The 262,495-nt window shown below is 42.9% G+C and overlaps 5 protein-coding genes across 14 annotated transcripts; 1 reads left to right on the top strand and 4 right to left on the bottom strand.

Moving 5' to 3' along the window:
• Positions 1-92,739: 92,739 nt before the first annotated feature.
• On the top strand, positions 92,740-116,508 carry LHCGR (luteinizing hormone/choriogonadotropin receptor). The gene is made up of 11 exons (XM_038132754.1): positions 92,740-92,888; positions 100,375-100,446; positions 102,971-103,045; positions 104,702-104,776; positions 105,313-105,387; positions 105,476-105,553; positions 108,161-108,229; positions 108,849-108,923; positions 110,089-110,274; positions 112,867-112,947; positions 115,311-116,508. Exons 1-11 carry the CDS (start codon positions 92,740-92,742, stop codon positions 116,506-116,508), a joined length of 2,133 nt encoding a protein of 710 aa, XP_037988682.1.
• Positions 116,509-119,976: 3,468 nt separating this feature from the next.
• On the bottom strand, positions 119,977-131,874 carry GTF2A1L (general transcription factor IIA subunit 1 like). Its single transcript, XM_038132918.1, has 9 exons — positions 131,854-131,874; positions 129,885-129,986; positions 129,471-129,594; positions 128,040-128,095; positions 126,973-127,066; positions 125,408-126,024; positions 123,673-123,948; positions 122,773-122,862; positions 119,977-120,889 (listed from the first exon to the last, which is right to left on the bottom strand). The coding sequence occupies exons 1-9, from the start codon at positions 131,872-131,874 to the stop codon at positions 120,782-120,784; spliced, it is 1,488 nt and encodes a 495-aa protein (XP_037988846.1). The 3' UTR covers positions 119,977-120,781.
• Positions 131,875-140,642: 8,768 nt separating this feature from the next.
• STON1 (stonin 1) lies at positions 140,643-164,526 on the bottom strand. 4 transcript variants are annotated; one of them, XR_005256422.1, is made up of 5 exons: positions 164,281-164,526; positions 151,540-153,519; positions 147,696-147,896; positions 146,498-147,537; positions 144,732-144,864 (listed from the first exon to the last, which is right to left on the bottom strand). XR_005256422.1 is itself a non-coding variant. In XM_038132915.1 (4 exons), exons 2-4 carry the CDS (start codon positions 153,503-153,505, stop codon positions 144,204-144,206), a joined length of 2,244 nt encoding a protein of 747 aa, XP_037988843.1. In that variant the 5' UTR covers positions 153,506-153,519; positions 164,281-164,522; the 3' UTR covers positions 140,643-144,203. The 4 variants fall into 4 exon arrangements, 2 of the variants coding, with proteins under 2 accessions (XP_037988843.1, XP_037988844.1); XM_038132915.1 differs by lacking the exons at positions 146,498-147,537; positions 147,696-147,896 and adding an exon at positions 140,643-144,278 and having other exon boundaries at positions 144,662-144,864; positions 164,281-164,522; XM_038132916.1 differs by lacking the exons at positions 146,498-147,537; positions 147,696-147,896; positions 164,281-164,526 and adding exons at positions 140,643-144,278; positions 163,402-163,753 and having other exon boundaries at positions 144,662-144,864.
• A 5,018-nt stretch (positions 164,527-169,544) lies between these two features.
• On the bottom strand, positions 169,545-201,718 carry PPP1R21 (protein phosphatase 1 regulatory subunit 21). Of its 3 annotated transcripts, XM_038132671.1 has the most exons (23): positions 201,528-201,718; positions 198,793-198,861; positions 198,253-198,399; positions 196,350-196,451; positions 195,502-195,666; positions 195,343-195,401; positions 192,848-192,942; positions 192,158-192,229; positions 190,488-190,540; positions 188,359-188,508; positions 185,195-185,296; positions 185,030-185,118; positions 184,001-184,137; positions 183,265-183,357; positions 181,825-181,952; positions 181,306-181,458; positions 180,453-180,545; positions 179,130-179,363; positions 177,716-177,751; positions 175,846-175,962; positions 174,848-174,946; positions 172,691-172,819; positions 169,545-170,874 (listed from the first exon to the last, which is right to left on the bottom strand). In XM_038132671.1, the coding sequence occupies exons 1-23, from the start codon at positions 201,585-201,587 to the stop codon at positions 170,845-170,847; spliced, it is 2,412 nt and encodes an 803-aa protein (XP_037988599.1). In that variant the 5' UTR covers positions 201,588-201,718; the 3' UTR covers positions 169,545-170,844. The 3 variants fall into 3 exon arrangements, with proteins under 3 accessions (XP_037988599.1, XP_037988600.1, XP_037988601.1); XM_038132672.1 differs by lacking the exon at positions 192,158-192,229; XM_038132673.1 differs by lacking the exons at positions 177,716-177,751; positions 192,158-192,229.
• Positions 201,719-211,329: 9,611 nt separating this feature from the next.
• On the bottom strand, positions 211,330-241,561 carry FOXN2 (forkhead box N2). Of its 5 annotated transcripts, none has more exons than XM_038132686.1 (6): positions 241,372-241,558; positions 229,475-230,025; positions 222,642-222,766; positions 219,037-219,098; positions 215,998-216,066; positions 211,330-215,075 (listed from the first exon to the last, which is right to left on the bottom strand). In XM_038132686.1, the coding sequence occupies exons 2-6, from the start codon at positions 230,009-230,011 to the stop codon at positions 214,558-214,560; spliced, it is 1,311 nt and encodes a 436-aa protein (XP_037988614.1). In that variant the 5' UTR covers positions 230,012-230,025; positions 241,372-241,558; the 3' UTR covers positions 211,330-214,557. The 5 variants fall into 5 exon arrangements, with proteins under 5 accessions (XP_037988614.1, XP_037988613.1, XP_037988612.1 ...); XM_038132685.1 differs by having other exon boundaries at positions 219,037-219,101; positions 241,273-241,555; XM_038132684.1 differs by having other exon boundaries at positions 219,037-219,101; positions 241,372-241,554.
• Between the last annotated feature and the right edge of the window lie 20,934 nt (positions 241,562-262,495).

The following is a 262,495-nucleotide window of genomic DNA, read 5'->3' as shown; positions in this document are numbered from 1 at the left end:
TCCCTAGTGCATAAAACAGGGGAGATCAAAGACAGTGTGTTTTGGCGGGGGAAATTTCATTACTCAACACAAGTAACACTCTCTCCAAGATCCAGGAAAAGGAAGAATGAAAAAGAAAAGTGGAAAAGACACTTCATCTCTGGGAAGATCATCTGACTACTCAGAGGAATCTTTTTTTTTTCACAAATGCATTATGTCATATACTGTGGGCTGGTGTGCAGCCATTAAAACACATCCCTGTGGAAGTGACTGAATGATGATGTTCCAAAATTACAAATAATCTAGTTATATTTTTAAAGGGTCCTGAATCTATTATTTGCCTAAAAATGAGGGATGTTCTTTGGTAAATACTACCCCACTTTTGATGATAAATATGCAAAATTCTTGTAGTGTGTCATGTCAAATTTTTTTTGGCTGAGCTCTGTCCATTTACCAGGAATGAGACCTGGCAGCTCAGGAAAACACAAGCATAGTAGTCTAGAGGCCAGCCTGGTAAATCCTCTCACAGATACATCAGGCACATGAGCTTGATACAGACCATCTACTTCATGCAAACCCATTGCCCAGACATTTGCAGAATCAGAACACAGTTAAATATGTTTTTCTAATTAACATCCCTGAAAAGAGAACTTGCAGGGTTGTGTCTTGTACCCAGAGTCAGACCAGGGCCTGGGACTGAGCCACCTAGCCCATGGGCTTTCTGCCAGAGGACTCGTGAGTTGATACTTGAGGAGCAGGTAAAGCCTGCAAAATTGGACCCCATGCCTCATGGAGGACATGTCATCCTGCCCACACATGCTGCTCAGGAGCTCTGGTGGCAGCTCCAAAGGTGAGAGATTGACTGTGCAGTTACCAAGACAAAATTCTCTCTCTTCTAGTCTTTAGATCTCCTTGGCTTTAGCTATTCTTTTGATTTTAATTTTAATAATTTTCCAGATTGTGAAGGACATTGTGGGACCTGTGTCCTTCCCTGTGTGAGATATTGGTCTTTTTGTATCTATTTTTTTTTGTTTAATTTGAAGAAAGCAGTATAAGAAAAAAAAACCCTCAGGATACATTTTGTCCATGCTTGTAATGTACAAAAAAGCCTGCAGTGTTTTGTGTGGGTTTCAACAGCTCTTGAACAACATGTTTATGTTGCAATCTCTAAACTATTTTACATTTCCCTTTCTGAAATCTATTTTAATAAAACCAATATCAAAACAGAGTGCCTTGAGAACAAGTGTGTGGCCAGAGATATGTTGACAAAGTGTGCAATAAATGTTGCTGCTTATCTGGAGAGTTCCATTTATGCTGTGCAGCCCCCACAGTCAGGTCACCGTGACCTATGGATGAGAGACTCTGCAGAGAAAACCCTCCTGTAGCCTCCTGGAGAGTTAACAAAGCACAGAAAGGTGTGCTTGAAACCTCTTCAGCAAATAACACAGGAGGACTGACCTGTCTTTGTTTTAACAAATCTCTTGTATTAACCCGTATTTCTTAGGAAATGAGATGTTAACCATTTTCAGAACTCAGACAGGCATATTTTTCCTCTTTAATTCATATGAACGGCTCTTCTTATGTGATGCATTCTAATTTTTTGCCCCTCATTTTTAGAGCCAGGGCTTGTAATTCTCTTTGGTTTAGTATTTTGTTCAAACAAGTAAGTGTGTGTCTGTGTGTGCACATATGCTCATGTGAGTAGGAGAGACAGGCCAAAGGTAACAAGGAAACTGAGTTAAAGCCTAGCTCTGATTCACAGGAAAAAATGGAGAATTTGTCTATTTTGGGTATAATTTACATTCATTGTGGCCATTTATTGTATTTTGGTCTTCCTCAAGCCCCCAAAAATGTGGAGTTAAAGAGTTATGATTCTGTTTGCCCTTATGGTGCCATCACCAGAGTGACACAAAGAGACTGTGCTGGCAGTGAGGACACAAAAAGCAGCTTCTTGATCTTTTTAATAGAAACATCATCCCTTCAGGCATGTGCCTTGTGGAGAACCCAAACCTGACCTCCCCAATAAACATTCATCAGGTGTTGTAAAGGGAAAGGAGAGATGGGTCCACTTCAGCTTGGCAGACTAAAAGCAGCATCACAAAAATTGCCACCACGGGTAAAGGTAATAGGAGCATCAGGAGCACCTGGTCAAAAGTGCCAATAAAAACAAAATCCTGACTTGGTAGAGAAAATGAACCATGATCCATTTTCTTTACAACTTTGCTCTGGGGGTTACACAGATATGCCAAGCAGAGTTTGCTCATTAGAAGGCAGGTCTGTGTTTGAGCTTGTTAAGAATTCAAGATGAGATTTGCATCCCATTTAGCAAGTCTTCAAATCATTTGACCACATTTCTTTCCTGTAGATTCCCTCCTAATCATTCCACTGAGGACACAGCAGATAATCTTACATTTAATTTATGCAGCTTTGTTGTTAAGAAGAGTTAATAATGCGAAATGATTTATCCTCAAGGAATAATTTAACCATCCCTCCCCTCCCTGAATGAAAGAACAGAAAGGAAAGGTAGGTCTGGTTCAAATGGTCAAGCAAGCACATACAAACCTCCTCACAGATTTGCATCTTTAATATGGGCATATGCAATCTCCCATTGTGTATGCAAATGGGAATTGCACATACACACTCTTCTTCCCTGAGAGCTTTTGTCTAAGTACTTGGCTACAAGCACATATTTGAAAATCTGGGCGTTGTTGCTTTAAAATATTCAAGCACAGGAGCAGAATTTTATAGCTGTCATCTGGATAATTAAACTCTTCATTAACAGTTGTTCACAAACCAGTAGGTGACCTTTAATTAGGCATAAAAGTACTCAGGAATGGATTTCAAACTTTAAGAAACTGCAGAGGAGCCCTTTTCCCTCCACTTCTCCAAGTCCATTGAAAATCTTTTGTAAAGCATTGGTTTTCCAAGACAAATTATGCTGGGTGAGAGAAAAATGTGTTTCCAGGCCCAGCTCATGAGATATATGCTTTGTTTAACCTTGCTGTAACTAAAATATTGTATTTTTTGTTTTCTGCCTCATGCAGAGTTTGCCATGTGTTACCTGGGTTTTTGTTACCCCAGCCTGAACACCTGCACCAGGTCATACCTCCACCAAAAAAAGAACAGGAAAAATCAACAAGTTCACAATGAGAGCAGTGCACAGATGGGAATGTGCTGTATTTGTGAGTGGGTGGAAGATTGCAGGGCAGAATTGAGCAATATGGACATTTCTGTTGAGTCATTTGAATATCCAATGCTAAAATTCTGCATTAAAGGGACAGTTTAGCTGCTCTGGGAAGAAAGCAATAGAAATTTGCATGGAAAAATTATATGGAGAGATAAAATTTAAAGGTAAAGTCAGTGGGGTTTAAAAGCAAAATATTGATATGAGAGAGTGTGTGATGTCTCTGGAAAAAGAGATAGTAGCTTCTTTAGGGGCCATCTAGGCACCACACTGCACCAGTCACCTTTGCACTGCAATTCTGTGTATTTTTTGTGAGCTACAAATGCCTGATTAGCTTTAAATGCTCACATTTTGTTCTTTTCTTGTCTATGCTGTGTGGACAGGCACACACTCCTTGGGCATCTATACTCCTGCCATTTCATTGCCTCAGCTTTACCCTATCTTGTCCCTTTCCACAATGATGGTTTGTGCTGTCTGTGCTTGGAAGTGCTCTGCTTTTACCTGCAGCCATGTAAGGAACAGAATCCACATCCCTTAGAAACACTTCTTCAGAAATCAGCAGCTGGAAGACCAGAACGCTGCTCATAGCTCTCTGTTCTGGGGTGCACAAGCCTTCTTGTGCTGCCTTCCAGCTTCTCTGTCTCTCTTTTTCGGTTATTTGAGTGACCATTGTGAGGATAACTGGCCCTTTGCCAAGCTTGAGACATTCTGCTTTGAAATAGTCATTGTTTGAGCCACACAACTTCCAAAAATCAGGGTGATGTGAATAGATCCCTCTCTCTGACTCTACATATTCCCTGGACTTTGGTGCAGGAAAAAAGCCCTAATTTTTACATAGGTGATTCACAATTTTCCTCTCCCACACTGCCAGCTGCATTTTTGTCTTGTCCCACAGATGTCATGGTGGCATGAGGGAGGCTGCCCTGGGGAGGCTGCAGAAGGAGGAGGGAGAAAACATAGTCTGGATAAAATGGGGACATCAAAAGCTAGAAAAGCACACCCAAATTAGAGCAGTTTTTAAATCACCCCCAAATGCTCCAAGAACTACCAAAACTCTCCTTAAAGAAAAGCCCAAAGCCATTCTATTTTTTCATTCCTGCCACCAAGGCCTACCGTCAGAGAGGATTCACTGATCCATGGTGTCTCTGACTATAACCATGGGGTCTGTCTGTCAGGAGGCTGTGCCAAATATAAAGTTTAACAATGGCATCAGAAACAGTGATTTTGCCCACTGCTGTAGCTGTTCTGAAAGACTCTTTCTCTGCAGAGTTAACAGCCTGGGCTGGGCAAAAAATTGTTTTGAACTAGGCTTTTTTCTAGAGGTGGCATATGGTACTGTTTTCAACCACATCAATTTAAACAAGGTTTTGGGGTTTTTTTTCCCAGCAACTTCTCCTGCTACCCAACATTACCTTTCTTTCAGAATGCTTGTTCTTCCTTCCTTCTTTCCTTAAAAAACCACTGCTGCCCACAACCACCACTTTTAGTACCAGTTTTCCTTCCTTCTGTGGATGGTGGCATCTTTTCATGTGCTTACACTGGAGTCAACCAAAACACTCGTTAGCCACTGAAAAAGTCTTCAAGGTGTCAGTACTCTATTTTCTCCCAGCAATGTGGTTTTTTTCTTCATGAGAACCCTTAAAATATTTTTCCACACACTTAATACCATCATAACTAGCACTCAGCTTCAGTGTCTGTCCTACAGCACCCCATTACGCGAGTTCAGTAGTGCTTTTGCTCTCGGTTTCACCATCCTTTCTGCACTTGTGTAAGCCAAACAAGTGTCATCATTTTCAGATCCTCACAAGAGACCTCCCAGTTTCCAAACTGAAGGTGCTAGTCCTGTTTTGATATTCACCAGAAGAGACCTGACTTCGTCCCTGAGGAGGGCGAGCTGTGTAGTCATGAGAAGCTGAGGAGGAAATAGGTGACCTGTGTTCAGCACAGCTCAAACACCTCAAAGGACACCTTGCTCAAACACCTCAAAGGACACTTGAAGGGCAGCCAAATCTCACATGTAAACATATGTAATTACAATTTTGCATCTCTCCTTGTTGTAGATAAACCTCCATGTATCACACAGCAGCACCAGTGCTGTGTCCCAGAGCTCACAGTGCTGGAGCTACAGTTTGTAAAGCACACTGGGACCTCTCCTGTAAAACACGTGTGCATGCATTTGTCACCAGGAGTCAATAAAGGTCTCTAAGAGTTAACTAGTTAGGCAATCAGACAATTAATTATGCAACTAATTAGGTCTGACCTCATTTCGGGAAAATAACCATCCAGGAATCCTTTGGTTCGCTTCCTTTCTCAGAATAATTCATCAGCAAATACATTTCCTTTCTGTGAAGAGTCCCCCTGTGAGTTGCAGCCCAGTGGCTTCTGGTTCCTTCTTTCATAATTAAAGACCCTTTGTCACTTTTTTCAAAAGGTGAGAAGCACCACCAGTGCTGTGTCTGGCTTCCCCTTGCCAACCAGGCACAGATGGCAGCGCCTGAGGCTGCGAGCAAGGAGCTGAGGCTGTTTGCATAATGCAATCTCCACACTTCCCTCAGGTCTGCAGAGCTCCAGTTAACACTTGCATGTAGACAACAGTGAACAAGGGAGGAAGAGAGCTCCAGAGGGACCTCAGCTGTCCAGAATTCATGGACATTCACGGGGAGATCTCCTCTGAGGGCTGTGGTTTTAGTATCCCCTTAGTCTCGGGAAACTGTTTGAGGGAAGGGTTTTACATGAGGCAAGATGATGATCTGCCCTACTTTAGTTAATACTTGCTGACACAAAGGCAGGTCTCCAGCAGCGCCCTTCTTACTCTCATGGTTTTCTTCCCCTCCCAAAAGACCAAAAGAATAAAAAGGCTTTTGAAACATAAGCCTGGAGAAGCACTCACTGCTACTAGGGCGAGGAGCATTGCAAATAAGGGAGGGAGGTAAGGAGGGAGAGAGGGAAGGTGGAAAATGGATGGATGGATGGATGGATGGATGGATGGATGGATGGATGGATGGATGGATGGATGGATGGATGGAATCCAGGAAAACAAGGTGCACTTAACAGGAGCTTTTGCCATGTTTTAGAAGTAGAATGATTTTCTTAAGGCTGTAACTAGAAACCAGGTGGTATTGAAGAAAAATCTTCCATGTCCCATGCTCTTCAGTGAGCAAAGAGAACATGGCTGTCTGAGGAGAGAGTCTAAGTGAGGCTTTTAAAGGTTTTCTACTTCTTTTTAATGTTGGCAAACTCCGAGGGAAAAGTGTTGGAGAAGGAGGGAAGAGGACGACAAGGAGAATGAAATTTCTCTTACTTAAAATAAAGCTATAAAAATAATTCTTACGAGAGGAGTGAAAACATTTGCACTGAGACGGCTCACAAAAAAAAAAAAAAAAAGTTTAATTTTTTAAGCAGGGCCTCCTAGAGTAAGCAATGCTCTGCACAGAGACCAATATCCATCCCTGTTCAGAGAACCAGCACAAGGACTATTTCCACAAAAAATGACCTTTTAAAGTGGGGCTGACATGACGTGTAAGTTTTGTGCTGGCCCTCTGCACTGCAGCAAATTGCATGTTGAGGAGGGAAGGCTTGTCTTTCGCCTATGACAAATGTCCCTTGGCTGTCCTGTCACCCCAAGCCACTCCTAATACGCATTTGTTTATGTGCACCTCGGGCTCCAGGGCTCTGCATCACACAATAGCACCAGAGCTATTTAAAACACACTCATTTAAAGTAAAATGTGTGGTAAAATTCTCTTCCAAAAGTCAAGTGACTCCTACCTATTGCCTAGGATTAGAGCAGCCTTTTTTTGAGCTGAAAATCACAGAAAGGTGGCAGACAGGCTACAGGGACATCTGAACTCCTATCTCTTCAAGCTGTATGAATAAAAGAAAAAACAAACAGAGGGAAGAAAGCAAAGGGAAGGAATGTTTGATTTGAGTGTCTCAGCTCTCAGCCTCTTCAAGCCAACACCCTTTCCTCTGCAAGAGGGTGGTTAAAGGGCTGGAAGATCATGAAACCCCCAGCAAATCTTTCTTGTGGGCTTGTCATTGCTTCTAACATAGATTTGTATCTGCTCTTACTTAGAAACAAACCAAATGAACTCCTCCATTGAATTACTGCCAAATTTACATGCATACACAAAAAAATACCCTCATGTTTCATCACCAAGTGCCACTTTCACCATTACTACATGCAATTCTCTCACTGCCTCATCACTCTAGGTTTTATCTCTATATTTCCTTATAGATTTCTTGAAAAAAAAATCTTTTCCTAATCAAGCCCTTCCTAGTGCCAGAAAGCCTGTCTGCAATAAACCACTCCTGCAGTCCTCCCATGTCTGCTCAGGGTAGGGATATCTCCACCAGTGGCAGAGTAAACTCTCTTCCTGCCTCATTCCTGCACAGGACAGGCAGGCCAGGACCCCATCCCTCTCAGCTTCCTGGGCAATGATATCAAACATCAGCAATTACAGCAGGGTCTGCAGACTGACTCAAGCCTCTAGTTCACCCCTCAGAGGTCACCAGAGCTGTGCAGCCTGGCAAACCCAAAAATGTATATGCAAGGTGTGCTTTCCCCAGACACGGTGGTAGGTGCTGCAAAATGAGAGCAAGACCTCGGGGCTTTTGCAGAATTGCTTTTGTTCACGCTCTGCATCAGAGCAACTTGCAGAGAAAGGCATGTGAAATAAGTGAGCACACACTGTCCCACCTGCTGTGTGGGCATTAAAGTCAAACAGACTCTTCTTGCTCCTTGCTCCTCGCTAAGAGCCAGGACACCAAAATAAGGCAGTGCTTGAACACCATTAACTACTCAAGGGCACGATGTGCAGGGTCCATGAGAGCAAGCTGAGCTCCACAGCTACTCAAGGGGGCTTTGGGTGGGGAGAGAGTTTTCCTCCCAGGTCTACATATTCTTTGTGCACAGCATGTTAAAAGCTAAAGCATGCACTTGTGCAGAGCAGGAGAAAGCACACGGTCAGTCTGGGTACAAGGAGCAGGAGACACTTGCAGCTCTGCTACCATTACAGCTCTTCTTGTCTCCTCCACTGTTCATCAAGCTGCACCACATTTCTGTAATTCCCTTCTGTGCTCTCCTCCACCACCTCCCAAGGCATATGTGTCCTCTTTCCCTCTTTTTTTGCTCAAGTGCTTTCTGTTTCTGCCCTTTCCCTGTGTGTTACATTTCTTTGAACCAACCTGGACATTTCACTTCTGACAGGAATATTCTGTGCTCCTCAAGCACACAAGCAGCTGAGAGGGGAGACTGGAGAGGCTCAAGGAAGAAAGCCTGAGCTTGATCAAGAGACTGATAGGTGGGACAATTTCTTCTTAGGGACTTAGAAGAAGAAGGATAAACCTTGGCCTAGCCCAAAGGATCTGTCCTGATTTGGGACTTTTGAAACCAAAGACTGAACCCTTCAGAAGGACTTGGTTTATGTACATTATGATGGAGAGGCAGAGATGCTAGCAGTCACATTATTTACAGGACACTGGCTGGCATTTTCCAGCTAATAGGAGGAATAGTAAAGAAAGCTGCTGTGCTTTAAAAGCACTTCCAGATGAAAAAAGCACCACTAAGCAGCCTCCAGACACAAAATCAGGCTGACTGGATGTATAAACCCCACACTCCACAGGTGGCCCAGCCAAGCTCCTAGGATTGAGAAGCTGCTCCAGAAAGCAGAAATGTCAGTTGCTGGGAAATTGCTGTGAACACAAAATTTTCCCCTCTTCACATTCCTATCTCTTAGCACATTTTCTTTCTGCCTGCAAAGCCCTGTGGGCAGAGAGCAAGGGAGCAGCATCCACAGATGGGTTCCTGGCATTGGGCTGTCCCCACCTGCTGGGTGAGGTGGGGCCAGAGGACAGAGCAAGCTTGTGCAATGCACCTCAGCTCTGTAAGATCACCCTGGGGCTTTGTGACCACCTGCTATTTTTGTACTTGGAAAGTTTTGCCATGGTTTCTTATCCATTCCCTTAATGGGATTAACTCACAGTTGCATAGAATACCCAGTCTCAACCATCCATATTCATAATTCAGAAGCTTCCTTTTCCTCCTAAAGTAGAAAGCAGCTGCCCTGGATTTCTACAGTATCCAGTGTTTAGCATATGAATGGGATGGCATTAGCTACCCGCTGCTCAGTAGCTGTTTGTCCATCTAGACTCCACCTGTGCATCTGCCAGGAATGGACTTCAGGCTTTCCAGGAGCAGGGAGTATATCCTTCTCCTTTTTCATGCCTCAGCCTCACCAATTTTTTCTGGACAGCTCATTTAACCCTTTCTCTTCCCATGACTGAGGGAGAAGCACCTGCTGCCCTCTTCTTCCAAACTTCTCTCATACCAAAATTATTCCTCCCGGAGCTTTTTCTATTTTATCTGGAAGAAAGATGTGACATTTCAGTGTAGCCTAATGAAAATGTGCACATGGTACTAAAAGAAAAGCCAGGTCTGGCTTCTTGCTTTGAGGTTAGAGACCAACAGTCTTCACATAGCAACACACTCTATATTCGGCCAAGCTTCCATTGACCTCTGAGCCAGTTTGCACAAATGGCATAAATTTTTCTGCAGAGACTTAAGGTCCTGACACATTTGAGATTGTTGCAAAGTAAAATGTAGTGACTTGTACAGCTTCTCAGGTCAAAGATGGATTTTGACCCCTGATTTATTTTTCCATCTTAGAAAGTAAGGTTCCGCAGAGTTGCAGAGAGGGTTTTTTGTTTACTAACCAGTGCAATCAGTACAAAAATTGTGGATTAGCAAATCCTATGCTTTCACGTCCCAGGAAAATGTGCTCATTATACCAGAGAACTTCTGACCTTGCAGGGCTTTTAGGTGAGGCATTTAAATAAAACAAATCTCCACCTTTTTCATAGTGATGCCCATGTGCTGGCTGCCATCAGGACACTGCTGGGCACCTCTTTTTCCCCTCTGCTTCAGTCCTCAGGGACTCCAGCATTCCTGGCACACATGCAGCAGCTGGAAATGCTCACTCACTGCTCTGCTTCCTGCATGTCTTTGATCAGTTTCAGGCCATCACATCCCAGAGGAGTTTATCATGATGGACTTTCACAGCAGTCGCTTTGTGCTAGTGGAACTGTAAAAATACTAATAAATTCTGGGCTTGCTTTGTGGCAATACAATAGGCTTTTATGCCCAAGGCTCAGGCTCAGAGAAGGACATGAAAACCAAGGCTGAGCAGCAGGAGCTGACAGAAGTTTCTGAGTAACTGAAAACTTTTGAACAGCATAAAAATCAGACATTTTGCCTATGGGAATACAGAAGAGCTTGCAGCCAGGAAAGCTGGCATATGAATGATGGGCATGGCCCGTGGCAACATCAGGCTCCTGGGGCAATCCAGGCACAAACAGAGCAGGCACTTAATCCCAAAGAGGTGGGTGAGCAGCACTCCAGAGGGCATGTCCAACCTGCCTGGAATCATCAGGGTGCCTGGGTAGCTCACCCTTATCCTGGTCTCTGGGGAATGTTCCAAGCCGCTGAACATCGAGGGGAATGTTTCCCATTGCCCATGGAGACACTGACATTTTCATTCCATGCCTCATGGACCTCAGGCTTGCAAGGTAGTGGAAAGGACAGCTTTCATTCCTGAGAAATGTCTGAAATCTCCCACAGAGGCACAAATTGGAGGGTACAGCAGCTGCCTCCTGCTGCAGCTCCTGGCTCAGGAGAGAGCCGTGGAGCCAGAGGTGAGGTGAATGAGCCATGTGGGACAGGTCCATTGCAGGAAGCCAGTTCCACAGTGCTCACTCTGCCTCATTCCTAGAATGCCTTGCAGGGAAGATTTGCCATTGCTCCCAGATGGCAAACAGCAGGCAGAGCAGCCTCTGGCATGCCACTGTCTCCTACTGCTCCCCCCATCCAGGTCAGCCCTGTGCCAGGAAGGTTCCTGCTCAGCAATGCTGTGCCTGGAAAATGAGTTTGTCTGGGACTGACACTGTGGTGTGCTCCCACACACAGCTGCACAGTGAGCTATTTAACTGCACAGACATTATTGAGGCACAGACTGCAATGACTGTTTTCTTTCTGAAGTGAAAAAAGGAGCATTACATCATGCCTGTACTGAGAAACAGTCCTCCCTTAAGGACAACAGCACAAAGTTTACCTCAAAATGCATGATTAAAATGTGTGATTAAAATGCAAGGATGCTTGCAGGTAGGGAAGGGAGAGGCTGGATTCTTCCACCCTGGCTTGTGACCTTGCCCTTATTATTCCTCTGCTTCCCATCTGTGGGAGACAACTGTTTGGAATTAGGATGGGGTGTCCAAGGAAATTTTTGTGGTCCCATCTATAGAAAAGCAAGGAGGCACCCAGCATCTCCTGGGGGTCTGAGGAAAGCAAAGGACTGTGAGGGTCCCTGAAGTGCACGTCCAGTTTTGGCATGGGAGGGTGAGAGGGAACTTCAGGGGATGCTCACATGGTTGGGCTTGACCCTTGGCCAACCCTGTAAACCCATCTCTGGAGGATTGGGTTTTCAGCACAGGCAGGTGATAAGAATTTAGCCCCTGTGCAACCGTTCTGCAAGTGCTCAGCACTTTGCTGCCTTCTGCATGTCAACTGGAACGTGCACAGGAAAAAAAAAAAGAGCTGTAACAGGGCTGAGTCAGATCATGGGCACCATGGCTGTCGTTTCTCCTGTGCTGTGTAGAAGACCCTCAAATTTTAATTCTACTGCCCCTACTGTTGAAGCTGACAGGATGCAATTAATACCAGGTGAGGATTGGAGACAGTGCTGCACGGGGGAAGGAACCCTTACAAGAGCCTGACAGAAGAGATTCACTCACAGCAAAAAGGCAGAATTCCTCTTGATGCATCTTGGGTCATGTACTGCTGAAAATATGTCATTTTGTTGCTGTCTGTCCTCTGTCTCAAATAAATATTGCACCTAGAAGAAAACTCAGAGAAACAGATTGTTTCCAGCCCTGTAAGAGATGCAGGATTTCTCTCTCTGCACTGGCAAAGACTTACGCTGTGCTTTCAAGGACTTTTTAAATGCATTTTTGGGTTTTTCCACTTATGGGACAAAAGATTAATTGTACCAATAAAAAGACAATGTCAGTTGTCTGTGAGTCAGTTCTGCTATACTGAGGTTACAACTCCTGTATAGAGGTCAGCTCTCTGAGGTCCCAGTAACTCCTACAAAACACTCCACATGCTCAGGAGGAAGAAGAACCTCAGAGTTTCCTAGTGAAGACTGTGGAAATAAGTATTTTCCATGTGTCCTTGGACAAGTGTTGATGCCCAGGTTATAAATTTTGAATATAGGCAGCTTAAATGGGCTGCAGGTCTGGTGCTCTCCCTTAGTTTGCTTAATGATACCAGATACTCTCTGGTGATTACACTTAGAAACTGGTGTTAAATCTTCTTTAGTAAGGAAACTTATTTTGATTTTTCTGCATTGCTACCTATTGCTACCACAACCTATTGATAAAATACCAACAATATAAGTATTTTATATTGGTCTAACATGTTCACACTATTTATTAATTATAACAATGCAAGAGACTATTTATTTCAAAAATTTGAGAAAAGTCTGAAAATTAAAACAGCAGCAGCAAAACTCCCACAAAATGAATCTTAAAACACCACCATGTTCCTGGATCTATTCCTGGAAAGGTTGTCATGTTTGTGTGAATTCCTGGGGAGGGAATGTATGCAAGCATTCTGCTCATCATGAACCCCAAACACCCACAACACTGCTAGATTCAATGTAGTAACGTGTTCTGAAAGAAGAAACACTGCAAGCAAACTGAACAACCTTGCAATGCTTTTTGACACCCAGAAGGGAAAGGTGCCCAGGGAATGTTGTTTTTCCACCCAACACACCAGACCCACAACAATCAACCACTAGGCTCCAAAAAAACCCTAATGCCAGGTTGCCAACAACAGCAAAACCTGACCACAGGAGGGAGAAGGCAGTGTTTGAGCAACAAGGGGTTCTCTGTGGGATGGCTGCTCCCATTGAAGTAGCTATGGTCTCCAGGACCATGGACAGAGGCTCTGCCCTGGAAAATATTTATATCTTCCTAGAAGCAGTGTTAGTGAGCATGCATGTCTGCTGAGGAGTGTACTTGGGGGTTTGTGTAACAGGAAAATCAGAACATGAAATAGAATTCCTAGTTTGCTGCCTTTCTTACTGCATGCAGACTAGAGACTCATTCCAATGGGATTACCTGAACTGTGTTAATTAGTAATTATTAAAGTAATTAGTAAAGGAATATCTGTAACAAAAAGTGTGCTTTATTCGTATGCTCGTAACATATGTGGTTTTATCTCCCAGAGGTTGGTTGGGCACTGGAACAGGCTCCCCAGGGCAGTGGTCACAGCACCAAGCCTGGCAGAGCTCAAGAAGTATTTGGACGTCTTTAGGCACATGGAGTGACTCTTGGGGTGTCCTATGCAGGGCCAGGAGCTGGACTGGATTATCCTGATGGGTCCATTCCAACTCAGCATATTCTGTGATTCCTTAAAATTCCTTCCTGTCCCTGATCTTTTAAGAGTACCGAAGGCTGGAAGAAAAAGGACAGTCTACCTCACATCACATAAATATGATTTACCCTATGAACATACCATGAGTGCCACCCTAACAACACGATCACAGTGCAGGGTTAACCTTAAACCCAGGAAGGGACAAAACTCAGCAAGTCATTGCCTAAATCATGGTGTAAACCCGGACTGAACCATCCAGTTCTCATCAGGTATGCACAGAGTGCTTTTCAGATAGCTGGTAGACTATATTCTTCTTAGGGCTAGCTCAAGGCTCCTTGGCTGTTTTGCTGCCTCAAGGATGAGGACAGAAATAACAAATGCAGACACAAAGCAGAATCGCAGCGAGAGCCCTCCAGATCCACCCAGCACTGTAACCCCTGGCTAAACAAAACCAGACTGATTTTTTAAAAAATTCTTTCTTCTTTTTCATCTGCTTGATTGGAGGATCATAGGCAAAAATGGAGTTTTTTAGAAATATTGCTACATATTGCATTATTGTTTTTCTTCTGGAATATGAAGTGACTGGCCTGCCTTTATTGGAACAGATGCTCTTCAGCCCCAAAATCTAGTATTAATTAATTGTCTCCCTGCAATTAATCAGTGTGTCCATTCCTATAGGCCGGTTGGAGAATTGTGGTTTACAGACCTGGGCAGCCTTCCACATTCAGCTCGCTGGGGGTATGAAAAACACAAGGAAAGAAATGATCTGGTACATAACAAATATCTAACAGGGACTGACATGGAGTCTATTCTATCAGCTCCTGCATGTGAGCTCTGAAGAATGAAGGCCCAGAACACTTGCCATGTGGATTTTATTAATGATCATGGAACAAATCAATGGAGATTCTGACACAAGAAATTTGTTCTGCTCTGGAGGCAGCTAAATTATTCCACTTGCAATTTTTGCTTAAGATTTGCAGTCTCTAAGAGATCTTAAAGAAAGCCCTGCTGGAGCTAGAACCAGAAACCAGTTGACTATCACATGACTTTCGGGTATGATGGAAAATCTTTCTTTGCTGGGTAGAAGAGAGTTACTGAGTTTAAATATTTCAAGCTGCAAGCATAAGAAGAAAGAAATTCAGACATATTTGTCTTTGCTTCACGACACAGGGAGAGAGGGAGAGAGAGAAAAAGAAAGGGGAAAAAAAGGAAGAAAACTATCCATACTGTTGTCAAATTGTGCTAAAAGGGTTTGTTACTGTTGTTAGCAGAGTCTGACTCAGTGTAAAGAGAATGCTTTAAACACGTGAATATATTCAGCACATCTGCATATGAGCCCCAGTTGTTTATGGTGGCTGCCCCCTGAGGACAGACACTCCCTGCAGCCAGAGCTGCATGAAGCTGCAAGCCCCTCTTCCCAGAGGGAGCACATCTCCTTGTCTCCAGCAGAGACGTTCTGCAGAGATGCTCTGCCAGCTCAGAGGCAAAGGCAGACACATTAATGATGTATTAGTGCACCAAAAACTGTTCTAGGATTCAAAGCTGCACTCCAGTGATGTAGTTTAACCACAGGAGGCTTGTGCTGAGTATTGAGGTTACACAAGGATTTTTCTTTCAGAAGTAATCTCACTCTTGGTTTATTTTGCTTGGTTTCAGTGTTTTGTTGGATACCTTAGGAAATTCTGAGTTTGTATGGGGGGTTTTTCCTCATTTTTGTGTTTTATCTGAAAATTTATAAGAAATTTGTTTCAAGTCAGATCAAAATATTCATATTTACCTGAAAAACATCACAGGAAAACACTAGGAAACATATACATTCTGGAAGAGGGATAAAGTCATATTTGACCTAAAACTCAAATGCTTTGGATATAGTTTTCTGTTATATAATTAGGCCTTATATTTTAAGCAAAATTTGTGTTAAGTTTAAATGGAAAACACCATGTTTTGTAGAAATTTTAAAAAGTAATGTAAAGCATTGAAAAAAATCTTTAATTTCAAAAATAAATAATAAATTAAAAGCAATTCTTCAAAAACTGTGGGTTTTTTTCAGTAAATTAATTGTCAGTGTAGTGGGTTTTTTCTCTTTGCTCAGTTGGTTGCTAATTAACAGCAATGAGAAATTTCTGGTACCACAAAGAGGAAAGGTCATAAAAATTGCTGTGATCACTGTTGTAAGCACTCAGCACAAGTCCCCAATAATTGTAATGGTCTCAAGAAATACCACAAATTAGTCCTGCCTTACAGATGGAAAACATGAGAAACAGGTCCTGAAATCACCTTGCTGTGGTCACGCAGGACATCTAAAATTGATCAAGTAGCTCAGCCCAGGAGGAGTGCAGCTGTGGGGAGAAAAATCTGAAGAGGTCCATGATATTTGTGCTGGGTTCAAAGCACCCACATGGTTAATCCTAGCTGTGTATTTATTTCTAGTCTGGGCCCATAGACCTGGACCCACATTCACAAGCAGAGTGCAGCAGGTGCATGCTCTGAAAAGGCCACATGGTCCAAAACTACTCCGCAGTGGAAACCAAAAGTAGAGTGAGGAGAAATGGACAGGAAACTAATTTCAAAACACACGCCAGTTCTGCTTGAAGATGCTAATGCAGATACTGCATTGTGTGTCCTAAGAGAGCCCAGGTCTCTGAAATGCTAATTCTGGACTCACTTATATAATTTTCTCACTTCTAACTTGCAAGAGGTCTATTGTGAAATGGTTTGAGTGTTTCAATAGTACTAGCCAAAAAATGTAAGTTTCAGGAGTAGTCACAGTCTCAGTCAGTCAACAGTTACTGCTCATTGCCAGAAGAGGTAGCCTGTCCCAATTCTGTTTCTCAAACACATTTTTCTTGGTGACATCACCATCATCATAATTATTTTAAATGGGTTTGAAAGCACATACCAAGAAAATAATAATAGTTTAAAAACTGTACTGATGCAAAATCAAATAGCCACGAGTGAATCAAGAACAAGTTCAGAGTGGAAATTGGAAAACTGGTTCTGATTAGTAAAAAAAATGAAACTGAAATAGCTTACATAGAAAATAGAGGGAACTGGGACCTCCCACAGTTTTAAAATGAGGATGATATATTAATGGGATTGTATAAAGAAGGGATTAAGACACAGGATTGCTGTATCAATCCTAAAACTTCCAAATTCTCAGTATCTGCAGAGTATGGAGTGGATCGGATCTCACTTGTTAGTAGTGCTTGTTCACACCCTATTTATTCTGCACTTACACATGCCTCAAATCTCTCAGAGAAGCAGCACAGGGATGTGGGAGCTTCTTTTGCTTTTTTCTTCCTCTTTATACAACACACACAACGCGGGTTCTGAAGGGCTGGTCTTTCTCCACCTTCTTCTGAAGCACAAGAACTTGTCCACAGGAGACAGTGCAGTGCGTGCTCAGTGATATTAAACCCCACAAGGTGGCCATCTGTCATTTTTCCCCCATTAGTCCAGGGTTAAACTCATCATCTGGTTTGGTATCAAACTCGTTTTTCTACAGATCACTTTGCAACACTCATTGTTTCCTGGCTGACTGTTTTTTGTTTCTTTGCTTTCCAGCTTTTTCTGTTGCTTGGTATGGGCCCCTTTTCAGGGCAGTCTGGGACTTTTCTCCAGCTAAAACTTCCCCTTTGCAAGTCTTGGGACTCTCTGGAAATGCTCTCAGGTGTCCTGTGACACATTGTATTTGGAGGTTTTGGTGTTTCATCACATTTCTTCCATTTATTTTGTAGCAGGCTAAGCAGGCAATAAATGTAAGAGCCAAAAGGATGCTGGGACAACTACTTAGAGTTTTGACCGTGCCTCTGTGTCTGCAGTGAGTGGAGATCCAAAATAAGGCTGAACTCTGGCCAAACCCAGGCTCTGACAGCAGGTTTGTGACCCAGTGCAGGTTTTTAAATTTCTCGTTACACCTGTAATTTATTCTGGGAGCACCACTGTGGGACACATTTCTCCTGGAAGATACAATCTGAAGGAGAGGCCAGTGAGGAGTACAGACCATGTGTGGTGTTAAAAGGTTATGGTAGTAGAGAGAAAAGGACCATCTCTTCTTTACATTTCTCATGGATTTTGCCAGTGGTGGATAATGTCAAAGTACCAGGGAGCACTTGGTGCACATGCATTATTCAAATTATGCACATTTTTGTGGTAACTCTTACAAGGAGGAAGCAGGGATGGGTAAAATGTGCTATGTAAATGGTACGTGGAGAAATTATCAGCATGTACACAATGATAATATTAGGCAGTAAAGGTGCTACCAAAATTGATTGATATGCCTTAATAATGCCTTTCCACTTTCCTAAGGGAGACAGAAAAAAATGGAGTAGAGACTGCTCTGTGTTGGAGATGATATTTTGTAAGTTCATATTTCTTTTCAATCTCTTTCTAGGAAAGGATTTTGCACCAAGGGTATAATCTTCTCCTAAAGAACTCTCGTAGTGTGCTTCCCTTTATGAACCAACATTGGCTGTTATTAAAATACACATTTATTTACATGGAACTGAAAACACTCTTGTTTCACTTGGCTTCTACAAGTATATGGTAATGGTAAATGCATCAGGTCACTGTGCTCTTTGCATGAGATTTTCTCTTTTTAGAACCTGCTCACAAATATAGGAATAGATTAGAACTAAATATACTTTAATGCACAGCAAATTGCAAAGTACTTCAAAATAAAATCATCCTCTTCCAACTGTTTTGTTGGGTTGGGATCATTTTTTGGGGTTTTTTTGTTTGTTTGTTTCATTGTTGTTTTTAATGAGTTTCACCTAAGAGTTTGATTTCATAAAAGTTAGATGGGTATTCTGAAGTTTTTAGCCATCCAGAGACTTTTATTGCAGGGATGAACATTGTAAAGGTGGCTTGAGATCTCAGAGCTGAGCACTTGTGCTCATTACAAAGAACCAGCTTCCCATAATGGCAAAGGTATGTCTGTACAGAATCATTAAAATTCTGGAGGAGAAAAAACATGGTGTGATTCTGTTGGTGTAAACAGCACTACCAATGAATGCTTTGCCCAAAAAACCCAACCCTCCACAACATTTAACTGCCAATCCAAGCCTGACAGCAGATTCCCAGATTTTTGCCAGCTGAGTACACTCACCTCCTCAGACTGATGCCCCTGCTCATTTAAACCAGAGAGACACTCCTCATTTCTAAAGTGTTAAGGCCAGGAAGGCACTACTGACAGTGGTACCTGCTTGGCACAGACAATCTCACCCAGCCCCACCTGCAGCAAACCTACAGCTTGGGCTGAGCCCCCTGGGAAGATAACTAAGATGGGTTGAAGCTCAAGTGACCCCAGCATAAGATGGGTGAGAAAAGAAAGAAAAGCATGCTTTAACATATTTCTGTCCATCCTGAGTAACATGGCTCCACCTCTGTCCTTACTCTTTTTTTCTGCTGCATTACAGAGCTGCCTTTTACCAGCAGCTTCTCCTCTAGCTTGGGTAGGATTTATACAGTGAACAGCTTGCCTCTTTGCCTCAGATAAATGAGACACAGCCTAGTAATAGAAACAACTTTAATTTCTCTTTTTAAAAAAGGGCCCACCATGGTATCTCCAGACTGCTGTTTCCATCAATACTGCAAGTTCCCGCTGCTTTCCAAAAATCAAAATGTACTGTGTTGACATCATTAAGATGAGCAAAGTGATATTTCATAAACCTAAAGCAACACTTCAGCTATTATTTTTATTTCATTACTTATGGATCTTCTTCTATTTTCACATGATGTCTCCTTCAGAGAGTTGCTGGATTAATTAGTCTGTAATTTTCTGGGTCATTCGATTTACCCTTTTAAATTGTGACATAATATTAGCTCTGGCATCCCTCAGCCCTCTTGCTCCAAGACTAGCCAGAAATCAGTACAAGCAGCTCATAAATCTCCTCAGGCAACACTTTCAATGCTTCTGGATACAAGCACTGTAAATCCTGAGATTTTAAAATGTTTAACTTCAGTAGTTGCTGTTTAACATCCTCCCTAATTAAGAACAGAAGAGAAAGTGATACCACACATGTTCTTAACATGAAACCATCATTCCCTTTCTCTCTGGGCAAAGAACAAACAATTATTGAACAGTCCTGAGGCAAAGCTTTTGGGGAGAAGCAATATCTTTGTTGGACTATAAAATAGTTTTGACCATGCTGATAGCAGGTATAATAAAAGAATTTATCACTGCCTGAAAAATCTGTTTTACCTCCATCTTTAAGCTACCATGGTTCCAACAGCACCCTCATGATAAAGATTTCAGTTTTTTAGTACCAAGATAATTTTATCATCCTTCTCTATGACTCTCCATGTACCAATGCTAAGGTTTCATCTGTTCCTCAGGCTGTTCAGCACTGTCTTTAGCCTCTTTTATCAATATTCTGAATTTTATGTAAAATTTAAGAGCTCTACATTCCAATTTCCTATTGGGAACATGTATGGATGTGTATACACTTACTTACAATCACTGCCCTTCCTTCTCATCGGCAGGAGGTTGTGGTCTGGTTTTCCCCCACTGCTGAATTGCAGAGGCTTGAAATTTAATAAACATTTCCTGAAGAGTTTTCTATTACTGTGTGTACTCTGGTGTTTCAATTTTTCTCATTATGATTTTGTCTTTTGAGAATTATCTCTTTTTAAAGCAGAGAGGAAGCAAGACAGGAAATTGCTGGATATGTCTGCCTTCCAGTCAGGATCAGCAAATGCAACTGGGGTTTTCTTAATGATACTTAAAATACATTTGGGGCTTTTTGTGCTTAGAAAACTACCTGTCATATTTAGAAACCCTAAGGTTATGGTGTGAATGGAAGAATGTACATGTGCTTCAAAATTTTGCCTCCTTTGCTTATTCTCTCTGCTGAACTCCATTAGGTTATAAGAGGATGGTGGCTTCTTGGTGACCTCCCAGCCCTTCTGTATCTATCCTGTGACCATTAGCATGTGAGAACTCCTAGGATTTCAGAAATAGGTCACTCTGGGGTACAAATGGCCTTTTTGATAGAGAGAGCTGCTTCCAGCCTATCACAAGTACCCAAAACACACACCTCTCTGCACAATTTAAGATTTCTACTCAGCTCATGTCCAGTATTTGGGCACTCCAGGTATTTTGGGCTTCCAACCAGCCTCCAGTACCCCTGAGGGCACCCAATTTCTTTTCACGTGCAATTCCTCTTATTTATTGCCCAAGTTTCTTGTGTTGGTAGGAAGGCTGCTACAGATCTACTTTTCTTTAAATGCCTCAGTGCTCTGGTTCTCTACGTTGCTGTAACCTTAAGTAACACAACAGAGAAAACGTGCCGTGTTAGTGTTCCTTAACTCTTTCTCATTTGGGGAGAGAGAAAAATCTTTGGGGTCACTTTGGTCAGGCAGCTCCCCAGAAGATGGACAGCTGTCTCAGACCAAGGCACACATCTTCCAGCCACTCCCCTGCCACCCCTCTGGTGTGCTGCCACCCACAGCTCTGCAGTGCCAACACACGCAGGGATGAAACTCTCCCTGCCTCTCTTAGAAGGCACTTAAACATAATGGTGTAGACAATCATGCCCAAACCCCTTTTTAAATATACTTCCTCCTGTATCTTCATGTTTCTAATATACATTTCATGATGCTCAAGTCCAGCCGTCCCCTCCTCCTCCCAAGTGCATTCACTGCAGAAATCTTCTGGACGCCCATATAGCACAGTGACATGGACCTATTACACTGAAATTATGAACAGTGCTGGTTTTGCTGATGGCTATTTGTGCAATCCACTGCTGTAGCACATGAGAAGTGCCTCCAGCCCCATTAATCACATCATTTCCTGAGGATGTTAGGCATTATGAGCACCAGGATACAGCCTGCTTCTCCTCAGGTAATGGGCAAGCCACCTTATAACGATGCAAACTCACAGCATCAAGAGGGGCCCGAAGGACTAAATATTCATTCTGTATTACATGAAACCCACATGGAGAGCTCTACCCTCCCCCAAGCACTGTTCCTCCTGGTCTCACTGCTGTTATAAATAAACTGCATGCTGGCTATGCTGCCTTCACAAACTGGTGTTCCTCAGGCGGCTCTTCACAGCCTTGGGATGAGCTGCAGAGATTAGCTCCGGGTGTGCAGCCCTCAGGGATGTACTGCTGTCAGCTTTTCTCTCTCTTTTTCTGCAGGGGAGAGGAAATTTGACAAGTCCATCTAGTCCTGATAACAAAGCCATTGTGGGACATCGGGTGAGAGTGGTGCCAGTTGCTGTATTGTGTCTCCCTCTGCTCCTCGGTGCTTATGAACCTATTTAAATTCTTTCCCGTGTCCAGAGCCCAAGTGTGGCACACAGCACCCTTGCAAAGGCCTCCTCCTATTCACATGGAGAAACATGGACAAGTCAGTGCAGAATATTGGCTGGGCTAGAGAGCCTGGCTCACTCACTGAGGCATCTTGCATGTTTTAGCAAAGCCACCTAGAAAAAGTGTTGGTGTTTTAAGGCAGCAGCGGGACAAACATTCCCTGGCTCTCCACAGCAAGCAAGCATTATCTTCAGCTGGACAGATTTGCAGATAATCAGTTCACTGTGAATTCTTAGTACAACATGGTGGCCCAGGACAAATGGGCAGTCATTAGGTGCATAATTAAAGAGTATTGATAGAAGCAGTGAGCTTAGATTTTCTCTGCATATGAGACTTATCCATCTGTGATGAAAATGCAGCATCTGTCACTCAAAAAAAAACTCTGAAAAGTTGGAAAAGATTCCAAGAAATTTCCTGACAATTATTGGGGGATTTGAAAGTATACTTACAAAAAACCAACTCCAGGAGCTCCAGCTATTTATCCCATCAGGCCTGAGGGGTTATTTGGATAGGTTCTAAAAATTCCTATCTAGCAGTCAAATGCATCAAATACCAAACAGCCAGAACCTGAGGCTAGAAAAAATGGTGCTAAAAATCCAGTACCATTTTAAAATAATATTTGTATTTAATCACCAGATCAATTTCCCAAGGGTAAATTTGATTCTCCATTACAGCAAAATGTTGTATTAAAGGGGGAGGGGTTGGTTTGGGTTCACTTATAATTCAAGTAAGAATTAACTCAGGCCAGCCTTGTGGCCTTGATGGCTGCTTTGGGCTTCCCAGTGTGTGGAACTTCTGCTCCTGACCTGCAGAAGAGGCAGAGAGCTGTCCTGCCTCCTGCCATAGCAAGTGCAGATCCCTCCATGGGAAACCTCAGCAGGCACAGAAAGAGACCACAGCCACAGCATCCCCTTCTCCTGCCACTGCAGGGGAGCCCCTCCAGGTCAGGTACGAGTCTATCCACGCCCTCACTCCCTTTTATTTCCTTCCTTTCAATACACACTGCTCTGACACTCCCAAACTCTGACACACCCCATGGGGCTCAGCTCCTTCTACACCTACCACACACTGGCATATTTTTCCTTGAAGTGGGTAATGCAGATCTTTTGTCACTCTGCATCCCTGCGTGTGGCAACAGGCTCGGGCTCATGGCTTCTGTAAGAAAGCCAGACAGCATAAAAAGGCAAATAGCAAAATTGCCTCTTCATTCCCACATGACTATTCCTGGGGGGACAGGTGGCAGGGACATTCAGCTGTCCTCCCTCTCCTGTTTGCCTGGGTAGGGCAGAGCCCCCCTTTTTAGGGTCCTGTATACACACTCACTCAGGAAGGTCAAAGCCAACCTACTGCAGGCAGGAGACGATGCACATAATTCAAAGCACATTCAGTCTGCAGGAAGATGCTAAGGTGCTTCAGGGTCCTAACACATTGGCTCTGCTAAGATTTAGCTGGCATGACAGAGGACACTGCCTTTTCCACCTGCCTGTCCTCTCTGTTTATCCCCAGCACTGAAGCAGAAGTGCAGGTGATGGGGAAGTTCTAATTCCTGGTGCCACAGTTCATTGCCTCGAGAGTTAATCCAAACTGCAATTGATTGTGTAAGCAATTAATAAGACAGAGTGATAACTGCAGCACTCACTGCAGAGAGGATGAAGGCAGGCCAAGTTATGACCCTGCTGGAAGAAGTCTCCAGCCAGAGGAGGGAACAGCCTGATAATCGGTTAAATCTTCCCCACATGAATCACTGGAGTTTGTGCAGCAGAGTCTTTAATTCACTATAATTTAATTCTCTGAGGCATAAAGCACAGAGATCTACAGCCACTTAAAACTCCTGAGTGAGAGCATCCAGGCATGCTATGAATTTTCCCACGTCTCCACACCTCCAGTTCAATTTCTGCCTCTCACACAGACGTGGACCTAGAGCCATATAACTGCTTTGCAGGCTCAGACTTGTGCAAACTCCCAAGGAGAGGTCTGGCCACTCAATGTCTCATCACCTTGATCAGAAATGGGGTTTTTTAAAAGCTGTACATGTGACTCCTGCCCCGCTTAGCTGATTACATCTTTTACCAGTCCTGCTGTGAAAGGTGCATTTTTCCCTGTTTCTGTGATTAGGTGGAAAGTGCTTACCTTTCTCATTTGGACTTGATATTGTCTTCTGCAGAGATTTTTTTACTTGATGTAGGTATACAGCAGAGTTCCAGTTGATGTAAAACTGTAATTTTTGAATGCATATGTATTGAGTGTCCTTAATAAGGTATGGATCATCAGCACTTCTGTTTTTCCACATAACTAAAAACTCCCATGAAGACTAAGGCAAGGTTTGGGATTGTATTTTAATCATTATGGGTATTTTATGTAAGAATTGTTATTTTAGATGCATGTTGCTGAATACATACCTAAATCTAGCTGGGTTTTAAGGATAAAAATCTTCTGATTTGTGTTTTATTCAAAGACAATTTATATTTATGTTTTATAGAAGGCTAAAGCTAGGCTTTATGATCTTCCTATTTAAAATTATAACTCGCAAAATTACCCTTATCTTGTCACAGAAAGTTACTTCTTTAAAACTGTACGGGTTGTGCTTCCCTGTACACTCCTTTGCAGGGAAAATATAGAGATGGTGAGGGAATGTTTAACTCCAATAGAATTTCATAAATCTTAGGAGAGTTACTATGTTTTTATGTTTACTTCAGAAATTTGGGTTGGATATAAGGCTGATTATTTTTAAGAATTTTCTTCATACATCAGCAGTATATCACTCTGAGCTTGTGGAAATTACCAAATGCAAAAGTGGCTGATATGTACCAGTCAGGAATTTACAGTCATACATGTAAATCCTGCATTAATGCAATGAGTAATTCTGTCTGCTCTTATCTGATCCCTTATAGAAGAGGAGATGTTGACACTAAACCTGCAATACCACATTAGGAACGTCAGCTGCAATTGAAAGGCAATCAGCAATCCAGGTTAACCAGCTATTTCCAAATTCCCTCAACTGACACCTTTCCTCTGAAAACCCAGTGCTGGCCTACAAGAAGAGGAAAAATAAATTGGCCCACAATTTCTACAGCAGCTGATGAAGCTCAAACACTTTGCAGTAGAGCTCTGTTGGATCATCAGCTTCCACCTCTGCCACAGCAAGCTTCCAAAGCCCAGGCCGTGCTGGAGAGCACATCTGTGCCACACCAGCACTTCTGCAGCCCTCACCCCTACCCCAGCTTTTGCCTCTTGTCTCTCCAGAGCTGAGGGCCCCCAGGGCTGACATTTTCTGTGGGGTGGGAGCAGGGACTGAGGAGAAGCTTGGGGTGTGCAGGCTTGCCCTTCCTCTCCCTCCAGTTACGTGGGCCTGCTGTTCAAAAAAGCCTTCGGAGCCCAAGGACCGAACCTCTCTGGAAACAAAGACTTCAATTTTGTCCTGACTCCTCCACAGCTCCCTGCTGACAGATATTGTGAACGAGCTCTTACAACTTGTCTCCCTTTTCTGATTAAAAGCATTATCTTTATGTGAGGCTAGTATTTAAGGCATCAGATTGGAGGCCAGCCATGGCTAAGTGACAGTGCTTACTAGATAAGTATCCTGAAAGTTTTGCAGAGGGTTTGCTCTTCTGAAACAAACTGTAATGATACCATAAATAAAGAGCACCACATGGGAGGGCTCAAACTGGATTTCAGCCTTAGCTGGGTGATAAAAGGGTAGCACCTTTAACTGGGATACCAAAAAACCTTTCTCTAAGGGGTCCTCCAGAAATGAAATCCAATAAACACACGCAATTAAAAGAGAGAGAGAAAAGCAGGAGGCTGTGCAAGGACAGTTTTCCTAGGGAGAGTGGAGGGAATAAGAGAATATGTAAAATACCCAGTTATGAGAAAAGACATGTGAGTACATCAATCACTTTAAACCCTAATCCTCAAGTAAATTCTAGTCTTTTTCTTATTTCTTAAAATAGAACCAGATCTTTAACCACGTCAGAGGAGTAGATAATAACCACCAGGGACTCAGAGAAATTTGACTACCAACAGTAAAAATCTCTTCTCTATAAGAAACAGCAGAATTTTAGCTTTCCAAACATAAATAGGGAATGGGATAGGGGAAATCATAGTCCGCCTGAGGGGAATATTTTTTCTGGGTGGGGTGATAATAGTTTTTTTCAGCCTGTATCACTCAATTCATTGGTTCTCGTCTTTCATAAATTTCTATCTCTGGCTTTACACTGAACTAGACCTCATGAACAAAGGTGATCTAACAAAAAATAAAACACTTTACACTAGTAAAATCAAACATTTCAAATGTTGTGTGGGAGAGGAGAAGCACATCTGTAGAAAAAAGAACTTCTCTCCCATACATCCATATAAATGAACGATTTTACTAATGTAAAGAGAGGTCTACCACTGCTAAGCCTTGTCAATGAGATCAGAGACAGGGCCCTGCTGTCTGCTCCTTAAAGTATATTATTTTTTGTTGGATCACCTTTGCTCATAACATGGCCATTGAGAATTTAATGTTCTTACATATTTCACTGTCAGACTTTATTGCACATTCACGAAGGAAAGTAATTTCATCAAGTGATAGACTATGAGCGATACTAAATATAGATTTATTGGAAATTCTGGTGGAAGGTAAGAGAATTCTTTCTGCCAGCTGGAATAGAGAGCTACAGCCAAGATATTTTCTTACCTGTCTATCATTCTCAGTGTAAAGAAAATGATGAGTGCTAGTTCTAAAATCAGATTATCACAGCCATGCCTATAAGCTTATTTTTCAGTACCCATTTTTTTGCCTTACTTCTGGAAGAAAAATCAGTTTCAGTCTGTAGACTAAATATTTGGTCAGAATTTACTGATTACAGGAAATTGCTGGGGGGAAAGGAAAAAAATTCCCTTTGCAATGAAGTCCAGCTTCACGTGTATAGAAGTGCATCTATACAGAACACAGTAATATATTTTTTAAGATAGTAACATAGTACCATATTAAAAAGTTGGTAACATGTGAGGATGACCATGGCTCTAAGCTATCACTGTGTGATTGTTTCTTTTGCAGAAATTTTAGCACTCACTGAAGTTTGCTTTGGGCAGCATTTAAAGTGAGGACAGGACTGACTTTAGCGGATTAGAACCCAAATTTGATGTTTTCCTTCTAATACACCATGGTCTTATTTTAAAATAATCCCCAGAATATTGTATTTCCTAATTTTTCTGCTGATGCTTTCTTTTTACATGCCCTGGTCCACCAGCTGATGCCTCACATGTTTGCATTCCTGCCCTGCAGGTTCACTCACCATGGGCTATTCCTAAACCAAGATACAGTTCCATACACTGCACTGTATCCAGTGGCACATCTCTCTGATTCCCAGGGCCAGGAGAACACAATTTGAACAAAAATGCCAAGTATTTCACAGTGCTCTCCCTGTTTTACCACTTCTTTGTGTCCAGGCAGAAGCATCCCTCTAATGTGAAAAGAGCTGCAAGACTCAGCCTACCCTGTGAAACTTTGCCTGGATGTGGCTGAAAATGCTTGTGCAAGCCCTCAGGAGGTCAGAGCTTGACTTGAGAGCCCCTTTCTGCCTCTGAGGAAGAAATACTGTGGTTCACCAAGAGTCTGGGTCCCCTCCAGTGCCTGAGGGATCTGGACAGCAGAGTTTCATTGCTCACTGCAGGCAGCCTCGGGGCTGGCCTTGCTGGGCCACCCAGGGGGCTCTTCAGCTCACTGCCTCTGACAGTGACCAAGAGCAAAGGCTTCCAGGAGAGCACAGAAACAGAGAGGAGCAGACAGAACTGCTTCCCAGTCCCCAGGGATGCCTCAAGGAGAGATCTCTGAGCTGCCTCCCTCCTGGTCACTCTGCCTGCCCATCTCCTTCCCACCAGAGTATTTCGTGGACTCGCCAGCAAGCAAAGGAGGATCCCAGGCTCTTTGGTTTGCCCCTTTTTCTTCTAAGTTATCTGCTTGAGACCTTCGTGGGCAGAAAGAGAGGAAGCTGATTGCTCGTGTTCAGTGCTGCTCTGTGGAGGAGAAAGCAGAGAATCACAAGGGAACAGATGTGCAAGAGTGGAAAGGAGTAGGTGACCCAGAACTAAACCACAGGGGACAAAGGCAGTGACATAGTGTGTGTGATAGTCAGAGAACCGTGAAACTGGGGAGGAAAAAAATAGTGAAGAACAAGAACATAAGGTGCCATTGCTTACTCCAAAGCCAAATGCTCCAGCCAGCTGTAGAAGGAATTGTCACCCCACTGGCAACAATAACTCACTCACAGATTTTGATCTGTAAGTCAATCACATGCTATTTTATTGATAATTACTCAGCTCAGGGCTATGAAACTGAAGATATAAGCTGACACATATACATAGGGAATTAATTGTAGAGCATTTTAAGGAATCAATAGTATTTCAGGCGTATGATTCTTTCCCTTCACTATCTTGCACCTCAGTTATGCACAGCCCTTGCACACTAATAGGTTTGAGGGAAAACTTGATGCTTTTGAAATGCAGAGAAGGAGGTTTTGGCCTACTGTTTTGGGTGTTTAGGATGGCATTCATTATCCAGTCCACTGTCCCATCATTCTTATTGTCTGCTATCATCTAGTTTGAAAAATCTATAAAATAGAATTTATTTAATTTCACTTCTAAGAGCTAGAATAATTAAGGTTTTTATTTCATTCCATTTTCATGAACAGTCAGGAAGCACCTGAGTGCATCTGCCTTAGATTTTATCACATGAGTTAATTAACTTAATTTGAACTAATTTACCACATTGGTAAAAGGTTGGATGTAGATTCCAAATATCACTTCCACACCAGTAAAGCTGGTGGTTTATCCTAAGGCTCTGCCTTGGGCTCCAGATGTGCTAACCCAAACACTCTATTTAAAGAAGGAGCTCTATCACCATCACAGATTGTTCCAGAGACCCTTTGATGGATGAATGCCACCTGCTCATTTCCCTCCACCTCACCAATTTTACCTTTACCAGTCAGCATCTTTAGTTGAGCCGCAGCCAGAACTGTGAGAAGATCTCCAGGAGTTCACAATTCCTAGCACAGCTCCCCAGCTAAACCTGACTGGTACCACTACAAGAAAACACCAGTTATAAGACAGAGGCAAAGATGCACAAGCCAAGTTTTTGTTAAGGGGAACAAACTCTTCTGTTTAAAAGTCAGAATTCAAAGTACTCAGGTCCTAATCTGTTTTACCTGGGAGCCTGTACAAGAAAGGGTTTGAGCTCCACCTGGAGACATTAATGCACAGCTGAAAGGAATGACAGGTTGACAGAGCACCACACTGTCCTTCTAATACCCACCCAAGGATTAGGCAGTCAGATCTCATCCTTTCCATCTGTCACCGTGACAGCCCAGTCATCCTCAGAGGCTTCCTTGAACTCTCACACTTCCCACACAATGGGGTCAAATAACAATTACTTCAGTTAATGGCATCTACAACACACCTGATGACAGCACCATTTCCAACAGCACCCAGTGAAGAGCTAAGTTCTGTGGAGAGATAGAACCTGGTGCTCATAAACCAAACAAATTGCATAATGTAGGCCAAACAGCTGAAAGGCTGTCTGGCTGCCAGATTTCACATCCACTGGGTAGCCTGGGGGCACATGCAGTAGCCACCAAATCTGACCTACACCCAGTCAGCGTCAGCTCACAGCCTGGGAAAGAAAAATGAATGTTGCAACCGCCTGACTCTGTCAAAAGGGGTTTTATTACAGAATTGTATCTGGGGGAGATGTGATCTGGAAAGAACAGAAGATGCTTAGAAGTATTTTCAAAGAGAAAGTGACAAATTCTTGCAGGGAAGGATTAGGGAAAGGGAAGCAAATATGAGATGGACGCAAGGAGAAAACGGGATGTGTCACAGGTTGAAAAACTCAGAGAACATACATGAAGAACAGAGGGGAACATGAGGGTAAGAATAGCTTAAAAACAATGTGAGGATAGGGAGGCAAGCAAGATAGGAAGAATAACAGCACAGCAACTTTCATGCTTTACTTTCTTCTAACTGAAAAAAAAAAGGATGGGGAGTTCTTGTAAGATCTTGGACCTAGGTGTCTTTGAATCCTACAGGGTTTCTGTTCCCTCTTGTGAGCTGGACATGGGAAAGCACATCCATGTGACATTATACTCATGTCCTGCATGTGCTGTGTGTGCTGTGTCCCCACACTTGGAAGGCCCCCGAGCCCCACCCTTGCAGCTCCACAGACTTAGATCTGAAAATCCTTTCCCACATGTCATAGAGTGAGTTGCACACTGAAACCATGATTCTAATTAGAGACTTAATCCAGAGCATTCTCCTTAGCTCTGGCACATCTCTGTCAGGAGGGAAAAACGAGAGCTGCTCTCAGCAGCAGCTGAACTCCACTAGCCAGGGATCAGCTCTTGGGGTCAGAGCCAAAGGGGCTGCAAGAGGCAGGCCTAGAGGGACCTACATCAGGTACTCATAGAGTTATCACCACCTGCATTGAGTAAAATAGACAGGACTTTTCAAATGGAGAAACTGGTGTGTGGGGGATTTTGGCATGTGTTTCACTACCAGAAGAGTATAAACAGAAGAGGGTGGAGAACACTCAAAAATTACATGGACTCTTCACCCTTCTGTAGCATGAACTGAAAATATGGATAGTAATTACAGCTCTCTGTATTATCCTAACTCTTACAAATAATGATTTTATTCCCACCTGAGAGAAGGAGGGATTGATTTGCAAAGTGAAGAGCTGAGGTTGGTTGATGGAACTTTTAAATTCAGGAAAAGACACATCTTGAAAGTCAGAAATTGGTAAATGAATGTAAATCCACATAAGACCTTAATTCCACTCAGTTGGAATGATGCCTCAGGACTCCCTTATCACTTTACCATGACTCTGCTTTTGAACCGAACCAATCGTGAGCCAACGTTCCCAGACCTGCAGGCTGCCACTTTCTGCACAGACAGAGCAGCACAGCTGCTGAATGCAGAGCACTCTGTCCCTCCTACAGCCCCACAACCTTTTACATGCAAGGCCACTGATGCTGCACTTTCCTTGCTCTGATCACACCAGCAGCCCCTCCCCATGAACTGCTGGCACTCCCTTGGCCAAAAAAAATGCTGCGCCTTTCTATTTCCACAGCGGTGGTGAAACTGGAAAAGGCACACTCATTCTTTCCAGGGACCCACCAACATCTTTACTGGCACAGCGGTCAGGCAGGTTGTGGCTTTCCCAGATCATTTCAAGTGGAGCTGCTCCAAAGTGCCTACTCGCTATGCAATGCAACTGCCTGCAAAGGCAGCTGGTGTGCTTGCCACTGCCAGGTTCAGGGAGGCCAGCTCACATTTGCATGTCTATGCTTTGCCACTGAGCTTGCAGAAATGTGGTATTTATAGGTACAGACCTTCTGGGAGGACCCAAGCTTGTTGAGATATTGGGCAGAGTCAGCTAAGTTTCTCATTTGATCTAATTTGAAACTTGTTTGTAAAAGAGTGCAGCAAAAAGTTTTGTCACATATTAAGCTGTGTGTTTGCAGGCTTTTTAGGACCTAATATATGGTGGGGGGTGGCGGGGAAGAAGCAGAGAAGGGAAGAGCAAGATAAATTATAATGTAGTCTGAAATGCAGTTAGATATTTCATACACAAAGGAGATGGTTGTGCCAAACCACCCTTCTGGGCACGGTCTTTTCCTGATGCAGCACATGCAGCTCTGACCTGGAGAAAAAGTTGAGATTTAAATTATTTCCTAATTAAATTAGGAAGAAGAGTTTAAATGCAATTTACATTTGTATAGCAGAAGAAGGGGCTGGAGGCATGTTTCAATTTGGGAGCCATATGAGCCCGGGTTGGGAATTGTTGCTCTTGGGGCATGCCCAGTGTGTAATGCCCCAGGAGTTGTCACCCGGGCTGAGGGTGTCACTGTGCTGCCACAAGGCAAGCAATTGATTTGGTCATTAAATATCCCCCTGTCCCAAGCATCACCCATGATGCAGGATGGTATTGGTGGTAATTTTTGCATTAGAAGCAAATCACCAGTTTCCTGAGGGTATAGAGGGGAATTAAAGCCAAGTGCCTCCATCCTGAGCATTTATGAATAAAGACTCTTCTTTCCCTATAAAGGCTTTAAAAAGCATTTCTACCCCCAGGACTGCCCCCTTCCCTCTTCAGAGGCACTGTGTGATGTTTTGTGTCGTGCAGCACAGCGCTGGGTACTGTCTGTCAGGTCATGTAAAGCTAAAGGAGTGGCCTGCAGCAGAGGCTCAGAGCAATTCCCAATAAATTGTCAGCAGACTGGAAAGCAAGAGTTGCCCATAATTTGAATTTCATGCCAACTCGTCACAGAAATCTTATGTGACAGTTTGATGTGCCCAAGAGCTTGCTCAAATAGATGCCTGCATCCTCAGAAATTCTGTATTAGCTGCATCTTGTTGCCCGCACGGCTTGCTGGACACTCGCTGCACAGCTGAACATTGCTCTCCCAGCACCATGAATGTTTAAAATAAATCTTCATCAGTAGTTTAGAGGGCCCAGCTTCTAATTGTAACAGCTGTGTAGAACTGCAAAGCTGGAACTGAGCTTTAACTTGGCAACGGGAAAAAACAAATTGAGATGGTTTTGTCCTGGCTCAAACAAGGCATATGCGTGCCATCCCTCTGGGCTGCCACTCTGGTTTAGGCTCTGGTGCTGCCCTGGAGAGCTTCTTCTGGCCTCTCCAGGAGGCAAATACTTCTGCAGCATCTGCTCCAAGTCTGCAGGAGCTCTATCCAGCCTGGAACATATTAAAACTCCACTATTCACACAGGAGAAGAAATGAAGGCAGTACAGAACTCTGTCACCTGCTGGGAGAAAACGCCAAGGTCATTGCAAGGAGCCGTGGTCTCTACACCCAGGGGCCTGTTATCAAGGAGTTTCTTGTGGGTAACATGGCCTAGGAGAGCTTTTAAAAGGGATTTAAAGGAACATACTGAGGGGGTTTATGGATTTTTACAGGAAGTGTATTCAAGAATGAAAGGCAGCATGGGAGAAGACAGGGAAGCATTTGCAGTGCCAATAAGACAAAGGTATTGGAGGCTGCTGCCTTGGGCAGGAGAGGCAGGAGTGACATCTTAATGAGAGATAATACTTAAGGGTAAGATCTGTCATTTGCTGGAGTGAGGACACATAACAAGTGTATTTACTGCTTGACAGCAAAGGGAGAACTGTGGAGAAAGACAAAATGAAATAGGTAGCCTAAGGGATTGGTTAAGAAAATTCTTTCTGCCACAGCACCAGGGACTGACACCTGCAAGACGTAAATAACGGGCAGTGCTTCCCCATTTTGCATACATTACATGGGTGAGAATGAAACTGAGGGTCTTTCACTCAGAACAATCCCTGATGAATTCTGTCCTTCTCACATCATTTCACAGAACAGCTAAAACAGCTCCAGGACACTCTGGTTTGCTCTCCAGACTTTTTGGATTATATCTGATCAAGCTTTTAATTCCAGCATGAGCAAATTCTCCAGGTTCCCTTTGCTGCAAAGGAGCTACCAGTGGCTCATTCCAGCCAACATTTGTACTCACTGCAACCTGAACTCCTTTTTTGGCCACCAGTTGATCAGCTAGTTGAAGGAGACAGCAAATCTCAAAACCACCAAGAACCTCTGACCAAAACACTCAGAGATCCTTCAAGCTTTGTACAACACCTCCCATAAATTCAATTCACAAGCCAAGTTAAATGATGATAAACTAGTTAACCTCAGCTGGTACCTTTCCTGAACTTTTACCTATGGGAAAACCCAGCAGCCTCATGAACTGTGACTGGGCTTGCAGGCACAAATACAGCACTACTGTTATTGCTGGGATGATTTCTTCTACACCTAATTGTTCTTGAAAAATGAGACATCACATGCATCTAAAGGTGAGAGTGCATCTGAGATAAATGGCAATCTCTGAACTCTCCTGTTGATACAAGGCAGAAAGTATGTGCCAGCTCTTTTTTCAAGACAATAAGCAGAGGGCAAGTGGCAACTCCTCATTTTTCCAGGGAATACAGAAGGTGTTTTTGTCTCACATTGCCAATGAACAGGTTGAATCTGTTTATGATGCCTTGCAGAAGGCAGGTGGTATCTGCTCGAGGTGCCAAGGAACAGGTAAGTGGCATCTGCTCATCATGCTACCCAACTGTGAGTCAATTAACATTAGGGTGGATGTTTAAAATGCTTTAAAATGTTGAGATTATAAACCAATTATGGTTCAAAAAATAAAAAGGAAAAAAAAAAGTGATATTTTTATCCCTGATTGTTTATCTCTGACAGTTTGGAGACCATCTCACTGTTGTTCCTCAACTTATTGCAGGTTACTGTCAAAACCAAACTCCTTTAGGGACACCTCCTGTAAAGTTTTGTCACACAGCTGCACTGATGAACCCAAGAAAATGAGCTAAGGAGCAGTGTCTGTGGAGGCAAAATTCTGCAGGACTTGCAGAGGGTAATGTGGTCTGGTCTCTCTCTGCATCCCCTTTTTTTCATAGTTTTGACATATGAAAACCACAAATGCTAAACATATCTTGTGTTTTTCCTTCATGGTAGTAAAAGGCGGAAGGCCATAAAGAGGGAACCCAGTGCTTTCTTAGTGACATGCACTCTCATAAATGGCCTTCAGACAAACTCATATCCTTGGACAGAACCTAATTTTCCCACACACCCTCTTCCAAGAGCAGAAACAGAGTGAGAAAACTTCAGGCAAAATTATACTGAGCAACAATTTTTTTTTTTCAAAAATCAAAATTGAATATTTCCCTTGGTAGCCAAAGCTGCACTTCTAGGTTATTTAATTCTTTTCTAGCACTACTAGTTCCTTTCACCAGCTTCCCAGGCTGTTTCCAAAGAGATGGATACACTTCTTCAGCCTCTGTCCTGGAAAATGATAATTGTTTGAGTGCCTTGCATTGCCTACCAGATCTCCTCTCTGTGTGTTTCAGCTCTGGCTGGGGCTCACCCAAACACCTCCCAGAGCTCGTTTGGAAGGGGCAGCTTGTTCCAGCCCCAGTAGCAATTGGCTTGCACTGGGAGAAGACATTTCAGCAGACATGGTATTTAAGTACAGGCCAAAAAGGAGTGGAACTAATGCTACACCAGTGATTCAGGTAGTCAAACACTGCCTCTTCATGGCCAATACTCCCTTGGGAGGCTGCAGGAGGCTTCAGCCAATGCTGGAGGTTACTGGTGGGGAACAAAGCTCAAGCCCAGTTATTAATCTCATTGATCTTATAAGATCACACAAACTCTGTGCCAAGACCCTAGAGAAGCCCACTCAATTCCTGAGCCCCTAGAACAACCACCCAGGAGAAATATTTATTACAGTGAAAATAAACTCCCACAGACTCTTCCATTGCTACTTCAAAAACGTGATTAAAAACTGGAAGCAGTGTCCCAATTTTAAGGGTTTTACAAACCTTCAACCTTTTAATTAAATGCTTTATGTGTCAGCAAAACCACAATTATTTCAGGGGATGGTTAAGACCCTGACTTGTAATGTTAGCTCAGCTCACCACCTTTCCAGGACTATAAGAACGGACAGAAAGGATAGACTTCTTAATTTTTGATAAAAGATATGAAAAAGTGAAATTAGCTTAAGGCTTCAGGTTCTGAGACAGATTCCTGCCTGACCAGTTCTCACACCTCTGCTACAAGCCAAACCAAATCTACATTTAATAAGGAAAAACACATTAATTTATACAGGTTCAGTCCACTATTAGATAGACAACCAGTATAAAGCTAAATAGAGCTGACAAAATCAAGCAGAAGCAGCATTAGCACATCCTTTTCATGAAACATCAGTATGCACCAGCTCTGGTAGTCTCTGATTTACAGTATTACTGCACATTACCTGCATTTGACAAACACACATTTGAGGCCATCAGCTAAAATGAATTTCAATGCCTTCAGAGGAGTAACTCCATTTATTTTTCTTTTAGTCTTTGAATACACGTCCTCATCAAGTGAACTACACCAAGCGTTCTTGAATGTGATGTTTCCTCATGACTGTACAGCAATAATTATTGCTATGGAGTGGAAGCAATTCTGAAAGATGCTTTGAAATTTTAAGGTGCCGATTATAATTATGTTTTCCCAGCAGTTTAGGAAGAAAACAGGTCCTTCAGCCTGACATCAGCTCCCTTCACCCCCAGCTCCCAGCCTCAATGCTCTAAACACGCACAGACACACTTCAATAAACAGGAAACTAATCTTATTATGCTAGCAGGAGGGCCAGGGGCTCTGATTTTTAGATCTCTAAGATGCTATTTGGGGACTGAAGGGGTATGTGAAGAGAATAGCAAGTTGGAGTACCAGTATAAACTCCCAAAGGTATTTGAAATCCCTTGCATGAGCTGATAAGACCTTTGAGGAAGGGCAGTATATTTGCTTCCCTTTTTGAGGTTTGTCTGTTTGCTGCACTGCAAGGTGTGCCACACATTTTGGAGGAAAGGAGGAGTGTAACCTGAGCTCGCCCTGAGCTGTTCCAAGCCATGGCTGCCTCCCCTCAGCAGGATCACAGGGTACAAAAATGTCCTTGGCCTCCCTTCCCTGTCCATAAAATACTCTTCCTGCTTCCTGCCTTTTTCAGTGTGAGTGGAGAGAATAGGAAACCAGAAGCTGTCATGGTTCAAGCTCTCTGGAAGAAATCACAGCATGAGTCAAGCTCTCCCACCACTCCCAGAATTACATCTCTGCTTGCAATGATAGGGCCAATATTATGCTTCCACACCTCCCAAATACCAGAAAAATAAACTTGAGCAATCCAAAGCTAAATAGAAATAAAATGCAGACTTTGTGTACCCAGTGAATTATTTATATATTAAAAAAAAATCATTCTTTGAGGGCTGCTGCTGCATTCAGCTTGAATTTCAGACAACCCAAAAAAACTTAAGCACCTTCATTTATATTCTTAACAGCTATTCATTGCGGCCATGTTGATTTCCCATGATGTTTGATATTGGCTACAACAAAGTTTTGTCTGGACAGATTAGTGCAAAAGGATTGTTCTTCATGCAAGCATACGTTTATCCCCATAAGAAAAAAATTCAGCCTGCAAACAAGATCATATGTGATTAATTATTTAGCAAATGCTATCTCCCAGTCTTCCCATTTGAGAATTTTAAATTACCCAGCCAGAAGCCAGAAACTACTCTGTTTAAGGTAGCTGTTCTGTTACACAAAGGTAACAAGAGACAGTGAGACTGAACTGTCTGTAATCAACATAAAATCTTTAGACACTTAGCTCAGACTGGGAAAAAAACATTTAAGAATACATTGACAGAAAAACCCTCTAATTTCAGCAATGCCATGGCTGCAAAAATCCAGGAATGCTGATGCCATGTAAATCATTACTGCAAGATGGCCCAACACATTTTTCTGCAGTGCTGATGAAAAAACAGGATTGTTACCCACACATTTCTCCACCTATCATTGCCAAAAGTAGCAAGTCCTGTGTTTCCACACGCACATTCCTTGACACTGACTGTGACTTGAGATGTACACGGAGCCACTTGCCAAGCCCAGCTGAAGGGAAGCCACTTCTCTACTCACCATACAAGTGGGCTGAAACTGCAGAAGAACCACCCATATCTGCTTCCATCTCCATGAGCTGCCAGATGGGTACACATCCAGATACTGCCTGCACTCCTCACACTGGGAGTTGGTTTATTTTCTCAGCCTGTTCTACATCTGTACTAACGTCTGTTCTGCAGGATGAACCCGCTTACCACGTCCTGCAGAAAATGGATCTTGCTGCCCCAAGGCTGAAACTCAAGGGATTTTTCTTGATGATGACTCTCAAATTCATCCCAGACTGAACCACCTGGCAGAGTTATCTGCATTAGTACTTCTCCACATTCCCTAATCTGATCCATTATTGTGGTTTGTAACTCAGCAAATAAATTATTTCCGATGAAAATCCTCCACAGTGAAAACACACCATTGCTGTGTAACTCTGTGACAGCATCCTTTGTGAAAGTAACCACCTTTGTGGTAGAAACTACCTCTAACCCTGAAAAAGAAAATCAAATAATTATATGTAGAATGGTTTTATAGTCAGGAAAAAGGCTGACAGTCTCAGGATATTAAAATTGCGTTTTGATGTTTTTCATTTCTGTCTTAGCAGTAACTGCCTTTTGTCAGAAATCCTGGTTGGTTGTCATCCCAGTGTCTATTTCCCCATCGTTTTGACTTATCAGAAAATTATATGGGTTTTTAAAGCTACATGTTTTCACAGGTTCGGTCCAAATTTTCATTGATAACTATAAAAATTAAATGTTTCTTGGGTGACCATTGATGATTTACAGGGGCTTCTTCAGAATCAACCATTTGACTAATTCCTCTATCACCATTAGAAACAGCTGTTCCTTTCAGTGTTTAGGAAGAAAGAGTAGCAAAAGCCCTTTCTGGGGGGAAAAAAAGTGCTTACCTCTTGAATAGATGATTATGGGGACAGAGGTGTTCTTAATATCTTCAGAACCACCAGCCAATTTCCTAAAATGCCTTAATCCTGCTTCTATTTTATTTCTTTGGGGGGCAGATGGTCACAGAACTTAGTGGGGGGGTTTAATCCCTTTAGCAAGTGTTCTTGCTGCCCTGTGCAAATGTTGCTACTATTCAGGTAAGTTCCTCCTCATCTAAGCCAAGGAAATGGTTTTCCTCTGTAGGAGCAAGAGGGAAAGTTTAGCTGATGTTTTGAGACCCATCAGCCATAATAAAACTGATCCCCTGCTCTGGTTCAATTCAGGACACCAGAGCACTCCTTAGACATTTGAATATTACTTCTGCAGGTCTTAGAATAATTCAGTCTTTTGCCTTTCTTCCCCTAAGGCATATTTAATATATCCTCTGTGTAAGTCATTCAAAGGCTCCCAGAAATTACTTCAGAGCCTGTGTGAGGCTCACTGGGCTGCAGAAACTGGCCTGAGGCCATTCCACCTGGCGCTGTGATTCTGCCTGATTTTGCAGTCCAAAATCCACATTGGGTTGGTAACTGCTGGGAATATGTGTCAGTGTGGATGCACAACAGCTGTTGAGGAAACTCCTGTAAGCAGAATGGATCTTATGCATTACAAATTTTATTTGCTAAGTTTTAACCCGTAGCTCTGATGGAGAGGTTTCTTCCAGAGCAGTATCCACTCTGAATAGTTCTGTTTCTGGCTTTTCTGCAGCCCACAGACATGTAAAAACCATGTCAGCCTGCAAATTTCTTTATGGTTTCAGCAGCATCTCTGGGCTGTTTATTTGGAAAAGGATTTTGCAGTGGTTTTGAGGGAGCCAGCCATCTGGACACCCTCACTGAGCACTGAACACTGTATAACAAGAGGAAACATAGCAAGAGGCATTCCTGAACTTCCAGCATGCTGCATGACAAGAGCTGATCTATCTGCAAGATGCACCTAAAAGAACTATTTCCACCATCTCCAAGGTCACACACAGGCACCTTGATCCAGGCCAAATGCAGGCACTCCATTGGCTTCATATATTAATTATAATTCCTCTCAAATATTCCTAGATTATCCCAGTTTTATCTGGAGCTGTGTCACAAAACTGAGATGGAAACTGAGCAGCCACACACTCCTGGAGTGTCAAGGAAAAGCAACAAGGGTCCCCACAAATTGTTTATTCCTCGTTCCCCTGCAGAAGGAGCAGGGATTCATGGAGCTGTGAGATGAGCTCCACCTACATGATGAGGATCATGGCTGGATGATACCAGCTCAAGGCATCTCAACACCCAATTTTCAGACCCAGAAAGGCTAGAGCCTCCCCTTGAAAAGCTGTACCCCCTCCCCACCTTTACCAAGCAGATTTCCAGTGGCTCTGACAACCACCAGGTGCCTAGAAAGGCACATGGAGCCATGGTGACAGAAGGCTGGAGCTTGTGCAGCTCCAGCTGAGAGCAATAGTCTGGGTGTGCTGAAAAGCAAACTCCCATGCCTCCATCTGGGTATGCAGATGGGGATATTTTTAACCTCTTTCCCTGAATTGCATTTTATGATCAGTAAAGTGGAGTTATTGCATGTCCAGGTGAATAGCATAAAAATAAGTACCTTAATATTTGTGAAGCATTTAGGTACAGTAGCAATGAACATTAAAGGAGAACCCAGGAGGAAAGTAACAATTGTTTGCTGAGTAAGGTTTGAATGCTGTGTGCAAGTAATTCATGGGGCTGCTCAGGGAGCAATGAGAAAAACAAAACTAGCAAACATCCATTCATTCTTTGAGCACCCCTCTTCTGTACACTGAGATATGGAGAATCTGTGGAAAAATAGTGTGCCGGGAGGTACATATTGCACAGAAACTCAATATTTGGATTTGGACAGGCAGTCTAATTCTCTAACTTCTCCTTTTACAGGGAGGGGAATTGAAATAGTAGGGTAAGCAGGTGAAATGAAAGAAATTATATCAGACGGGTGTTTTCATCACGCCTAAAACTGGTTTGCCCATCCATCCCACAAATATGGTATTGCAGCATTTCAGTCTCCAACAGTATAGAAAAAAGTTTGCTTCAAGTTCAGTATTCTGGTACAAATTAATATTATTTAGTCCTCAAGACAACAGAAACAAGGAAGGAAAGAGACTTGATTCTAAAAAGGCTTGTGGTATGTCCTTTGTTGCTGAAGGAGGTTGGACAGTGTTCAAGGGATTTTGGTAAAGCAACTCTATATAGAAAAGAAATGTTCCAACATACATCAAGATTTTTTATTTGCCTTTCTAACTGGGTACAACACGTATTTGTACTAAATATTTTGTGCTTTGAAGTGCCAAACTCTTGTATTTGCTGATGAAATAATATAATTCTATTGATCTATGCGTCATTAATTTATGTTTTTCCATTGAAAAAATGTTGGATTTGCTCAAATATTTTATTATCAAGCAGTTAATATATGCTGCAGAAGGAAATCCAAACTAGATATTAGTGCAGGAGATAGACCTGAAAGGGCAGGTGCTCGTGTTCTGTTTTGAGTCATTAAAATCAGTGGAATTGCTGGGATCTATTTCAACCAGGCCGGCACATTCATAGAGGAAGGATGGCTTTATGCAAAAGGGACCCTTAGGCCCATTCTCTATTTTTAGTCCTGACACAGAGCCTCACTGCAATCCTGATTTAAGTCACCTAATCTGTGGTGCAATGATACTAATCTTGTGCTTTATAAGCTCACCTGGCTCTGCCCAAATTACTGTAAACCCTTTCAGAAGACTTAACATGTTTCTGGCTTTCAGTGATCACACTCAAATACACAGGCCAGGAACAAAACATATCACAAAAGCTCAAAATCCAAGGAAATATGGATAGTGCAGGAAGAAACACCAACTGCTAACGCCAAGAGGTGCACACAATTTTCCTTCTTTGGGACCTTTCAGCCTCCAAACTTTGTCACATTCCCCACAGGACACATCCTTTCCCATGAAATTCCTGCTGTCCCCAGTCAGATACAGCACTTTCCAAGTCTGATCTCTTCCCCACTGCATCTCTGCAGAGCAAGACACCAGCACAGCCCCTGAAACAAGAGCTGAGAAGAAGCATTTTGCATGCATGAGAGCCTGGAAGGTCCAGCCTTAGACGAGCTTCTCTGCCTGAAAAGCTAGTTTTGATATCAACAGGAGGAACACATAATGCTGAAGTTCTCATTCAAAAAGCTTCTCAAAAGTCCACAGCACCTACCCATTTTGATTTTCTAATTTTTTTTAATTTTTTTTAAATACCACTCAATTTGACTGCATTTATTTGATGCCCTTCTTGCATACAATGTCCTGATCATGTAACTCTCTAGCTCATATGTGACTCAATCCACTTCAAATCATATTATTTCCTCAAAAGTCAGTGCTGAAAAATGATCCCACTCTTAGTCCTCCCTGGCATGACCCATGGTCTGTGTTTTCTTTATGGACTCAACATGAAACTGCTCCTTCCAGGACACTCCAGATTCTCCCATATGCCAGCACTCTAACTTCCAGTTCTGAATTGCTGCAATACAACTTTATGAGAAATTTAAACCAGCTTACTGGTTGTTATTCATTGCACAGCACACTCTTGGAGTTTACTGGCAGGTTCACAGACACAGGAGTCTCCATTCTGCATGCTCTCAGACACATTTCTCTGCTGAATTTGATGAGGCTCATCCAATTTCCTTCAAAAGAGGTGGTTCCTAAATGGTATTTATTTGTTTTTCTGCTTATGAACAGTTTGAAATTCAAATATTTTCCTAAGAAAGCAGTATATATATACCCTATTGGGTTTTGTGCAGTAAAATTAAAATAGCTTATTTTAAACTTATAAAGGTGGTGCTTGTGCTAAAGAGAAGTAAATTATTAAATGAAGGTAATCATAAATCTGTCAGAGTAAACTCTAGAAACCATTGCCATAGGGTGGTAAAATGGCTGTGCACTGACTATTGTTTTACTATAACAGCTACCATTAAACTGCAGTTTTATCACCACCATTCTTGATTTATTTTCCTGAACTTCCAGAATACAGCCCTGTTAAAAACTTAATTTAGAGTGTATTTCTTCTTTGTTGGCACTGAAAGGATATCAGGACCTTACCCCCAGGTCAGAGGTAACTGTGTCACTCACACTGGGCTGCAAAAAGCCAAACAAAATAATATCTGAGCTTTGACCTGGAGGTGAAACCCTGGGCAGGAATGACCCCCTCAGTTGACACAGAAAATGAGAGGAATGTGTTGGGTATTTCTGCCATGAAGCAGGGACTAGGCTGTGACTCCAAAGGAGCTCAGTCAGCACAAATCACCAGCTGAGGAGCTCGGCCTGGACACCTGCTGGCCAGGCTGACCAGAAACCTGACAATACCAGCCAAAATGATCCCCATCTGTGACACCTGAACTCGTCCAAAAGGTGTGGTGAAAATGCCTGGTCACCCTGCCAGCAAAGCCTTGTAACAGACTTGGCATCTTGAGGGGCATTCTTGGAGGTTTTCTGGATTCAACTAGCCAGGCTGGAAATGGATGCTGAGTTCCCAAGGTCAGCTTCTGGAGAAACTCAGAGCATCAAGAAAAAGGTTAATTTTGGCCTATCACACCTAAGCTTTGCAGAGCTGTGGACCAAGCAATTAAATCAATGCAGAAAAACCAGATAATCACCCAACTCTGTCATAAGCCCTTCTTTTACATAAACACTTATGCCTGTGGGAGGAGTCTTCCTCTATTCATCCATGAGTATATTACAAAAAACTCTCATTTAAACCATCCTAAATTTTCTATTAACAATGGTAAGGCCAGCAGTGTATTTACACAAACAGAAAAAAATAATGAGAAAAAACCAAGTGCAGGGTCATCAGATGATAGATCTCTGCTACTGCTGGAAAAGCAAAAAAAAAAAGGTAGCTGGCTAGGTAGGAGACAAAACTGCTTTGCCTTTGCTACTCTTTCTATTGCAGTGCCCTTTATATATGCAGGCTGAGAGGAATGCATCATAAAAGGTGACATTTTATAACAGCAGTTTGTAAATTTTACAGAAGCTTACTGCCTGTAAATCACACAGCTTATACCCTCACTGACTTTATTACTGCAAACCCAACCGTGGATAAACTCCATGCCAGTTTACTTTAAATTTATCTTTTTTATTCAGACCTGAGGTCTTTTAATATTCCTTTTCTTCTAATGATAAAGCCATCCTGATAATCTTATTTTCTTGACAGACATTTTGAAGGACTCTATTGTATCTTGAAAAAGCAATTCCTGGTTTGGGTAGTTCCTATCTTAGCATGTACTTCTGCTGTCAGAAGATGTGCTTTTCCCCTTTATTTCAATTACATGCATTTATTTGTAATCCAAATCCTCTCATCACCTAACCCTTTGACTTGCTTCACAGCCAGACATCACAGAATGGTTTTCACAAACCTGTCCTTTATTTGGTAACATCCACATTTATTTCAGAGCAGAGCTACCCATTTTACTTTCCTATCTGTGCAGTGGATATTTTCATGGGTGATCTTCACAGGCATTAATGGAAACCAGTGGCACAAATTCCTCGTGCTTCAGTGAGAGTTTTGTGGATTATCTTGTTTTTCCAAAGAGCTTCAAGGAGCAGAGTGCCCCAGCTGATGAGCTTCCCTCTCTTTTCAGCAGTTCTTATTCTCTGCTTATGGTCCTGCTCATACTTCACTTTCAGCCCTAATAGAAGTCAAGGCTAGATTCTGCTCAAACCTCTGTTTCAAGGGTGGAGAAGACCACACTCTTCGGAAACCAGCGGAGAAAGGTATTTCCTCAGAGTGGTTCACAATGCAATTATTGAAAACTTGAGACCTATTTTCCTTGGCAAGTCGAGCAGGATTTGTAGTCAGGTTAGATGTAGTGCTCTCATCTGGAGCTCAGGAAAGTTGTGGCTGTGCCAAGGTGTTGATTGCAGTGGAAATCTGTCAACATGGAGCAGCAAATGACCTGGCCCCTCTTCAGGCTCCCCTGCTGGCTTCGTGCCTGCTTGGAATCACATCCCCTTTTAGCAAGGATGCAGTGAAGTTTCCGTGATATACCCTGGCTTACACTGAGGGCTTGGCACCAAGACCTGGCTGTTATCCAAAGTCTCTCAAACTCTGAACAGCACCTCATGGCCTCTTTTGGGTTCACGAAACCCTTTGCTCCTTTGCAACAGAACCTCTGCAGTTTTGGGGAAGATGCTTCATTGCTTGGATGAAACCATCTCCCCTTGTGCCTCTTCTAGCCAGCAGCATCAAACTTAAAATTCAATTTTATGGTGCCTTGTTGTCTTTTCACTTATTTACCATGAATAGGGGAGTGATTTGACCAAAATACACATTAAGTCACACTTTCTTCAAAACAAGCAGCTTCAGCATGTTGAGCTTTGTAGTTTCATGGCCACTGTGCAAACAATAATAATTTGTTAAGATAATTGTGATTTCTGTTACAACTTTGGAGTATTATGGCTTAAAGACACCTTAATGTGAGATTGAGATATTTTAAAAGAGGTTTTTGGTCCTACAGATGGAGGGCAATGCCTGCTGGGATATTGCCAAATTCCAGGAGTTGGATTTTTTGGATGCTGAGGTTGAGACCTGCAGATAGCTTGCTAGGTTAGTGACAGTGACTTTCCCTCCTATCATCACATCCACTGACCACAATATCTTGAGAAGATGTGTGTCAAACACCACAGGAATTCCTTTAGTCCTCGTGCACAGGGATGAACAGTCTCTCTGAACACACCACAGAGGACTATGAAGGTGTTCAGTTAATATTTACTGCTGATGCTGAAATGGAGATTTCATTTCCCAGAAGATATCCTCAAAGTATGCACATGCAGAATCCATTTACTTCATCTTTGGTCCTCAGAGATGCATCAACATATAAAGGCATTTAATTGCTGCATTTTAAATGCCCTGCTTGGAGATTAAATATTACATAGAAAAATGGATTCGATAAAACGGAGCACAAATCATTACAATTCCAAAACATAAATCTCTTTGTTACTGCTCTTTTGCTGCTGCTGCAATTTGTTGGCATGTTTTACTGGAGCTCTTTTTGTCTGTTTTTCTTTTAAAGTCTGTACATAGAAAAGAGGATGGAAAATGTAGGTGGAGGGTGAGGGTATTTTTTTCAGCTGGCTACAGTGAGACGAGGAAATATGTTTGCTTTATAAAATCAGATTTTCTCAGGATTCTGGTTCCATATGGGAAATAGAAGGGGTTGGATAATTTGGAAAGGACTTCCTAAAGATATTCCAAAAGAATGAACTTTTGAGATCATCCAGTCCATGTGCCAGGACATCTTTTTTTTATATGAAATTTAATCAGCATTGTGTAATGACATTACATTTTATATTGCAAATTACATATTGTAATTACCTAATTACACATTGTAAATATATGATTACACAAATTTGCACCAAAATTCATAATTACACTTAATTACACTAATTGCATCAATCTAAACTAATCAACTACAAAATACAAGGAAAACTCATGCAAACAAAGCTAAAAAAAGGAACATTTTGAGAGTGAGCTCAAAGTCCCAGAATACCCAGAGACACAACATTGCCTTATATGTGGAAAAAAATTCATAAGGAGAGATGTGTGGGAAACAATATCTCCGACCTTAAGATGTTTTTTATGCTCTTAAAGAAATCACTCCTGCTCTGAATTAGGGCAGACACACCTCCAAATCTTACAAAGATTTGGGAAGGTTGGACTATTGGGGGTTTTTCTCCCTTTCTGTATAAAATTACAGGAGACTTCTCATCTGCTCCAGATGGAAGGGATTTGGCTTCAGTGAAGTGCCAGTTTCCACCAGAAAAGCCAGAAAAGCAGATATATTTGGATGCCAGCTTCACCGGGAGCAGCAAGTGCTTCACATCCCTTAAAACCTAGTCCTAAATCTCCCACTACAGCAACAGGGCCGGATTTACCTTTGTTGTGCTGAGGGCAAGGGTCAGCAGAGAGGATTTAGCACATCCTGGAGCACATCCTTGTTCATTTGAGGTTCATGTGGCAGCCCAAGTCCTAAAATTCCTTTTCTTACAAAATTAGCACTGGCACGTTCCAGCTCCATCAGCGTGGATATCACCACACATGATTATAATTTATTTTCTTTGCTAATTAGTAGCCCATTTTTCTGCGGGACGCTCATCGTGACTCCAGGAAAGGTTTTAGTCATGGAAACATGCACTGCTTTTGATGCATTTTCAGTAATTAAAACCCATCTTACATATTTATATACGTTCCATTCCTTTGGGGAACAATTGTGAGGAAACTGATGGAATTCCTGCTGATCAGAGACAAAAATAGGCAATTATGGATCATCCCCTTCTTTCCTTCCCTTTTATCACTTCTGTATTGGTAATTAAAACCGTTGTACTGTAAATATAGCTGCGCACATCTCAAATGAAGAAGAGCAGTTGCCAATAAAGCCTACAGTGTGCCCAGACAGTGTCATAGGGAAGGAAACAGAGAGATGCAGTGCATTTTCCCATGGATATACTCTGGAAAGTCCCATTAATACTCATAATTAAATGATGAGGTGGATGAGAGGATGCTACTACAAGGCATTTAGAGGTGACACAACTTTAAAATGTGCTTTAAAATGCTGTATCCCTTCTCCAGCACTCTGTTTCCCAGGAAAATTATCTTTCTGGCAGTTTTTCTTATTTACCTAATAGATTTGAAAAGAGAAAGAGCCTTTTCTCTGCAAGCAGCAAGAGGTGAATATTTACCCTTTGTCTCTTTGAAATGTCCCCTCCTCCAGAAGCAAGACAGTGTTTTGCAGTAGATGTGTTGTGACCCTGGGAGTGTCCCTGCTGGCAAGCAGGGGACTGGGAAGTGTTGGAAAACAGTCTCTAAGTCCAAAGCAAAGAAAACCTCAGGTTCCCACACCCCCCTGTGTACTGCTATCTTGAAAGCCTTTTGTAAGACTCTTAACTTGGCGAGTTGTACAGTGTTATCCTTATTCTCACTGATACAATCGTGCTCTCCCATTTAATGAAAACATGAGGGAACATGATGTTTGCTGTTTAACCAGAAGATCCTATCCTGAAAAGACTCAACTCACAGAAAGCCACTACAACAAATACTGCTTATGTTCAAAACCAGCAACACTTCTTTATCTACTGCTTCTAAACCAGCATCAATCACACAAAGTATTTTCAATTGAGCTAAAATTTATGACGTTTCTATTCAAAGATAGGCACGCCTGGATTTAAATTTATCCATGTTATCCCAGTCCTCGCTGTGTGTGACATAGTCTTTGAGCGCCCAGTTACACATTGTGTTTTCTAGTCGATTTAAACTCCTTGGAGGTCTTCTGCAGGCCATCCCTGTTTCCATGTTAGGCCTTGATCTGTAAAGGGACTTAGGCTCACAGAGCACAAAACCAGCATGTTTTCGAAGTCATCCCCCACTGGTTCCACCTCACCTGGAGATGTCCCAGGTTCCCAGAACTTAATTATTCCACATCTGTCAGTAAATATCCTTAAGACCTCAAGGTATCCTCTGAGGGATGTATGTCCTGATAACTTTGAGAATCTTTGCATCTCCACTTCCAAACACCACAAGAATCCCACTGGGATCTGGGAGCAAACTCATCATTCCCCTGCCTGCCTTCCCTGAAGATAGCTAAAGCACATTTACGGGGTCAGTCTCCTCACAAAAGAAAAGCAGAAGAGATGAGCATTTCTCCATTTCCACAAGAGCTCAAGACTCAGAGGTCTCACACAATCACAGAATCACAGAATCACAGAATTTCTAGGTTGGAAGAGACCTTTAAGATCATCAAGTCCAACCCATGTTCCAAGACCTCAACTAGATCATGGCACCAAGTGCCACATCCAGTCTTTTTTTTTAAACACATCCAGGGATGGTGACTCCACCACCTCCCTGGGCAGATGATTCCAGTATTTGACCACTCTTTCTGTGAAAAAACTCCTCCTTAATTCTAGCCTGTGTCCTCTAGTTCTGTCTGTTGTTGCCTGGAGAAAGAGACTGACCCCCAGCTCACCACAGCCACCCTTTAGGAAGTTGAAGAGAGTGATAAGGTCAGCTCTGAGTCTCCTTTTCTGCAGGCTAAATAACCCCAGCTCCCTCAGTCATTCTTCATATGGCTTGTGTTCCAAGCCCCTCAAGGTACACAAGATCCACATGCAGCTCTTCTCTCTGCCCAAAAACATTTGACCTTCTCTCTCTGCTCACACCAATGCTCAAGGCAGATGACAAAGGGAACCTGCTGCTGCTGCTGTGCTTGCCTGCTTCGTTTCACTGAAGCAATTTCACTGTAGTGGAGTCTAATCCAACGCAAATCAAGGCAGAAATCAAGCAACACCAAGTTTCAGCCTGTCTTGCTGTGACATCCCCAACAGGAGTGGCAGTGCCAGGCACTGAAACCTGCAAGCCCTTCCCTGGATCTAGATCCAACACTTCTCTCCAGCTGAATTTTGTCATGGATTGAATAGGGTGAAAGAACATTATTTCTCTTGGCAAAGATGGGCAGAGTCACAGAGATTAAATTATCCAAAGTATCAATCAAATTCAGGTGCCTGTTTGCTCCTCAAAGCGTTGCCTGGTTAAGTTCAACCTGGGTTAGTTATTTTAGGTTGCTCAAACCAGTCCGAGCTGGAATTAACCACAAGTTACCAGAGGAAAAGAAAGAAACACTTCTAAAGGTGATTCCCCCTACGTGCCATGGATGCCCTCTGCCTGTTCCACACACAACACACCAGAAAAGACTTTCAGACATCGCTGGCAGTGGATTTGCGCAGAAGTAAAAATGTTGTGATCTTTGCCTTACGCTCCCCTGACACTTTGTACAGTTTTGGTTTAAAGGCCTCCTTAGTTCTGCCCCATAGATCAAGCTGCTTTCTGAGGTCAGGAGTGAAACTGATGACTGCAGCACTGGAGAAGTGGTTTCTGCAGTATTCTGCTCTCACAGCATCACATTTAAATCTGGGTGAATACAAACTGATTTTCATTTTAATGTCTGTTCCTGAAGGAAACACACTTATATAATCAGCCAAAGGAAACTTCTCATTGTGATTTTCAGCTAGCATAAACACTTTAACACAAAATTAAAGGGTTTTTTTTTTTCTGAACAGACAGCTATTTTATGTAGAAAAATGGATACACTTCCACTGTTTAAAAAATTAACAAAAGGTAAGGTTATTTCTCAAAAAAATCTTAAAAATCCATATAAAAGTACATTGAACTATGCTGCTAATTGTGCCTGTCACCCTCAGGTCTGGGAGTGATGGTATCAGATACCCTTGCATGTTCACTTCCTCCTCTGTCCAGTTTGTGTGCTTTGGACTTCCTGACAAAACCACTAAAAGAAAACTGATCACAAAAACCTCAGCAGCCATTTCTGAGTCCAATGCTGTACCAGGCTGATAATATTGTCATAAGATGTATGAAGCTATGGGTGTTGAGAAAACACCTCCAGGGATGGATGCAAAACAACAGGATATTGGCTAATTCTGTGTAAGGCTGTTCTGCATTGCTCTTCAAAACTATCAAGTCGGTTAGCATCAGGAATAAAAAAGGCAGTAATATTTGGAAAGGAAATGAGAGGACTAAAATCCCAGCATTTTTCCAAACCATATTCCTTCTTTCCAGGTCATATCTTGGATATCATGCAGTCCTTCTACCCTTTTTTTTCTCCCCAAAAGAGGAAGCACTGGGAACATCAAAGCTCATGTCTGTGCCCAGGTAGGGAATGGCCCCTGCAAAGGAGCAAAGTGAAACAGGTCACAATTCTGCCTGGACAAAGGATGGCAGAGAGGGCATGTGGGGCAGGTTAAGCTTGGCAACCATGTTCAACCACAGTAAAGCCAATCTGGAAAGAACAACTACTGTTTATAACCCAGGAACTAGAGAGCACCTAATATAGTCATCAGGCAGAGGGTTTAAAACACAGAGAAGGAAGTATTGTCTTCACACAGTATAGAACTAAAGCCCAGACCTTGTCATTACAGGATATTGAAAGAGCTGAAGGTATCCATGGTAGAAAGTTTATCTGAGAGTGTTAAACAGGAGAATTGAGAGGGATACACCTGCCTTGCTGATGGCTGAAATTTGGGTAGGTAATTGATTTATATATTTTTCCTCAAAATGTTTTGTTAAGTATTATCGGAATCCAGAACATCCCTCCGGGTGCCCTGGATGGCCAGAGCCGCTGGCAGGGGGCTCTGAGACCCTGGCATGCAGCCAAAGACACACGTGGGGTTTCAATCTTAGCCCATGGAGCAAATTACTAACTGTGTATGAAGAATTACAAGCCATACACACAAGTTTAGGTATTGTATTAGAAGTAGTCACGAAGTGAAAGGAAGGATTTTTGAGTGCTGTACAGGGGGGTTTTAAGCCTTGTACGCAGGGGTCCAAGTTTTGTACATGGGGGTCAGGAGTTCTAAGATGGAGGGATTTGGGTGTGCCCTGTCCTCCTTCTTTCTCCTTCCTAGCCTCCATGTCTTTGGTGATGTTGGCACTCACAGATTGGTCTAGAGTAGAAAGTCACCATTCAATATAGATGGTAGGCATTGGGGAAAAAGTATAAACATGTAACACGTAATGTGTGATATAAAAGATGGCACCAGCCCCCTGGGAGGGCAGTGTGCCTTTGTCTGACCTGCTGAATGGGCCACAGCAGTTCAGGAGAAGAATCTTTTAGATAAACAACAATAAACTACCTTGAGACCGGACAACAGGAGACTACTGAGTCTTTCTTTAAAGGCACAGGTTGGAGGAGAGACTTTTCCATCTTTCGGGGTCACCCCAATCCGGGGCTGGAAACCCCACAAAGTATCTGCTGTAGTCCCTGGCAGATGTGGAGTGAAAGCAGGCTATGGAGACAGGGTCCACCCAGCACAGCAAGCGTCCTGTTAGTGGAGGTGATACTTCTCAGCTAATGCCAAGGCCATTCCAGAGCAGCGCCGAGCTGTGGCATGGTTAGAGATGGATGAGAGCCCCTCAGTCCATGAGAAGGCAGCCTGCTTTCACACTCACACCCTCAGCCCCCTGCACATATACCCAGAGCCAGCCCTGCCGACCTCAGGGAGCTTTTGCTCCTACAGTGCAGCTCATCCTCATTTCCTTTGTCTCAGCAAAGGCAGCCGGCTCAATTTGCATCCAGGTGTAATAACACCTGCCTTTCGGGAGAGCCAGATAAGGAAGCACCTTAATTCTTCCCGCTGAGGGCTGAAAACCCTGGCACCAGAGATGAAAGCCACGAGAACCAAAAAGCATTTTCGGAATTTCATCCAATTAAACAGAGACATCCGTGTGCGTTTCCCTCCATAACAAGCAGCAAAAAATGATTAGCCCGCCAGTTAATGGGAGTGCTCATGGCTCACTCCTCTGGCTCAGCCACGAACGAGACGACAGCAACTGCGGCATTCGAGTCGTTTTCTTACAATCACAGCTGGGCAATCAGACTCCTGCCTTCCTTTGATGGCTAAGCTGGGAAACCGGGAAAGGAGGCAAAAGGATCATTTGGGAGAAGGGGATCATTTACTTCAGTGTGTTTGGGTAAAGCCTGTGCTGCTTTATTATTTTTAAATTGCATCATGCAACATTTCTAAATGAAATGCTATTTTTCTAACAATTTTTTGTAGGTAAGTGCCCCCCACACTGCTCCTTTGCCCAGCCCTGTTCTCAAATTCACCACACACTCACAAATAGTTTCAGTAACCCTAAAACTGTGGATTTTGATGAGTAAATTATTTTTCCAAATGTCTTCATCTGAATTTGCCGTAAACTTCTCCACTCTCGTTATTTCAGCATAGCTGGGTTAGAAATAGCACGTCCATGCTCTCATTCTTTGGATTTAAAAATAAAATAAAAAAACGTATTTTCTTTTTAACCTATTGAAACCTTGTGCCTTTGCACAGTGGCTTTGATCCAAAGCTGTGTGAAACAACAGGAATCTTTCCCTTGACTTCAGTGGTTCGGGGACTTGGCCCTTCTGCTTTCACTGAGGAATAAGCAAAAGCTATTACTTTGGCAGTGTGAGATAATTGTTTCTTTCGTCTGTCACGGTGCCCCAGCACATGCAGCCAACAAAACCCAGCTCACATCTCACTCAGCACAGCCTGAGATGCATTTCAGAAAGGCCTTTGCCAGAGCTTTATCCAATCAAAGCGACAAACATGAGACAAATGTCACTGCTATATTCAGCAGCATCAAACTCCGCTTTATTAACACGTAATCGTGGCATGGCAGAAAAAAATCCATGGGCTTGCAAGTCAGTGCTGGTTTGAATACACAAGGCAGTGCAGAAATCATGGAGCTGCTGTCAGCCATACAGTAGAGGCAGAGCTGGTTTTGGGGGCTGCTGGCAGCGAGCTGTGCAGAGGAGAGCGGGAGGTTCATCAGGGATCAGGACCGGGAAGATGATTCCACAGAAGCCAAACGCTTGCAATGTCTGGGAAACTCAATAAAAACCTACATTGGAGCAGACAGCAGGTGCTGATACAGTGACTGGCACTCGCCAGCCAGACATGGACTCCATTTTATTACTTCAATTTGTTTTACTTACTCGTGCAGCTCGTGATTTTAAAGAGCCTATCTGAAAGAGGCAGGGAGACCGAGGTGCGTACCAGCAAAGCATTCCCATAGCAAGAGTGAGAGAAATAATAACTTGTCACTGAAAACAGTTGCTTGCTGGGGAAAAAAAAAAACAAAAGAGCAGTAGTTGAATCCTCATTTTAGAAAGAGTAAAAACCACAAACAAATGTTTTCTGCAACAAACCCCTCATTATGAATATGAAGATTTTTGTGCGAGATAGCGTGCTGCTGTGTGATTGCATGTTTCTGCTGCTGGCTGCTCACATTGAGATCTGGGGAGTTGGGTCTCTGCTGTTGGAAAATGCTGGCTGCAGGTACCACACATAAACCAGGGAGTGTAAACCTGGAGCATAATGTCAGTGAGTCATACGTCTCCCTAAATCTCCCACTCGACTGGGGCATGGTATGAATTGTTGGCAGAAATCTAAATCTCTAATGTTATCTTTAGGGAAATGAATTGAAAGGAAACTTGGAAATATGTTGATAAAGACCTATTAAAGGTCTGATCTGGCTCCAGTGATGATTTCACTTCTCCCCAGGAAAATAACAGGAATTTTTACTGCACATCAGGGGAAATGTAGAGAAGCTGGGCATCCAGGATATGGTTTTTAATAAAGGAATCAAACAGAAATGAAACTGTGTTTAGTCTTTTCAGTTGAGCTTTTTATGAGTTCTTTGACTCAGAAATTCCCCACAGATAGGTTTCTCAGTGTTGCCCATAGCACAGCAGGTTAGCTGGGAAACTCAGAACAAAGAAGCTCTCTAAGAAATCAGTGCTTTGGTACATTAGAGGCATTTCTCATAATTTCTTATATGCAAGAATAGATAGAAACCTTATGTATTAGCACAAAAAGTATATATAAGCACATTTTCTTCAATAAAGACATTTCCATGTGCTTGTTAGAAAAATTCAAATATTCCAAAAGTTTCCACCAGACATCATGACCTAGAAGATTTGCTGAGGTCGCAAGTGCCGCTTTTCCAGATTTCCTTATGTCTTGGGACCAAGATTCAACAGGATATTTTTCAGTTTCTGAGCGTCCTGTCCCCCTTTCCACTTCCTCCTTCACACAGAGCCTTGAGGTAAAATCATTGCAACATCTTGGGTGAGTGTACCAGGGAGACGTAGTTAGCATGCAGAATCTATGCACACAGACGGGTTTTGTGCATCACCTTCTGAAACATCAGTGACTGATCAGCATCTGAAACTATTTTGGAGCACAACCCAGTGATGACCTCGTCATCAAGCTTCATTACTACCAATTCTCAAGCTCCCATTGGAATTATTTGAAGGGGGGAACAAGTACATGGACAGGGTTGCTACTGTCTACCTTCCTAATGACTTTTAACAATGTCCCACTTCTCAGGCTTTTATGGAAAGTTGTGGTAGCATAAGAACAAACTGCCCTGTTTGAATTACTTGATTAAGGGACAGGAAACACAGGTAGCAGTAAAAGGTCAGTTCACACATGGGGGAGAAATCAATAGGAGAGCTCTCCAGGAAGCTGGGCTATGCTGGGTCTGTGCTGTCCAACACATTCATAAGTGCTCTGGGAAATGGGTGAAGGAAGGAGAAATGGGATGGAGGTGGAGGGCAAAGGAAGGGAATGGAGTGGCAAAGATTTCTGATGAAACTCACTGATAAGTTATGAAAGAAAATATCCAGTGTAGTAAGGGTGAATTGTCTATGAAGAGCACCTCCTGAAGACCTTGCCAGACCGAGGGACCGACCAGCAACAAATTAAATGCAGTGCAGGTACACGTGGAACAAAATATATGGCTGAAAGAACCCCAGAATCCTAACCTCACTTATAAAATGATGTCTGCTGAGCTTAACCCCCACTACCATGAGGAGGAAAATCTTGAATTCACGGTAGAGCATAGAATGGTTTGGGTTGGAAGGGACCTTTAAAGTCCAAACCCCTGCAATGAACAGAGACAACTTCAACTAGACCAGGTTCCTCAGAGCCTGGTCCAACCCTGAATATTCCCAGGTGTGGGGCATCTGCCATCCCTGGTCCAGTGGATCAGCAACTACATCACCAAAAGTTTCTTCCTTATATCCTTTTATCCTATCTGAATATACTCTCTTTTAGTTTAAAACCATCTTCTTGTTTGCCCTACTAAAATGTTCACCCTCATCTTTCTTATATGCCCCTTTTAAGCACTAACAAGCTGCAATAAGCTCTCCCTGGAGTCTTCTCTCTTGCAGGCTAAACAATCTCAATTGTCTCAGCCTTTCCTAACACGAGAGGTGCTCCATCCCTCTGATCCTCTTCATGGCCTCCCCTGGATTCACCCTGACAGGTCCATGTCCTGTGTATGTTGGGGACCCCAGAGCTGATGCGGCACTGCCGGTGAGGTCTCACCAGGACAGGGCAGAGGGGCCGAATTCCCTCTCACCCTGCTGGCCACCCTGCTGTTGATGCAGCACAGGGTGCAGTGGTTTTTCTGGGCTGTGAGCACAGCACATGTGGCCAGCTCATGTGCAGCTTTTCATCCACCAGTCCTTGGCAGAGCTGCTCTCAATCCACCCATCCCCCAGGCTGTACTGGTACCAGGGTTTGCCCTGACCCAACACCTTGCACTTTGCCTCGTTGAACATCACAAGACTCCCACTGTCCCACTTCTCAGGTTTGTGCAGGTCCCTCTGCATGGCACCTCATCCTTCACATGTGTCAACCACACCACTCAGCCTGGTGTCATCAGCAAATTCCTGAGGGTGCACTCACAGATAACTGATAAAAATACAGGTCAATGTTCATTAAAAGTAGGTAAATAACTCAGAGTATATAAATCATAAGGAAAGAATACAACCAAAACCAATGTGGTCCCACTATATCTTGAACACTACAAACATTTCTAGGCCATCTGGTAGGAAAACTCCATAGCCAGAAGGAAGAAGGACAGAAAAAAGGAACTGAAAAATGGGTATCATGTGAACACCAAGATATATTCCATCCACGTCTAAATCTGCTCAGCCCGAGGTACCTCTGTGACAGGTTTTGTAGTCACCACTTTACAGAAGGAAAAACTGATACACAGAGATTTAGTAATTGGCCCAAGGTTACACAGGAAGTCTGAGGCAGAAACAAGTCTGTGCTCAGATCTTCAACTTCTGTCTGCAAAACCCAACGTGAAGTGTTGAGACAAGGGAAATGTTCCCAGAGTGGTACAAATTAGGGCATGGCACATACAGTGTGCCTCTCTGTAAGCCTGTGAGGGAATGTTAAACATGGATTTTGAATGCAATTATTCTGCCCTAGTCACAGAATATATTTTAAAAGGCTAACTGGCCCATGTCAGCTCTCATCACTGAGAACCTCTGTAACCAGCTCACAAATCCAGGGCTACACTTCGGTGATTAAAAGTGATCGGGAAAAAAGCTGGAAGGAAAGTAGAAAAGAAAGAGAACAAGAGAAGGAAGAAGAGGAAGGGAAGAAATGGGGAAGGGAGGAAGAAAGAGAGAAAGAAAGAGCAAAAGGGAAAAAAAGAGAGAGAAAGAGAGAGAGAAAGAAAGACAGAAAGAAAAAGAGAGAGAGAGAGAGAGAAAGAAAGAAAGAAAGAAAGAAACAAACTTAAAAATTCTAGACCTGGTCTTTCATAGGGCTAGCCTCTCAACAAAGCTGTTTCTCAATTTGACAAGTGTGGGACAGAAAGAATAAGCAGGAAAAGATTGCAGGACAAATCCTGCACTGTCACATGCAAGAGAGACTCCATTGAAATTGATGGGACTGGACTGATGAAGTCACAGGGGAAAAAACCAACCTGACATCTGTTAAAAATATTCTTTTTGTTGCAAAATATTGAGATATCCATGTTGCTTAGGAGGAGGAATAAACAAACAAACTAAATAATACAGTTTTTTATTTTTAAACCGCACACATTTAATCTGTCTATCCCTAGTATTCAATGTCTTCTTGTGCAGCAATTTCAAAGTGGGAAGTGGGTACTCCAATTGAAAAAAAAAAGATGCAGTTATCATCACTGTTCATGTCAATTAGGCTGAAAGACCAGCTGTAATGTCTGCAAAAAGGCTGCTGTGGAATATCCTGATCCTTGCTCCACCCAGCAAATGCCCTGCAGAGATTGCTCTGAAGGGCTTCCTGTGGAGATGGTGAGGTTTTGCAGAGGATAAACACAGTTTGGCAAATAGATTTGAAATGACTGATTTACTCAGATTTCCATGTTTACTGGTTTGCCACTGCTATAATTTGTACTTGTTGTCATATCTCATCTGGCCACATTCTGCACATTTTGTCAGTGTGTCTGTGAGGATTCTTCTTTTGTAACTTTAGCACCACCACATGGTTTGCAGTGTTTCAAACTCCTGTTAAGAAATTTTTTTGCTTTCCTATTTTTTTTTCTTTTTTATTTGCTCTGTTTTGGTTTTGCTTTTGGTTGGTTGGTTGGTTGGTTTTGTTGGTTGGAGGAGGACTTTTCACAGACATGAAATAAGTATTTGAAACCACTTCTTTCGTGAAACATGTGCCAGATGAAATACCTCACTCCTGAGCAATTAAAATCTGAATTGTCTCTTAGGGTTGTTTGATTTCCATTATTTCTTTCAAAGCTCCTCAAACAAATGCCATTTTGTGCTTAAATGGACTGGCCAAAAACATTTGTAATCCAACATCAAGAACACTCAGTTCCCTTCTACTTTGCATATTTCTCACAGCGCATTTTCAAAAAATTTGCTAATATTGAAATAAATAACATGCCTTATCTTACAAAGAAAGGGATAAAGAAGGTGCCCATGCTGATGGCCGCAGTGGGTGCCAAAGGGAAGAGATACAGAAATGGTGTCTTTAAACAGGCTGAGGAATTACCTTCCCTCCCATCCTCCTTGCCAGGTACATGTGTGCAGGCTGACACTGAGCACCCATTTCTTCCCAACAGGAATAAATATGATGGAGTTTTTCCAATGTTCATGTTGATGAGGCTGTTTCACTGCTACATTTCTAGATATGTGCCTGTAGCACTGGTAAGTGTTTATGTTCCTCTCCTTGTTCCCTGCATGAATAGACTTGATCAATCTGCTCTGAGTTAGCTGATAAGAAAAAAATTCAATGTAGCTGAATTCTGTTGCATCTCAAACATCTAACAAAAAAAAATCAAAGGAAAGGGATAAAAATGAGGTGAAAGTCAGAGGAGCTGTAACAGGGAAATATTGGTATAGTGGTCACAGGAAAATTTACAGAGTGGGTTTGCTTTAGGGGGAGGAACAAAGACAGATGTGACTAACATTCTGCCTCTTTTGAATAATTAAAAGTCATCTCAAGCTGCACAGTAAATGCAAATGGCAAAGTCAATGCACCATTTATCTCCAAAGTTCGCTGCTCACCAGAGCTATCATTCCCAAGGACTTTCTATCAGTCTTGGATGGCAAAGTGTGTGATTGTGCTACAGAACCAGCCCTCCCTTGCATGGGGTATTTCCAGGTGCTAAGTGCCATGGGATGCTCTACGCCTGGCCAAGCTGCCATCCTCTATAGACACAAAATGAGATGCCCTCGTGGGTCAAGTGGAGCTATACTCTCAAAAGAAGAGGAGCTGACTGGAGTCTCCAGTCTGAAATTACCTGTGAAGTTTAATTTACCACCCTGTTGTATTTATCTCTGTTACATGATCCGAAAATAAAATGTCAGCGCCTGCAATCCCCTGAGAAAGACCAGAAAGCCTGGGACCAAGTATTACACAAAGCAGTGGACTATGGGGGAAAAAAAACAAAATAAAGAAGAACCCATATAATTTGAGGTTAAGAGTTTCAGGGTTTTTAATCAAAATGTATGAAAAGCTACTATACCAGTGTGTAGTAGGAATCTATACCTCTGGCTAGACTGATGTGTCCAGGACCACAAAGGGCTATTGAAATCAAAGGGGTTCAGGCTGACAGAAAAGGTCTGCCCAGAGGGATCCCATTTAAAGATTAAGACCTTCTATTTTAAGCTCTCATCTCTCAGGAGAAAACTCCTTTTACTGAGGACGATAATGATAACAGTCGTGTTTAGACCATATTTTAGCATAGGAGGTCATGTTCACTGTTTCACCTGGACTTCCTTTTCTGGAGTATTTTTCTCTCAGTTCCTGGCAGAGCAGAGGTGAGAGGCAACTTACATTTTATTCTCCACTGCAATATTACAAGACTTAACAAAATCCTCTTATCTTTACTCTTCCTGCCCGCACAATTTGGACAACTATGACAGTTTTGACTGACCCCCCACTACACATTCCTTCCCTACACAGCCCCTACACAACATTCTTTCAGGTTGCATGTTCTCTACTTCTCCTCCACATTTAATTTAGCACAGATTCCTCTGGCTCTACTGAGGCAGCCAGGGAGAGGCACTGTGGTCCACCAGATACAGGACCAGCTCCTAGAAGATCTGTGCCCCTAGCTGAAACAGGGGTCTGCAAAAAAACCAGTGCCCCCAAGACAACAAACTGCTGGTAGCTTGGAGCCTGTTTAAAGTCTTTCTGATTTCAGACTCTTTGAAACACCAGAGGCCTCCAGCTCTCTTACCTAGAGTAAGCCATTTTCATGTTTCTACATTCAGCTCTCAACAGGGTGTTGCATTGATCTATGAAAAGACAGTAACAAAGACATCATCTCAAGCATTTAGTGTGCTGGAACATGGAGCATACCCATTATCTGTCCTCCAGCTCACACTGAAGCAGTACCATGCTGGAGTAAACACATATTTCCATCTCATTTTTTGACTTGAACAACAAAAAAAAAAATTCTATATTAAATGTGTCATTATTTTCTGCTAAAAGCAGAAATAAGAGCACCTGGACAATTACATCCAGTATTTATTCCAAAGATTTCACCAACATCTAATGAAGGGTGCTGGACTGAGTGGACGTTTCAAAGAGGAAAGTGTTATCCCCAGGATGATGCTTTTCTGTACAAGTGCAGCATTTTTTTGGCTCAGATGTTCAAAAGCAGCTAAGGATCTTTGACATTTGATTTCTGGAATGCTCAGTTGGAAACAGGTTAAAGGGCTTCACTCCTAAGAGACTGGGTGATAAAATACATGTAAAAATACAGCTCCTCTACAATGTCTCTCCATCTGCACTGGATAAAGCAGTTCCTGCCCTTCCAAAAGCTTGGCCCTTGTGTCTCATACAACAGCCACAAATTCCCAGCCACACCACAACTGCACCCCTGCCCAGACAGCTAAACCATGGGGTTGATTTTTATGCCTGCAGACCAATGCCGGGCACCTTGGTGCTCTGCAGAAGGGAGCCCTGCCTTCCCACACACACAGCAGACCTGCCCATCCCAGCTGCATCTGCCTAATCCCTCTGGAAGCCAAACGAGCTGGTTAGAACTTTCCTACAATTTTCCACAAAGCCTCCCAGAAGCTGTAATTCACCCTATAAACCCAGTATAATAGAGGAGATCTCTAGCTGTAGGCAGCAGGTTGAGGCACATAAATCCTGCCCCTGCAACACACACAGTAAATGAATCCATCAGGAAGCAGGCTGTGGAAAGTCAGGGGATATCACCCATAAAAAATCTGAGACAGCAGCAGAAAACCAATGGACCAATTACAAAAAGTGAAGAAAGAATAACTTCGCAGCACTTCAAAGTGTGCTTCAGTTCATTTCAAGGAGAGAAATCTGAAGAAACAGAAGGGAAGAAAAAAACAGCCCCAAAAAAGCCTAAATGATTCACCCCTCTCCACTAAATAGTATAGTGATTTAAATAAAGCTCTATAACCCATTACTGAAACTATTATTTCCCTGCAAAGTTGCATCGTGAGACAGGCCTAAAAGCCATCTGCTTGATTTTCCCTTCAGATCATTTATCAAAAGACATTTTTAATGTTTTAGCCTAACTAGTAAAGACTTTTGAGTTTCAGCCAATCGGCGAACCCAGCCAGAGTAATAAGGTGTCAGTGCTGTGCATAATCCTTCCTTGTGAAAAAAAAAAAGCTTTTAAAGTTAATAGCAGCTGAAAATAGAGGAAGGAAATGAAAGTTTGGGAATTAAACCCTCGGGGCATCCCTGCCTCTCTACCTACAGAGGAGGCATGGGCTGGATAACGATCATCTTATTGCCATCAACATATGTACGCTGAGGTCCGTCCCCAACAGGCTCCGCAAGCCAGGCAAAAGCCATTCCTCCTGTTTAAGATTTCCACAGAAGTACACAGGCACGCTTTATACACCTTCTGTTCGAGTCAGAGAAGACATAATTAAGTTGAAGTACCACGCAGAATATCTGGTAAATAATTCCTTGCTATCCATTACTCCGGAAAAGCAGGCAGAGGGAAAGCTCTGGGTAACTACAATATTGTATTTTGCAGCCCACAGAGGCCCAGGTTGCTGGACATTACACTTGGGTGCTGTTTAGCCATCAGACAAGCACCAGTATTTTCTTTCAATCCAGTGAGCCCTCAAATGATTAAAGTCAGCACACCAGGGCATGATAATGTGAATCAATGGAAGGATTAACATGTAGCAATCTCCCATTGCTTTCCATAGGAGCCTCTCAAAGCAAATACATAAACGTTTAATTAAGCCTTGCAGTGCCCACACCAAGTAAATAGGTATAATTAAACCAGTGCAAGGCTTCATTACTTAACTCAGATGCAAGGGGCACAGCAAAATATTTTCTCCTGCAGATTGAACGGAGTGCACTGAAAATATTGCCACTCAACTGATGGGCATCCTTCCCCATCCAAAACATTAAACTGGTATAGTGAGTGTGAGGAGTGAGACCTCTCACAACTCATGCTGTCCAAAGACCGTGCCTCTCCACATCCTAGCTCAGCACACAGCAGCAACCACATGGTCAGCAGCCAGCAGAAAGAGCGAGTCATTTTACATCAGCATCAAAAGTCCCACCAGCTGCTTCCCTAGGATCACAAGTGAAACACCTGTGACCAGCCTAATGGTGCACATTCATCAACTAAATTGAAAGAAAGGTGTATCAGCCAGATAAAAAGTCACTTCACTGTAGCTAATCACATTTTACGCTCAAATAGGGCCTTAAATCCCAAGCAGTTCTGAAGAATTCAGCAAAACTCACAAATCACACAGTGAGCCAAAGTGACAGTGTTTGTAACTTGGCGAAGCAAGAGTGACCCCAGGAGACCCAGAACAGTTTGTGCCAAGTTTGTGTACATTTATATAGGTACAGGTGCATGCACAGACATGGACAGCTGTGGTTTAGCAAGACACTGCAAAATGCAGCCACAATTTAAGACAGAAATGGTAGAACAAACCCTTACAAAACCTCCATCCCCATCCAGGCATTTAGGGACGCAGGGCAAGAAGGAATCTGGCCACCACGCGTGACTCTCTGCTGCTCCTTAGAGCAGGCACTCATATCTCAGCTGCCTCTGCCACCAATGCTCTTGAAGAACCAGTTCCATACAACTATTCAGTTTTGGAAAAAGCTGATTTTTTTTCTTTTTTTTTTAATCCACCTTTTCTTGACTGCCTGGGAAATACTGGCAAAACTGCCCTGTGATATTCTTTTTTAGCTTGTGATTACTAGACTTCTCACTGGGTAGAGACTCACTGAGGTCTCAAACTTCTGAGACAGTTCAGCCATCCAAGGACTCTGGCACCATGACTTTTTTTCATCTGGCTGATTGCCACTTAACATCAGTGCTGGAGACTGTGGAGATTGTGGAGGCTGTGTCACATATAGTTAAAGAAAAAAGATAAATCGTTGTTTGAAGCTGTAATTTCAGCCTTTAAGGACGCCCTTCGGTCTCCTTGCAGCATTGCAGGGATCCTGGTGTTCAAGGAAGATATTCCACTCCCTCTGACCTGGCAATTAATTAATCTTTGAAGAAATCTAACCCCTCACACACTGAGGAAGAGCCAAGAGTTGATGAGGACAAGGCTTTGAAACCAGGGTCCTCCTGCTGGGTGAGGAAATGCAAATTATTCCCAGGTGATGGGTATCAGAATGAGGCACAGGTTTTATATGAGGCCTGAGTCAAGGTAATACTTTTTTATTATTGGACAAAGCATAAGCCATTTATTTCATTCATCACTCACCTTCAGAGAGAGGGAGATTTGTGCCTGTTCAATTAAAAAGAAACAAAAGAGCATAGTTTGATAAAAGTATGTGCAGCCCCACCACAACAAGTCTTGCAGTCATTTTTGTATGTTGAATAAAATATCGGCCTTTTATTAAGTCTATTAAATTCCTTAATTTGTTTTAGACTGTGTTCACTTCCTTGTTATTGTTTTAAATTCACAAGGGATAATTTTAAACTAATCTTCTCATCTTTTGCAGAAAACCCTCATCAATAAGCACTGAAAGGATGATTAAAATATCACTCCATGTAGAACAAACTAAGTCAAAATTACTGTGGGGAGTAAATTACCCTAACAGAGATGTAATGTCAATGCCTTAATTTTATGAAAGATTTATTATTGGAAAGGAAAAAGAAAATGTATCCTCAGTGCTGTAAGCAGGTCTTTGTCAAAACAGCTTTTTTTAACAGATAAATAGCATGGTTTGGTTTAATACTTCTTCATCCACACTGAAAGAAAATCTCAATGGAGAAAAATGATAACAGCCTTATCAGTGTCCCAGGGATGCAATGTCCAAGTGTCCTCAGCACCTGAATTTTTCTCTCCAGGCTGCAGGGATGTGGTTGTACCAGCTCACTTCATACTTTTACTTCACATCGAGCTGTTTGCCATCTCTGGAGCTGATGTCTCTGTCTAGGAATGTCCCCATCCCTGCAATCAGGAATGTCCCCATCCCTGCAATCAGCCCAGATGCTGCCAGGGGCTCAGTCCCACCCAGTCCAGCAGGAGCTGCAGCTCCCAGCCTCATTGTCCTCACCCTGTCTTCCTTCCCTGGCAGGAGCCAGAACTGCCTCTGTCCAGGGTTGGCTCGCACATCAAACTTCTCACATTATTTTAACACTGGTTAAAAAGAGAGGGCAATGTGGTCCTAAAATATCCTGGCAACAAGGCTCCAAAGCTGAACAGTTCCTGGGCTCATCTTCCATTGTCATTCTTGCACTGTGGTTTTGCCCCAGCTACAAGCAACAGCCTGTAAAGTTTGGATTTTTCCTTTTTTGTTTCTTTCTTGTTGTTCTTGCTTTTCTTTTCATGTGTCTTTTCATTCCCTTCCAACAAATGTTCATTTATTCTCTTGAAACCTTTCCAGGGTTGACTGCCTAGTTATTTACCTTTGATTAATATGGAATCAGAGATACCCAGCTAGTATGATTGTCAAACTAATTTTTGGAACTTTCTATATTAACCTAGAATCCTTAAGGATATTTTTATTTCTTTAATCTAGACATGACTATTTGAATTCTACAGATATTACAGCATTTTGTTCTCAGATAAATTCCTTGAAAATACCTCCTCATGTTTTCACATTTCTTCCTGGTTCTAACTAGGTGGCAAAAACTATGACCACATTTAGCAGCCTGTTACTGATACAAAATAATACACCTTTAAGTTTAGGTCTACAGACTCCTCAAGATAATTTTTATACCCATTAAGATCTGATGCATCCTTCTTTATTCTGCTGCACTTAAAACATATTTATGACAAGAGAAAGTCAAATGACCAATACATTTCAAAATCCTGCCAGCCTCTGTGTTTGTAAACTGACCAAATGCTAATTTAGCCATCAAAGTAATTTTCAGCAGACTTTTCTTTTGTGTTATAGAGTCGAACAGATTTCTCTGATGGGCAACTGGTAAACATCCAGGGCTAGACTGACTCAAACACTGGCAAATATCCGTCATAGCAAATTATTCTAGAAGATAAAAGCAAAAGGTAGGGCTGCCAAAAATTAAATTATTTTCTTTTGTCTAAATTTTCAGTCGAAACTGAATAAGTTACTCAGTTATTCCAATGCAGTTTCTTGGTGGTCAGCAGTGACTATAGCGCTGCAGAAGCAGAACAGATGCTCAGATCCTGGCTCCAACCAAAACACTGGACAAAAAGAGCAGCACCTTGGACGAAGTACAGAGAGAGACAAGCAGACCAGTTCTGCAGCACAGAGGAAATTCCCAGGAGAACCAGTAAGGGAGCCATGGTGGCCAGTATTGTCTCAGTGGTGGGCTTACTCCTGTTCTTCACCTCTCGTTCCACATGGATGTCCCTTGCCTTGGAACCTCCCTGCTTTTGACACATTGAAATTTCCCATTCTCTTCTGTGAAAAGAGACACATAATTCATTTATTTATTCAACAACTTCTGCTGCTTCTGCTGCAAAATTACCCTTTCCATTTTGCAGAATCCCTGTTGCCTCATTCACTTCTTATTCTTTATCCACTTGAAATCCCTCTTATTTATTTTTACCTCTTGTCCAATTTTCATTTTGCCTTCTATCTTTCCTACTCTTATGGCTCCTGTAACGCTTCCCAGTTTATCCTGTAATTTTTTCAGATCACCTACAAGTTCAATCTTTCATAATTCACGTGTCCTTTGCTGCCCCTCTTCCCACTTGAAAGTCGCAGTTATCTGCATTATTTTACTTTCACAGCTCTCATGGCAGTACAATGGCAAAACTCCTATTGATTTCAGTGGAAATGGGGCTCTTGGAGTATTTATGGCTTTGCACAACACACATAAGCCCTGGGCAGGGGGAGACAATGTAATTAAGCAATCGGGGATGACAGCCAGTGCTGCGCTGCCGATTAATGGCTGTGCAGCGCGTGTAATAAACGTGAGCCTCTGGCACACCTGAGGTGAGCATTAATCAGCCCTGTGGTACAACCTGAGAACTCTGATCATTATGAAATGGGTAGTTAAAACATTAAAATGCCCTTTTTTAAGTGATAGAAATCATTAATCAGAGCAGAGATCTACTCCTGCGTCCATGACTCCATCAGGCTGCAGTGACTTTCCACCACTTTTCCTCTTTATGCTGCAGACAGAAGGGAGGGACACAAGAAAAAAGACAAAGTACAAGCTGCTTGCCCACCTCACCTGAGAAGGGGTCTGTCTGAACCCATGGAGGGCTCCCTTGTCCTATTACCATCCCCCTGAGGCCGACAGCATCTCCTGCCTTGCACCACCATTCAAAGAGAACGTGGTCGTGTCACAGCCACGAGGTGCTCTGGTCACACTGGGTCACTCAGAGAGGGGCACTGAGCGTGACCACACTGCAGCTCAGGCACTGCCTGCACTCTTGTTTGCACAGGAGAGAACTGATAGCTACTTTCAGAGGCAATCACCGTGGCTCCTAAATTCATTAAGCTGGGAATCACAGCCCTGCTGAAATTGAGTCTGTTTTGCACTAAGGGTTACGTGAGGCACCTCACGGCCCTCGGAAAACCCAGCACTGCATGCCTCTGCTGACATCCCACTCACTCTTCCCCCACATAGCTCAGGGCTCACCTGTAGCCTCTGGTGCTTTTCAGGCCAGACACCTTCAGATTCACAATCTAACATCATTTTCCTGTAGCCTTAGCCTCCCAGGTGCCTTTGGATGGGCAGACCTCCCACTGCCTGCACGTTCTGCTGTGGCCATCTGCAGAGGTGGTGAGGAGGAGAAGGAGGGAATCCAATCATAGATAATGGTGAGCCTGCAGGTGTAGCACCTGCCAAAACACCCTCTGCTCTGTGCTACACTCTCTAACACTTCAGGACAAACATTCTCCCACCTTCCTACCGTCTCCTACCAGAAAAGCTGCACTCAGATGGTGAGAGAGGCTGAAACCCACACCCCCACACTGGGGGCTGAGCTGTTCTCGCTGATGTCCCAGATAATTCTGCTTTGAGTTATCAGACCTCCTCCTGTGAATCAGCTTTTGAGTAGCAAACAAGATAAAAAAGAAGCAGGCAGGAACAGTAACATCAGAAACCAGTCGAGAAGAAAATCTCATTCAACAAAGACTGAAGTTTTCTGTTGTCCAGTGCTTTTCCCCAGCAGAGAAAGCAATGTAAAAGACCCAGTCCTCCAAATTCCACACTTCACTAAAGAGATTCTTTCTCTGCATTCGCATTGGGAAGGGCAGCTCCATGCTATGTTTGTTTTCCAGTTTAAGGCCCACGACGACACGTTCCAAAAGTGTTGGCATTTTCATTTTGTTCAGCTTAATGGAGGGTGACTCAAACCTTAAGCTGTTTGATTTTGGAAAGCAAATCAAATATACAGTGCAGCAGAGGGTGAAGAATGCCACAGCTCTGTACCAGAGACATATTTAAAAGCAAATTTCTCTGTTTCCCTTCCAGAACAATTCAAATCCCTGTTCAGTTCTGTTGCATCCATGCATTTCCTTCCTGAAGGGACCTACCACAGATATCCAATAGCTTCACATGCCTGCCATTTCTTTCTTTCTTTTCTTTTTTTACTTTTGTGAATCATTGACACTTCCTTCCAACTCCCTCAAAGCCAAACTGGCACGAGTCTCTCTGTCCTTTCTACACGTAAGCACAGCCAGAATGGCCACAGAGCACAGCAAGAGGTCTGAGCTCTCATATACATGGATGTGCTCCTCCTCAGTGCTGCAAAAAAAGGACAAAAGCTCACTTGGCTCCTGAGGCTTTCTGCACATAAAGCAGGGTTTCTACAAGCTGTACACTGATGTACCCCACTCCATTGGTGCCTCTGCTGCCATGTTATATCAGGCATGTGAACAGGTAAGTTCCAGACAGTGATGATTTTTCTTTTTGGTAACAGTTGGCTTTGCAGATCTGTGGCACAATTAACCAGGCTGGATCCTAGCAGAGATTTTGAGGTATGTAATTTTTTCCCCCATCTGCAAACTGCAGTGTTCTGGGGAAGCAGTGGAACATCAGAGAGGGGCGCCAGACATTTTGTAACCAGATCAAAGCTCTCTTCTTTCATCAGGAGGAGAGATATTCTAGAAGAAGAGTATGTGCCACAATTCTTGACTGTGAGGGCGGTGAGGCATTGGAACAGGTTGCCCAGAGAAGTTGTGGATGCCCCCGGAGATATATAAAGCCAGGCTGGATGAGGCTTTGAGCACTAGACCACCTGGTTTAGTGGAAGGTTTCCCTGCCCATGGCAGAGGGGTTGGAACTAGATGATATTTAAGGTCCTTTCCAACCCAAACCCTTCTGTGACTCTATGAATCAGAAGCAGAAAACTAAGCATTTGCTTCTCAGAGCTGAATTCATCAATGCGGAAGAGAATTCTGTATTGTATGAAACAACAGTGTGTTTCATACAAAATAAAACCAGAAACAGCAGGTTTTGAAGGCTCAGCAGAACTTTTTAATTTCTAAATCACATAACCAGCTGGCAGCTCTGTAGCTGTGCACGAGGGGCAAAACTTGCCACAGAGCTCATGGGCAGTACAATATCCAAACCTTCTCTGGAGACTCTGCTCTGGGCACGAAGGGAGCTGCACATCCAGGCACAGCCACAGCTGCTGGTGCAAATCAGAGCTAACACTAAGGAAACCACTGCCACAGGATGAATGCAAATCACCAGAGGCCTGTCATTTAAATGGCAACATGGGAGCAAATAAAGGCTGAGGCAAGTGACTAGCTAGAATTAGATCTGGGAGGATTAAAGCAGAAGCCCTACTGAAGAAGACAATTTCTGGGTGTCTCTTTGTTCAGCCTTTACCGATCTAATCTGAAATGCTCGAGCCTATTTCAAAGCATTCAATTTTGGTTTTATTAAAAAAAAAACAACAATAATGAATCACTCTTTTGGCTGTGACAGTCAGCTCTCCAGCTAGTAAGAAAATTTCAGAAGTTTTTGTAGTAAATAGCTTCCAGCAGAGAATGATTAACATGAAGATTGACTGTGTGATTTGCCGTGGTATATGGTAAATGTTTTCTGCAACTAAATAAGAAGAGCATGATCCTACTCCATGGGAGGGCTGGCTTTAACTGCTCAGAACATCCCAGGGAAAAATAGGTGTTCTTCAAAAACTATAAAAGAAGTACTAAATAGTGTTTTCTCTTTCCACCACGGAAGGTCAGGATGACCTAGCACTCTTGCGGTAACATTTTTAACTTAGATGATGATAATTACAGGTACATTTCCACCTCCAGTGCTGAGAGAAAATACCACACTTGTTATTAATCACACCTTCAGTACCAAGCAGTTGTGTGTGTGGCCCCCAGCAGACCTGTGGCAGGGCTGAAGGCAGCTCTTACCTGAGCTCTCAGCCTCGTGCAGCTGGGTTGTGCTTCCACGTTCACCAGAGCTACAAGGTTATATTATAAAAACAGCAGACATCCTCAAATGCACAATGAGCTCTTAACAATGCCCCAGACCCTATTCCCTCACCTCTGTTCACCAAAATGATAGAAAGCCTGCCTTCTACCTACCAAATACACAACTAGACACCCCCATAATGTGTCTGCTCAGCCTGTTTTCTTTAATGAAAATTTATTCTAGAGAAAAGGCTCCCACACTGTCACTCAGAACAAATATGCAAAATTAATAGTGTATTTCAAGATCTTTGCAGGCACTATCCCATTTTCTGTGATGGAAAGAGCCTATTTTGGAGAAAAGCAAGCAATGCATTTGCCTGGGGCCCCAGGAAAATGTACAAACCCTCCAGAGTATCCTTGAGAGAAGAAAAGGACCCATCTGTCTCAGGTCTCCATTTCTCACAGGGCACAAACAGCACTTGCAGAAGCAGCCTTGAATCATCAGAGCTGCAATACTGCACCACTCACACTGCAGCACTGCTGAGGAGAGAGGCAGGGCAAGGGAGAACCTCCATAACTGAGCACTTTCTGAGCAGGGAAAAAAAGTTTTGGCAAAAGAGTCCTTTAATTTCTCCTCTACCTCTCTCACATTCAAAAGAGTGGGGAAGGGGGGTGCTCAGACTTGGGAGAGGAGCTGGGATGTGGGCAGATGCTGGGATTTAAGACAGTTGTTTGGCAGCAGGTAGCTTTTTATAAAATGCTCCATGACTCAGTCTCATCTGAGGCTTTGCAAGCAGAGGAAAGACTCAAGAACACTTCAGTCATTACTTCAGATTCCCAGACTTTCAGACAGATGCACATGCTCAAAAATCCAACAAAAAGATTATAATCAGTGCTGCAGAGACCCTATGGGGGATACTAAGGATGATTTCCCTGTCTGGTTTTTCATTTCACTTACCCTTCTATAGCAGGTAGTATCTATACACTAACATTATTCTCCTTTCTGCTTTAATTTGGGCTTGGAGCTGCCTTAAACTGATTTTATGCTTACTTAAGAAGCTGCATTACTTCCAGCAAGAGATGGCTTTTACCGAGAGCATTTCCCCCAGTGACTTTTTAATCTTCCTACCCTTGACCTTCCAGTTCAAAATATTAAACAAATCACAAGCTATTACTTGTATTTATTAGGCCATTAAAAGCCAAACCCACCTTTTTCCAAAAGCTTTGTAGGAAAAGGGGAGCCCAAAGCAAGAAGGTCTAGGTAATTATAGTACTAAAGACCAAACACATGTGAATTATTCTTGTGACATTTTCCATTCCTGTTGCCATCTTCATAATGAAAATGAGGTGCCAGAAGCTTCATTCCCCATATCCAAACTTTATGTGATTTCAGTTATGTGCTACATTACTTTGAGGTTTTTCAATATCTGGAAGCTGGGCCAGCTAGCCATTCTCCTAAATTTCTGACTACAGACTTAACAACCCGTGGAGTGGAATACATTTTAAGACCCAAGTTCTCAGCCTATATAAATGCACAGATACGGAAAACCTTATGCCAAAGCTCTTCTGTGCACTGTGCCCACTAAAAGGCAGCACACAGAGAAATGCAACAGTTCAAAGATCAGGAAAAAATTTTAATGAAACAGAAATTTTCAGGGGAAAAGCAAGCAAAGAAACAAACAAATAAAAGCCACAAAAACCGAGGAGCAAGAGGTTTAAGAACAGCTGCAAGTCTTGGCAGTGTTGATGGTATTTTAGATGAAGTAGCTACTACAGAACAGGACAGTTTACAGCAATGGATATCACAGTGGCTTCCTTCTCTTTTTTCCAGTGACCACATTGCAGACACAAGATTCCATTAATTTACTTTGCCATCACATTTTTTTAAGTTCAAGTGGAGAATGTGAAAGGGCATCGTGTATCAGTGTATTATGACAAATACTTTCATGTCCAACACTGCCAAATAGCAGCATTTATTCACCTGCTTCTGCTCAACCCAACTCTCATCTGAGGAGCTGCAGCACATTAACTTGATGTGCTGAATTTTGAGCTGCTGTCCAAAAGGGCCAAAAGCTCAGATCTGTGGGGAAGTGGGAGATGTTCAGGTGCAAGGCAATATTTATTAAAGAGCATGACTTCCAAGTGCAGAATCAAAGAAGGTGGGAATAAAAAGGAAATTTGAGGGAGGTCTTTACTAGTATTTTAATTTGCAATGGAGGAACCACAGACTTTCTCAGAGCTCCTCCAACAGCCCAAGGTGACAAAGAGCAGGTGCTTGGGTGTTTCACTCTTTCCTGCCAGAGGAAGGTCAGCTTGTGTCCTGCTTAGGCTTATGCTACAGCAAGACAGTGGGAGGCATAGTTCTCAGCCCAGAGAAAGATTTATGAGGTTTGGTGCTATTGCTTGGGTTTATTACTGCCTGTGCCTTCACAAAGGCATTAACAGACAAGCAAAGGGCTGGAATGCTCACAGGCAGGGAGTTTCCAAGTGGCACTTTCACCCAATCCTCGAGTGTCTGAAACTCATTCTTCTTAGCAGACCTATTCACACTTAGAGGTTACCAAGTTTTACAGCCAGCCCCCTGTAACTAGATGAGGGTGATGGCCATTTTGCCTCTAAAGCAGCAAACTCGATGTGGTACTTTCACACCACTCAGCTGAGCACACATTACAGTGCTTTCTTGGTCTCTGCTAACAATCATAAAGAGATATCGGACATTTCCTAAGAATCAGGTTACAAAAATGTAGCTGAGAGACATGCAAGGACATAAAAATTCCAATGAGATAAAAGCATCCCTGTTTACATAGCAATTCTGCTTCATTAGACTCAATGTTGCTTCATTATATTCAATGCCATTTAGTTTTGATGTTCATTTCAAGGCTACTTGTTTATACTGAGGCAGAGAGGGGAAAACACACTAAAAACCCTGGGCTGAATACAATGTTGAAATGGATTTAATATGCAATAAAATGTATATATCATGTTCTAGTTAAGATAGCATCACTATTTGCTTACATATGTTTCTGTACAAATGAGAGCCTAAAAATTAAGTTTGCCTTCACTAAATCCCATAAGCAGAGAAACTCTTGATTGAACCAGCTCAGAAACCATTCAGAACAGAGGTATCTTTTTCACCTATTCACACATACTTTCTGCTAGATGGCATCCACTCCTATTGAGGGCTTCAAAGAAACTTTTTTTTTCTCAGGGATGAATTTCACTTATTAGTATTGATGCCTACGTCCATCTGGAGTCTTGCCAATGGCAAAAAATCCAAGGGACATGGGCTGGCACCTTTGAGGCAGAACAGACTACTTGCCACACTGTAAAATTGCCTACTTTCTTAAAATGCTTTTTATCAAATTTCTTATATGCAGCAGCTCAAACCCACTAAGGGCTTAATTTTTCATTTTATTGTATGCTATTTTGCACATCTTGCTATAGGGTTTCCCTGAAAGTGCATAAACTCATTTTAATTGTTCCCAGTGCTGACTCCCATTTAATTAAATGGTAGTACTCCAGCAAGATTTATTATACAGAAACTGAGACTTTTTTAAAGCTGTAACGGAACATATAATAGATGTGTCACATTTTAAAAGCCTAATTAAATCTATTGTTTCTCTATGTCCTCAGCATGTCTCTCTCAAGTGGAAGATATAATTTTAAATGGCTGAGATGTTTATTTCCATGATCATATGAGCCGGATCCACATTTTGGGGGGCTGCTTCTGGCAAAGGGGATGGAGCAGGCAGTAAGGGCGTGTGGTGTGGGGCACTGAATGTAACTCAGGCAAGTGAAAGGAGGGAGAAGCAGAGGACATGCTCTGCCTTTTAGGGTTTAATCTGATGTCCCTGCATGGGTAAGGGTGCTGAGTCAGGCTTAGGGAGGCAGGTGGAAAGCCAGTCCCTTTCCCTCCCAATGCACATAGCTTTCTGGCCTTCTACACCCCCAAAGTGAGCAGGGGAGAGCTGGAGCACCAGAGAGCCTTCCCACCTCAGCAAAGAGCCTTTCCAAGCCAAACAAACCCATCACTGGTGTGGCACAGGGGCTGGGCTTCACCCGCCTGCCCCAGGGAGCAGAGGTGGCTCTTAAACCAGCAAGGAGGACACAGAAGGGGGCAAGCAGCCAGTGCCAGCATGGCAGCAGAGCAGGCACGGAATGCTTTCCTTCAGGGATACCTCCCAGCACAGGCTGTTCTGAACTGCCCCATCCTCAGGGATGTGCCTCATAAATAAAAGTCATTTGGCTGGAGCTGGCTGGGATGGCAGCTTTGCATCAGCTTCCCCCTCCCAGCTCGGGGGCTCGGGAGTTTGGTTTCTTTAACCACCTCACGTGGCAGCTCTCAGATGCTAAAAGGAAAAAAATTACAGTGATTATTAGGACAGAGCCAGGCAGAATTTCTTCCAAAGCACCCAGCATTAAGGAGACTCTGGTCCCAAAATGGAAGCTCGCAGCACTTGCAGGGGTAATTAGGCTACAGGCTGCCTTTCTGAGAGAAATTCCCCCTTATCTGTAATCTGGTGACAGAAGGGATGTGCAGCATTTCAGAGACAAGCTGAGCTGCAGCCGAGGGAGGATTTGAGGCCAAACTGGGCTGCCCCAGCAGTGTTTGAGCAGCAGAACAGGACCCAGGGCTCACCGCAGAGCTGCTCCTGCTGTGGTCAGAACCACTGCACCCCACCCCTTCTGCACAGTTAACACAGTCTCGGCTCATTTTAAAGGCAATCAAATCCAGCCAGTCCCTAAAAAGGAGAATAATAACAGGCACCAAGGGAGGCAAATTCCCTTAGAGATCATTGGAGATTATCTTAAGAGAAGAAAATTCAGCGCAAGCTCAACATAAGATGTAATAATTCCTGAGAAACACCCTTTTATGGAGAATCAGAAGCACAGTGGTTATTTAGTATTTGGCATCTATAACCTCTTGTAGTGAAGAATACATTGTAATTATTTAGTCTTAAATAAGTAATCACTTTTTTCCTGCTTTAATATTCTGAAAATAATTTTATTACTTGAGGTTCATTAACTGTTTCCAGCAGAATAACCAGCTTTATTTAATTAGCTGGATGAAGCTTTTTAGTTACTTATTTTCTTTCCATCACTGATTAAACATTAGTTTCAGAAGATTAGCAGCCATTTTCTTCCAGTCAGTATGCTCTCTAGTTTATAATCTTTCCATGGGAGAAAAAAAAAAATTTGCAGTAAATCAAACTGAAATGCTGAGCTTACTTAGAAAAGACATCAGTGAGAAATAAGGTTTGCTGAACTCTTTCATCTGCTATCCCATCCTCAGCAGTGGAAATGGTAAAATGTTCAAAAGCAAAATGAATACCACTTGTAAGGGACCAGATTTTCCTGCTACACCTTTATTACTGAGCAAGAGCTGTGCTTTGGTTACCCTCAAAGGGACACCAGCATGACATAAGCATAAACCTGATTTAATACATGAACCATGAATTCCACTCACCTAGATTTGACACCAAAGCACATCACTTCACAGATTGAAATATGAACTGTTGCTCTCCCAATCCAATTCCAGCACATTATGGGCATCAAACATTCAGGATTTATTCTTTTCCTGAAATCTGGCTTTAGGCAATTCCTACAGCAGTCAGTTCTACATGTTTTCTCTAAAAGTGGCAAGTCAAATATGCCTTTGCATGCTTCAGCTGACCAAAAAGGACAAAATAAGTAAGTGGGCATATGTGAGACCTTTTTGGTAAAGTAAAACTCCTTGTATGCTACCCTGGAAGAAAGGGGGCGTGGATGGGAGGGGAATGGTGAAAATAAGGACAAAAATGTCTTGGAAACAGACACTGACTGTGTCTTTATCAAAAGCACCACCCAGGCAGCAAACAGCCTGCCATCCTCCAGCCTGCCGAGTGCAGGGAGAGGAGGGCTGCAGGCTGTGGTCCTTGGGCAGGACCCTGGGCCACTGGGAATCCAGCCCAGGCTCAGCAGGCGAGGAATATTTTTATCAACAATTTACATTCCTGTGGAAAGGACCCTTCACTGCAGAAATCATCACCTTCTCTTGCTGAACACTCTCTAAACTCCAAAGTCACAAAGATCTGGACCACCAAAAACAAATGATCATGGGATGGCAACATAACTTCTACTGCATTAAGAGAATCAACACCTTTGTAGAAAAAAGATCCAACCACATCACCTGTCTACTACTGTCTTATCTTTATCAAATTTTAGCACACACAACCTCCAGATCTATAAGGCCTACAAATACAAGCATGAAATTGTATATCCCTCCTTTCAGTAGGGAAAGAAACAGGGTCTCGGCTTGCTTAGCCAGTTAATTTTCGTGCCCTGCACAAATTGTGTTAGTCTGCAGCAGCAAAGCCAGAGCTCTCCCACTCTCCCTGCAGCACAGTCCCTTGGAAGCAAGCACAGCCAAGCAAATGCATGACTGCAGACTTCAAGAAGATGCACTGCTTTGGTGTGCCATGGCTTTCAGATAGTGGGTGTTAGCAGGGGGTTAAGGATTGGTGTATGGATCTTTAGTGAGGGCATAAATCCATTTCATGATCAATAACAGACATTTGAAATGAAAATGCAACTTGTTTTAACTGAAAATTACAGACTTCTACAGATTTTCATATTTCATTATTAAATTCCCTTTTTTTCTCAAGTATCATACAAACACAGGCCTAAACTCTCAGATCTCTTTACAGAGTCAAAGATCTCACTGCATTTGCCATCCTAAAACAACTTTACTGCAAACTGCAGCTTCAGGAGGAATTCAGTCTAAATATTCCTGCGTGGCATGTGCACAGGATGTCCACATGAGGACTCCTGCAGCAGAGGCAAGGCTGCACTACAAATGACTGACAGGAAGATTTCGGGAAGAGCCTTCTGTTTATTTGTACTGAATCAATACCCAGCCGGTCAGAATTCAGACACCATTTAACACCTATTGCCAGCAGAGTTGTTTACATGATCTTTTTGAGCACTATATACATTTTTCACAGTGGGTCAAATCTGCCCAGAGCTCAATAAAACATGCCCATCTATTGTCTGGGTGTTGCAGAAGAAAGATGAAAGTTAGATAGAGAAATGGTTTGCTTTCTTTTCAGGCAAGGGATGGGGGTCATGAAGCAAAAAAGTATTTCAGCCTCTCATTTCCTCCCTGCATAAGCAGTTACTAAGTTTGAGAAAGCCTCTTTCAGAAAAAGGACTTGATATCTGCTTGTATAAAGGACAAGGGAAAACTGATAGTAGGTGGCATGTTGGTTCCCATATTCCCAGAGTATGATTGATGTTGAAGGATCACAAATCCAGAAAAGCAAAGTTTCTTCTTTAACCATAGTACCACTTGGCAGACTATTAAAATTCCCTGCAAGAACAATGGTATTGGGGTAATTTATTCTTTATTAGTAAAATTCTTCAGTGCAAAAATAGTAAAACCAGAAATTCTTCAGGATTAAAGGACAGAAATATTTACCTTTTTTTTTCTCTAAACCTTATTATGTTAAGCATGCCACTCCATTTCCCCGTCCCTCAAAATCTGGCTTGCAACAAAACTGGAGGATGAAGCCAAGAGCTCTGAATCAGACACAGCACTGATTTCAGACTCCAACTTCATTGACTCCAGAGAGTCACTCTGGGCCACCACAATAAATTTGCACCAAGAGCAAGTTCACTGCTGCAGTTAAGCAAGCCTGTAAGGAGAGCTCCTCATTAAGCAAAGGGCACAACTATTTAAGGAGGACAACTAAGATCTTGATCCAGCATTAACTGGCAAAGCTTTACTAGCTGTAGCTCTACAGACTTCCAAAAATTTCAGACTTGTGGCTTTGACAGCCATTTCACAGATGCTCCTTCCCTCCAGCTCTGAGCCTCTCTGCTGGCTCTGTCCTGCTTTTCTGTACTTTGTTGGCACCTCACAGCTCTGAAAGCTATCACTAGCTCTAAATTTTCTAGTCCATGCTCACAGCCAGCAACTGTGGTTGTTGTTGCTCCTTTTCAATTTAGTGTTGTCATCTTGATTGACTAAATGGCAAATCTTTCAATAGCTGATGTGTTTTTCACCTCACCATCTACAAAATAAGCATCTGATGCTCAAGGTTACAGACAAAAGCTGGGAGAGCAGGGAAAAAAAGCAACCTCTACAAGCCAAACGATAGGAAGCAAAGTTAAAAATCCTGAAATTTACTCTTTTTCATGGTGGACAGGTTTGCATGAAAGCTACATGTGATTTTTAACTGCTTGGGACTATCAGAACAGATACTTCTCAGTCTGTGGATGGGTGGCAGGTTTTAGCAGCACAAAAAGTCATTACAATAAGTTCCCCTTCACTGTCCACCCAAACATAACCACCCACTGGGGACAGGTCATCTGGAAATTTATAAAATAGCTCGCCACCAGTTTTTCATCTTCTCTTTTAAATAATCGATAAAAATTGTTTTCCAACAATTTGCACCCTGCAAGAGGATTTCATTGCATCTTGATAATTTAGGATTTTCTTTCCCTGCTGTCTGCAGTTAAGGACTTTTTTTATCTGTTCCATCTGTGAAGTGCAATGAATTTCTGATAGACTTTATAGTGACTGTCCTTACAGTTTAAATCTTCCCAGAGAACTTGTTTACCTGTGCTTACTAACCAGGCTGTGGTGTACTAAATCATTTAAATGGACTTACAATTTGGTTGTAAAACATCAAGGGATGCTGACCAAGAACGCTATTACATTATAAGCAGAAAAGCTGTGTTATAAACATTGTTCTCATGCATTATACACAGTGCAAGGTCAGATATTTTATGCAGTAAAGAAGGCAATAGAGGAAGTTTTTTCTAATAACATTATCAGTGTACAGAGCTATCCTGAGTATGACAACATCTTGAACCTCACAATGGGTCTGATTCTGCCCTGAATTAAGTGGTTTTCACTACAATTCCATTCAATTTTTGCTGTAACCAGAAAATCTGAGCACCCCTTGTGAGCTACATACATGTGTGCACACGTGGGTTATATTGTAGCAGCATTTGGACAATATTACAAACCTGATACCTTCCCATGGAACAAGGTTACCCTTCCAGGGCTCCCTGGACACAGAGAAGCTGGTGGGACTTGTGAATGATGTATGAAATCCATATTATTTAATCACAACAGGACCTAGAACATCCAGCCAGAGGCCAGGGTGTCATCATGGCAGCTTCTTTAAAATCATAACATGAAACCCCTGAAGTTGATGGCACAAAGGAGGAGGTACCACCATCATTTGGTGGAGAGGAAGGATTCAGCTGGCAGTCTCCAAGATGACCATGCAGAAGCTTCTGGCAGAGCCACACAATGTGCCCACACAATCTGGGTCATCTACCTTCACAGTGGGACATGTCTCCCTGTCCTTATTCAGCCCTGAGTCACTCTTCACTTACATAAAATTCCACAGCAAACACAAGCATCAGTTCCTGAAACATCCCATGAATGCACTCACATCACCCAGGAGGACAGAGCTGTCACCTCTAAAAGGTGATTCAGGCACCAAAAATTGGATCTGTATGATGTCAATGTAACCAAGCCCCTGCTAACAGGGACAGAGATGACAGAGCTGCTCAACATTACTGTTCAGCCTAGAAAATTCATGTTTATGCTGTTTAACTACTGACAGCTGGAGATCCTAGAGAATTTTGTGGAATTAGGGATGATATCCTATTGGGAAGGCCCCCTGAGATATCAGAACAAGTGGCAGCACACTGTGATACTGTGCAGGAAGGGTTTCTCAGCTTAGTTAAATTTAGCCTTTTTCTTGTGGCTATCAAGACTCCACCAGCCATAACAGAGATAGGATTACAAGCCACAGGCATTGCAAAACTTCATCTTGAGGAGTCAAAATGATCTGAACCAAAATCTAGTGGTATGAAGGAAGGAGAGCAAAATAGAAAGGAAAGCAAAAAACTCATACCACACACATCTTCAGACACTGGGAAGGAAAGAGTCACAGAGGGATGAGACCCTCTGAAGTGTAAAGAGGCATGATGAGGAGGTGCAATGGGACATGGAACAGGTTGTTTTGCACTTTGCATCTGTTCCTCTGCTGCCAACAACCTCCATGTGTGCGTCACCACATGCTTGTTGTTACCCTTCTGCTGCAAGTTCCCTCAGCACCTTCTGGAACAAAAATGGTCATAGAACCATTATTTTTACTTTAGACACGTAGGTAAAGCTTACTACAGACCTCACAGTGAAGTGGATGAGGAAAGTTCACATGATCTTTCACACTGACTCCAGCACATTGGCCACAACAGTCAGCTGGCCCAAACTGGCATGGTTATCAGACCCAGAAGAGGATATTTGCCTTCCTCCAAAGTTTTCTTTGATCTATAAGCTCTGTGGAGACTCCAGCCTGACAAAGAATCTGAGAGAATTCAAACAGAATAGCAGCTCTTCTTCTTGATGAGCAAAAGTTGATTTGATTTATACTTCTTCCAACTAATTCATAGACAAAGCATAAGAGTGTGCTAATGTGGGGTCAAAGGATGATTCTCTGGGTCAAATTCTGCTCACAGCTGTATAAAAACAAATTTGTACATCCATTTAATTGGTATTTACATTAGTGTAACCAAGTGAAGAAATTGTCTAGTCGCCTCTGATCTGACTCTCATACTAGGAAAATTCAAAGCACAGAAAAAACCTCCTATTTAAAAAGCCAATTTTATAAAAAGGAACCAGTAACCTCCTCATCCTTACAATTCAGCAGTACCACCTCTTAGCACAACCCCCACTTCATTTTTAAACATGCACTTCCATGCTTTGTCCAACAGACACCTTATGTCAAGGAGGATTTTCCTATACATCTCTGAAAGCCTCTACATTGTCCTCCTTGCAAAACTTTCCTACAAAGCTGGCAGAACTAAGGGAAAAAAAAAATCACAGCTGCAATGAAGCTTCTGGCAAAGCAAGGTCCCTGCTGTCCATGCACACAAACCATCTCCTCCACCCATCAGCTCCTGCCCACACTTCCCTGAGCTCACCCAGATCTGTTTGTACAGCACTTGGGTACGTCAGGTCCGTGGCCCATACTGAGTGTTCCCGGGCACAAGTGTAGCACAGACCACAAAGAAATCATTATCAAATCACAGGGAAGCTAAAAAAAAGCAGCTTTTCACCCACTTCCAGCAGACAAGAGGGAACTCGAGCTTTCTTAACTTCTGCTTGTACAATTAACACTCCATTTCACTTTATCATCATGGGGCATTTTCCTATTTGAAATTGTTTATTAACCTGAACCAATTTTTTTTACTATGTATTTACATTTAATCATCCAGCAAGCCTGATTATCTTGAGTACTAATAATAATCAACACATTACTAACATCACTTTAGTTTTAAGCCTTATGACTAAACATTGCAAATTAATTCCAAGTTAATCAGTTTCATTAGCTATGCAAATATGTCTTCGGCTTAAAGCATTAAATCAGATTTAATTTGCTAAGACAATATTCACTGGGAGTTTATGCAATCCATTCTTGCTTTCCATTAATTAAGGCACATTACACTGTGGGGTCTCTATGCAAAAAAAAAAAGATCTGAAAAGACAAAACTGTAAAACTTGTGCCTTCCTTTGCAACTTTTGTATTTTGACAAGATCTGAAAACAAATGGGAAAAAATCAAGTGAAGGAGACAAAAAAAGAATTCACAACTCCCTTGTAGCAGAAAATAGAATGGATTTAGATGCATTGAAACTTATAAATATAATGAATGTTTTCTAAATATCACTGTGTTGGGTTTTTCTTACTGCAAGAGTAGTAAAACAATGTCACAGCATATAGAAGTGATCTCACTTGTGCTTTAATTCCAAAGTATTTCAGTGGAAGGCATGAAGAAAACTCACTGAGGATGCTGAGGTGCAGAATCAGTCCTTAGAGAAAATGCAGATGTATAGGAGAGCTTGTGACCAACTAGCACTGTAGACAAAAACAGAGTTGGTTGATCCTTTAATTCATTTGGGCAAGTTTCCTTTTCATCAGTGGATGTTTCTCCTGTGCAGAAACACAAATATCAATGTCTTTGAGTTGGGATTTAAGTACCTGGCCTACTAGGCAGGAAATTATTAGAGATATCTAAACACCTAATTATTAGAGATATCTAATGTTTAATATTAAACATTAAGAACACAGGTTCTTTATATAACAAACAGTCAGGGAAATTGAGGGTATGAGAGCCAGATGAATCAATGGGCTACTCTGGAGACTTGAAAGGGCTGCAGCAGATCCAGCTGTGGATGTGCCCCTTGTTGCATCACATCTGAGCCTGTAGGAGCAGAGCTGAGAACCCAAAGTCCCAGCTCACACAGAAATCACAATTTACCCCTGAAAAATGATGAAGGGCCAGGGACTAAAACATAACTTGAATTCCCCGTGTGCCATTGATGGGAGAGCTGGTTTCCAGATGCCTCAGCTCTTAACTTTCAGTAACACTGGCCTGTGAAGAGGGATGCTTGAAGGACTGGAAAGTGCTAAATATAAAAGCACTATGTAAAACTTTGCTATTGTTTTCCCATCTATTTAGGTATTGGTGATGTTGGATTTATCCCAATATTCCCTATTGTGGAAATAGTAGATCCACGCTGGGAAGTCCTGTTTTCAGGAGCACCTGGATGTTTAAGCTATGGAAATGGAATTCCTACTCAGTCTTGTGAGTGCTGATTTGAATGGCAGCAGGGTGACAGGGAACAGTGCAAGTTCTTGGTAGTTATTTGCATTTTACATCACATCTTCATGGTCCTGCCCTGTGCATTTCTCACTCTTTGCAATGTTAAACATACCTAAAGGCTGGCCTCAAGCCACACTGAGTAAGGACATTTGTGTACAGCTTTAGTGTTAATGGGCAAAGAAAGAGCAGGGGTAATTAAGGATTGAACTTAGAGCTAATTTTCATTTGGATGGACTATAACTGTTATGGGATTTCAAAAGATTTTTCGGTTTCAGATACATCTTAGCCTGTTACCAAGCGCTTTGATTTCAGAGACAATGAGCTGTGCCTCTCACCACTCAGTCAGACTGGATGCACAAGGAGTTCCACACTCCAGACATCCCACAGATCTGACCACCCTGCCCTCTGCAATGACTTGTCACCCACACTAACAGAGCTCTTCCATGAAAGGATCCCTAGGGAAATGGATCAGGTCGGGTCTGCCTAATTTGAGAGGTGACAGAGGGATCTTCCCTTCGCACTCTTGGTATGTGGAACAAGTGAAATAATGCCACATTTGAGCCCCCTGTGCTGAGTTGCAGCTCTCCCATGACATCCCAAGCCAGAGGCAGAGGGGACAGGAGAGCCTCAGACTTATCTTTGTTTCCCAAACAGCTTGTGCTTTTCTTCTGGAACACAATTTCTGAATCAAGACTGAGCCTTTCCAGACCAGTGAAAACTTCCTGCTGTTCTTTTCCATCCTGCAAGCCATTTCTCACGAGCCATCTGCCTCGACTTTGGCACTAGGACAATCTGGTTAGATCTGGGTTGGCACCAAACTGGTTCATTAAACCAGTGCTCTCTCAAAAAATCTGCTCACCCAAAAAGGCAGTTTCCTGGACCATCCATAATTCAGTTTTCTTTTGCACACCTAAATTGCATCCATTATTATATAGGAGTAAAGTCACATCTAAAGAATGATGTACAACTACACCCTGGGATAATTTCCAACCTGTCACATCTGCATGAACGCAGAGTAATTGAACTCAGACAAATGGACTGGGTTATAAAAGTTGGCTTCCACTGCTTCATCTGGAGAGATGCAGGATGGGATACAGACCTGCCTCCCATGGCAGCTTCAGCAAGTATTTACCCCTTTAGAAGACCTTTTCAGGACAAGAGGATCCACGGGTAGCTATCCCCTTAAACTCAGTGGGATTGATGCATACAACTAACTTCAGTCCTATAAATTTGCTCAACTTGCTTTTCACGAGATTGCTCACACCCATGCAATTTCAATAACTGAAAGGCATCCCCGGCACCAGAGACAAATTTTTAAAAAAAGCAAATAACTCCTTGTAGTTACAAGTACTTCACTTTCCACACATGCTCACAAATTTTAAAAGTACAGAATTAAAAATCACTCATCTGCTTTATTTTTTTTATTCATCATAAATTAAAATGTTTGTTTTGTTTTCCATTCTGTGCCTCTTACTCCCCTTAGCAGAATTACAAATCTGTACAAAGGTTTCATGGACACATAAGGAGCATTGAAGCTCCCTCCATCTTTTAGGATTTGGTAATCAATTAAATATTTATGTAATATAGGTCAAAACAACAAAACTTTTTCTTTAAGAGAATATTTGCTTATCTTTTTTAAGTTTCTCAGTTGCTCATCTAAACAAGACACACATCAAAAAGTAATGAGGAAAGGTGTGAAAAGGGACTATCTTGACCTCTACATTTTTCACAACCAAAAGATGTGCTGAACAAATTTCATCCCTGGAGCTGCAGCAATTATATATGAACTCACAAGAAGTGCACCCTGCTCCCATTTATTTGACCCCAAAGCAGCTGAAGTGGAGGCTTAGAGCAGCTGACATCCCACACTGATACAACCTGGCCCCATTCTCAGCAGCTACACCAAGGAGTGCCCTCATGACAGCACAGAAAGATTATGATCCTGCGGCTGGCCTGCCCTTGGGAAAGGCACATAGCACAGTGAGAAAAATGAGAAAAAGGAAAGTAGGGGCAGATCCATGAAACATCTTTCTGATATCTATCCCACCCATATTCTTCTGCTTCATTTTATCTGGAAAACACTCCCCTCTGGCAGCCACGCACACAATCTCACACTTACTCTGAGCCAAAAGGAACAAGGTGGAGACAGGAGAGTTGAGCCAAAGGGTGCTTGCTGTGTGATCTGGGCATGCAGCAACTGCTGGCTGCCTAAGCCAGAGCTCTTTCCAGCTCCCCTTCACACACAGGCTTCATCTTGGGGGATTTCTTTCTTGCATGGGGAGCCAGCAAGAGGCACGACAGGGCAGCACCAAACCCACAGCTGACAATGCCTTTGGCTTCTTGGGCTGGTGTGGGGATGCAGGAGAGTGTGAACAGATCAAACTAGCACTGAAATAAGTAGGAAAGGATGCTGGGGGGGAGCTGGAAATAGGGAGGAAAAATCCAGGGCCCTACATGTCTCAGGGTAGCAGTGCCTGCTAGCCAGGCAGTGAACATACAGGGAGAGCTCCACGGGCCTCAGGGACCTGCTCCTGTGGGCACCTTGGTCTGGCAGGGCCATGCAGGAGTGGTGGCACTGGAGAGAGCTGGAGTGTGCCAAGGCTTGCTGGCCCAAATGCCTTTGGGGGGGAGCAGGAAGCTCAGAGGAGGCCAAGGGACGGGATCTGAAGTCCATCGGAGAACCCGCAGCTGAGAGGTTGTACATGGGGGAGCAGAGCTCAAGAAGGGCAGTGGGACATCCCAAATTAACATATAGAAGGAGATAATTATTCCAAATCCAAACAGGGAAGTAATCAGAAGCACTGCACCAAGATGTCATCTGTGGCCCTTCCCCACTTCATTGGGCTTTGGTGATGTGAGCCACCATCTGAGGATTCAATTTTAGTCTCCTTTGGCTACTATTCAAACAAGACTTCCCTGGTGAGCCTGACAAAACACTTCCTTTCATCCACACTAGGCTAAGCTCAGTGGGAGAACCAGAGTGTGTCCTGAGGAGAAAACAAGTGGAGAAGTGCTCCAGAGACAGCTGGTAGAGCACACATCTCAGAAGGACATTAGCAATAACAGTGCACAACAGAGAAACACAATAAAGCCACAGCAGCAAAGTTCTCTCAGCTAATCTGAATCAGAAATTGTAGAGAGAAAAAGAGAAAAGCAAGCAAAAGTTATAGCATACTACCAAATATAATAAAAACCATCTCTTACCTTCCTTTACTCCAGGCAGCAGCTCAAGCCCCAGCCAAGAGCTGCACCACTCATCTGGAGCGGGGGAGGCACAAATCCAAGCTTCCTTTGAGCAGGAAAGGCACCAAACCCAGGTTCCCTTCCCCTTACAGGCAGCAGCATTTCTTCCCTTTGTAGAAGCTCTTTAAAAGCCATGGATGAGTTTGCAAGGATTTCCCTCTCCCAAAGGATAGGTGTGGTGCTTGGCAGCTCTGCATCCTGAATGGATGCAGCTGTGTGCCTCCAGGAACCCGGCTCCAGGGTGAGCTGGGCTCCATGTTTGTGCCTCTGCCCAGAGCTCCCTGGCTTACCCTGGATGGCTCTTTATACAGTTTGCATGACTTGGGATCGCTTTTTTGAGGGGTCTCACTCCTTCCAAGAAGCTTACAGACCCCACCTTGGAGATGGGTGCTGCTGCTGCAGCGGTTGGATAGGCAGTAGGTAGACAGAGAATTTTGGTATCAGCCCCAGATTTTGAACCTCAGGTTATACTGTTGACTTCTGCAAAAACACAACACAGCTAAGCCCAGGTAGGAAATTAGAGAATTGGGGTCAATCATCTCCTGGGGCTGCTCCCAAGCATTGCACTGACTTCTTATCTACACCAGTGAAACATTACTGAAGAGAAAAAAGAAATAAATTATCAGAAAAAAAGAAGCATATGAGGCTAACCAAAAGTACGTATTATTTAGATCTTGATTCCAATCTCACTTCATGTTGGTGTAAATCAAAATGCCTTTTTCTTGAATTTCTGCCAGTAATCATTAAAAGGTTTTACAAAATATTCTTTCTTTAGGGCTACTGGGCACTGTATATTCAGGGAGATAATCTGATTGTCAAGATGGTTGAAAGCATTAATCTTTCTGGATTTTGGCCTGACAATGCAACACACACACATCTCCTTCAAAGACATAATATCTGCTCTAGCTCATTACCTAAACAGCTGACAGACTCCATTAATTTGACATTGAGTCGGGGAAAAAAGAACTGTATGCTTTGTAAGTTATATAAGGGCAAGCAGATATCATTCCATGTTTTATCATTATTAATGCATTTTCTGACTGATGGCCAATGACACAAGGTCCTGCTCCCTTGGAGAGGATCACCCTTGGAAATATTGACCTTGAAATAATGTAACCCTCCTGGATGCCAATGGAAGAGGTGAGAAAGTGAACAAGCTGACGATGGGTAACACTACTTTTTGAAATGAACATCAAGACTTGGAATAATTCTCCATTCTAAGTTTACATATCTTTGTCTAACTTGAGAACTTTTACTTTAATGAACTCCCAGGAAAAACAGGAATATTAACTGCTTTCCAAACCATTTCATATAATTACCAAGAAAATATTTTTTAATCAATATAGTACAGGCATTTCTGATTTTATCAACAGTTTGTGAGCTATCATTTTTATCTAATAAATTTGTATTGACTATTAAACCAATATTTAATTATGCAAATTAGTGCAGTCTTTTTAGACTGTCCCCTATCCATCTCTGCACTGCCAGAATCTCACAAGCTGGCCTGCCTTATGTAGCAATTGAAACTCAATGTAATTGCAGCCCTTTTGAACCTGAAAGTCCATGAAATACTTGAACCAAAATCTCAGGATCTAGGAAGCATGCCATTATTTTTTTCACTCAGTATACAAATATCATGGGAATGGTAAAGTGTAAGCTAGTGGAATTTTACCAATCTGGCCACAACTGCTGATAGAATAAAAAAAAACAAAAACATTCTGACTAGGACCATTAAAAAGAGATCAAATGTGCCACAGGTATTTTTGTCCAAGGCATCCCACAGCACAGAGCTTACATATGTAAGATTAACAAGGTTGGGTGCAAAACTCCTTCTTACCTCATGAACTTTGGAAGTCACATTTTGGTCTCATTTGCAGCAATGTTAATCCAGAGTTCAATCAAATTCAAATTTATGCCATTACAAACATGAGCAGAATTTGGCTTTTAAATTACAGCAGCCAAGCACAACAGATTTTGTTTCCCTTGGAGTGTTTTTAAGCTCCTGATACAGAGACAGCTTTTATGTCTTTAATAATGCCTTCTTCCTGAATTCAACAAGGTAAGCATCAAACACAACCCAGAAGAGCAGGGCTCCCTTCATTTCTCATGATGGTTGTAATTTATTTTAAAACAGTCTTTAAATCAGTGCATAATATGTGCTAAAAGTGACAGAGGAATCAGGCTCAGACCTCATTGTGAATGGCCCAGACCTCTTTGCAAAAGGCTGTACCACCCTCCCCTGAAATTTTGAGATAACAGACAAAAATAAATAAAAAGGTGGAAGAAAGTCTTAGGAAGAGGAACTGTAAGACTACACTGTACTTAATTATTGGATTCATCATCCAACTGACATGTGGATTACTGGATCAAAGACCAGGGGGTTTGTCATCTAGTGAATAAAGCTTACAACTCATCCTACTTCAAAGCTTACCCAGCCTTCAGGCTTTGCTGTGTATGAATCCTGAATCCACAACCTGCCTTTTCCAATCAGTGCCCCTTTCAGGCACTCAAATGTTGGTGCAGACAAGGAGCCCCTCTGGCCTCACTGAACACCTGTAAGTGTAGCTCACACACACTTCCAGATAAGCCAGACTTAACTGATGGGTCAGTCAGAGAACTAATACTGGGGCCCAAGTGGGAAAACTCCCACTCTCCTGGCTCTGCTAATTTACCCTCCCCTGCAGAGCTGGTCCCGCTGCTGAGAGCCCAGGGTTAACTCCCCAGTGCACTCACAGCCTCCACATCAGGATGCAGAACGCCCACAAAATGGTCGCAGTCCTGTAATTCACAAAGACACGAGCACTAATCCTGTCACCATGTTCATGAAGAACCAACAGCTCTGGCGTTACCCTGAAAGCACACACAGTGAAGTCCTGAGGCACAGTAACAATTGTACAGAGACCTGACCAGATTCAGGTTATTTTCCAACTGCTTACAGACAAGCCACTGGCTTCTTTTTTTCTCAGCATCCTTCCTCTGGCCTTTACTGGAGGTAAATCACTGATTTATATACCCTGGCCTAAGCCCTTCCCAAAAATTTACTATCTTTTTGGTCAGGAATTGCCACAAATCATAGCTCAACGCCGCCAGACAAACTGGGAAGAAAGAGTTGATCATTAAGTAATTGGCTAAATAACAGAGACCCACTTTCTGTAAACAAACTCTCCTATTAATCAGGGCTCAGAAGGATGGATGTGGTCCAAAGTTACTTACTACTTGCTGCTTTGTGACTGTAGTGACACATTTTTAACAGCATCTTTACAAACGTGTTTATTTTTGTAGTTCTGGGCCTGGATAAAGCAAAAGACAGTGAAATGTCAAAAATGTGATAAAAAAATCAAGTAAAGGAAAGGAGCTGAAGGTTTGTGGTAAATGGGAAGCAGTACTTGACTAAGCTGGCTCAATCATTGTCAGCTCTAATTCAACAGTAATTAACACAGCTCAGTACATTGAGCAGTATATTAGCAGGGCTATATCCACTATTCTGGCCAAGTTAATCTATAGGATAAAAAATAATGAGCCATTTTAGGTTAGTTCACTAAACAATAAACAGAAAAGCACTTCATCTTTCCAGTACCACTGTGAAAGAAAAAAACCTCACACAGAAAGCAGTGAGCACAAGCTCCTGCTAATGTGCCATGCTGCCTGTCACCTCTGTGCTGCTCTTGGTGTGACACCTGCCCTTAGGATGAAGTGTGCACTCAGGAACGATGGGATCTGAATCACCATTGCATCTTCATAAGTCTGTCTGCATGTGGGAGACTAAAGCCAAAAAAAAACCCCCACAATTCCTGCTGACAGATGTACGCAGCATCAGACGTCTCTAACAGAGTCCGGGTAGAAAAAATACTGGAGCATCTGCAGGCTGCTCTGCTTTTCAGGCAGAAAGCACCGTCCATGGCAGCCTACATGCTCACTGTTATCTTCTGGAAACTAGAAAAGCATATGCTACAGCAGATGCTGCACTATGATTTCCCCCCTTGGACTCTGTTAAGGGCATTCAGCTAATTGTAGCACTGTAATTAGCCGTGTTCTGTATCTCAGAAGCAATTTTTTCTACACAGGAATATTCCACTGGCACCACCTCTCTGAGGAACTGCAAAAAGGCATGCTAAGGTTAATAAATGGGGAAAGAGAAGGAAAGATACGAAATTAGAATAACTGGCCTAAAGTGGGTCTACAATGACTGCAAGTTCTGGGCTGCTCCTGGACAAAGTGGGCTGACGGGTTGCAGCCCTGAGTGAGAAACCTTGTACCAGCTACTCCAAGCCAGATCTGCCAGTCCTAACTCCATCAACTCCATATTTCACGTCAGTGGCAGATCCAAAGTAGTAAGGACTGGGGGGTTTTCCTGTTTGCATTTTTTGCCTGTGCAGAGCAAACCTACAACCTACAGCTGCAGCTCCGGCAGCTGTTACCAATCCTGCAATTCCTCTGTGCAGAAGGGCTCACGTACACTTCTGCACAGTGGCCTTGAGGCAAGGATTCAGGAGAGCACTCCAACATGTATAAAGCAATCCCTGCCTCTGCCAGCACTTGAGCAGAAGAATAACATCAGGCATATCTTTAATTCCCTATAACTTCAGTGAATCTTCAACCCATCGAACTCCAACTCAATCTCCCACTTAAGTACTGCCAGAATAGAGATGGTTCCTTGAACTGTAAAATGCATATATTGCCATTCATTATGATTATATAGCCATGTAAGAATGCTGGTGTGAAGCTCTTTGTAGTAGTTTTGTAGTAGTTACAGAGCTGGAGAAGGCTGCTTCATCTATAAACTGCTGTCACTCCTGAATCTGTCAGTTTAGGTTAAACACCTAAACACCTCTACATGAATATATGCCCATACTGCTGATAATTACTGCTTCATCTTGAACAGATATTAACTCAGCAACAGATGTGCACACAGCATGATTAATGATCGTGTCTTTCCATCAGAAATAAAGTTTTTTGCTTACAGTTCTAATTTAGGTACGTGGGAAAAAATTGGCATCAAAATATTTTGATATATATGGGTAACATTTCTCAGTTTCAGGGGGCACTTTCAGGGGGGTAAAAGTGGGTTGAATGCAATTAAGTATGTTTGTTTCAGATTATTAAATGGCTTTTGCATTTGATCACAAGCTATATACTCTTACACACTTGAGCATAATGACACATATATTATAAATACAAGATTTAAAATTATGCAGCTAATTTTGGTGCACTGTCAAACTTGCTGAAGGGGCAGGAGGAGGCTCAGAGATCTGATATATCTTAATATCAGCACAAACCCAGCCCTCAGTGTGCCTTAAGTTACAAAAGACCTCACAGCCACTGGTACTTGGAGGTCAAAAGGCTGAAGGCAAAAAAGAAGAAGGTAAGGACAGAGAAATTCCTCTGCAGCCTGGGCTATGTTGGCATTGCTGCCAAAGATGGAAGGGCAGCTCATGCCCAAAAAAGCTTGAGCTAACCAGCTCTCACACGGCCGCAGCACACAAAACCACCTTGCCCAAAATGTACCCTGAAGGTCACAAAGGCCACTCACAGTGCCTCATCTCCCAGGCAGAGCAGTGCCACCTCTTCTGGCAGGGACTCTGCTGAGGAAAGTAGTCACGTCCTCAAACACCCCACACTGTTCTAACACCCTCAATAAAAATATCCTCAAAGGCATCCGAGCATCAGGGAAATCCTGCAAACTATCAAATATTGTGGATAATGGGGGCAATGAATGTCACCTGCCAGGCAAAGAGTGACAGCAGGTGTCACTCAGCCATGCTGCTGCCTCATGCTCTTCCAGGCTGGCTTGTCAAACAAATTTTCTTTTTCATTTTCTTGAGGTTTGGGTATTTTTTATGATGATGCACTACTTTGCTTGACTTTGGGAGTATAGGCAGTTCTGTGGACAGGCAAACCGTCCAGCAGAAGGGAGTTTGCTTCTTCACACCAAGTGCACGTGCAGTCAATCAGTAACCAAGCTCCTCCTTGGGACCCAGTGACTTGGCAGAAGAAGTCTGGAGATGGGACTTTCTTGCTTGCCCTCTGACCGTCTCCTCCCCAAATCAGTGTATGTGGGCACCTGTAAATAATGCAAGAGTATAACCAGATTTTTCCTCACTGATTATTCCTGCCATAGGAAACCAAGCTGCAGGAAGCCAGAAATCTGCTTCTGCTCAACACTGGCAGCTGAGCGTCAGGAAAGGGTCAGCAGTGCCACACAGACAGATCTCAAGGAAATTGCAGGTCCTCACAAGGGCACAATGTTATCCCACGATTGTGAGCTGGCACAGTTCAGTTGATCCCTTAAATTTCACAGCCCCATCACTTTCTTTGATTTCAAAGATGATGGAGAGGTGGGGGAAGGAGGAGGAGAGATCAGCACAAAAGCACATGCTAACTGGAATTAGGTAGACCATCCATCAGAATAACCCTGCTGTAGTGTTGGATAAAAGGGTGTGCCAAGCATAGCAGAATAAAGTGACGGAGCCACCTCATAACCTTTGCAAGGTCAGGATAAAAGCTAATGTCACTATCAGCTCAAGTGGAGCAGATGACACTGAAGGAAGAAGGTTGAGTGGAAGGTAGGGCTCTGGGAAGGGACAGCAAAGCAGGGCTTTGCCACCCTACCCTCCTGTGCAAGATTTGGTTCCAGTTCCTGCTCCCAATGGACACAGGTCATGCTGTTGAGGCCAGTCCAGGGAAGTTCTTAGCAGTTGCTAACTATTCCCCATGACTCACTCCCTGCTGAGAACATAGGGATGCACTGAACCACACGTCTCACACCTCCTTCCTGTCTCACCTTTTATTCCTGAAATGTATAAGGCCTTATTATTGGATTCTATGATTTTAAATTTGGAAGAATTGTTGTCAGGCAAATCCCATGTGGTGCTGGGTCATTCTCTCCTTGGCTCTGACTTTTCCTGGATACATTCGAAGAGGGGGATAGGATGATGTACCCATACCCTTATACTTATTTTACAAAGCTTGCTCTGGGGAACGATTATTTTTTTGGTGGTTTGTTTCATCACTTGCCATAAATAAGGTCCTGATTTCTAACTAGCTTCTAACTAGATTCTTTCTAGAGTCACAATGCTACAGTTGTAGCAGTAAACAATAATAACAACAACAGCAATAATGATAGTTATGTGGAAAACAGTCCTTTACAAAATGGATGGACCTTTGTGAAGAGAAGTAGTGCTGAGAACATGATAGGTGCTTCCACACAAAGGGTATAATTGATCATAAAGTAACGAGTCACACACTCAGAGATGCCTCTCCGATCACCCAGCAGGCAAATTGCAATCCTTTACCAGCAATACAGTGACCGTGTGTGGAGCTGTTAAGAGCGTTTGACACGGACGTTTGTATCCCAACCACTTCCCTCCTCCAACGAGGCTGCTGTACCCGCACTAAAAGCATTTACCCCGTTAAGGGAAATGCGGCACATTTTCCCCTAGGCACGAACTCTCAAAGACGTTCACAGCCGGATAAATGGGTGCTTGGAGGGCCCACACCTTCTAACACCGTTCCCACTGAGAAGGGGGGGCACGGAGGAGCTTTCCGCTAGGAACGGGCAGCATCACTCGTGGTCCCTCCTAGGCAGGACCGTGGGGACCAGAACTTCTGAAAATCCATGGAAACCTTCTGCCAGCCACCTGTAGGCTTTGCAGCCAACTTTCCCAGTTAGACCAGCCGCGGAAGCACGTTCCCCGGGAAGCCCCGGGGGCCGGAGCGCGGCATCCCCGCGGCGGCGGGCGGCGATCCCGCCCCGGGGCGGGGGAGGCGGGCGGAGGAGGCGGGGGCGCGGGGTCCCGCGGGCTGAGGCGAGCAGAGGCGAGCGAGAGGCGAGCGGGGCCGGCCATGGTGCCCTCGCTGCTGTCGCTGTCGCTGTCGCTGCTGCTGCTGGCGGGGCGGGCGGGCGGGCGCTGCCCGCTGCGCTGCGCCTGCACGCACGGAGCGCTGCGCTGCCCGCCGCCCGCGCACGGCGCGCTGCCCGCGCCCGCCCGCGCGTAAGTACCGCGGGATGCTCGGACACGGACCGGGACCGGGTTTGGGGGAGCAGGACGGGGGGGACTGCGGTGCCTTTCCATGGAGCATCCCTGGCCGCGCCGAGGTGCGGGACGTGGGGCTGAAGTTTTCAAACTTTCTAAGCTCAAACAAACTCTGCGGGCGCAAAGTTTTCCCCTTGGGAAGGAGACGCGCGTCCTTTCGGGACTTTCTTCTCGTCCGGCAGCCTCAGTGACAGAGGAACGGGATGCAGGTGTCAGGGCTTTCTGCGCTCTCTCGTTGAGGCAGGAGGCATAAACTGCCTTTCCTGTTCCAAAACCAACGCCTTGTAGTGGCATGGTTAGATTTAAAGAAACCTGATTAAAGTCTTGAGAAGTCACCTTAAGCGTTCTGTCGGTTTTAGGGCTTGGTTTTTTTCTTTCACAACGCTGTTGGACTTCTTATAACCTCTTCTCCCAAAGTTTGTGTGATTAATTTTCACTCTATCCTGAAGCATCAAAATCCTCTTCACAGGGCTCATTGCATCTTCTTGAGGTTCAGCTCTTTGACAAGGTATTGACTATTTTCTTTCCCCCCTCTCTTAGTGAAAAAGCTGCTGTGAGTTTTGACAGCTTTGTAAATCTCTGCAGGGTGGTCCATCATAACTTTCGGCTTAATGCTTTGCTGGGAATTAGGATTAAATTAAAATAACAAGGCATCATGGGCATTCCCTTTCCCCACTCACACACCATATTCCAAGCTCATGGTCTAGGAGACCAGACCAAATGATTGATATACATAGTTATTCAAGTGTTGTGTTGTTTATGGGCTCAGTTACAGCCCTGATCTAAACAATCATGGCGTCAAAATATGGGATTAGAGGAGCAGCCGATAGGATGGTTGCCATTTCCAGGATCCCTTGGTTATCTCTGCATGAATTGAGCTGGTGTTTTCATATTATGACCCTTTTGGTAACAAAGTCTGTGTTTTCCATTTTCATCTGACTTGTTTGTAAATTTAACTCGCTCTTGGAATTCCCTAGGGATGATACTAACCCTGATCTCGTCTTCCCTTTCTTCCCAGCTCAAGAATGGATAGGAGCAAGAAATCCTAATTTGTACTAATCTAGAGCCATGTGACCCATTCCTCCAAAGTCAGAGATTCCAGAAAAATCTGTGCCCTGAATTTGTTCCCTCCCTATTTCCTTATGTTACCTCAGTACCAGAGAAAGCAGAGCCCATGGGAGCAGGAGACTCTCCCATCACGTTTCTTCCCCAATATTCACAGCACATGCATAGCAGGCAGTGGATTAAGCATGTCTATTAGGATGATGCACATCACAGCCCTGAGAGGTTATCAAGAGTCCTAAATGTACCTGATTTTATTCTTTCCCTGTTTTGGTTTCATCTTTTATTTCTCCTTTTTCCATCTGTCACCCCAAGAAGAAACCACATCCCAACCTCAGTGATCACGTTAGGACAGATAATGGGTTTTTTGGCTGCTGCCAGTTCTGCCTCACTGAGAGCAACAGGGCTAGGTAATGGACAAAAAGAAGAAAAAAAGTATTTCCTTTCTACCTTCAATATAACAATTAATCCTGATGATTGTACACAAAGTCCTGCTATTAGGCTGGCTGTAGAAACCAACTTTACAGTCAGAAAAGAGTTCAACCAAGATTTAGCTCGATACTCCTGCAGAGAAAATATTTACACTTAGAGGTTAAAATAAATCCCTGTCTTTCATAGACATATCCAGCTCCTTCTGCTTCCAACCTGATTTATACTGGAGTTGAACCTATACTATTAAAATTTCCAATTCTTTGTATTTTTAATAGAAAGCTTGCATTCATCATTCAATTACAAAGCTGTACAAATGAATGTAGTCACTAACCCCACAGGTGTGCATGTATTCTCACTCTTTTGTTTAGTTGTTATTGAACCCATTTTACTTTTCTTTCATCTCTTCCTCTGGTTTTCATACCAGTTTCTTTTTATCCATTTAGCTGTTGTCTTCCCCTTTCTCTCTTACTCTTTCCCCTCTCTCTTATTCACCCAGTTTTTTGAGCTTTGTTAGCGCTGACTGCCTCTCTTTCCCTACTCTCCCAGTCCTCCTAGCTCTCTTCTCTCCCTGCACAGCTCTGTGCATGAGAGAGAAAGCAAGAGAAAGTTAACTGTGTCCCCTCATAGCCACATCTGTACCCACGTGCACCAGGGGAATTGCAGCCTGGTGCTTGCAAGTGCATTAATAATTTGGGGGAAAATGCTGCTTTAGGTTGTTCCAGCACAGTTCCTGGGGTGCCCACGTCCTTGCATCAGTGCCAGACCTCAGAAAAGTCCTTCTTAATTCTATGGTCAGTCAAGAAAATAAGCTCCAATATGTAACTCCAGCTAGATCTGAGTAAAATCTGATGCTGTAGTGATCTGTGCTTCCAAATGTATTTTTGATACTTTGCTATATCCGTAGTATATATCCCATAGGGAAATTTCAGCCATTTTTCTTTACTCAAGTTATCCTTGCTATGTGACATTATTGCTAATAAACTTTTCAAAATCATTTGGCTTCTGACAGGTTGTAGAATTATGGGCTTTATACAGTCCTGAATTGATCATATTTTTTCTCAGGTTCCTGTTGTTGGTTTGGACATTACACAAACACTAGAGAACCTCCATTATTCAGACACCTTTGAATGCCCTTTGGCTACGGCAGCTACCTGTCCTCTTAGTCTCTGAAGGAAAATAATCTTTAATACACTATTATATTTTGAATCAAAACATTATTTTTCTTCCTTTGAAATCTCCTATGTACTTTCGGGGTTTTAAGCAAAGTCTAATTGCCTAGGCACCAAACTCCAACTGTGCAGCAATGGGCATTGGATAACTTAAGACATTTTTGCCCCTTCAAAAGTTTCATTTCATGGTAAGATTCGCTTTGCTGTATCTGAATGTGTGCCCCTGCGTGCAGAGCTTCTGCCGTTGGGTGAGTGACATGTGATTAGGCACCAAATTACAAAATATCAAATACAAAACTTTGTGGCAAAAGCCTGAAGAAGTAGACAGTTCTATCATGTCTTCATTGGGGGCATATTTGGCTCTTTAGGATTGTCAAAAGAATTCAGTTTCAGGGACAAAGTGTCTTCCATAGGAGATTATGTGACCCATCATCACCTGATGAAAAATGCTATTTTGGGTGCTTGTGTGATAACACAGCTCACATTTCATCTAGGTAATGCCCAATATGCAGGGCTTTGAAAATCAATGCCAACCCTTTACACTGCCCCCCAGAGCTGATAAAAATCCTAGGAAAATAGTGGTTTTCCAGCCATAGTTTCAATCAATATTCCTAATCCTCCCAAGCTTAAGGATGCTACAGAATTAAATGCTTGCCAACAGCAGTCTACCTTATGTGTTCACCTTTTGGGCATTAAAAATACAAGTAATCCTATAAAATAGGCATATTAAAATATAGCAACCAATCCAGCTACAATAACTCATTCACACCTCTTGCTATTGGGTCTGTGCTTTTCATGTTATTATTATTATTAATCAGTTCAACTAAATACTTTTTGCAAAAGGTCATTTCTGTAATACAGTGATTTCCTCCAGTGGTGTGAGTGGGCTTGGGCTTTGACTCCTCCTCAGCAGGACTGCAAGTGGTCCTGAGCTCTTGGGGCATCCAGAGCTCTCAAAAGCTTTTCTTGTAGCTTGAGTCGATGTGGTGGCAGTTGCTGTCTTTCCAAATGCTCCTGGATAGCCTTACATACATTTAGCTTGGCTGTTTCAAACCTTATTGCCTAGAATTACGTACCTTGAAAACCAATCTTGATAAGATAGAAATGCCAAGGGCTGCTGAATGCCAAGAAGTCTGGGTCCACTTCTTTCTGTCTCTTTCCAAGGATGAGAAGTCCTCAATTCTGTGGAGCTGCAGCATCATCAGCGTGGAATGACAGCAATGAGTACAAGCATACAAGTCATGATGCATTAGATATGAAAGAAACTTTACAGGTTTTCTTAAAAGTGCAAATATTTATCCTTCACCAAAAGTCTTCAAAACACTGCAGGCGACTTGTATTAAAGATGGGTGCCTCCCTCTTTTCATGAGCCGCAGAAGTCAGGCCAGCAGTGTGGGCAAGTTAGATGTATTGAAGCTTTGTAACTTTGTAAAACCATTTTTTGTCAAAAGCTTCCTCAGCTGAATGGCCGTATCTGAGTTTCACAATCTGAGTGCTGTCAGAAAGAAATCTGAACAGGCCACCCCACCAAGAAGACTGAGCAGGTGAGACATCTACAAAGAGAGAGCAGCAGCCTCACATTCACAACTCCTGGTCCTCAGGGGGGACTTCAACCACAGCAGGACATAAGCAATCCGAGATGTTCCTGGAATCCTTTGATGATAACTTCTGTCTCCAAGTGATAGAGGAGCCAAGGAGGAAAGGTGCAGTGTGGGCCTTGTTCTCACCAACAAGGAGGGGCTGGTGGGGAATGTGAAGCCCAAGGGTAGCCTTGGCTGCCAGGACCATAAATGAGTTTGAGGACCTCAGGACAGTGAGGAGAGCACACTGCAAGCTCATTACCCCTGACTTCAGCAGCCTTTGGTCTTTTCAGGCACCTGCTTGGCAGAGTCCCAGGGGATAAAGCCCTGGAGGGAAAAGAGGCCCAAGAAAGCTCCAGATCAGCTCCAAGCTCAGGAGTGATACATCCCAAGAAAGAAGAAGTCAGGCAAATCACCAGGAGGCCTGCATGGATGAACAAGGAACTCCTGGACAAACTCAAACAAAAAAAAAGAAGGGAAGAAGGTGGAAGTAGGTATAGGTGGCCTGGGAGGAGCACAGAAAAATTAAGCAGATAGGATCAGGTTAGGAAAGCTGAAACCCTGATGGAATTAAGAAAAGGGGAAACATAGCAGATCCTCCTGGAAGCCAGGCAAAGGCACATGGAAGCTAAGGAGGTGATTTGTGATGGCCAATGTGGCTTCATTAAGGGCAAATCTTCTGCCTGACCAACTGGGTGGCCTTCTAGGATGGGGTTATAGAAGTGGTGGATGATAAAAAGCCACTGACATCATCTACCTGGACTTGTGCAAAGCATTTGACACTGGCCTGCATGACATCCTTGTGTTAAAATTGGAGAGAGATGGGTTTGATGGGTGGGCACTCGCTGGATAAGGAGTTGGCCGGGTGGTTGCCCTCAGAGCTAGTCAATGGCTCAATGTCTGAGTGGAGAGCAGGACGAGTGACACTCCTCAGGGGTCATATTGGGGCCAGCTCTGATTTGCATCTCTGCTGGCAGTGTGGTTGGTGGGACAGAGCTCATTCTCAGCAGGTTTTGGGATGGCCCCAAGCTGTGTGGTGGGATCGGCACGCTGGAGGGGAGGAGGGACCTTGAGAGGTGGGAGAGGGTCGAGGCCTTGAGACTGTGCAATCCTCATGGAGTTCAGCAAGGCCAAGTGCAAGGTCCTGCATGTGGGCCAGGGCAATCCCAAGCACAAATACAGGCTGGGCAGAGAAGGGATTGAGAGCAGCCCTGGGAGGGACTTGGGGAGCTGGTGGAGGAGAGATTGGACATGAGCCATCAATGTGTGCTGGCAGCCTGGAAAGTCAGTGGTATTCTGGGCTGCATCCAAAGCAGCAGGGCAAGGGAGGGGATTCTCCCCTTTGCTCTTGTGAGAACCCACCTGGAGAGCTGCACCCAGCTCAAGGGCTTCCAGCACAGGAAGGATGTGGACCCACTGGAACGAGTCCAGAGGAGGCCACAAAAATGCTCAGTGGGCTGAAGCACCTCTCCTAAAGAGACAGGCTGAGAGAGCTGGGGTTGTTCAGTAAATATTCATAGAATCATAGAATGGTTTGGCTTGGAAAGGACCTTGAAGATCATCACCTGTCACTCCAAGCCATCACCGTTAGAACCAGCACGCTGCTCACCCACCAGCATGTCACAGGGAGGTAGTAGGCTCATGGCCTGATGTAATTGAAAGCCAAGATTTGGTTTTCTTTTTTGCACCTTCAGTCACATTTCCATTTCCTTTGTTCCTGAGCTGATGGTGCAGTTATAGGGTTATAGAGCAGGAATTTCTCAACTTCTACTTTCTGCTTCCTCCTGAAGCTCTTTTCCTTTTGGCTCAGAGTGTTAAAACCTACAGCAGATTACTTCTACCTGTCTCTACCCTTCAGGGAAAAAATACATTCTTCAAGCTGCATGACTTAAGTTTCATTCCTGATTTAGCCAAACTTCACACACAGCAAAACATGCCAGCATCAATCTGGAGACAGGTATGACCCAATCACAATGGAATGACAAACATATATATCCTTGTTAGGTAGGGAAGCATTGTTGTTCCCAGTTTACTGACAGGGAGACAAGGTCCAAGGGAACTCAATTATTTGCCCCAAATCATTCAGACTTTTTGGAACATAGCTAGGAAGCGACTTCCAGGCTCCTTGGTACATCCAGATTTATAACTCCTAAACACAGTATGCAAGACAGCCTGCCTTTCTAATGTGTAAGTCTGATGTATTTTTAAATATATAAGAAATATATAAATATACACATAAAAACTTGATGAACATTTAACATAAATATTGACAATAATAAACATATTCCTTCATATAAAGGATTATGATAACAATGAAAAAAAAAGCTGGTTATGTGAATAGCATGAAAACATTTCAGTCAACAACCTTGAGGGGGTGAGTTTAAGGATGGGAAACAAATGTCTCTGACTAGATATTTGTGCTTCTAAAGCAAAAAGGAGCAATTATCTGTTTTCACAGAGATAACATTTTGAAATATGTTAAATATTTTCCTATGGCTGTTATCAGGGAGAGTGTGGTCATGGATAGATAAATTGGCTGGTAAAAGTACTGTGGTTCAGATGTGGATAATGGTAAAATGTGGCTCTGCCTCCCACATCATTGTTAATTTCTCAATCAGAGAAACTGAAAAATTAAAAATTAAAATCCACACTTGCTTTGAATCAACTAACCACACTGATGCAATTTGTTTAAAAAAAAATTCCATTATATCAGCCTGATTTGAAGTTCTACACTTTGTGCACAGCCACATTCATGATGCCACACTGCAACATTACAGGGATATCACTGGGAGGAGAACATGGTGCAGCCAGCAAAAAGATACTGTTTTAATAGAGAAAGCTATATATGAAAGCCATTTCTTCTGAGGATCTAACTTTAAATAGCCTGTAGCTTCCTCTAACTGTGAATGTAGCAGCCTACTTTCATCAGGCTATAAATTTACTTAATAGGTTATGATTATTATTGATTTGATGGTGATTACTCTCAAATTTATGCTGTTGAGGAACTGACCCAATATCTTTTGAATTCCATTTAACTGAGATCAATGCCAAATGGATCAGGCCCCAGAGGTACAGAGAACTGTGGGAAAAATAAGGTGGCATTATGCTTTATTGGTTTTCTCCCTACCATAATGGTACAATTATAAATAAGGAAACCCCATGCCTTACAACCCTTTCTCCCCTCTCTTCTTTTTGTTTCAGATCATTTACTCATCTCCCTGTAAAAGTAATCCCATCACATGCATTTGAAGGACTTCAAGATGCCTTCATCATGTAAGTTGTCAATATTTTCCATAGGCTTTTCCATAATTTCTTACAAAAATCATCCCTTTATAATAATGTAAAAATGCTAATACACCCTATTGATGAAATGAAACCACAGGGGGAAGGATAAACGTAGCATTGCTTTTCATGTAAACAGTATACAAAAGATCCTTTGAAAATGTGTGATTTTTAACAGCTGTTTAGAGATCAAATCATGAAATATTAATCATGTCAGAGAGAACTGGGTACAGCTTAGTGACTGATGAGAGGAGCATTTGATTAGCAGAGGAGATAGATTTCTATCATTAAGCATTACCTCTGCAATGACAGCCATGGCACATTATGCATTTATAGAAGACCCAAATAAGGCATTTCTTCAGCATTTTGCAGTGAGAGATAAGCCTGGCAGGGCATCAGTAGGATTGAGCCCTTTCTTTGATCTTTCAGTTTGCGAGTGCTGTAATTTTGCACACTGGGTCTGCGCTGCTTCTTGACCCTCAGCATTGTACCTATTTTCCATCAAGGATTCAGCCCATAAGGCTTTTCTCACCCCTCTTGCCCTCATTTCTGCTGTTATTCCAGCTGAACTGGCATGCTTGAGTCTCCATTATTTTTTATTTTTTATTTTGTCTGCATTGAGTGGCCTCTAAAGGCCAAAGCTGATGACACAGCGGGGCAGTGAAGAGCAGGGGAATGACCTCCCCCAGAACTTAAGCAGCAGCACAGAAGATGCTGCTTTTTCAAGGTGCACTTTTTGTGCTTCTCTGCTGCACATGTCCAAAGCAATACAGCATTAAAGCAGAATCCAGTGGTGCTGTATTCTTGCATCCAATTGCATCTGAATGTTTAATGAGAACTTAATCGATTATTTTCACACTGGAGACCAACTTAAATCTACAAAATTTCTCCTACCTGTATGACTTGAGGCTACACTTTCTCAAACTGTACACATGTCATATTCTCCATAAAGAACACTTTGTTCTTGGACATCATCCCTTCCATAACAGGAATTTAATTGATCTTTTTGTGTGCTGTTAATGAATCTCTCCAAATTTACTGTGTGGGAATCAATTTATTCTGAAGTTAGTTTGTAGAGCACTTCATCATTTTATTGAGATTTAGTGCTGCTTTGAAAAAATGCATATTTTATAAATCTCTGAATAAGCTATTTGGTAACACATCACTCTCTGAAAGATGATAAATTATTCTCATGCTATAAGTCATTGCAACATATGTAAATAGCAAAACTGTGGCTCACACGAAGGATCCCATGGAAGAACCAGGTTCCAGACCCCAAAAAAGTTCTGTGAGCAGGCACTGATCCCTCCCAGCCTGTGAATCTCTGAGGATTAGGTCCCCAGCAGGCCACATATTCTACATCCATTTTTCATTTATAAGTAACTGATGCAATAGCAAAAATAACATTCTCGTTGAATTATGATGATGAAAAAATCTTTGATAATTCTTTAAGACACACATACACAATAACTGTGGGATTTCTAGCGTGCATCCCCCTTTGCCACTACAAATGAAATACAGAATTTATTCTGGTCTAAGGGATTTTGTATCACCAATACAGTTGTCTTCTCATAATTGCAATTGAATTAAGCTAACACTCAGGACTGTGACAATACTGACTCTGATGGTGCAAACACATTCCAGTGGTTTGGAAAATATTTTTTTCTTGAGAGTGTATAATCTTAGGTTTGTGTGCTCTTCTAGTCAATTCTGTTGAAAAATTTTGAAGATCTATCCCTTATATGTGCATCCATGTATACTATTTACTTTCATCACTCAGTTTTGCATAGCCTCTTAGATCTTAACCTAACAAGCATTTAACAAGCATCTAATAAATTGGTTTTGTTTTTCTATGTCAGTATTGATTAATCTTGAGTACATGTGGAACGGGAGCATCTGTACATCACAAACTGAGAGTGTCTCCATATACAGTCATGTTTGTTTGTGTCAGGATGAAAAGAGACACTTCCTTTCAGTTTGCATACATGTAATGAAAATGGCATTTAAATCCAAACATTGCTCATGAAGTGTGCTTAATCCATATCTGTATATTTCTACAGCTGTGGATGAGAGGACCATAGTTCTGACTTGATAATAACATATAAAGCACCATGAACGTTATGCATGTCCTCACCCCACAAATAAATTCACCAAGCAGAACCAACGATGGGAGGGAGGGAGGAAAAGGCTCACAAGGCTTGGGCTCACTTTGCTTACATTAGCTCTGGCCCTCAGTCTCTAGCTTACCTGTAATTTACTGGGGAAATGGAAACTGGCTCTTACAGAGGCACTTATTTCTAAGGGTTGGCTTTCCCTTTTGCCAAGACAGAAAAAGGCTGGTCCTCTCTGAAACCCCTCTGGCACAGCCTGCCAGGATGTCTGAGGTGAGGCACGGACAAGACTGACAGGAGGGGTTGAACAAGTGTGCATAAATGAAGGAAATACAAAGTGGAAAGCCAATTTCTGGGGTCTTTTCTGGTAATGTGATGCTTTGTGTCTGCTGTTTTCATTGTAGTGAAATCTCTCAGAGCGACTCCCTGGAGAGGATAGAAGCGAGTGCCTTTGACAGCCTTCCCTCCTTGTCTGAAATGTGAGCACCAGTTAGAAAAAGGCATCCACATTATGGTTTCGGCCCACCGAGGAGTAAACAGGCTGCAGAGAAGTATTCCTGGACCAAATCTGTCTCTGTTACTTTGATTGGCTTTGATTGAGATCTGTGATGAGAAACAGTTCTCTCCAAAGTACTGTATAAAACAGTGAGCACTCTGTAAGGCCTGGCCTTGGAGATCTAGCTCATGCAGAGACGTCCCTGCACCGAGTCCCACAGCTTTCAGTATGCTCAGTGGCAGGAGGGGACTCTGGCACTGTCAGGTTTTTTAAGTGGGGAAGTAATTTGAGCTGACAACAGATGAGAAAAATCTTTCTTTTTGAAGATGCCGTTTTCAAAGCCCTACATTATTTAAATGCAGCTGCTTAGTATGCATAGCTCTTCTGTGGAGCACTAAAATATTACTCAAACAGAACACGCACTGATTTTAAACTTGACCTCCATAGCACAGGCATCTGAGAGAGAGCTAAAAGCAACGACTAGGAGAATGCTCTGAAATATTTAGTGAAATTGGAAACTCTAAATCTGATTCAATATCTCATTATTGCCTTTTTCGCACAGCATGACCAGTGAGTGGCTGAAAATTGTGCAACTGAGGACAAATTCATCTCTTTTTTCTTTCATATGTGAACATCACTGAAGCCAGTCACTCACATAAGCAAGGGATACAGATTAGTCAACCTCTGATGGAGTCCAACTTCCACTAGAATCCGTGGTGTGTTTAGGGAAGGAATGAAAGATTTGACCCCATGCATTCACCTACAGTTTATGGACAGCTTGTCTTATGCCTGTCTTCCAAAACCCAAAAGCTAAGCAAGGCCATTAAAGAGCTATAGGAAGCTGGCAAAAAAAAAAACTCCTTGAATCTCGAGAGCTGTGCAGGACTCACACTGCAAGGGCTCGATGTCCCAAGCTGCACTCAAGTCCACTTTCAATGGATAATCAGGGTAGTGAGTTCAATGGCATCCTGGAATTTTAACTTTTCTTACCATTTCATATGCTAAGACCTTTGTATTTTGTAAGATATGGGCTGGGAGGGAGCTGGGCTTCAGTTATTGGCCTTTAGGGCAAACAGAGCTGTTCCAGATAGTTCAGCTGCAGGAAGTGCTCCTTGATTAAGAGATCTGCCCTTTTTTGAGTGACCACTAGCAAACAGGACTTCTTACATATTTCTCTCCCAGTTCCTGCTGATCCACTTCTACCAGCCACTGCTCTAAGGAAATCCATGGAGCTCCTAAGAGGTTAAACTATCTGAGGAACTGCCTTTCCTGGCTAGGAAGAGCATCAGTAATATAATGGAAATGAGGATTTGAAGGAATCTGATTGTGGAGCAAGGCCCAGGCACACACACACCCTCACGTCCAGGTTTGGCCCCACATCCAAGCCCAAAATCCTAACTCCACCAGTGACCAGGATATCCAAGCCAGACGAGCTCAGAGAACCATGAGAATTCAGGCAGTGTTGTCTTTTGTTGGCTGCCTAAAAATTGCAGGCCATTTTTATTAATAATAGTGCCTCAAAATGCACCCAGCAGCATATTATCAGGCTGTTTTCTGAGAAAGTAAATTGCAAGCAAAACTCAGGGTCCTCCCAAATTTATATTGATTGTAATACTGAAATTTTTTTGCCTTGCTGCAGATTAATCCTGAACACAAAAAATCTGTTGCACATTGAGGACGGAGCGTTCAGAAATCTTCCAAGGCTAAAATACTTGTAAGAAAGAGTTCTATTCCTTTTCTCTTTGCTCTATTTATTCTTTTCTCCAAAGGAGTAGACAAATCAAATCAAGGAGTGTAAGGAAAAAGGTTTTTCACGCACTACAGTGTCCTAAAGGTTCGTACATTGTTTACAAGAGCTTTAACCTGGAGTTAGCCAATAGTGAGGTCTTTCAGTGTACAAGGGCAGGGCAGTGATGGACAAAACAGAAGTCTGCAAAGTAGTTCTGATAAGTGCTTATTTCTAGAATAAAGCTTGCAGACTAACAGAGTACTAAACAAAAGATGTAACTAAAATCTCTCCCTCATGCTTAATGTAGTGAGAACATATGCTGCTCCTCTAGGACACTGCTTGAGAATTCTGAAAACTTTATTTTTACAGGCCTTATAAATACCTTTGGAGCCTACTTAAAAAATTAGATTTGTCAGTCACTTTTTAAAGCACTGTTAAACTTAAACCTACCAAGTCTGCTTCTCGTTGCATCCACTCTGGTAATATTTTCTTCTATAAATAGGAATTATGCTTCTCTCTAGGAGCATTTGTAACACTGGAATAAGACAATTTCCAGACCTGACACAGATCTTCTCAATGGAAGCTCATTTTATTTTGTAAGTAGAGACCCATGCTAACCCAGCTGTGTTTTCCATCTTGTTCCTGAGACACTGACAAAAACACCTTTTTTCTTTCCTTCCCAAGGGAGCTCTGTGATAACTTGCGTATGACAATTATACCACAAAATGCTTTCCAAGGGATGAACAATGAATCACTGATTCTGTGAGTAAAATAATCCTAGCTCCAGCTCCTTCTGTGAGGATAACACTTCTGCTTGAGGAAAGTGGGTTGACTTCATGAAAATCTTGACATTAAGCCCCATAAAAAATAAATATGCATTGTGTGTTTAATTTGAAATGCCTAAGAAACATAGGGATGTTCTTCAAGATGAAGAGCTGAGTTTTAGCCAAAAGATAACTTCACTTAGGAAAGAAAACAGGACCAGGGATCTAAATCTTCCATGCAATGGTTTTGAAAATACCATCAGCAGGATATAAACTACAAAAGCTGCAATGGAGGCAGTTTATCTCAAGGATGAGGATGTGGTTTCTTACCTCAAGGATGTGGTTTCTTGAAACAGTGCTTTCAGGGAACAAGCAGTCTGAGGGAGCTGAGCTTCAGCTGCACAGGGTCCCTCTGAAGAGGAGGGATGGAGACACAGAAGAAATTGGTACAAACTATGGCTGCTGCTTCTTCCCCTGATTTCTTTTGCCTCAGCTTACTTTCCTATAAGATCCGTGTAAGTTTCCACACTCAAGAATTTCCTTTTAGCCAGCAGTGAGTTCATTGCTTCAGCCCCCTGTGAGGTGGGTGGGTTTGAGGCTATGAGATGCCCCACCTGAGGAATACAGAAAGCAGCAGAAAGCCAAGGTGTAATGTCCTCTGCCAGCACAGCAAGAACTCTGTGAATTTCACAGCTCATTTGGCTTCAGGAAAACTTCCACAAAGTAGTATGGGAAGAGGAGAAATCACAAGCTGAGCCTCTTGGCAGGATGTGGCCAAAACTTGGGTTTCTCAAAGAAGGACTCTCTGAGCCATAGAGAGCAGCAGCAGGCACCCACTTGGTGTGGTGCCACAAGCCCAGCCCTCGGGGGCCAGGCTCCAGATCACACCCAACGGGAGCCCTGCCCAAAACTCCATGGGCATCTGCACCTGCAAAGGAGCTGTGCACATGAGCAAGAGCTGCAGCTGATGGGCTCTTCATCAGGCTGATGTGCCAGGATGACAGTAATTTTAACCCAGATTTTATGTATTGACCGATACCTTCTGGAAATGAGAGAGGAACTGGGCATAAATGTGACTGAAAGATACTCCTACACGATACTAAAGAGGAGCAATTGCTTGGATTAGTGCATCATTTCATCTTATGAGCTTCTTTCCTCCCAGCAAGTTCTCAAAATAACTTCAGAAAAATTATTATTCTGCTAATGGTGCAAGAAAATGAACATAAAAGAGATGGAGAAAGGTGCTTAAAGTCTTTACTGTAACCCTAAAGTGTATTAAATGGGAGGGACTCTAAGTCAGGAGACTTAGAAACAGCCAACAGTAATTTTTCTCCCATCCTTTTGTGATTGGGAGCTCACCACAAGAAGAAAAGATTATCTTATCAGCAGCTTCCTAATTGTAGAGCTACGTATTAACTCCACCCCATGTTGTTAGCTGTAATTAGGTGGAGTAATTCCTCCTGCTATAGCATGGTCTGGTGAAACACAAGTAATCTATGGAGGTGTAAAGTCACCCTGCAGTCACACTTTGCACTGCAAATAGCTAATTTAGCCTTTCCAGTAGTTAATGTTTCTTGTGGATTGGGAAATTGATCCTACATATTGTCATGGTCTTCAAGGCTATCACTTAATTTCAGCATTGTGCTGAGGTAGATGCCATCAAGTGGAGCCAGGTGTTCCCCACACTTGAGCACTTGGGAGCAGGTTTCATAGGGACAGTTTGTGCTATCCCAAAAGCAAGTGAAAAAGCAATAAAGATGTTGTTTAATTCATAAATATGAGTTTTCTAATAAGGCTTAATATTAAAGAAAAAGTAATAAATACAAGTGACTGCATTGAATTTCTATTGGGTACATGAACTCAGTATCACAAATGGATATTCATAGACCCATAGGTTACATCTCCTACTGAAGGAAAAGAGCTGGACCTGAGGTGTAGCAGAGCTCAGGCTTTAGGTGTCTGGCCCCACGGTGGGGAGTCAGGAAGCAGGGTGGCATCCAGCGTGCCTGTGCAGTGCAGGGGACAGCAAGGCTCCCACAGCACAAATCAAGCCTGGCAGCAGCACCTTGGAGAAGCTGATAACTCACTGCCTGCTGGATAATGCACAGCTCACCCCCGCCTCTCTGCAAAGCTGTCCCTCGGAAGATTTGTCCATCCACAGAGGATCTGCAATCCAGCAGCTCCCTCCAGGCTTTACAGTTGTTTTCCACCTGACACCTTTCTAAGCCTTGCAGTCTTCCATCTGCACTGCTGACACCACAAAATCCAGGTCTTCTGCCTCCAGGTTGTTGTCTGTGTGCCAGGAGCTTACCTGGACTAATGTCTTGTTTCTGGATCTCAGCCCCAGGTAGGCAGAGGCGAGCCCCTCAGCAGGGGGAGGATCTGTACCTCAGCAGAAGTTCTCTTCAGCAGCTAAACAGGAAGGAGCTTAGAGAATTTAAACTGCACCTTTGTTAAGTTAAGAGCTATAGTTATCTTCATTCTTTATAAGCAGAGCCTCTAACCATTAAAATGAATGCAGCACCGATGTTTGAAACTTGTAGTGCAACAAAATGTAACCTCACCTTTTCCAAATCTTTTTCCCTTATGTTTATTTAATCTCCAGCAAGTTGTATAAAAATGGATTTGAAGATATCCACAGCCATGCCTTCAATGGGACAAAGCTGAATCAATTGTGAGTATGCTATCCCTCCTCAGTAATTTACACAGTAAATAAGAATTTAAATAGTCAGAGGCTCTTCCTTCAGTTTAACTGGCTGTGTCTTCTGTTTCCCAATACCCCTGAGAAAACTGCATCTTTCAGTGTCATTGTGACTCACTCGTTAATCCTGCAGCTCTCACTGCTTTTCCTGAAACATCCCTTAAAATAGTACAGCTTTTGTGAGAAAAGCTCATAATTCTTAAGAAAATTTCATCAATTAGTGTAGAACTTGAAACAGTAGCCCAGACTAAGGAAGCTACAGTTTATGTCTGGAAACATCAATAGTTTTTAATCCCTCTCACACGCTGGGGGACTAGTGTGTTGGTTTGGGCATTTGTATGTATATTTGCTACTGTAGTGAAAGAACCAGTCTGGTTGTCCCTGGTTTAAGTCAGAAGAATTTGGAATTAATCACACTTAAGTGTAGATGATAATGATCTGATGCCATCAGAGAAAGTAAAGGTCACATGGGAAACACAAGCACTCCACAGCCAGGCAGTGCAACAACCACTGCTGTGGTTGGAGGAAGAATTGAAACAAGTGTGAAGAAGAAACCAAAAGATGTAAAGAGAGTTCATTTTTGGTTCCACAGAATCCTGAAGGACAACAAGAACCTCAGGCGGATCCACAACGATGCCCTGAGAGGGGCCACAGGGCCAGATGTCCTGTAAGTATCCACAGCTCCATGACCTGAGTGTCATGTGGGAACTGCACCGTGCCACCAGAGCTGTGTCACCACGGCAAACACAGGCTTCGAGTCTGGAAGGAAATTTGATCTCTTACCCTCTGTGTACAAAGTGGGAACACGTCAAGGAGATGCCATGAAATTAGTGAAAGGAGTTTACACAACACATATCAGTTCTAGTGTTGGCATTGATCTCCCCCTCTTAGACATTTTGGTTTTTGCTTTATTTGTGTCAGATCCTCCTGATCCCGTATCTTATATTCTGACATTGTAAACTAACTTGTCCTTTGGTATGATGGACATGTTTTGGCAATATATAGGTTTAGAACTTGTTTGTAAAAGTGAACCGGTTGATTGCACGCTGTAAGCTTGTGCTGAATAAAACTCGTTATTATCATCCTCATGATTTATTAATCAAGGACTTACTGGAGGGCTGCCCTGGCAATAAAACACAGTGTGCTTCTGTAAATAGCACTTTGTGCTGTACATGCCTTTTTTGTGCCTTTTATTGGTGCTTTATGGAACATGGCATTACTGACATCACTTCCAGAATTGTGGGCCTTTTTTTCCTTTGTTTAATGTCTTGACTCTGAAATCCTTAGTCACTGATGGACTTTCTTTACACAAACAGCCCCTCTGAAGTTACTGTAAGCCAAACTGCTTAAGTTTGTGTTGGCAAGAATGACAGATTCTTTTGAGGTTCTAATTAATAGCCATTTAAGAAAGCACCTAGAACAGCCTTTCAGAGCCAAGCAGAGAGCAAGGAGGGTGTCCTACCTGTCAGCTGGCTGGAGAGTCACTATTGTCCACCTTCTTCTCTCCATGTCTCTGGCTTAAAGAGGCATCCCTCACTCCATGCATGAATTTCAAATGGAAAGGTCAGGACATAGTCCCTGGAGTGGTGGGTTTCAGTTTCCCCAGCACCAAGGGAACTCCTTGCCTGGCTGGAGCTGCTGAGCCACAGGGATGCTCTTACACTGCTGCTCTAAAGTTTCACAGACCATGTCTCTCAGCTGGGCATAAGGTGCTTAAGCAGCTTTGTAGATCTGAACCTTTATTAAAAAAACAGTTGCTGTTACCTAGTGTCATGCTTTGGTGCTATTTCTGTAGGGATGAAAAGAAAGTGTATACTCTCTTTGTTTCGCAGGGATATTTCTTCAACAGCGCTGGAGTCCCTGCCTAGTTACGGGCTTGAGGCCATTCAAGTCTTAAATGCAACCTCATCTTACTCATTAAAGAGGCTGCCACCACTGGATAAATTCAGCAGTCTTCTGGAAGCTGTCCTAACATATCCCAGCCACTGCTGTGCTTTTCGAAATCTAAGGACAGAAAGGTAAGTCCAAATAGCACATTATGGTACTGCAGTGCTTCAGAAGTTCCAAAATGGCAATTCTGCTTTATTCAGCTCGCGTTGTCTGATTATCTTTATTCCAGTTACAGGGAAGCTGTGGTGCATTGCAGGGCCTTGCAGGAAACAGCAAAGCTCTGCTAAGGCCAGGAAAATTATGTCCATTTATTTTAGAGCAGAAATGGATCCCATCCTGTGCCCCGGATCTGCCAGCAGAAACATTATTCTAAGTTTGTTTAAAGCTCACATTTTTCTTGGTATCTCAATTAAAAGCCTACTGGCATGCAGAAAACAAACCTTTATCAATAGCACATTGCCCTAATTTAAAGAAAAAAAGAAACCTCTGTGGCCTTTAGCTTAATTAATACAGGTGATATGATGACATAGTAGAAAGGGCAAGCTTTCAATTACCCACCAAAATTTAATGCCCGCCACAAGCCTACAGAGAGAGGTTACACGGTTTAGTTCCAACCATTTCATGTAATAGACAGTATTGTTCTCCCCACAACTGGAAACTGTGGCACAGGGAGAGCTTTGCATCCACAAACTTGGGGCAGTTAACCCAAGAGAAGTGGAGCTCATTTTTCAGCATTCATGTTTCAAAGAAACCAACCCCCAGTTGGCTTCAGGCAGCCAAAGCAACCCCAAATGGTTTGGTTTGAGCCATGGAGGTGCCTCGGTTCACATCTGTCTCAAATGAAGGCCACAGAAGTGACATACTGAGCAGACAGTTGTGGGAGGCCTGATCAGTGTCACCCCATGCTTTCACTTCAGGAAGTGAAGTGTTCTGGAAAGGCAGGAGTACATTCCAATTCTTTAGGTAACATTAGGCATTAATCTGTGCATTCTCTGCCTACCTCATTTTACGAAGGAGTTCTTGATTCTGCAAGAACAGAACAAAGATTCTACTATTCAGCATTTCCATTCCTAATGAGCTGATTCTGTCACAGATCACATCTCTGAGTGTATTAAATGCAGGAGCAACTCTGGCAGAGAAAAAAAGGTATTTATTCTGATAAAGATGACTACATTTCTGATACTCTTTTTTTTTTTGGGTGCTTGACTTTGAAGCATGGGCATGGTCTGTAAAAACAGACGTGCCTTAGTAAGTCACTTTCTTATATTAAGTGACTGTTTTCTTAGTAAATTGCAGGGGAGGAAATCCCATGCAAATCAGGAAATGACTGCTCCTCTACCAGGGGCATCAGCAATGAGGTGAGACAAAGCCATTTCCATTCATAGTGGTAGAGTACCTGGCTGCTACTTTCAAAGGCTCAAAACCAGAGATTTTGCCAAACGTATCATCTTTCAACTTGTACTATTCAAACTGCTTTACTTCAAGCATGCAAAGTCTACCTCCAGATCCCAGACAGCTTTTAAAATAGGGTCACCTGGGGAAGATTCACCCCAAGCACCAGCTTGGTGCTGAGCTGCTGGAAAATAGCTCTGCAGGGGACCCAGAGATCTGTCCCTGAGCCAGCAGTGTGTCCTTGTGGCCACAAAGGCCAATGGTATCCTGGGCTGCATTAGGAACTGCACTGCCAGCAGGTCAGGGAGGTGATCCTGCCCCTCTGCTCAGCCCTGGTGAGGCCAGTCTGGAGTGCTGTGTCCAGTTCTGGGATCCTCAGGACGAGAGAGATGTGGAGCTCCTGGAGCAGGAGGAGGGCTCCTAAGGTGGTCAAGGGTCTGGAGAATCTCTCTCATGAGGAAAGGCTGAGGGAGCTGGGGCTGAACAGCCCCAAGGAGAGAGGGCTGAGAGGGAATCTCATCAATGTCTGTCAGTATCTGAAGGGATGGTGTCAAGGGGATGGACCAGGCTCTGCTCAGTGGTGCTGGGCAATAGGACAAGAGGCAACAGGCAGGAACTGATGCACAGAAAGTTCTATCTGAATATGAGGAAGAAGTTCCTTCTGTGCAGGTTAACCAGGCATTGGAACAGGTTGCATGGAGAGGGTGTGGAGTCTCCCTCACTGGGGATATTCCAGAACTGTCTGGAATATGCTCTAGGATGACACAGGGAGGTTGGACCAGATGGCCCACCATGGTCCCTTTCAGGCCAGTTTCCCAGCAGCTGTTAACAGGCACTTCTCCAAAAGCCAACCAAACTGCTTCCATTCATCCTGGTGGAGAATCTGGCCCACTTCAATACAATATTTCAAAACACACCATTTAATTCAAGTTAAAGTTATTTCACTATAAAAAAAAAATGCATCCTACACAATAACCAAGCTGAAAAATACATCCTACACAATAACCAAGCTGAAATACAATATCAATATATACATCCTTAAAATCAATACAATATTTCAAAACACACCATTTAATTCAAGTTATTTCACTATTAAAAAAATGCATCTTACACAATAACTGAGCTGAAAGACCATCCTTACACACCTTACACATCCTGACACTGCCTATTTTCACAGCATTTTAAGTCTTCTCCTTCCCACTTCCAGATGTCTGCAGGAACATTTGTGCTGCCTTACCTTACGTGTCTCTGAAGATGACTTGCAGAGAAGGCAAGGCTTTGGCCAAAATCCAGCCTGAAATTTAACTTTCTTCTCATCCTTATTGCAGACAGAATTTGTTGTTTTCCATTTTTGACAACTTCTCCAAGGAGTGTGAAAGCACCATGAGGAAATCGACTAACGAAATGCTGTAAGTACCTCTCTGCATAGAGATGATGGAAGTAGCAAATACAGACCTCCTCCCCTTTCTCCTGTTCACATGTTTTTTCACTAAGCAGGTCTTTGCCTGCCAATTCAGTCACCCCTACAAGTTGCACAGCAGTAATTTTACTATCATTAAACCAAGATCTGGATTTTCAAAACGAAAGGGGAATAAAAAACCCTCATGATTTCCAAGCTTTCTCATTCGAGTTTGTCTTCTGAATTCTGAAAGGATTTCAAAATAATGATTAAATATTTACAGAAGTTAGTGGCCTATACGGAGACCTTCCATGCTCTGAAATGAATGCTGTTGTTGGTGTGATTCAAAGAAGAGCTGTTATTGTTAACTTTTTTTTTTTTTTTGCCTATAGAAAGGATAATTCACACTCTGCATATCAATAGTTTTCCATGGTAGGATGGAGTCCCTGAGCTAGAAGTGTGATGACCCCGTGCCAGTGGTTTACTCCGTCTAAACATGTCTTTTCATATCATCACAGTTTTGCTTGACAGTGTTCAGTGTGACAATGAGAAAGGCTAATATCAAAACTGTTGTGTTGGCTGTGCTGGATGACACAGGCTCCAACCCAGCTTTTAAGGGAGAAGTTTAAAGATTTGCTATTCTTCATCCCTCTGCAGCTACATGGGAGACCTTGGGACTTCTCAGCAGCCCTGACGTGGCGTCAAAGCATTCTAAAGTCTAGAAGAAACAAGGTTATGGTCACAAAATTCCAATGGCTAAATACAGCTGAAATGTGATTGATTCATTGGGATAATTACTTCCTTGGACATTATCTTGTTTGCTGGTTGGTGAGGCCTCCTACACTTGCCATTTGGTTTTATCAGTCTGCTTGTTTTGGATTAGCATCTGTTGCACTCCTGCTGTGCATTAAATAGTCTGCCCAGCCTATTGGCTCCTGAAGCTTTTTGCTTTGGCAAATCCCAATCCCAGCAATTCTCTGAGCAGGCATTATAATAAGCAAATGAAAGTAAGGTTATGGTTCATGGGCTTAATGCCTGCAGACCCACAGCAGAAATCATCTAAAAGTCCCAAGTACTTACTAGTAAAAAAAAAAAAAAAAAAAAAAAAAAAAAAAAAAAAAGAACCACAAAAATCCAGCATGCATATAGCAGCACATTCACACAGCCTCTCAAAAAATCACAATCATTTTTATAAGTAAATAGAGTCAAATATATTCCCTGCTCTTCCAGTTTGAGCCAGGCAAGCAAATGCAGGACGTTGGGCAGTTTTCCATATACAGAGAGAAGTAAGGATAACGAGTTTGGGACATTATTTGCCCCACAGGAATAGCTGAAAAGCAGCTCAGTTTCATTTGCCAGTTAAAACCCTGCTCCAGAAATATCATCTAATGGACATGCTTCAGTAGATGTGGAAGCTTAAGCATGTATTTAAATTATCCTAAAGCTACCAGTTTTCTCAAGAGTTGTCCTCAATAGAGATATTTTCCAGGTCTCACACTGCAGACTGAGTGTTTGCCCACCAAACACTCACAGTCAGGATGACTGGGAAGTTGGGGAACGGGCACCTGTTACGGCAGGGAAGTGCCAGAAAAGAAGTGTTTGCTTTTAACACATTTCCTCTTTGGCAGGCTTATCACCACACTCTTGATGACCTAGAGATTTTAGAAGTCTTTCTTTAAAACCTACATTTTTTATTAGGCACTGGGTGCAGCCTAAACTTAAATTCCTAGCTATCAGTGTGATTTAGTTAACCATGCACTTCTACTCCTTGCCCTATAATACTGCGAACAGCAAATTCCTCAGCACCTCCTGAGCCATACATAGTCTCAGGAATTTGTTTGCTAAGTGCCTTTCCTAAGGGGAGCAAAGGTGCACAGTTAAAATCCATAGGTTATTTTAGTATGGCTTCTACAACTGCCTGTGAAACCTCTGTGCATCAGACCTGTAAATCCATCAGCCCAGGTGTTACTGTAGCTTGGACTGCAGCCAACCAGCAGCATGAGAACCATGGCTCCTTCACAAAGCAGTGAAAGTGAAGTACTTAAAAATAAACAAGTTGTATAAGAGGGCATTTCTGTGGATGGGACTGTGACCCCTGATGCTCTCCAAGGCTGCTTCCCAAACACAAAGCATCCTTACAAGGTTTCATTATTTGTAAACACCCTGTAGAAACACATGGAGGAAGTCACTGTTTTAGAACTGTTATCTCTTGTCTTTTGCAAAAGAATGCGAGAGGCATGTAACAAATAATTCACTTCTGTTTGGGGGGTGGTTTTTTCATGGTTACAGCGATGACTCCAACAACACATTGCTGTGGTCAGCGGAGAGGAAGACGTACTCCTTTGGAACAGATTATGAAAGTTCTCCTTACAGCTACTCAACCATGTTCGATGACAGCGAAATGGCCGGCTTTGACTTTGAGTATGACTTCTGTCAGCCTAAAGTCCTCACGTGCACTCCGGAACCAGATGCCTTTAATCCCTGCGAAGACATCCTGGGGTACAGCTTCCTCAGAGTGCTGATCTGGTTCATAAACATCCTCGCCATCGCCGGCAATTTCACCGTGCTCCTCGTTCTCCTAACCAGCCACTACAAGCTCACCGTCCCTCGCTTCCTCATGTGCAACCTCTCCTTCGCCGACTTCTGCATGGGGCTCTACCTGCTGCTCATCGCCTCCGTGGACGCCCAGACCAGCGGCCAGTACTACAACCACGCCATCGACTGGCAGACGGGCAGCGGCTGCAGCACGGCCGGCTTCTTCACGGTGTTTGCCAGCGAGCTGTCGGTGTACACGCTGACGGTGATCACCCTGGAGCGCTGGCACACCATCACCTACGCCATGCAGCTGGACCGCAAGCTGCGGCTGCGGCACGCCGTGCCCATCATGCTCGGGGGATGGCTCTTCTCCATCGGCATAGCCGTGCTGCCTCTCTTCGGGGTCAGCAGCTACATGAAGGTCAGCATCTGTTTGCCCATGGATATCGAAACGGGCCTGTCCCAAGCCTACATCCTGCTGATCTTGGTGCTGAATGTTGTCGCCTTCATTGTCATTTGTGCTTGCTACATCAAGATTTACATCGCTGTGCAGAACCCAGAGCTGGTATCTGCCAATAAAGACACCAAGGTCGCCAAGAGAATGGCAATACTGATCTTCACGGATTTCACCTGCATGGCCCCCATCTCCTTTTTTGCCATATCCGCTGCCTTCAAAGTTCCTCTCATCACAGTGACCAACTCCAAGATCCTGCTGGTTTTATTTTACCCCGTCAACTCCTGCGCAAACCCCTTCCTCTATGCCATTTTCACCAAAGCATTTCGGAGGGATTTCTTTCTGCTGATGAGCAAGCTTGGTTGCTGCAAGAGCCGAGCAGAGCTCTACAGAATGAACTATTTCTCTGCTTATAACTCCAACTGCAAGAATGGCGGCGCAGCCACAGCCCCCACCAAAGCCTCCCAAGCATTCCTGCTCTTGTCAGCCTTAGAGAAGCCCTATCCTGCACCACGGGACAAGACATCTCACAAGGAAAATTTACCCAGAGTGCCAAGTTACCCTTTGCAAGGCCAGTTGTGATCATCTTAGTGACTAGGGATTGTTTTACAGTGTCTTGAACATTTCATAATAAATAAAAATGCCAGTCAGTAATTCTTATGCAACATAACTGTTCTGACATTCAAAGTGGTGTTTTCCCTTCTCTTCCTTTGTGACGATAGGTGTGGAAGGTGACTATTAGGCAAAACTTTTCTGTGTGGGGAACCAAAAGAGTCCAGGAATAAGTCAAGTTGCTCTTGAAGCTAACAGTTACTGCAGTGATTGCAGCCTGGCTTCTTTTTCTCCAGATCTGCTTCCCTGGACTATTTAAAGCCTGTTTGCTACCTTTCATGGCTTCTTTTTTCATTCCTATCAGCTGTGCTGGCATTGTTGGTTTAAAGAAAGAGGCACTAAACTAGATGCCTCCATTTCATCAACAGAAAGTTCCAATTACACAGACACCTACACACAGTTAAAGAAGAGCATTCAAGCAATAGGCTGTAAAGATGTCACCGAGGAGGAAAGTTTATCTATTGAACCTTTGTCACAGGCAATTTTGTAGTTTACATTAGATCTCAGTCTGAGCTGGTGGGTAGTTTACTTGAATTATTAACCCATGCACAGCCACATGTGATCTGGAAATCACAAGAGATGCAAAACCCCCTCTGCTGCACACAGGACTCAATTTAGGGCATCACATGTGCATGCACGCAAATCAGGTAAACTGTAAACGCTCCCTCTTGGCAGCAGGAGAGCTGCTTCCTGCACAGACAAGGAAGTGCTGCCTTCTTTTCTCTCCTGGGACAGTCTCAGGAATGATTTCCACCTGTCCACTCTCTGACATTGCCAGTGGCATTCAGGAATGCACCAGAGCCTCTTCAGCACACACAGTCCAACTCTATTGCCAGGTGATGAAGCAGAGTAGCACAGTAATTACCTTTTTGTGATAATGTTTTCCCATTAAAATCTCTCTTTTCTTTCACTATGCATTGCCTGATGCTAAGTGATCATGCTAAATGCCTGGTCCAGATTTGTGACTGCATTGCTAATTTAAGTGCAGAGTCTTATACATAAGAGAACAGTACTATTGCAATCACTTTAAACCTTTTACATTCTCCTTTTCAGCTGAGTCTTCTGCTTTCAAGTCTGTGACAGCAACTGAGTTCCAAAGCACTCCTCTTGTTGCCAAAACACTGCACCACCAGCTAAATTTGCTTCACATTAATGAAAGCAATTCTTTGTACCAGTGACTGGTCTATCATTAGTTCATAATTGTGATAATTAGAAATAACATCTCTGACCCACTCTTACCTTCAGCATAATGCCATGGTTTCAATCAGTGCAAAAGCTCTTGATGTAAGCACAGCTGTGCTCACGAGCAGTTCCACAGGTGGGGAATGAAGCAGGGTTGAGAAGAGAGGAGACTCTTAAAACTCTGTGGTTTAGCAATCAATACAAATTCCATTTGATGCACCTCTTTACACACACCAGCCCCTGATCTTAGCCAATGATCAAAAAGGACCATGACAGGATATTTAACTATAATACAGCCAAAGGTACTGGTGTAAAAAAAAAATAGCTACTGGGCCTAAAACTTCTCTGTCACCTATCTCAAAACTGATTTTTGAGACTCATTTCTTCTGTCATCCCATGGAAGAGTCCTGCACACGATTTAGGATAACAACTGCTTTACTTGCATTATGTTTCAGCAGGACAAGAGCTTGCCAGCACACCCTCCCCACCACCTAACATGGTCAGGAAACCATAGGCAAGGGAGATGAGTTAGAATTAACAACAACTGATAGCACCTGCCCGACAGAGCTGCAGAGGTAACAGCCACACAACAAGAGTCTCTGTGAACATTTTTCTTTTTGTACCTGCTGCAAGTGCAGTGAAATCCACCATTTACAAAGTTGTTTAAAAAAAAACCTGACTAAGCATCAAATGTGATTTATGTACCTAAAATTTGTCTATGCACAAAAGTAAGCAAATAACTAAAACTTTAATAAGAGATTTTGATTCATGACAGAGCTTCTCGTACAAGTTACTCTTGTTATTCTATCTCATTATTTTTACTTTACCTTCTTTCTGGTGTAAAGTTTTAGACAGCCATTTACTGAAGCATCCATAACTGGTATTACACTCCTCATCCTGTCAATCTACAGCAATATGTTTGCTAAACTGTAAGTAGCAGCAATCAAAAACATTAATTCATAAACTATTCAGATCAAAAGCACTGATTACTGTTCAAGTCACAGGCTAGAGCGTACATTTTAATAAGAAACATTTTTTTTCAGTATAAAAATTCCTGAGTTCAGGTGTATTTAGTTGTAAATGTCTTGTTCAAAGGTGTAATTCTTTACTAAAGTTATCTGTAAAACTAGCTAAAAACTAAGTACTCTTTAGCCCCTTTATTTTATATTGACCAGGAAAAACAGGTCAAATTCAGAAGCACCATTCAGAGCCTTTGTGGTGCTTAGTAAATGGTGCATATCCAGTCCTGTGCCATGGATTCCTGTGCCACACTACCTCTGCTCCCAGTCTTTTCTGACACTAGAAATGGTCCCAACAGTTCATAATGTGCACATTTACAGAGCATGAGCACCTCAGAGCCCTGTGAGAGAGTGCTGAAACCTAAAAGCATCTATCATGTGGTAAGAGCTGCATTTTTTGTGCATTTATGGGTCTGAAGCGTAGCATCAGTGCAGCTACAAGTCATCTGAATGGGGGAAAAGAAATCATACACTGGAATATTTTAACTGCCTCTGGACACACACAATTCTTCACGTTCCAGCAGCAGCATCTATGAAAGACAAAAGGAATGTCACACTTGGTCCAAGTGCTCTAGTTCAGTCCTGTCTTTGACTCTGGAGAATAGAAGATGAATCAAAAAATGCATGCAACAGACTCAATTTTTAAAGAACTACTTCCTGCCTTATGGCATTAGCACAAGGGTTTGCACCATTACGAACAAGGGCTGGGGTTTTCCCCTTCCTTTCTTCCATACATTCATTCTCTCCCACTCTCAGATTTTTCTTTCCCTTCTCCCAGCCTCTGCACCCTCTCAGGGATTACAGATAAGCAAAATGCCTCACAATGTCTCATTCCAGCAGACATGGGAGCAGCAGCCAAGGGGGAGGTGTGCCTTAGTGCAGCACTGCCCTTCCAGCAGGGTGATCCTGTTCTGAGGCAGCCTGGCTGCAGCTTTACCATGGAATTGCCCATCTTGCCCTACAAGGAACAGAAGCCAGCCAGGGAAAAGCTGCAGCTCTGAAAGACAAGGGCCCAAAGCTTCTTTTGGACCTTTATTTCTAGAAGAACTAACAAAAAGTTGATGTTGGGAGGAATGCAGATCTCATGGTAGGGTGAGCTACTGCCACATGCATAGCTTGTACCTATTTCTCTAAGCAGAGTTTATATTGAGGGAACAGAAAAACAACTCTGTGATAGAAGTGTATATGAGATGACACTTTTATTATTATGCACAATTTGTATCATTCACAGCTTACTGGTCTGTAGTCCTAGAACAAAGTGGAGATGTACAGTAGCAAACTTAAATGACTTTGCATTGACAGTGAAAATAAATCACATTTTAATGTTACATCACACTACTCATTTCATCTCAGTAGACATAGCTAGTATAGAATAAACAATAATAATTCTCATATATTGAGAGCTCCAGGATCTTTCCCAGACATTTCCCTTATTGCATCTAGAGTGCATGTCTTTAAACTAAGCCCAAAAAACACAAAGCGACTAAAAAATTGAGAGAAGTGTGCAGCTGAAACAGCCACAGGTTTCAGACTTGCATAGATATTGCTTTTTTTTTTTCAACTCAAAAATCTTTGAAAAGAATAATGTAACAGTGCAATTTTATATTTCAACTCATACCTCAGCTTTTAAGAACTGGGGGAAAAAAATAACAGAACTAAAACTTATTTGATTATAACCAATATGTAGTTCTCTACTGATTACTAATTATTTCTTTGCCTTCTTGAATTACAAACAGATATAACACTTCAAACTTTAAAGCTATTCATTCCAATGATGCTTTTTCATTGGAAAAAATGAAATAATCAGAAAAGAACAGCAAATACAGCCGAGTGGTTTAGTTTGCAAACTGAACAGATTAACACCACAAATTAACAACGCAGATTTAGCATATTTTTTCATCACAGATTTGCTGTTTTGGGGTTTGTTTTGTTCTGGTTCTGGTTGGTTTTTTAATGGCATAACTATATAAAGTCCAATTGTTTCACAGAAGGCTTATAAGGTAATAATGCCACAGCCTTCAAGGACATACTGGAGTGAAGTTTCACCACTCTGCATCTCCAGTGGCTTTTGCAAAAACGTGGTCTTTACCCTCAATGGACATCACTCCATCTTTTAAGTAGAACTTCCATTTGTTCTTAGTTCGATGTATCTGATGAAAAATAATAACCAACATTAATGAAAGAAAAAATATAAATTAGACCAGTCATAAAAAAAAAAACAAACAAGATTAACAAGATTTAAGCACAACCTGTTTTACACACCTGGTTTTTACTTTAAAATCCTTATGACCCAAAATATTCAATGGAATACTCAATGGAAGCATCCTACTTCAATTGTTTATAAAGAACTCCCAGCCCCCCCAAGAGAGAAACCTCCTGAATCTTATCACATCCTGTCCCACTCCCCTATCCCACAACTTCCCCCTAAAAAGTGTTACCTATGACAACTCGACACCAGCAGGACAAAAGAACAGTCACAGGGCAATCCCAATACACAGCACACCTTGCAAACCAGTGTAGCTTAACTAAAATGCAATGTTTTCCTTTCCCCCTGGCAAAGCAATGTTGCAGGCACAGAGGTGTTAGGAACAGGCTAAAAGCACCAAAACTTGGCTTAAAAGCATATACTGCTATTTAAATTTAAAAAATAAAGAATTTGCATATTCTGTTTCTTTTTAAATGCCTCCAAAGAGATCCATACTCCAGAAAGTTTTGTTGAATACTAAAAGAAGGAATTTTTAATATCCCTAGAAAATTCCTTGAATAGTCAGCATCAGTTTTCAATTCCAGAAAGAAAAGAAACAGGACAGCAATTTTACCAACGACATGGTCTTAAAGGTAACAAGGAAACCTAAGACATAACTGGTTTGATCTACTTTCTACTGGGCCTACAAGTTTTATTAAATCTGTATTGCAAAGGGGAAAGCCACCAACATCTTTCCCCAGCTTCTGTAACTCTCACTTTCTAATAACATCTGATATTAAATTTCCTATAAGGCATGCCCAGTGCTGACCTTCCTAGTAGTTTCTTTTAGGTTTTCAGGCAATTTTCCAGCTTATTTTAGACAAAACTTGTTCTAGATAACAATATGCACTACCTATAGCAACTGTAATGTCTGAGTTCTGAAGCTGCAAAACTTGGTGCACCTTTCAATACAATACAGGCACCAATAGCTTCATTTCAGAGGCATTTTCTATACATATCCCTATAACATTCCAAAATAACTGGTCTCAGGAACAGTCACTCTGTCACAGTTTTATTAAAGACAATTTTCTTAGCACCTCTCTGTTTCCTAAACCACAGACAACCATTAAGACAAGCCTAGTTATACACACAAAAGTTCTCTCTAGTCACTTTTGAAAGAATATTTAAAAAAAGTCAAGGCACACCCTTAACTAAAGACATTTTTTCTGTATTTGCTTTAAAATATGTCCCTTTTTTCTCTTTTAAATTACTGATATGTAAGCATCCAAAACCATACAACAGCTAAAAGAATTTAATTTGATATTCAGGAGTTCAAAGTAAGGTTGAATTTTAAACATTAAAATGAAGGTGGACAATAAGGCACTTAACAACTACTTTGTTTCTCAGACACAACAAAATTCTGGTAGGGAAATCTCTCAGTGAGCACTACAAAGACAAATGTAAAAAGAGGAAAAGAAAGTACATACACCTCTCTTTCTGTTATCCTTTTTAAAAGCTTTAATTCACAGCTGAATATGCCTACATACATCCATAGAGATGTTAATCTTACTTAAAAGTTAAGGAAATAAACAAGCTTTTGCATCTTTACAAATCATAATTTTGCCAGACTTGTTGTTCCCTTTTCCTTTAATAGGCCATTATGATTATCGTCTTTTCAGAAAACAGTTAAGAAAGTCTTCAGACTATTGTCAGCTAAACACATCATTTAAACACTCCATTACAGCATTAGAGTTTCTTCAAAAGGCACTGACAGGAGAGCAGAGCTGGATTTGCTGCAGGTATTATTTAGGATGATTAAAGAACAAAGATGGAAGTGTATTACTGTACCTTTTCATACTGACAAACTATCACATTGTCGGTGTCAAACAAGTCTGCAATGTCCTGCTCACTGACATCATCACCAGAGTTTAAGGGGTCCTAGAGATTAAAATTCTGTTTTATATACTCTTTCAGAATAGCATTGAATATATTTGGAATTAAACATTCCCAGAACAATAAAGTTACCATTGTGAAATACAAGACTAGGAGGCTGTGAAGACTACATTGCACCAACCTCATTTACAAGTACCTTTTACATGCTTGCATTCTTATGACTCAAAACACCCTAAACAAAAACACAGGTCAAAAAAGCAAAACTGCTAAGTGATAAAGCAGTATTTCAGTAACTGAAATACTAATCAAGTTGTATTTATGTGAAGTCCAAATGCTACAAGTTGATGCTCTTGTGAACAAACCCATAGGATACAAAATTGCCTATCTTTAAGAAAAAGGAAAACCTAGGAAATACAGGGCATTAAAAAGAAAACAGTGCTCTTGTATCACATCGTTCTCTGTCTAATCCCCTGTGGTCCTTCAGAAGGAAAGGAAACCTAGATTTGTATCCTGATCTTATTTAGATCTAATTCTTTAAATAATATATTTCTTAAGTCAAAAGCAGCACTCCATTTCACTGAGGCCAGGGATTTACAATACAACTTTAATTCTGATAGCTAAGTATTTTAATTCATCCAATAAACAAATGAGTTTCCAACAGTTCTTTTATTTGTCCATACTCTTCATAATGAGCTGTTAAGTAATTTCTGTGCAGTATCTCCCATCTCCAGAGGTTTGTAACTTCACCATGCGTGCCCTGCATCAAACTAACCAGGAACTGTTCTAGGTCCAACAATTCAACAGTTGAGAGATCTAATATTGTTACGTGCTTCTAAAGGCTTAAAAGTAAATTACCTCCTCAACTATGTCTATCTGCAGGTCTTCATTGTCCCCATCAGTGCCACTGGACTCTATGTTTGAAGAGCTGTCACATTCTTCATCATAGTCTTCCTCATCATCCAGAACTCTTAGATCCTCTGAATCAATAAAGCCAATGAATTCATTCTCATCTTTATCTTTTGTATGTGGAATTTGTTCCTTGGAAGAAACATCCCCGGTGCCATCGAGCTGACTTATGCCTTCAATGTCACTGCAGAGCTCTTTCTCCAGCGGTAAATCAGATTCCGTCTGCTCCGTGGTTCCACGGGACAGCAATGAAAAGACCAGGGACAGCTTGTGAATCAACACCACCCATGTTCAGCACAAAGCCTGAGATTTTTGTTTAACAGATCAACAAGCCAGGGGCACTAATATGAGAGTTTTGGGCTCTACTGCTTGTAAAACCTGTGTACATTTGTAAACATTGTGTGGCATTTAACTTAAACGGAACCCAAGTCAAATATTCCTCAGCATTACAGAAAAAAATTTCTTACCCTTTTCTCTAAACACCCTTGTACTCAAACCAAAGCAATCAAGTGGACACTTAGATTTCTATTGCAAAAAAAAAACCCTCCCATAAAAACAAAAAAAGGAAGCTACTCCTCCACCCCCAAAAATAGCAATTTTCATTTTTGAAATAAAAGTCAAGAGGAACTGATCCCTCTCCCTCAACTCATTCAAAATGCTTTGTTTAAACAAGATATAAAAAGCTGGGAGAGACAGTAAATATTTCAGTACTTCAAGTTACTGTTCATAAAAGTGACAGAATTCCTAAACAGAGCATTCACAGGAGCATAAAAGGGCTTTAAGGTTTCAGCCATCTTCAGTTTCTCATTAAACCTTTATTGCAGCACTTAATTCCCTTCCACATACTTTCTAGTTCAGGAAAGGAACACTTTGTTTTGACCTCCCATTCTCACTACAGACAGTCTTCATCATGCTGCCATCAGAGTTCAGATGAGCAACATTACACTTTCTATTTACAGACATTTGGCATTACTGTCATTAAATTTGCATTTAATGAATTTGTCTCAATCACATATGAGCACTACAACTCAAAGTCACCAAGCCAGCCTGAACTTCAAACATCTGCAAATAATTTCTGGCACTAAAATTAGATGAGGTCAGGAAAGCGGCTTGTTAATTAAAATCACTCAAGTTTCCCACACAGCTCTAGCTGAGTTCTAGTTTATCCAGGACTTTTTCCCCAAGGAAATACATTTTCTTCAAGGAGATTTTCACTTATCAAATTTGACTTTTCATCCTGAATGCATTCTCAATACATCTTTAATGCTCTTCACACATTACAAGATAAAATTAATCCCAGCTGATCCTGCAAAAGCACTTAGCCCACAATTGACCAGTATCCATATGCAGATCAGTGCCAGAATGATATGGAAGTTCTCAAGGAGTCTTTCATGTCTGCTTAGTCACCAAAAAAATCCCATGATTCTCAAAAGTAACCAATAAGTCTAATACATTCTATCTATCCATTACATTTTTCAGTATTTTTAAATCTATATTCTCATCAATCACAGTATTTTAGCAATAGTTTTGACAAATTCTTAATGTAAAAACAAGCAGTCAGCTACTGCAAGCTTCAGACTGAACCATAAAATCAAAATAACTTTTGTTCTTCTCATTTAGAGGTGCTAGTTGTCACTTAGAAATGTGTTCAGACAGCCACCTCTAACAGATGTATTTTCATTACCTGAGAAACAAAAGGCCTTACCTTGTCAGAGGAAGCCATGCTGCCCTGATCCTTTAGAAATGCATTTTCATCCAAACCTTCCCCTGCAATAATCAGGTCAATGATATCATCAGACACCTGCTGCTGCAGCAGCTCCGGATGCACCATGTCCAGCTGCCCCTCCACATCTAGCAGGACACTGCTTGAGCTGCTTGCCAAGGATTCATCAATAAAAAGTCCTTCAGAGCACTCTGGAGTAAACACAGCTGTGTGAAGGTTGTCATGCTGAAATTTTTCTGTGGATTCACTGCATTGATTCAACACTGCATTAATTTCATACTCCTGCAGACTCACAGAAGGCTGCTGGACCAAGGTAGCAGAGTTCTCCAGGCGTTGTTTTTCCACATAGCTTGGTTTAAACAGCACAGCCTGTTGGAGAGCAGACTCCTGGGGCTGCAGTGTTTCACCAGCTGCATGGGCAGCAGATGCATTCAGCTGTGTGACACTGGCAAGGCTGGCCTGCAGAACTGAAGCTTGCCCCAGGGGATGAAACATCTGCTGCACAGGGTAGTGGAGAATGCTTCCATCTCCTGAGGCCTGTGTGACCACAACAGGCACATTCACCTTGTAAAGGTGCCCTACAGAGAGAAGAGTTTAAAACTGCTTCAGCAGGTGAAACTACAGGCTCACCCAGGGCACTGACCTGTCCCACTAGAAACAGGAGCGAACACCAGGGCAAACTATGAGAAAAAGGACATTTGCAAAGCAAAACTTTCCTCAAACACAATTCCAGCCCTTGAAAATCAGGCATTCAGAAGCTGTCTGAATCATGGCTTCCAGCCAGTCCATCATGTTTAATACACTTTTTGGGTTTGGCCTACACAGTAACCTGTGACAGTAAGTTCAATAATTAAACTATATACTGGATTTCAAATAAATAAATAAATACCCTGGGTTTTAATTTTTTCCCAGAGCCAAGTTCCAAATTTAATTTGACTTTTCTTCTGTGGGGATACACACATGCTCACACAGAGTCACTGGTACTAGTCTACAGATCTCATGACATCAGGAATTATATCTGAAACAGATAGAGACATCAGTTTTCATCAAAGAACAGCTGTTTGAGAGAAGAGTCATGACTGAACTAAGCCTTCCACTGATCACACTGAAGCAGTACAAGCAGTTTTTGTACAAGCAGTACAGGCAGTGTTATCAGCAAAAGAATGGGATCAAAAAGGTTAATGGATGGTTGGATTTTATTTGAATAAGAAATCAATTTTGTCTCTGAAGCACCACAGTGCCTTTAGCTTTTTAAAAGCATAGAAGATTGTCCCAGAGAGACAGAGAGGAGATACCTGTGTCTGGGCTGACAAAGGAAAACACTTGTTACAAATTGTAAAACTGACACACCAACTAATCATTGCAGTTACTTCCCCCACGTAGCCACTACAAAAACAAAGAGGAAGGAGGGTAACTGGCTCTACCCTACACTTTAACTTCTCATCTGTTTCATCTCCTGTCCCCGGGACTGTCTTTCAACATCCCCAGGGCACTGGCAAGGTTTGACATGCCCTCGTAACCCTTACCTGGTGCTGGCTGCAGCATCACTCCAGCTGGGATCTGTAAAGGATAAGCAACACACGAAGGGAGAGCAAGAGTCACACCCACTCGTGGGGGCCCCTGCAACACAAGAGCTGGGTTTAGGCAGGAAAGGGCACTGAGTGCCACACCTGGAATCTCCATGGGAAACAGGAGTGAGGGCCTCTCTGTGGTCATCTTCACTGGAAAGTTGCATCATGCTTCTGAGATGTAGACAAATGAAGAGTATTCTGCACTGACAGAGCAATGGCTTGCCCCAGGTGTTTCCTGCTTTCCAGCTATCACACTCCCTTTTTGTTGAGGCAACTTTTACCATAATCCCCTGAAGTACCCAGCATCCAGAAAGGTGTTTTTCTACTCAAAGTCACTTTTACCTAAGTTACTGCATTACTCCAGGACAGGTTTCTTGCCTAGGTCTATGAAGTCACTTCATATTCTATTTTCCTTCTGGGAAGCAGAGTTGCATGTAGACCTCCCTTTCAATCTAGCTCTTCTGAGGAAATCCAACTTTTAAATCAGGAAACGCACATATTGCACAAACATCTTCCCAATATTATATTTCAACTTGACAAGCTACTTAGCTTGAGGCTCAGGAGGCACTCAGTAAGTTCATCAAGCTCTGGCAATCAGTGGCTGCTCCCCAAAGAAATTTTGCTATGCCCAGAGTTCCAAACTTGTCAACTATAAAAACACTCATTTTCCTTCTGGATGATTTCTACACCTCACAGATAATGCTGCTCCCAGCTTCCCTAGTGGTAGTATTTCCCAGCCATGCACTATTTTAACAACCAGTATAAATTTTTTCTTTTAAAAGTATATGTAGCTCTGCCATTTCCACTACACTTTCATCCTATGGGCTAAACAGAGTCAGCTGTGTCTTTCCAACATTTCTGGCTTCACTTCTTGCAGAACCAGCTGGTACAGCCCATCCTTTTTCACTGCTCCAACAGAAGCAGCTCCCTCCAGAAGGCTATTAATAACTGGCAAACAATTTTAACAATTTGGGAGTCCAGCATAATCAAAATTGAAGTAAAACATCACTACAGCTACATACCAGTTTTGCTGCTGTGAAATGCTGAAAACCTCTGCCAGCTTGGATGACATAAGAAGCTGTAAAAAAATAAAACAAGCCACTCTGCAAAAAATGTTAATTTCTTGGATACAGTTATCGTTCAATAATTTACAGTAAACATGGGTGAAACTAAAGCAATCTAACTTCAGTTCATCCTCATTAGTGAGCACAAGTGTTGCCTTGTCAACCTGAGGAAAACATGCAAGTAGTTTTTTCACAGCAGAGCAAATCCAATGATGCTAAAAGTAGGAATGGTAGGATAAGATTTTCAACAGCACTCAATACTGAATTCCATGGGAGAAAAAAGGGCAAAGGGAAAACCTTCCTGGGCCTTTAGAAGCAAGCTATTTAGGTAGCCCTAACTGCTCTGAAAATCTCTAGCAATGGGGCAATTCAAATCCCCTTTTTAGAAACAAACAGATTTACTCAGACTGCTTGGCCTTAGTATTGCCCTTTAAAAACTTAAGAGTAAGAAGGAAAGGTTCATTAAATATAAAACCTACACTAGCCTGCAAACACAAAAGTATATTCCCTTTACTCACATGGAACTAACAAAACACCTGCCTCCAAAAAATAGTTCATTCAACTAGGAAGACTGTAAAAAACAAAAACCAAAGAAACACAAGAAAGGAAGGGAAAAAAAAAAAAAGAAAGTAAAGAACCCCACTGATAAAGAATGCCTGCCCAAGCTTGAAATACACCACAACATGGATTTTCATTAAATGATCTCATATGGGGTTTGTCCTTCATGGGCAAAGGTCCTAACAGCCTCTCACTTTGGGATAAGTCTCAGCTGAGTACTACACTCTACCACAACAATACCACAGCAGTCAGCTGGACTTTATTAAGAAGAATAGGTCCTGATGTCAGAGACTGTGTGAAAAGTCAAGTACTCCTCTGCAACAGGAATGCTGCTTTTAGAAAAACTAACTGAAAGATAAACTGAAAAGCTTCCTCTCTTCTGTTTGAGCAAGGGATTACATTTTAACAAATTGAGAACAAGATTAAGCCCCAGCCTGACAGCAGAACTGCACAGCACAAACGAGTCATAGAACCTCTGCACATCAGGACACACATTAAAAGGGGAAGCAGGAGCTTAATCCTGCAGGTAAATTTGCAACTGAAGTGCTACACTATTGGATTGCAGACAAGGAGGCTAAAACTCTCTGCATGTTTTGCCACTGGAAATGAGCAGCTGATCAAAAGCATGTACACAGAATCTTATTCATTAAGTAAAGTTTAATTCATCATTTACTGGTCAAATTCTGCTTTCAAATAATTACTGTTCCACATCAAGCTAGATACATGCATAAGATATATACACAAACCAAGATTATTTCAAGTCTTCCAAAAACATCCCCGAATCACTGAGATATTCTTAAATTGCATGCACTGTGTCCAACAACACCTGACCTGCTGAAGTCTGCAAAATGCTGTGAGAACTGTGTGGCAGCCGCAGACTGAACCGTGGGGAACAGTGGCTGTGTTTGAAGAAGCCTTCTGTTGCTCTAGACTGTGTCACCTTCGTTTCCCAAAGCTGCAGGAATATTATTAAGGTCAACAAACATCAGCTTTAAAAACAAACTGCATCAAAAAAGATAATCAGGTATTCCCAGGTTTTCCAGGAGTAAATTAACTGATTCTATCCAACAAATAGGGCAGCAAAAACTAATCAATTTCAACTCCCACATCACTTGCAGGATACCTGCAAGTCTTAAGTCAGGGCAAAGGTTTACATGTTTTGGAGGGCAAAGAAATTGACAGGTCCATCATTTCAAATGAAAAACACAAACACAACCACTATTAATGCAAGGAAACCCAACCAACCTGCTTCAGGTCTTTCAGAACCTGCTCTTCTACACCCTCCTCTGCAAAGAGCTCCCGCACACCTTCAATCACATCTTCGATGATGGACTTGTATAGTTCAGGCTACATTAGAAATAAAAAAATAAATATTTTCAAGTTAAGATGAGCATTGAGTAATTTGAAAAGATAGCACAAAGTCTAATCTCACTTCATAAACTGCTGTTACAAACTGAACAGCATGAACAGATCAGTTTCATAAACTGAATGACAAATGCAAAGGTCTGCAAGTCCACTCATTCTTTTAAATCTAACACCCTAAAAAAGTACTAGATTTGAGCCTCAAATTGTTGTTTAGGCCACCAATAATTTGGTAAATGCTTAAGAAAATCCTAGAAAAGTTCAAAAACCATTGCTGTGCTATATTTTCAAACAAGCTTGTCTAACCCCATTATGTCATACTGGAATCATTGTTCCTAATCTAAGGGCCAACCAATAACACAAACTATAAAAAATGAACCATGCCAGTTCCATCAGAAGCAGAATGTGAGGAACCCACAAAAAATAACTGAGTTGTTTGTTTTTGTTTTTCTTTGTAGAAACAGCCTGATGCTGCATAGTAACCTAACTGGAAATTTGAACAGCAGTTTTATCAACACAGATGATTCATCTTACATTACAATAGGACTCCAACAGAACATTTTATTCCTTCTTCTGTCCATGATGTCAGTGATTAAATCCTAATCCTCCAGTCAGACATGGACAGCAGATACACATGAGCTTCAAGATTCCTACACTCCAATGCAAATGTAAGATAATGAGCCTTTATCAATTTAAAGGTTATTAATCTTGACTCTCATTACCACCAGAATAGCCTGCACAAGGTGAAAAATGAAGCTGAGATATTTCAGGAAATCTTACAAGATTCTGGGTTAATTACTTTTTTAAATATCAAATTAATATTTTACTTATCCAAACTTGTTCTGAAGTGCAGATGGCAAACCATTTCTTTTCAAAGAAAAGAAGATATTAAGAACTAACATGTTACAGTTTCTGGAAAAAAGCAACCAACACAACTACTTTAAAACAACCATACTCATGTGTAATTTCTTATCAAGGGTTATCAACCTCCAAAGAGTCCCCCAGCACTTTTTCAGGACACTAGAAAGATGAAGGGGGAAAAAAAATTTCCTCTTGTACCTCTACACTAAAAGCTCATATGTCAAATGCTTTGCCTTCACTGCTAATCCAGAAGAGAATCTAAATGTAAATCTTTCAATGGGCCTATTCCTCTCCCCAGGATTGCCAAGCTACAGTGAGTACAAATATTTATTGTGCTATATAAAAACTGCACACAGCAACTGTAAAATTCAACCACCACATGCTTGCAAATTAGAGGAGAATGGTTACAGCACAGACGCTACTGTACTCCAGCTTAATCCCCTTCCACACAGGCACTCCTTGGCCAGAAGCAGGCCATGCACAGCGGGAACTGTCCAGCTCCGCTTCTGCTCGTGTGCAGCGCGGCGGCAGGAGGGGCTCACGCACATCCCATGCCAGCAAAGCCTCCGAGGCTCCCCTGGCATTCCCCGTCCTTTGAGGGAGCCCCGGGAAGGGCGAGGCAGCAGCGGCCGAAACCCGCCATGGCAGAAAGGCCTCGTCCTCCTCCTCCGCCCTGCCTGGCACCGCCGGGCCGCCACAGCAGCAGGTGTCCTTCACACCCCAGGGCCAACCCCTGCCACAACGCTGTTGCCCACAAACGGACATTTTCAACACAAAAAAAAAATTTAAAGTTAGAAAAAAAAATTTAAAATTTTAAAAAAAAAAAGCTTTCGATGTCGTCCTTGGGGCTTCCCGCGCCAGCGAACTGCCGGCGGCTGCTCCTGGCCAGGCCAGGAGGCGACTTCGTCATCCTCACCCTCATCCCTGTCCCCTGCGTCCCGCAAGGAGGAGCGGCCGCACCCCGCTAGCCCAGGCCAGGCCAGGCACTCACCACGGGGCTGCCGTGAGCCATGGCAGCGGCAGCCGCCCGCCCGGCCCCCGCCCGCCTTTAAGGCGCCGTTGCCAGGCGGACGCGGCCGGCCCCGCCCGGGCCCTGCCTGGGGCTCCTGTGCCCACACACCCCAAACCCCGCCGGCTCTGGGGCACATCACGCTAAAAGCAGACCCTAAAACTCAGAGTGACCCGCCACTGTCCGGTCTGGGCTCCTAGCTGCAGCCCAAGCATCGCCCTGCGAGCACGGGATTTACCTGGAGAGCCGCAGGTGTTCCCGTGGGCGGGAATGCCCCTGGCAGAGCTGGCTGCAAACGCGTGTCAGTTTTGCTCTAATAAACCCTGCAGTCGTGATTACCTCCTAAACGGGGATAGCTGAAGCTAAGTGTTGCAGTTAAGCAGCAGCAATCTGGTACAACTACTCAATTATTGCTTACATTTGCAGCAATCTGTTCGTATGTTAATGCAGAGATCTACTAATTTAGCAGTTACTAATCTGGAAAAATGTTCATTAATCTCATATGTGCAAGAGAATATATACTTAGGTCTTTATGCACCTTCGGTTGGTGTTGCCCTGAGGCTTCTGAGAACCTAGAAATAAAATCTCTTTTTCCTTTCATTTTCCTTTGTTTTTCATTTTTTTAGGTAGTTATGTCTTTACAGTGCTGTTTGGCTTGTGAAAAGGAGACTCACCCATTAAGCTTTAATTTTTAAGGCTTACACATTCTGAAAAATGAAAATATTTTAATGAAAATACTGTCAGACCCTTAATTAAATAGCCAGACTAACACCTACAAAATAGAAGAAGCAACACCCTTAATAAGCTGTGTTTTCACAAGTGAGACAAATGCAATTTGCTATTGAAGTAATTTTTCTCTGCAAGAAAATATGTTTAATGACACTGCTTAAGTCTTGAATTAAACAGCAGTTGCATATTCAGCTGTTCTGTATGCCCTCCATCATTGTGAGAAAAGGCAAGCCATGTTGCTTTGCTTACAGAATAATTTAAATAATAAACCATATTTTTTTCCTAAAGCACTGTGCTCATTTGAAACTGCCTGGGACAGTGCATACCAAAAGTGTCCTTATTCTTCTCCTGACTTTTTTCCTGTCATGTTAGCAGAGATAGCAGGAAGGAGCTGCAGCCTTGAGGCTCTTGCTGGGTCCTGAAGGTCGCAGATGGGGATCCTGCAGCTGGCTGCCACCTCCTCATCAGGCAGCCAGACCTGGCCCAGAGCCATCGCCCTGCCAGCACGCTGAACAGGGCTTCTAGAAAGGTCCAAGTGCAGGTGTTATAAATAAGAAGCTTGACTAGGCCAATATTCAAGCAGCAATCAATTTATTAATTAATATGGTAAAGTATGAGCAAAACAGCACTGGGTACAGTGGGGGAAGTTTTCCCTCCAGCTGCACCCCGATTCTTGAGGCTTACAGATATCTATAGAGTACACATAAGCTTTCTCAGCAGTTTCTATTCCCAGTTTTTATGTCACAATCCTATAACTATTGTGCTTTAGTTTTTCTCAGGATGTACCCCAGAAAGGAGCATCCCCAGGTGGTGCAGTCCGGTTTCTGAAAGAAGAAGAAAGAAGTCTCCCAGCTGGTGCGGTCCAGACTCCAGATGTGGGTCCACCTTTTAATTGCAAAGACTATAAATCTCATAGCAGTGATGTCCAGCTTCCCTTGGTTGAAGCTATCAATCCTTGGGTTGATGTTCATCTTCCTTTCTCAAGCTGCTTTTTACTGTTTTGCTAAGGTGTCGAGATAAGCATGTTTCCTTTACATATATTCTAAAGCTATAGTTTCAAAGCTCCTTACTACAAGCAATATTCTAAAATTATACTTCAAAAGGTTATTATTGCAAAGCTGTTCAATGCTTAGCTACAAGTAGAAAGTTCCTGTCAAACAGCAACATCCTTAAAGCTTTAATTCAGATGCTATAAAGGTTAATTACAAAGGATAGGTTCAAAGGCCTTCTTTCATGCTTTACTCCCTCAGTTGTTTATTAGAATTTATCTTTTTAACTGTCCCATGATCAGTTTCCACACCTATCACACTCACAAGTACACACGCTGCCTGTATGTACCTGACACGAAACACAACTTTGTATCTCACACAGGGAGAAGAGTCATAAATGAGCTCCCTGCTTTCCAGCTCCCTCTGTTTATCTCAGGGTTACAAAGTGCCTTAGAATCAGAGCAGTTTGTACACCTAACTTCAACAAGAAGGAGAGCTGGGGAGTTTGGTACCAAAGGGCTGCTCAGCTGTCTCAGATGGTGGTCAGGTGACTTTGCCTGTGTCCACAGGAAAATTTGCAGACCAAAGCAAATTATCCTTACCTGCACTTGAGGTGGACAGCATGTGTCTGTACTTGCATTCCCACAAGGCACTGTGGGCATCCCCCATCTGTTCTAAATGGGACCCTCTGGATTGTGAATAATTGACCTGGCCTGTCACCAGGTCACGTCAGCTCCCTTCAAGCTGGGACAGCAGATAAACCTACTTATAGTACACAGATATCACTGGGGATAAAGTAGGAATGGGAATACAGCTTTCCAGGCTGCACAGGGAGGTTGCAGAGGGCACTTCCTGCTAACCAAGACACTTCTATTTTCATCTGTGGCCTAGCAACACACCTGATATCATTTCTTTTACAAATTCCTAGGGAAGGTGTCTTTTCATCCAAGTGCTCTCAGCTGAACAGTGTGAGAAAGCCTGGTATGCACAGAAAAAATTCAGTCATTTCTGTACAAGGGGAAAAATATAAAAATATCTGTGACTAGCATTACTCATACTGACTGGCTAGCTTTGATGCAGTGAGCTTAACCTACTATCCATGTCCTGCCAACAGTTGTCATTTTCATGCTTATGAAAGTTTTCAACTTTTAATCCCACTTTTAAGAGAAGAAACTGAGGCACAGCCCCACCAAATATCTTGCCCAAGCTCACAGATGGCAGCCAGGAACAGCATCGAGGTTTTATCAGTCTTGGTTCAGCTTCCAGTCCAGCTTTCCCCATTGTAGCCTCTTTGAGAGCTCACAAGAATCTTAGAGAAGAAAATATTAGCATGCTGTTCAAACCCTCCTGATTTTTCAGGGGTTTTGTCTGCCTTTCTGATAGCGCTGCTTAAGGGCACCTCAAACATTCGTTTACTAGACAGGTTTTAATTTGTAATTATTTATACTCCTTTTGGTACATGATGTCTAGAGAAGATTTATTTTTGGATGATAAGCCTTTATTAATCATTTAAAAAAAAGTTACCATTTTCAAATGCCTTCCCTCTAAGACACGGAGAACCCTCAGCACACTCCGATGCTTGGTCATGAATGCCCTCTCCTGTTTAAATCCAGCATTGCTGCTGGAGAGGAACACAGCCACAAAACTGCAGGGCTGCAAAATTCTTTCTCAAGGCACATTATACAAACACCATCTTGCCTTTTCTTTCCAAGTAAAGGCAATCATTCTTAGGAGGAACTGGTTGCAGAATCCAGGCAGTCCTCATGGAGATAACATGAGGAGAGGTGTAATTTCATTTTAAAGATATCCTCTAATATGTTCCCTTTGTTTTCAGCTGTTGACTCATAGATATATGGCACACCAGTCTCATAATCAATTTTATTAATGGCGTGATTTTGTTACAAGCTCCATCATTTCCCTCGGAGTTCTGAGACAGATAATACTGGGACCTGTGATTTCTTCCTCTTTCATTTATCATGTGTAACTCCTGTTTCTTGAAGAGCCTCTCTTTTTTTTTTTTTTTTTTTTACCTGATTTAAGTCACTTTATCAGAAGCATAGAAAGAGCTCTCCCTTAATTCAATGTAATGACAAATTTTCAGGACATTGAGTGGTTTATGAAGGGCTCTGACCTGTACAAACTGCTATATAAAAATGGCAGTCTGATGGATTGAATATACTGAATAGTACTGTATATCTCAGCTCCTCAATAAGCCCAAAGACTTGTGTAGTATCAGTAAGCCTAATTAAGTATGAAACAAGCTTTTCCTCTCCTAAATACTGATACATACGTCTATACCCTGATACATATGTCTTATGTGGATTGAAAACCTCAAAGGGAAAGAGAAGCCACCCCTGCGGTGGGGAGGAGTCATTTCACTGTGCTTGTTCTTGTGCCTTTCTGTCACACTCCTGCTGGTGTCAGGTTCAGTGCTCAGCCCCTGTGTTGATAGCCCCTCCTTTGCTATCTCCTTTCTTTCCCTAGGTATGACGCACAGATGTGTATTTTTTTCCAAAGAGACCCCAGCCTCCTGACCCGTGTTCTCAGAAAAGCCACAGTCCAGCTCCCTCCTCTTTTGTCCTTTGTCTTTGGCTCTTTAAGTCCTTTCCCTGCCATCTGGTTTTACCTTTCCTGATTTTTGGATGAAATCTCACCTGTCTGTAATTGCCACTCATCTGCTCCTGGCTCCAGTGGGGAGGGATTAGCTTCCAGGGGATGCAGAACCACACATGGGCAGGGTGCAGTGGGAGGATAAATGCCAGAAACATAATTTCTCCTTATTTGAATTGGTTGCTGGAAGTTTGCTGTTGAGCAGATGATTGCAGAAGTCCAGCAGCTTTAGTGTGAAGTTAAATAAGAGCAGAGCAGCATGTTTTGGTCAAGGCCACTTTGCTCTGCCTAACTTTGCATTTGGTAATTTCAAGAGGAATAAAGTTGAGCGACTGCATCAGGCCTCTGCACCAGCAGTGGAATTTGCAGCACCAAGCAACAACTAAAATCACCCAGCAAGTGACTTTCAGAGACAGGCTGAAGCACAGCTAAGCAGTCAGGCTGTCCTTCTTAATGCCTCATTAATACCAATTTAACTCTGCTAAAGAATAACTCAGATGTATGGAGAGTAACGTTCATTGTCATACTGGCTGTGGGAAGCATTTATATGAGGACCCCAGTATTTGCTAAAGGCCGTATTCCTGAGCTTCCTTTTCTTAGAAAACAAGGAGGGGCTCCTGCTGTCCTAATACACAACTGTACACACCTTTCCATTTTTGTTTTTTTTTTTTTCTTTTCACCCCCAGCTCCACTTTTGAGTAGACATACCAGGAGCAGATTTTCTGCACTCTCATTTTGACATTATAATCACACAATTAGCATCAAAGATACTCAGTAATGGATTTACATGGAGGGGGCTAAAACAGCCTTTTCCTGTTTCTCTTCAGGCATGGTTGGTTCCCTCCATTTCAGATGAAGTCTCGTCTAAATCCCAGTGTCATTACTTCCATTTAGACAGTGACATCTGCTCCATGCTACAGATGACACACGTAGGTCCCTTCCCAGATGGCAGTCCAAGAAGGTTACAGTGGTAGCTCACCTCTGGATATCACCAGGCTAATGCCCAAATTCTTGCTTGAAATCCTCCCTTCTTCACTGCTGGGTTCTGTTTGATATTTTCATTGCGTTCCTTACAGCATTGACCTTGTCATTTCCATGGCATGAGCAAGATTGTCCTGAGGACAGGTCACCACTGCTGAGAGCAGTGCAGGTGTGAAACAGGGATGCTCCAGGCCCTGCAAGTTCTGCTTGGTGCACAATGGCAGGATGCACTGTATGAAAGCAGGGCCCCTCCTGGAGTTCTGGATACTGAGAATTTTAGACTTTCTGTACAGACAGGCTCTGACTCCCAGGAGAGCACTGCATTTGACCTGAGGCCGTGGAACAGGCTTTCAAAATTGATTGATAGCACTGGGATTACGGGTGTGTAGTTGGTTAGAAGTGTGTAATGTCACAGGGTGGAAAATTCGAAGGCACTGCAAAGTTTTTTGAAGTTTGGGGTTTTAGAATATAGTAATAAATATGAAGCAAGATGGAGGTTTTAGGGTGGAGACAGGTTGTTCTTCTTCTTCCTTCTTCTTTACGGGTTTGGGTGGTATTTTGTAACTGGACAGAAGAGTCCGCAGTGCCGACTTCAAGGGATCAGTTATTGGGTTAAAAGTGAAAATCATTTAGGTGTCATTTCTTAATTGGATAGTTTAGCCTTAAAAGACCTTGTAACAAGAGATAGCCATTTTGTGCCTTGCTGATGGAAGAATGCAGAAGTCACTGCTGTGAGACTGCAACACTGATAAGAAATAATAAACACCTGAGTCTGAACACGAACTATCATCTCAAGTGCCTTCAGTCTCGACCTCAACAGAGGAAGGAAAAGGAAGCCGAAAACTGGCAAGACCCCTGCCTGGCCTGGCACTGCCCTGCTCAGGTGGGGAACCTTCCCTGTGCCCCCCATCAGTCTCACAGCCACCTGCTGTGCCTGCAGTGGCTGTGCCCATGCTCCCCTGCTCCTTCTCCAGCTGCTTCAGCTCCTGCTCCCCACCCCAGGAGATCATTCACTTCCTTTCCCCACCCAGCCACCCGCAGCCGTTCCCAACTTTGTTCTCAGTACCTTCCCTTGAAAGCACTTCTCTGCATGGGTTCCCCTGCACTTTTCTGTTTCAGTCCCTTTCCTTGGTAAACTTTTCAACTTGACTTGGAGAGGCATCAGTTCTCCTTAGAGACAACTCAGTGCAAACACGCTCTGCTTGCTGCCCTCTCCTGCCAGCTCCCGGCTCACTCTCTGCTTCCTCTCTCTTACCCCCACTGCTGGTCACTCCTCACACATCTCTTCTACTCCCAGCACATGCCTACGTCCGACCTTTTCCCCTTGGGCTTTTATTGCTGGGAATGGAAGTGAAAGTTATTCTCAATTAAACCAAAAAGGCCATCACACTGCAAAGTAATACTAGATTGTACCCACTCACAACCCGAAATACCTAATCACACTGGGATTTGGGATGGCGAAGCAGAATGTTGAGCCAATGCTTTTCTTTTTATTAGCAGGGAGCATGAGCACCACTTACAACATGTTATGCTTGTTATTGTAAAAAATTACTGGTTATTCTTGCTAAGGAAAGAACAGTCCTATAAAATAGCACATACAAGGCATTGCAAATACTAGGAAGCTGTCCCAAAATAAATGTTTTCATGTTTTTACCTCTATTCTAGCAATTTCCCATCTCATTTTTTCATGTTCCTGAATCACATTGTTCGCTGATACTTTTAAACATTGCACAATGTTTAAGCTCTTTAAGGGAACCATACTTTTGCTAGATACCTGCTTTCCATTTGCAGGTGCTCACTGAAGGATAGCACACCACTGAAGTGAAAATGGATGTTAACTCAATTTCCCGGTGGTTCCCAGAATAGCTGATTGCTTTGCTACAGACACCACAGCATAGGACAAGTGGCACAGTTATTTTATTCTTTAAGCCCATTCTTTGAATGCTGCCTCATAAACCTCTTGCCTCATTCCCATATTTCCCCACAGAGGTCTCGCTGTTTCCCTAGTAACAGAACAGACTTTGAAATTTGTGAAAGTCTTAAACAGTTGTCACTACATTATATTCAAATAGCCCAGAGAGACCAGAGGGAGCACTCAACAGGAAAAACCACGGCATTCTTTGGGTTAGTGCTGCTAGGAAATAAGGCAGAAAAGGGTCTGCCATAAATCATTGTAAGAACCCCCCAGAGTGCTGCATCCAGCTCTGGGAGCCCCAACATGAGACAGACATGGACCTGCTGGAGCGAGTTCAGAGTGTGGCCACGGAGATGCTCAGCAGCTCTCCTGTGAGGACAGGCTGAAGAGCTGGGGCTGTTCCCCCTGGAGAAGAAAAAGGTTCCAGGGAGACCTTACAGCACCTAAAGGGGGCTACAAAAAGCTGTGACAAGCGCAATTAGTGCTAGGACAAGGAAGAATGACTAAATTGAAAGAGGGCAGGTTTGGATTAGATGTAAGGAAGAGATTCTTTACTGGGAGGGTGGTGAGGCACTGGCACAGGTTGCCCAGAGAAGGTGTGGATGCCCCCACCCCTGGAAGAGTTCATAGTTGGCTGGGACATTGCACAACCTGATGTAGGGAAAGTTGTCCCTATGCATGGCAGGGGGATTGGACCTGGATGATCTTCAAGGTCCCTTCCACCCCAAACTGTTCTGTGATAAATGTAATGTAGTGCATCGCCGAGCTTTCTGCTACCAGCTTTATCTGAGTGATATTCCCCACTCACAGACTAGAACTGCTCTTTCTATGAGCTGCAATACCTGATGATCAAGATCAACCAGTTAATTATAGTAGATTCAAAACTAGCTTGATACATTTCTAGTAAGGGGACAAGAAACTGCTAGTTTGAAATACAACTTTATTTTTTTTAATCAATATGCAATCTACAAAATGTTATTACAAGATTATCAGCATGATCTCTTTGCACTTATACTGACAAAAGACCCAAATAAAATTATAGTTTCCATTAGGAGTAACAGCACTGCTTCAGAGTTATCAAAATTACTGCTAAGAACTACTAACTGCAGCAGTTAGTTACTGTGTTAAGTAACAAAAAGACAAATAAATGCAAAATAGAAGTATGGACACCAATACCGCAGCAAAGTCTGCCAGGTAAAATAAACACAACCAAAATAACATGTGAAAACATGTGTTCAGATGTAAAATACTTTTAGACAATTAATACGGAATCTGGAGGAAAACAAAGCAAGGAGCATAAGGACAACAGTGGCTTGGTATCAAGCTCAATGGAGTGTATCATCATTCTCATTTCTCAAGAGTTTCTACCCAGGGGCAACAGAACCATTGTTCCCAATCTCTGCAAAGCTTCAGCTGTGGCATCCAGTAACACCTCTTTTCTTACCCTTTGTGCTCTCTTCCGGTTGGAATAAACAGGCATTGCAAGTTTCTTACTTACTGACATAAAAAATCATCTACAGACAATTACCACTATTCCTTTCTTCTTCTTTTTTTTTTTTTTTTTTTTTTTGCCTGTCTTTTATTCTTAGGGACTTTGATGCAGATCCCATTTTACCAGTTAAAAGACCTCCACTGACTTCAATGGGAGTTTGAATCCAAAATTACATCAAGTACCATTTACCTGGAGTAATACAATTAGTACGAGAAAGATGAATGCAAAGATAAAGTTTGTCGGTTTCAGCCAACACTTTGTAAGTAAGGCAAACACTCTATAAAAATAGTTGTTCTCATTGATTTCTGTTTTAAATATAAAATCTCCCAAACCCTGCTGGTCCTTTGTGAAGGAAACACAGATAACATCTAAACACTGCCCTGAAGTAAATGTTAGTGAAATGTCAGCATCTTAAGTGACCCAGGCAGTTGGATGCATTTCAGTGACTGCAGGCGCTCGCTGCGGGAAGCAGAGATCGGACACGTGTGAAACCTGGGTCCTCACATGATGCCAACACCTCATGGGTTATTTAAAGCTCCAGTCCTTCTGCTAGCTGGACACTGCTTATGCATCACAACAGCTTATAGCAACTGTTCCTCATCTCCATTGCCCTTCCCAAAATTACAATTAGACTACTTGTAGCTGAGATTTCTAAAGAATTCAGAGTCCATATGTTTACTCAGTATCAGCTGCTGTAATATTCATGGAAAATGTTAGCATTGAGTCTTAAAATTAAGAATATTTGGTCAGTAAGTTATGCTCAAGACAACACAGAAGAAAGGAAAAGCCTGGTTATTTCTGGTTTGGCATGTTGCAATATAATAGGAAGTTAGAATTTGATGGCGGGGGAAAAAGTCAGACAACCCAAATTTTCTTTCATTAAACTGCAGCCTATTTTTAAATATTCTGACATCAAGGCATATGAACATCAGTGTGAAACTGAACAGGGCAATTATTCAATCTTAGGCTGCACTAATTGTCAAGTTTAAACTGAAAGCCACGTATTGAGCAAAGTAACTTTCTTTCAGTGTAGCAGTATTTCTGTGGAGTTAATTCCCTGTTATCCTGATCCAGTTCTGATTAATGTTAATCACGAGTCTTGCAAGCCTCAAATGAAAATCCAGGGGTTTGCAACACAGATAAAGCCGTAGCTTGACTTTTTTATGCTTTTGAGTAAGTCTGAATGATCATTTGCACCATAACACCTTAATACAACTAGAGTTAATACAGCTCTCTAGGAGGAATAGTGACTTGTAAGGTGGTCATTCTTTATTTAAGCCACTCACTGCAAACAGTAGCTTGTATCTTGAAGGGTCAACACTACACAGGCCCCTTAAACACATCCTGAGACACAGCAGACGCCTGAGAGCACAACAGCAGCCACAGCTTCTGCAGGACCTGTAACACCACAGGTACCCAATGCCCAGGAGGTGAGTGCTGTGAATGGAGATCCTAAGATGAAAGAGAGATGGAATGGAGATATTCAGGTTCCTCCTTCTTAAAAACAGAAAAATAGGGGCCAGCTGGGTGGGACAGGCTTTGGAGAGCAACCACAGTTAATAGGTTTACTGAATTAGCTGTTTAATGCCAATCAAAACAAGTCAGCCCCAGACAAAGGTGACTGCAGGTAATTGCAATGCATATTTTGCTTCCTCTACCTCACTGAGCAAAGAGGTTAATAAATATTGTAGCTGTAGTGGACAACCATGGACTTCAGCAAACTGCAGAGCTTACCATGTCACCAAGTATAAACACTTTGCCCTGGTGGCAACGCTGTGCCCCTTAGTTCAGCTGAGCAGAATATAAACCAAAATTAATTATTAATAAAACACACCAAACATGACTAGAAGGTGCTAATGGCTTCTCAAGTCAAAACACAGACAGAGGAAGCAACAGCTGAGACATATTTGGATCACTATTATAGTCCAACGCTTGCTTAGATTTATAACAATATAATCTGCTAATAAAAAGGGATATATAGAGAAGCCCAAGTACCGTAATAGTCTATTTGGGGTTTTGGCAATGCACTACCCATAAAAAACCTGCCCTCAGGACTTACTATAGAATCTATTACCCATTTCATTCTCAGCTTCTGGGTGGGGGGAAAAGTTTATTGTGATTAACTAGGTTCATATTATGGTCTTCTGTTTCCTCAGACTGGTAATTTTCTCTGTGTATATCCCACATATTTCTACTTTTGGGGAATACCATTTATGTGTATTTTTACACAGTGTTCATATAAACAGTTACAAGCTGTACAAAATATAAAGTGAGGCAGTGCATTCCTATATTTTTGTTCTCCACTAATTTTAGTTTGAAGTAAGGCTAATTTTAAGAAAACTGCAGGCATGCCCCCCCCCCCCAAAAAAAAAAGGGGTATCATGAGCATTTTTTAAATTTATCATATTGTTTCAGACATGGAATTACAGCCTGCAGAAAATGGCAAAGGGGATAATGGTTGAAGGGAAGTATTAGAACATTTCCCTAAAGGCCAATTGTTTGTTGAAAACACAATTAACACATTGACATTAGTGATTAGTAGCTCAGGCTGCCTGATGAAGCATCACAGCTTCATGTCTCTTGTGACAGTCCATTCCTGCATTATTTCCCCATGGAAAACGCCTTTAGAGCCAGGAGCATGAAAACTTTCCATGCATGTCTTAAAAGTTACACAAAGCCACAGCTCCTGCAGTTTCCATACCAACATCTGGAACTTGCATCCTAGAGGAGACACAGAGCAAACAGCAGCAACCAGTCTTTTCTCCAGCTTGTGGGGGGAAGCCTCCTCTGGTGTAAATTCTCCAAGGCTATCAGATGAAATGGCCCTGGACTGATTTACACTCACTGAGAATCCACCCCTTACCTCACTTCCTGCAGCAGTGAAAAGAAACTGTCTAATGCTGGCACAGAAACTTCAATCACATCTGCCATATGGGTTTTTTTGCCCAAGAGATTACTTTGAGTGAACCTGAAAAGTGCTGAGGAGGGGACAGTTGCAGCCACAGAAGAATAAAGAGTATTATTGCAGAGGATGCTTTTTCCCAATGAAATCACCCAATTTCCCACTCATTAATTAAGGCTCTTGTTGAGAATATTACTTGGACTTGTTCTGCTCACATACATCAAGGGGAGCCAAAACATGAGGGACTTTAGTTTTCAAACAGCACTAAAAATGTAATTGGTCCTTCTGAACCTTACACAGGTGCTGATAGATCATGAGCACTCTGGAAGTTTTTATTACCAAATATGACATGTCCAAGTGACATGAACCTTTTGAGTAGTGCCATTAGGTTTCAATAGGGAGAATGAGATCATTCCCCAGTCACAGATACACAGCAGGAAAACAATACATTAGAATCAGTCAGTGAAGTGCTCACATCCTGCTGCTCTGACAAGGAGACCTTACTCATACCAGGACTCCCATGACAGGAAGTTTATTTGAATGCAAGCCAGTCCAATGAGTACTGATTTGCAGACTCAAACCCATAAGCACTAAAAAAAAAAATCCAATGACCGTGTTTACCCTAAACTAGGTCACTGCGCTTCTTCTAACAATAGAATTTCCTATGTAAATTGATTCCTACTAATATCCTATGACGGTGCCTCCTGTCCTCTTTCATTGCATTAGGCAGTTGCCAGCCTTATCTGGGTCTTCTCCATCAAGCCTAATCCACTTCTTTTCAATTTCAACCTGCAGGTAGAAAACAAAAAAACAGCAGGCAGAATTAACAAATAATTGGACACGGAAAGTGTGAACTGCAGCAACAGCATGAAAAAAAGCTTTGACACAAAATCAAAATATTTCCAGACCCAACAGATTTCAAAACCACTACTCCCAAAAATAGCTCAAATGAGGAAAAAAAAAAAAACAGCTTCATTCACAGTTCTATTTTTCAGTCTTGTCTTTGATCAGGCAAGGAATTATTATTTAATGATTCTTTTGCTCAAAGTCATTATCAAAAGTACATGCAAGATATGTCTCAAATACAAAGCATATTTGCTTTTCAAATACTGTTTGGGGGAACAGGGAGGGAGAAGAGGAGGAAAATATGGAAAGCATAGCTCTGAGAATACCTGGCAATTGTAAAAAGCTTTCTGAACCACGTGTTTCTGGGGCTGCAGATCGCTCTCTATGCCCAGGGACTTCACTTCTGTTCCTGAGGCACAGGTGTCATGAACAACAAACTGGACAGTAGCAAATGGGTACCAGTCAGATGGTATCTCCTGGTCTGATCCCAGTTCCAGTTTGTAAGACAAGCTGTGTGGATGATCCAAACCTTGGGAAAGGAAAAGAAAACCACCACACCATTAGCAAATTACCTTTTCTTTGTTTAGGTTCATCTCCTAGCAAGAGAGCACAGCTTTACCTTTTATAAACACAGAGCTGTTGTTTGATACAAGGTTATTCTATCTATAATATTTTGCTATTTGGGCATAAAGTGGCCCCTTGTTCATTTTCTGTCTGCTTCAGCACACTTGTCACAGTCATTGCAATTTTACAAATCAATTTGCACAAGATTTACCAGATCCTTTCAGCTTCTCATTGAGAGGATATTACAAATGTAGGGCTTTGTTGCTAAATTCAAACTATTTGATGGAATCTCTGTTTTCCCTTAAAAATGCATTTCTTACTCTGACAGAAAAATAAAAACTGGAAGGCCCCAGTATAGTCAAGGCAGAGATGCTACCCTGTGTGCAATAACCCCCTTTCCAGAGTTCTGTGCTGTAGAAACTTTACTGCAGTGCTTATTTCAAGCACTACAGCTATCTAGTGTACCATCATTTATTACACTATGTCCACAGCAGGAAGATAAAGGTGCAGCTCAGAGCTCTGCTCAAACAAGATACATCCCACCCGCCAGGATAAAGGCTATGTGGAGTCCCTGTCTACTTTGGAAAAGAATACACCCCATTTCTTCTTAAAAAAAAAAAAAAAAAAAAAAAAAAAAAGTACTGCTAAAATAACTGTGATGTTATAAAGCAGAGCCATTAAGGATTTGTGCAGCATATTCTGAATTACTTTAATCATCCTAGGGATGATCCTAAGGATCACTTGCTTCAGCATTTCTTACATGTGGCAATGATAAGGGCAAGCACTTCTCCTGGCGCACAGGAACACAGGGTGAAAGCCTGCTTCCCAAAGCAACTGGAGTCAGCAGACTGACTGTGTGTGTGAAAGCAGGATAATACAAGTTAATATAATGAAAAGAATCCTCTCCAATTTCTTCAGGGCAAAACGTAGCAATTCTGCATTTCTCCTTCTCTCCAGGATTTTAATCATCAGCATAGACAACTAACTATGCTTTGGCTGCAGGCAGGGAAAAAAATTTTAAAAAGGAGAAAGGATTGCCTGTATTTTGTCAAAGGCAAGCCTGGCAGTGTATATTTGGTTTTCATCCATTACACTGAATGGAATCTCAAAGTTCAGGAAAAAAATGTCCCATTCTTTATGCACTGACTTCCTCCAGAGACAGGAATCAATTCCGTACCAGAATGAAGGAAATACTGAAGATGGAGTTAACATTAACTGAGCTTTATCCATCCCCTGGGGAAAATCATGCTAATATTCCACATCCACAGGCTCACAGGCATTTTGTAAGGCAAAAATAAATAAAAAAGCTGCATCTCCATTGCTCCTAGGAGCCTTGGGCTGGGCGCCTGTCTGTGCTGCAGGTTTGCCCTGTAACGTTACACAGACCTCTGGGCACACCTCAGGAGAGGATCCTGCAAGGATCCACTGAAGCACAAAGATCCCCACTTTGCAAGGAGTGCCATGCCAGGGCCATGCAGCATATGGCTGAAGTCCCAGGACAATAACACAAAACACAGAGACAAGTACAACTGTAACATCAGGGACTTTATTATGGAAATAGAGGAGGGAACAAAGTCAGAAATAAGGATTACAGCCACCTGCCAATGTCTTCAGAATGAAACTGGAGCACAGAACAAGCGTGAGGAGGAGATGGTGTTTCATCACTGATGTACCCAGGGACAGTCAGATCTCTGCACCTCCGTGATGTGAGCCTTGTCCATGATCTGCTGCTGGTCACCTCTTGCTGTGTCCAAGGCCATTTCTGCTGCACTAACACTCTCTTGGTCCTCAGTCCCTCTTCCAGACTGCCTGGACATGGTGGAATGAGTCTCTGTTGATGTGGACCTCCCCATCCTTGACTCCTCCATCATCCTAGCAACAGGACACCGCCAGGAACATCCTGTTCCAGAGCCACACTGCAAGATGTCATCCCATCTGAACTGTGCTCCTTTTGGCTCCCAGGACCTGCTCCCCTTTCCCATGGTGGTGCCAGGATGCAGGTTGGCAACACGCTTACTTGGCCTGCTCTTTGTGCTGTTTCCTGGGTTGGGCTGCACAGACTGCACAGTGCCAGCCACAAGTGAAGCTTCCTGGGGAGGACAGCAGGAATTGCAGCACCATGATGGCATGGCATGTCTTTGCCAGGGAAAAGGCCAAGTCCTCTGGGGCTGTGGTTAATCAAGGATCTGGGGAAGAAGGATTTGCTGCTTGTAGTTAATTTGTGGTAGAAGGCAACCAGCATACATCTAAGGGCTTTTGGAGATCACATTTAGAATCTCCTTCGGGTTTCTGGAGGGGGAGGCTTATGAAGAAACAAATAGCAGTGGGAATTGTCTAGCAAATTATTTTGTCTTCTGAGAAATGGAATCCAGAAAAAAATCACTGCTTGGGATTTTCCTGGGCAGATATCGGATGGTAAATGTTGGATAACCGATGTCCACTTGAGTGCAGGCACAGATGAGCCAGACCTCTTGTGCTGTTGCTGAAGGGTTTCCCTGCTAGACATGGCATAGTTGTGATTCAGGACCATCCAAAGAAACCTCTGGGTTTATATTCCAGCTGACTGACAGCCATGAGGTGGTCTTGGTGTTGGGATGCAGGTGAATTCTGGGGTGCTTCCTTTTCCTAAGATGGTAACCTGCAAAGGCAGAGACAACAGGTTTGGGATTTGGATAGGGATAATGCCTTGGGTCCTCTGGAGCAGATTCCATTGGACCTTTTTGCCTATTCCAAAAAAACAGAGTTCCCCCAGCCCTGTCTCTTGTACCAACACCAATGTCAAAGGGAAGTACTCACCCCTTCACTCGTGGAAATGTTCTGCCACTGCTGGGCTGTGCTGGGAGCGTAGAGCAACTTCTTCCCATCGGCTGTCAGACGACAAAGTGACTGACCAGCATTTTGGAAGACTCTGAACATCCCCTCAGTTTTCACCTAAAACTGAGAAGTTCTTTTCATCTCTGCTCCATGAAACCATTGCTTCCCAGGCCTTGTGTCACACTGGAGTTAGAAGAAGAAAGAAGGGCTGTGTGTAGAAGATCCTTTTGCAAAAGAAACTGTAATGCTGAAAAAGCCAGGTGCTGGCCAGAAGGAGAGAAAAGGTGGTGCTGTAGAAAGACAGGTGGGTTGGAGCAGACACAGTGTGCTAAGGTGGCATATTCAAAGCCCTGACATATTCAAGATGACATAGTCAAGCCCAGCTATCCAAAATGTGGCCCATCAGGCACTGTCGACACATGACCACCTGGACTGATGAAATCAAACCACTCCTGAGAGACAACCAGAAAAATCTGGGGAGATTAGTGAGCTTTTACTATCTAACTCATGAGACAGAAACCCTGCAGTTCAGGTGTCTATGCAACTTATTAAGACTTTGTGAATTGAGAGATTTTAGTCTGCCCTAATCTGAAAATCTGGCTCTTGCTTCCTAAAAGTATTCCAGACTCTTGCTTTCTGTCTCCAAGGAATACCAATGAAAAAGCCAAAACAAACAAATAAAGACCAGTAAAACTATGAAACTAGATCCAAATATCATTTAGAATTCATACTGCGTTTCAAAAGCAATTAATAATCCAGCTTTGCACTTATTAACACATTTTGGCCCTTTTTCACCTGTGTAAGTAGCATTCAAGCAACCTTGATCTGAGAAAAGCTCATGAAGCAAAGCAATTTAAGCCAAAATAATGTACTGGTTATCTTCGTTATATAACAATTCTATTTTTGCGAAAATAGGTCCAGTTCTAAAACTCTTACTTTGAACATGAAAACATAAACAATTACTAAGGACAGATTTACAGACGTTAGGGTTGTCCTGCAGCTGTGTCTGAATGGGTCCATTTCTCTGAGCTGCTGGGAGATGTGCATAGGGTACAGAGGAGTGGGACAGTACCACCGCCAAGCACCAGCTCACTGTGGTGCCAGCGCCAGAAGGAGGTGGCTGGGCAGGGATGGAGCCCACCTGACAAAGCCATGGCTTTGAGTCTCCACCCGGGCAGTTTAGAAAATAAGAAAAGCAGCACCTAGTGGTTCCTGGGAACCACATCACCTCCCACAGCAGAGTCCAAGCACAGATGCAGTAACAAGGCTGCCAGCAGCCACAACCTCCTCAAGCTCCAATTTGCTGTCTTGTTTAGTACCTGCTTCCTCAGTGGCTCCCTGATGCAAAATGAGATAAGAAATAATCAGCTGAAGAACTGTTGCTTTACACAATGGCTCAAGGATGGAGGTGTCCTAGCAGGAAAAATCACAGGGCTCAAATTTACACAGCAAGTGATTAAAGCACAGTGCTTTGCAGTTTAGTCTCTCCCTTGCTCCCTGGGAACTCCCTGGGAAGCAGCTGACACAGCTTCTCCACTGCAAAGTCTGGCCCCAGTACTGTGCTAAAATCATAACATGTTCAGCATTTCCTTACATTAAGCCCCAGTTTCACAAACAGACTCAATTTGCAGAAATTTCACTGGATCAGCCCTTCAAAGCTTTTTTCCTTTCTTTTCTTTTTTTTTTTTAATAATGTTAAAATTCTGACTCCAAATCTATATATCTGAATAGGCAAAGGCAGCTTTTAAAAGTCTGGTGTTTCTTGCAGCTCCTACTGACTTCATTTGGCCAGCACTTTTCCAGGAAAACACTTCAGTGGAATCCAGTGGATATTAACATATTTCAATGTCTATAAATGGAGCCACAATGTAACTGTAAGCAACCTTTCCTTCTCCCTTCCTTTTTTTTTTTTTTATTTTTTTTATTTTAAGAAGCCTGGGACAAAGGCTTTTTGAAAGCAAAACCCTCAGCATATTTTTCTGCCTGCAGTAAACACATTATGAAAGTTTACATATTTCTATTAGTTTGACTGTCTCCAGACTTTTGGCACGCTCTGGGACAACTCTATTTTTAAACTCTTAACTGTGTACAGAGCACTTGATATAGAGGTTTAAAATTTGACTGGGCAGTATTACTACCAAAATGTTTTTTCAAACACACGAACATTTCGCACAGACAAATGATTCTGCAGATCTCAGCTAGAGGAATTATTCAAATGTCAGAAGTTTAGGCTACTGGTAGAAAATAATGTAGAGCTATGGAATGCCTCAAAAAAAACCCAGTTCCTCCTTTCAAATAACTTAAATCTGAAGTTAATTGTGCACATCAAATCTTCAGGTGAGAGAACTGTAGGAAATTCGGAAGACTTACAATATTCTTTAAAATTGCCTAAACTGCTGACTTGATTTTACAGAAGCCAATCTACATTAAATAGCAAAGAATACTAAAAGCTACCCAAACAGTCCTGTAAGCCTTGGGAAAACACATGGGTCACAGCAATACGGTGCAAATCTCTGAAACCTGGAGCACAGGACAGGGATTTTGAAGACCTGAAGAATCTTCTTCTGCCTTCTCATTCTCCTGCATCTCTCCACCACTCCTCTGCCCTCCCTGTTCATTTTTCAGTCTCCTCAGCCCATGCCCTTCACTTCCCTCTCTCTGTCATTGCTCTTCCACCACCATTAGTCCTGGCTTAGTAGTAGAATGCCTAAAACCGGGACTTAAGAAGGTAAAATCTTTTCTGGACATTTTAAAGAGGCAGTTAGCCCAGACAGGATAGTACAAGACTAGGACAATCCATATGTTAGTAACATACACTTACCCCCTTTTTCAAAAGTACAGATTTTACAGATATTTTACTTTAAATGCTTTAACAGGTGCCCTTGTCTTACACAGATTCCCCAAAGCCTCAGGTACACATAATGCAAAGGATCAAGCAAAGGATCAAATGCCTTCACTCTACAGAATTTGAAGCAGGATACTGTATCCCTCAAGAATTTTTATGCCTTTAGAAAAGTACTATATGTCTCTAGAAAGGTACTGGTAATATGACTAAAAATTGGAATTTTGAACCCAAATATTTATATTTTTCTTCTTCAAAAAGTCCTATTTTCTTCTTTAAATTAAAGTAAATTAACTACTTCCAGGTGTGCAATTAAAAACATAACTGTTTCTACTGCTACAAGTTTTCAGTGAGGTACCACCACCAGAAAGAAATGGGAATAAAGTGGGAGGCATTTTTTGTCAGTGCAGTTATTGCCATGAATGGACAATCTCAATGCACAAACCCATGAAAGAGGTAATAGAAACCAGCCTTTGTGAAAGCACAGCACTTCCTACAGCAAATTTAACCACAGCACCTTCTAGTTCTGTATCATACCTTCCATTTCTTAAATTATGCTAGAAAGCCAAGACCCAGCAGTGACAATACCACTTCTTCTATTTGCTGTGTGATATTTGGTTAATAAGTCATTTTACCAACTTCTGCTTCCCACCCCACCCATTGCCCAGCTGGTACATGGGAAGCATAAACCCTTCCCTCAGTCTTACTACTACAGACTTGAGGTTTACTTAGAAAGATCAGTTCTGCTTCCATGATACCACACACTTGAAATGACTGACAGTACACTTGCCTCCATCAAATGAATTACGAAAACATGGTGTAAAGAAATTGATAAGTCTGTAACCTCTTTTTTTCTAAAACATTATTCTGGCTTCTACCTACAGCATCCCACAGATAAAAACCCAAACCACGACAGCTGATGGAGGTACACAAACATAAACCCAGTGATGGCACACACCCAAACCCATAGCACAGATTATTTACTTGAATTTTTATCTGGAAGCCTGTCAATCTTCCACACCACGGCCCTGTAGGCACTCTCGTATTTTGCTGTTCCAACCGAGACTTGGATTACGGGATCAGATTCAACCTCATGCAAAGCCCCAAGGCATGCTCTCCTATTCATTTTCGCTTTTAGGGACTTCTGCCTTTGGAGGTTCATGGTCCAAAGTGCTTTGATCCACTGTGTGGGAACAGGAAAGCGTATCATAACATTTTCACAGTATTTCACAGAGGGTAAACGTGTCGGGATCTGAGCAGGTGAGGACATGTTTATGAAAGCCTGAAGTTCAATGTACGCCCCCTGAACCACCACTGCAGCCTTCACAGAAAAGGGAAGGTCTTGCCCATTGTAGCGTGTCCTGAAACGCATCAGTTCCAGCCTGCAGGCGTCCAGGGGTGTAAACTTAATAATCCGTGACTGCTCAAATTCCTGTGCTTTGACACAGTTATGGAAATGGCAGTCCAGAATATCGATCCACTTCTTCTCCGGCTCCTTCTCAAAGTAACGCTCGTCCCTCTTCTGGAGCTCCAGGTCGTTCAGGGTTAGAAAACACTCGGCACCGCCGTTCACGAAACACAGGCAGTAAATGTGTGTGATGACTGCACTTTCTACGAGTTTTCCTTCTGCCTTAGTGACTTTCCCCCAAAAGTTATCCACTATTTCCAGAGTCATTTCTTGCTCTTCATAATTCCTCTTTTGTCTGGAAACAGTAGGAAGTTTCATGAGCTCCTCCTCGACCGTCATGAGGAAATCGGTGAAGTCGTTATAATCGGTGGTGCCCAGCTTCAACATCTGCTCCACCTCTGGCTCATGGATCACCTCTACTTTGGGGTGGTACCTTCTCTTCTCTGTGTAAGACACGCACTCGATCTTCACAGTGTGGATTTTTCCTGAGACACTGTAGCTCTCCAGTTTGGGTTCGGACAGCTTGCACTGTGGCTGCAGCTGGAATTCCTTGAAAGGTTTCTCCAGGCCCTTTTCGTAATACATCTGCAACACCCCTCCAGGCAGGACGCTCAGGTAAATGGGGCCCCACTGCCGAGATGACATCATGTTCTTCTTCTCAGGAATCCTCAGCATGAATGGCCACCCATCTGATTTCTGGCTTCTGAAAAGGCTGTGTGGGATGGTGGGGGAGAGCTTGTGCCACGCGTGGGTGCTGGAGATAGGTGGGTTATCCACAGCCTCACTGCTGTCAGCTTGTAGGTGTTCAAGCCTCTCACAGATGTAACTGAAGGAGCCCTGGTTAAGGCTTTTCTGATCATGACATGTTTCTTTGTCTCTACGATGAGACCCACTCCTGTCAAGCACTTTGTCCTTCCTCTGCATGCTGGCATTAGCTGGTGACATGCTGAGGGAGCACCCTTCCTTCCAAAAAGGACTGGAAAAAGCACAGTCACTGTGGAAGTACGGGAAGTGTCCTGGAGCCAGCTCCTCGCAGCTTTCTGGCGGGTTAGGACTTCCTTCATCTGCTGATTTGGAGACCAAAGTCTTACCTGGATGGTCATTAGGTGAGGGGTTCAAAGGAAGGCTGCTTGCTTTCTGCAAGGCGAGGGATGAGCAAATCCCAGGGGATGGAGAAGGGTTAGCATTTGTTGTCCATTCAGGGATGGGGTAAAGCATGTGAATCCCAGACTTTGGAATGCAGGGGTTTCCCGGGTAGTCCCTGGTAGGTGTAGTAAGTGGAGAATTGCTGGGGGGTCCAGGACTTAGGTAGAAATCAACTACAGGAGATGAGAGCGGAGTGCTGCCTGTAGAGGATGACCGACTTGAAGACTCATGAACACTGCACAGGTTGAGCTTAAGGCCATTTGGTTTGGAGCTACTCTGATTGTCAGCCAATTTCTGAGGTGACTGGAAGAGAGGCTCATCATCAAAGGTGACCCAATTTGCTGGATTTGGGGAACACATCTTGTAGGAAAAACTCGAGGCACTTGCACAACGCATCACCCGCAAGCCATCTATGAAGAAACAACAAACATGATTGAAATCAAACTCAAATCACACAAAGCTCAAATGTGCAAGCAGTTCACAAATCTAGTGTATTTTGTTTTACAGGTATAATCTGAGATAGCTGTGTAGAAACTGTAAAACTGTAAACTGTAGAAACTGATAAACAGCCCGTGAATCCCCACTGCTCTCCCAGGCTGGGGACTGAAGGGAGTTCTAAGCTCTACGAGCTGTTCAGAGCATCTGATGTACAGAGCCTCTCAATCAGAGAGAGCAGAATGCCCCACAGCAATACAGGACGGCTTGAATAACACTTTCAGCTTCATTATATACAACATAATACTATACAGCTTATGCATCATTTCAAATATGGACAGAGATTTTTCCATATCAGGCATCTGCTCTGGGTAAGGTTTCCCCTCCTTCCCAGCATTTTACTAAGAATGGTACAGCTGTTTCCAAAAATAGAATCAGGAGGGAGAGAAGGGATTATTTTTTTGATGAAAAGCTGTAGCAGCTCAGTGCTGATGGCAAAGGTACACATGCTGCTGTCATCAGGGCAAAAACCTGGATGCCTGCCAGACCTGGGCAGGAATCCCTTTACATCAGTTCCTTCAACCCAGGCTTCAACCCACTCTTGGAGACTGGACATGTTATAAGGAAGCATTGGAAAAGCATTAAACTTTTAAACAAGAAATTAGCCCTAAGGATGAGCAGCACATTCCTGCTGAGGAGTAGACTGCAAGCCTCCACTGCAGACAAAATGCTGATGAAACACAAGTCAAGGCCAAGTAACAACACTCACATCTGCCAAGCACTGAATTGGCTGGTGGCCTGGAAAAAGGACAGGTCTTTAAACCAATTAATAAACTACACTTCATCAAACAAAGTGTCTTTGGTAAAGGGCTCAGCTGGATGTCCTCTGAGCAGGACTGCAACCAGTAAATCATTAATCTTGCCTTCGTGGTTCTAAATTGTGCGCTGAAATTTAAATGCTCGTTGCATCCCTATGCAAGGCATGTTGCCCTCAAAGTTTTTCCTCCCCACTGCTCCTGCCTGATGAGGGAGTGAGCAAAAAATTGCCAATGCCTGAGGAAAAATGGAGCACAATGAAACAGCAGGGGGGCACATATAAACATCGCTCATTTGATAGAAAGTTACTCTTGTTCTGTCAGAACACATCCACGTTTGCCTGAAAGCACAAGGAAGGCAGAGTTCACATAGACAAAAACCACCTGCATGTACATTACTCCGTTAATTAAGGTCAGCTAATGATGACTTAGAGCTATTGCCCTTGATGCACAGAGAGCCACAGTCAGGCTGTGTAATTGCACAGCACTACAGAATCACATAACCATAAAAGCCATTCTTTATCTGTAACACGTAGAGAACAGTTCACTTCTAGACGTGCTACAGTTCAGCCAAGTGAAACTTGTGCTACAAGTCTTTATTTTTTCATTACTCCATTATTTCTGGGGCAGTTTGTAGCCAGTAAGAAAGCGCCATAAACTGTGGCACAATCTGCTTACTCTGAGGCTGACCAACAGAGAGCTCTCAACAGAGAGGGACTCTGGTCCTTCATTAGTTTTTGAACTCTCGACCTTTTTGTTCAGGAAAATATTTGCACTATGCTAGTTATTTTATAAGCACTCTAATCACCACTTACAGAAAGAGAGAGAGAAAAGGAGCCAACAAGTACAAATTACTATCATAGCTCAGACACACACAACTACCAGTGTGTCCTTCACCCACACAATCACTTCATCATAAAGCGCAGCAATGGAAAGAAAAATCACAGCTATTTGGTCTCTGACTTGGTCATCATTTTTTCCTCCCATATCACACCCTTCTCCTCCTCTCCCTCTGGTTGCCACCATGGCTCTTTCAGCATTAATTATTTCTAGAGCTGAAGTTTCAAAGTTTTCAGCCCTTGTTTCAAAGCCTCATTTGTTAAGAGCAGCTAATGTGATGCTGACTCGGGGTGTGGCTTTTTCCTGGAACAGCTGGGACACTGGGGCAGCCTGGTAGACAAGAGAACATAAGGAAACAGACTCAAAGGCTGCCGTTAAAAACTCCTCTGGCATTTACAAGAGATAAGGGATGGCCAGAGAGACAAAAAAAAACACGGTATGGATGAGAGAGAAGCCTTTCTCTGCAGAGGGGCTCTGGCGATGCTGCCACAACCCTCCAGTGTGACCACAGCCATGCTCAAGGGGCAAATCACACACCACTGAGATGCACCAATGGAAAAGAAATCATAAAATCGGGTGTTTACAATAAAGAGTACATTTGCAGACTGTTTCCCTTTCTTGTTAGCAATGGAATTTTTCAGTGTCCTTTATTGTTCCCAGATGTTCGGGGGTTTTTTCCCCCCAAGGTCTGTTACTATTCCCTTTTTAAAATGCCATGTTGCAGATTATTTGGCAGGGGTTTTTTTCCCATTACAAAACATTACAAAACAAAAAGATGTTTGAACTCCACCTGCCAAACATTTGACTTCAGTCAGTAAGTGTCAATGAAGAAAACCAGTTTCCCAGATGGAAAAAGGGGGAAAAAACCACTTTCCTCTGCAGTCACAATGCCCTCGGTGTACCTGTCAGAGGCTGCAGCTTTCATGTCTTGTTGCTGTTGCAGTTACATGAGAGTTTTTTAAAAGAAAAAAAAAGATGCTGATGATAGTAAAAACACACAGGCAACAAGTGTTGAAATAGATAGTGGTTCCACTACTGTTGCTCATTGATTCCCAAAAGTGACTGCTAGGAATGGAGGAAAAAAGCCCAAATGGATTTTTACAAGCTGATTGGATAATGTCATGCTAATTAAAGGAAAAGCAACCTCTTGTGTGTTAAGGATAGCACCACTCATCTAGTATTTAAAAAAAAAAAAAAACAGTCTTATGCTGCTTTACATCACTTGTTCTCTGATTCTTTTATATCTGCACAAAGAAATAAAATAATGCTTTCAATTTCTATTCTGTCCTAAACCATGCTCCAAATTCCTTCCTATGAACTGGGACATTTTTCCTTGAAATCAAACTAAAATTCAGGATAGATGTGTTTTGCCTCCAAAAAGCAAATGTCCCCCATGGGACCCACATAAATGCAACCCAAATGCTTTGGGCAAAAGGAAAATGATACAAGATACCATTGATCACACATGTTATGTGGCCTGTGACATTTAAATTACAAGCACGTGTGGTATCTTGTTCAGATAGGAGGCAGGAAATACCATTTTTAGAATATCGGAATACCATTTTTAGAAAAAAAGCTGGCTGAAATAACAGTTGATCCTAGGTGCATTAATTCCAGTGAACCCAAAAGTTGCAATTCATTTCCATTCATCCTCTTCTGCCTGAAAACAATCTTCCCATTTATCAGATTAACACACTCCCTCAGCATTTAATGAGCAGTCGTTGCAGCGTAATTTCTTCATTTTAATACCTTGAGGATGGAAAGAAGAGAAATCCTATCCTATTACTGAGAGATTTCATAGGCTGTAGCTATCACTGGGTCCTTTGTTGCTTCAGAAATCCCAGATCAAATCTGCAGCAGAAACACGGCTCAACTTCCATGCCTTGCTGGGGGATATTATTACCTCTTCCTACACTGAGCACTAATAATAACTCCCTACTCACTCTAAGGTGCATCCCAAGGTATTGGCTTTGGCACTTTTAATCCAGATGCACCTGGGTCCTCAGCGAGCTGAGGTTGCTGACGTGTCATCAGCAATGTCCCCACCACGCCGTGACAGCACGGCCTCCTGTCCCCTCCTTCCCAGCAGCAGCACTGAACCAGCACAGGGCACGACTGGACCCCCTGCACATCTCCCTCTCAGGGGTCTTCCCTAAAATTTGGCACCAATTAAAACCCTCAAGCATGTCCCCTTACGTTCAAACATAAAGGTCCTCTTTTAAAATATTGGAAAAGCGTGGGGTCAGCTAAAGAGGAACATCAAGGAAACAGCTCCCTTCCACAAAGCATAAAGCAAGTAAATGCAGTGTTTAATAGACAGTACTCACACTCCCAACACACAGAAAAGCATAATTTTATACATACATTCCTTATTGCCTCTCTAGCTCCAGAGGCCATTGCAGCTCCAGAACTGTTAAGCTACACATCCTGTAAACAAATTCCCCTTGTAACACCCAAGCACATACCTTATGAGTGCCACTTGCTCAGCTGGGCAAACACCAGCCTCATTACTTGCTCCAAGCTCAAAAAAAAACCCCCCAGATTCATCTACATACAGTGTGACAAAAGAATTAAATAACCCCTTCCAAATAAGCTGAGCTCTTCACATGAGCTGCTCTGTTTGTGGACAGTGCCTGGCCATTTTTATTTCCACCCTTCCAGAAAAACTATGGACCCCATACACCACTACAAGCCAGTTTTATGTCCAGGAGCAAGGCTGTCTGTTGCACACAGGCCATATAGAAATTTAATGCAAAGCAATGCTGTGGTGAAGCTGCCCCACAACCACACCATGAGTTGTTGCTGTTCTTTCTACAAACACCCAATTCTACAATTCTTCAAGCATTTTGCTGCAGAGTGCAATAGTCTCGCAGGGAAGTACAAACTTTCTGCAGTTTAAGCAATAAAGCACATATGGTATATAAAATGCCCTAAATGTTTCTAAGCCCTTGTGATATCCAAGTTAAACATGGCAGATTTATCTCTGTGTTTTACAGCCATATTCTTTGTGTCACTGCTTTGGTTATTACTTAACTCTAAAAAAAAGAAAAAAAAACCAAACTTGAAGCACAGCTTCTACATAAAATACTGCTTGATTTATGATGATTTGCCTCAAATTTTACTTTGATACTACATGTGGCTGTACTTCTATTTAACTCTGCTTTTTCTATCCTAGATACACATAAAAAAATGTATCCAGTCTATATGTCTGAAATAAACATAAACAAAAGCCACAACTGATGAGAAATAGGAATTTCTTGGCATTTTCTTGGATTTGGGATATGGATTAAGCCTCCCACTGCATTACTCATTTTAGAAAATAAGGAACTGGTGTAATAGTCAAAAATACACCGACTTCAAAGTGCAATGTGACCTTTTATTTACATTGCTCACTCTCTGGGGCATAGGCACAGCTGGGAGAAGTTCAGAGCTTGCAGCTAATCTGTTTAATTTGGAATTCCTTACTCTTGGCCCCGAGAGCTGGAGGAATTAAAGCTTTCAGCTTTTGACAGTGTGCTCGTCCCCAGAGCAAAGGCAGGCCCAGCTCTTGCAAACACCTCTCGCTGCTGCTTGTTCCTGCCTGAAGGCACAAGCCTGAAAAGATTGACATTTTTAAGGGTATCAACACAACCCACCACAATTCCCAAGCACAGACAACACCCACTTTCTTTGATAGAGAAAAGGGTTGGGCAGAGGCTCTCTAGTGAGGATGATGTCACAGGGTTTGGGGTGTGGGGGACTCCCCACCACGAGGTCAGGGACCAATGGTGACAACAGTGGTGGTCCCTGCACACCGGGAGAGCATCTGGGATGCAGCCAGGGAGCAATCCCACAGGCACTGCACGATGGAGGCCTGAGGAAATTCCAACTGCTCTTCCTCTTCATGCTTTAAAAGGCTGTCAGCTGATATGAGATTCACACCAGAGGAAAAACCTATGGGACACTCCCAAATGGAGAATGAAAGAAAAGCAGCCACAGTCACATCTCTGGTAGCTGTTCAAGCCTGCTCAGCTGTGTCTGAAGTGCATCCTCCCCAAAAAAGCAGCTCTCCTTACTGACAAGAAGAGGAGGTTGGATGGTGAGGATCTTCCCCTGGATGTGAAAATTTAGCACAGCTACTCACAACAATTCCCATCTTTGCCATGGATAATCACTCAAACCTCAGCTGTTACATACTGTAAAAAAACTCCTTTTCATGTGCAGATCCATTCTGGGAGTCCTTCCCTAGCACTCAGATGTGAAGTCATTCCAAAGCTGCCTCGAAAAGACAACAAAACCTCATGCATGACTGATCTGGTGTGTAACACCATCAGCTTCAGCCACTCTTCCCATACACAGCGAGCCGTGATTCCCACACCCTCCCTCACCCCGCTCCAGCAGTCTCATCACCACGGGTGAGTCACATCAGCTTTGTCCTTCCCTGTTTTCTTAGTGGGGAGCAGGAATCAAGGCAGAAAAGCCTAGAGACATTTTACTGGAAGTGTCTCTACGATTTGATGGAGACAAACCAAAGGTATTGCCTAAAGAGATCGAGAGATTTTTGCAAATCACAGCCGCACAGCCACCTGGGATCTGCACCCTCATTCCTCTCAAGGAGTTTTTTGCAGAGCTTGTTCTCAGGAACATAACTTTCAGAATGAGATAACATAAACTAAATAGAATAACCTAAAACTAATAATTTGAAAGTATTTTTTAAAAAGGAAACTAAAAGAGAGGCCCAGTGTAAGTGCCATCGGGAAAGACACTGGAATGCAGACCTGAAGCTGCAAAAAGCAGCAGAGGTCCTCTCACCCCACAGGCCACCTCTCTCACCAGGGGGGAGCTGCAAGGTTTCTTTCAGCAGGTCCTGCACTATCTGCTGTGACTCAGCCCGTGTCCAGACACCTCACAGAACACACCTACCAGTGACTACAACAGCGTGGAGAAAGAAGTCAGTCTAAAATCAGCCTCCAGCTATGAAACATCCAAGGCTCACAAGGCTTGCAACAAGCACTTTCTAACATAAAAAACAGTTTTCCCAAGCCACAGCTGCATGTAACTATTTTGTTTCAGGGAGATGAAATAACATCTTACATCACACCACAAACTGCATAATTCTGGTACATAAAGAAGAGCCACGGGTACACTTAGAACCTGACAGTTTTTCCTTTTAACATAACCAAAGTGATAAAAACCACATTTGTCTCTGGCATATCTGTAAGAATAGCAAACAACAGAACCCAACAAGAATCTGAGCATCTTTCTTTAGTACATCAGTTCTGACTTCTCAGTCAGTTCCTGCAGATGACACCCAGCAGAGTTCCATCCCAGCATTTTCCTGTTTTCTGGGCAGATTCCCCACCTCAGGAGGTGACAGACTGTCCCAGGTGTCACTAACACACATCTAGCAGCCCCTGGTTCTGTGCATCTTTGGCCTCCAGGCTGGGAACAGAGGAGGCAGGACAGGATGGACCCCTGCTCATGCCCTGTTTGCTGGCAAATGGGATGGCCAGGAAAACCCTCAGGAAGACACAGTCTGCTATCAAAGACAGTAGGAACACTTTTACTAGCTCAAATTAGAACTGGATTAAATCCTGAGAACCACAAAATGGTTCTCTATGTTTTAGTGAATATCTTTAACAGAAGAAAGCTCGTTTCTCCTAGGAGAAATAACAAAAAGCCTGATGAAATCAATATTAACTACTCAGAGCTTTTATTCTCTTCCTTTCTGGATATCACAGTGCCTTCTAAAACACATCGCTTGTGTGCAAGAGGTGACTGCAAAGTGTGATGCAAGACATGATTGCATCTTCTCAAAGCAAAACAGTTACACATAGCAATGTATTGTGAAAACTTCATTTTTTTATGTTAAAAAGTGCTCACTGCAAACCTGTGACCTTTAAAAACTTTTTTAGCTGGAGGCTGGTTTTTGATCTGTGCTGTTGAACTTAATTTCTTCCCATTATCTGCATAGACAAGATAGGTAAATCATATTTAATTCACTCCACTGTGCTCCTGTCAGATGTACACCTCCCACAGGGCCCACTCACATTTAGCTCCCTGGGCTAGTCCTGCTTCATCCTCTGAAGCACACTCTTCTTCAGCATCACCACAACCATGGCACAGCTCACACTCCAAAGACACATTTTGGAGAGCCAGGGGACAGTAGGGATTCATGTAAACTGTTTATTGACACCAGCTGTCATTTTACTGTACAGAAGGTTTGTTGGGTTCCTTTAATACTAAAAAAAAAAATGCTCTGGCATAGAAGAGACAGGAAAATAAATCTATTTTTATTTGCAGTACTTCTGCAGGTCACTAAGTTAATGGAATGTTACTGCATCTACTGAAGCAATATTTTAACTGTGTTTAGGAAACATGTTATTATTAGGAAAGCATGCACATCCCACAGAAGTGCTCTGGTCACAGCAGCTCTGCACAGGGCTCTGGGAAGTACTTTAACATCCCAAAACTCTCCTTCTCTTCTCCCCCTGGGCAGAGACAGAGACCTATAATGGACTAAGAAGCAGCAGAAATGCAGTTATGGGTGGCTGTTCCACTTCTGTAATAGCAACAGCTTTTCTTTTTTTTTCTATTTTTTTTTTTTTCTAGGATTAAGCAGCTCTCTGGATTGAAAAAAAAAAAAAAAAAAAAAAAAAAGCCTGAGTACTTTGGCACACAGATCACATATCAAAATATGAAGCTGGCTGTGGACAGAAAGAAGTTTAAGTCTGGTCCTCTGGTAGTGTTTGCAGTGTCCAAGGGAAGGGAGGGATGAAATGCCCCAAAGAATACACAGCACAGAGGAGCACTTCAAAACTCTTGCCACCAATCTCAGAGTGAGTAATAAAAGGTAGGGAATCTGACAGAAATACTGTATTTAGGAAAATCACTGAGCAGCCTAACAGTCCCTTTTTTTTTTTTTTTTTTACTTTAGTTTTAGTTCTGAGTCAGTTTTTTATATCTGCCCTTAAAACTGCCTCATGCTTTAGTGCCCAACAAACACACGGCAATACCTCCCTGGAGTATAACCCATGACATAAGATTTGTAGAGGTCTTCTAAACATGAAAAGTACTGTCTGACAGCTGCCAGGAACATTTTCTGACAGAATAGCTCTCACCTGATCTGAGATACTCCCCTTCTCCCTGATTAAATCCTTGTTTATTTGGATACAAGTACTTTTAATAGCAACTGAAGACAGTCGTGTCAGAAAGTGTAATTCATAACACAGACACCAAAAAAAGCCTCATTTGTGTTCCTCTCCAAAAGCCTTTTAAGACAGACACGTGGGCAGCCTGCTTTTCTGAGACGTCAGCTAATATTTATACCAATCAAAACCAGAAGAAAAGGAGTGGCGGACTAGAGGGATCTTGTTTACCCAAACACAAAGCCAAACACTGCCCAGGAATGTGCATCTCTGTTTTCATCCTGGAGTTCATGTCCACACACAGATTAACTTACAGACCTACATTAACTTGCTATTCAGAGATCATCAACAAGCTGGGCCATTAAGTTTACAAACCCCAATAACTTTTGAAGTGATAGAAAATAACACTTACTGCATATTCATGAGGGAGAAGGAAAACAATCAAAGCCGAGCATGAAGCAAGGACCTGATACCTGCCTTGGGGCAGGTTTTGCCAGGGGTGTAATTTACAGCTCCAGCACCAGATAAATACAATCTCTCACACTCCCTGTTGTACAAATTCCTCTTAAGCTCAGCCACAGCTGGTTACAGAGCACAGTGCTCAGTTCTCCTCCACTCGCACACAGAGGCAAGGAGGCAGCTGATCTTTCCTGGCCGCATTTTCTCCCGTTGCACAAATCAGGCAACATAAACTGCTCTCTTCAGCTACTGCTTTTTCTCCTTTCACAGCTACGGAAGAGTCTCAGTCCCCAGACAGGGCAAAGCGAGTTAACACCAAAACGAACAGTTCATGTTTAAAAGCCTCGGGCTCCAAAACTTCTGTTCCCTCCTCCCCAGTCAGTCATTACCACTCTCCCAAAATAAAGCTAAGTCCTGTTTGCAGAGAAATCAGTCAGGGTTTCTCCACTTCACAGACAAAACACGGGGGAAGCATGGAATTGTGTAACTTTCGCTTGGGTCTGGAGAACAGCTTAGTCAGCAGTTTTCTCAGCACCCTTGTTTCCCACAAATATCAGAACAGCTACACCTTTAAAAAAACCCTTACTGGAAAGCCCCACTTTCCGTGAGCACTTACCTAAAGCCAGAAAGGGAACATTTTCTACTCTTTTTTTGGTTTTTTGTTTTTTCTCATTTACACTATCCTTGAAACTCCATCCTGCACCAGGGGCACGTATGGTCAGTGCAGTTCGAGCATGCCAGCCCTGTGCAGCGCATCCTCTGCATCCGCTCCGGGGGTTTTCCCAAAGCCCTGCGCCCCGGCTGGATTTATGGGAGAGATTCCTGCAGCCACGCTTCCCAACACCGTGACCCTACGTGCATACTTTAACATCATCAGCCGAACCACTACGAAAACATGAGAAAGGCTCCAGGAATTCAATTCACTTCGAGTATTAAAGAAAAACACTCCTCGCTTGCCCCAGTCTCCTCCCTAACAAGGCAGAAGTCATGGGAATGCGATCCCGTAGGATGCCCGGCACACACAAACCCTCCCGATTTCCGCCGCGATTTAAAGCCCCGGGTGCCCCTGGGCAAAACCATCTCCTTTTCACCACTTCTACTGGAAAAGAAGAGCAAAGGAAGAGGGGAAAGGGGAAAGGGGAAAGGGGAAAGGGGAAAGGAGAAAGGGGAAAGGGGAAAGGGGAGAGGAGAGGAGAGGAGAGGAGAGGAGAGGAGAGGAGAGGAGAGGAGAAGAGAGGAGAGGAGAGGAGAGGAGAGGAAAGGAAAGGAAAGGAAAGGAAAGGAAAGGAAAGGAAAGGAAAGGAAAGGAAAGGAAAGGAAAGGAAAGGAAAGGAAAGGAAAGGAAAGGAAAGGAAAGGAAAGGAAAGGAAAGGAAAGGAAAGGAAAGGAAAGGAAAGGAAAGGAAAGGAAAGGAAAGGAAGATGGGGAGAAAAAAAAGAAATTAAAAAAAAAAAAAAGGAGCCGCATATTTTTGTTAAATGCATCATGTTCTTACACCAAAACAAAAGAGCCCCATCCGCCGGCCCGTTCCAAGGCAGAACTTCGTGGCTGCGCCTCAACTACCGGGAAAATTCCACTTCGGACGGAGTCCCCCCCGTGCCCCGCTGCTGTGGCCCGGCTGTCCCGGGGCAGAGCCGCTCGCCGCCCGCTCCTCACCCGCTCCGGTCCCGCCGCGGCGCCGCCAGGGCCCGCCCGCCGCCGGGAGCGCAGCAGCGGCCGGGCCGGGGGCGGCGGCCAGGACAGGCCCCGCCCGGCGCATCCCGCCGGAGCATCCCCCGGGAAAGGCACGGCATCCCCAGCAGCCAGCGCGGGCAAAGCTCCTCCGGGGAGAGGAGATCCTCCGAGGCTGGGGAAATGTCTGAATAACCAACAGGATTGTACAGTTGTGTTACCTGGAAAGTCCCCTCTGATCCATTCTCCTCTGCGTGCACCTAGCAGAGGTGCAGAAGGGCTGCTCCCGAAAGGCCGGAACACGCGGATAGAATGAGGATGGAGAGGGGGAAACCAACTACAAAACCCTTCAGAGCATTCCCAGGGACATGGAGCAGAGCTGCCAGGGACTGCAGACACCCAAATTGCCCATCTGGAAGGCTTTCAAGTAGAAGAGACAGCTCACTTAGAGCAGGGAGCTCTAGTTTCTTGTGCAATCCATCCCAAATTCTTTGTGAAGCATTTTACATCCATTTCAGCTCCACTCCTTTCCAGTGGTTGAAATTTCCCTTGTATTTTAATAAGGAAGGACCTCCTTCTGCAAACTGGTTTCTTTCGTCCCATTTATCTCCTCTGTAAAGTTTTCTTATGTTTTCTGTGAAAATGAAGCAATCCTACCTCTTGGTTTTACGCATGGGAACTACTATTCAGGCTCTGTCTGAATTTGCAATAGAAGTGTGCAGTACAATTTTCCCTACAAATAAATTATTCTGTAAGCTTAACACCACTGCACAAATTGCACTAGGATGAACATTGGCCATTCGTGGTTTAAAAAGTTCTGACTTTGTTTTCTTTTTTTTTTTTTTTTTTTAATCCAGTGCCAAATTTAGCATGGAATTTTTTTCACCATTAATTTAGCATTGCATTAACTTTCAAGCCAGTGAATTGTTACATTCTTCTCTCCTTGAAGGCCTTTTCTGAGCACTGCCAGACTGAGCTCTCCAGGCTGAGGACAGGGCTAGGCAGCTCCACCTGCCTCCTTCATCCCAGCAGGGCAGCCCTGGAAGTGCCAGAACCTCATCTCAACCTCTTCCCTTGGGAATTCCATCCCTGTAAGTCTTCTGCCCTCGAAAACCAGGCCCGGAGTCAAAATTGTATTTCCATAAAAACTTTATTTTCCATAGACAATTCAGTCTTCTGCCTTCTCCCAGGACACACTCAACCTCTTAGCAGAGGGAACCAGTGGATCAATACCTCCTGTTTTGCCAAAATTCCAGGAAACTGGAAATAATTTCCAACATTTTCTACATAGTCCAAAATGAGTCCTTCAAACTCTCATGTACTCCTGCACAACATTCAATGAAACCTTTTTTCCTGTTTAGCTCCCACATTAGCTCTTCCTAATGGTTTTCAAGTGGGGAGGGTATTAATTTCTCATATCTCCTTATCAAAGCATGCATATCTAAAAATAGATCAGATTTTCCTTTGCTGAGGCAAGTGTATACATTTTCAAGACAAGACTATTCTTCTCCAGTAAATTCTGCTATCATTTTCTCTTCCAAAATAATTCAGTGCAATATAAACTCAAGAATCAGAGGAAAAAAACCCGATCATGAGATTTAAAGTTCCTTAAAATAGTTTGACTTTGATGAATTGTATATGCAGAACAAATAACAACTATTAAAAGTTATTTCTACCGTAAATACAATTTGAAGAGCATTTCACATAAAGATACAGTATTATATGTTGCTGGAGGCAGCTATAAAACTCATTCAACCTTTTACAACACTAACAAATTCAGTTTACATTGCTGACTATATTTAAATTGATCTTAACATGATTTGCAGTGTATTGCCTGTTTATGAAATGTTTACTGCCTGTAAGTATTTTATCAAAAGTGAAACTTGTCAGTTTATATCTGGCTAGAACCAAGTATTTGTAAATAGAGACAGAAAAACACTTGTTTCTAGACTTATTTTAACTCTTTACTGCTTTGCTTTTATTTTAGCAAGAAATTTCTGCAAAAGTTCATCTTAACAAAGATGTATTTTGTTTTGAAAAGTCAAATTCTCCTCAGGTTAAATGAATCCATCTTTCACTGAATACAAGTGCTATTAAAAACTTACAAGTTTAGTATATTGACTACTCGAATTGTGTATGTTTATTACATATAAATTGGTTGTAGAAATTTAGCATATTGCTGTCCTTTTTGTGAGAAATTGGCTTCAAATGTTCCTGACCTCATGGCCTAGGTCAATAATCTAAGATAAACTTGTTCTTGCCTGCTTGTTTGGGCTAAAAATAAACCAGACTTTCCAGACTTCAAAAGAAACTTTTGGTCAAGTTGATTGTCCCCTCTCCAGGTTCATATTTTCTGTCCAACCCTGCACATGCTACAGACAGCTTGGAAGTCACTAAGTACAAGGCACAGAAGAGATGCAGCACCAGTTCCAGGATTAGAGCTGTTCCCTGTGCCAAGGGTTGCAGTTCATGAAACTGCACAGAAATTCTCAGTTCAGACCTTTTCAACCTCATAACTTCATTATAATAATCTTTCTTGGATACAGTGTTCTGCATTCACTATTCAAGCACAAACTGAAGGATTTTAAATCCAAGAGAAAAGGAAGTTGAAGCTTTAAGGGAGAGCAGGCAAGGATGAGGGGGCAGAAGGGGGAGTGTGTGGCAGTGTAAGGTGTTCTCACACTCATTTCACAAGCAAAGGACTTGATACAGACAGAGCCTGCAGCAAGCTACATGCCACCATTGACTAGATGCCAAGAAAATTCATGAAAGAATCCCGTGCCTAAAATAACTGGAAATGACCTGGACTCTTCAGCTTTGTGGGTTTAACTCTTCTCAGGACAAAGCTGTGTTGTTCATGGGAGATTGTAACTACAGTTTTGACACCAGGCCTGGGCTTGAAAGGCTTCCTCATTAGCTAAGACCTCATCAGCTTAGAAAGTTTTGGACTCACAGGGTAAATCAGTGCTAAAGCAGATAAATTATGCTTTCTACTGCTACCTCTGCAATTTCCATGTAAGAGGTTTATAACCATAATTCTATTAGAGCTGGTAGGGGGGTGTCTTGCCCTGCAAATTAAGCCCAAGGAGAATCACACACTCGGGTTTTTTTTTTGCAGCTCAGCATCGCAGCAATTCGAGTATTTGCCTCTGTAAGGAGCTGGGCGCTTCTGAATGAGCACTGACGTGTCTAAAGCTGCCTGCACACACAGCAGAGGCAGACAATGAGAGCTGCCCCAGGCCAGTTTCCATGGGCTGCAGTTCACAGCCCGGCCCTGCCTTACAAAGGTCCCCCCAAAGCTCTTCTCTGACCCCCTCTGGAACCAAGCTGGCAGCACTGCAGGCACAGCTGCACTTAAAGAAAGTTTTTAACTCTGTGATTAAAAGAAATATTCAGGAATTTGGGAAAAAATGCCCTCTCTAAACAAACGTGTATTGAATTCACGGCCGAGCAATACCACAGGTAGTGACAGAGGCAGAAAAGTCAGAGTAAGACACAACAAGCATTCTTAGAGCAGCATCTAGCCTTCGTGGGAGGAAGTAATCAGACCTCTGGCAGCAATTACAATTTCTTACTGCACTAAGCTTTGTTTTTATTATGACCCTACTGTTGCTAAGACAGTGCTCTCAAATTACCTTACATACAGACTGCATTAAACAACAGGTTTGCCCAATTTACAGAGCCAGATGGTTCTCCAAAGTTTAATATATCATAGGATTTACACTATTAAAAAAACCCCACAGCCTTGACACTGCTCAGCCAAGCCAGTAAATAACTTCAGCCTTCTCCTGATAGGCACTATGTGGATACAAAGTTTATTTCCTTTCCTGTTTGCAAGTGATGCCTTGCACGTTAGAACAAATCTGGTTTTTGGAGCAAACATTCACACTGTACATTTTTTAAGATTAATTCCATTGGCAAAATTTCCTTGCCCAGATTTTGCACATTCCATGATACTCTGCATATACAGTTGCAAAAAAAAAAATAGTTCAAAATCATTTTTCTGGAAAACTTTGCCTCAAAAATGAATTTTTGGCTGCAATGTTGAAACAAGTCTTCAGGTTTTTTTAATAGCAAAGCCTTGTGCAGTAGCCATTTTGACATTTAACAGCATCTGAGATACTGAGGAAGATCCAGCATCACCTGGTTAGCAGATAATAAGTACAAGGAGTTGGTATTTCCACCTGACCCAGTTTCTAATGCCAGAGTTCAATGTGGCCCCCTTACAATGCTACTACAGCAGTATCCAAAACACTGATTTAAATTTCTTTTGCCAGATTTTATTTTGGGTATTGATAGTTTACAGTTGTCTAAACTTACTCAATACATTTCCTTGAAACAACTGAAAGCAGCTTAAGTGATCAGAATTGTCTCTTCTTGAGCATGGTTATTGCTTGGTATGGGGACACCCAAATACATTCCCAAACAACACTGCAAAGAAAAAATTCTGATAAATGGATGTACATTGGAATTGTACCTAAATGCCTGTAAATTCTTAATGAATTCCAGCTTGGATATTGGGGTATACTCTGAACATGCATTTTATTTGTTAATGCAAATTCTAAACACACACTATTTTTATTCAGACGTGTTAAAAATGACCTAAGCAAAATCTTTTTCTGAAGGCAGCAACCTATGAAAAGTACCATTGGTAAAAGTTGGATCAGTTTGTTCATTTGATTCAGAGAATTAAAATAACTGGGTTAGTACCTTCAGTGCAAGATGAAAGTTCTCAGAAAAGGCAGCTTCAAAAGAATTGGAAGAAAGCAATTAGCTTCCCAGCCCTGAATGAAACAGTTGAAGCTGTATCTGCTTCCATAAAACAGCTGGAGAGAAAGCCAACATTTCCCAACCTTCATTAGCACCAGCACATAGTTCTTAATTCAACATCCATAAGAAACCCTGCAGGCTCTCCCCATCTCAACCCTTTCTATTTTGCATTTCTGAAAGGAAAAATTATCAGAACAAAGAGAAGCATTGAGAGCACCTAGACCGGTGAAAGTATCCCACCAGCAACAGCTGGAACACCCCACCACAATGTCACACTCTGCAGCCTGGGCACAGCCAGAAGGAAGGAAAATGTCAAGCTGGTTTCATGTGGTTGATTTTATTATTACATACTGATAATACATTTCAGCACATCTGATACCAGAGTAAACCCCTGTGGGACAAATAAGTGCCATAATGGAAATTATGGAACAGAACACTGGTGTAAAAAGTGTGGAGAAGCACAGCATCTGATTAAAAAAAAAAACAAAACACAAAAAACAAAAAAACAACCAAACAAACAAAAAAAACCACCAAAAAACCACAACCAAACAAAAACCCAACTGAAAACCAACAAACCCCACCCCCAACAACAAATCAATGCTGTGAAAACTTGTGATAATAAACTTCACTTAAAAAAAAAAAAAAAAACAACACCTTAGGAGAGGCCTAAAGTTCACAAACTTCTGAAAACACAGGAAAAGCCATGTGCATCCCCCCCAGTGAATCCATCACAACTCAATTCCATTAAGACCTTTTGCAAATTCAGTGCTTTTATCTTCTACATATTTCATGTTCTTCTTTTCTGTAAGAGAGCACAGTAAGCTGATCTATTCTACACACATTGTTTCACTCTTTTGGGGCAAATGACAATCACAGTTTCCTCTAGCCTTAAACAGCTATTTCAACCAATACATATATACATACACATGTAAACAAAATGTTACAGAAATGGCTTAAAGCAATTTCATGAAGTAACCCAATTCAGCCATTTGTGCTCTTTACTTCAAAATCCAAAGTGCCAAATACAAGCAGGAAAGGTTTCCACTGTTGCAGTCTAACAATGATCCCATTTACTTGGTGAATTTGTAAAAATAATTTCAAGCCACAATTCCAATTAATTTTAGAGGGTTGAGAACAGGAGTAATACATTTACAGTAACTGCACAGCTTGCACGGCCAAAAAAAGTCTCCAAACTCGTTTTTAAACTGTTATTAACAAGTAATGGAATGTACATGTGCTGGCCATTAAATGTAGAACTCAAAAATAGACACCTACTGCACCGATCCAAATTTGTTAATGCAGAAACATATTTGAAAATATACAAAATCTGAACTTGTTACATGAAATCAAAACCTGGTTTTAAAAAGTGCACAGTAAAAACTGAAGGTAATTACTATATAAATTATCCACAGAGTGTGTATTTCCTGGTTTAGAGCCAACATTAAGTTCTGTTTCATCTGTTACAAGTTCTACATATTTTCAAGCCATTTACAGCACCAATTCAGTTTTTACTAGACCCAAAACCAGCCTCAGCTTCCTGGAACAAACAGGAACTGGCTAATGAACGGTTACTATCTGCATCCTGTGCAGCAGCAGCTTCCAAAGACTCAGCTGTGAACTATCGATTTTTGTTCTTTTTAGAATTTCCCTGCAACAAGAAACAAGCAAAGAGAACGTTATCATTCAGGTAAGGAAATCTAGACAGGTAACATACAAAATCTAAAGTCTAATAATTTATGCCTACAGCAAACAAGGTACAGTCAGACTGAAAATAAACAGTCCACAGACTCCTAAGTTTGACAGATTGTAACCATTTGCTCCGAAAATTCCTCTATTTCTATAAGCACAACAGAGGCAAGTACAGGTATCTCAAATAAGCACAACAGTGCCTTACTACAGCTGAAACCTGTGAAAGACATTTGAGGGACATTCCAAGACATTCAATTGTATTAATACCACCAATATTGTTACGGCAGTGAAGGCAAGTGAAATCATAATCCACCTTCATGTGCCACTCCAAATAGCTTCTCATAGAATAACTGTATCAAATTAAAAACCAAACCCCCACCATAATGGTTTTTTTTCCAAAATGAATTTTATTTTAATTCCAGTTGTACAGATTATTCCTAGTTCAGAGCAGTGCTTGTTCCACAGCTAGCCAACTCACATTTGACCTTCAGTAATTCCACAAAGGAAATGTGGAGCTTAAAATAAAGTTTTGTGCAATAGTTACTCATTGGCAATTCTCAATCTTCCTATTTCCTGAAGATAACATTTGTTTTGAATCTAACAAACAACTCTCTCCAAGTGATAAGGGCTTTAACTGCATCATTTGGATTCCAGCTGAATCCCCTTCTACATTTGGTAACATCTGAAAACCTGTGTGGCTTCTGTTGTGAGGTTCTGAGGTCCTTACAGACAGAGTAACAATTCAATTCTTAGAAGTATGGCAAGTGAGGAATTCCAGAAAACATTTTATAAAAACATTAAGTGCCATGGTCAGTATGCAGCCAAGAGCTTCCTTCTGGAAACACAATGGCTTATACACCACAAAGTAATTTTAAAGAATACAATGCCAAGTTAAAACACTCAGAAATCTGAAGAAAAGCAGGGGGAAGAGTTTACTCTAAAAAATAAAAATCACCATCATGGGATCTTTAATCAGAACATGGAATTTATTATTTTTACTTTTTTAATTCTTCAGTGACACCTGATTCCATGCATCCCAAAAATAAGGAGAATAATGATAATTTATTTGTTTCACAGTCAGACAAGCAAAGGGCAAAGAGCTTCACAACATCTGTTCCTCCCTAGAAGCATCAGAAGAGGATACACCATGGTTTAATCACTGGCTGCTCAAAAAAGCAGACTTCTGTATTTTTCATCATTAGGTAAGTAAAAAAAATCTGTTTCTGACAAGTGGATAGACTCCTTGCCTGGTAAAGAATTTAAGTGTGCATTTCAAGCTCACAGAAGAATACGAGTGGCAACTTTTTCATTCCTACACAGGGGACAGATGGGCTAGAATGTGGAAATAAAACAGAGAAAGAGACCAGCTGCCAAGGACAGAGTATGCTGCAACCAAAAGGAGAGCAGAAGGGACACTTCTACCCAGAACTACATCATAACCACCCAGCCTCAACAGCTGGATTAACAAATAGCTCCATTTTCACCACATTTAAACAAAAAAATGGTGGGATCTGCCATCAGAGGGTACACTTTGAGAACCTAATGTGAAGCAGTGACATGGAGAGCTTGTTCTTTCCCACATGTATGTTTAGCAAGAATTTTTTCTTCACTGAAACCTGAAGGGGCAAGTTTGTGGAGTTTTCTTTCCAGCTGGCTCAGAGTAAGAATTACAGCTTGTGAGCTGGTTTGTCCAAGGGCAGTGCTGCAGGAACACCAAATGTAACCCTCCCAGCCCCAGCTGCAGCCAGGGCCCCGTGCCAGCACTGCCAGCTCACCTTACTGGTCATCTTTAGTGTGTCAATCTCTTCCCTTTGCTTAGTCAAGGTTTCATTCATACTGCACAGGTGGTCACTCATCATGCTTAACTGGTCCTCGTAGCTCCTCTTTGTTGTCATCAATTCATCCTAAGAGAAAAATTAAACAACCAGAGGCCCTGGCTCAGTATTAGTGATACCTGGCAAAGTAGCACACTTCCACCTCCACTTAGTAAGCTCCACTTTTGATGCTGAGTGTGTGCAATTCAGCTAAAAAAAATCCTGTTTTATGAAAGGAAGCCACCAGCTACTTTTCTTTTACCTGAAGTCCCACGCATGGTTTGTTCCCTTTATTTTTGTGTTTCCTTTAGATTTTCCCCCCACTTTTTATGGCTTACATAAAGGAGTAACAGCTAAGTTTTCCACCACTGCTTCCAGCCAGGAAACAAGTAATGTTTATGGGGTTAAAGCATGGCCTGCACAAGAACATACAAGGCATCCAAAGCTGAAGGAACCACCACTCCCCATGCAGCTAGAGAGAGCTGTGATCTCTCTGGGATTACAGAGACATGAGGGGATAGTGTGCATGACTAGAACACAGGAATGAAGGGATAAAAACACTTTAGGAAGAACAGAAGGGAAGAAATCATTCTCTGTGTGAAGAAGTGGCTTGAGGACTAATAAATCTTATCATTAGGAGAACAATAGGGTGATATGACAAGCATCTGCTGCAAGTAGATAAAAATCTCCCACCCACAGACCCTGATCCTCAATAGGGATTTTAACTACTGTGACACATCCTGGAAGGGCAGCAAGGTAGAAACCAAGCAACTAAAGGAGTTGGTCTTGAGTGCAGGGCATAGAACTTCTTGATACCAGTGATCAGTGGGACCAAGAGATGCTCTCTGCTGGACCTGTTACTCACAAGTAAGGAAAAGCTGGTCAGGGATGTGAAAGCCAATGGCAGCCTTGGCTGCAGCTACCATGAGTTAGTGGCATTCAGGATCCTGAGGGAAGCAAGATGAATAGTAGAATTACAGCAACTCTAGACTCAGGAGTAGATCCTGGCTTCCTTCAAGGTCTGCTTGGAAAGGTCCCAGGTAAAACCGCCCTGGAAGTTACAATCAGCCCAGGACAGCTGAATGATCAAGGGCAGAACAAGGAACAATCCAATGCCTAAGACATGGAGTGACTGTGGCAGAAGACCAGCATGGCTGTACAGGAAATACACAGTTCCACAGCTTGATCTGAACTCTCTGCTTTGACCAAAGGACGGGGACAAATCACCTTGAGAGGACCCTTCCAACCTCAACAAGTCTATTATTCAGTATTATGCAGACTACTAAACACACAAATGGTGTGTGCCTGCTGTCTTTTCCTAGGAAGTTTAAAATGCAGTTGGAAATTAACATGTCACGCTATTGTGGAATTTCTTAAAGGAACAAATCAAAAAAGTGTTTAAAAAGGATTGTTCATGGGCACAACAGCTCAAAGCTTCTAACATTATACTCACCTGCATGGAGAAATTTTGGTATTCACCATCACAGACAGATGAACAATAATGATATGAACTAAGTGTAAAGAAAACACGAAGGAATTTATGAATGGTGTATTTATTTATATTTTATTGTACTACTGGCTTCTTTCTCAGCTGTGTGGAGGAGAAAGACAAAGGGACAGGACACTCACAGGATGGCATGAGAGTTGATTTTTGTTAACAACAGCTTCTTAAAGATTACCCCAAAACTATCTTTGTTTAATATTAAGGTATCTATATTAAAAAATCCTAATCAACCTGGCATTTTTTACAACTTTCAGACCCAGGTGTAAGAAAGGATTAAGGATTCCTTGTTTTATCCAAAATTAGTCAAACCACCACCCCTTTTGACATTACAACTCTGTCATTTTCATGAAAATCCTTGACATCAAATAGGCTAAACCACACAGGTTTGGCCAATATAACCTTTTCTTGGAAGCATGTTCCACTTCAACTTTATACCTGGGATATAAATTGTATTATTTAAGGCTCTTCTCCACATACCACTGGAGTTTTATATTCCACAATACAGGAGCTAGTAATGGCATGGCCAGGCTAGATGGTTGTAATTTTTCTGTTCCAACTTCCCCTTACACATGATTACAAAATGCATCTATTACATTACAGAACAATTTACTTGCCTGTAATCTGGTGATGTTTTGACTGGCGAGCTTCAGCTCTTCGGTGAGCGACTCCTTGGACTTCTCTGCCAGAGAAAGCCTTTTGGCAAGTGCTCGACACTACCAAGAACAGGGCAGGGAGGGTACAAGGGACAAAAGTCACTTCCACAGTATTGCCTTGTGGCATCCTTAAGTGCTTGCTTTGGGCTTTTCCATCTGTGATACTTGGATTTCAAGAAACTCAGGGCTTGTGCACATTTTTCAATGCAGAGGTAATGGAATAGTTAACATTAAATGTTTCATTTTACAGAGCTACCATATTGCCAATCCTCTAAATATTGTATTTTTCATGTACCTGCTACAAAACTTCTCATAAGTGAAAAGCAATACAAACAACTCACTCCATGCAAGGCTCAAATATCACAGAAAATATGGTTCCTCCATAGTATGTCATCTTCCATAACAAAAAATATTTCAGAGGATTTGCTCTGTTAAGCTGGAGCTTTAGTGTATTCCACATCATTTATTACACAAATCAAAACAGCCACTACTTTCAAGAGAAGTTCCCTCATGACTTGAAATGAAAAGGAAACCATATCAATGAATCATCTTGTTCATTCTTGCAGTATAACTTATGCCTAAGAGCCAATTTTCTCAGGAGAGCTGTTTCCATCACTTCATAATACACTCAGATATTTGTGAATGACATCAGCATCACTATAAAATTAAGTCAAAACTTCCTCGGTAACTAAAGCCAGCTGCTTCAGCTTATGTGAACAAACCTATACATGACACACATTATACTTCTTAATACAGCCAAGACAAGGCTACCAAAGGATTTATTAAACATAAAAAGCTCTTTTACAGTATCTGTTTTAATGCATGCTAGACCGCAATCAAAAATATTCCAGGAACAGATTTTCATAAAACATTATGCTCCATATATTGAAACTCACTATCGTAGCACTTGCCTGTGGGCAGATCAAAAAGAGATTTACTGTCCTTGCCTGCATGCTCACCTCAGCATGGAAGTGCACTGATTTGCTGTCAGCAAGCTGCAGGTGAGAGGTCAGCTCTGCTATCCTGGCCACGTAGTGAGTTTTTATCAGGTCTTCACGAGACTCAGCATCTGGAGCCTGGCAGAGAAAAGTTTAAGCAAACAACATTTATGTTTAGTAGACTGAATACCCAAATCACAACACTGCCTCTATACAGACTTTTTTCCTTCTTTCCTTCTGAGCCCTGGCTGCTCTTTCAAGAAGTATCAAATTCCCCAAAGACAACAGACAAATTACAGCAGGCCACACTGCAATTTGCCACTCTGATGGGGACTCTTAATGTCAGATTTCCTTACAGGATAAGGAGCTGACTGAAGAGGTAGGAATTTAACTTGCTTTAATATATCAAGTGTCTGATGAAGATGAAAATGCAGAAGTGAACAGCTTTCACCTACATGAAAACTTACTGTCTCCTCCCAACACGGAAGAATTCCATCTCATAACTGTATTTCAGAAGCATACAAAAGTCATAACCATTACCAATGTTGCACTTTCCAGAAGTTTCTTTAGACATTTGAAATTAAAAAAGAAAATAAAAAATAAAAGAGCCCAACAAATCAGTAGTTTACAGACTAACCCACTGGAGTCAGCTTTCAGGTGATTTGTCATTACCTTCAAGTTCAGCACTGTGCAGAAGCCTTTAAGGACTTGTACGAGTTATTATCTAGCCCCCTACCCTTTTTCAATCACATTTTCAGAAGATGAGGAGGAGTGAACTAAACTGCACATCAGTTCCCTGATATATCAGAAAAGGGAAAGCAGTGAACCTTACTCCCAGAAGTTCCTGCTGGAGCAAGTGTTACATTATAGCAGGGCTAAATGAAGAGTCAACACTTATTCTGAGGGCTGGTTCAAGGTTTGTTTCAGTGTGACCTGCGCTTTGTAGCCCAGGCACCGCAGCCAGGGTTTTTTTATGCAGCTTGAGCCCTTCTTCCAGGGTTAAGAATGGAGGCTTGATACGGTTTGGGCTACTGAGGCACAGACAGACTATCACTGGCCAGCGGGCTATGTACAAGATGGGACTGCTAGGAACGGGCCTTGAGCTGTTTTATTTTCCAGCATCAGTCTCATTACATGGTTATGACAATGGGAAGATGCCAGCAGCTCACGTCCCAGGCAGCAGACTAAGAAGTTAATGTTACAACTTACTTTACAAGTTTTTTGACCAATCACACAAAGCAAAAGCATATTGATAGTGGCTCTATCCCATCACTGTAAGCACACGTACCTTTGGTTAAAACAATGCTTGCTTATTTCGAATACAATACCTGCTTGTAAGCCTTAAAACACAATGCACAGAGCTCCATTATTAAGCTTAGAACTTCCTGATATCTCTCTAGATAGACTTTTCTGCAGCTTAGGGAGTTATTCTAGACAAGCGTTAATACACAGACCATTGTTCCATTTGTCCTTACTTTTTTACTTTTTACATAATATTTCTGCTGACCTTTCTCATGGCTACTGCTTAGCTCTAATCACAGTTCTGCTGTCTCTGAGGCCTGTCTTTTGCAGCTTTCCCAAAACCCTCTGATTTTATAGATTCCCACAATGATCAGTGCCTTCCTCAAATTACAGAGAGCAGATCCTCACTCCAGTTCACATTGTTCCAAAAGGCTTACAAGGGCCAAATAACAGTTCACTAATAGAAGAAGAAATTAAAGAACACATGGATTTCAGAAATTTGACCATTTAGTATATAAAGAGTATATAAAGGTCAACTCGTGCCATCATACAGGAGTATTCTTGGTAATTAGACCTGTGGACTAAGTTTAGCAGAATAAGAATTGAAGTATTTAACAGATGGTCTTTAATAATGTTTAAAACAGATTACCTTTTCATTATCAGTAGTTACAGTCAACATTCCAATCTAGAACAGGAAGAAAATACACTTAATGAGAACAGCAAAAAAAAAAAATACCATAGCTGCATTTTGGTTTCAGTCATAGAAGGACTCTGAATTTAAACAATCTTGCAACCATTCAAACTGAAATCAAATTCAAGTACTTCCACCTGTAACATAAGAGTGGTTACATGAGTGCCCTGAACAGAATTAAACCTGACACCAACTCTCAAAAATATATCTCTTGTCTTAGGAGGTACACAGGGAAAAGGCAATAAAAACAACAAGATGCAGCTGGGCTCCTATGGTTATGCAACTGCTTATCATATGAAGTTTATTATGATCATATGAAACTAATTCAGAGCCACGTTAGCACACTGAAACATTACTTGTCGTGTTTAAGAGGAAGGAAAGTCAACCTGGATTTCCTGAATACCTTCCAAATTCATTCCTTTCCCCTCTGACTAGTAAGCACTGACAAAACTCTACAGGAGCCTGTAAGCCAATAGCTGGTTTCATGAAAGGATATCTTCCCAGAGAATCGAAGGGGCTTTTTCCCCCTTGATCTCAACAGGACTAGAGATTCATGTTTGTGGGAAACATTCATACAATATGTTGACCTGTGAGTAACATTCTCATCAAACTCCTAAGGAATCAAATAGAGGATCAAAAACTTAAGATGCCAGTGTACTTCAAAACTGGGGATTTCAAAACAATAAACAATCCATTGGTTACTTTTATCTTGGAGCAGGAAAGTGGGGAGGACAAAAAAAAAAAAAGAATTCTATTGAATGCTGAGTGGATTTATTATTTCTTACAGATGACATTCCTGTTAATACTACTATGCCACTTCAGAAGTGGAATTCAGGGGAAAGGCCAATTCATTTTAAATATGTTAGTAAACAGGAAAAAGCCATTTACCAGCGCAGAAGAGCAAGGAAAGAATGCATGCCTCTTCCAAAAGCAATTGCTGAATCCAAATTGATCCCAATAAGTCTTCAAACCCATTTACAAACACTACCCACCTACCTTCCATTTGCTTTAACATACCTAGAGATGAATAAAAGTATTGGAAACACAGGCCCAACTTGAGATACACACCACTTGCAAAGTTTCCTAACTACAGACAAATAAGAAGGTTAAGCACCTATTATTTCCCCCTCAGTTACACAAGGACAGAACTACAAAAATGTCTTCACAATACTAAAGACAGCAGAGTCTCAAAATCCAAGAAGTGCCCAATTCTGCAGACAGAATTTGCAAGCAGCTTTGCAAATACAAGGACTCCAAGAGTGAATGCTTTTCAATACAGTCAAAAGGCTTTCATTTTTAGTGTTCCACTGATCAAACAGCACTGCTACTAAAGAAAGTGGATTTTTCTCTATTGAAGGGAAAGGTCACTTACCAGACTGGTGCTCTTAATAGGTTCCCTCAGACTCTTTTCTGTGGTTTCCTTCTTTTGTTCTGCTATATTTGGCAAAACTGAATGCTCCTGGATAGTTTCAGTTAAATGTCCACTAAGAGAGTTCTTCAGTTTTTGGTTTTCTTTCTCCAGCTTAATTTTAGCTAGCTGAGCCTCCAACATCCAGTGTTCTTTTTCTTGTTCAAGTTTTGCAATTTTCTCCAAACTCTGCTGGACCTTTAGGAGGGAAAGTTTACAGTCCAGGTTATTGAACCCAGAGAGGCAAAAAACGCACACAGAGGAAATGTTTGAGGACAGTATTATTTTAAACCATGACATAAGAGAGCTAACAAAGTGCAGCAGGTAAACAACCACTGTTCTGAGCCGTGTGCTTAGCTGTGGTTCTTTGTAAAAAATGGCCACTTTTTAAATTAGTTTGAAACATGCACAGCTCATAAAAATGGCAACATTGTACTAAGTGAAAAACCAAAGCAGGGAAGAATTTTATAAAAACTTGAAAGATGTGTACCTGACAATATCACTACCTTTTTCTATGCCAGAAAGACAAACTGTCCCCTCCCAACTGTCCCACCTCACACCCACTTTGTCCAAATAAGAAAACAACTATGGAACAGAACACATATAATCACTGCACATTTCTGCTGAAATTCATTTCACTCCTACTAATACACTTAGAATATTGGTAAGTACAAAAAAAAAAAATCAAAGTATTTGCCTCTGTAACAGTTCAATAACAATGAGTCAAGCACAGGCTGAGTACACAAGCTAATAAAGAAGTGTCAGTATTAATTAGTTGTTCTCATTCACATGAAGCAATGGACAAACTGTGTAGGCCTTTTAAATACCATGTTACCAATCCTGCTTCACCTTCCAGAAAAAAAAAATATATATATGTACATACTGGAAGATAGAAACTGTAATCTATTACTCTAACTGAAAAGAAAAATCAGTGCCCAAAAGAGGACTCAAATCAGTACACAACATTAAAAATGAATCCTTTAGTATGCCTTATTCCTGTCTTTATTTTGCATTTATTTTAATTATTAAATATTACCTGACTTCTTGTATTTCCAAATTAAGATATCAATGGCATGATCCTGGCTCCTATATCTACCTACATGTACATTCTGCAGATAAGCCAGCCTGGCAAGGGTTTTACTTCCAAAACTCCACAAGACATCTACAGTCTAATTTTAAGGTTCAGCATATTCATATATACCTACAAATGACCACAGATATAAATGTGGAGACTTTGATACAAGTTTACCTTTACAAAATACACTGCCATACACGTTAGTACAATACCTGCTGTGCAAGACCTTCCCTGCTTTCTGTAGAACTCAGGAGAACTCTGCGATTGGCTAAAGCCTCTTCATAAGGCACTGAATCTGCACAAGGCTGCAGAAGAATCAAAAAAAAACCCTCTCAAAACATGTTACACACTAGGTCAGAACATGCATTCTGCTTTTATTTTCTTGCTACTTTCCTTACTTTAGTAAAGGGAAAAAAAACCCCATGTTCCCAGTGCTTACCAGGTAAAAGGAAAAAATGGTTTGAGCTCTCAAGAAATACTGCCCCAAGAGGTACAGCTGATCAAAAAGTGCTCAGAAAACTCTGAGCGTTAATTAATGATCACAGGCATCTTACGTCCTCTTTACAAACACTGCAGTAAAGTGATCTAGTAACAACTGCTAAGCACATCACTTAATTGTTAGTTTTAATGGGGGCAACAGGGAGATCTGCATTCCATCCTTTGGTTAAGCACATCTTCTCCAGGGTACCTCCTTTTTTCGCCCCCCTATGTCTTCCAGTGAATGCCAGTGTAAGAATATGTTTTCACTCACTCCACATTCCTGGTGACTACAGGAGGAAATTTACATAAGCAGCCACCCTCTTTTCCTTGGAGTCTTGGCACAGAAATAATTAGTGGAAATGGGTAATGGCAGAAGTGGCACATACCCTCAGTTGTGAGGGCAACAACTCTCCCTAAAGTTTTCAGTAGCATTATTGCACTGAGGGTTCCACTTCCTCAGCCAACACCTGTCATTCAGACAATCTCTTCCACTCCAAACCCTGCAAACCCTTAGTTTGTGTTCTGCTTGGCAGAACCATCAACAGCACTGTGCTCCCTCTGTGCAAGCACACTGGCTGAACAAACCTTCTTCAAGGACTTCACATAGGCAGCTGCCTTCTTCTTGTACTGCAGCATGCACTCAGCTGAGAGAGGGCTGATGAACTCTGCTCCTCCCTTAGGGCCATAGCTCAGCGAGGTGCTGAAGTGATCCAAGTTGTTGCTGAAGAACGAGGCCATCTAGACACATCAAGAGAAGTGGCTCTTTGAATTAAGCTGACCAGAAGGAGTCATTGGAGCAATCAGTCTTTGAAAAGACAGGTATTTAGTGAAGCTGGAGTTCTTAACAAGACTTTGAAACAAGCTACAGGCTCTTCCATGTAACTTAGACCTTTCTAACTCAAAGCATCCTCTTCACAGGATCTACTTTTATCACTCAGTTGTTTTTAACTCCTAGCCTGAGATAACTCAAGAATCAACATGACACTACAGATTATTAATATCAGAGGCACACAGAGATTTTCTAAATCATTCAGCTAAGTTTATTTTTGTTTCTTATAAATCTGCACAAGTTAAGGCATTGTTTGAAACAAAAATATCCATTACCTTGCCCGTTCCATTTGTTAAAGCAGCAACAGAGACTAAAATACAGTTATTTGTAGTTATGAGCTTCTGTGTGGCAGTTGGAACTTCCTGTTCTAAAGCGGCTTTCTGACTATAGTGCTTGGAAATATCTGGAAAATGAAAAGCACATTTATGCCAAATTAAGAATAAAAAACATTTTGAAAGTCACTCACCAAAGCATCTTAGCCTAAATATATCAATTTCAACAACACCAAAATTTTAAAAGAACCAAGTATTTATTATGCAAGAACATTCTCAATGTGGCCTAATTAAAAAAAAAAGAAGTAATTGACAAGTTAACAATGTGCACCTATTTTAAAACCGAGTACTATTGCTACAGAATGGAGAAATTCCAGCTCATCACTACTACAAACTATAATCTGAAGTAATCTTAAGAAGTTCAAAATCAGTTTGGATTGAGAAAGAAGAGAGAAATTAAACATTCTGGAGTATGGGAGTGTGAGATATTAGGAAGAGCATTTCTGTTGATAGCTAATGAATTCTATTGACAGTTTTCTTCACTACTTCTATTTTCTGTATTTCCTTTGAAGTATAATTGGAGTGACTTTACATTATAGTGGCCAGCTTAAGAGGTAGAAAGTATTTTAAACTTATCTATGCCACAAACCCTATGGTTTAGGGTCTCATTTTGTGTGAGGTACAATCTTTAATGCCTTCTTTTTTTCTTTAAAACAAGGACTCTGCAAAATAGGGCCATACTACTCATGCTATTAGGAAAAAAACCCAATTTTGCTTAAAATTATGAAAGCTTAATGTTTAAACAGCTGACTAGTAAAAATCCATTTCATATCTATGGAATGTTTTCTCCCCAGAAACAGCTACACAGTACTGAAATTCTAGAACATGCAGGAACATCAGATTCAAAATTCTGAGTTTTAACCCAATACCCCTTCACTGAAAATATATCCATGTTGTTCTGATAAAAGCAAGGTAAACCATTTTCCAGAAGAAGCCAAGTTTCAAAAAGAACTTAGACTTCTTTGTAACCTTTGGTTGTATATTCATGTTAAAAATAGTCATCATCCTAAAAATAGGAAAGAAAAATTCCACTTTGAAGGCAGGTACTAGGTCAATGCTACATATGCAGGGAAAATATGTACATTTCACCACACTCCATTCTGTGTGCTAGTTTCAGAAGAGAAATGAAGCTCAGAAAGTAATGTGATACTAATAATAATTCAGCAACTCTGAGGAACAAAGCTAAGAGAGTGGATGAATGAAAACTACACATGAATGTCTAAAACAAGTGGTAAGTAGGTTTAGTTTCTTAGTTTGTAAAGGTAAAACAAACCAGATTTATCACATATGATACCTTGAGCACTGTTGCAGAGAGAGTGCATGTGTGCTGTGCTAAACAAGAAAGCAGAAAAGCTGAAACAAGACAACTTTCCCGACTCTCACCTTTTAAAATGTCATGGAATCCATGAAGACTTGCAGCAATGTTTGTAAACACAAAGTTGTAATTTGTCCTAAGGAGTCCTTCTGGTCTTGTACCTTAGTAACACATAAGAAGGAAAACCACAAAAGTAAGATTTGAGCATGAATGAAAAAAGTTAGCTTTGAAAATAATTCATTTTCCACCTACTAGAACCACTGCATGGAGTATGAGTCACAATAGATCAATTTATTTAAATTTCCCCTTCAATATAAAATATACATATATATATCCAATTCTGGCAGAGCAGGCAGGTGAAAGACTTTCAATCCCCTAGTTTTTATTCAGATTTCATAAATATCAATTGTGTTGATCTCAGAAACCACACATACAGAAAGACATGCTCACAGCTGTAGGAAAGACAATCTGGGCCTTTCTAAAGAGTGAAGACTGAAATAACCTGAAGCTATAAAATAACCATTTCCTACTGCTATTTACAGGACGTATTTGGAGACAGTTTCCCCACACACATACACACAAATGCTTTACCTCATTTTATTAATTTTATTTTATTATTTATTAGCATGACAGTTGTAATAACCTTACAAAAATGAGGGGCTGGAAGTGATGATTAGTAAGAAAACGTAGTTTATGAACCATTTCATAATTAAGAGGTGACAAAAGGCACATTGTCAATCATACTACAAAAACCCACAGAAAACCAGTCACAGGGTAGCCAGCCAAGCCAGAACTGACACTTACTTGGTAAGGCCAGAAGACTGATGTACGTGTGGAGCTTCTCAAAGACTGCAGTCAACCTTTTCATGTCTCTGTGCAGCTCCATATTTCTAGCTCTTAAAGCAGCTGTGCAAAGAGAAGACTCACACTCTTCTTCCAAACTAGGAATACATGAATTACTTTTTTAAAAGCAAGCAATTGTTTTAAAAATAACAAGATCATGAGTTTTAGAGCACAGAGGTGTTCTCTACCTCCCCAGTCCAAAGCAACAGCAGACCAGCAGTTGACTTTAGAAAGGCTAACACAGCACAGGAACTTAGCAACACATGAAAATTACTGTGTGCATGGCCACTCCCAGGTGTTTCTGTCACAAGCCAGAAATGGCTTATTCTCACAGCAAGGAACTGATTGCAGCAATTTAAGTTTGAAGACTTTTCCCTCTACTACATAAATCCTCGTTTGCTTCCTAAGGAGCATGAGAACAGGTATAAAAGAGGCATAAATCAAGGGGTTTTTTCTTCCTTAGTCCAAACCCTCTCTTAAAGCAGTTCTTTGCACCTACAATTCATCTCCCTTCAATCAACTCAGGAACAAAGATTTTCCCAGCACAAGGGATGTACACCTAGCCAAGTTTTACTACATGGCTACATTTACTGATTGATGAATAACCCTCAGAGAAGCTCAAGGCATCAACAGTTTCAGTGTATCACACCTGAATAGCATCAATGCTACTGAATAACACTAAGCAACATTAATGAAAGCTTCATTATTTTTAAAGTCTCATCTGTGAGGAGCTTTAAAACACATGCTTTTAGTCCTAATGCCTCCAAAAACCTGTGCCTAATCTCAAGGTTTAGAAAACAACAAGCAAAATAAAACAAGAAAAAAAAAAAAGAAAACAAAACAAAAAACCCACAAAAAAAGTTCAGCCTTTTAAGGTACAGCAGAGGCCACAGTATTTTAAGGTTTGACTTAATATTTGAGTTGTAGGTGCTGACAGTGCTGCATGCCTGACACAATGCCTTTAAATGTGATCTATCAAATGAAAGGTACCTTTTTAACTGATAAGGAAGAATCTTTCTTAAAAAGCCTAAGTAGGAAGCTAAATGTTCTGAGAAGGCCTTCAATTTCACAGTTGTTTCCTGTAAGGAAAAAACAACAGGTAAGTGTTTTTGCTCTGTAAAAATCTTTTGGGGTACTAAAAGGAAGAAATCTTACCAGAACTGTCACAGTATCCTCCGTGATGCTCTCAAACAAGTGCAACATTCCTTTCTCCAGAGGGCGAACATAGGAAGCGTTTTCATGGAGATACTGCGAGAACTGAGGACACAGAGGTTTTAAAATGGTGCTTGCTGACAGCTCCTGTGAACTCTGCCAAGGTAACAACTGAACGGGACGTTTTGGCAAAGCCCCTGTCCCCCTGAATGATATCTGAGATGTCACTAATGAGATACAACAGTCCAGTGATGTACAGCAACCTCTTCTACGGTCAAAAACACAACTTGAGGGAAAGTGAGAAGCACTGGAGGTCCAGGCAAAACCACACCTAGGGCTTTGCCAGGGCATCCAGTCTCATTTCAACTGCCATGCACAGCACACCAACAAACCCTTGCTTTTTAGTTTTAAACATTCCTGCATTCCTTCCTCAACTCCATCCAATTAAGGCTAGATCCATGCACCATTTAGCCACAGAATAAACTATCCCACCTTCTTCCCAAAAGTAGTCTGCCTCCCAGCCTTGTCCATCAGCGCAAACATTTGCAAAGCTGTGCTGTGCAAAGCACTGAAGAACTAAACCCAAGTCAAACTGGGAGCATGAGATGTGTCTTTTTTGTCTTTTTACCTGTGTCCAGTCCAGTTTTCAACACAAGTCAAAGCATGCTTATGCGAATGCAAAGCATGGAGCTCCAACTGATCACAGAAGAATTCTTATTTCTAAAACTATGACTTTGGCCTCATGGACCTGCCTGACTTTGCTAAAAACTGCTTAATGAAATCCTACAGTAAATTTTGCCGACAAAAAAGCAGACCTGAGAACATAAGGTGTACTCTTACACACAATCAAATGTAACAACGCCATCAGCTTTCCATTTTGGTGCCTCAGTATCACAAAAAGCTTCTTCCACAAATTAATACAGGTAGTCAAAAGCAATCCTGGCTTTTATTTTACCCCACAGAAAGATACCTTCACCTTTGATTGTTTACACCACAAGAGCAGCTAAAGATCCCAGGCAAACAGAGTACAAGAGATTTTAATTGTTCCTTGTATTATGACAGTGTGGTAACAGTGTTAAGAAGAGTGAGATGCTAAGCTCTGATCCATGCATGCACAAAACTGGGTGGAATTAGGGAAAATTCCTAAATCTAAGGAGGAAGAAATAACACATGCAGAATGCTCCTGGCTTGTATTGCAAGAGAGAGGGACTTGAATTATCCAGCATGATGCTGCAGACCCAGCAGAACCCAGCAATCCAACCCTTAAAGAGAAAAGGAATACTTGAACCTGGCAGGGAATTGTCCACATCTACTTTGAGTGTTTGGTGGGGAAAATAGCTTGAAAGCACCAGACAAGACCTGGAGTTGGGGAAAAATAAATCAGTGCAAGTCTGCTAAGCCACTACCTGACACTTGTTTCATCTTCTCTACCGTATTAAGGGGAAGTTTTTGACCAACTTGGTGGAGTAGCTAAAAATAAAATTAAAAAAAAATCACACTGAGAACACTTGCCAAGCAAATAGATAAATTAATCAAAAATACAGGAGCAACTACAGCTTCAGTGAGAAATAAAAGATGCTTCAGTACTGGAAAGTCACAGCAAAAGCCCTGAGAAGTAGCATGCATTGAGGGAATTAGGTCATGAATACACAATGGGGCAGACTACAAGAGACATAATTATGAAAACAAAGCCTGAACTACTGAATCAGACTCAATTATAAGAAAAGGAAAATGAAATTATGGTTCTGATTAAGTTGTCTATTTCAGCTGTGCTGAAAAACAATAAAGAAGTGTTAACTAGGAGGTTAGGGAAAAAATATCTGTGAGAAGAGATGTCTAGGAAATCTGATTTTATTGCTTTAGTGTAAACTGCAGTAGTATCTGAGAATGCAGTCACCACACTGGGCCACATAAAAAAAAAAAAAGACACCACTCCTGCCCCAAAAAAATCTTAAAGATGACTAAACCACATAATTTTCACAAGAAGAACATGCCATTCTGAGTGCATTTGGTGGCAGGAGCAAGAAAGTGTTCCCAAACTATGCTGAATCTCTGCAGAAGGGTGTTCTTGACTAAAACAGTTGAAACAACTGAGAAGGCAAACAGAAAGGGATTTCTCTCGTGGCTAACCACCTTCATAAACGTATTTGTTACCTGAAAAGAGGTTATAGGAGGTTTTCCAAAGAACAGGAAAGTTTTGTCACAGTTAACATTGACACCACATGCACTGCAGCCACTTGATCAATGCAAACCACAATTCACCTCAGTACTTAAGCCTGAGCCCTAGCAACTACTAAACTGAAATTAAGAGACTCAATCACAAAATACTCCCTGCAACTTAAATACTCACAGATCCCCTTAAACTATGAAGTCAGCTCTGATCTTAATGCAATTTGTTCCCAAGCATACATGTATGCATCCCCACACAAATCCTTGTGCACAGTTATTTTTCTCTCGTTCACAGCATAGGAAAACAAAGTCAAAACATGCAGCTTAACAGCTCTGGATGACACTCTCAGAAAATCTTTCCATGGAATTTTGTCAAAAGAGACGAGTCAGATTTCTCATACTAATTTCAACATGCTTTACAAACTTGAAGCTTCAGAACACTTACAGGAAACATCTTCAGACAAGCAGCCCAAAATCAGATTATAAAGTTGTTTTTTGACAAGGGAACAAAGTCCAGGTTCTCTCCCTCATAGAGAGAACCTTATTTTATTCTTTATTTAATATTACACTTTAGCTAAACATTTTAAAGCTAAACACTTTAAACACAAGACCAGATTCTGTCTCAACGTCTCCTATGCCCCAGTGCATTAACTAAAACAAGCTCTATTCAGTAGTGCAATATTTGTGCATTATTATTTTAAAACAAGTCAGCTGAACTTTCAACAGAGGCACTTCATTTTAGCAATTAAAAAACAAAGCTTTAATTTGATTATCATATTTCTCTTCTAGCAGAGGCACAGGGGAAAAGGATTCTCTGCAGCTACACCTCATCCACATTCAGAGAATTCATGGAGCAGAAAAGATGTCTCATGCAGGAGGGGCTGGCTCTCAGGAACACACAACATCCCAGTAAAGGTGGTGCAATTTCCTCTAAGATCCATCACTCACTAAAGTCTAACTAATTGAATGCATTTGTAGCTGAAGTGTGTAAACATTACCTTCTGGTTCAAGGGTGATATTGTGTCTGTTGCAGAATCAATGGGGAAGATCTGTACCTTCTGCTCAGTGTATGTGTGGAAGTTCAGGAGAGCTGTTACAAGTTCTTGGACAAAAGCCAGGGCCTGGCCAGCAAGGTCTCGCAGCTTCAGCTGTAAAGACAGTTACAAAATCATTGTGTTTGACATGGATCTATTTAAATATTAAAAAAACCCTGTTTGGATACAAAAAATCATTATCAGCAATTTCCTTCCTGTTGTTATTTCAGTCTAAAATACGTAACAGCAATTATTTTTTAACTTAATTTTTATTCATAAACTACAATGCCACTCAGAAGGGCACATTGTTCTCTGACAACAAAGTATCTTTTTATTTCACACAGCTGGTGATGGTTTGCCTCTGCTGCATTTTTCAAACTTGCAAGCCACAAAAACACTGAGAGGTCAGCACAATTACAGAAACCATGTCTGAAATTTCCACAGAACAAAAGACTCATTGCTGACAACAGCTCAACACCAGGTTGCAAGGAAACCTCAATTCAATTAGTAAAAAACAATGCTGCTTTCCCCCAGAATTAAAGGTGTCTGTTTCTCTAACCAAGAACACTCAATTCTTATTCTCCTGGACAGAGCTGGGCTGCTGCCCATGAGTAAGGCTGTTCTGTGGCTTTAGTACAGCAGGAAGGTATCAAAGAAATTAATCCAGAATGGAACATAAATTCAAGAGAGAAGAAAACTATTCTCTGTTGGGATTTATGGGAAGAGAATAATGTTATAGTGACATTTCAGCCAAGAATAACTTATCCTTCAGAGATCTATTCTTAATGCTTCAATGGACTGTTAAATCAGGTCAGTCTTGATTATGGATCTGGGATGGTGGCAAGTAATTAAAGCAGTCACCACACTCAGCTTGTGTATGTTAATTAGCCATGCAAGGAAGGGAAACAGACACTATTGCTGTTTTGCTGTCCTTCACACCACAGCCTGTGCTAATACATCAACATTTTGCCTCCACTAGCAAAGCCAGTTATAAATCTGTCCTGGAATATTTTCAAGATTGCAGATCTTGAAGCATGAAGCTGCCTGACACAGTGCTGGCAGAAAATAGTAAAAGGAGAGAGTTTCCATGCAGTTATTCAGATTTTTCTTGGAACTCAGCAGCAGCAACCTGAAATTTAAGGCTACTTCCATCACAAAACTGAACAACAGGTCACCTGTTCTCACAGCAGACATTACTAGGAAAAAGGTCTCTTTATAGGCACTTCTGAAAAATGGAGAAAGCAACTATTTTAAATCTTCCTGCAGTAGCATCTGAATGCACTAACCTGAAGACTTGAGACACACAAGGAAACAGAAAAGCCCCACAGTGCTGTAGTGTCCATCCTCAGTGGCAGCAACACAGGAAAATTTTGTCTGCATACAGGTTTCTGATTTGCTATTGTAAAAGCCCTTAAAATACTCAGCCATTCACAGAAAACCAGTGCTCATTTTTGAATACTGAATAACAACATTCACAAGGAATCTCACTAAATTACAGCAGTGAACAGAAACTGTTTTCTAAAAACGTTTCAATATATAGGAGTTAGTCTGCTTCAAGTAAGAGGCGCTTTGGCAAGAAGTATCCCACAAAATGTAAATGAACCACGCAGAGATCTCAAAGTGACATGATTTATTCCTTGAAAGGGTCGTGACTGCTGACAATGTTACCTAATACAGCACTTTAGTGCACACACCAGTGTGCAGTTTACAAATGCATACATTCTCTAAAGTCAAGAGATGTGACTGAAGAAGCCCAGTTTGAGGGAAAAGGAATTTAGGATACCAAACCTATCTCCGAACTACTGTAGCTTAAATCAACTTTAAAAATTCAATGTTCCAACCTCTAACTTACTGAAGGTTGACACAACAAAAGAATATTTCTTGTAACTTTAATAGGACTCCTTGATGTAACAACAATATACACAAGCTCTTGAAAAGTGCAGAGGCTCTGTGGGCAGAAATACTCTCAGAATACCATGACAGTAGTAAGACAGGCTATCTTCTGCCGTTTGAGGTACTAAAATGACTGGTTTTATTTCAGCATCTGTGTAGAAAGTTGTGCAGAGTCACATGAAACCACAGGAAGCACTTACCTGATTCCTTCTGTTGTGCAATGGCACATTCAGAGCATTGTATCGAGCAGATCCTACGAGACAAAAATTGAGTTATATGCACTTGTTAAATTGTGGGGGAGAGACATTTTTTGGTAAATACTGATTTAAAAAGAAAATTCATTGCAGGGATATTACAGGTTATGTTAGCAATATTAACTAAAGAGATACAAACAATTGACTCCAATAAAGTAGGCCTAAATATCCTTACTTAGGGTTTCTGTGATTAAGTGGAACGGAAAGCAGTTCAATATTTGCCTCAGACTGTAAGTCAAATTTAATCATCTGAAGACCCTGAATTTGAAAAATAAGAGAAGACTCCTCTTGCCTAAAGAACAATATTCATCACAAACAAGAGTGAGAAAATCTTTTAAAAGAAAACACACTTGAAGAATTCAAGATTATCTTCAAATTTCAATTACATGCCAAGGAGGGGCCAAGTAAGACTAATATATTTTTGAATGGTTTCCATGTTTTTTAAAGCTCTTGTATACATTTAATATGTTGATAATTTAGACTAAGATGTAGTCTCCATGTTTTTCAGCATTCTTGTCTAGTCATGAAGTAACTAGAATGATTTTTCAGTTACAAGCAGCCACAATTAGAGGGACAGAGGGCTATTTGTACTTAGAGAACAGCTAACAAAGTCTTCAAGATTTAAAAGGGGTCGCATCCATTCTCAATTCAGTTGAACAACAACCAGATTAGTTTAAAATTTGCTCACAAAGGAAAATTACAGTTTCTTGTTCCTTTTGTATCATTCACATTTGGCTATTAACACATGGGAAGAGGTAGTTACGTTTAGAGGAAAATAACCCTGTCCAAAATTATTGAATTCTACTTCTAACTGAATGCTTCAGGAAACTTTTTCAGCTCTGGAAATCATGCTTAGCAGTCATTTGATTGTTACTGAAATTAGCTGCTAGTTACACTTGAAGCCAACTACAGGGTCTATAGGAAGAGAGCTGGAATCCACAGCAAACAAACATCTCCTGACGTTCACTGATCTATCACTAACGAGATGTTCTCTGTTTGCAGTGTTTTCTACTAAACAAGCAAAGGCATTATGCTACAGCAGCTGAGTGAGCAGATAAATTATTTTAGCAAAGTTCTTGCTACAATGATAACCACCTAAAAAAAAAAAAAAAAAAAAAAAAAGCAAGCTAAAGAAGCCAGAGAAGTAGAAATAGGCAGCAGATGCCAGGCAAAGTGAGAGAAGTGAAAAGGATACCAACTCCAGGCACCAACACCTCAGTATGATGTGCTGTATGGGAGTCAGCAATTCCTAAAGAGATGATGATCTGGTGTTCCTAAGCCAAGACTCACTGGATTGCCAAACCAGGGGAGAGCTTGGCACACTCACCCCTGCAGCACCTGCCAGATCAGCTTGTAGGAGAACCTAAGGCTACTTAAAACATTGTCAGCAGGTTTTAAACTGAATAAAAATGCTAAAGGCACTAATTAAATATACAAGAAATGCAAAAGCCTGTTTTCACTTCTCTGCTTCTTCTTCACTACTTTCAGCTTTTTCACTATTCCAGGTCATCCTGGCCTTGAAGGGTCCAGAAGAGTCCAGGCAGTGCCTGCCCAGCCTTGTGTTCAGCTGTTTAGGAAAGCACACAGTGCACAGCACTGACCCAGCACATACTGACCCATGCTTGTACCAAAGCCATGCAAAGGCTGAGCACTCCTAACTCCAGGGGATCCTCTGCACTTCAGCTGATCTAGCAGCAGTTGGAAAGGAAGCAGAAAAACATTGCTTCAGGTAAAAGTCCCCAGGTCCAAAGGGCTTTTTTGCCCATGAAGAGACAAACAAGTCTAAGACAGCCTTCAGGTAAGAACTACTCTGTGTGTTTTCTGATCAATGAGACACCCTGACAAATTCCCCACGAGTAGTAAGTGCAGACCATTATTGATGCAATATCTCTGCCGCCACCAGTTTTCCCCCACCTTAACTGACTTCATCTCTTGAATATCCCCTGCCAAAAATAATACTCTTTGAGATGAGTAACCAATCTTCATGGAGCAGCCATTAAATTGACAGTGTTCCTTCATCGTTTACAATATTCTGTCAACACTAAATAAGACAAGTGGCAAATCACTCAAAAGCCTTCAGAAGTTTCAATTTTCATTATACGTATAAAAAAACTTGGTATTTTAGAATTACTGAAGACGACCATGACAAGTATCAGGAATACTTACTACAGTTACCTCCAAGTGTCTGTTCAGATGTCCAACATTTCTTACAGCTAATACATTTTAATTCATAAGGAGTACTCCCTCCAGATGGATACCCAAAAGAAAAAAATCAAACAAGATACCCAGACCAAGGCAATACGTACTTGTGTCATTAAAAGGTACTTTTTCATTAATTATGCATAGAGATTCTTCCAGTCTACTGCCCAAAGCTGCTTGAAGATTCTTTAGCTGTTGCTGGCTAAATAACAAAGAGACAAACGAAAAACCACACACACACACACACATTGTAAAGCTTTAAAATGTCATCTGTATCACCAACACCGTATCTCACTATAGGCATCCCTTGAGTGTGTAGGTATCTGTCTCCTTCTAGAAGTTAGATAGAAATAATACAGTGTAAGTAATTTGTCCTCCTTTATCTCATATTTAACACAACATTGAATCCTCATCCCTAAAAAAAGCAGTGAAAGTTACCATAAACTTGTAAATCCTAAATTCTATTCCTAAGAAGCTCCATTTACTTCAGAGTTAAAATTCACCTTATTTTCTTATAGTGCAACTATTATATAAGCTATATGAAGGCATTCTTTTCTATTAGAATTTGGATGGGAAGGTAAAAGGGCCTCCAAACTAGTTATTATGCATCCAATGCAGTATTCCAATAAGCAGGTAGTGAGTTGTCAATAATTCAACTATGTCACATCACTATTTGAGATACCTCAAAGGCTTTTCAAAACCCGTATTTAAACACTGCTATGATACTGCCTGTTCTGACAAGACTTGACAATTATGTTTCTGATGCACTCTTAAGTAATTTTTCTCTAAATTTTCTTTGCTTGCATTTGACTGTGCATGTTCATGTGGACCTAAGTAATTAAGATTACTAATATAATGAGAATAGATTGCTGAGATGAACAGTAACATATTCCAGCATTATATACATATCTCTACAAAGAACACTCCATTATTGATTCAGACCAAACTCCACACCTTACCCAACTTAGGCCCCCAAATTCTTCACTGTTTTGCTTCCTGTTTGACATCTAGAACTCCTAGATATAGTGGAGTTCAACTCCTCCTGCACATATAGTGGAGGGTGGGGGGAAGGTGTTAAAGTGACAGGCTTTCTTCCTTTCTTACAATATTTGATACACAGAAACTCAGCAAAAGTTAGCATGGCTAATTAACAAAGCAAAATAATCCAAAATAGACATGGAAGGTATGAAGAAACTGGCTAATAGGTAGCTCATGCACATTAACAAATATTTTTCTTGGAGAGCAGCTCCAAACTTGCACAGAAACTGTACAGCAGGTACTGCAGTAGCACTGAGCATGATAGAAAATGAACTCCAAGACAAACTGCAAATGTACTGATAGTTCCTTTTCAGACTTACAGGAATGACAAACAAGTAATTTGACATGTTTTGCCTTACATTCTGCCCTTTAATTTTCAAAGCATGCAGGCTGTCAAGTCCCATATCCTCTGGCTTTTCTGAGTAAAGTGTGGGTGTCAGAGGCAAATGGATCCCTTCCCCTGACAAAGCAGGGAAAACAGAAGGGTAGTATTGTCAGGGACACATCCTGCCATGTGCTCAACAGTGATTTCAATGTTTAAAATGAAGTGTCAGGCTTTATTACTTTTAAAGACTTAATACAATATAACTTAAAATAGTAGGGATAATTTCTTACAATGACGTCAACTACCCAGTCACTATAGAACATGACAGACAAAGCTTGAACTGACTAGTAGCAGATTAAAACTACAGCTTTTCAAACATCTCAAAAAAAGCAAACAGCATTCAAACACAGCTTTCCTCCTCCTTTGCAAGTAATTTTTAGTGAAACCCTGACTTGTATTAGTATTTATTGGATTCAAATATCTTCACATCTATCAACATAATTAAAATACACACTTGAGGGTTACCATGTGAAAGAAGGAACTCTGCATCTGATCATTTACTATACATCTTATTCATCACATTAAAGATCTATACTGCACATATATCTTCTAAAAAATGCAGCTTAATTAACTTCAGAGAAATGCACCCTAATTTGATTTGGGCCACAGTCCTCAACTTCTACAACTTGTCTTCAAGACAATGAAAATATTCCAAAACTAACAATATAATTCACTGATAAAAACTTTCAAATATTCTAACTGAGAACACTATACTTAAAGAAAAACAATGGTTCAAGAAGCTTTTGCAGTGGAGGGGGATTTTTTTAAACTCTTTTCAGTCAGTTCTCTCAGCATATGTTACTCAAACTTTATTCTTAGAAGCAGTGTTTTCAAACTCACATATCTTTGTTTCATACAAGTTTTTACTTTCTATGGTTTTCAATTACAAATAAATTCTTCAGACTTTCATCAACATTACTGGTATTGAAAAATTTGGAGACAAAACTGCTCTTACTGAAAGCAGAAATTGTCTAGTGGAATTGTCTAGCTCCATACATAGCAAAGGAAAAGGGGGCTTGACCTGCACTGCTCACATATGTCCTCATGAAAATACAATTTGAGTTTTATCAAAGTCTTTCAATTAAACCCCTTTTAAAAAAGGTATTATTCTTAAAAAAATAATCCAGTTAATGTTTCACAGCAATTATCTCTTTACATCAATGAAATAAAGACACTTACCATTCTTCAGTTCGAAGCCTACAGTCCTTAGCTTCTCTTTCTAGTGTCTGAGACTTGATCTTTATGCAAGAAGATAATCTCACAATGTAAGAGCTGACACAGCAAGATATTGCATTTCAAAACTTTTCAAACTTGTAAGCAAGAGGAAAAACTCCTTACTTCTAGTTTGGCTTTATCATTCTGCAGCTTTTCTATGGTCTCTGTGTATTTCTTTGTTAAGCTGTCCACCACAGCTTGGTGCTGGGCAGCATCTGTTTCCAAAACCTCCAGTCTGCTCCTCAGCTCTGCTTCTAGACGTTTGTGCTGCTCATCTGCTTCAAAGAACTACAGGAAGAAAAGAAAAGCTCTTTTCAAAAGCTTCATTTTAATATTGAATCCAGTCCTTTAAGTTACTCCAATTTCATTAGGCAAATCAGGTTAACAGCAATTACCAGTTCTCAGAAAAATAGAAATTTTATTTTATTTTCAGAGAACAGATTCAAGAACAAAGTACTTAAATGAAAACTAAGCTTTGTAGTACTAAGCATTCTTTAAATATATTGCTGAGTAATAGCAGGCACATGAAAAACTGAACTTGAGCCAAAAGTTTTTTCTTAAGTTTTCTAAAGTGAAATGCATTCCACTTTGGTGAAGCAGCTCCTAATTAAGGCAACTTCCAGAAAATATTTTAAACTTTAAAGCAATTCTGAAACAGTTAATGAACTAATAAGAAATTTCCTTTCAGTACCAGGCTATTTTCAGTAGGGCAGCTGTCACCAAAAGTTAAAAATCTAAATGAGAAAACACATATTACGTGATTCCACACACTTATGTCTTAAGAATTGAAAGTAAAAATACTTTATTTGCCTAGTGAACATCTTTATACACAATCTGATCTAATCTACTGCTTTGCATACAACTGTGCTTCTAAACCCACCAGTTTTCAGACAGCACTTTACTTTCCATAACTTTGGTTGTAACACCAGTTCTCTGAACCAACAATAAAGGCAAAACAAAATTTCACTCACAAGTATATGCAGTCGTTCATTTTCTTCTATTTTCTTCTGAAGATCTTCATTGAAAACACTTTTCTGTTCTTGACTCAGCTGAGATGAGGATTCTACACTTTTCTAAAAAAGGCAAGATGCGCTCATTATCTCCAAGTCCCAGGTTTGTGAGAACAGCTCCCACAGGTAATTCCCAGAGGGGCACAGCAGCAGATGTCCTGCTGACACTGACTGATACACCAAAAGGTGTGAATATTGCACTCAGCACCAAGCTCAAGGCAGCACACTTTGCTTCACACCCCTGTGACCCTACAGTGGTACAACACTGCCTGGGGAAAGCCTCCACTCCGGGGTCCCATTCACACTCGCAGGGAGTCAATCAGCTGGATGGGCAGCAGCCCATCTGAATTCACTGGAATCCTGCATGATCCCACGCAGTCAGGAATCCCAAACCCTCCATATCCAGGCTCAGCTGGTTTGCTAGCTGTGTGTAAGGCACATCTGTGCCCTGCATGGATCCAGGTGTAAGCCAGGCTGCTCTCAGCAGGCTGTAGCACAAGGTGCCATGGAACCACAGGGTCTTCCCTGCCCATCAACCACACATATCCCTCTTCCTCTTTCCTCATTTTCCACTCATTTAGTCCAAAAGACTCAGACCACCACTGAATCCCACACACCACACTGCTGAAGAAAGGTATTATCACCAAACACAGGGGAGACTCTATGCATTTAAACTCAACGCTAGAACTTCAAGAACTAGGCATATGTAGGGCAGATAAGTCACCTCTGTATTTGATGCCAGCCTGTGAACTCCACCTGAGATATGGGCATACATTCTGCTCCTTCTAAAGGGATTGCACTCTAACACAGACCAGGGAACTAAAGCTGTGCATTTTAACAGGAAAGAAACTCAGTGGCAATTGTTTGCAAAGCTACTGAAGACAGGCTGATGTCCTTGAAAATTTGGAAACACAGCTAGCAAAACAATAACTTACACAATTTGAAACAAAAGAACAGAAGGGTCAAACTGCATTTGAAAGAACAATCTATTGTGGGGCACGAATAATGTAGTCAGAAGCACTGTGCTTGTCAAGGAATTGGACAGCAGAAAAATGGGCAAGAGTTTAGGGGAAAAGTAAGGAAGATGATCATATTACTAATCAATTGAATGATTTCTTTACAGCCAGTCTTGATAACTACAGCACATTGAGAAAAGATAGCACCAAAAAGAAAATACAGCAGTAATTAAGAGGGGTTTCTTCATAAGGAAACTAGCAAGAGATGCTTGAGAAGTACTAAAGTCCAAGCACACCACCCCTGGAATTGTGATGCTACCTACAAAAAGCACAGCTGGTCTTAGAATATGACATCACTAGGTTTAATCAGCAAGCACTCTGGCAGAAGAAGATCACAGCGTTGAAATCATTCTATCATTTTGAAATAACATAAAGAATACAAGCTAAAATTTTGTATTTCAAAGCATTTGACAAGATTCACATGGAAAAGCTATGATCACAGGCTGAAGAGTTAACTACCAACAGCAAAATTACAAAGCAAAGAGGTGGGGATGGGAAATGAGGGTGATCAGCTATCTGCAGAGCTCTGACTAATCAGAGCTCCAAAGTATTTCCTAGTTTTTGGAACACTTAATAAATATCCATAAAAGAAGACAGGAATTCAGCATCAGTCAGCTGACAGACTAGAAGAGCAGAGAACTACACAGCATGTATTTTATATATACATATCAATACCTGTTTTTATGGGTATTTTCACTAACATCAGGTAAAATAACACAAGTTCTGACAAGAACATTCAGCTCAACCCTTGACACAAAATACCTCCTGCTAAAACCCAGGATAAGGCTATGACAGGTGAGGAGCAGACATCTGCTAAGCAAATTTTTTTTTTTGCCTTCAGCACATACCTTGCTCTTTTTGCCCCGAGCTTCACTTAATGCAAGTTCATCTTGAAGTAGCTCCACCCGCTTGGCAAGTTGCTGATTTCGAAAGGTCAAGCTGTCCATTTCTTGTTGCAGTTTCCTCAGGGACTGATCCTTCATCTTCAGTTGTTCCTGAATGACAAAAAGAAATTAATTTTTAAATCTTCACATTTATTTTTACACATTAAAAACAAGAACAAGTTAGAAAATTGCTTCTCTTTTGAAACACTGAAGAGACAGAAAGTATCATTTCTAAACTAAAAAATGTATTTCACTTCCTTGAGCTGGTCACAGATCATACTCAAGTAGCTATTTAGTTCTATAATCATCAAGAATCAACCTTCCCCTTTTACAAACTCAGCACTTACAGAGAACAACAGGCTAGCTGCAAAACAGAAATTCTTGTACTAAAATCAAGTTCCCTCTTCATTCTTTTATTGACATTACTTTTCAGTAAAAAGTACCCCTATATACTTATTTTGTCACAGCTTAATACACCTGAGATGAGCAGTTTTTAGAGATTACCTTCAGTGAGGCGGAGTTTGCTTGCTCATCTACAACTCCTTTTTTCAGGACTTGGTTCTGAGCACGAAGCTGAAAAACAAGAGATGCCAGTAACTATGCAAGACAGCAGAATGAACAAAAGCCATCCATGAGAAAGTGCAGAAAGCATCACATTCTCTCAGGAGAGTGCCAGGTGTGAATGCTTTTTCAAGTATTTTTCAAGTATTCTCTTCAGGTAGGTAGCAGTGGTATCAGGTTGAAAAGGGATCCAATTCATATCCTGACTTGCCAAAGAACAAGAAGTAACTTTACCACCTTAGCATTTTGGTCAACTAGAACAGAATTCTTACTCAATAAATACTCTTGAAGACCTGTTGCTTAAATATAGTCAAGATTTGAAGAACTAGAAACAAATACGGAAAGTTGCAACCTCTTCCTTGACTAATTAAGTTCTTGGTCATATTCAGGGCTATTTCTGCCTCTCCCCTCTTCTTCCCAAAACTGTTTATAACCACTTCTGGAACATAAGCAGGACTCATAAAGTCAAAATCTGTGTCAATTCAAGAGGAGTTTAACTCTAATGCAAAATTATTTATTATCAGTGGCAGCAGATGATCCAGAGAGAACAGACTGACACAAAAAGGCATAAAAAGCGTACAAGGAAAAGCCCTCTAAGCCTTACTTATACAGTACCCAAAATCTGAGCTGAAATCACTGCAGTGAAAAGTGATACTCAAGAAATCTATTTCCCAGTCACTCCACAGAGTACCTCTACCCTGCAGCAATGAGGATACTGACAGTTCCATCTTCCCATTCCTTGAAAATTGCTTGAATGCTGGTTTCTTCAAAGGCAGTTTGTATTCATTTGACATGTGTGAGTCCAGCTGTTGCAGATATAAATTAAAAGGGTTTGTACAGGTATCTGGCAGGTGCATAAAAGGCAAGATTCAGCGTAAAACAGCAGCGGCTCATTGTTTCAGCGTGATGAATGAGTGTATTTGAAAGGTCAGAAGTCACTGCTAAGCACAGCTGTTCCCCCTACAGTATTCCCACTGTGCTGCTCTGGCATCACAAAGGCAAGACAAGAAACCTCCAAGAGCACCACAGAAAAACTTCCAAGCACAGGGTTTCCCTAGCAGGAAGGAGCAGTGCAGTGGCTTCCCACAGCTGTCTCTGTGCCACAGCTACTACTGCAGGAACACGTCAGGCGCAGAGAATGAAGCAGCTCAGTCCTGCTGCACCCACAGACCCCAGCTGATGTGGGACCCACACATGCTGCTTTGGTTATTCCTTCATGAGACAGCCAGCAGCTGCAACTTGTGTGTTTTCAGAGTCCCTTCTTCTCCTCATCCTTCTTCTGGACTGGGCTGTGAACCGAGAGGAAAAGCGATCCTTTGGCAGGGACTTCCCCCAGCACTGCTTGAGCCAGTCAGACTCATGTCCACCTCTCTCCACGGCTTTCAGAGCACCTTTAAGCGAGCAGGCTACTCCGGGGCTACTCTCCATTTCCACCTGCGCAGCACAAGCAGCCACCAACAACAAAGAGAAGAGGGCTCTGCAAAGGGGAGTCCCACAATGAACTGCACTGCATGAGAAGTGGGATGAGATGAAAAAAATACTTCCAGCAAAGGAGAAACGGCACAGGCTGAGAAGGGCATGGTAAAGCTCAAAGAAAGCTTCTGGGCACCATGATACTAAAAGAAAGCACCCAGCAGTGGGAACTTTTGGAAGCTATAGTCAGAAGTCCACATTTCCAATGCTCATTCAGGAATCAAGCACCAAAATCCCTCCATTATCTCGTCCTCAGCCACTACTGATCTCCAAGGAATAACAGAGCCTCTGTGTAAGACCAGGCATGTGAATTCTGTGACCTACAAAGCTGCAAAGCAAATTAAATGTTCTTAAAACTATTTTGTGATATGTATCTGTAAACTATTTAGATGCTACATGTGGTGTTTTTGCAAAGGTTCCAAGGAGAAGAGTATTTAAAGACATGGTTCTGTAAGAAATGTCAAACACAGACAAGTGCCTCGTGCCAGTTGCTGATGTGGGGCTGCACAAAACCAAAGCGCTGCCTTTCTTCCCCAAGGCTGTTGAAGGACTCTGCTACTCAAGACCAAGAGTCTCCTCTTCCTTTTAGTGAAGAAGAAAGAATGAAGGGCTCTGTACTAAGCAAGGCTCCACTATTTCACAAGTCATCTCGGGCACCTTGGAAAGGAAAGGCACTCTCCACTATGGGCTACACATCTTTGCAAACCCTGTGCCAAGCAGCACCAGAAACGGGATGCAAAGTCACCTAGGGCAGAAGAAGGGGGACAGACAGGAGGCAAAAGTGGCAGCAAGTGTCCTGCTCGCCTCCGAGCGCCACTGACACGGCCGAGCTCCCGCACCGCCGGCCAGAGCGAGCTCACACGGCTGAGAGCACGACCGGCACCCGGGCAAATATTCACCGCCAAGCGGGTACAACCAACCCCGCGCCCGCCTGGGAAGCGGACAGCAAGGGAAACACTGCCGGTGTCACCTGCCCGGCACAGCCGAGCGCGGTGCGGGTATGCCAGGCTGCCCTGCAGACGAGGCCGCTCTGCCGCGCTCCACGGGCACCGGCAATCCCGCACCTCCCGCGTCCCCCGAGGCTGCCCCGCCTCACCCCCGGGGGAGGCACTCCCGGCACGCCGCGCTACCACGGGAAGCAGCGCTGCAGCCCCGAGCGGCGCCGGGCTGCGGGCCCCATGGGGACGGGCGCTGGTGCCCGGTACCTTGGAGTACTCCTGGGCCAGCTTCTGGTACTTCCCCTGCAGCTCCGCCGCCGCCGCCATCTCCGCCCCGCCGCCTCGGCTGCACTCGGCCGGGCTCGGCTCGGCTCGGTTCGGCCGCGCTCGGGCGCTCCCGCCGGCCCCGCACGCCCGCGAATGGCAAGACGCACTTCCGGGTTCAGGGCGGCGGGAACGCGGTGACGTAACCGCGCCGTGCGCGAGGCGGCGGGGGCGGAGCTTTGAACCGCCGGCGCCACCATCTTGACGCCACTTCCAAGATGGCGGCGGAAGGGGGGGCGTGGCTGCGGGGAAACGGGGGCCCCGGTCACGTGACACCTCCGAGGCGCTCGCAACGTTGCCTCGGCAACGGCTGCGGGACCGCCCGCGGGCTACGGGGCGCCGCCCCGCCCAAAAAGCTTCGCCCGCGAGTGGGACTGGGGGCTCATATCGCGACAGTCGCGATGGTGGGGGCGGCGGGCGATGCTCGGGTGCCCCGGCGCCATCCCTGCCTGGCACCGTGCCCCCGGCGGTCCCGCGGCTCCCCGGCCGGGCAGCGCTGTCGCCAGGGGGAGCCCCGGCGCTCGGCGCACGCACAGACGCTGAGGCAGCCGCGGGTGCCCGCGGGCCCGTCGGGGACTCGGTGAAACAAAAGGCGGCTCCGTCACCTCGCACTGCTCGCAGTGCGTGTCAGTGCCCGCGCCTCGGTGTCCCTGCAGCCTCCAGCCCCGACTGAAGGAGACACTGAGCGTGTCCATTATATCCCCATGAAGGAGAACACGGGTGGATGCCGGGCCGTACAGTGCCCTCTGAATGCAGACACTCGAATTCCACAGCCTGGGGCATCGCTGGGAGGGGATCTCATCAGTGCACGTAAATACCTCAGGGTGCCGAGGGGATGGTGCCAGGCTCTTTTCAGTGGTGCCCGGTGGATGAGGAGCAGTGTCTGTAAACTGAAACACAAGAAATCCCACCTCAGCATGGAGAGGGATTTCTTTACACTGAGGGTGGCCAAGCACTGGCACAGCTTCCCAGGGAGGCTGTGGAGTCTCCCTCCCTGGAGACATTCAGACCCCACCTGGACACGCTGCTGTGTCACCTGCTCCAGGTGGATGATTTCCTGAGATCCCTTCCAACTCTGTGATTTTGTGATTCTGGGTTTCTGTGCCCAGTGTTGTCCTGGAGGGGCCCTTCTCTCTCTCTCCTCTCTTCTCTCTTCTCTCTTCTCTCTTCTCTCTTCTCTCTTCTCTCTTCTCTCTTCTCTCTTCTCTCTTCTCTCTTCTCTCTTCTCTCCAGCAGGTAGGTCTCTGTTTCAGAGCCACCTTTGAGCTTCTCCAGCATTCAGCCATCCTTTTGAGACTGCTGAGGCTCTGCTTCTTGCCTCCTATTTGCTTCTTTATCCTCAGACATTTAAACGTGTATATACCATCAGCACACTTCAAGCAGAACCTGAAAACATCATAAAAGGTGTATTTGGTCCTGCCAGGTACTCAGCCAATGCAGAATTTTTTTTCCTGAACAGGACTGGAAACAGATGTGTAAGGAAAAGAGTAATAAGGCAAAAATGTGATGAGACTTCGCCAGTATATGCTGAGCATCTGGTGATTTGCAGGTTAAGGGCTTCTTGGTCTAGGACAGAGATGTAGCAGCAAATTATTATTTTTGTTCCGTTTCCATGGTATCGTTTTTTTCCACTTGATTTCAGCACAGTGTCTTCATAGCTGTTCCTCAGTAGTGGGTAGTGCTAGAGGTGATAAATCCTCATTTTGTTACCTCCTTTTGTCTTTGTTCTCCTTAAGTAGGAGTGAATAGAAGGTGCCCATAATGGAAGGTAATTTTTCCCTTAGTCCTGAGGCTTTGATGGTGTGTGTGTGCTGTTCTTTTGCTTATCACAGTAGTGAAGTTGGCAAGCCCTAAATATGACACGGGGGCCTGATTAGTAAACATGTTTGTGTCTCCACAGGAAGTCTTCGTGTTGGAGGACATGTTGCTGATCCCTATTGCCAACAACAGCACTGTGCATTTTTAGGAAGTGTAAAAGGGGAGATAGGCAAAACACACACTGTCATCATTCATCCAAATGATCTTGCTGCTGTTCTGCTTGACTAGAAGAGCTTAAACAGCAATCCTGGAATAAGAAATAAGGAAGCTCTAGTTTTTAACTATTAGAGCAGATACACTTCTCTTTCCACTCTATTTTTCATCCCCTACAGAAGTTTTCTAGCAAAGCAAATGGGGATGGCAATTGCTGCAGATCAGGGTTAAAAGCAGCATGCCTTCCGTGGTATATCCTTATATGTCAGTGCAGTGAATTTTGTATAGGAAAATTATTTAAAGCCTTTACATATGACTCCAACCTGTACTTTTAAGTTTGCATTCTCTAGGATGTGTCTTTCGTTGAGATGTTACACTGAAATACTTCGAACACACTCTGCAAGTACTCCCGAGTTTGTGCTGCCTCCAAAGATGCTTTTGTGATGCAGTTCTCCCCTCATCTCTGGTGCAGTGGATGCTGGCAGAGAGGTTTCACAGCTGAAAGCTGGGAGAGGGGCTCAGGGAATTACAGTGCCTAGTTGTGGCAGAATGAATTGCTTCCCCACTGACAACAGCGGTATTCCCGACTGGGCAGCAAGCACATGGAGTGGAAGAGCACAGAATTTATTTGCCTGTATCCACCCAGAGTGACGCCCCAAGTGTACTTCATATAGGGCATTTATCATCGGAGGCAATGCCAGTTGCTTGGAACGAGTGAAAGGAGCTAATGAAAGATGGGTGCTTTTACTGCTTTAAGGCTGAGAGCTGGCTGCAGGATTTTTAGGCTCATCAGAACAGCCCTACTGCAGTGTATTTAAGAATCAGGCCAGCCTCTTGTGTTTTAAAGTGGTACTGTCTCAGAGTTGCCCAGTTTCTCACAGATCCCGGAGTCCCTATAATGTCAGGAACATAGAACATTGTAATTTGTCAAGCATCCCGTGGTGGCTCTTGGCAAACAGCTACAGCAAATTTCCCTGAAAACACAGGTGACAAAAGTTAGCTTGTTTGTTTATTGAGGTTTCTTTCTCTCTCGTAGGAAATTCTCAGATTCATCCTTTTGATTTGCCGTGGCAGCTGCAAGAGCTACTTTTCCAAACGTCAGCTGTGCAAAAAATGTCTTCCTTGTTCTGTTTCCTCACAAGCACATCCTTAATTCTCACCTCTCCCTGGAGAGCAGGGCTGCCCCAGCACTGCAGCCCAGGGACGTGTCACCACAGCGTGGTGTCGTGAGGCTCCACAGCACTGACTCGAGAATGGCAAGGGACTGCTCCTCTTGGCAGAAGTTTGGAGTGAGAGAGCTCATGGGAGTGGAATGCCAAGCGGTGTGGGGTGGTTGGCACAGGACCCCCAAAATACAGCCTTCTGTACCACACCCACGGGAATAAATACAGGTTATGGCAGCAGGGCTTAATGCAGGCTCAGAGGTGACGTGCGGAGCAAAGGAATCCCTCCCAACTCTCATGGCATTTTTGTTTCCATGGGGAGAACAGATAGCAAAGGATAGACAGTGTAACAGAGGCTGTCCTTCCCTTGTGTCTGTGCTCAGCAGCTGTTACAATGGGTGGTGAATTCTAGGTGCTGCCTCAAGACAACTAATTTATTTAAGAATTACAGTGATTGTTTCAAAATCATCCTATTTTCAGGCTCATTTCTCCTCCCTTCCTGCTCAAACCGTGTCTTCCCCTCTGTCTTATTTGTCAGAACTTTTACTCACAGACCTTGGGAATAGGTGCAGGTAAAGAAATAAACAAAGAACACATTTCAGATTCAGGATGTTTTCTGTGCTTTGGGAAAATAAACTTCATTGTCATCACTTATGTCCTCAAAAGTACTCACAACAAAAGGGTTTCTAAGAGACAGAAAAAAATCAAAAATGATTGGAAGAGAGCCATCTTCAGTCATCAGACTATATCACAAGCAGCAAATAAACCACATCCTCGGAAGCTGCGAACACCCGAAACTGGTGTTTTGTTTCTGTTATCGTAGCAACGGCAAGTCTGAGCAGCAGGATGTGTGCTCACAATGCACGCTCGTTATTTCTCATGGTGACTGGAACAGACTGCTCGTTAAGAATAACCTTTCACCTCGTCAAAACCTGATTGCTCTGATAAAAAAAAGGCAAGAAGTAAAAAAAAAAAAAAAAAAAATATATATATATATGTTTGTACAGATAATGCACCTCACAGACCAGTTTAATTATTATTCATTATCGTGATTTCAGTGTTTCCATAGCATTTAAAAATAGAAATGAGAACAAGTCTCCCTCCCTCTCTCTCTCTCTCTCTCTCATGTCCCTTCCCAGCCCATAGGTTAAATAGCTTGAGTCATCTATAGGGTGTGTGCATGGCCAGGGGAGCGGTGCCTTTGTACAGAAAGAAATTGCTGAGGACGAGAAGATGGAAAAACTGAGCAGGCAGCTGCCTGTGATAAGTCAGAGTTGAACTTTGCAGCTCACATTCCACGTGGGTACAACACATGCCAGCCCTGCGTGCAACAGCAGGAACTGCTGTCCCTCCACAGCAAATCCTTACTGATACTCGCTCCAGAAATCAGCAGAACTTAGTAACAGCTCAAAAAGTTTGGGGTTTACTTTTTTTTTTTTTAAATTAATGTGGAATTCCCCTCTCCAGGGAAATGAAACCTCTTCCCTAGCTCTGCCATCTTTTGTTGAAGGTCTGTACATCTTCAACAGCCTCGTTTCTTGCTTTTCTTCACCCTTGCAGGGGCCATAGCTGAGAAACCTCAGCCTGGCTAGATCTGCCCACACTGAGATTTCAGAGTCTTGCACGTTTGCTGGTGAAAGAAAAATAAAAGCAATATACATTAAATCCCGGGAAAGAAATTGCCTGATTTCATAGAGAAAGAAATACTGGAGGAGGAGCATTGTGAAGATTATGGAGCAAGAAGTGGATGCTCTCTCATGTACCCCAGTTGTGATATAGATCTGCAAGCCTTGGGAAGAAGTCCTGACTTAGCCATGCAAGGAACATCCACAAACCTGGAGCTGTTACCACAGCAAAGATGCCGTGGGTTTGTCTTCTCTCCAGAGACAGACAGACACATGAGCGGAGAAAGGAGAGAGCTGGGAGGTCTGGGAGGTCTACCAGGAGTTTAGGGAACATTTTGATCAAGATTATTTTTAAAAGGACTGTGGTGCCTCTGGGAATAATTTGGACTTTTGGAATGGGCTAAAGCCAGGTCTTTTATGTGTTAAGACTGGGATGCAAAAGAAGAGGGGGGTGGAGGAGATGTGGGGCAGGGCTCCTCACTGACAGCACAGGGAGAAGGCACAACACAGCACGCAGTAGGAGAAAGCCATAAACAGTTTTTTGGGCAGCATGAGCCCAGAGATGGGAATGGGAACTTGGAGCAGTGGAAGGGAGGATTAAAAGGCAGCAAGAGAGTATACTGATCAAATCAACGACTGAAAAAAGTGCCTTGGCAGGGACAGGTTTGTCTTTGTGCATTAGTGTGAACTGGGAAGGAGATACAGCACAAGGAGCAAGGTGGTGTCAGTTTCAAACCCTAACAACAGGAGAGGAAGAATCCTAGGTGGGATTATGAGGCTGAGATGAGCCATGTTAGCATTTAAAATATGAATAATCTATTTTTTTTTTAAATTTTACTGCATTTGGGGGGAGGAAGGGCTTGCGCAGTTCTGTGTTTTTTCTTTTGTTGTTGTTGTTATAATACTGACCAGTTACAGCAGCATTATCTCAGCTGAATGAGATATCACATTAAGAAGGCAGCAGTGGACTTGAGTGCACTTACAGGGATGTGTAGTAATTAATCAAAGAGTGACACAGCTGGTCAGAATTTTTTTTTTTAAATTTTTTTTTGTAAAGTACCTGAGTAGCACTCCAGGCCTCTACATTTTAGAAAGAAATAAAATGCAGATAACTATAAAATAAAAAAAAAGCCACACCAAACAACCCCCACAAAAAACACCAACAAAAATTCTCTGTAGAACTTCATTATTATCTGTAATGATTTAAAAGAACTAAAGTTTTCCTGTATTAAAACCCTCTCAAATTTCAAAATTACATCCTTTTTTTTTTTTCAGATGCCTTTAGGTAAGATGACAAGCTTCTTAACCTAGATGAAATACAGCAAGAAACAAGAGGACACATAATAATACTAAAAATTGAAGCTTAATTGTTATTGCCACCAGCACTCATTCACTTGAAATCCAGCATTCCTTAGGAGGAAAGCAGGGGTGAGCCACTTGCACAAGCCAGCAAAGAAAGGAAGATTCCCAGAACAACAATGCAGGATTTTCACCTCTAATTGTGTCCCATATTTCTGTGTATAGATCAGAGCTAAAACTAAATTTGGTATCGAGCTCTACCTGGGGCATTTTTGCTTCTCCTCATTCTGAGACATTATCTGTGACAGATAAAACAGCACCACTACGAGGAGCAGGGCATTTGTGAAGTTGGGCACCAACAAGTAGGGATTAACCAGCACACTGGAAATAATGAACCTTGACAGATCTAGGGTTAAATACTTTAAAATTAGATCCTGCTGAAAGCCGAATCTTGTCGCTTAGCAACGGCCGCACGGGATGCTGCTGTCACTCAGAGGATGCTTCTCTGGGGAGTTCACATCACGCTCACAGAAAATGGGCTGTGATTGGGGCAAGGTGACATCATATTTTAAGGCAGCAGCCAACACGATTGCACTCGAGTCAATACCCAGAGATTTAAAGAAACATCTTCTCTTTTGGTATGGCTCAGCTCTGCCCACACCTCACCTGACCCCAGGGAGGAGCCTGCGCAGAACAGCGGGACGTGTCGGCCTGCACATCACAGTCAAACTCAACAGGTGGAGTTTTCATCTTTTAAATTACTCAGAGCCAAAAGACAAGCAAAATGCCTGCTGTTTGTGGAGACCTGACTGTGTTCAGAGCATGGAAACCTCCAAAGCCAGTGAGAGAGAATAAAATGTACCCTTACTGAAAATAACCAAAAATTCAGTTTGCTAAGCTAATTTTAGCACTTGTAACAACTGGGAACCTACTGGATTTTAGTAAGGAATCAAGATACAAGTTAATTAAATTTAAAAAAAAAAAGCCCTTGAGTCACAAAATCTGTTTTTGAAAGCAATACTGTGTTAAGGTTGGTACAGGCACCGACAGAGATTTTTCTGAACACCTGCCTGGTGACTCTAAAGCACATAAGCACATCAGAGCATCTGAGGTTAGTCTGATAGGACCCATCTTGCATTTCTAAGTAGGAAAAAACCCAGATTCTGGACTGCTATCAGCACCTCTGAAATGGATACAGAAATCGGGTATTCAGTCTAACCTAGTACACTGCCCGTAATAGTCTGGAGAGTCAAGATTTTAAGGAAATGGAGATTATGGAAACCAGCATAAAAGCAACACTCAGGTAGACATACCTAGATTTAGGACACTGGATGTTCTTCTCGGAACACTGGAAGAGCACAGAGAGGTCCTTCTTTATTTTGGGCAGGCTGTGCCAAAAAGTTGCTCCTGGTGAGCAGGAATGTCACCAGGAGGGATCACAAAGATCATGACAGATCTCATTAAATCAGCTTGCAGGTCATGAACTACCAAATTTCCTGCTGACTGGGGCCTCACTATTTGGCAGTGATGGAGGAGAACAAAGATAGGGACATACTAGCTGATAATAGGATTAGTCAGCTGCATGTGAGCAGGTGAAGGCCATGCAGGCATGAGTGCTGCAAAAGCAGGGAAATATTAAAGCCAGGTTTCAAAAAAAAGCACTCTGGAGTGCTTTTCACTCTTCTCATGCATGTGCCAACAGGCTGACTTCAGCCTGGAACTGAGGTACAGAAAAGTGGTTAAGGGGAATGAAGATCATGTCTTCCAAACAGAAAACAAATAATTCTGGTTTGTTTAACAAGTCAAGAGTCTAAGGAGGGAAATGATTGCTTTTGTACTGATGCAATAGGAAAATAAACAGGCCACTGTTTAAAGAAGAGCTGTTTAAACGAACCCTGGCAGAGGGTAGCTGGTAATTTTATGTCAGCTCTAAGGAGTTTACAACAGTAAGAGCAGGCAGCTTTCAGGGGAGCCTTCTGGAGTAAAGGGGAGGAAAAAACACCAACTGAAGACTTCAGTTCTGAAGACTGAAAATTCAAGCAGAAGTGATATTGCTTCACCTTCCCAGATGTGAGAACCACGCTCATGAGTGAAAAACAGGGAAGATTTTTATGGCTAAATATGCTGGGAAAGTTGACAGTAACAGCACTGCTGAACTACTCTGTAATTACCTCTAAGCTACATGTATTCACTCAGACTACTCAAAATAAGAACATTTACAGCTACCTGTAACCTCAAAACATGTGAAAGAATAACCATAGTCTGTGTCAAATTTAGACAACCAGTTTTTCCAAATATATCTATTAAGTATTTCTTCAACAACTGTCCTTAAAATACAGCTGGTGTAAGTGCATAATTGCTGCAGTTAATGCTTTATTTTGAGAGTTGTGGCTCTATACAGAGGATAATTTCCAGCAAAGTCATAACAGAGGAAAGCACTCCTGGGAAATTTAACAACAAGCTCAAGGTTCTCAGAATAATATAGTGAAATAACAATTAGAAAGGTATCATTAACATATGATACACGGCTGCGATTTTGTCCAAACTAATTAGTGCAGTTGTCCTCTTATTAGTCTATTAAAATGAACACTAAATCAAATATATTAATAGTGCACATAGATTCTGTAATGTGTGATTTAAACGTTGTTAGATACAGCAATAAAACAAACCTCTGTTATCATCTACTGTTATCACCTGAAGTACTGACATGGTTGTATTGTCAACAGATCCTAGAGAGCAAGCTTAATGCAGGAATACCAGTGGGTTAAACAAATAAAAATACAAGAGATGAACCAATGTCTGCTTTTAATAGAGATAAACATCATGTCACATCTCGTTTTCCTCCTCTGGTGGAAACCTTCCTCTCGGGCAGTGGAAGGGCACACACCATGTGTGTATTTGAGAGAAAAGCTGGCCCAGGAGCAGCAAGCTGAGGTATAAAATGGGATGAGGAATATTGTTTCTGCTAGTAAGAGGGGTTTTTCCCACCTGTGTGCTTTCCATAAGGCCTTCTGTATAAAGAACCAAAAGACATAATAAATCATTATCTAGAGAAAGTAAACACTGAAAAAAAAAATCAAGCAAGACCTATGCTGTTTTATCCAGGGACTCATTTTTTAAATTACCTGTCCTGTACTAGGCTGCTGATCTTTGAGTCTCATCCAAGCAACTTGGCCACAGCAATACAGGCACAGAACAGCAAATAATCACAGATGTTTCATCAGCAAAAGATTAAAGCTATTTCTGCTTAAACATGTGCTTTGCACAGGAGGGCAGAAGTTAGGCAGTAGTGTTTTCAGCAATTTCCAAGATGTCAAAACATTCCTTGGGCTCCAGGTTAAAGGGTGAAACCTTACTTAGGTGCTCTTCAAACATAAGGGGCCAGCTATGGATGAATGTGACTGTAAGCACATCCTGCTATGGACTGATAGGTATTTCACAGATGACTTCCAGATGCATGCAAACATCTTAACCAACCCACAATGAATCACACATTGGGCTTTTTACACGAGTCCAGTCTCATGGATCAAGTTTAAAGGGAAGGGGGAACATTCAGCACCATCTGAGACCAGAGGCAGGGTCTGCAGACAAAGAGAGAACACAGTGCTTTCTGTTTGCAATGCAGTTTATTTTAGAAAAGCCCCTTTGATCATCTGAATGAAAAATGTGGGCAGAAAAGTCACAAATGTTATAAAACAAAGTTTATTCTGCAATATTTTGTCATAATGAATTGCATCTCTTTGGTAAAAATAAAATTTATAAACATTTTAATTAACAGAGATTAGCATACAAAAACTAAACTTTTGTAAATCGTCTTTAAAACGGGTAAAGGACTAAACCAGAGGAAAAAGGGTTAGAATTGGTCACCTACTGGCAAAATTATTCTAAACAAACCCAAGGACACTGCTTATGCTACATTAGAAACAAGCTAACGGGAATGGTTTTAAAACAACTCTGGTTCATTTGATCAGAAAGCATTCTTACAATTCACTTTTAAATAAATAATAGTTACAATGAATTGGCAATTATAAAATGTTTTATATCACTATATGGCAGTAACATAATACTTTTAATTATGCACTTTTTAGTTTGAAGAAATGTACATTTATAAAACTGACTTGATAATGGCACTGGCAGTTAGGTGTGAAGAATGTGCTTTGAGATAAAATAGCAGGTGCAACTTTTAAAATATTTTACCTTTTCTTTTCAATAAATATTTTGACCACACCATTATTAACGTGTATGAGTATACTTTGCTTTAATTAAAGCTTGTACTTTTCAGGTTGTTGAGAAGTTGCAAACCACACAACTTCCATTTTGCAGTTGGATTTAAAAACGTTTGATGCGACTTCTGCAGATTGGTAATTTAGGATTGGAATCTGAAAAGCCAGTATAGGTTTGTACAGTAATCACATCAGCTTTACCCTGAACACAGCAACCTCCCATGAACACAGGTCTCATACACTTCTTCACTGCATTTAAAGAATTGAATGTGGTTCATTAATACTTTTCTTGCCAAAATGTATCCAAGTCAACCATTGGCATCAACATTTTACATATGTCACTAGAAAAACCCAAAGCCCAACAATCAAAATAACTTTTAATTATACTCCATTTATACTATATACACCAGGGTCTTTAACTGAGGTGGCAAACAAACCCGAACCCAACAGATATGTAAGAGAAAGGAAGGGCAGCCCTTCTCCCACTGCCAAGAGAGGTGTTCCACAACTGAGCTGTCAGCCTTTGCTGCCAAACATGCAGGCAGAGGCCTGGGACAAGGCGTGGGACAGGGCAGGGACACAGCTCATCTGCCTTCCCCTTTGGAAGCAGAGAGGGAAGACAGCAAAGCAGGAAGGGCAGGAAGAGCATGGCCCCGCTGCACTGCTCTGTGTCCCAGGGAAAGGCTGCCACTGCTCCCCCTTCCACCATTCCAGTTCTCCCAGCTGTAAGGATGGATGGGATGCTGCTTCCACTGCTAACTGCTGATCAGGAACTGGTTCTCACTGGTCATTGCATGTGGTGATTAAATGCATTGCTAGCATCCCAATCCTTCAGATATGCTGAAGTCATTGTCACCAACTTCAGGGTTAACAGCAGCATAACCACACTCCCAATAAGTACTAACATCCTCCAAGTTTATCTGAGGCAAAAAATAACTCAGAACCAAATCAAACCATGGAGCTGACTATGAACACAGCTTCCAGAATACCTGGACCTTGGTCCAGCTTTCACTGGAAGCTACAGAAAGCTGCAACCACTTCAGCAGGAGCCAGGCAGCAGCACCCCTCTTCAACAGTGTGACACGGAAATCATGGCACCGAGCAAAACCTCAGGCTGCTCACAGTACTTCTGTGTATCTGAATCCTCCTTTTCACATTGACACAAGCTCTGCCCTTTGCAGTTTTCCGTGAGAGTTCAAAAGCAACCCATGAGCAAGAAGCAGTTCCACCAAGCATTCACATCTTCAGCTCCTGAAATCCTAAGAACCACTGCTGTTGGTACTTAATTTTCCTTTAAATGGCGAGTTTTACCCCTACTACCCATCAGTATTGCATCGAATATCAGATCTAATTGGCTAATGCAGCACTTGTGATAGCCAGAACACACACGTGTCTGCACACACATTGCCCTGTTACAGGTGTAGGCTAACAGGAATGAAGCAGAGTACTTTCCTTCCCTTTCAAGAAATAAAACAAATAATTCTTAAAACTGAATTGGAAAAAGAAAAAAAAAACCACAAAAACCAACTTTTTTTTTTTTTCTCTCCTAGTGTTTGTGCTTTAAATTCCAAAACACCAAGAACCTCAAATATTTCAGGCTTGATCCAACAGCCATTGAGTCAGCAGGAGCACCACCGTTGTCTTCAAGAGGCACTGGAATGGGCCCTCAGAGCAACAGACCTTCAGCAGCATGGCTGTGTTTGCACGGGAAGTAGACAGCTTAGGACAGGATTCATGAAGGGACTGACAAATAAGGAAAAAAAAAAAGAAAGAAAAAAGGGGCAAAAAAACCCACACTAGTCTAAGAAAGGCATTCAAATAGCCAGGAAAATACTCCCTTAGGGAAAGGTTAACTTTTGGCTGAATCCAGCACTGTTTTCAACAGTGGACATTGGTTTCCTAAGTGGCTCTGCTCCTAATTTTCACCCAGCTTGCCCAACACCTGGTGGAAGCAGTAGCTTCACGTTGGTGAGAACTTTTATGGCACATCATGCTACCTTTCAGCAACAGGAAAGATGACCTTGGATAGCTGTATACAATTCTGCAACATACTTAAGGCATCCTTGTATGTACAGTACTGTTAAAACCCACTCCAACAGAACTGCTTACCCATTTTTGAACAGAAAATTAAAAAAAAAAAAGGCATAATCTATGGGAAGATGTAAGTAATCACTACTGATTTTAAAAGAAAAATAGGGATAAAGTTCAACATACCACAAAAAAACCATTTTTTTGGCTGAAGGATGTCTAGGAACTATAAAGAGATTCTCTTATTGCAAAATGAATTTGAATCCTTTACATGGAAGTCAGAGCCCTTAGACAGAACAAAATTCACCTCTGCAGATGGGGCCAGCAGAGATGTAAATATGATCCACAGTGTGCATCTGAACAAACACATCTCTGAAAAAAAATAAAGTCAACTATTGGGAAAAAAAAAATTAAGAAGTGATCACTAAGAAGTATGCTTTTGGGTTTTCACAAGTCATGCATATCTTCTAATTTGATAAGACTAAATATTTTCTTTTTAGGTGGTGATTTAAAAATAAATGGCTAAATTATAGTTTGTGCCAAAAATAAAAAAAAAAGCAGTGAGTCCTCTTATGGCTTTGATCTCCCTTGTGAAGGGCAAAAGTAGAAGAGTATTGCCACAATTAAAAAAAATATATGTATATATTCAACACTGACAAACATATTATTTTTTCCTCTGCTTGTGACAGTGGGTCTTTGCAGTACTTATTAAGGAACTCAAGCACGTTTGGATGCCAGCAAGGTGGAGCAGAGACCCCGCTGCTTCCTTCAGCTCCTCATCGATCTCCTGACACAGCTCCTCTAGTACTTTCTGGCTGGGCTGACTCTCCTTAGAGCTATCTCCACAAGGCTGCGATGCATAGCCGCTGTCTCCGAGAGGATCGTCTTCGTAGTCGCCGTCCGTGTCCACCTCGCTGTGGAAGCCCTCGCTGCCGTCGCTGCCCTCGTGGCTGGCCTTGGAGATGAACTCATACACCTCGTCCAGGGAGGACAGGGAGGACACGCTGGAGCGGGAGGCGCAGCGCTGGGAGCCCATGCTGCTGGCGCTGTAGTTGTGATCCTCGCTCGGGTCGATGTTGGTGGCCGCGGAATCGCTCTCCGGCAGGTTTATGGAGCTGGGGGCATCGAAGGCGCTGCCGTAGCTCCTCTTCTTGGGCGTCTTCAGAGGCTGAGGTTTCTCACCTGTGAGAAAAGAGATGTGTCAGGAGGCAAATGCCCCAGCGAGATCACCTGCACCAAGAGCACGCCGTGCCTGGCTGGCTGCAAGAGAAACAATTCCAGTCACAACGTGCCCATTTACTGTCACCCACAGAGGACAACAGTCATCACCTAATCTCAGCTAAGAGCTACAGGAGCAGAGGGGGAAAATGATGCCCCTGGTTTTAGCTTTTATATTTTTCAGATTCTGTGCTGCTCTAGTGTGTAGTTCTGAGCCTCACATTAGGGGATAGTGAGCTCTCTTCACAAAGTATTTGGACAAAACAATTCCTTCTCTAGCTGGGGACCGAGGACAAATGATCCAAATTTCAGGCCCAAGAGCATAAACAACAGCACAATGAAGAGAGAAAACAAGAAGGCTGGGACTTCATGGGCTAAAGCTGTAATTGGACAATTAGCCCCAATAGGCAAATAGACCAAAACTTACAGAAGTGTGAGACCCCGTGACCAGTTGTCCATATTTGTGACCATTTTGGGTTCATCTTGGGTGTAGCCCTGGCTGGGCTCTTGTACCGCTCAAGGTGTATCCACTGAGGCCTTCTAATAAATATCTACTTTATTCTTTAACTCCATCTAGCCTCTGTTCTAGGTCAGCCTTCACAAGGCATCAAAGTAGCCAAGAAATTCTTCTCACTATCTAGCACAGAGAGGGCAGGGATAGAACTTTGCAGAAAAAAATCAAAATTAACAGAGAAAAGAAGAAAAAAGGCTGCTTCTAATAAAACTCTTGCAATGCTAGCTGAAAGAATAATTAAAGCAGAATTGCTTCTTGACTACTCTCACTTAGTTTGGAAACTAGACCATACTTGTTTTCTGAAATTTTATAGAGAAAGTATTTAGTCAGTGAGTAGAGAAGAAAAACAAGAGTAAAATGGCTTATGCTTACAGTCCAGCATCCCTTGCTGAATGGAAGTATTTAACAGCATCATTGCAGTAGCAGCATCAATATCAGATTCTGTGAAGCAGAAGCAGTAAAATGTTAGAACTCAGGTAAGCCTGACAAGATGAGGCCTCTAAAATATGCAAAGAATACATACATACATATATATATATATATATGTATATATTGCCTGTACTGGCCTACACCAAAGAGCAAGGGTGGGGGGAATGTACAAACTCAGACAAAGCATGACCCTTGTACAGCTCAGTACTGTTCCAGATCAGTCTCATACCTTAACTATGACATTCAAAGGCCGAGCTCTCACGTTGCACTCACTGAAGCCAAGAATCAGTGACACAATTAGACTTTCATGTGACAATGCTGTTGCTATACTTAACAAGTGCCTTTTGTTTGTACCAGTTGGGAGAGAAAGATTAGACCCATGGCACAGCAAAGCACCTCAGCAGCTCCATATCCTGGCTGGGTGAATGTGCAGGGCCCATTAATGCAGCACTAATTCAGCATACCTCCCTCCTCCAGCAGAATTTTCCACACTAATAAGTCAAACGGAAGAAATTGAGACTACATGGGGGGAAAGGGCACTGAACTGCTCAATCTAGAGAGCAGGGGGATCTAAATAATAAATAGGCATGTAGAAAAGGTTGAGGTGAATTGTGGCACTGTCGGCTGCAGTGAGAAGCACTGCTGCAAAATGCCATCCTTTGCAGAGTAGATTGCTTACATTTCTGAAAGGCACCTTGAGGATAACAGGGCAGAGAGTGACATTTCTAACCAGAACAAGGTGAAAGGAAAAAGAAACAAGCACGCCTTTCCCACTCATTTCAGGACACACTCGTGCCCTTTAAAGAAGAGGAAATCCAATCCATTCTTTGGCTCAGTTCTGCAGTGGAGGATGAATACTCCTTACACAGAACAGAAACAGGTATGGTGGACTAACCAGGCAAAAATAGGAGCACAGAGACAGCTCTCACAAGAGCCTGGGGTCTGAGAGCAGATCACATCTGAGGTGGAGGTAGGTATGTACATATGCATGAGCAGCGAGTGGAGAACAGGGCTGGAAGGGACCAGCAGCAAGCAGAACAGGCTCTCAGTTCTGCTGAACTGGAACTGTGGGGGGAACTGTTAAAGCAAAACACCAGCAGTGTCATTTTTGATGACATTTGTTTTCTTCCCCACATTACAGGCATTAACTGTATTACTGAATTTAAGGGGAGGGTAGTATTGGGAGGGGGACTGCAGAGTTTGTCAGTGTGGCTTCCTTATCTTGATAATTCTCCCTAACTTCACCCCTGGTCAAGGAGAAATCTGAAGAACATGACACCTTGGGAATGTTGTACCAAGATGGTAAGGGGACTGAGCTCCTGTTTCCAACACAGGTTATAAAATATACACATTTTCCCCCCTTGTTTTCCATGCTTTTCATTTAAAATCCAACATACTTTAGGCTTTACCCCAGTGTACTCATAAGATTATTTTTTTTCCTTCTGCTTTGGCTTTTTTTGGCAGAAACAGAACCCCTGAATTCATAGGTTATATGCACTTAACTGACAAAAAGAAGTAGAAAAATAAAGCATGAAGAATTACTTTGCTCCACTAATGTAATCAGGAAGTGAAATATTTCCATTCCTTACTTGCTATCCCACACATTTTATTTTATCAGCTGATGTTGGTATATAAGCACCACCTTGTTAAAATGACAAGCAATCAGAGGCATTAATGCAATGCAGGATTACTACCTACAAAGAGTATTTCTGCACCTTAACACTCCCAAAGAATGAGGAGAGGCACTTCTGCAGTGGCTTCTTAGCAGCGCTCTGTGTCACTGATAATGTGCTCTGGCTTCATTTGTGATTGCTCTTCTCAACAGTGCAGTATTTCCCACTGAAATTTACACTTCTCCAGCAGAATGGCTGAGGAAGCACCTTATTACAAGGAATTCTGTTGATCTGCACAAGAGCTGCCCTGTGGGACCCCAGGAACATGAATGGCTTGCCTCTAATGCCAGAGAAATGCTGAACAGGCTCCCCCACATGCAGAAGCTAAATGATACCAGATCATTATTTTGGCAACTCTGGCGTAGCTAAATGGAAGAGGCAACATCAGACAGGCAACCTCCAAACCTGTCACAGGACACATCAGCAAAATCCTTAGGAGGAGAGGGATTTCTTGTGTTCTCCAACAAGCCCTGAGAACCCCAGATCCAGCAGCCAGCCAGCTAAGGGATGTTTCCTTGTCATCCAGATGCCACCTCTGGGGTGCATGGCCATCATCACCTGTGGGCCAGGCAGCTGCCTGGTCTCCAAAAAGCCTTGGCTTTGCTGCCTAACCAAGCTCCTGGTTTGTGGCCAAAAACTAAAAGCAAACCTTCTCACCTCAAAGCCTACTGAGCCAGCAAATCAGGGAGCTGGGTGTCTGCTCAGGTCCCACCTGGGCAGCGCCTTTCACTATCCTGCTGAAAGAGCTGTAACAACACTCCTCTGCAACACATTTTGTTAGACTCAACATTTAAAAAATGAGTACTGTTCACTTTTCAGTACTTAAAAATCAAAATTATTATTATTATTTTTGTCTAGGACAAGCCTAATTAAGCTTTATTAGTGAGGTGCAAGAGCTGTGCCCAACTGGCTTCTTGAAAAGAAATGCTGCAAGCCCCAGCACACTTTCTAGCTCCCTCTTGGTACCACAAGCTTTATACACTAACATTTGCTACCTTTGGTTCTCAGTTCTTCAGAGTAATTTTCTACTGAACTATTCATTAAGTAGGTCATACTTGGGAGTGATGCATGTGCTGAATATTTTGCTGTCAGAACAAGATGGCCCCAATTACCTTGAACTTCACCTCGCAGATTTAAAATTAACACACGAGTAGCTAATATAACTCACATGCATTGTACTGCATCTGGGTTCTTTTGTCATCTAGCAAACCCTTCAGAGCAGGGACAGACACAACAATATCAGCTGGGCTGCAGTCCACGCTTGTGACCAAAACCAGGGGAGGAGAGTGAAAGGAAATTCCAAGTTTACCTTTGAGAGCTCGGCTGTGATTCTGCTGAAGGACTGAAGTCAGGTAGTGAGGGGACGACGACCTACTGGAATAGAAATTCAACAGCTCAAAGCCAAGCCCTGATTCAGGCAAATTATTTGTACAAAGTATAGCAGACGCAGTATTATGATCCTAGAAGGCTAAAAACAAAACCAACCCTATTCACCACAGGAAGGCAAGCAACTTCTGCTGCCCTCAGTAGATGGCTCGGCACTGGTTTGTACTTTGTGTAGCACTATTTAAAGCCATCACCAGCATGTGGAAAACACCTCAAAATACACACGCTAAGCAAAAATACTGTTGACAACAGTCATTGACTGCTACAGATTTTCTATACCTGCCTAAAGGCTGGATTTTAGACAAAGATATGTATTTTTTAGTACATAAAACCTACACATGAACAAAACATTAGCTCATACAGGGATGCTCAGAGGACAGGTAAGGACCAGTTGTGATTTGCTTTTCCAAGCAGTGGTGGGCAATTAACAAAAACAAAAAGTAGTAGGCAAAGACCTGTGGAAGAGCAAAAAAACAAAAAAACAAAACAAACCAGAAAACAAAAGCAAGTCAAGACAACTGCTGATTTTAAAGTTGATGCTATCCAGGGTGATTTTTCATAATCAGACCAGCTTTGCACCAAAGCACCCTTAAATCCCTCATAAAATAAAGGGCAAGTTAAAGCTTTCACATGTTGTTTTTTTTTTCTGCTACACACCCAGCCCTAATTATTCAGTTTATTATAAATATATTAGTGAGCAGTTAGAAGTAACTACAACAAAAATAGTACACACGATTAAAATTGCATGAAATGTAGCAATGTGCATCTTTTATAGTGCTGCTAGAACAATCTGAAGGGTGATGACAGAATTTTCAAGCCCAACATGTAAGAGAAACCTCAGCTGAATGGGAAAAATGTGCAAAAATAGGGTTTACTGTCTGGTATGTTTTCTGGTAGCAGACACAGAGTGCAAAGGGAGCAGATCCAAAAATGGGTAGGGGGAAAAAATTTAAAAATAAAAGAAAGCATGGTCTGACCCAAAATGGCTGGCTTTGCAGCCCTCAGACCCATTGTACAAAGAGATGCTAAACATCACCATCCTTTTGTCTAAGCTCAGATCCTTCAAAAATCATGCCCACATAGAGCTCCCCCAAAGTAAATGAATGCCTGGTATTGATTAAGACAAGCCATGCATAAGGTGTGAGCAAGATGAGGACTGTGGCTGTCCCCAGGGCTGTCACTCGTGTAGCCCTAGAACCAGAATGCAGCCAGGGGCTTCACAAGGACTTGTTGAACAAGCTGTGCAGAAATAAAATGCATCAGGCATGCCAATCATCTATGATAATACAAATTTCAGTGTCACTAGACACAGATTACAGTTTTGGAAAGCTTCTGCTCAAAGCAACAGTCTAAATTTTATTTTAAAATCATGCTGAATGATAGGCAGACTCCCCACAAACACACTGTAAAATAATCATGAACACCACTCTTCCCACTGGAAAATTCAGAGACTGCCACAGCTGAATTTTAGGATCACTCTGAAGATAAATTTGGACAGTATTTCAGCCTCTCTCCAGCTGAACCTATGGGCTTCCTCCCTTTCTGCAACAAATCAGATCCTTGGGGGCCCTTCCCCAAAATTAGGCCAAAATTTAAATCAGATCTAAGCATGGAAGGGAAAAAAAAATCTGGTTTTCTGGGTGCAATGGAAAGTCACATACATGTTTTTTTATTATTGAAAGAAAATAAACCAGCTTTCATCAGGGAGCAGTTTGGTATCCTAATATGTTGTTTCTTATTTTCTTGTACTCATAAATACAAGCACTGCAAAACCCTTCCCGTGTTGAAGTCAGTGGGAATTTTGCCATGTGGCTTCATTAGATCCAGGATTTCCTTGTAATTGTTGGCAAGTGTGACTAGTCCTTCAGTAAAGGGAAAAAAAAAAGTTACCAAAAACAACAGCTTCAAATTCAAGTCCTGCTCTTCCAAGAACTTAAGCATGCAGATGAAATGTCTCCTTCCTCACACCTAATTTTGGGATGTTGCATTTATCCAAGCTAAGTAAACCACACTGAACACAACTTTAGCTGCACTGATCTTGGAGACCCTGGAGATTTTAAAAGCTTAACCTGTCAAGGTTCTGAACACCCTGCCCTAGGCTGAGTCTGTCAATCCTCTGCACCTCTGGCAGGACAGACAAATTCCCATCTGTATTATTCTCTACAGTTTAAAGTCTGGCTGTACTAACACAGACAGAGCATTAAAGCTTTAAAGGACCAAACCTCCACTTGAGTTGTACCCAAAACCAGAGGTCCATACCCTTACACAGAGACATTACAGCCTGTAAAAGCATCATCCTCCAGAGCCCAATTACAGACATTTGAATAATCTTTATTCCCATAAACACCAAGCAATACCACCAGTCATCTCATTGTTTCTAATCCATTTCTTAATACTTAAATGTTTCAGGGTTATTTTAGTAGGACTCTCAATTACAAGAGAAAGCTGGAAAACAGGATACTTCTGCCTGGCTTGCTCCAGCCCAGGATGGCTCTGGGCTGAAGAGAGACCAGAGACAACTGGTTCTATCTTGTGGGTTTACAAACCCCACGGGACAAGGCCATGGCACACAAAAATCTCGAGCCCCTGAGGCTTGCACAGGGGTCCCATCTCCCAGGGTCAGTGTCCTGTTGCACCCTGAGAAACATCTGCTCAGTGCTATCACTCTTACATCCTGCTCCAGGAATCACAGTTGCTCCTGCTTGTTAGGAAAACTCCTTGCAGTAAGGTTAAGGCACAGGGCAATGTACAAACACCTTAATGGCTTCTTATCTCACCCAAATTCTTTCCTGGACTTGACAAACCAGCCACATGCCTTCCTCAGAACTGAGCTCACCCAACGTGCTGCGCCGCGTTCCGTCCTCCTGCCTCCCCAGGCTGACCCAGCTGCTGCTCTACATGAGTTTGACTTCAAATTCTCCAAAATCTACTGCCTGATCTTAAGCTGTGTTGGTAAGGAAGCCCTGGTTTCAGATATCTTGCATGCCCCACCTCAAACTACGTTTATGGCAAAGGCTGTCTTTTCCATCCCTGCTGCAAAATGCTTTTAAACATCCTCAGAGAAAAACAACCCTCTCAGGGCAGCATCTCAGCCCTTCAGACCACGGAAAAGTTGATTGTTTTTGACAAAAGCACAGAATAGACACATTTTATATCCAGACAAGTGACTTACAGGAGAAGACACCCACCTCCTCCACAGCAGGAGTTCTGATGGACTGTGCTTGAAAGAGGATTTTGCTCCAGTTCCCAGGACTGCCTGCCCTCTTTGCAGAAATTGGGCTCTCCAGAAAGCAGCCAGCACACGCCTGACCTTCTTCTTTTAAACTCTCCCACAGTTAATAACAGACTTGAACACACCCCAGAGGTGCTGTCTGGGAAGCCTGGGCTCATTACATGTCCCCACCTCACCCAGCTGGTCCCACCTAAGGCCCACTCAAATTCTGCTCTCGGGTGGCAGCAGATAACAGCACTTCAACACCCTCTGCCACCTGGAGCAACGTGTCCTGCTTGGATGAGAACTCCACCTACCTGGGTGGCGACGCTGGCGGAGTATAAAATGCAAGTGCTGAGGAAAAAGGCTGTTTTTTCAGTGCTTGGACAAGATTAGGTTTATATTTTGGGTCAACGCACCACAAGGACCCTTTTCCATTCACCTGCAATGAAGAAACACAGCAAATTAGAAATGCCAGGACCAGGCTGGTACAGTCCTTTCTGATTTAATATCCCCAAGCTGCAGCAATGACTGCATGTAGGCACACACCACTGCACGGCTGACACAATTCCATCCTAGATGGCCCCAAAATTGAGAAAATGGCCCTGAGACCCTCATTACACAGTATGAAAGCACCCATCTTGCAGGTCATGATAGCATCTCCAAACCCCTTCTCTAAAGCCCCATTCCCATTTATCCCCTAAATGCTGTAAACCTTATTTGAACACTCAATAAACACAGCTGTGAGTTTAGGGATCTGTCCAGGCAACAGTAAACTGATCAGCAATCTTTTCTTTAACAAGTTTCTAGGTAAGAAACCAAAGCACCTTCCCCTTGGTTTAGATACAGACACATACTCATTAAACTTTACACCACCCTGGAAAAGGATTTTGCTCAATGTCCAGCTACAAAATGGATTATTCCCACTTTCTGAGAATCTGAAAACCTAATGAATGTATTTTTGATGCACAATGTAAGCACCCCTGTGCTAGTCATTCTCAGTATTAAATTTGGTATATTGAAACTTAAGGAAGATAAAGCACCTCTTGCTTGTCTCAAAGCTTTCTCCACAAATTTACTAAATAAAGAACCTATTTTTTTTGAGCATGCTACTTCTTGCAACTTAATTAAATAGTTCTATTCTATAACAGAAATTCTATAATCACTGACCTGACATATCAGCTAAAAGCTCTGCATGCAGCAGCACCAGATTTTTTTGGGAAAACAGATGCTACAGAAATGGAAATGTATATGGCTGAAGGATGAGGCAGCTGTATACCTGAACAGTAAGTAAGATCCTTCTAAAGGATTTTTGGGGGCTAAATATCAGAGCAGAAACTTCAAACTCCAAACTTCATGGAGAAGCTCCTGTGAGCCCACAGTGGCCAGCTGGCCTCCTCCTGCCAGAATCACAGGGGGCAATAATTCCAATTTATGGATGGATGCTCCATGATTTACCGCAGACTAAAAAGGACTTACAAAGCATGTAAGTCTGTGTTTCTTTTTAAGTCACAGGGGTTTTCTGAGAAGAGGAAATACCTTGCTATCAAGAGAGAAAAATCAAGCCAGGGAGAGCTCCAGCTGAGAAAGAGATGCAGCTGCAATTGCAGCTAAAGCCATTGCCTTTAATCTCTGACCTGCTGCATCTCTCCAAGTTTTGGGTTTTTTTAACCTGAATCTTCCTTATACTTACCTTTTCATGCTAAAGCTGAGCACAGCCTGTAAGACACTTATCAATAAGCTTACTTTTAATTAATAAACAGCCATGACAGTTGGCAGGATGATTTAACCACCTAGATACTAACAGGAAGCATACTCCCAGCTGGCTCTATCCATCATCTCAGCGACAGACTTACACCCTCTTGATCTTTTACTTCTCCCAGACCCCTTTCCCCAGTACCCCAACCATGCCCAACTGGCTTTTTCCCACCCCTTCCCTTTCACAGTTTGGAGGCTGTTGCCCCCAGGGACCAGCAGGAGGTCCCCTGATCAGCAAACCACTTCTCTACACTGTTTATCTGCTACCTTATCTGCTACTTTAGGTGAGCACTTTTGCTTCATGCCTCATTCAGTTCAGATGCTGGGGGTTACTTTCCCTCTTTGATCTTCCCAGCAAGGTAATCCTCCAGTTTGCTGCCCTGACAACATAACACAAGGATTTTGGGTGGGTATTGCAACAGCAAGCTGAACCTGGGCACACCCTGAAGCCATCCAGATACTGACAGATCCAATGCAACAGGCAGTAAACAGGGTGACTTCTTCTTTGGGTCATGTGTAATGTGAAACCACACTTCCACCCACCTTTGGAGATGCTAAAAGTAGACATTGAGCTGAAGAGATGATGGAGCTGGCTCCTGTGCTTTGCTGGCACCCTTTGCTTAGCAAAGACAGGGGGAGAAGTCCAGCCCAGGTCTAAAAATCAAGTGTCAGATGGCAGGAGAAAGCCTGCCACAGCTGGAGCTGGAAATGCCACAGAACCAATATCCAGCTTTAAAACAAGCCAGAACAGACTGTGCCATTTCTCCTAGCAAGGACTAATTCAGGACACTCTAAAATGCTAAACTGCCTTTAGAGGTTAGTATTTCAATTCAACAGTGAGTATTTCAATTCAACAATTCAATTTCGGAATGAAATGTAGGTGTAACTTGTACTTAAGATCTAGAGAAAAATCCTCCAGAGTCAGGGAAAAGAGGCCACCAGGCTCTTCTTACTCTGCAACTCAAAACAGGGGCAATCGTAAAATTCTGAGATTAGTCTTTGGTCTATCACCTTTTCTGCATATTTCTAATGTTTCTAATGTTTCTAATTTGACTTGTAGAATTTTATCTAGGCAAAAATAAAAGAAGGAAAAGAATTCCTGCATTTTGAAGTATAGGAGCTATTTTGTAAAGACAGTAAGTTTCCAGCCCCCAGCATTTCAGGGCTGGATTACAGAAATGTGGGCTGGAAACAAAATGCCTCCCATGATACAGCCTTATCCTTTACCACCACCCCACCAAAGTCCCCCACCAGTCTGAGGAGCAACCAGAGCAGAGCAGTTCAGCAGGTGCTGGTGGCTCAGGCTCCCTGCAGGCACATGTCCCCGTGCTGCAGACAGCTGTCCATCAGCTTCACACCTGGGAGCAGGAGCAGTCCTGGCTCCATCAGGGATGGACAGTCTTCACCAGCTGCATCCACCTGAGCACTGGAAAATACTGTCTGTGTGCAAGGAGGTATAAAATACACCCACCGAAAGGTTTACCACAGAAAAGGCATCTCTCTCCTATCTCCCCATGATTATGGATGGTACCTGCCCTGCTCTTTGCCCAAATACTTGAAAAGCTACAGGTTGTTTATCACCATCTCTTGACAAAAAAAAAAAAAATAACCTACCACAAACACCTAAACCAGATATTTACCAAGAAAAGGACATTTGTTGAAGATATTCAAGCCCTGTAACCCCCAGCCTCTAGAGAGAACAGTGTCAGGGCCACATCCATGCAAGCAGGGGACTGCCAAATTAATGTCTCATGTGGATGCTGATCCTGCCTCCTCACACCTTTTCTCCTCAGCACCAATCAATTAATAAACTCCCAATGCCATAATCATAAAAACAAGTCTAAGCAAAGAGCAGGAAGACTCTTCATGGCTTTCAGCCCCAAACCCGTTTTCACTTGAGGTCCTCCTGTGCTGTAGATCAGATGCTGCTCCCTCAAAAAAAGCAACGTCACAGCGTAGGCGCCTCTCTCCCCAAGCCCAAGGCAGCACGACAGCGCTTAAGATGCAAAGAGCTGTAGCTGTGTCTTCTGAGCATCACTGACTCACAATCACACCTCCACATCTTCAGGGGCACCAGGGCCACAGCAGGAGGAACACTGGAAGGCAAGCAGGTGTCCTGGGACTGCTCCACTTGATGTTCATCACCACCATTACTAGAGACCTACTGGGAATCTCATCTGCCTGGCTGGCTGCAGACATCTTCTCTACTGCAGCTCTAAACGAAAAGATGTTTCAGCTCGTGGGTCTGTCACCTGGGGAAAACCTTGACACACCACTTAGATACAGCAGCAGTATGCTATGTGCACACAGAGCAGGCAATGGTATTTTAGCAGGGTGATGATGTCCATTCATCCCGATCCCATGGCACAAGAAGTTCCTCCTCTTGACTGCAATGCTGGCTCATGAGGCATCTCAAGGCACCACAACATGTAATTTTTTCCAGTGGTCCAAGCAAGGACAGTCCTCCCCCAGACTCTGTTGGATGCTGTCCTAGACCCCTGAACCCCTGCAGCCTGCAGGTATTTAGCTGCCTGATGCAAATATACACACAGAACAATCAGCCACAGCTATGACCACCCAGAGCTACATCTGCAACATGATGGGGCACAGTCTGGTGGAAAGAGCTCTGCAGAATAATGAGGGGTCACCTCTTTGTGCCTTGGATGTTCTGCTCAGATCTGCTCTAGCAGGCTCTTGTGGACAATGCTCAGAGCCATCAGGGCACAGCAAGCATGCTCCTGGCAGCAACTCTGCCAGGTCAGCACCAGACAAAATGAGTCCAGTGCAAGAGTTCTGGAACTGCCCTGCAGTGCCAGCTCGGGGGGGGAAGTGGGGATAAAACAGCTTTCCTCCAACATGCACTTCCAATCCAAAGCAAAATACCAGCATTATGGCAAAGATGAGGATGGACTCTTCCTTCTTTTGCTGCCTGACCTCAAAGAGATGATTCCACAGCTGACAGCCAGCAGCAACAGCCAGGGAGGTGTCAGAGAGTAGAGCCTGCCCTGGGATGCAGGGGCACAGACCATCCATCCCCCACTGTCAGACATCTTTGACTCTTCCAACACAGGAGCTCAGATTCATTTGAAAGGCTGTTAAACCCTTCATACCCTGATGTTAGCAAATAAACCAGGCTCCTCGGGCACAACATGCCATGGACCTCTCTGCTTCCACAGGCACTTGGCATAGAAGATAGCTGATTGTGCACTCCCTTTGAAGTACAAAATGCCATCAATAAAGAAAAAAATACAAAATTATCTTGCCTTTTCAGGGAAGCACCCAGAGGCACGGCTAGCACACGGCTACGTGCAACAGGATCAGCAAAAGGAGCTTGTGAGCAGCTGCTGCTTGCTCCAAGAAGTGACACCTGAGGAGCTCATCCAAAGGGGTCTGCAGCATTTCCATCACCTGCCACATCAACTCCCACGGGGTCCAGGCATGCTGCTGTGTGCCACAGACTTATTTTGCAGGAAGAATTTGGAGCAGTACCTTCATCTGGTCCTTTTCTAGGGGGCCAAAGGGTAAAGACTGAACTGCTGTTTGCTGGAAATGAGGAAGCTTCAGCAAAGTTTCTGGAGGGGCTTTTTTGGGGTAGTATTTTTTAGTAAGCACAGTTTCTGTTCTTTAGAATTACAGAGCTGTGGAGTTCCTGGAGCCCTGGGAAACCACTGACAGAGCATATCAGCATCACCTTGCTGGTGGCAGTGGGAGATACTCTGCATTTTGCTCTTCCTACTAGAAATGTCACGTTGAGCAGCAAGCCATCCTTGGAGCCCAGCAATACCCAAGGAGGATGCCAGGGTGAGCAGGGGACTAGACAGTGTCAAGCTCCTGCCACCCAAATGCCAAGACAAGTTTGACTGGTAACTTCTAACCCACGAGGCTGGAAAACATCAGAGCATTTAAGGGCAGATCCACAGACAGAAGGAACTCATACCAGTTTAGATTTCCCTTTCCTGCCCTAATTTTTTTTAAATTCATGCCACCCTCCTTGGACAGAGCCACCCAGGCCTTTAACAGCACTTTTGGCACCTGCAGCAGTGTGTGATCCCTGCTCAGATCCAATTCTCCACATAGGAACAGCTTGAGCATCTCAGTTACCCCATTACAGCACCCACAGCCACATTAAGAGCCCGTCCTAACACTCAGCAGGATTCAGCCATGAAGTAGTTAATGGACTTGCCACAAAAGTCAACAAAAAGTCAATTTTTTTTCAGGGCAAAGCTGCTGCTTGTGGCAACAACACCCTAACAATTTGAAGCAAAAGCAGGAATATTGAGAAGCAGTGGTGCTCAGCCCTGTTAGTACAAGGCAGTCTTCCCCAATGCCCACTCAGCTCCAGGACCCCTCTCTACAGTGAGAAGCTGTCAAGCACTCCAAGCATTGCAGGCATTTCTGATAACAAGCCTGCTACCACCGAGTCTGACCTCCAAGCACAGGACTTGTTTGTTGACTTTCAGTATGTGGTTTGTTAGTTTATTTAAGTCACAGCCAGCTCTTTGAGGAACAAGATGGGGAATGAGAGAGGGAGGAAGAAAGTCCTCTTCTAGTAAAATCATATAAATCAGAAGAAAGAATTTGTACCGAAAAAGAGTATCCTTGACTTTAAGAAGTGTGTGTGCACCACACAGAGATGCACATCTTATGACAGATGTTAAAGCATTACAGTCCATTAAATGCAGGAATTAATATGGTTATTGGAAAGCTAGAGCTGTGCTAAGTGTAACAGGAGATCACAAGTGGAAGAGTCAATTTAATATCTGAGAAAGCTGTTGGACTGAGGAACACTCAACCATGTATATCCAGTGTGCCCACAAGCAAGGGCACCTTGCAGGGGGCCGCATTTGTACCCAGAGGGACAACATCCCTGCTAGCCAAGCAGGGAAGCTGGTTGGCATCCCATAATCTCCTCTGCTTGCCAGTGCAACTGCCAAGTAGCCATGGCCATGCTGGAAAAGCAGGGAAGCAGGAATATACCCCAGAATTTCAACACTGGAAAACAGAGAAAGCACTACTTTAAGAGGCTTCATCAAGAAGAAATCCTAGGAGAGTTATCTGAAATTTCAGGCTGGTTATTGCAGGCTAACAAAACTGTAAGTAAATGGAAACAAAAGTCCTTTACAATTGCATGTGTGCCATATTTTAAAAGGATGCACTACAGTTGGATGTACCTTGATGAACAATAAATAAAAAAACCCAGTGACTTTTGTCATCCCGTGATTTCACAGAAGCAGCATTTCCAAACCATCTCCATTTGTAAATAAAGTGTAAAGTATAAAGAGGACATGATGGGATGAAAACAACCCAAACAAAACATGCCTAAGAAGAACAGAACCTTCTCCATTTCTCCCTAAATTTCCAACCGGCTCCACCTCCCTCCTGCCAGTCTCACCTTGCCATGGCTTTTCTCCACCTTTCGGAAACACTTGTTCAAGGAGAGGTTGTGTCGGACCGAGTTCTTCCAGCCAGTGGGGGCTGTGGCGAAGTAGGGGAAGCGCTCCAGGATCCAGCTGTAGATCTCTTTGACTGGCAAGCTCTTGTTGGGGGACTGCTCAATCGCCATGTAAATGAGAAGGCTGAAAGAGTAAGGGGGTTTAGAAGTGGAGGATTTTTTCTCAGGGTTCTGGTAGCAGGATGGTGAGAAGGATGGCACGCTGTCACCCTCGATGTCGTACAAGGGGCTAACAATTGGAAGGCCCTCGCTGCCGAGGCTGAAGTTTGTTAGCAGGTTAGTACTTTCGTGCAGCCAGTTCAAATTTGTGAGCTCATCATCTGCTGAATCTCTATCCACCACGGTGGCCTTTGGCTTGCCAGCGTCGCCCGTGTCGGGCAGGCTGCCCATCCCATGGCACTGCCGTAGTCCTGCGGCTTTTTCTGCTCCCGGCGTTTCAGCTTTCTTATCCGGAGTCATTCCAGTGACTGGACCCATTTAGCTTGACTGGTCTGCAACAAAGAAGATGGTCAGAAATCATTGCAAACTACCACAGTCACGTTCAGCAGGAGCCCACCAAACCCAAGCACGGGGCTGCACCATCCCCATGCTGTGTGTGAACACTGAAGCCAATGGTGAGAGCCAGGGTCCAACAGGAGCCTCCCAGTAAACTCATGAGCATAAACTCCCCTTGGTTTATAAGCAGAGCTTATGGGTAGCTGTTGGAAACTGCTGTATCTATCTAGAAATGCCAATTCAGACACAGAAATAATAGCTATTTTCATGTCAACACCTGAAACCTGGAAAAAACCTTAACAGGTAGGATCTAATCCATTCAGATCTCAGACTAACTCTGAAGTTACTCATTGTGTTGTAAACTGACCCTGTTTAGAAGTGTTTGCCTTCGGTGTCCAAAGAGTGAAAAAGGAATTGCAAAACTTAAATCAGCATAAAGTCTATTTGTGGTCTCAGTGCAAACGAAATCTTTACAACCCCTACAAGTCACAGTCATTCCCAAGTGCTGTTTCTACCAGGGGAAGATCCGGCCAGCCTATGTTCATCACCTGTGTCCCACAGAGCTGCCTGGGTCCACAAGACCTTTTTCCCCTCCTGCAAGGGCTTGCTGCCCTAACCTGGGCTTCCCTGCAGAGCAGAGAGTGCTGGGACCAGTTCTCAACAGGAAGGGACCAATCACTGGGGTGGCAGCTCAGACCTGCAGGAACAATGGCTCACCACTTAGATAAAAAAATCCCAAAACAACAAAGCACTAAAACCCTAATCATAACATTATTATCTATAAAACACTGCCACTCAATGCCAGGTCTAACAGGCTACCCATGCTTCAGAGGCATTACACCAACAGACACCACCTTGCTTGCAGAGTTTCAAAAGGAGTCTTCTAGCAAGCTGTTTTATGGGAACAGCTGTTTTTTCCTGCTGATGTGAGCACTGTACAGATGTAGGGGGTGTACACGTACACACACATGTACCCTACAGACACAAGACACTCCAACCACGGATGCAGCTCACAGTTGTAAATAGCACAGAGCAAAGCTGAGGTTCGTATTAAGTGTAAAAAGATCCAACAAAACAACCAAAGAAAAACCCAAGCCCCATTGCAGTTCCCTGTTAGAGCTATCATTGTGGTTTCATGCTCCAGCTCCCAGTGCCAGAGCTCAAGATGAGGACAGTTTCCATATCACATCTCACCAGACAGCTCTACACAGTTACTGCACGTTTTCTCACACCAGTTTGCAGTAAACACTTGTCTCCTTGCTCTTGCATCTCCTCCTACCAAGGGTCCACTGCCTGGCTGTGCCACCCCCAGACCCTGCCAGCTCTAGCCTGGCAGCCTCACCGTGTCCCTGGCAGAACACTGCCCAGCCTCCTTATTTTGGAGAAAGGGAGTGATACGTGCAATGGAGGAGTGACGTGCTGACACAGAAAGGCAACAGGATAATCCATGTTATGCTCCCCAGCCCTGCCAGCCCCTGCCTGGTGCCAGGCAGTCATGAAGTGCAGAATTTGTGCCTCCCCCAGGAAAAACACCGCGTCTCCCACCAGCAATTTTTGTTCCTCTCTTCATCTGCTCTTGCACCAGCTACTGCAAAGCTGTGTTGACAACAGCACCTGAACTTATGCTTACCAGCAGCAGTGCTGGAAAACATCCATACATTTTTTACCTTCTCATTTCTATTAAGTGCAAGGATGGGTATGATTAGCTACCAGCTCAGCCAGTATTAAAAAAAGAAAAAAAATTACAGCAAAGTGAGCTGCTCAAATAGCTGGTCAAAAATAGCTTTGCTCTCCCTACGATTTACTTCTCCCCCAAGGCACCAGAGCAGATTCATATCGGCAGTCAGCAATGGCTGCCTTTAAACACAGCCATATACACATATGCTCATGTCACTTCTTCAATCCCTTCTTAAATTGAGGGAAAAATAACCAAACAAAGAGCTAGTGATAAAACTCATACAGTGAGACAAACCCCAACTCTACTGCAACGTGAGCTGCTCTGTTCTCTTTCTAATGATTAACTTTGCCCCCTTGTTGAGCACCTCTTTAGGCAGCTACACAGGAGCTTACACCTCTCAGCAGTGTTTTGGTAATTTTAGCTCCCGGTTCATGTTGCACGAAATCTCCCTTTACAAATCTTCCGTCAGCATGGCAGATCAAGAACATGCACATGCTGACACACACATGCAAGTCTGAGGTCACTGTATTCTTTTCTTAGGGGAAAGGGAGCAATGAAGTCTGTTTTCAACACAAAAATGGCCTGGGCACGCTCAGTCTTCTCCAAAATATAAGGGAAAAAATAGAACAACTTATTAAGCTGGCACTTACAATCAGGCAGACTTTGTGGTGTCAATGCACTATTTGTTTGCATGCTACTATATTACAGAAGAGAATCATTAGCATATCAAATGCCCTACATGAAAATAAAAATTATTTGCAGGTAACATACTTACAGTAAATAATATAGGTTAGTGTCACATTTCTCTGAGTAGATGCATCACAAAAATCCACATTTCATTACTTTCTTTTCCTAGTTCACCACCTTCTACATGAACGTATAATAAGTTAATTTATTTTTTCTAGAAAGGTATAAAGGCCATATTAGACTATTATTAACTAATAAGTAAGAAAAAATAAAATCACAGGAGCAACACCAGTGCCACTGGAGCATATCTGAAGGCACACAAGTGGTCAGCTTGTGTGCTCTCCATAAGCCCTCTTCATTCACAGGTGCCCTTAATGACATCCAAAATCCACAATTTTTTATTCCACGTGCGTTCTGATTGCCTGTAAGCAGACAAAACTGTCAGAACACAGCTTCCAGGATGCCATTTGCAAGACTACCACTTCCAATATTTGGGGTTTAATGTTTTCTATAAGGGTCATGGAATTCACCAAAGCCATCTCTGCTGTAAGCTGGCAGGGTTTTGTGCTCAGGGATGACCCAGCAGAAAAACCACAGTAAGAGCAAGGAGAGCAAAGTGTGAGAAGGAAAGAGCACAGCAGGAGCTCTCCAGTGCAGATGTTTTGATAATTCCCATGGGGACTGCCCCAGCCCTGGAAGCAGAGCCAAGCAGGCAACCTCCAGCCAGGCAAATGCAAAATTACTACGATTTAAGCACACCTCTGAAAAATATGGAAGAGCTTGTGCTCTGCCCATGTGCTTTACCCTACCAATGAGCACAGAGTGACACAGCACGCTGCTGTTCACTGGTATTAACGCTTCCAGCTGGAAGCAGAGCCTCATGCATCCAAATCCTAAGGAACTCAAGGATCTATCTGGTGTTGGTACCTTCAAAAGAAAGGCCAAACAAAACATTTACCCCTCAAGTGCTCCTCACAATGGAGGTGCACATCATCTTGCATGGTAGTTACACACAGAGGACTACGATTCCAGGGTAAGATTAAAAGGCTGCCAAGTCAACTGAGGCTGCTCAAATAAAAGTTAGGATGCATCAGAAAAGAGGTGAGAGACACAACCTTCTTCCAGCAGTCTGATTTTTAGCATCACAAAAGCCAGGAGCAGACCTCCCTGCTAATCCATGCCAGTCCAGCACCCACAGCCCAGTGAAGACCTGCTCTTCCAGAGCATTCACGACCCAAGCAGCAGAGCCCAGGTCTGAAGGGGGTGACTAAGGCTGCAGGTGTACCAAGGCAGCAGTCCAGAGATGCACAAACAGATCAGAGGAGACTCCATACCTCAAGACAAGGTAGTATTTTCTGCAGCCTTCTCTCAAACTCACTGGAGAACTAAGTCTGGGGAAGGTTATGAGCACTGAAAGGTCCTCAGCCTAGCAGAGCACATCTGGGTTAAACCAGGTTTGCGTGCTCCCACAAAGACCCCCAGCTGTGACTGAATTTTGATGGAAGACCTTCAGCACTGCTATGTTCTGCCACAGGAGCAAATGCATGATGAGGAGCAAATGTGATGTGTGAGCACTTAGTGAAGACAAAGCTGCTTTAATAAAGGCCAACCATTTAACGAAACTGCAAGTCCACTTGAGCAGATCCTCAGGAAAGCAAGGAAGCACAGCAGCAGCCCTTCCTGGAAGAAGTCTCAGCTCCAGCAGAATCCAGGCCAAAGGACAAAGCTGTGGCAGATGCCACCATCCCACCAAAGGTGACCTCCTCCAAACCCAGCAGCATTGCAGGTATAAGTGCACAGGTATCATTTCAGTGGCCACCACGCTTGGAATCACTGAACTGGCAGGAAAGAATTCAGCCATTTCATCAGAAGGTGCTACAGCCTCGTCCACACCAAGTTAGCACGAAAACAGAGCTGCTCCTGCTGCTTGATCCTTCTTTACAGTGGCATCAGATGAAAGGTGCCCTTTTGGCACCTGCACAGCATCAGTGCCCCAGGTTAGGACAACCTCCTCCACAACTAAATGAACCTTTTTGTTTCTGCAGGACCAGCCAAGCAACTAGGTCACCTCTGCTAATAGTGGGAAGACCTGGAACCTGCCAACAGCGCAGCGATTTCCCTCCAGGTTTAAAAATAAAAATAAAATCTTACCACGCATTGCCCAAGTCTGAGGAGTCAAACATAATTTTAATCCAGTAAAAAAGATTTTCAGCCATATCACACTTCATGACAGCAGTTCTGCACACACTCTTTGCACACCCAGCTCAGGGTGTGCACCTTTAGTTACCAAGGCAGGTAGTTGTGCTTTACACACAATTTCTGTCCGGGCAAAAACAGGCTCTGAGAGAGTATTTAAGACAATTGGTACCTGCTTTTGCATGCAAACAACTACACCAACAGCAAACTCCTTATTGATTTTTCATATTCCCTTGCATCTACAAGAAGCGTAAGGGCTTGTCCTGACTCAAATACATCAATATGTGTTGTCAAAACAGCCTAAGAATTAGACAATTAAATGACTGGCACTGCTCACCTACCCAAGCTGAGGATAAACTTCCAAGTCATCAGGCACATACCACAGGACCAGCTACAAGTCTTTGCATGTTGGAGGGAAGAGCAACAAAAAACCAAACAAAAACAAACAAAAAACCCCTGGCACGACTAATGCAAACCCATCAATAAAAAAGCACCCATCTGCCTGACCGGGAGCATTAAAAGGATGACACCAAACCATTTTGCCCCCTACTAATTCAATCTTTCCCCCCCACTCATCTCCCTTGTCTGGGGTTGCCCATGCCCTGCACACCTCCCACTCCTGCTGGAGGTCAGCTGAGACCCACCCCCAGCCCTGAGAAAGGCCTGTATTTGATTATAACACTATATGATGTCACGTATCCAAGACAACTAAAGGCATTACAGTCTTCTGAGGATAAAACCACCTCTCAGCCACAGATTTCAGCAAGCTGGGACCCAGTGACTGTGGGAGAGATGAACCCCAGGGTGACAAAGGACATGCAGAGATGCTCCCAGGGGCAGCACTTGCAGCAGGCAGGGCCCTTCCTGCTCCTCCTGGCTTGCAAAGGTGAGGAAAATTAAAAATAATGGGTTTAAAAAACATTAAAAAGGCAGTTATCACCTTCTCAAACCCAGCCTGAAAATAAAACCCATCAACCAAAGAACTGGACAAGCCAGAAGCACAGGGGCTTCATTTGAACCTTGGCATCAGTGGGCTCAAAGGGGAAGAGAGGTTTTCCAGGGATTTGCAGAAATACTTCCAAGCCTCTCATGTCAATGTTCTCCCACACCCTGTGATATAATTAAAGGCAGGGTGGGGAAAAAAAGGAACAAAAACCAATTCAAAGGTCCAATATTAAGAAAAGTTAAGAAATCCTGCAATAGGGAAGAGGTTAAACAAACCCTTATCATAGCCCAAGAAAGGGCAGGGAGTAAGAGGAAGATTTAATGTAACTTTTTTTTCATAAAAGTTTGCATTTTTTTTATTAAATATGCACATATGCACACACATAAGTGGTTTGTGTTTGAAACAAGTATCTGAAAGGAAAATGATGTGTGAGCCCAGACATACCCTGACCCCAATCCAGACCCTGGTACATGACCCAGAGCCTCTGGAACATTTATTCCACTGCTGCCTTCAGAGACTTTGCAAATGTGAAGCTCTTCCAAAGGCTGCAATCACTGTTGGACCTGGCTCCCCATGCCTCAGATTTAAAACATGCACATAATAACAGTCTAACAGAGAAATTGGGACATAAAAATAATATTGAAAAAAAAAAAAGAAACCCAAACAAGCAATGAAATTTAACTATTAAGAAAAACCTTTGGTGAGACACAAAAAGGGGAGGGGAGGGAAATAAGTGCTTTCAAGATAAACGCTTTACAGCCAGTAGCTTTTCAAGAGATGCTTATGGGTCATTTTCCTCAAATTCAATACTGAGCTTGCTAAGTGTACTAAAATGCAAAAAAAAATGTGAACCACTGATATGTTCACAAGTGAGCCATTTGAGCAAATGACTGGCAAAATAATTCTGATGCTAATTCCCTTTCCAGGGTAACCTTTCTGTGTGTTTCCCTACCATCCTCTTGAAACAGAAGTGAGAACAGCTACATTTCAAGCTGGTGTCAGTACCAATTTACCAGTGCTAGAAAACATACAGCTATCTTTTCCATATAGCTTTTCTGCCTTTAAAGTACCCAAACTCCTGATTTCCAGGGGAAAACCAACAACTTGAAGCTTCACCCCAAGTGACCCTTCTGCAAGATTTAATGGAAAGCACCACTGGAGCTGTGTCACAAAACCACATTACCAGTACAACTTGGTGACTGCAAAGCTGTCCCCACTTGCTGCTTCCCAGCTCCTGCTCCTAAAGTGCAAGATTTCCTCCAGAGCCCAGGAAAGGCAAAGCAATGCTCTTCACTGTGCTGACCTCCCCGGCCAACTTGCTTTTATTTTTATTCCACCAGTGTGTGGAATTTGGCTTTCTGTTTAAACAAAGAAGAAAGCAAACAAAAAACCCTCCTACTTTTGACCACTTGACATCCCTAAACCAAACCAAACTGGCTGATAACTGATCTGGGGATGATCCTCACACACCAGAGGACAAGGGATGATGAGTGGATGCTGCTTAGCAGGAAGCTTCCCAGCTCCCACTCCTTCAGCTCTTTCGTCATGAAACTTTGCCAGGCATCTTCCCAGCTCCCACTCCTTCAGCTCTACTTCATGAAACTTCTCCAGGTGCTGAGCTCTCTTCAGATCCAGAACTCAGCTTTTAGGCAACCATGTACTTGCTCCAAATCTAAGCACAGCAAAACCCAGCGACACTGCTGAAAAGAAAGCAAGCACGGGACCACACTTAAACTGGGAAACTAAAAGTAGTGACAAACTGCAAGATAGGAATGCACTGAAAATAACCTGAGAGAAGACACAAAGACTGAGTGTGCAGAAGAGTAGGGGTGGGTGGGGAGGATGCCTGCACCAGTCAGTTTAATGGAGTCCCTAACGTTCTCCAATCCTTGAGGAAAAAGTAGGGAGCACTAAGTGTAGTCTGAATATAACAACATTTTCAACGCACTCAGTAAAAAAAAAAAAAAAAAAAAAAAAAAAAAAAAAGTCAAAATCCACATCATTGACTTTCAGTATAGGTATTCCTATTTGCACAAATTACAGGCTTCTCTTAAAATGGTCCTGGTGCCCCTGAGCAACCACTCAATAAAATGGCTATTCCTGCCCCAAACACAGCTGCCATGTTCCCCAGCTGCTGACCATCCAGGCCAGCACTGAGCACTCAACAGCATCCTCCCAGCCTGGAGTGACCCAAGCCTCCTGCTCCCACAGCCATAATGTTTTACAGGGAGCAGGCAGAGTACCAGGGGTCATAAAGATGCTGGCTGGCATCAGGCAGTACTTCTTCCATTCCATGTAATTTATTACCCAAGCACTGCAAGCTGTCTCTTCTTGCTGACCGAAATTGTATTTTGGAAGCCCCATGGAACATCACTGCATGCCTTTACCCAGCATGGTGAGGATGAGGTGGAGAGCTCACCATCACCCAGCACGATCACCAAATCAGCAGGTGCAACGTGACAGGGAGCAAACACACACCTATCACACATAAAGATCGAGCCAGGAAAAAAGCAAAGCAGCGTCCCAGGGGTCTCTTGTGTCCTCTCTGGCAACCATTGGATCTGGAAAGAGACACCCCAGATGCAGCCACAGGGATCCTCCCCATGTGGACAGGGTTTGCAAGCGAGCACTTGTCGAGAGCAGAGCCGGGCTCTGCCATGAGTCACCCCGAGCTGCAGGAAGTTGCCCAACACCATTTCAGCGGTGGAGCGGCAACACACGCACACCAGGATGAGGCACTGGCTGCCTCCATCCACCTCCCTCAGGAAAAGTTACCATCAATGCAGTGACATCCTATAGATGAGCTTACACAAAATGCACTTGTGTACCAGGAGGGGAGGAACAGCAAATGCTCAAGGAGCCAAAGGGAATAACCCAGAAGTTGCACCTCTTGCTAAAAGGTGAGCATTAATTGAGACCGCTGACAGCATTTACTTATGGGGAGTAGAGGCTGCTTTCCATCCATTTCCACCCATCCAGGCAAGGACAGCTGTGTTTCACGCAGCTTGTTTTGCATCACAGTATTGCAGTGAGACTATCCCAGAGCAGGGAACAGCATCAAGGGATGCTTGGCAGTGGTGGCTGTGGGCACACTATCACTCCTCCCAACGCCCATCCTTTCTGCCACCTCGCTGGCTATAATCCCTCTGTGCAGCTCTGTCTGATAAGGTATCACAAACCTGCACATGGAAAAAGTCTTCGGAGAGCCTGGGGTACTTCCTCTCATAAATACCAGCTCCTTTTAACCCCAACAAAAAACAATGAGTAGGCAAGGAGAGATGACAGAGCAGGAAGGTGGAATTACAGCCCCAGTGAAACCAACAAGAAAACTTCTGCTGCTGTTATGGGAATCAACAGCTCTGCAGGAGAGCCACATGGCTTTCTCACCAGTTTGAACCATACGCATGCAGAGCATCTTCAGATGCCAAACTATCTCATTCACCAGGAGAGTTTGCTTTTGCTCGACATGTCAGGTTTTCAAGTCTATTGCACTGAGTGGAACAGAGCTCGTGGTTAATAAAGATGGCAAAAATCAACGTGACATGTCCCTGAGCCTCTGTCTTGTTTCCAAGGCACTCCACTCACTTGCCAGGCAGTACTTCTCGTTCAGCAGGACCATTACACACACCTCTATCTGCTCCACTACTTACTGGACAGGCACGTCCTGACACAGAGAGTTGCTGGCAATGCTGGTGCCTTCAATCCCGAGCTCTCTAGAGGACAAAGGCTCCTCAAGCAGAAATTCTGTGGGGGCTGGAGCTGTTGAGGTGCACACAACCTTAACTGGTGCCCATTTTAGACAAAAAAGATCTTACTTCTGGGCTGAAAAACCCCTGAGGAGGTCCTTCAGCACAGCCCCAGCAGCAGGTCACTTCATCCTCTGGTCTAGACATTCCCAACAAAGACATCAACCAAGTTTTATTCCAGCAAGGTCCCTGAGAGCACTCAAGGCCACATGCCTGGACTGATACAGGGCCAGCGCCTCCAGCTCCCTCCAGGGCAGCCAACACAGCATTCCCACCACAGTCTGCAAGCGCAGACACCGTGCACAGCAGCACTGCTCAGTTTATGGGCACATCTGATAACAAACGCAAAATACTAAAAGCACATTTAAGTCCTACATGTATTTCAGGAGACTCAAACACACAAAGTAAGAATCACCACCTCCTCTCTATTTCTACAGAAGTTAAGTGGCACAGCTGGACAGAAGTGAGCCCCCAGCAGAAGGTGATCTGCTGCAGCAGCACGGCTGAGCTCAGAGATAACACACCCTGGCACCCGGCTAAGTTCATCAGCTCGAGCCCTGGGCTGCACTAATTGCTACTACAGAGCTTTCAGTTCAGACTCGTGTCCAACTACCTTCTGCAGAGCTTGGGAAATGTGAGTAGGCACCTGCCAAGGAAAAAAAACCAGCAGCCTTCAAACTATTTCAAGTTTCCTGACATAAGATAATGCCAGCTGAATTTTCCTTGCATAGATGTAGCATCACACCAGACTTTAAGGAAGGGAAAAAAGACCCCAATCCAAGAAACATAACTGAAGTTAAATGATTCATATGCCAATATATTACAACCCACCTATTACTAAATTTGTCTAAATGCAAGCCCACCAATAACAAGATTTGGAGAGTGTCTGTGTGCATATATACACATGTGTACATGGTAAATTATATATACAGTTGTCTTGATTTCACAGATTAGGCACAAAGCTAATCAAATTGCTTTCTCAGCATTTAAGTCTACCATAAAATTCAGCATGTTTAACTCCACATTTAGAACACAGCATCCATCCACAGGCAGGCACCACGGCAGGAACATGAGTTTATCGGGTCCTCTTCAAGGTTTATTTTATTTCTTTCTTTCTTTTACTCTTTGTTTGGGCTTTGTCATAATCCAAACCCTCACCAACAAAAGCCAGTTTCCGCTTCTACAGAACCTGAGCACCAAGCACGCCGGTGTGTCCGAGCAGGAGTAAGGCAGGAAGGCAGCGGGATGCTGCTCCGCTGCCACCACCAACACATCGCCCAACTTCACCAAAAAAAACCCCGAAAAAGGTGGAAAACTCCGGAGGGCCACGTGCAGATCCCAGCCTGACCCCGAGCACTCCGCCAGCAGTTTCCTGGGTTTTACCCCAAAACGCGGGAACCCCGGAGCGCCTCTCCCACACCGCCCCCACCTCTGCAAGCCACGGACGCTCTGCACATCCCTGAGGGCTTCCCGCCGCCTCGGGGACAACGGGGCGCGGCGGGACGAGGCCGAAAGCGTCTTTATTTCACCAAAGGAAGCGCCTGAGGCTGACGGGGGTGACCCGGCGGCGAGGGGCGCGTCGCGGCCGCGCTCCCAGGTGCCGGCGCCGGGCCGGCCGCGTTTCGCATCACGGCAGCCGCAAGCGCGCAAGAAGCGCAGGGGAGCGGGTGCAGGGGGGGACACCCGCGTACAGCCCGCGGGAGGGCGGGCGGAAGCTCCGCGGAGCCGCGCCGGGAGGAGGAGCCGCGGGTGCACGGCCCCGCGGGGAGGGCTGCGCGGGGACCCCCCCGCTGCCACGCACCGCCACCGGGAGCGGCTGGAGAGGAAGCGCCGCCTCCGCGCCCCGTCCCCACGCGGGGAGTGAGGGGACACCGGCCAAGCCGCCCGCCCCCTCCCCCGGCACCGGCGGGACCCGCCGCCACACTCCCCGCGCTTTCCCCCTTCCCCCACGAAACCCTCGCGGAGCGTCGGGAACAAAAAAAAAACTCACCCCCCGAACCCAGGGAAAAGCCGAGAGCTAAAGCCCAGAGAGGCGCGGGGGCAGCCCGGGCGGGCGTGGGGGCGGCGGGCGCGGGCGGCAGGCACTCACCGCGGTCATGAAGCCGCGCGGCCGGCGGCGGACACAATATGGCAGCGGGGGGATGTGTCAGGGAGCAGCTGCTCCCTGCGCAGCGGCGGCGGCACCGCCCTCCGCTCCCCATGGCAACCGCGAGCCAGCGCGGCCCCCCCGCCGCCGCCGCCGCCTCCTTCCCGGCCGCCTTCCCTCGCTCCCGCCCTCCCCCGCCGCCGGCACCGCCTCTGGCTCCGCCGCCGCTGCCGGGGCCGTGCGGGCTGGGAGCGGCTGGCGGGCTCCGTGTCCCGCCCCGAGCGTCCGCGCCGCCTCGGAAAAGTTCCCCTTTCCCCCCCAGAAATACCACGCTTTCTAAATTTTAAAAATTTTAAAATAGAAGTGCATAAACCCTCCTTTTAGTTTCACTTCCCTTTCCTCGTCTTCTTTATTTATACACGCACACACACATCTATAAATAAATAAATATATATATATATATATATATATATGCTTTTCTTTCTTTTTTAATTTTCTTTTTATCCTCTTGACAAAAATGAAGCCGCCGCCGCCGCCGTGTTTGCCCTGCCTTGTAGAGCATTGCCATCCCCTCGTGCTTTCGGCTTTCCAGGGGTTGTTCGCTCCCCGGGCTCGGACAGCCCTGCACGCACTTGCAGTTTCACAACATCGTGAAGAGGAAGCACCCCGGGAAGTCGCTTGTCTTGTTTCGGAGCTGATCTTCCACTGCAAAAAAAAAAAGAAAAAAAAAAAAGGTTTAATCACTTTCCCCAAGGTTTCCTCACCTTCTGAAGGGTACAGCTGAAGCTTGCCTCGTGATGACTTGTAATTTTATTTCTAAGGAAGGATGGCAATGCGTTTCAAGGAAATCCCTCCACTCCACCTTAGGAGGAACCACTGGTTGGGTTGTTTCTTTTTTTTTTTTTTTTATTTGAAACAGTTTCAGACAATAACCTCTTGGGTTTTTTAAGACTAAGGATATATCAGGCTCAGGGTTATAGCAGGTGGAATATTCTCCCAAGGGCAGAGGATCGAATCCAGTGACAGGGAGGCTTCTTCCACCGCACCATGAAGCATGGCCAGCTTCAGAAACAGAGCCCAGCCACAGAGATCTGATCAGAATAAATTATTCTCAGCAACTTTCATTTAGCTCCTACCTAATTTCCACTGATTGATTGCATTATGATTCATTCAACCTTTTCTTTTTCCTTTCACAGCCTCAGAAGTTAGCCAGGGCCTTCCTACCCTCTCGGCTGACAACAAAAGTGCACTTGTATTAATTATGTATTGCTGAAAGCATCCTCCATTCCCAAATCATTAAAAATAGACCTAGCTCTGCTGGTACCAGCAACGCTTTGCCCATAAGAGGCTCTTTTGCCTAATTCCTATCCATCTGAAAGTGCACATCAGCATGCCTTGTGTGCCTTCCACAGCTCAGCTGCCTTGCCAGAGGGAGGAGCAGGGCCCAGTGCAGCATTGTTTGCCCGTTGGGATCAGGGTGTGTTGCTCTGACTTTTGCCCTGCTGGGCGGCAACCTGAAAGAGAGAGGTTTGAATCCAGGATCCCTCCAGCTTCAATTTATTATGTGGAAGGTGGAGTATGGGCCACCAAAGGTGGTGTCTGTTCTCAACCTTTGATTGCATTTACACCCTGGCCTTTAAAGTGGGTCTGCTCACAGGTTCTTTCCACTCACTCCTTAAAAATGCAATCTGAGTTCCCTAGGAATGCACACTCTCTCCTCCTTTAGAGTTTAGTGGGAAAAAAACACCACAAAACCAAACAAGAATCAAAAAGAGAAAAGTTGTAAGTGAAATCAACACCCCCTCAAAGAAACAAAGATAAAAATTGGCCTTTGAACCGGCATTTTATCTGAATCGACTTGGAGGACAACACTTTAAATAAAATAAAGTGTTTCTACACCTCCTGAAAAACAATGTCACCTTTATCTTCCTCAGTCCTCTCTATTCCTCAACATACCCGTGCTAGGTCTTTTTGGCTTTAAGCCGTACTACATTTTTCCAAATCTACCAATTTTTCCTCAGTAAAGACAGTACAGTAACCAAGATTTGAGGTTTTCTGGAGCACCTTCTTCATCTTCTCCTTATCTCCAGGTCCAGCCACAGTCACCTTCACTCTTTGGCAGCCTGTGAACTCACTGGCGGCTGCAGCAGCGCATCTGGGACAGGGGACAAAAGAAAGTCCAGCCTCTTAGAGAAGCTTAAACTCTCTGCCTCATGTCCTGCTCATCCCCATAAGGCTCAGCAGGCAGAGCTAAGCCTCCCAGCCATGCAGGTACAGTTGCAGTGCTGCAACAGCTTGTCTGTGCAGGGTTAGAGGAAACTGGCCTGGCCTAGTGGGGTGCAGAGAATTTTTGGGTCATCAGGGCTACACTCACAGCTCTCCTGATGTTTGTCCCTGCCTGTACTGATTTCCTGACTGGCGACTTCAGTCTTCATCAGGATGCCTCAGTTAGTGCCCAGGCAGCAGGCAGATGATCAAGGGAACTGTGTTTGTCTCTGCTCAGTGTTTGCAGCACATTTGATCCTTGCTTCCTCCCCACGATCCATTTTCCCTGCTGAATGCTGCATGTGATTAGTGAGAGCAGGAGGGAGCAAGGGATGGAGTGCATCGGACAGAGCCAAGGCCGCCGGTGTCGTCCTGCCGTGCATTAGATCACCTCCAAGAAGCTGAAAGCTGCTTGCTCCCACATTTCAGCCTGAAGGCATTAACTCATTTTTTCCTGCAGTGTCCCCTGTCCAGGATGGAGGCCTGTGGCTGCTGGCAGTCCGAGCCCACACACCCTTGGTCTCCCTCTCGTGTCATCTTAGTTTTCCACTCAGACCTATGGAGGGAAACCTACAGGAAAACGGCAACCACACAAAGCAAAACTCATCCAATAAATATGACAAACACGTGGTGCTATTTTCCAGCACAGATCTTTAAAACAGGTGGGACAGACATTAGTCATGGTGCTCCGTGTGGGTCCCTGCACAGTTCCCCAGCATGTCCGTGCAGCACCTCCTGCAGCCCCCCTGAAGGAGGAGGTGTGGGGAAGATGGGCTGCAGAGGCCGAGGCAGGTGCTGAGGAGGTGGCAGGAGGTACCCTCCACCTTGCCCTTGTCACCTCCTGCTTTGAGCCAAGACAGACTCACAGAGGCTGCTGGTGCCTCTTGGCCCAGCTCCAGGCTGTCCTTGAATGTCCTGCCCACTGAAGGACAGCCGTGCCAGCTTTGCCAAGGCAGCTGCCATCACTGCAGCCCTCATTCCTGCCTCCTGCGTGGTTTCTACCGGAGGCTGGCTGTCCTCTCCTCTTCAGGGCACAGCCATGTTTCTGGGTGATTTGCCATCACCACAGGTGGCTGAATGCAGGAAAAAATTTAGAAAAACCTGAAGTGTTTTTGTTGTTTGGGTTGTTTTCTGCTGTGGGCAGAAAATCAGGTCTTCCACCTCTCCCATGTCAGGGTCAATATCCTCAGATTTCCTCCCTTACTTCAATGCAAGATATGGATGAAGGGCATCCTGGGAGAAGGCTGAGCCTTCATGGAGCACAGCCATCCAAACCTGTCATGTGGAGGACAAGCCCATTGGGAAGGTAACACCTTCCTCCTGGCAGCTGGAATTTCCTTCTCCTGAGAGGAGGGGGCACAGCAGGGATCCTCCAAGGGATGCATTAGCTGACCTGTGCCACCCAGCGCCGTGAAAACACCTCCTCACCTGAGCTGTCATCTAAAGCTCAGTGCATGTTCAGTGCTCCCAGGCTGCACCCAAGAGTGTGGAGAGCAGGGAATGGCAAGAATGGAACTGCTGCAAAGCAGAGGGGCGGGTGCTGGAGGTGCAATGCCATGGGTGTGTGCTCCGAGAGCCAGCGAGCCCCTGCTGCTGTGCTGGGATTTCTGCCACACATGTGACCAGTCAGCCAGGCTTCGTGGTGTCTCAGCACTTCTCCTCATGAAACCACAAGCCCTTTGATCCTGGTGACCTACACCTGGTGTATCACCCTGTAGAAGCTGGCATAAGAGTTAACAGGTTAATCCATCTGGGAGCAGCATTGTCTCTTCCACAGGAGCAAACCAGGCTGCTGTTCACGGCTCTGGCTAACTTTTCTTTCTGCCCAGGGATGCTGTGAGAGAAATGCTGGCCCAGCACTGGTTGGACACCTGTTTCTTCTAGGAATTCTTGTTGCAAGTGGCATCTCTGATTTGCATTGACAGCCCTGTTTGAAGAAATAACTTCAAAGGCACTTCCTATGACTCCAGGTTGCTGTGTCTGCTTATTCAGTTCCCACACCGTAACTTTCTGCTTGTGGTCTCTATCTGCTCCTGCTTTGCTGCCTCCTACCACCAGCCTAGTTTAGCATTTGATCTCTTCCCTGGCCCTAGGCAAAGCCTCAAGAGACATTGTGCAGTTTGTGGTTCACGGCATTTCTTCTTCCACCACCCTGCTGCCTGCCACATTTGCTCTCTCTCAACTCTATGTCCTGAATGGGAGTCAGTGCTGAAGTTCTTGTTCTTGTTGCAGCTACATACAGACAGGTCCACAGTCACTCATTTTAGGGACTGAATATGCCCTCAGCTTTTTCCTTTTCCTCTTAGCAGCTCCTCCTAGGACTGAGGGTCTGTTAACATCTGCCGAGACCCACCTTTCTATGAACATCTCACCAGTGTAAATCCAGACCTCAGACAAGCAGGCAAACTATAAAGGAAGTCATAGGGGTAGTGTTACCTGTAAAAACAAATATTTAGATGATTTCTTAACCATACAACCACTGATTGGAAAAATGTGCAGTATTGGTTGCACTATGTTATATGTCCAAGAACTGAATTAAATGTATTGAATTACCATCAAAATATTAGGACTTTTCAATATCAAATCTCAAAATATGTTTGCAGAGCTAAGAACTTACCTTTATTAGAAAGAATCTGAGAGTATTGCTACTCTGGGAAACACTTTGAGTGGGAATATCAATCCTAATTGCACCTGTTTGTGTGGTATAGCTTATGCCAGCTCAGTAAATTATGGAAGTCTAAAACTGCATGAGATGGTTTTGCAAAAACAGAATAGTGAATTTTTTTCCAGTTTAGCTGTGTAGCTTGAGGGTGACTTTTTTGTTTGTTTGTTTTAATCTTCTAAATAATACAGCTGGAAAGTACGCACAAAAAGACCAGACAAGATGCAGTCTCATTTGAAAGCTTATGCAGAAGAACTTACTGAAGAATGGACAAATCAATCATGGAGCAAAGAAAATGTGGTCTACCTTAGCAAGATGTCATATATTTAGCACTGTCATCTATTTACTCTTAAGCAGGAGATATTTGTCTGTAGACTTGCTATCCTTAACAAAAGATGAGGAAGAAAATCAGCGTCTTCATTATTGGAAAGAATCATGCACTGTTGAGAGGTAACTTACCTCCCTCTCTTTATGGGTAATACAAATACCTGACAGAAAATAGTAGCAATTTCCTAAATAAGACCAAGTCAATTGTTTTTGTTGTGCACAAACAAAAAGATTCATGCCTTTTAGTATCTAGCCCACTATGTAATGTGCCAGGCTGAATTACCCAGAGATACTTTGTTTTGAAAAGAGTGCAGAAATCCTGCAGGTTTAATTGCCAATAAATCAGCATGACCTACAGTCCCTGACACCTTTTTTTCACAATGATCTTTTCAAGCAGAAAATGAAGAGACTGATTTTAACAGTGTGTGCATACTGCCTTTGGAGAGATAAGAGCAGTGACACACAGGCAGGTTCCTCCATTAAAAGCTATCCTAGATAATGAAGGACTCAATCAATGGTGTGTTCTGTTTGCTTTCTGCTTATTTTCACCTTGTGTTATGGCACTCTCTTTTTGTTGTGATTAGGAGAGTAGTTGCTTGTTTAACAATTGGCTTTCAACTTGTATTGGCAGTACTTGAAATGAATTTACTCGTGGTTCATTATTATGCTGATGCTTTAAATTTTAAGACAAATGGCAGTAGTTCAAATTCTGATTTGAGGTTAAATATTTGGCTAAGGACTTGGTAGCGTGTAGACAGCTTGAGTACCTTTAAAAGAAACTATTTTGATTTCCATGCAAAATACTCAGGGTGTCTCTCAGTAACAAAATTTTATGGTTTTATATTATTATTCAAAAGAAAAGGTATGATTTAAAGCCCAATGAAAAACCTGAAAGCTTTCTGGAAAAACCCCAATCTTTCTGCACATTATAAGCTTTACTTCTCATACCAGCTTTTGCTTAGCCTATCTTTAATACAAATATCTTCAAGCATTTACAAGCGCTTAGCTTCAAAACACCAACTGAGGCAGCTGGTTATTATAATCTCCTCTAATACAGATGAGTTCATACAGGGGGGCCTGGGAGGGGAACAGCAGCTCATCATTCTACATGATGGTGGGCTGGGGTTCAGCATCTCTGAAATAATCCCCAGAGAGATTTGCTTTCATCCTGCCATCAGGATGTGTTTTGGCTGAATTAGGACAGCAATGTGCCGTTGGATGTTTTTGGGCTCATGTTACAGGTGATGCCATCCTCACGTTCAGCAAGAGGAATGCACAAGCTTTCCAGGGCTGGGAGGACAGGTCTGGGACATGCTCTCTGAGTGTCCCCTTTGCTCATGGCACTTACAAATCCAGGAGCACCTGGCACGGGACAAAGCAAGGCAATTATCAGCCTACCATCTCGTTGTGTCTTCCTGAGTACTTTGTACAACGGTTTCAGCTAGGACAGAGTTAATTTCTTCTCAGTAGCTGTTGCAGTGCTGTGTTTTGGATTTGGAGTAAGAATGGTGTTGATAGCGCACTGATGTTTTTGGTTTTGCTAAGTCATCTTCATCCAAAGGCAAGGATTTTTTCCTTGTCTCACATTCTGTCACTGAGGAGGTACCCAAAAAACCTGAGAGGGAGCATAGCTGGGACAGGTGACCTGAACTGACCAAAGGGATATTCCACACCATGGAACATTATTCCCACTATATAAACTGGGGGGAGTTACCAGGAAGAGGGGACAATTTGGGTTCAGGAAGGGGAGGGTCGGGCATCTGTCAGCAGATGGGGAGTAATTGTGTTGGGCATCACTTGTGTTTTCCCTTTTAATTATTATTGTTATTCACCATAATTACTGAATTTTACTTTATTGTCCTTTAGTAAAATGTTCCTATCTCTCTATTAAACTGTTCTCTATCTCTCTAACCTATGAGGTTTACTTTGCTTCTCCTTCCCATTCCAGCGGGGTGGGGAAGGGGGAGAGAAGGGAGTTGAGAGAGCAGCTGTGTGAGAGTGGCTTAATGTCCAGCTGGGTTTAATCCACAACCAAAGCTTTTATGCTAAGAGATTACTATAGAGTATGCCATCACTGGCATTGAAGTGTTGACTCAGGCAGTACAAGCTACCAGTTCCAGTGACTTCATTATTTGATAAGAGCTCCTAAGTAGAGTAGTGTGGAGTTCTTGTCCTTCCTGCCTATGGCCAACATGGTTTCAGGCTCCAGGTGCATTGAAAATTGTGGGTTTGCAGCCTGGTTCATCAGAGAATTTACCCTTTGTCTGAATCTCCCCCCATTCCTGAAGTTGCTTGATAATTTCTACATAAAAGAGAAACTCGGGAAGTGTGGTCCTTGTGTGAGGCAAATAGCAATGGCTGGTTTGGTACAAACGAATTCCCAATGAATTTTTCAAGCAAGCTAAGAAATTCACTCTCACATGGATGATATTCCATCATGAAGTGAAAAGTCACAGCCTGTTCCAGTCAACAATTTCAGACAGGCTCCCTGTCTGGAAATGTTAGAAAGATAATGGTCAAGGACCTTGAGTCTGGTTGCTGCACGGTCTCTGACAGTCAAAACTACACTTTTGTTAAACATTCTTTATCAGGGAATGAACACCGAAACGCTTATCCCCACATGCTGGGGGCTGGTATGGCTCCTGCTGGCTGTTTCTGAGGGGCTGACTTGGGAAAATGGAATGAAGGCATACCAAGTAGATAAAGATATTGACCTGTGACATTGCCATCACTCAGAGTATAAAAGGCACAGGAGAGAAGGGTGATTGAAATAGCTTCTTTATTCTGGAGACAAAAAATACTATTTCATTCTTTCATTATCTGGGCAGGATGTGCTGGGCAGAAGGATCAACTGTGTTGAAACTACTGGCTATGGAATAAGATTAGTCCTCTTCAGTACACTGATGCTGGGTGTAATCTCATGAGTCAGACCAGGAGATGGATGAGGTGTTGGAAAACAATCTGGACTCAGATGTCCTGTTGGTTATGGTCATATTTGGAGGGAAGAAAGCCTATTCAACAGCAGCTGGTGCATTTCTCTGTGGCGTTCAGGAAAGTGCCTTCCAGTTGATTAAGAGCAGCATAATGATCCTGCAGCATTTTGTTTGGTTGACATATTCATGTCTTAACTGTAGCCAGCAAACCGTGTGCCACTAATGGTCCTGGCTGAGTGTGGGAAGCCTTTTCTCTGTGAGCCAGTCCTTTTAGGCACCTTCACAATACCCATCACTCACAGATTATCAAGGTTTTAATCCACTTCACTATCAAAGTGCCGACAGCTGGCTTGCCAGCTGATCCATGGTCTGTGGATCATGGATCTGCCAGGTATCTGAGGTAGCTGTGCCAATAATGACTGAGGGTGTAGACCTCTACACAAGCTGACACATCCTGCTGGGGAATGGCCCTTGAGATGCTCAAGTGGCATCTCCAGCCCTTCAGCTGGCTGGCTTTGGCAGCTGCCACAGCCCAAGCAGGGCTGGCAGGTCCCTCTCAGCCCAGGATCGTGCAGCACGGCACCTCTCAGACTCATATCACCATGGCATCCAGCTGCAAGTGGATGATGGAAGCTCCCCAGGGATGTTTCCGTTTGTGAATGGGAATTTACAAACTGATAAAAAGCAGATAAAATAGAGGATGGGCTGAACGCTGGAAGGGAAGCCCAAGCACTTCTGTGTAAAATCATGTGTCTGCACGTGTACGTCTAGAAAATTTCCTGATCCCCATCTGAGGCTGGTTTTAGTCAGGAACCAAAGGATAGTCATCCTCCTTCTCCTTTTCCAGATTATTGTTGTTGGCTCTCTTTTGGGACAAACAAAATTTTGGTGTCCAGTTAAAGATAGTCCTTAAACCCTTTGTTTTATTCACCAAGCACAAGTCTGTGTTGAATATGCAATGGGGAAAATCCACAAAAATGCTGTCTGAGATTCATTTATGAGCCTGTCATTGCCCTAAGGGGGCTGCTTTGACCAGACGTGCTCGGTGCCAGAATGAGAGCACAGAGTTCATTAAAATGTCAAGAATTAGCAGTGTATATTCCCCATATTCTGTTACTTACTTTTCATTTGTACTTTTCAAAAATCAAGTGTTTTGCCCTTGTATGAATCCATCAGGGAAAAAAAATAAGGGGATTGAATCGGAGATCAGAGGCAAATAAAAAAATTAGAGCTCAGATGCAAATGGATCTGATAACTTAGATATGTCTGATGAGGGGGCTCCCAAGCCCAAATCCAAGGTGAGAGAGGGAACCGGGGGGGAAGACATATGCTGTCCTCCAGGGCATAACCTGCAAGCAGAGCCAGTTTTAAGAGGCCACTTTGCACAGAGTTGGTGCTGTGGAGGAAGACCCAACACCACGTCCCAGTGAGCTTGGTCTCTGAGCTGTGGAGCCTCTCACCAGAAGGCATTTCTCCACATCTTATTTCCAATGTCTTCAGAAAAAAATAGTTTAATGACAAATATTGCTCCTACATCCTTGGGAAAAAGTTGTGGTTTTATGACCAGGATTTCCTTTTCTTTTTCCAGTGCAGGATTAGGTTTTGACCAATGAAACTGCCTGCTGAGTTTTGGAGAGCTGGTGGTGTGTGTTCTATACCTGCAGATGCTGGTGGGGTGGTTCTGCACTCTGACTTTGACAGGCTACAACAGCCTTGATGTCCTGCTCTTTCTTTCACCTGTAAAAACCCAAATAATTCAGAAACATCTATAACTTAAAGCTATCCCGGAGAAAAAAGTTTTCTCTGTCTTCTGCCAGTCCCAAGGCTTGAGATGATCCACGGTGGAATTAATATTCCTTCAATCTCACTGCTGCCATATATCAGATTTCCCTAAAATGACTGTAATCAAAACACTTATCACTGAACATTACACTTAACAAGCAATTTCCACATTTGCATGTAGCATTGGTTACCACTCAGCAGCAGTTTACAGCTCTGTAATCATTGCAAGGAATTTTCTCCATATGCCCCTGAAAATATCCAAGCTGGTGTTCCTGAACTGGACTGTTTAACTTATTCAGGGTTACCCTCATAAAAGGCTTTCAGAAACACTGTGAGTTACTGGTTGTATTCTACCTCTACATTTTCTTTGTCTTTTGAAGCTGAGATTATTGTATATATGTGTATATATATATATATATATATATATATATATATATATATGTGTGTGTGTGTGTGTGTGTGTATATATATATATGTATTTTCTTTATATGTGTGAATATATGTGTATTTTGTATATACATAATTTAATTGGCTATGTATAATTGAACTGTAAGATTGTACTAAATATTCAATATAAATTCACTGTGTTATAGGTGTGCATGGGAGTTCAGCAAAAGAATGGACTATGTTCAAATTAGAATATCTGAGGTGACAACAAGCAGAAGAAGAGTAGTGACAAATGGCTGGGCTCAAGCACAGTAATCCTCATGTGAGTAAATTTCCTGGGATTTTCCTGGGCATCTTGCTTGGTTTAGGATGACAGAATCTGCCTCAGAGCAATTTCTTTCCTTTCTGGAGTCTGAGAACCTCTCCAGTTGCGTGCACAAAGTCAAAAGCACCTTCTGCACACCTATTTCCCCTATTTGATAGGGACTGCCTCTGCCAATGCAACATAAGGGGCTTTCCCTGCCCCTTCCAAGGAGGCAGAAGAGACCAGAGTTCAGGCTCCAGCACCTTTTCTCCCAGTCAGCCTAAGCTTGTGGTCCCAGGATGGTTACTGGAAAACCTTTTAGAGGGCTTTCTCCCCTGGGACTGGAGCAGTTGCTATGAAACCCATTGTAACTCATCTGCAGAGAAGCAGCTGCCACTGTGACCCCACTCTGCAGAGCACCTGCACTTCCTGGCAATCCTGCTGGCAAACCTGCAAGCTCTGCCTCTTCAGAGTGTTGTTTCCTGCCTCATTTCTCTGTTGTACCTCTCTTCTGAAAGCCACTCCTGATTTACAGCAGCCTAACTTGGACAGGGTAAGATGAAAATCAGGCTCCGAGGCATGCACCAGCTATTCACTTCCATAGGCCATTACACTTTATCACCAGAAATGTTTAGATTCAAATGATTTGGAGAGTTATTTAGAAATCAACAGACCTTGGTACTACATCCCACTGGAGGGGTTGTGCTGTGGGCAAAGAGAGGAGAACTCAGATGGTGCCTGTTAGCCTTCCTGAAATAGAAATGCTTCTGACATGCACATCTGTGCAACAGCTGGCAGGGATTACTGCCTGGACCTGGTTACAGCTGTCCAGTGGACTCATACATTCTGGCATCTGCGTGGGGATAGCCTCTGCCATAGCTGAGGACCCATCTATTTCTGTTTAATCCCCACAAAGGAGCTTGCGTTAACAAAATTGCATTGTTTGCCTTTCTTGAGAGAGCTCAAGGCCTCCATACATTGCAGATGCCTTGGCCAAAACCTGGGGGTGGAGGAAAGCCTCCTACCCACGTGGAAAGCACACACTCATCCTGAGAGAGTCAGTGGGGAGATGGGAACCTGATGAGAAACCCGATGAGAAACAAAATAAAATGCAAATCATCATTAACGTTTCATGTTACGTTGTTTGACATCCGTTCTGGCACTGACCCCTTTGTCTGAGAGAAAAACATCAGAGAAATTCAGGGGACTGAGAGGAAAAACAAGGGTTTTTTTTAATTATCACAATGAACAAAAACTGCATTTCATTCTCTATGAACTGATATCTTGCTCAAATCAATTTTGACTTGGAAACATCGAAGAAGATCATCAAGAAGACCAAATTCCACTGGCATGTCTGAGGTGGTATGAAACCATGCTGTTGTTTTTCCTCTTTACTGCAGCTTGGATTTTGGAGTTTCAATAGATCAGAATGAAGCATAGAAACTGCTACTCCTTACTTGAGGGTTCATTTGGTAGGAATTCATGAAAGGTAAGTTAGACAAACCAAGCTTATATTGTATAACTTCTAACCTAGTGAAACATTGCACAAGTACAATTAAAATTAATGTAGGGCTAGGCTTTCATGTAGAACTTTGTTCACAGATCTATAACTAAATCCATCAGCAATAAGCAATTTTGCTCTGTTAACTTTGAAAGATCACATCTGCTTAATTAAGATGACGAATTTACTTAATGTTTCAGAAAAAAAAAAATCAGTCAAATAACATTAAAAGTTGTTGGTGGTGTTATTCACTGTGCCCACAGGTTTGAGACACCAATAGGGCAACCCATTCAAATTGATCACCAAAAAAGCACTACATGTTGCCAAGGATCCACACGAGAAGGCAGCAGTTTTGCCCCAAACCCTCCTGTTCTGAAGACTGAATCATTAATTATGTAGAGGCACGACCACAGCAAGAGGCTGTATTTTGTTCCTGAAAGCCACTGACAAGGTGACAACATGGCCACAGTCACTCCAGACAAGGTCCCTTCTGGTCCACCATTCTGTGCCCAGCCGTGGCCAGAGGACAGCGAGGGGATGGCAGGAACAGCACAAGTGTAACGTGATCCTTCTGTCCCTGATATCCTCCCAACCTCTCCTCATGTACAGCTCAGGGGCTCCCAGAGCCTGCTGCACTTTGTCATTCAGTAATCAAAGGGCCTCTCCTCCTGGCACTTTGCCATCTTCCCTTTGAACTCCTGAAACACCATCCAAACACCACCCTTTGGAAAAGATTTCCTGAGGTCCTAAGCTCCATCACTGCTTCCATGGAGCACCACCTCCTTTTGTCCTGACCCTGGTTTACTTGTTTGCCTCCCTGTAATTCAGTAGCAGTCAAGGAGAGGTCGCCCCGTTCCCTGTAGGAAATTCCAACGTCTCTCTTCGTAAAGACCAGCTCTGTGTGACAAAGGCTGGCCAGCTCCCCGAGCATACTGACAAGTATTTTGATCCAGAACAATTTTTTATCTTTTAACAAAGGGGAGCAAGGAGAGATGGGACAGATTGCCCAAGAGGTGAAGGCAGGTGGCCATGCCAGGGAGCAGCTTGGTGGCCGGTCAGGTGACCTAGCACTGGGTCCATGACCAGGTGGGGGCATCCAGCAGGCACATGAGGAGCAGCCAGGGGTGGGAATGGGGTGCATGGGGATCCCAGGAGCCAGGCAATGGGTGCACTCAGGGCCCTGGCAGCCAGCAGCAAAGGCCAGACACACTGCTCTAGGGGTTTTTGGCTTGTTTTCTACCTTCAAGAGGAAGGAGGCTGTGACAGGAAAGTAGGAATTAATCTCCTGGCTCAATCTCAAAGTCCAGTCTGTTCAGCAATTCTGATGCAGAGTAGTGTTGGACGCTTCCCAGGGTAGAGAAAAACCTGTGTTTTTCATCCCAGCACCAGGAGTTAAACACTGGCTTCCAGGAGGCCATTCAAGAGCTTTTTCAACTTTATTCTCATTTGGTTTAGCAATGACAATGGTGACACCGGGTACTGCTGATGGCGCCCGCTCCCCTTTGAGAACGAGAGGCAATAGGGAAGCGGAACTGGAAACGATTCCTGTGGCTCAAATCGGCAGAACAGAGGTGAACTGTTGGCTGAGCCAACACGGGCTTGTACAGACATCTGAGAGTGTTCTGGGCAGGAAAACTCTTCATCTGGGAAACAGGAAGACCCCCCAAAAAGCATTAGCAAACCTTTTTAAACTTCCTGATCACATAGCTCTGTTTACACCACCCGCGTTATTTATTGGCCATGTGCTTGACAAGCACTTAACATGAGGAATACTAATTCAAGGTGGCAGTAAATTTCAGGAAGACAAGCATTTTTCAACCAACATTTTTTCAATTAATACTATTTCCAGCCTTACCTAAACATGGGGACCTGCTTAGATTTGTATGGTAAATAATTTACTTTCTCCATACATTTGTTTCAAATATAGGAAAGAAATACTTCTCTTTTGTTTTCTACTTAATCCAAAGTATATTCTCATAAGCAAATGAATAGTGTCACACTTTTATATACTTGCTGGTTTTCTGATTTCTGTGTCAGAATCTCTTTATATGAGGTCTGAAGGGAATAATATCACTTGCTTCAACCCTGCAGGCAGTTGCCAAAGGAATGTATAGTGAGAATAAAGCCAATCAGGTATTAAGATGGCCTCTCCTGCTCTGCCAGGAACACTTTTATATCCATACCAAATGTTTCTCACCCTCAAGTCAGTTGTAGCTGCACTCATTGTTTTTCGCAGCTTCCCAAAAGTGAACGACACAGCAGCTGGGGCTGGCTCCAGTTTGGGGGAGCAGGAGATTCATTTGTCAGTCAAACAGCCAGAGTGACAAAGATTTTGGAAGGGTGGATCAAATCCCTGTCCACGGTGCATCATCACCTCAAACTGAGATCATCACATGGCATAGATTGATGTGGGCACAGCAAAATCAATCCCCTGTATGCCATAAAAACCTATCGGCACATGCGAGGACACGTGTGATGTGGTATTTACAAAATTGCATTTACACATGACAGTAAATGCCTCTGTTTATGTAATCATTGTATTGGCATTCACTACAACCTGCTTTCAGGAGCATATTTTGAATTTTCAAAGCATGGCTAAGCTAGCAGGTGCTGTGTGAGTCAACATCGAACTGCAAAATTGCATGTGAGTGATGTCCCATCATACGTGAATATTGGTGTTACACAAGGACACAAAAAAAAACCTTCACAAGGTTTAAGTTCAGTATACTTTAATTAAAATTAATTATGGCAATGATCTCAAACTGGATGCAATCACAGCTGATGACTTTGTTTAAAAAACGTGGCAAAAGTTCAAAGCACAACCCTGAGTTTTAACTGCTGGAGATGTCTTTTTGCTTGTTTTTGCAATCAGATTTTCAGACTCTCAGGAAGTCCCTAGAGCTTTGCTGGTGCTGATTATGTAAAAATATACATTTATTTATTTATTACCCCCTATAACAAAAAAGCAAAGTGTCTGTCAAGGAGAGGGTGGATGAGCTGTAAAGGATTACACACGTCCAGGCTTTTGCTGGCTGATACAACGGATCCTTGCCATACGGAAGGACACCAGCTCAGTGCTTCACACTCTGCCAAACTGAGCCAGCCAAGAAGAAACCCAGCAGCCACCAAGGTGGTGAACCAACAACACTGTCTCTGGTGGTCCAGCTCTGTGCCCTCAGCCCCTCCCTTGGGCCTTCACTGTCCCTTCCTGGAAATACAGGAAACATGTTCCTGGCAGCAAGTGACAGTGCTCAGGCTGGGCATGGGTGGGCCAGGCTGCAGGGCACCATTTTAGACCTGGGAAAAGAGGGAAATTTCTTCTGCTGATGGAAGTGGTTCAGCTCCACTGAGCTCATTAGGAGGATTTGTGTTTGCATCAGCTGCACATCTGTCTCCCAGCTTCCTTTGCTTACTCCTTGCATGGATGAAGGGGTCTGAAAAAGAGCCCTGGAATGTCACTGTAAGTGGCTGTTTTGATGCAGGGATGGGCAGGGCAGAGTCCCTTGAGTGTGACAAGCCAGGCGTTAACATGGACACTATCGACGTGTGTCGGGTCTGCTTTCAGCTCCCCTGAGCCACCACAGCCTCAGCAGCGGCACTGGGAGTGAGGGACACAACAGCCTGGCAGCTCACAGGGCTGACCTTGCTGTGCCGCATCCCCGAGAGTCTCTCTCTTCAGGGGATGCCACATGTGCAAATCCAAGGTGCTGAACTCGATGGCAAATGGGAACTTTGCAGTTGGGCTGGGCAGAAATGCAATGAAGTCATCAGTGTAAATCAGCTTCATTTTATTTATCCACGGAACATCAGGCTGATGCAAGGCCCACGGTTTTGCTGCTTAGAGCTGCTTTCTGGTTACCTTGGTGGGTACATCCCCTGTTGTGTTTCTTCTGAGTTTTCTCTGCCCTCTTTTCCCTTTTCCCGTGTCTTGCACGATGTTGTGCTGGCTGTCAGCACGTAGTGAGCTGCAAAGAAACAAAAGGGTAAACTTTTCCCATGAGAATTAAACCAAAACACAGCAGAAGGTTGTTTAGCAACTTTGTGAAGAGAAAGGGAAGCCAGCAGGGCTCCTGAAGCACCTCTGTAGCAGCGTTTCATTAAGTTTTATAACTAAATCAAGGCTTAATGCTTTATTGCATTTGAAATAACATTGCAGACTCAGGGAAGGGAGATTTTCCTCCCAGTTTTGTGACCACACCTGCACTCCACACAGCCACCTCCAGGCTGCTCAGGTGAAGGCTTACACCCGTGGTCACTGAAACAAAATGTGGAACCACAAGGACAAGAAAAGCGCTCTCCCACTGACGAAGCAACAGTACCAAAATAAGCCACCAGCACATGCAGAACTGACAGCAGCAGTAGAGTCTTTTTACTGTATTAATCACATTGATTGGGGGATTTTTATCTCTCTAGGAAGAAGGTAAGTTTTGTCAGTACAAGGGATGTCTCTACTGCAGTCTTTGCTGACAAAATCCTACCAACAAAAACATCTCTACAGCAGCCTTCAGTCACTCCTGGGTGCACATCTTAAGATGTGGATGCAAATATTCTCTTTATATTAACTGAAAAAATTTGGTCTTTCTGCTCCCAGCAGTATTAAACAGCTCCCCACACATCCTCTTATTCATATTAATTTATTCTCAGCTTTAAATATGTTTTCCCAGCTAAAGCAAACCTTATTCACACTTACGACAATAGAGATTTAAAATCTGCATCTATCTGTGATAATATTAGACATTCATCTTGAAAGCACAATTTGAGCCACGACCAGAGAAGCAAGTGCACTTGTTTATCACCACTGTGGTTATTTGTAACACTGTGGTTGCTTGAAAAATACAAGATTCTTTTAAGTAAAGTCTTTTGGCACTCACTAAGATGCATGTAGATGTAGATAGCACATTTTCAACAACTACAGCCATGTATTCTCAATAATGCCTGTAACAGTGAAACTGTTTTTCATGTTTTTACTGATGGGATAATTGGTTTGAATATTGCAAATTATGGGACATGAGAATGTGTGGTTGTTAAATTTTGAAAAAGCTCTCCATTCTGTTTCCATAACACAGGGGAAGTCATAATTAAACTAATTTGTAAAGATGGTATTACATTAGTGATGCCACACAAATCAAACAAGGCAAACAACTGGTTGAAAGTGTTCTCAATATCCACCACACATTTTGTGCAATTAAAGTGATACTTCTGTAGCAGCCAGTTAAAAACCCCTTAACCACCTCCTGTAGTGGTGCTCAGTAATAAACCAGAGGAAAGAGCTGGATTTGATTTCATGTGAGAACGGTGAGCAACTAGAATTATAACACATTTCTTTTTTCTTTTTTTTAATAAACAGCCATTGGAGGAGACCAAATCAGAATAAGAGTGGCGCAACGCTTAATTTAGCACTGAGATTTAGAACAATCTTCATGGCAAGGTGAAGACTTTAAACAAAAGAACCAACTTCACCTGTGCTGTGCCTCCAGAGGTGCCATGGAGACACTGAGCTACTTTATGGAAGGAACAAACCCTGCTGCCTTTATTTTTCAAGAGTCACATCTTGGAGAATTTGAGCTGGGGGGATTCTGTATATGCATTTTCAGGAGACAAGGCAAGACCTTCAGCTGGCACAAAAAAGGCAGTGTTGCCAGCTTCCATCCATTCACCTTGGATGGTTCATATCCAGCCCACTCACACTCAAGATGTGTTTCCAGGTGACACCCTGCTTCCTGTTTTGGTTTTGAGGTTGCTTTGGTATAGGATTTTTTCCATCCAATAGTAATTTGCTCCCATTAATACTGAAGCTGGAGCTCACAAGCTGCCCCAGCAGATGCTGGCTGCAGATCGTAGTGCAGATCCCAGCCGGTGAGGGGTGGCAAGGGTTCAGCACAGATGGCACTGCCAGGCTGCCTTGCTGCTGTTTTCTTTTTTTTTTTTTTTTTTATTTCCAAAACCCTCAAATGACAAGGTGAGGACTAACCAAAACCCAGCTCTGTTGTGGTGGTGGGTTGGGAGAGTGAGTCACTTCAACCTCATTGCAATGGGGAGCGAGGGTGGGGCAGAAGCCTCATCCTTGTCCTGCATCCAGAGGAGTCTTTGGAGAGTTGTCCCAGCTCATGTGCAAGCAACACAACTTCCTCATGAGAGGAAGAGGTGGAGCAGGCACTGATCTCTTCTCTCTGGTGAGCAGGTCCTGAGGGAATGGCCTGAAGCTGTGCTAGGGGAGATTTAGTTTGGATATCAGGAAAAGTTTCTTCACCCAGAGGGTGGCTGGGCACTGGAACAGGCTCCTGAGGGCAGTGGTCACAGCACCAAGCCTGACAGAGTTCAAGAAGCATTTGGAAAATGCTCTCAGGCACATGGAGTGACTCTTGGGGGATGTTTTGGGCAGGGTTAGAGTTGGAGTCAGTGGTCCTTGTGGGTCACTTCCAGCTCAGGACATTCCATAATTCTATGATGACACTGTCTACACAACCTGAATTTCCAGTGGCTGCAGAGATGGAGCTGACATGGGAACTCCACCTGGGCACCCCACTCCTACTGCAACCAGCATGGACGAAATGCACAGTAGCCAAGGGGAGGGAACTGATTTACTGAGTCAGTAATCTGTGGGGCACTAAATGTACTAGGAAGAGAAAAAGAGAATGCCTTAATTGTTGAAAAAAATGATGGTAGAAGGTGCTTCAGGGTCTCTTTTTCACCACCCATTTCCTAGAGAGGTAAGGCACAGACTCAGGACTGGGATGCAGATGGACAATTCCTGCATTCATGACCCACATGACACTAAAATTACTGTTCCCCACTAAATGACACAAAGTTTGTAAGAAGATATTACATCTTTTACTAAAGTAACTGCCCCCACAGGAAGAAAATTATTCACCCCTTTGGGTGCACAAGCCTCTTTCCTAGGCATGAAAAGAACTTTAGAATAAGACACTTGAAGCACCATACAGCTGCATTTGGCAAGAGGTCATGGCCTGCCTAAGGTTTCTGCGCAAGGGATTTGCCTGTCTGCTCTTTGCCATCATTCCAGCTCACAAAACCAGTAGTCAAGTGCCTGATTTTTAATAACTCACCACTCCCAGAGGCAATCTGACTACATGTTCTCAATTACTGCTACGAAGGAAAAGGGACTTCCGTGGTTTTGGGGATTCAGGCAAAGACAGCTCTGCTGCAGCTTCTTAATTAGCTGCCTTAAAAGAAGAAACAGGATATGCTAATAATATAACCAAACTCGAATGCCAGACATGGGAATTTTCTGTGAGGGTACCCTGGTTTAGTCCTCTGGAGAGAGCCACTGGCCCAGGGAGCCCAGGCAGTACCTGTTGGGAAAGGACACCAGAGGCATCACCAGTGCTCTGTGCTCTACTCACACAGAGAAATATTATTATGGTTTGGCTTCTAAAACATCTAAAAATACACCTTGCCTCAGTACTGAGACACTAAACCCAAACTCTAAATGATCTTCTGCTTGTACCATTATTTCAGAAACCGAGCACTTCGTGATACTGTGCCTAAAGCATGCCCAACAATCTGACTAAAACCACATTGCTGATAGAAGCTCTTTTCCCATTTCTTTGAACCTGTAAGGCTGCAGGAATGTTTTATCAGTGCAAGAGGAGCGTGGCTGGGCAGGCAGAGGATGTGGCCTCTGTGATCTTTCCTTGGTCACTGTTTATCTGTGTGATGGTGGATGTTGATATACTGGTCAAAGATAACCTCAGCTGGGAGATTTTCATGGAAAATATTTGAACATCTGAATATTTTACCTGCCTCTCTGGCATCTATACTGAACAGGGCAATTTGTGCACTGAGTCAATCCTGCGCTTTTAGCCAAACACCCAGCACCAGCAGGGTTTCACAGGTGAGGGTTTAGGGTCATGTATTCAAAGCATGAAAACAGGCAAGGAGGGAATGTCCAGTCCAACAGAAGCTTTCTTCTAAATCCTGACTAAGGGCAGTTGTCTCTCATCTAGTTTGCAGCTGATCTGATGTAATTGAGGATATTCTTATTGCTCCCATAAGCAATCTAACATCTGCTCAGCTCCTGTGAGTACCAAGTCCTGTCCCAGAGAGGGCTGTGCCGAAGTCCCTCCTTCTCTGCCTTCAGTGCTTCTCCACAAAGAGAGACAGAGAGTGCTTTTGGTCCAGGTTCTGTGAACACACAGGTATTTTTGTGCTGCAGCCCCTGCAGCTCTCAGCAGCTGCCATCAGTTCAGGGCCGTGGCAGGGGCAGACACCACAGGGACACGAAGGAGCGAAGGAGCAAAGGAACTTGACCTGCCTCTTACATCTGCAATGCAAATGCTTGGTGTGTAATGGAAAGTGGAGCCTGTTGCTCTTGCTGTTGCTGTGACCAGCATGAGCAAAATATTAGATAGAGCACAGAGCAAAATGGGAGGAAGGCGATATGGGACACAGATAATCACACCTCGCATGTGATGAAAGCAGGCTGTGCCAGTCCCCACTGCCTGCAAGGACAGGGCTGCTGAGACATCTAGGAAAACATTATCTACTCCATGGCAATAAGCAGAGTTTTGTTCCACTTTATTTTTAGCTCGGTTCCTCCTCTTCCTCCACACATATAAGCCCTCCAGCTCAAGGCAAAGGTCCAAGAACAACAGCGTTTCAAGCAAAGGACTAACCTCACAATCAGAAAACCAGAGCCTATATATGACAGGCTGTGTTATTTACTAACACAGAGCACACAAACCCAAACCAAACCAAAATAACCTACTTCAATATTTTTCCTTCATAGAGCAAGGAAAATGAGACTCCCTTGCACTCAGCTCTGATGTGTTGCCATGAGGAATACCCTGAGAAGTCAGATGAGATTTATTTAGAACACTGAAACCCTTGTGTGTACGTTCTTGCCATAAATTCAAACCTCAAATGGAAATGTGATTTGAATTTAAACACTTAAAGCTGTGGCCTTAACAGTAGGCACTTTTGTATATTCATGCTCCTGCCACTGT

The sequence above is a fragment of the Motacilla alba genome, chromosome 3 (genome assembly GCF_015832195.1).
Source record: "Motacilla alba alba isolate MOTALB_02 chromosome 3, Motacilla_alba_V1.0_pri, whole genome shotgun sequence".
Lineage (NCBI taxonomy): Eukaryota > Metazoa > Chordata > Aves > Passeriformes > Motacillidae > Motacilla > Motacilla alba.
Note: the sequence above shows the minus strand (reverse complement) of the source record. Positions and strands in the feature narration are given on the sequence as shown.

What these genes read in the sequence shown, in the direction of transcription:
- PPP1R21 (XM_038132671.1), bottom strand. Translation starts at nt 201,587, where the DNA reads ATGGCGGCGGCGGCGGAGCTGCAGGGGAAGTACCAGAAGCTGGCCCAG. An exon ending in ATGAACGACTGCATATACTT is followed by an intron (nt 195,667 to 196,349) that starts GTGAGTGAAATT and finishes TTCTTCCTGTAG; the next exon opens with TTCTTTGAAGCAGATGAGCA. An exon ending in AGGATACTGTGACAGTTCTG is followed by an intron (nt 185,119 to 185,194) that starts GTAAGATTTCTT and finishes TTTTCCTTACAG; the next exon opens with GAAACAACTGTGAAATTGAA.
- FOXN2 (XM_038132685.1), bottom strand. Translation starts at nt 230,011, where the DNA reads ATGGGTCCAGTCACTGGAATGACTCCGGATAAGAAAGCTGAAACGCCG. An exon ending in CCGCCAGCGTCGCCACCCAG is followed by an intron (nt 219,102 to 222,641) that starts GTAGGTGGAGTT and finishes TTTCTATTCCAG; the next exon opens with TAGGTCGTCGTCCCCTCACT. An exon ending in TCACAGCCGAGCTCTCAAAG is followed by an intron (nt 216,067 to 219,036) that starts GTAAACTTGGAA and finishes TCTGCTTCACAG; the next exon opens with AATCTGATATTGATGCTGCT.
- LHCGR (XM_038132754.1), top strand. Translation starts at nt 92,740, where the DNA reads ATGGTGCCCTCGCTGCTGTCGCTGTCGCTGTCGCTGCTGCTGCTGGCG. An exon ending in CTTCAAGATGCCTTCATCAT is followed by an intron (nt 100,447 to 102,970) that starts GTAAGTTGTCAA and finishes TTTTCATTGTAG; the next exon opens with TGAAATCTCTCAGAGCGACT. An exon ending in AAATCGACTAACGAAATGCT is followed by an intron (nt 112,948 to 115,310) that starts GTAAGTACCTCT and finishes TTCTCCTTACAG; the next exon opens with CTACTCAACCATGTTCGATG.
- STON1 (XM_038132915.1), bottom strand. Translation starts at nt 153,505, where the DNA reads ATGCGTTGTGCAAGTGCCTCGAGTTTTTCCTACAAGATGTGTTCCCCA. An exon ending in GCTTCCAGATAAAAATTCAA is followed by an intron (nt 144,865 to 151,539) that starts GTAAATAATCTG and finishes TCCTTTCCCAAG; the next exon opens with GTTTGGATCATCCACACAGC. An exon ending in AAGCTTTTTACAATTGCCAG is followed by an intron (nt 144,279 to 144,661) that starts GTATTCTCAGAG and finishes TTCTACCTGCAG; the next exon opens with GTTGAAATTGAAAAGAAGTG.
- GTF2A1L (XM_038132918.1), bottom strand. Translation starts at nt 131,874, where the DNA reads ATGGCTCACGGCAGCCCCGTG. An exon ending in TTCTGAAAGACCTGAAGCAG is followed by an intron (nt 129,595 to 129,884) that starts GTTGGTTGGGTT and finishes ATATTCCTGCAG; the next exon opens with CTTTGGGAAACGAAGGTGAC. An exon ending in CATTTTGCAGACTTCAGCAG is followed by an intron (nt 128,096 to 129,470) that starts GTCAGGTGTTGT and finishes ATTTTTTTACAG; the next exon opens with CTTCTTATGTCATCCAAGCT.